Source organism: Microcaecilia unicolor, chromosome 14 (assembly GCF_901765095.1).
Source record: "Microcaecilia unicolor chromosome 14, aMicUni1.1, whole genome shotgun sequence".
In the NCBI taxonomy this organism is placed as follows: Eukaryota; Metazoa; Chordata; class Amphibia; order Gymnophiona; family Siphonopidae; genus Microcaecilia; species Microcaecilia unicolor.
The window spans coordinates 26,908,866-27,197,223 of record NC_044044.1 but is presented as its reverse complement, the minus strand read 5'-3'; the positions used below and the strand labels follow the sequence as shown (position 1 = coordinate 27,197,223).

The 288,358-nt window shown below is 44.6% G+C and overlaps 12 protein-coding genes and 1 long non-coding RNA gene across 31 annotated transcripts in view; 4 read left to right on the top strand and 9 right to left on the bottom strand.

Moving 5' to 3' along the window:
* Window positions 1–63,603, bottom strand: part of SDR39U1 (short chain dehydrogenase/reductase family 39U member 1) — a 64,885-nt gene extending 1,282 nt beyond the window's left edge. For 2 of the 5 annotated variants that reach the window (XM_030186323.1, XM_030186324.1), the window contains exons 1-4: window positions 7,489–7,574; window positions 2,257–2,363; window positions 2,010–2,092; window positions 1,658–1,779 (exon numbers count right to left, since the gene is read on the bottom strand). In XM_030186323.1, coding sequence (XP_030042183.1) covers window positions 1,658–1,779; window positions 2,010–2,092; window positions 2,257–2,363; window positions 7,489–7,558 — 382 coding nt within the window. In that variant the 5' untranslated portion in view covers window positions 7,559–7,574. Of the gene's footprint in view, window positions 1–1,657; window positions 1,780–2,009; window positions 2,155–2,256; window positions 2,364–7,488; window positions 7,581–63,576 lie in introns of those variants that run through there. The other 3 variants (XM_030186325.1, XM_030186326.1, XM_030186327.1) reach the window with 3 other exon arrangements.
* Window positions 17,318–21,014, top strand: LOC115457232 (mast cell protease 1A-like). Its single transcript, XM_030186658.1, has 4 exons — window positions 17,318–17,451; window positions 17,637–17,835; window positions 17,932–18,201; window positions 20,865–21,014. Exons 1-4 carry the CDS (start codon window positions 17,345–17,347, stop codon window positions 21,012–21,014), a joined length of 726 nt encoding a protein of 241 aa, XP_030042518.1. The 5' UTR covers window positions 17,318–17,344.
* LOC115457231 (sialic acid-binding lectin-like) lies at window positions 47,414–49,843 on the top strand. The gene is made up of 2 exons (XM_030186657.1): window positions 47,414–47,497; window positions 49,338–49,843. Exon 2 carries the CDS (start codon window positions 49,343–49,345, stop codon window positions 49,841–49,843), a length of 501 nt encoding a protein of 166 aa, XP_030042517.1. The 5' UTR covers window positions 47,414–47,497; window positions 49,338–49,342.
* Window positions 53,737–69,104, top strand: EMC4 (ER membrane protein complex subunit 4). 2 transcript variants are annotated; one of them, XM_030186329.1, is made up of 5 exons: window positions 53,737–53,863; window positions 65,081–65,194; window positions 65,977–66,130; window positions 67,779–67,939; window positions 68,508–69,104. In XM_030186329.1, exons 1-5 carry the CDS (start codon window positions 53,777–53,779, stop codon window positions 68,541–68,543), a joined length of 552 nt encoding a protein of 183 aa, XP_030042189.1. In that variant the 5' UTR covers window positions 53,737–53,776; the 3' UTR covers window positions 68,544–69,104. The 2 variants fall into 2 exon arrangements, with proteins under 2 accessions (XP_030042189.1, XP_030042188.1); XM_030186328.1 differs by lacking the exon at window positions 53,737–53,863 and adding an exon at window positions 63,885–64,034 and having other exon boundaries at window positions 65,080–65,194.
* Window positions 69,105–69,203: 99 nt separating this feature from the next.
* Window positions 69,204–110,268, bottom strand: SLC12A6 (solute carrier family 12 member 6). Its single transcript, XM_030186321.1, is given in 27 exon segments — window positions 69,204–70,573; window positions 70,745–70,878; window positions 71,171–71,364; window positions 71,626–71,733; window positions 71,905–72,036; window positions 72,403–72,572; window positions 72,661–72,856; window positions 73,101–73,269; window positions 73,970–74,074; window positions 75,011–75,130; window positions 78,210–78,308; window positions 78,429–78,547; window positions 78,645–78,819; window positions 78,928–78,985; window positions 79,169–79,267; window positions 79,607–79,765; window positions 79,867–80,093; window positions 80,384–80,625; window positions 81,576–81,706; window positions 81,803–81,857; window positions 82,146–82,240; window positions 82,243–82,291; window positions 84,392–84,523; window positions 85,582–85,685; window positions 88,157–88,201; window positions 108,854–109,148; window positions 109,738–110,268. Coding segments are annotated over 26 exon segments (3,462 nt in total). The 5' UTR covers window positions 109,107–109,148; window positions 109,738–110,268; the 3' UTR covers window positions 69,204–70,481.
* A 23,009-nt stretch (window positions 110,269–133,277) lies between these two features.
* Window positions 133,278–148,419, top strand: LOC115457702. The gene is made up of 3 exons (XR_003939992.1): window positions 133,278–133,840; window positions 148,003–148,009; window positions 148,409–148,419. It is a non-coding gene; the product is annotated as an uncharacterized LOC115457702 (long non-coding RNA).
* LPCAT4 (lysophosphatidylcholine acyltransferase 4) lies at window positions 134,791–160,218 on the bottom strand. Its single transcript, XM_030187257.1, has 14 exons — window positions 159,921–160,218; window positions 149,646–149,788; window positions 148,612–148,829; window positions 147,900–148,012; window positions 147,439–147,499; window positions 146,882–146,940; window positions 146,040–146,074; window positions 145,556–145,610; window positions 145,083–145,165; window positions 144,860–144,985; window positions 143,948–144,089; window positions 138,699–138,797; window positions 138,444–138,603; window positions 134,791–137,553 (listed from the first exon to the last, which is right to left on the bottom strand). Exons 1-14 carry the CDS (start codon window positions 160,092–160,094, stop codon window positions 137,333–137,335), a joined length of 1,689 nt encoding a protein of 562 aa, XP_030043117.1. The 5' UTR covers window positions 160,095–160,218; the 3' UTR covers window positions 134,791–137,332.
* A 12,531-nt stretch (window positions 160,219–172,749) lies between these two features.
* Window positions 172,750–184,457, bottom strand: TTC5 (tetratricopeptide repeat domain 5). The gene is made up of 10 exons (XM_030187844.1): window positions 184,395–184,457; window positions 182,255–182,387; window positions 179,058–179,269; window positions 177,705–177,855; window positions 177,437–177,528; window positions 177,142–177,198; window positions 175,334–175,480; window positions 174,826–175,040; window positions 174,330–174,471; window positions 172,750–174,031 (listed from the first exon to the last, which is right to left on the bottom strand). Exons 1-10 carry the CDS (start codon window positions 184,434–184,436, stop codon window positions 173,912–173,914), a joined length of 1,311 nt encoding a protein of 436 aa, XP_030043704.1. The 5' UTR covers window positions 184,437–184,457; the 3' UTR covers window positions 172,750–173,911.
* A 3,097-nt stretch (window positions 184,458–187,554) lies between these two features.
* Window positions 187,555–192,590, bottom strand: CCNB1IP1 (cyclin B1 interacting protein 1). The gene is made up of 3 exons (XM_030187524.1): window positions 191,484–192,590; window positions 189,791–190,124; window positions 187,555–188,530 (listed from the first exon to the last, which is right to left on the bottom strand). The coding sequence occupies exons 1-3, from the start codon at window positions 191,778–191,780 to the stop codon at window positions 188,337–188,339; spliced, it is 825 nt and encodes a 274-aa protein (XP_030043384.1). The 5' UTR covers window positions 191,781–192,590; the 3' UTR covers window positions 187,555–188,336.
* Window positions 192,591–197,635: 5,045 nt separating this feature from the next.
* Window positions 197,636–274,856, bottom strand: LOC115456971 (dnaJ homolog subfamily A member 4-like). Of its 8 annotated transcripts, XM_030186387.1 has the most exons (9): window positions 209,760–209,860; window positions 208,594–208,653; window positions 206,780–206,923; window positions 205,285–205,465; window positions 205,083–205,187; window positions 204,226–204,453; window positions 200,896–201,126; window positions 199,291–199,391; window positions 197,636–198,749 (listed from the first exon to the last, which is right to left on the bottom strand). In XM_030186387.1, exons 3-9 carry the CDS (start codon window positions 206,909–206,911, stop codon window positions 198,537–198,539), a joined length of 1,191 nt encoding a protein of 396 aa, XP_030042247.1. In that variant the 5' UTR covers window positions 206,912–206,923; window positions 208,594–208,653; window positions 209,760–209,860; the 3' UTR covers window positions 197,636–198,536. The 8 variants fall into 8 exon arrangements, with proteins under 8 accessions (XP_030042247.1, XP_030042246.1, XP_030042243.1 ...); XM_030186386.1 differs by lacking the exons at window positions 208,594–208,653; window positions 209,760–209,860 and adding an exon at window positions 274,773–274,856; XM_030186383.1 differs by lacking the exons at window positions 208,594–208,653; window positions 209,760–209,860 and adding an exon at window positions 229,443–229,527.
* Window positions 223,006–229,531, bottom strand: LOC115456972 (olfactory receptor 5V1-like). The gene is made up of 2 exons (XM_030186390.1): window positions 229,443–229,531; window positions 223,006–225,741 (listed from the first exon to the last, which is right to left on the bottom strand). The coding sequence occupies exon 2, from the start codon at window positions 225,719–225,721 to the stop codon at window positions 224,777–224,779; it is 945 nt and encodes a 314-aa protein (XP_030042250.1). The 5' UTR covers window positions 225,722–225,741; window positions 229,443–229,531; the 3' UTR covers window positions 223,006–224,776.
* LOC115456967 (olfactory receptor 5V1-like) lies at window positions 240,712–287,243 on the bottom strand. Of its 7 annotated transcripts, none has more exons than XM_030186374.1 (11): window positions 286,695–287,243; window positions 285,047–286,330; window positions 282,830–283,063; window positions 280,598–280,822; window positions 279,839–279,866; window positions 278,000–279,393; window positions 277,400–277,460; window positions 274,773–275,297; window positions 273,005–273,141; window positions 272,480–272,651; window positions 240,712–242,631 (listed from the first exon to the last, which is right to left on the bottom strand). In XM_030186374.1, the coding sequence occupies exons 2-11, from the start codon at window positions 286,220–286,222 to the stop codon at window positions 241,667–241,669; spliced, it is 4,917 nt and encodes a 1,638-aa protein (XP_030042234.1). In that variant the 5' UTR covers window positions 286,223–286,330; window positions 286,695–287,243; the 3' UTR covers window positions 240,712–241,666. The 7 variants fall into 7 exon arrangements, with proteins under 7 accessions (XP_030042234.1, XP_030042236.1, XP_030042235.1 ...); XM_030186376.1 differs by having other exon boundaries at window positions 285,047–286,147; XM_030186375.1 differs by having other exon boundaries at window positions 286,917–287,243.
* LOC115456973 (olfactory receptor 1F1-like) lies at window positions 253,504–259,764 on the bottom strand. The gene is made up of 2 exons (XM_030186391.1): window positions 258,935–259,764; window positions 253,504–253,525 (listed from the first exon to the last, which is right to left on the bottom strand). The coding sequence occupies exons 1-2, from the start codon at window positions 259,762–259,764 to the stop codon at window positions 253,504–253,506; spliced, it is 852 nt and encodes a 283-aa protein (XP_030042251.1).
* Window positions 287,244–288,358: the final 1,115 nt, after the last annotated feature.

The following is a 288,358-nucleotide window of genomic DNA, read 5'->3' as shown; positions in this document are numbered from 1 at the left end:
TGTATCCAAATGGATGAGATACAGAAAGTGTCGGGTCTTTTTGTCAAGGCTCATTCATTAAAGAACTGTGTTCCATTTTTAAAGGCCCCTGGTGCTGTTTTTTTTGTTTGGACTTTAGTTTGTACTTCGTTCCCTCTCTTTTGTTATATGCCCATTTACATCTGCCATTGAGCTGGTGTAAATGGTTCTGCCTAAATTCTAACATGTATCACAACAATCTTCACTGGCTTTACTTGCTCCGCAGAAAATATCACTATACAAAACTAGCAAGTAACATTTAATTTGCAGAGGGTAAAAGGAAAAAGGACTTCAGTGGCTCGGGTCACGTCCAAGATAAAGCTTGGACTAATGACCCACCCTACTTGTTCATCAGACCTAAAAAAAAAAAACTTTATCTCAGATGCGACCTGAGTTACTGAAGTCCTTTTTCCTCCTCTAGCCTTTTACCCTTAGCAAATTAAATAGTAACATAGTAGATGACGGCAGAAAAAGACCTGCACGGTCCATCCAGTTTGCCCAACAAGATAAACTAATATGTGCTACTTTTTGTGAATACCTTACCTTGATTTGTATCTGCCATTTTCAGGGCACAGACCGTAGAAGTCTGCCCAGCACTAGCCCCGCCTCCCACTACCGGCTCTGGCAAAGACCGTATAAGTCTGCCCAGCACTAGTCCCACCTCCCAACCATCAGCCCCGCCTCCCCCACGGCTCTGCCACCCAATCTCGGCTAAGCTTCTGAGGATCCAATCCTTCTGAACAGGATTCCTTTATGTTTATCCCACGCATACCTTTTTCATCTCCACCACCTCCCGCGGGAGGGCATTCCAAGTATCCACCACTCTCTCCGCGAACAAAATACTTCCTGACATTTTTCTTGAGTCTGCCCCCCTTCAATCTCATTTCATGTTGTTACTTGCTAGTTTGGTACAGTGATAAATTCTAACATGTCAATTTGGGTTTACGCTAATAATTCTGTAAGAGCATCTTGGCACGCAGATACCATGCACAGATCGCCAATTCTACTAACGGCACTGGCCCACTTCACAGGAGGTACTAAGCTATGAAACTGTCCCCCTGAAAGTGCTTACTTCTCAGTCAGTATGTTTGTTCATGTGTGTCCTACTTTAGAATTTATCAACCTGGACATGAGGTTTTGTTTATCCGGGGAACTAAAATGCAAGGCAATCCTGGCCAGATCCCAGCCGCTGCAGCGACCAGGTCTACCCTAAATTCATGAAAACATTTTTGCCCGTTTCCAAAAACTTTACTGTTAAATTCTAGCACAGGAATTTGCAGGAAAAAAAGGCAGTATTTTGCTTTCAGTGAAGACATGATGAGATCTGTGCTCAGCCCTCCTCCCCCCTCTCCCCCACCATGGCAGGTTAGGACGATCCCCCACAATGTTCCCTCTAATATGCGTGGGAGTCTTCCACTCATATGCCTACTGTCAGGGATGGTGCATAAATGTTGCAGTTTGAATCACGAGAGGCAAGCAAGTCTCCTGCGGATCCCACAAAACTCACCTACTCTCATGACCGAAACCACAATATTGCTGCACCACTCTCAATGGTAAGAACACGGGTGCAGGCCTCCTACGCACCTCAGAGGAAAAATATTGATCCTCTGCCTCAGCCCTCCTCTCTGGTGATACATACTGACGCCTGTGACCAGCACCCAAGCTTCAGGGGGCTTCTCAGCTCTAGCAATGGCCCTGGCCAAAATTTGAGTGGTGTCAACTCGGCTGTTGGTGACTTCCTTCTTGAACTCCTCAGTCCACCTATAAAAAAATGAAACAGAAATCCTGACATAAAACAGCAGCTTAGGCACTTTGATATAATACAGGAGACTCAACAATGTGCTCTCTTCACAATTCTGGGAAGCTTGAAGTGTGAATCATCCACCTTCCTACCACATCTGGTAGAATCCTCCTGTATGTATATCTGTACCTGTCTCTCCACATATCTGTGTTTGTATGTCCCCATCTCTACCTTCCAAACTCTCACTCACCTTCTGAGAGGATTCATTATGTTTTCCCCAGCAAGATTGACAGCAGCATCACAGGGGGGCAGACCCTTGCTTGGGAGCTCTTGCTGTAAGCCCAAAAAAAAACAAAACAATCTCACTGTATAGATGGGAAGGTCCTAGAGGCAGGCTGAAATTTAACAGAATTCATTACACGAAAGGGAGACTTGCTACAGAAGAGTACATGATTTAAACAGGAAGGGTTTAGGTGACCTGGCACCCTCTTCCTTACCCACGTGATGCGACCAGGGCCGGGGTTCCTTGAGATAATAGTGACTTCATGACCATTGCTCTTTAGCAGACTCGTCAGGGTGCGGCCCACGAATCCTGTTCCTCCACCTGCAGACAGAAGGCAGCAGCTGGTTAACAGAGTCTGTGCTCATCTCCAGTGATCTATTGTCTATTAGATTGTAAGCTCTTTGAGCAGGGACTGTCTTTCTTCTATGTTTGTGCAGCGCTGCATACACCTTGTAGTGCTATAGAAATGCTAAATAGTAGTAGTAGTATTAGTGATCTGTCCTTCCTGCATCAGTGAAGGCAGTATATATATGCTGCTTTTAATTCCTAACTTTTAATTCCTAACTGCTCGTACCTTATCTTGTCTTCCTCTTTTCAATAGTACCTTTTCCCTATGTGTCCTATCTGTCTGTCCTGATTTAGACTGTAAGCTCTTTTGAGCAGGGACTGTCTTTTCTTAATGTTCAATTGTGAAGCGCTGCGTACGACTTGTAGCGCTATAGAAATGATTTGTAGTAGTAGTATATAGACCACCAAGGAGATAGGCACAGGATTAGATCATGAAGCCAGTTCCTTGACTCCTCCAAAGAGCCAAAATAATCCTACTGTGACTTTATAGCAGGGTGACTGTTGTCAACAGTGTAACCCGTGGGCTACTGGGATGTTCATATTACTATATGGAATGGAAAAGGCTTCTATCACACACTGTGGACGGGTTATTTAGGAGTGTATGTCACAAAGATGGGGAATAGCCAATAAATTAAACTGAGCTTGTCCAGAATACTGGGGAACATCCTATGTGAGGGTCTGTCCTGAATATGTGAGACTATCCTCAAGGTAAGATCTTGTCCAGGAGGGACTGACCTCAGTGGGAGGGTCTGTCCTGAATATTTGAGACTGTCCTCAATGAAAGATCTTGTCCAGGAGGGACTGTCCTCAGTGGGAGGGTCTGTCATGAATACAAGAGACTGTCCTCAATGAAACAGCTTGTCCAGAAAAGGAGGGACTGTCCTCAGTGTGAGGGTCTGTCCTGAATACATGAGACTGTCCTCAATGAAACAGCTTGTCCAGAAGAGGAGGGACTGTCCTGAATACATGAGACTGTCCTCAATGAAAGATCTTATCCAGGAGGGACTGTCCTCAGTGTGAGGGTCTGTCCTGAATACATGAGACTGTCCTCAATGAAACAGCTTGTCCAGAAGAGGAGGGACTGTCCTGAATACATGAGACTGTCCTCAATGAAAGATCTTATCCAGGAGGGACTGTCCTCAGTGTGAGGGTCTGTCCTGAATACATGAGACTGTCCTCAATGAAACAGCTTGTCCAGAAGAGGAGGGACTGTCCTGAATACATGAGACTGTCCTCAATGAAAGATCTTATCCTGGAGGAACTGTCCTCAGTGTGAGGGTCTGTCCTGAATACATGAGACTGTCCTCAATGAAACAGCTTGTCCAGAAGAGGAGGGACTGTCCTCAGTGTGAGGGTCTGTCCTGAATACTTGAGACTGTCCTCAATGAAAGATCTTATCCAGGAGGGACTGTCCTCAGTGGGAGGGTCTGTCCTGAATACATGAGACTGTCCTCAATGAAAGATATTATCCTGGAGGGACTGTCCTCAGTGGGAGGGACTGTCCTGAATACATGAGACTGTCCTCAATGAAAGATCTTATCCAGGAGGGACTGTCCTCAGTAGGAGGGTCTGTCCTGAATACATGAGACTGTCCTCAATGAAAGATCTTATCCTGGAGGGACTGTCCTCAGTGGGAGGGTCTGTCCTGAATACATGAGACTGTCCTCAATGAAAGATCTTATCCAGGAGGGACTGTCCTCAGTGTGAGGGTCTGTCCTGAATACATGAGACTGTCCTCAATGAAACAGCTTGTCCAGAAGAGGAGGGACTGTCCTCAGTGGGAGGGACTGTCCTGAATACATGAGACTGTCCTCAATGAAAGATCTAATCCAGGAGGGACTGTCCTCAGTAGGAGGGTCTGTCCTGAATACATAAGACTGTCCTCAATGAAAGATCTTATCCTGGAGGGACTGTTCTCAGTAGGAGGGTCTGTCCTGAATACATGAGACTGTCCTCAATGAAAGATCTTATCCTGGAGGGACTGTCCTCAGTGGGAGGGTCTGTCCTGAATACATGAGACTGTCCTCAATGAAAGATCTTATCCAGGAGGGACTGTCCTCAGTGTGAGGGTCTGTCCTGAATACATAAGACTGTCCTCAATGAAAGATCTTATCCTGGAGGGACTGTCCTCAGTGGGAGGGACTGTCCTGAATACATGAGACTGTCCTCAATGAAAGATCTTATCCAGGAGGGACTGTCCTCAGTAGGAGGGTCTGTCCTGAATACATGAGACTGTCCTCAATGAAAGATCTTATCCTGGAGGGACTGTCCTCAGTGGGAGGGTCTGTCCTGAATACATGAGACTGTCCTCAATGAAAGATCTTATCCAGGAGGGACTGTCCTCAGTGTGAGGGTCTGTCCTGAATACATAAGACTGTCCTCAATGAAAGATCTTATCCTGGAGGGACTGTCCTCAGTGGGAGGGACTGTCCTGAATACATGAGACTGTCCTCAATGAAAGATCTTATCCAGGAGGGACTGTCCTCAGTAGGAGGGTCTGTCCTGAATACATGAGACTGTCCTCAATGAAAGATCTTATCCTGGAGGGACTGTCCTCAGTGGGAGGGTCTGTCCTGAATACATGAGACTGTCCTCAATGAAAGATCTTATCCAGGAGGGACTGTCCTCAGTGTGAGGGTCTGTCCTGAATACATAAGACTGTCCTCAATGAAAGATCTTATCCTGGAGGGACTGTCCTCAGTGGGAGGGACTGTCCTGAATACATGAGACTGTCCTCAATGAAAGATCTTATCCAGGAGGGACTGTCCTCAGTAGGAGGGTCTGTCCTGAATACATGAGACTGTCCTCAATGAAAGATCTTATCCTGGAGGGACTGTCCTCAGTGGGAGGGTCTGTCCTGAATACATGAGACTGTCCTCAATGAAAGATCTTATCCAGGAGGGACTGTCCTCAGTGTGAGGGTCTGTCCTGAATACATAAGACTGTCCTCAATGAAACAGCTTGTCCAGAAGAGGAGGGACTGTCCTCAGTGGGAGGGACTGTCCTGAATACATGAGACTGTCCTCAATGAAAGATCTAATCCAGGAGGGACTGTCCTCAGTGTGAGGGTCTGTCCTGAATACATGAGACTGTCCTCAATGAAACAGCTTGTCCAGAAGAGGAGGGACTGTCCTGAATACATGAGACTGTCCTCAATGAAAGATCTTATCCAGGAGGGACTGTCCTCAGTGTGAGGGTCTGTCCTGAATACATGAGACTGTCCTCAATGAAACAGCTTGTCCAGAAGAGGAGGGACTGTCCTGAATACATGAGACTGTCCTCAATGAAAGATCTTATCCAGGAGGGACTGTCCTCAGTGTGAGGGTCTGTCCTGAATACATGAGACTGTCCTCAATGAAACAGCTTGTCCAGAAGAGGAGGGACTGTCCTGAATACATGAGACTGTCCTCAATGAAAGATCTTATCCTGGAGGAACTGTCCTCAGTGTGAGGGTCTGTCCTGAATACATGAGACTGTCCTCAATGAAACAGCTTGTCCAGAAGAGGAGGGACTGTCCTCAGTGTGAGGGTCTGTCCTGAATACTTGAGACTGTCCTCAATGAAAGATCTTATCCAGGAGGGACTGTCCTCAGTGGGAGGGTCTGTCCTGAATACATGAGACTGTCCTCAATGAAAGATATTATCCTGGAGGGACTGTCCTCAGTGGGAGGGACTGTCCTGAATACATGAGACTGTCCTCAATGAAAGATCTTATCCAGGAGGGACTGTCCTCAGTAGGAGGGTCTGTCCTGAATACATGAGACTGTCCTCAATGAAAGATCTTATCCTGGAGGGACTGTCCTCAGTGGGAGGGGTCTGTCCTGAATACATGAGACTGTCCTCAATGAAAGATCTTATCCAGGAGGGACTGTCCTCAGTGTGAGGGTCTGTCCTGAATACATGAGACTGTCCTCAATGAAACAGCTTGTCCAGAAGAGGAGGGACTGTCCTCAGTGGGAGGGACTGTCCTGAATACATGAGACTGTCCTCAATGAAAGATCTAATCCAGGAGGGACTGTCCTCAGTAGGAGGGTCTGTCCTGAATACATAAGACTGTCCTCAATGAAAGATCTTATCCTGGAGGGACTGTTCTCAGTAGGAGGGTCTGTCCTGAATACATGAGACTGTCCTCAATGAAAGATCTTATCCTGGAGGGACTGTCCTCAGTGGGAGGGTCTGTCCTGAATACATGAGACTGTCCTCAATGAAAGATCTTATCCAGGAGGGACTGTCCTCAGTGTGAGGGTCTGTCCTGAATACATAAGACTGTCCTCAATGAAAGATCTTATCCAGGAGGGACTGTCCTCAGTGTGAGGGTCTGTCCTGAATACATGAGACTGTCCTCAATTAAACAGCCTGTCCAGAAGAGGAGGGACTGTCCTGAATACATGAGACTGTCCTCAATGAAAGATCTTATCCAGGAGGGACTGTCCTGAATACATGAGACTGTCCTCAATGAAAGATCTTATCCAGGAGGGACTGTCCTCAGTAGGAGGGTCTGTCCTGAATACATAAGACTGTCCTCAATGAAAGATCTTGTCCAGGAGGGACTGTCCTCAGTAGGAGGGTCTGACCTGAATACATGAGACTGTCCTCAATGAAAGATCTTATCCAGGAGGGACTGTCCTCAGTGTGAGGGTCTGTCCTGAATACATGAGACTGTCCTCAATTAAACAGCTTGTCCAGAAGAGGAGGGACTGTCCTGAATACATGAGACTGTCCTCAATGAAAGATCTTATCCAGGAGGGACTGTCCTGAATACATGAGACTGTCCTCAATGAAAGATCTTATCCAGGAGGGACTGTCCTCAGTAGGAGGGTCTGTCCTGAATACATGAGACTGTCCTCAATGAAAGATCTTGTCCAGGAGGGACTGTCCTCAGTAGGAGGGTCTGACCTGAATACATGAGACTGTCCTCAATGAAAGATCTTATCCAGGAGGGACTGTCCTCAGTAGGAGGGTCTGTCCTGAATACATGAGACTGTCTTTAATATAAAATCTTGTCCAGACTACGGGGGGGGGGGGGCGTCCTCAGTGTGACAGGCTGCGCTGAACGCACTTTGCAACGGTCGACCACGACCCCACGAGCGTCTCCTTACCCACGAGTACCCTCATGACAGCCTCCGGTGGGGGGAAGGGGTTGCAAACCGGCCACTGCACATCGCGCATGCGCCTTCTTCTCAAGCCTGGCGGGACGCCATTTTGCTATACAAAGGGGCGGGGAAAATGGATCATAGAGCAACGGGATTGGCTAGAATCGGACGCTCTGCGTAAAGGGCCAGAGTCTGCGGAGCTCAGCCTGTACCAATCCATCCCAGAAAAGGCCTCTGTACTAGGCATGAGCAATACATTACAGAAAAAAAGACCATAATAATCGGCAATGCATAGAGGGAATGGAGAGAAGGAAGATTTAAGAGCAAGAGACTGATGAAGAATCAGAAGGAATAAAAGGAGAAAGGGAGAACCTTTGCATATGCATCTCCTCCCTGCCACTACAGAGGCCCCAGTTAATGAAAAGTCATCATAGAAAACCTTAGAAGGAAGAATGTTAATTTAAAGATAAGGCTTGTCTCCCCTGGTGGCCACATACAGTCTGAGTTTGATCCACTGCATGCAATGGAATTGTAACTGATGTTCATTTGATGATCAGAACTATAAATCTGTAAAGGGGAAAACAGTGTGTAGATAGAATGTATTTGGATACAGGCAGCAGATGATGTTTTGTATATTCCTGAGAATCTAGCATGTGATGTTTTTGTTCTTTCCTGAGAAAGTAGCAGAATAGCAGGTGATGTTTGTACATTCCTGAGCAGGTTCACGAGCTGTTCATGTAGAGTTGTTCTTGTAAGCAATGCATGATCATGGTTGTGTAAGCAAAATGTAACCAATAGTAATGATAATACATGTAATATCCATGAATATTCATAGAGTATATAAGAAGGGGATTGACTCCCAAATAAAGAGTTTTTTGCCCAGACACACGAGAGGAGAGTTATTTTGCAACATCTGGTGACCCCGACGTGATCGGTGAAAACGTGACGTACTTACTACGACTGGAACAGTCAGCGCGCCATTCCTTCTACGGAACACTGTAAGTATGGGGGGAAATTTAACATCATCACATAAACAACATGCACAGGAGCTATATACTATAACGCAAAGATATGGTTCCTCCCGAAATCCAATAACTCTTAAAGATATAGAGCGTTTAATTGAGGAAATAGTTTGTCAATGTCCCTGGTATCCAGAGAAGGGATCATTCGATCCTCAAACATGGGAAAAGATAGGGCAGCAGTTTCGTTTAGAGCCTAGAGTTTCGACTCCTATATTATTGACTTGGAGAGAGATATATTCTACTATAGTAATTCTCTCTTCTGGATTGACAGGCATTACTAACGAAAATATATCCAACAAATTGCCAGGCAAGACCTGGTCTCTTTTACCTCCCGCGACTCTTGGACCTACACCTTCTCCTCCTTCTTGTCGGCTGGCCACCGATATGGGAAGGGAAGAGCAAAACAAAACTCCTGACTTTACTACTACTACCCCTAATAAACCAATTGAAAATATCCAAAACAACAACGCTAATGATAGCGTTATTATTACCAAAACACCAAAGAGCGTAGAACGACCTAGTTTAATTCAATTAGGTATACAGCAAGCACGAAAAAATGGTGAATTCATTTGGAACGATGATCTATGGGATAATTCGGAACCTAATCCTAATTTATACCCAGTTACTAGAACTACAACAATAGAGGCAGGGAACGAAACACATCATGCAGAATGGACTGCTCTACCTTATCAAGTTTTGAGAGAATTACGTAGAGCTATCGTAGAATCAGGTTTAAAAAGTTCATTTGTTCAAGGCATGATAGAAGGGATTAGTAACGGTTACTTAATGACTCCAAAAGATTGGAAAGACCTTTTCCGTATGCTGTTAACTCCTGCGCAATATGTAGTGTGGGATAATGAATATAAGCAAGCAGCACAACTTATCACTGGGACTAATTTGGTGCCTGATCAAATTTATGGATCGGGACCATTTTCAACCCTTGATATGCAAATTCAACAAAACGATACCTGTTTCAAGCCATAGGCACTTGTATCTTGCGAGCATTTAAAAGAACACCAGAAGGGAATAAACCAACAAAATCTTTTGCATCAATTAAACAGGGTGCAACCGAATCTTACCTTCAATTTGTTAATCGATTGCAGGAAGCTGTAACTAGGCAAATTGATAATCTTGATGCGCAAACAGAGTTATTGATTAAATTAGCCCAAGAAAATGCAAATTCAGATTGCAAAAAGGCATTGCAGACTGTAGCTCATCGCCCAGGAATTACTTTAGCAGATTTATTGAGCGCATGTGCAGATGTGGGGACTCATGGTTATTCTATGAATTTGTTAGCAGGAGCTATACAAAAAGGTAATAAGCCACAGGGGACGTGTTTTAATTGTAAGAAACCAGGACATTTTCGAGCTCAGTGTAGAGCCCCAGGAGGGGGTGCCAACTTTGCAAAAGGACCTTCTCGACCTTCTCGAAAATGTCCTCGATGTCAAAAAGGATATCATTGGGCCAATCAATGTCGCTCTAATCCAATTAATTCCACACCGCCACCCCCAAAAAACTTTGCTCCGGGTTAACTCCTAACCTCGGTCCAAAGGGAGTGCAAGGGTCTTTTGCTCATAGTACTACTGCTACACAAGGTAGTGCAGGAATTGACCTTATTGCAGCGGAATGTAAAACTGCCATCTTACCTCATGAAGTTTTGGTATATAATACTACCTTTAAAGGACCCATTCCAGCGGCTACTGTAGGTTTAGTATTACCTCGCTCCTCTGCATCGAAGGCAGGTATTCATGTTATCCCTGGAGTTATTGATGCTGATTACACAGGCATTGTTAAAATTCAAGTATGGTCCTCATCACCTTTAACAATTTCTCCCGGGGACTCGTGGGCACAATTAATTATTTTACCATATTTTACAGCACCTATTCCTTCTACTGTCTCTCGTACAGGGGGCTTTGGATCTACGCGACAGGTAAGTGCAGTTTTAAAACCGGTTTCTAATGCACGACCCACTGCTCAATTTTTATTGCAACAAAAGCCCTTTGTTGGTATATTAGATACCGGGGCGGATGTTTCTGTCATAGCTTATAAACAATGGCCTGTGGAATGGCCCATTGAAGATACTTCACATGTGACAGGAATAGGGGGAACTCAGTCAGCCTCCCAAAGTTCTCAATGGTTATCTATTACATATCCTAACGATACCAAGGTTCTAGGACATATTAAGCCCTGTATTTTACAAGTACCCTTTAATTTATGGGGTCGTGACCTTTTGGAACAATTAGATGCATCATTGATCCTACCTGATTAACAGTTCATAAATATGTCTTTTTCTCTTCCTTTGGAATGGAAAACTGACAAACCTGTTTGGGTAGAGCAGGGGCCGATTACCAGAGAAAAACTGTTGATTTTACATCAATTGGTGGAAGAACAATTACAATTAAATCACATTGAGCCTACCAATTCTCCATATAATACTCCGGTATTTGTGATCAAGAAAAAATCCGGAAAATGGAGATTTTTACATGACCTACGAGCTACTAATGCGATTTTAGAACCAATGGGCCCGTTACAATGTGGTATTCCAAATCCTAATTTGATTCCTTATGATTATCAATTAGCTATTATAGATCTGAAGGATTGTTTTTTTTTCAATTCCTCTCCAGGAAAAAGATTATAAATACTTTGCTTTTACTGTACCTGTTTACAATAATGCACACCCTACTACTAGGTATTGTTGGAAAGTTTTGCCCCAGGGAATGTTAAATTCACCCACTATTTGTCAATACTATGTTCATCAAGCCTTGCAACCATTTCGTGCCTATTTCCCTCAACTTTTGGTATATCATTATATGGATGATATACTAATTGCAGGGATAACTCTTCCCCCTTCTTGGAAATCTACTTTAATTTCTATCTTGGCCTCCTCAGGATTAACAATTGCCTCAGAGAAGGTTCAAGAAAAGGAACCCTATTTATATCTAGGTTTCCGTATGACTAAAGCTGCAGCCCAACCTGTCGCTCCTCATCTCAATTTACAGTCTCCCACGACATTACATCAATTACAAGAGATTTTAGGAAATCTCAATTGGTTACGTCCCTACTTGAAACTTCCTACAGAATTTTTACAACCCCTGTTTCTCGCATTAAAAGGTCATAAAACACCTGCTGAATTAATTACACTCACTGCATCGCAACAAACAATTCTGTCACAATTGGATCAAATCTTACAAACAAAATGGACAGATAGACGAGATGCATTTGCCCTTTTTTGTTTTTGCGTTCTCAAAGACCCCACCCACCGACAACCGTTTGGTGTCTTATATCAAGATACAACTCCTCCGAAATTGATAGAATGGGTCTATTTACAGAATACTCTCCATTCTACTATTACACAATGGCCCCAGCAACTAGCCTTGCTGATTACTAAAGCTCGAGAGCGAGCAACATTCATGACTGGTTTCGACATTCTTAAACTCATCATTCCTCATTCTTTGTGGCAGTGGGAAAAAATGATTCAGTTCTCCGACGACTTGCAATTTATTTTAGCCACTTATGTTGGTATTATAGATTGCCACTATCCTAAAGACCCTCGCATACAGGGCACATCCATTTTGCCAATCACTCTTCATGATCCCATTTCTTTACGTCCACTCCCTACTGCTCTCACCGTCTTTACAGATGGTAGTCCCACTCGTGGGGTGGTTACTTGGTACAATCTGAACAAATGGCACGTCAAGTTTACCTCTCCACAAACCTCTGCTCAACGTTCAGAGCTTGCTGCCATCATCCTGGCTCTTTCTTTATTTTCAGATCAACCACTGAATCTTATTGTTGACAGTCAATATTGTGCTAATCTTGTCCGTCGCATGCCCGACAGTTATGTATCATTCAAAATGGATGCCTCTTTTTATGCTTTACTGTTAACCCTCCAAGGTTACTTGGAGAATCGCCTTTCTTCTCTCTTTATAGGTCATATCCGCAGTCATCAACCTTTTCCTGGTGGTCTGTCTGAAGGGAATGCTCGAGCGGATCGCCATCTTCATTTTTTCTCCACAGCACACTGCAGTCATGAACTTCATCATCAAAATGCACCTAGCCTAGCTCGCCAGTTTCAAATTTCTTTAGAAGAAGCTAGAGCTATTATCAAAAATTGTCCACAATGTTCCTTTTCAGCTCCTACTACCTTTTTTCCTGGAGTTAATCCTCGTGGTCTGGAAGTTAATAGCCTCTGGCAAATGGACGTTACTCACTTTCCCCCTTTTGGTCAATGGTCTAAGCTTCATGTGGTTGTTGATACTCATTCTGGATTTTTGTGGGTCACTGCACAAAAAGGGGAAACTACATCTCATGTCCGCTCTCATCTTCTCCAAGCTTTTGCGGTCATGGGTGTTCCTAAAACTCTCAAGACAGACAATGCCCCTGCTTATACTTCCACCTCCTTACAGGAGTTCCTGACCCTCTGGCATATTGAGCACCTTTTTGGTATCCCCTATAACTCCACTGGTCAAGCTATTGTTGAACGTGCTAATCGCACACTGAAAACTGCTTTAAGTAATCTGACTACAAAAAAAGACGGTATTCTCCGTCATAGAGTAAGCATTGATGAATGCTTAGCACAAATCCTTTACACACTGAATCATCTCAATCTCATCAATAATCCTGCTACAAAAACTTTTTCTTCCAGATTTGAACAACATTTTCGTACTCCTGCCCCACCTTTATCTCGTCCTTTGGTCATATACCGACAACTACCTTCTGATCAGTGGAGTTCCCCTGTGCCTCTCCTTACCTGGGGTCGTGGTTACGCTGCTGTTCAAACAGATTCTGGCCCGGTGTGGATTCCAGCAAAGTGGGTGAAACCTCATGTCGTGGCATCAAGGTCTTTACAACCCAATTCCCAATTTCACACTCACCCTTCAAGGACCGCAGATGCAAACACGCAAACGGTCAGTGACTCGTCAACCTAATGCTCCTGTTACTTGGGGACAAATTAAAGCCTTGAGTCAACAAGCTACAGAGACTTTAGAAAAAGCTCATATTGAAAAGACTGATGATAACTTCGTAGTGGCTATTATTGCAGCGCTTAATGCTAATTCCATTACATTGCTTCTACTGTGTTGTTGTTTGTACATACCTTGTGGACAGTCACAATTACTTCCCACAAAAAATATTTGGGAAGCGTTTGCAATTTCACTGAACCAAACTGATTTCTGTCTTTCTCATCAAAAGGCAGTTGGAGAAGTTTTGGCAACTTGCCTGATTCCAGTATGTCATGATCCTAAAGATATGCAAAATGATACTTGGTTTTATTCACAGCTTCCTGTTAATTCATCCTATCGAAATGCTTCTTATGAATACCATAATTGGGGAACACAAACCCTGTTGCCGCCTACTTTGGCAATGCATGTGAGAACCAATCAAATAGCTAGTATCAATATGACATGTGCTCGTATGGTTAATTGTACCCGATCAAATTGTGTTAATTTTGGACCAACTTTGTTAAATTGTAGCTCCTACGAAAATGTTTCATATATTTATAAATTTACTCATTTACCCCCTGGCTGGTTTTGGTCATGTGGAATGTATACCTTTAATTATATTCCAGCTAATATATCTGATGGTACTACATGCTGTCTAAGTCGACTCACTATGGTACTTCCCAGTAAACATATTTTATTTTCTAACTCCTCACATATGCGATCCAAGCGTATGACCCTTGCTGCCAATTGCAATGATAATGTTAAATTTCTGAGTCAAACTGAATATCTGGCACTTGCATTTTCATTAATAGGTGTCCCTGCATTGGCAGCGGCAAATGCAAAAAATATTCGTGAATTAGCCTGTTGGGCAATTAAATCAATCAATGCAACCTCCACTGCTATTAGTTTACTTAATGCTGAGCAACAGCAATTACGTCATGGAGTTTTACAAAATCGAGCAGCCATTGATTATCTTTTATTACTTAACCATCATGGTTGCGAAGAGTTTCAGGACATGTGCTGTTTTAATTTATCTGACAATTCAAAGGCCATTGACAAACAATTAGCTTTCCTACGGAATTTAACTACTCATATTACTATTCATAATAACCTACTCTCTGATGTATGGGATCAATTGTGGCAATGGATCCCTTGGACCTGGCTCCGCCCTATTATCCAGTATTTAGTCATTGGTATTTTTGTTTTCACTATTTTTTGCTGTTGTATACAATGCATTCCTAACCTTTTTTCTTTATGTTTTCCTCGTCCATTCGCTCCAACACGTCACTCTGCTCAATATGTTTATAAGCTATTACAAACATCTCCACCTCCATCTCCAGCTGGCACACCACGGAGATTTCATTAAAAAAAAAAAAAAAAAAAAAAAAGGTGGAGATGTAGATAGAATGTATTTGGATACAGGCAGCAGATGATGTTTTGTATATTCCTGAGAATCTAGCATGTGATGTTTTTGTTCTTTCCTGAGAAAGTAGCAGAATAGCAGGTGATGTTTGTACATTCCTGAGCAGGTTCACGAGCTGTTCATGTAGAGTTGTTCTTGTAAGCAATGCATGATCATGGTTGTGTAAGCAAAATGTAACCAATAGTAATGATAATACATGTAATATCCATGAATATTCATAGAGTATATAAGAAGGGGATTGACTCCCAAATAAAGAGTTTTTTGCCCAGACACACGAGAGGAGAGTTATTTTGCAACAACAGTGGACTGGAATAGCTTGTTCATTTGACCTACAGTGAGGTGGCAATTCTGCTAAGAATGCCAGTTAATATGATGGCACCTTTCTTGTCCCCCTCCCTCCCCCCCCCCAGCACACACTATTTAGAAAAAAGGCACATTCTTTCCAAAACTGCACACTCTTTTGCTAAGAGTGCACCATTGTACGTGGCAAATAGCACACGCTATCAGGAAATGATTGAAAGAATGCACACTCTTGTGAAGAGTCCTTCAAGTCCTAGGGGTGACAAACTCTGTATCTCTGTACCAATCTATTAGTCCTAGAAATGACAGACTCTGTATCCCTGTGTTTCATCCCCTGAGCCTTCCAGTCCTAGGGGTCACAAACTGTATCCCTGTGCGTATCCCCTGCCCTTTTTCCAAAGAAGACACAAACACGTTTGAAAGAGCGTGCCCTATCTGACTTTGCTCCTGCGACAATAAATAAATACCAAACAAAAACAACCAAAATAAACATTTCCAGAAGCAACGTGAGATATTTTCTGGCTGCCCATCTCTAATCAGTACTAGGTGGAAGTCACATAGGGCAGAGACACATACGAAGGAAGCACTTCAAGATTTCATTAAGGCTTTTAGATAATATAAAAAAAAAATTGTCCTGTCTCTGTAATCTCCATGTGCCACAAGCCCTGAGTGACTTACAAGGTTTTTCAGAACACCTATGAGTGCTTAACACTTCCATCATAGGAGATGTATTATAATCTATTCTAGAACTGGGTTTAAGGTTCTAAATTCCTTTACATGGAAGGTGAAGGCCAGGGAGCACAAGTCCTAGAGAGCTCTGGAAAGGAATACAGTGCTTAACTTTGAGACAACACAAGGATGGCATGGCACAGAAAAAGGGGATGGGAGCTACCCACTCCAGGGATGTGCAATAAATGTAAGGCACTGTGAAATCCTAGACCTCAGCTCACCTCCGAAGAGCTCACAGTTCTGCTCTACAGAGCTTTGCAGGAATCCGGGGAACAGATGAGGTAACTTTACTGCAATCTGTGCTGAAATACAGAATACAATTTGCTGAAAAGGCAGGAGGAGACAGTGGTGAATATGCCAGTGGGTGCCTAACGAAGGTCAGAGATTTCAGGGTAGGCTCCTTTTCATTTTCAGAGCACGGTGGGTTCTCAGTCCAGCTTAGAGTTACTCTTCTTTTTTCTAAAATCCTGGATGGACCTGTCTCTCTTTCTCTTTGCCTTTAGTTCTATATTGATCTGGCCCCTCTGGTCCACAAACCTCTTTCATCTCTTGGCCAAAGCTCATAACTAAGCCATTGCTGGTCAATGACCATTGTTTCGTTAGAGAGATGACCCTCAGTCCGGCATAAGGCATCAGCAGTACATGATAGGCCAGTGCAAAGCATTCTGGGATACATTGTATGTTAAAAAAAATAAATTATGGCTGCTATTATAATGATGCAGAGTTCTATAAAAATTGAATCTCGTCTCCAACTCTTTCCACCAGGGAAACAAATCAAGGGATGGAACTAAGAGCCTTTAGAAAACCAACAAGATGCATCTCCTGACTTTGTCGACTGCCTTGCTGTGTATTCAGACTGGTATGAAAGTCTGTATCTCTGGCTCATGCCAATCTTGAGCCCTCCAGTCCCAGAGGTGGCAGGTTCTGTATCCCTGCACCTATTCCCTGAACCCATCAGTCATAGAGTTGACAGGCTCTGTATCTATGCACCCATCCCTTGAGCCCTTTAGTCCGAGATATGATAGGCTCCGAGTCTGTATCACTGTGTCCATCCCATGAGACCTCCGGTCCTAGAGGTGACAGGCTTTGTATCCCTGTGCCCCTCCCATGAATCCGCTGGACCTACAAATGTCAGGCTCTGCCCCCCCCCCCCCATCCTTTTCAGTCCCAGCGGTGACGGACTCTGTATCCCAGTATCCATCCCGAGTCTTCCAGTCCTAGAGGTCACAATCTCTGTATCACTGTGTCCATCCCCTGAGCCCTCCAGTTCTAAGCTCCATAAACATGGACTCATCCTCTGAGCCCTGAAGTCTTAGAGGTCACAGGCTTTGTGTCCCTGGGCTGTTCTACCCTTCTTAAAAGCAGCTCTCTTCTTTCTCCCCTTCTCAGGTGTACTCCCAGATAATGCAGTGAAAGGCAGGGAAGCCATCCCTCACAGCAAGCCGCACATGGCCTTTTTGAATGTTACGCAGGGGAACGGTTCCTTGGCATGTGGTGGCTTTTTGGTGGAAGAGGACTTTGTGCTGACGGCAGCTCATTGCTATAAGCCTGGAGAGTAAGACCTCGTCCTGCCTTCTCCTTCCCTCATTTATACACCCACCGATATCATTTTGACATCAAAACGTTTGCAGTGGCATTTTCCTCTCGAGCAATCATAAAAATGCAACTTAAAGCATTTTAATTTGTTTAACAATTTATATAGAACAATGGCATTTTTTAAATGAGTTCTTTTAAATGCAGGGCCATCTGTGTGACCCTTTCCTGCGTTTCTTTTTCTCCTTTCTCCGCTCTATTGGTGTTCAGTCATATTGAAGTGCTCCTGGGAGCTCATGACATCACAGACCCTGAGAGCACACAGCAACATTTCTCTGTCCTACGCTACTTCCCCCATCCTCACTTCAACCAGCTGACATTCTCCAATGACATCATGTTGCTGCAGGTAAGTGATCCATGCAGGTATCCAAAGCCATGTGCAACCCCCAACTTCCTTTTCTCTTACATCTGTCCTCTTACACCTCCCCTGTTTCTGTCACAGTTGGACGGCAAAGCCAACTTAACCCATGCTGTGAGACCCATTACTCTACCTGCCACCAACTCCACCAGCCACGTCACCCTGGGATCTTTCTGCAACGTTGCCGGATGGGGGCGGGCAGATATCTATAACCATAGCGCCACTCACCGCTTGCAGGAGGTGGACCTGGAGGTAATCAACAGAGACATCTGCAGACTGTACTACCCGGGACTGGAAGCTGGCTTGTCCATCCTCTGTGTAGGGGACCCAGGCAAGAAGCAAGGCTCTTTTGGGGTAAGGACTATTTATCTGCATGAAAGTAGCCTTTGTCTTCCTCAGACTTCCACTCTCCAACCAATAGGTTTCAAATCCAATCAAGAGAGCTCATCTTGAAGAGTGTTCTTTACTTCTTGAAGCAGCCATTTTGTTTGGTTAAAGTAGCGATGGTAGAACATAAGTAAAGGATGATATGGCATCACTTACTGCTCTACTGCAGGAAGTAGCCATTTTGTAGCACAGTGATGTCATCAGCTTTGACTATTAGAAAGGGGAGACATATTATGTTACTCATTGATCTGCTGTGGCCAAAAGGAACCCTTTTTTCATGTAAGTTAGATGTCAAGAACTAATCTGAAATTTACTACTACTATTTAGCATTTCTATAGCGCTACAAGGCGTACGCAGCGCTGCACAAACATAGAAGAAAGACAGTCCCTGCTCAAAGAGCTTACAATCTAATAGACAAAAAATAAAGTAAGCAAATCAAATCAATCAATGTGTACAGGAAAGAGGAGAGGAGGGTAGGTGGAGGCGAGTGGTTACCAGTCAAAAGCAATGTTAAAGAGGTGGGCTTTCAGTCTAGATTTAAAGGTGGCCAAGGATGGGGCAAGACGTAGGGGCTCAGGAAGTTTATTCCAGGCGTAGGGTGCAGCGAGACAGAAGGCGCGAAGTCTGGAGTTGGCAGTAGTGGAGAAGGGAACAGATAAGAAGGATTTATCCATGGAGCGGAGTGCACGGGAAGGGGTGTAGGGAAGGACGAGTGTGGAGAGATACTGGGGAGCAGCAGAGTGAGTACATTTATAGGTTAGTAGAAGAAGTTTGAACAGGATGCGAAAACGGATAGGGAGCCAGTGAAGCGACTTGAGGAAAGGGGTAGTATGAGTAAAGCGACCCTGGCGGAAGATGAAACGGGCAGCAGAGTTTTGAACCGATTGGAGAGGGGAGAGGTGACTAAGTGGGAGGCCAGCAAGAAGCAGATTGCAGTAGTCTAAACGAGAGGTGATAAGGGTGTGGATGAGGGTTTTGGTAGAGTGCTCGGAAAGAAAGGGGTGGATTTTACGGATGTTGTAAAGAAAGAAACGACAGGTCTTGGCGATCTGCTGGATATGAGCAGAGAAGGAGAGAGAAGAGTCAAAGATGACCCCAAGGTTTCGAGCTGAGGAGACAGGGAGAATGAGAGAGCCATCAACAGAACTAGAAAACGGGGGGAGTGGGGAGGAGGGTTTGGTCTATTCTGGTTTGGGGTAATTATTTCTTTTGTGATGGTCAGCTACTGGGAGAAAACATCCCTGACCATGGTTAGTTATGTTGCAAAGGAGGTTTATTCCTACATGCTGAAGAATAAGATGCAGCACAATTTCTGAATCATCAGAACTTTATGTAGTGTTCATTCATTTTCATCTTGAGATAGGGAGTCAGTAGCATCTACTCTAAGAAAGGATCAGTATCCCTGAAACAGAACAGGGCCATCTGGTGGTACTTACAGTACATTGCACCTTCAATATAGTAGGTTTTGATATTTGGCTGTTGTACATGCAACAAGCGATAAACAGACATCATACCTTTCGGTAGTTGACTCTGAAAGAAGGTATGATGAACCCTGGCTGTACCAATACCAGAAGTAGAGTGAACTACAGCCTATGATTATAGAGTTAAACAGTCAACTAATGTCAAAAACTTAACTGGCTAGGGTTAACCCACTGCTTGAGCATATTTTTAAAAGTGTAACTAATATTTGTTGAGCTGGCTTCTACCCCGCTTGATCATTTCCACATGAGATACCTGTCTCAAGTATTTGTTATCAACCGACTTGGCGAACGCCATTACGGTACTATGTAAGCCACATTGAGCCTGCAAGTAGGTGGGAAAATGTGGGGTACAAATGTAACAAATCCTATATAATAAAAGGCACCTCCAACATTCTGAAGCTGACTGCATGGCTGAGGCATTCCTGCTCTCTGGATCCATCTCCTGAATTGACATCACGCACTTCCGGGTTCGTCACAAGCAGAAGTGACCAACCACACGAGGTTTCTCGGCTTCAGAATGTTGGAGGTGCATTCTATGAAATAGGATTGGTCAGTTCCTTGAAGCACAGCCAGAGCTCAGCGTCCTGCACAGTAACACTCAGACACCAGAGAGAGAGGGGGGGCTGACACCAGAGAGGGGGGGAGGTATCTCTGTCACACACACACTCTCTCTCACACACTCTCTCTCTCTCACTCTCACACACTGTCTCTCACACACTCTATGTCTCACACTGTATCACATTCACTCTCTATGTGTCACACAGTCACTCACACACTCTCTTGGTCTCATACACTCAAGTCTCACAGAGAGTCTGTGTCTCTCACACACACTCTCTCTCTCGCACACACAATCTGTGTGAAACACACACTCTCTCTCTCTCACACTGTGTCTCACATACGCACTTGCACACACTCTCATTCTCACACACACACTTCTCTCTCACACAGACACACTCGCACCCAGACTCACTCTCTCTCTCACATACACTCGCATATTCACTCTCTGTCTCACACACACTCTCTCAAACATACACACTCCGAGGAAAACCTTGCTAGCGCCCGTTTCATTTGTGTCAGAAACGGGCCTTTTTTACTAGTAAATAAATAAAAATGATGCGCCTCATGAAGGTCCTATCTGCTTTCTTCCAGGGAGACTCCGGGGGGCCACTGGTGTGCCACGGTGTGGTAGAGGGTATTGTGTCCTATGGAAAGATCCGTGGTGTCCCTCCTTCAGTGTTCACACGCATCTCTCCGTACCTACCCTGGATCACAGACACCATGAAAACTGTTGCTGCCTGAAGAAGAAATCAACTCCTTCCATGACGAAGACCCAACAGAGTTCCCCAGAATTGACAACAAAAACTCAAGCACAGTTGCAGCCACGCTGAGTATTTTATCTCTTCACTGCTCCTCTCAAGAAAAGATAATTCAGGATTTTCTCTCCATTGACTTATACCTCCTGAACCAGTGGAAAAACTCCTCTCTCTTTCACAATAAACATTTGGGTAGAATTAAGCTTCGGGGACCTGCAGCTGCTGCGATGCCACCACGCTCGTCCTAAAGCATGCGATCCAGACATAGAGTGATGTAAAGAGGCTTCTGGAGGGGCAGGGAAAGGGCAGATTTGAATGTTGCCTTCTCCTGAAAAAAAAAGACGTTGACACACAGCATGCTGGGATTTGTAGTTCTTCGTTTTGTCCGTAGCAGAATTACAAGTCGTTTACTATTTATTCAGATTTCTAGCCCAGAGCACTGTAGAATGGAAGTTAAGAACAACCCCCGAGTTTCTATAAAGATCATCCAAATTTGGGCGTGATCCAGAGATGTGCGCGCCACTTAATTGGTTAACAAGCCACTAGCATTCAATAATTTGGCACTAATAACCAATTGATGTTAATTGGCACCAACTAGGGTTTGTTCAAGTATCTTCCTGCCCCTAAAATGAGGGGTTGCCCAACTTTCATAGCATATAACCCAAAAAGGGGCGTGGCCATGGAAGGATCATGGGTGAGTCAGGGTCGTTCTGAATATTTGGATGTAATATTACAGACCACAGAGGATGTGCGCTCAACTTGCATGCCAGGATTTACGCTAGTTTTCAGTTGGCATAGCCGCCAAGGGGGGGGGGCAGGGGGGACAAAATTCCCCAGGCCCGGGCCTCCAAGGGGGGCCCGGTGCCGCAGTCCCACCCGCCCTCCATCGTCAACCGTCTGCCACCGAGCTGGACCCCCTGCATTGAAATCACAGCGCCTCTCACCTCCGTGTGAAAGCACTGCAGGCAGCAGGGCAGCAGATCGCCTCCCTTCAGGCCTCCTTCTCTCCCTGTGACCCGCCCTTGTCTAACATAACTTCTGCAAGGGCGGGACACAAGGAGGGAAGGAGGGCCGAAGGGAGGCGATCTGCTGCCCTGCTGCCTGCAGCTCTTTCACAGGGAGGTGAGAGGCGCTGTGATTTCAATGCAGGGGGCCCGGCCCGGTGGCAGATGGAGGGGGGAGGACGGAGGGAGGAGCAGCGGCGGCGACCTCGACGGGGTGGAGAGGGGAGCGGCGGCGGCGACCTCAGGGGCGGTGGGGGCGGGGCCCTGGCCCTGCCCCAGTCTCTCGACGGCCCTGTTAGTTGGTGTAAGTCCTCACACTCTTAGGTCTTCTGTAAAGAGCGCTCAGCCCAGAGCAGCCTTTGTAGAATACTGTTGAATGTGTATTTTTCCCAGCACCTATTTTTTGGTGCAATTTACTGAATCTGGCCCAACATGACTGAGTCAATGAATTCAGGTGAAATGGGGGGGCCAACCTATGAAGAGTCCCGGGCTCTAGGAAACATCCTCCATTTTGGATTTGCCAACAGCAGCAAGCGCTATTGTCATTGTCAGGCGTCCGTGTCCTCCCAGGAAAGTGCCGGTGCTCCTGGAAATGGTCCTCCAGCTAGACAGGTGGTATCACTACAATTATCCAATGAAGATGAGGAACAGCATTCCAGGAATAAAAAAAAATAGCCGATTTATCCCCCTTTTGTCTCTCGGCTCTGTCACTTTTCTGATTTACATTGTTATGTATGTTTAACACAGACCCCTGACGCAGGCGCTGTGCGCCGAAACACGGTCTGTGCCGGGTCCACATTGGAACATTGATTTTCTCCAATAAAGAACTGTGTCCCGTCTCTGAAGGCTCCTGGTGCTTTTTGCTGTATTTTAGACTTTGTTGCGTACTTTGAACCCTCTCATTTATATTTTACAAATGCTTCCAAAATAATATTGAGGTAACTGCCAGCTGGACCCTACTTGCTATGTAAGAGGCCACTGGCCATTAGTTTTCATCCAAAGTTTTTTAAGAGGGGGGGAGACTGCCAGTTTTCTCCTGCTTCTTTGGGTTCAATTGACACTGGACCTGACATCCTTCATTCAAAAGTACTCATGGAATTTTCCTTGGTTTCATCTCCCCTTCCTCACACAGCACCCCTACTCTGTCCATTGTAATGATTATCACATTTATTTGTGTTTGCATTTAGAGACACTGGACTTTCTTGCTTTATTGATTGATTGATTGTTTTTTTTTTCTTTGTTTATTGTTTGTGTTGTTTCATTGTTTGCTTTTGATAGCCCGCCATTCTTTGAAAGCTTCACGGCAATGTATAGTCCGAAGTATCACCAATTGTAAGCAAGATAACGGGGAGCGATAACAAAGATACATCAACCAGAAAAAACAGAGGAAAGGCCACACGACTAGAACAACACAATAATTTCCAGAGATCGATGCCTTAGTAGGTATCACCACAAACATTTTAACAAACAAATAGACTGGGAAGGTCAGCAAACGTAAGGAAAGATAGTGCAGCTTGGTTGAATTAGAAATATGACTTGGTAAAAAAACAAAACAGGTCTTCAGTTCAGTTTTAAACAACTTATGGGATACTTCGGAGCACAGTGTTCCAATGGAAGGGTGCAAGACAGCAGGAATCTGTGGCACAGGAAGAAGATACATTGAAGAGAAAGAGGGTAGGACAAGTAGATGAGCCGTAGAAGAATGAAGGGTTTGGCCGGGTATATTGAGAACCAGCACTCAGGTAGACAGTGTGGTTGACCCATACATAAAGCCTTATGGGGATTATAGGAAAATCACTTATTAATTCTGCTGCTTTTTGGGAGCCAGTGTTGAGCAGCAAGGAGGGGAATGACGTGATCCGATCTTGTGGCCTCAGATACCAACTTGACAGCCATGTTCTGTAGCAACTAAATTCTGCAGATGGAATATTGTGGACAACCCACTAAAAGGGAGTTACAGTAGTCTAAGCGATTCAATGTGAATACAGGTGGAAGTGTCTTCAGAGATCTCATCCAGGGACCTTTTCCTTGTGTCTGGATTTTCTTGCTGTAATCTGGACCTCGGATTTGCTCTCTTCCGGTGGCCAAGGGGTGGTCAAGGGTGAAAAGAAGCAGCCAGAGTCCTGGCCCACTCACAATCTACAGCAGCACGCCCTGAAATGGATCTGTGGCAACCCAGGAATGCTAATTCTCCTCGGAAGAGTATGGGGCTAGGGCTCGAATGGCAATGAAACGTCAACCCATTTGAAATCTCTCAAACATAAATGCCAGCATGTTCAAGGTTTGATGCTCACCTACTGCCAAGTCCCCCCCCCCCCCCCCCTGCCATTCTTTATCATTAGGTAAACAGCCACAGCTGCTGATTGAGAAATGGAAAATCTAATGTTTTTATTTCTGGAGATCACATCTGGCTTTTTACACACACAGCTCTGCTCTTTATAAACAGCACTGCAGTTCCATAACTCAGCTTTCTGTATGGTTCTTGCTTCTTACATGGTGCTACATCAGCCAGAGCTAAGCATGGGCACTTCGGTGAGTCATGAGAGTGATATGATCTGGGAAGAAGAGACAAGGGGGTTGAGACAGTGGTTCCCAAATCTGGTCCTGGAGGCACTCCAACCAGTCAGGTTTTCAGGATATCCACATGAATATTCATGAGAGAGATTTGCATGTAGTGGAGGCAGTGCATGCAAATCTCTCTTGTGAATATTCACTGTGGATATCCTGAAAACCTGACTTGCTGGGGTGCCTCCAGGACCAGGTTTGGGAACCACTGAGGTGTGAGAGAAAGAGACAGCAGGGAACTGTAGAAGAGAAAATGCGAGACAGATACAAACGAAAGATGTTAGTGTGAGCATCGGTGGAAAACAAACACATCCCTGAAAGGGGAGATAGAGGTTGTAACTATGTGTTGTTGGGTAAACAAAATCTGCTTTCTTCAGAGGCTCTGATCAGTTTTGATGGTATAAAAGAGACCTGCCTTCTGCAGAGGCTCTGATTGTGTGTGGTATTTAAAATAAGAATTTGACCAACTAACTTTTACAACCAAAATAAGTTCTGAAAATTACTCCATCAAGCAGGCTGAACACTTTCTGTTTTTAAAGCTGCACATATGATTAATATATAACTGATGACTTTGAGCAGGAGCTCTGAATCCAGCCCTCTGGACACAATACGGCTACTACTACAAATCATTTCTATAGCGCTACCAGTCGTACGCAGCGCTTCACAATTGAACATGAAGAAGAGACAGTCCCTGCTCAAGAGAGCTTACAATCTAATTGCCCTTCAGGCTTTCAGAATACCCACAATGAATATGCCTGAGATGGATTTTGCATACAAATTTATATCTCATGCATATTCGTTATGGATATCCCGAAAATCAGATTGGCTGGGTGTGTCCTGAGCATTGGGTTGAGAACCCGCTGGTCTTCTCCAGGGAAATACAGCTGCAATACCGGTGAGGACCAGAAGATAGCAGCACTCAGGCAACAGATAACAAATGGTCATAAGAATTAAGGGCATTGGTATTTATTTATTTATTACATTTGTGTCCCACATTTTCCCACCTATTTGTAGGCTCAATGTGGCTTACATAGTACCGGAGAGGCAATAGTTGTTTGCCTGCTTACTCTGGGATGAGGGGTAAGGACAGGGCTTTTTTTGAGGGGGTACTTGGGGGTACTGAGTGCCGGCACCTTTTTCATTGTCTGCTAAAATTGACCCAAGGACCTGAAGTTTTAATGAAAGAGCTCAGGCTCTACAGACCAATTCTGCCTTGTCATAGGTTCTGTGACTGGTTGCAGGGGGCCTGGCTATTGTGGGGTGGGTCCCTCAGTGATCACCTCACCCCTGAAGGGTGGCCTGGCATTTGAGTACCGGCACCTTTTTTGCTAGAACAAATGCACTGGATAAAGGGACCCACGTGTGGGTGATCAGGCCATTGTGACATCATTGATGAGGTTGGCTGTTAGCCATTGGTGGAATGAGGCATTATGACATCACATTATCAAAAGTGAGCCAAGTATAGAACAATCAAGCTAATTACAGGGGTTAACAGTAAAATAACGTCTTAACAATAGCTCATGTTGATAAGCCCCCTAAATGAAAGAAAATAGAGATGCCTGTAGAAATCAAAATCACTGCTACATGTGATAAAAGCAGGGCTTTTTTTGAGGGGGTACTTGGGGGTACTGAGTACCGGCACCTTTTCCATTCTCTGCTAAAATTGACCCATGGTCCCCAAGTTTTAATGGAAGAGCTCAGGCTCTACACACCAATTCTGCCTTGTCATAGATTCTGTGACTGGTTTTAGGGGGCCTGGCTTTTGTGGGGTGGGTCCCTCAGTGATCACCTCACCCCTGAAGGGTGGCCTCGCATTTGAGTACCAGCACCTTTTTTGCTAGATAAAATGCACTGCGTAAGGATGTCATATTTATTTATTGCATTTGTATCCCACATTTTCCCGGGCTCAGTGTGGCTTACAATAAGATATGAATAATGGAAATACATTTGTTACAACTTGGTTATGGATTAGATTGTACAGAGTTGTGCGAGACATTCGAATATCATTAGGAATATAACAATGGGACATCAACATAGAAACATTGGAAGGAGACAATGGGAAGCTAAAAGAGCAGTGTTAGACACAAAGACATATGGTGTACATAGTTCCGTGAATAAATGTATGATTGACTGGATTACGGGATGAGGGATCGGAAGTGGATATATGTTGCATTGATGAACAGTGAGTATGGACTCTATGTGTTTTGGCTCTTTCCGTAAGTTTGTTCAAACAGGTGAGTCTTCAGTAGTTTACGGAAGGAAGCTTGTTCGTTAATCACTCTTAGGTTGCGCGGTAGTGTATTCCAAGACTGCGTGCTCATGTGGGAAAAGGTTGACGCGTGTAGCGTCTTGTATTTCAGGCCCTTGCAAGTGGGGAAGTGGAGGTTGAGGAACATGGGGGAGGTGAATTCAGCATTAGCATCTGCAACATTTGGGGGTCACTGCCCCCACCCCCCCTCAAAAAAAACTATGCCGATGTTAAAAGGGAAATTGGATCCAATCCCGCTGCGACCTTGTCCCAAGGCTTCAGTTAAATCGGAAGTGGGGAAAAGTCCCAGGCATTCGGGCTTGAAAGTTATGCTCGTAGTCTTTGGAAGTCAATATTCGAACCAGACTCCCAAATCTGATTCTTCAGATATGAAATAATTCTACCGTCTGGTTTTGGAAAGGTTCCTTTGGACTGTAAAATCATTTCAAAAGTCACCCGAGTGAGGCCTGTCATCTTTAATTAACGTGATATTGCCACAGGGCTGGCTTTAACCATGAGGAACCCTAGGCAGTGCCCTGGGCAGTTCTGGGGGGGGGGGGGGGACAGCAAAGAGCAGCTGCATTCAAGGCAAAGCACTAGGGTCCTGGCAGCGAAGAAACATCAGCTCATACTTTTACCCACGGGGAGGGTGAGTCATGTACAAAGAGCTCATTTACCTGCAGAAATGGCTTTGGGAAATTGTCCTCATTATGTGAATTTATACAAAACGAAGTATAATGGCTGTTATGTGCAGGATTATTCTGGGAAAGGTGATTATTAACTAGCCAGTCACACACATAAGGACTAACACGGGCTGCAAATACTCCAGCAGGACTTGCTTATCCAACCCTAGCTGAGCTTGTTTTCCTGCACCTTTTCTGACTGCATATACGACAGGGGCGTAGCCAGACACCCAATTTTGGGTGGGCCTGGGCCCAAGATAGGTGGGCAGAACACCCTGTCCCACGAGTGATTTGGTCTCTCCCTCTCTCACCTGCATGCAATATGGACTCTCAAACATCACCCCTTCCCTGCATACCTTTTAAATATCAGATTTTCACCGGCAATGAACAGCAACTAATACGCACTGCTCATGTTGGCTCCACAGCCTTCTCTCTGATGCAACTTCCTGTTTCCACTTAGGCAGGAATACATCAAAGGGGAGGCTGTGGGGCTGGTGTGAACAGTATGTGTCAGTCGCTGCTCGCTGCAGGCCAAGATCTTCTATTTACAAGGTATTCAGGAGGGACAGTTGTTGGGAGTTTTCAGCTGGTGGGGCTTGGGGATCCCTGCCAGCCACATCATAGGTGTGCTGCTACCTTGGCTACACCACTGATATACGATTTTTCCTTAAGTTAGTCCCCCTTATTTTCTATCTGGAATGAGGGGGCATACGATGAAGAGGGAAAGGGCTTAGGAAAAATCTAAGAACGTGTTATTTCACAGAAAGGGTGATGGAAGCGTGGAATGGCCTCCCGGTGGAGGTTGTGGAGTGGAGGACTGGGCCAGAATTTAAGAACGTATGGGATAAACACGTGGGATCCCTTAGGAAGAGGAGGGGTTGGGGGTTGCAGAGGATGGGCAGACTGGATGGGTCATATGGCCTTTATCTGCCGTCGTGATTCTCTGTTTCTATGTTTCTGTCTAACCGAGGAAAATGATAAAGGGGATGGGACAATTTTCCTATGAGGAAAGGCTAAAGCGGCTAGGGCTCTTCAGCTTGGAGAAAAGGCGGCTGAGGGGAGATATGATAGAGGTCTATAAAATAAAGAGTGGAGTTGAACGGGTAGATGTGAAGCGTCTGTTCACGCTTTCCAAAAATACTAGGACTAGGGGGAAATGTGATGAAGCTACAATGTAGTAAATTTAAAACGAATCGGAGAAAATCTTTCTTCACTTTAACGTGTAATTAAACTCTGGAATTCGTTGCCAGAGAATGTGGTAAAGGCGGTTAGCTTAGCGGAGTTTTAAAAAGGTTTGGACGGCTTCCTAAAGGAAAAGTCCATAGACCGTTATTAAATGGACTTGGGGAAAATCCACTATTTCTGGGATAAGCAGTATAAAATGTTTTGTACTTTTTTGGGACCTTGCCAGGTATTTGTGACCTGGATTGGCCACTGTTGGAAACAGGATGCTGGGCTCGATGGACCTTTGGTCTTTCCCAGTATGGCAATACTTATGTATATGTACTTATCTTACCTGTCTATACGTTCCACCTCTGCTTTCACCCTTTGCTGTCGATTAGGAAGTTTTAATGTATATTGTGTGACATTGTAAGTAATATAACTATGCTATACTGTGCATGATTATTTGAATATGTTATTGCTGCAACTGTTTAATGGCTGTGTCTGGGTTATACATGCTGTCCACCACTTAGGTGAATTTCTTCAAAAAGGCTGTAAATAAATCTTTCTTTTTTAATAACTTTTCAATAGTTTACATCATGATAATAATACATCAAAATGTATGAGAATTTGAAACATAAATTTAAGCATTCTAATACAATGAAACACTCCTTATTATTTTGTCCACAATGGACGGATCCAAGAATAGGAAACAAAATTTTTTTAGAACTTAACAATTTCTTATCACATATAGACTGGAAGGATGTCAGGATCTTGTAGCCTAGACAGTACAATTAACTGGGAGATGCCATCTCAGGGACATCCTGAATACTCTCCTTAGCTATAATGAAATCACGTCATTTCATAGGACAGAAAAAGAGGTAATTCACTCCATTTAAAGAAATCATACATCTGCATGGGTATCGAAGAATAAAAGTACCTCCCAGGGAAAGGATTCTTGGTTTAAATACCAATAATTCCCTTCTCCTGGCCTGAGTTTCCTTGGCTAAATCTGGAAAGATTCGAATTTTCCCACCCATGAAAATAGCATTCATTTTTCTGAAATAAGAACGCAAAATTAAATTTTTGTCCGTCTCCAATGCAAACGTGACAAGAAAAGTTGCTCGATCTGAAATTTCAGATCGTTCTAGAAAATCAGTTAAATTGTCTTGTGGAGTTTCTGGAATTGTCGTCACAGGTGTAGGTTTTTTAAGATATTGCATTCTAGTCACCAAAGGGTGACTTTCTACAGGAATGTCCAGAACTTCCAGAAAATTAAAAAGGCTGTAAATAAATCTTAATAAATAAATAATCAAAATCTTGACACAGGGAGGACGTGACAATTGTGGGAAGTAAGGGGAGTCCAGAGCCGATGTTTTGCTTAGCCTTGCACCAGCCCTGTATTTGCCAACAGCTGACTCTCTTGCCTTTCTGAGCCCGCAAAGAGGTGGGAAAATGTGGGATACAAATGCAATAAATAAATAAAAATATCTCTCTGTTTCTCCTCAGACTCGGAGGGAGACTCAGCAGGCTGTCACTTCCCTGGTCTCCCTCCTCATCCTGCTGTTGCTCCTGATCTCTCCGTCGACCTCCCAAACCTACAGTCAGTTCAAGAACAAACACATTGATGAAACAGTACAGGCCGGGGACAATAATTACTGCTCCAACATCATCCGGGCCCGCAAAATCAAAGCCAGTAACGGCCAGTGCAAACCACTCAACACCTTCATCCACAAGCCCGCAAAGCTCATCCAGGGCCTCTGTGGGAACAACGATGCCATGATCACCAGCAACAACCAGTACCCACTCACCCAGTGCTGGTACCGCCCTGTCAGTAATAATGAACAGCCACCCAACTGCAACTACGAGACCCAGAACTTGAATGGCAGGATCCGCATCAAGTGTGAGGGGGGCTATCCTGTACATTTCGATGCCGTTGTGTGATCACAGATGAGGGCGGTTGTCTTTCAATGGTGTAAGACAGGGGTAGGCAACTCCGGTCCTCGAGTGCCGCAGGCAGGTCAGGTTTTCAGGATATCCACAATGAATATGCAGGAGACAGATTTGCACACCATGGAGGCAGTGTATGCAAATCAAGTTCATGCATATTCATTGTGGATATCCTGAAAACCTGACCTGCCTTTGGCTCTCGAGGACCGGAGTTGCCTACCCCTGGTGTAAGAGAATAATAGAATCATAGAGAGATAGGTAGGTATAAGAGAGACCTCAGGAAGTCATGTAGAATCATATGAAGATAGATTTAGAAAGGGATCCAAGAAGGTCATCTACAAAAAAAAAAAAAAAAGGGCTGGGAGAGACCTTAGGAGATCATCTAGAATCAATGAAAAATAGAGCTTGGACACATCTGAGAAGGTCATCTAGAAATCATAGAAAGATAAGGCTGGAAGGAGTCTTAAGAGGTCATCTTGTCCAGCCCAGTATCCAAGAAGCATCCACTGTACTCAATCCAACATTTGGCAAGACATTCTATTCTGTGTGGATTATTTATAGCCTCTCTAGACATGATTGGGTGGCAGAGCCGGTGGTGGGAGGCGGGACTGGTGGTTGGGAGGCAGGGATAGCGCTGGGCAGACTTATACGGTCTATGCCAGAGCCGGTGGTTGGGAGGCGGGGCTAGTGCTGGGCAGACTTATACGGTCTGTGCCAGAGCCGGTGGTTGGGAGGCGGGGCTAGTGCTGGGCAGACTTATACGGTCTGTGCCCTGAAGAGCACAGGTACAAATCAAAGTAGGGTATACACAAAAAGTAGCACACATGAGTTTATCTTGTTGGGCAAACTGGATGGACCGTGCAGGTCTTTTTCTGCTGTCATCTACTATGTTACTATATAATGGATTCAAGGCAGAGTAAGAGTTCAACATATGAAGTAGGGTTTTTACACATCCACCATGCAAAGTCATTTTTAGAAAAGCTACAACAATCTAAATGTTAAAAGACCTCAGGACTGGGCTGATGGAGGCTACAGTCTATCTTGTCAATCTCCTTGTGTGTCATTTGCTTTGTTCACAGAATTGTAACTTCTAGGTCTTCCTTGTGATGTCTGCATTGTCTGACCTTTGTTCTCATGTCCTTCTGAGTAAATGTTATGCTTTACACTCCTTAACCACTGTTTGTAAACCACCTCAATGTTTAGCGTCAGATGAGCAGCACATCCAATGCACTAACAATATATATTATCAGTGAAAAAGCAACCTGTATTCCGACGTGGTCTAGTTTCAGTTCAGTTTCATTAATACACTGCTTATAATGAAGACTTTCCCCATTATTAAGATGGACTTGGGGAAAATCCACTGCTTATTTCTAGCATAAACAGCATAAAATGCGGGAGGGAGAGAGACATCAAATGAGTGTGAGACAGCCTTCAAATGAGTGTGACACACTCCTAATGAGCGAGACTGTGCTTCTCTGAAAACAATCACTTCGCTCCCCTGCCATTTCTCACTGCAACCCCTATCCAGTGTGTTTAGCAGAACTGCTATATTAGCTCCAGGAGGGAGACATTTTGGTAAGTTCAGATTCTAAATTTACATCCCAGAGCAGCTTGAGATTTGTAGTCCCTGATTCCAGCCATTGAAGTCAGCACTACAGGACCTATAATGCACCAGGCTAGAGCTGTCAGAAATCCAGGGCTGGCCTAAAATCGCAACGTGTAATTAAACTCTGGAATTCGTTGCCAGAGAATGTGGTAAAGGCGGTTAGCTTAGCGGAGTTTAAAAAAGGTTTGGACAGCTTCCTAAAGGAAAAGTCCATTGACCATTATTAAATGGGGAAAATCCACTATTTCTGGGATAAGCAGTATAAAATGTTTTGTACTTTTTTGGGATCTTGCCAGGTACTTGTGACCTGGATTGGCCACTGTTGGAAACAGGATGCTGGGCTTGTTGGACCTTCGGTCTGTCCCAGTATGGCAACACTTTATGTACTTCTGTGTTTGCTTGAATATTTATGATTTTGACACTATTCTGGCAGGAAATCGACAGCCTCACACATTATCAGAATATTGAAAGACAGACCTCAACAGTAACACTCAAGGACTGTATCACTCTCAGATGATGAAGGATCACGCTCACCATCCAGCTAGAAACTTCTCACCTCCCCTCCATTCTCTCTCCCCTTTTCCGCAGTGAAATGAAAATGCCCTGGTGTGTGGTGCATATCATGACTGTCAACTGGCCTAACCCTACTTCATGAATTATCCCCCTTGTTGTAAGGGGCAGAGTGTAAGAGTGAGTGGGTCAGCGTCTGCCCATCTATGAATAATATCTGAATTTGGGACATTTACAAGTATGGGTCATATGGACAGCTGACATCAAGCAGCTCCTGAAGTGTGGGGAGGGGTCTCCCTAATCTCCTGAGGTAGACCCTCCACATGTTGGGACCTTTTCCAGAATTGCTGCTTGCTTGGAGGCCACTTACAGGTGTCAAATTTGGGCTAATTCAGTTGTTGGTTTGTGCCTCTTAAATACCCTTCTTCCCCCCCACCTCAAAAAAAAGGAAATTTCTGCTCTGCTCGGGAGTCTGACACACATGATGTTTCTCAATAACATGAGACACTGGGATTCCAGGCACTAGCAAGGAAAAAGTATCTCTCTAAGCGATTGTATTAATATACTAGTTTCATATTTTTCATATATCTACTATAATAAAACTCACCCTCAACGTTCTGAGGACACTGACGTCAGTGAAGCCAAGCCCTGACTTCCTTCAAAAAGGTTCGAAGGTTCGTGGTGGTGAAGCCACCAAAATCGCTCCAGGCCCCGCCCTTGAGGGCGGAGCAATGGCAGAAAAACGAAGGGGTTGGCAGGGAGGGAGGCAGGGAGGGGTGGGAAATCACTCTGGGCCCCGCCCTCGAGGGCGGAGCAATGGCAGAACAATGAAGGGGTTGGCAGGCAGGGAGGCGGGGTGGGTGGGAAATCGCTCTGGGCCCCGCCCTTGAGGGCGGAGCAATGGCAGAACAATGAAGGGGTTGGCAGGCAGGGAGGCGGGGTGGGTGGGAAATCGCTCCGGGCCCCCGCCCTCAAGGGCGGAGCAATGGCAGAACAACTAAGGGGTTGGCAGGGAGGGAGGCAGGAGGGGGTGACAAATCGCTCCGGGCCCCGCCCTCGCGTCAAACGTCATGACGTTGGGGGCGGAGCTATGGCAGAACAACCAAGGGGTTGGCCAGGGAGGGAGGAGGAGGGTGTTGGCAACGAAAACCTTGCTAGGGCCCGTTTCATTTGCTCTGAAATGGGCTTCTTTTACTAGTGTTTAAATAAAAGGATTTCCAGCCCTCACAGACTTCTCAAAATCTGTTAGTGTTTTAATGTCCAAGGGTTTTGTTTCAGTGTGAAGACTGATGCTGATAAAGTTGGCTGCTGGGGTTTTTTTTTTTCTCCCAGGCTGTGTTTGCTTCATTGTTAAGACAATCTCCAGTCCATAAAAAGCGTTATAGCCCTCCTCAGCTTGCTAATTCTGGATTAGTAAAACCAGTTACATGTGCTTTGCCTTCATTCCAATGCCCTTTTGGCCCCAAGAATTCTCAACTTCATATTAACCCTTCTCAAGTTTAGAACTCGCACTGGCCCAGGCTGATGGTGGCCCCTCAATCTGTACCCACCCATCCAAATATACCCATTTCTTTACTGACCTCCCCATTCCAGCCCTCCTGCCACATGTTGCAGTACAGAACCAAATGTCATATCAGCAGAGACGCATCACTGATCTTATTGCCTTCACCACTAAGGTGCTTTCACATCTGTCCCAGGCATGCTTAAATTCTCTTCCTGTCTGGACTCTTAGTGTCTGCTGGATGTCTATTCCAGGTGAACACCACCCTGGCAGTGAGAAATCCACAGCTTATTCCTAGGATATACAATCTACTAGCAATGGCACTGCTCTACTGAATCTTGGTAACAATACCTCACATACAGTTAAGTAGAACTCATCTCTATATATAAAAGGCACCACCAACGTTCTAAATGAAGCCTCCAGCCGGAAGTGTGAAGGGCGAGAGATATCCGGTTTCCCCATGAGTGTCTGCCCCACCCTCTCTCTGTAACACAAACAGTGATGGAAAACACAGCAAAGCACGAAACCAAATCGCTCTTTCTGTAACAGTGAAGGACTCAGAGTGGGGAGGGGAGAGAGGGCAGAAGCCCTCACTATCTCTCTAACACAAACACAGAACGGCAGGAAACTTAACACTGAAGGACTCGACTCCGAGGGGGGAGGGGACAGACAGCACAGGGGAAGGGAGAGATGGCAGGGACACACACACTTCCACATGCACACAGAAGAAAACCTTGCTAGCCCCCGTTTCATTTGCATCAAAAATGGGGCTTTTTTACTAGTATACTATAATGAAGTTAGTGAAGCATTATATCTTCAAGTAGGGAAGTCTCATAGGTCGCTGGGGTTGCTGTAATCCGCCCCCCCCCCCCCCCGCATTGGTGACGCCGCGTTCGATTTAAACACGCCACCAGAATTTTTGTCAAAGTGGGGGTTGATTATGGATCTTGACTAAAATTCTGTTGTTGTTTTATCTTCCAATTGAATGTTGCCCTTACTAACATCATTTTTGGCTGAATTTGTAAACTGCTGTTTTATTTTTGCTTTCTGGTCTCTTTCTGAAACGGTTTCTGAGACTTTCAGAATTAAGATGCTATATTGGGCAATCTAATCTGTTGCCCGGTTTCGTTAAAACTCAGAGACAGATTTTTTTTTTATGCTGCAAGGAACAGCCTGGTAGATCTTATCGTGTTCCACAATGTGGTTATAAAGTTTAAAAAAAAAGTTTGCTTCTTTTCCCTTAATAGAGAAGTTCTCAATACTAAATCTTAACTCTAATCTCTATTTCTCCTGCGTAATCCCTTTCTAGATACATCCTGAGAACACTTCCTCTGTTGCCCCAAATTGACTGCCCCCATCGTATCGTCTACTCACTTGTCCTTTAGATTGTAAGCTCTTTGAGCAGGGCCTGTCCTTTTATGTTAAATTGTACAGCGCTGCGTAACCCTAGCAGCGCTATAGAAATGTTAAGTAGTAGTAGTAGTAGTAGTAGTGTTGCTACATATATGAATTTTTCTCTCCCTCCACTATCTATACATAGTAACATAGTAGATGACGGCAGAAAAAGACCTGCACGGTCCATCCAGTCTGCCCAACAAGATAACTCATATTTGCTGCTTTTTGTGTATACCCTACTTTGATTTGTACCTGTGCTCTTCAGGGCACAGACCGTATAAGTCTGTCCAGCACTATCCCCTCCTCCCAACCACCGGCTCTGGCACAGACCGTACAAGTCTGTCCAGCACTATCCCCGCCTCCCAACCACCAGCCCCGCCTCCCAACCACCAGCCCCGCCTCCCGATCTTGACTAAGCTCCTGAGGATCCATTCCTTCGGCACAGGATTCCTTTATGCTTATCCCACGCGTGTTTGAATTCCGTTACCATTTTCATTTCCACCACCTCCCGCGGGAGGGCATTCCAAGCATTCACTACTCTCTCCGTGAAAAAATACTTCCTGACATTTTTCTTGAGTCTGCCCCCCCCTTCAATCTCATTTCATGTCCTCTCGTTCTACCCCCTCCCTTCCTTGGTGGTTGCTCTGTCTCACAACTCCCAATCTAGTGCTTTTACACTTCTTTCCCTTGCTATCCCTTAATTCAGCTGGAGTGTAAAGTTTAAGGGGCTTCGACATTAGCTTCAGAACTTTTAGTACAAGAACAGTGCTGGGCCGACTTCTACGGTCTGTGCCCTGAGAATGGCAAGGAGAAATCAAACTCGGGAATAAAGTATCACATACCATATAAAATGAGTTTATCTTGTTGGGCAGACTGGATGGACCGTACAGGCCTCACGTTACTCTTTGGGGTTCTACATGGAATGTTGCTACTAATTGGGATTCCGGAATCTTGTAACTCTTTAGGATTCTAGAATCCTCAGAACTTCTAGTACAGGAACAGTGCTGGGCAGACTTCCACGGTCTGTGCCCTGATAATGGCAAGGACAAATCAAACTCTGGTATAAAGTATCACATACCACATAAAATGAATTTATCTTGTTGGGCAGACTGGATGGACCGTAAGGTCTTTATCTGCCATCGTTTACTATGTTACAATGTTACTCTTTGGGGTTCTACATGGAATGTTGCTACTAATTGGAATTCCGGAATCTTGTAACTCTTTAGGATTCTAGAATCCTCAGAACTTTTAGTACAGGAACAGTGCTGGGCAGACTTCTACGGTCTGTGCCCTGAGAATGGCAAGGACAAATCAAACTCGGGTATAAAGTATCACATACTACGTAAAATGAGTTTATCTTGTTGGGCAGACTGGATGGACCTTAAGGTCTTTATCTGCCGTCATTTACTATGTTACTATAGATATTTGAATGTTTTGGTCATATCATCCTGTTATCTCTATCCTTAGAGGGTAATTTGTGCCTTAATACACATATATCATTTAATTATGCTGAAAGAACATACATTCCTATTATAAAGTTCAGGTCTCTTATAGTTAGCTAGCTGTCTATTAAACCAGACATTTTCGGAAACTTTACTTTTTGAACTTCCTGTAATAAGTGTGGTATACTGAGGTCTGTGGGTGACCGTGAGTCACTCTGAAATTGCTCTTGTGCTTGGTCTGCTTTAATTAATTTGTTCTCCTGTATTTTACAAACCAGGGATTAATGTTTTTTTTTTTTTTTTTTTTATAATGTCTGCCAAATTTCTCACCCATCAAATATTAACTGAAGACAGCCTTCCTCAAACATTCTCCTCTGAGAAGTGCAGAGACACTCAAATATCTCTACAGAAGTAACACGGAAGAGTCAGGTTTCAGCGAAGAGAAAGGTTTAGAACAAAAGGTTAAGGGGTAGACTCAGGAGTAAGGTCAGGAAATATTTTATTTTTGTTACATTTGTACCCCGCGCTTTCCCACTCATGGCAGGCTCAATGCGGCTTTACATGGGGCAATGGAGGGTTAAGTGACTTGCCCAGAGTCACAAGGAGCTGCCTGTGCCTGAAGTGGGAATCGAACTCAGTTCCTCAGGACCAAAGTCCACCACCCTAACCACTAGGCCACTCCTCCACTGTTGCTACTATTTGAGATTCTACATGGAATGTTGCTATTCCACTAGAAGTCGGCCCTTGCAGATCACCAATGTGGCCGCGCAGGCTTCTGCTTCTGTGAGTCTGACGTCCTGCACGTCAGACTCACAGAAACAGAAGCCTGCGCAGCCTTCTACATGGAATGTTGCTAGTGGAATAGCAACATTCCATGTAGAATCTCCAATAGTATCTATTTTATTTTTGTTACATTTGTACCCTGCGCTTTCCCACTCATGGCAGGCTCAATGCGGCTTACATGGGGCAATGGAGGGTTAAGTGACTTGCCCAGAGTCACAAGGAGCTGCCTGTGCCTGAAGTGGGAATCGAACTCAGTTCCTCAGGACCAAAGTCCACCACCCTAACCACTAGGCCACTCCTCCACTGTTGCTACTATTTGAGATTCTACATGGAATGTTGCTATTCCACTAGCAACATTCCATGTAGAAGGCTGCGCAGGCTTCTGTTTCTGTGAGTCTGACGTTTCACCGGCGCAAATAAAGCACCCAGAGGAGTCAGTGGAGGGGGAAGCAGACACCCCCCCCTCTGGACCAGGATGAAGTACCACAGCCTTAGAACCAGTGGGCTGTTCTTGTGTTCTCTATCTCAAGAAAGACACTTTGCAGACTCAGAGGTAGTTATGAAACATTTTTGGATAAATCCTAAGGATGGACCAATAAAAGTGTTGTGATTGGCCAGATTCCAAGTTTTTCACCATCGCTACTGCTTTGCCCCCCCCCCCCCCCCCAAAAAAAAAAAAAACAAAAAACCCCACAGTCTTCAGGCAAACTTAAGGTCTCCTGTCCACAGAGCTGACAAATTCAATGAAGGGTTCATGGGAAGCCTTTTGTCAATTGGGTTAGGAAAGTTAATTTGAGTCACCAAATTGCCTGAGGTACCAGAAGACGAAGTTGAGGTTTTAACAACATTATATTTTGCAGTAATCATGTGTCTGAGGTTGTAGAAGGTAACGTGACTTCTCTTTAAGCAACCTACTCTAAGGTTTTAACACCCTGACCAGGTATCTGTGTGTCTGTCTCTTTCTCATCACATTTCTTCACACCCCTCTCTCTCCTTTCATTGTCTGAGAACATGATATGAGGCTATAAGCAGGTAGAATCAAACTCAAGAACTGTTTTTTCATGGAAAGAGTGGAAGATACGTGCGGAATTCACTCCCAAACCTAAGAGTTATTCTACTAGGTCGTACCAAAGGTCCATCTAGCCCAGTATCCTGTTTCTTTTTTTTTTATATTATTATTTTTTAATTGAATTTTTAAAAATACATCAATCAAAAGAAGAAAAATAGGAAGAAAAGAAAACATGTACTATGTTGCAATACAATAAAATACATTAAGCCGAGTTCAAACAGAGAGTTCTATATAGTTAAGCCGTAGATGAAAGAAAAAGGTCCAAGGTTTTCCATTTCTGAAGACCATCATTGGGTCCAGGTATAAAGTTTATTGCCAGTTGCTCGTATTTTTTTGTATAGTAAGATCCAGTTCCACCAAAGGACAACATTAACTGGAGAATTATCTTTCCAATGCGATATATTATTAGTTTCAACGCAACAAAGATTAAGAAGTCAAACAACAGTTTATCGTTCTCTGAAAATAAAAATGGGGTGCAAGTGGATTTCCAGATTATGCACTTTGGTAAAAAAGGTTCTTCAAACCCGAAAATCCTTTTTAACTTATCCCAAACACCTGACCAGAATAATACTAGGTTAGGACACAGTGGTGTACCAAGGGGGGGGGGGGGGCGGTCCGCCCCGGGTGCACGCCGCTGCGGAGTGCTGCGGCACGCACCTGGCTCCGAGTTCGCTATCTTCGCTCGTTCGCTGCAGCTCCCTCTGCCCCGGAACAGGTTACTTCCTGTTCTGGGGCAGAGGGAGCTGCAGCGAACGAGCGAAGTTAGCGAGCTTTTCGGAGCCGACAGGCACGCGGCACGGCACCCCCCCCCCAGCAGCGTGTACCCGGGGGGGGTGTCATTTCGCCGGGGGAGAGGGGGGCGCATCAGCGATCTGCCCCGGGTGCCATCCTGGCTAGGAACGCCACTGTTAGGACATTCTAGCAAAGAATTCCTGTGGCTGGTCCAGGTCACTCAGGCAAAATCCAAAACAGTAGCAAAATGCCAAGCCACTTCCCCACAGGGATGAGCTGTGCTTTCCCTAGGTCTATGGTTTATGGACTTTACCTCCAGGAATTTGTCCAAACCATTGTTAAACAGAGCAACGCGGATTATAAAATTACTAATAAAAAAGGCCCGTTTCTGACACAAATGAAATGGGCGCTAGCAAGGTTTTTCTCGGAGTGTGTATGTTTGAGAGAGTGTATGTGAGAGTGACTGTGTGTGAGAGAGAGAGAGAGTGAATGTGCGAGTGTGTGTGTGTGTGAGAGAGAGAGAGTGAGTCTGGGTGTGAGTGTGTGTGTGAGGATGAGTGTGTGCAAGTGCGACTGTGAGACACAGTGTGTGAGAGAGTGTGTTTCACACAGATACAGTGTGTGCGAGACAGTGTGTGTGAGACACAGACTCTCTGTGAGACTGAGTGTATGAGACCAAGAGAGTGTGTGAGTGACTGTGTGACACATAGAGAGTGAATGTGATACAGTATGAGACATAGAGTGTGTGAGATACAGTGTGTGAGACAGACAGAAAGACATTGACTGTGAGAGAGAGAGAGAGTGTGTGTGAGAGAGAGTGTGTGTGTGTGTGTGACAGAGATACCTCCCCCCCCTTTGGTGTCAGGCTCCCCCTCCCTCTCTGGTGTCTGAGCGTTACTGTGCAGGACGCTGAGTTCTGGCTGTGCTTCAAGGAACTGACCAATCCTATTTAATAGAATGCACCTCCAACATTCTGAAGCCGAGAAACCTCGTCTGGTTGGTCACTTCTGCTTGTGACGAACCCGGAAGTACGTGATGTCAATTCAGGAGATGGATACAGAGAGCAGGAATGCCTCAGCCATGCAGTCAGCTTCAGAATGTTGGAGGTGCCTTTTATTATATAGGAAAGGAACTGACCAATCCTATTTAATAGAATGCACCTCCAACATTCTGAAGCCGAGAAACCTCGTGTGGTTGGTCACTTCTGCTTGTGACGAACCCGGAAGTATGTGATGTCAATTCAGGAGATGGATCCAGAGAGCAGGAATGCCTCAGCCATGCAGTAGCTTCAGAATGTTGGAGGTGCCTTTTATTATATAGGAAAGGAACTGACCAATCCTATTTAATAGAATGCACCTCCAACATTCTGAAGCCGAGAAACCTCGTCTGGTTGGTCACTTCTGCTTGTGACGAACCCGGAAGTACGTGATGTCAATTCAGGAGATGGATACAGAGAGCAGGAATGCCTCAGCCATGCAGTCAGCTTCAGAATGTTGGAGGTGCCTTTTATTATACAGGAAAGGAACTGACCAATCCTATTTAATAGAATGCACCTCCAACATTCTGAAGCCGAGAAACCTCGTGTGGTTGGTCACTTCTGCTTGTGACGAACCCGGAAGTATGTGATGTCAATTCAGGAGATGGATCCAGAGAGCAGGAATGCCTCAGCCATGCAGTCAGCTTCAGAATGTTGGAGCTGTGCTTTATTATATAGGATACTTCAAAAACTCTTTAAAAAAATTTTGTGGACAGAGGATTTGGCTCTTCCACGACGTCACAAAACCAACACAGGATAGAAGAAAGAGATTTTTGGCTCTGAGAGAAGAAACAAAAAATCTGGGGGGGGGCAACATTTTCTTTAGTTTATCCATGTAAGTGCCTGATAAAGTTCTTGGGGATAAAATATGTCTTTTTTAAACCGGATCAGCTTCAAGTTTTCTTAGATAGCAAAAAAGATTCCAAATAATCAAGAGGTTTAGAGAATAAGATTTCTGATTAAAAGTACGTGAACTGACATGGCCATTTTCCTTAAATTGGTGTTACTATATAAATATCTCCTCATTTATAAAGCATCCCCACCCCCTGCTTTTTTCTTCTTTTTGTGGTCTAAGAAAGCGATTGACTGTGGATAAAACATATTCTTGCTTTTATTTCTTTTTATGTATTGTACGAGACTACAGTCATCTCTGTATTACTGTTTGCAAGTGACCCTTGTAAAATGAAAGATTATAAAGAAAGAAAGGAAAAAGGGGGAACAAAAACAGAGCTACGCTAACTGCTTTCCGGAGCTTGAGTGAAAAAAAATATTTTCTCCTATTTGTTTTAAAAATTTTCCTAAAAAGAATATAGGACTGAGAAGATCTAAATATAGGGACAGGGAAATGGGACTTGATATACCGCCTTTCTGTGGTTTTTGCAACTACATTCAAAGCGGTTTACATATATTCAGGTACTTATTTTGTACCAGGGGCAATGGAGGGTTAAGTGACTTGCTCAGAGTCCCAAGGAGCTGCAGCGGGAATCGAACTCAGTTCCCCAGGATCAAAGTCCACTGCACTAACCACTAGGCTACTCCTCCACTCATTCCACCAATAAGAGCCAACCTCATCAGTGATGTCACAATGGCTTGATTGCCCAATACAGTTCCCCAGGATCAAAGTCCACTGCACTAACCACTAGGCTACTCCTCCACTCATTCCACCAATAAGAGCCAACCTCATCAGTGATGTCACAATGGCTTGATTGCCCAACACAGTTCCCCAGGATCAAAGTCCACTGCACTAACCACTAGGCTACTCCTCCACTCATTCCACCAATAAGAGCCAACCTCATCAGTGATGTCACAATGGCTTGATTGCCCAATACAGTTCCCCAGGATCAAAGTCCACTGCACTAACCACTAGGCTACTCCTCCACTCATTCCACCAATAAGAGCCAACCTCATCAGTGATGTCACAATGGCTTGATTGCCCAATACAGTTCCCCAGGATCAAAGTCCACTGCACTAACCACTAGGCTACTCCTCCACTCATTCTACCAATAAGAGCCAACCTCATCAGTGATGTCACAATGGCTTAAAGTCCATTGCACTAACCACTAGGCTACTCCTCCACTCATTCCACCAATAAGAGCCAACCTCATCAGTGATGTCACAATGGCTTAAAGTCCACTGCACTAACCACTAGGCTACTCCTCCACTCATTCCACCAATAAGAGCCAACCTTAATGTTTGAGACTCTATAATTTCATGGAGTGTCCCTTAGTCTTCCTACAGTTTACAGTTTATTCACACTTGACATGCCACTTCCCTACGATAGCTATCGAAGCGGTTTACAATAATAAATCATAACAACACATAAAAAGAACTCAAAAAAACATAGTAAAGCACAATCACCCAAGATAACACAACCATCCAAACCAAACACTCCGAGTTAAAAACAAAAACAATATTCATTTGCATCTATATCTGAGCTCACCGATCTTCCAAACGGGTTAAGCCTCAGAAGGAGGGGGAAGGATGCTTTTTCTATTTTTATTTCAAATAGTACTATTTTTTTTTTATTTTTTGTTACATTTGTACCCTGCGCTTTCCCACTCATGGCAGGCTCAATGCGGCTTACATGGGGCAATGGAGGGTTAAGTGACTTGCCCAGAGTCACAAGGAGCTGCAGGACGTCAGACTCACAGAAACAGAAGCCTGCGCAGCCTTCTACATGGAATGTTGCTAGTGGAATAGCAACATTCCATGTAGAATCTCTCAATAGCAGCAACATTCCATGTAGAATCTCCAATAGTCATAACATTCCATGTAGAATCTCCAATAGTCATAACATTCCATGTAGAATCTCCAATGGTATCTATTTTATTTTTGTTACATTTGTACCCCGCGCTTTCCCACTCATGGCAGGCTCAATGCGGCTTACATGGGGCAATGGAGGGTTAAGTGACTTGCCCAGAGTCACAAGGAGCTGCCTGTGCCGGGAATCGAACTCAGTTCCTAGGTTCCCCAGGACCAAAGTCCACCACCCTAACCACTAGGCCACTCCTCCACTCTATCTGCAGGTGAGTCTATCTTCCGTAAGCCCTTTTTGAAAGAGTAAATTCTCGGAGTAACCACTGATCGGAATCTCACGCTGGAAAGCCATGTTAAGAATGCTACAAGGAAGATGTTCCACTCAATGTGGAAACTCAAAAGAGTTAAACCTTTCTTCCCTATGGGGAATCTTTCGTAATCTAGTACAATCAATGGTGCTGAGTCACGTGGAGGGGCGTAATCGAAAGGGCGTCCATCTTTTGTTTTGATAATACGGTTTTGTGCCGGGCAAATGCATCGCATTTGGGCGGATTTGAGCTGGGCGGTATCGGTTTTCAGCGATAATGGAAACCGAAGGCGCCCAGCTCAAAAACGAACAAATCCAAGGCATTTGGTCGTGGGAGGGGCCAGGATTCGTAGTGCACTGGTCACTCTCACATGCCAGGACATCAACCGGGCACCCTTGGGGGCACTTGTAAAAAGTTTAAAAAAAAATTAAAATACCTCCCAAGTCCAAAGTTCCCTTACCTTAGGTGCTGAGCCCCCCAAATCCCCCCCCCCCCCACAACCCACTCTCCAGAACTCTACACCATTACCATAGCACTTATGGCTGAAGGGAGGCACCTAGATGTGGGTACAGTGGGTTTTGGGGGCGGTTTGGAGGGCTCCCATTTACCAGCACAAGTGTAACAGGTAGGGGGGATGGGCCTGGGTCCACCTGCCTGAAGTCCACTGCACCCACTAACAACTGCTCCAGGGACCTGCATACTGCTGTGATGGAGCTGGGTATGGCATTTGAGGCTGGCATACAGGCTGGCAAAAAAAGTTTTTAAAGTTCGTTTTTTGTTGGTGGGAGGGGGTTAGTGACCACTGGGGGAGTCAGGGGAGGTCATCCCCGATTCCCTCCGGTGGTCATCTGGGCAGTTGGAGCACTTTTTGGGGACTTGTTCGTGAAAAAAAAAGGGTCCAGAAAAAGTGACCCAAATTCTGCTTTCTGGCGCCTTTCTTTTTTCCATTATTGGCCGAGCGCGCCCATCTCTTCTCGGCCGATAAACACGCCCCAGTCCCGCCTTCACCACGCCTCCGACACCCCCCCATCAACTTTGTCCGTTCCCGCGACAAAATTATACCGATTTGGGTGCCCATTTCCCGATTCGGGTCGAAATATGGACGTCTTTCTCTTTCGAAAATAAGCTGGTTAGACTATTGCAATGGTCTTCTTGCTGGCTGTAAAGAACAAATCATTAAAAAACTTCAAACTGCCCAAAACAGCGCAGCCAGATTTATATTTGGAAAAACAAAATATGAAAGTGCTAAGCCCCTAAGAGAAAACTTACACTGGCTTCCTCTTAAAGAACGTATAACTTTCTGGTGCATAAAATAATTCACGGTGATGCCCCGACCTACATGTTAGACCTCATTGACCTACCACCCAGGAATGCTATAAGATCAGCTCGCACATTCCTAAATCTTCATTTTCCCAGCTGTAAAGGTCTAAAATATAGAGTAATGCATGCGTCCAGCTTTTCATACTTGAGTTCGCAAATGTGGAATGCTTTACCACTTGACCTGAAAATAATTCACAACCTAATTAACTTCCGTAAAGCACTGAAGACACATCTCTTTAACATAACATAATGACTCATAATTGGAACTGTAATTATCCATCATCTACTTAACAATCGGATTATTTTCTCCCTGTATCGTACTGCCTACTACTACTACTACTATTTAGCATTTATATAGCGCTACAAGGCATACGCAGCGCTGCACAAACATAGAAGAAAGACAGTCCCTGCTCAAAGAGCTATGTAATAAAAATGAGCCAAGTATAGGACAATCAAGCCATTGTGACATCACTGATGAGGTTGGCTCTTATTGGTGGCCTGAGGCATTATGACATCACAATATCACCTCTGATTACAAGAGACTACTACTATTTAGCATTTCTATAGCGCTACAAGGCGTACGCAGCGCTGCACAAACATAGATTTATTATGTAATCCATGTTCAATATATGATACCAATTTCACGTTTTCCCCTTTTTTACCCGATTGTTCATTACATCATCCATGTTTCTATATATATTACCAATTGTATCTGTACTCTGAAATGGCATAAGTCATGACGGAAAATTGTAAGCAACGTTGAGCCTGCAAATAGGTGGGAAAATGTGGGATACATTGTGATTACTCCACTCATTATTTATAGACCTCAATGATATCTCCCTTCAGCTCTCTCTTGTCCAAGCTGTAGAGCACTAATCAGTTTAGCCTTTCCTGGTAGAAGAGCTGTTCCATCCCCTCAACCGTTTCAGTTGACCTTCTCTATAGCTTTTGTAATTCTGCTGTATCCTTTTTCTACTTAGCATTTCTATAGCGCTGCCAGGGTTACGCAGTGCTGTACAAGTTTAAACATGGGGAAGGACAGTCCCTGCTCAAGAGAGCTTACAATCTAAAGGTTACAAACTATGTAGTCAGTGTAGGTATCATGATTGGGGAAGGTGGTTATGCGCCAAAAGCAAGGGAGAAGAGATGGGCTTTGAGTAAGGACTTGAAGATGGGCAGGGAGGGCGCATGACGTATGGGCTCGGGAAGGCTGTTCCAGGCGTAGGGTGCAGCGAGACAGAAGGCGCGAAGTCTGGAGTTGGCAGTAGTGGAGAAAGGAACAGATAAGAACATGGCCTCGTCTTGGGGGGGTCTCCCTCACAACCCACTACATGGCCTCATCTGGGGCTGTCTCCCCCCACCCTAGTACACAGCTTCGTCTGGGGGGTCTCCCTCCTCACACCCCAGTACCTGGCCTCGTCTGGGGGTCTCCCCCCACCCTAGTACATAGCCTCGTCTTGGGGGGGGGTCTCCCTCACACCCCAGTACATGGCCTCTACTACTACTACTACAACTTAGCATTTCTATAGCGCTGCCAGGGTTACGCAGCGCTGTACAAGTTTAAACATGGGGAAGGACAGTTCCTGCTCAAGAGAGCTTACAATCTAAAGGTTACAAACTATGTAGTCAGTGTAGGTATCATGAGTGGGGAAGGTGGTTATACGCCAAAAGCAAGGGAGAAGAGATGGGCTTTGAGTAAGGACTTGAAAATGGGCAGGGAGGGCGCATGACGTATGGGCTCGGGAAGGCTGTTCCAGGCATATGGTGATGCGAGGCAGAAGGGGCGGAGTCTGGAGTTAGCGGTGGTGGAGAAGGGTACAGATAGGAGTGATTTGTCCTGAGAGCGGAGGTTACGGGTGGGAACATACGGGGAGAGATGCAGTGAGCAGAATTACACATAGTAGTACTCAAGGTGTAGTCGCAGCATGGAGCGATACAAAGCCATTAGAATAATCTTTGCTTTTCTCTGTAATCCTTTCCTAATAATTCCTAACATTCTATTTGATTTGGGGTTTTTTGGGTGCTGCTGCATATTGAGAAGTTTTCAACGTATTTTCCATGATGACATCTATGTCTTCTTCCCAAAAGCAGTAAAACAAACTCAAGCAATCAAAAATTTCTTGACTAGCAAGAACATATATAAAAATTCACTCCCCTCCCCTCAACCCCCCCCCCCCAAACTATTAAAATATTCAGAAAAGGCCTCTCTTTACGTCAGTGCTCAAGTATAGCCACAAGATCATGTGCTTACATTGTGGTCAGATTTGTGCTATATATCAGTCTCTATGCAGCTCACCCCCTACCTTCTTTTCACTGGGTGCCTCCAGCTCAGACATCAGCAGCCAGATTCACTGTCTGCCTGACAGGATAGTACCAAGTCTCTTAGAACTGTCATCAAGGTGAGTCCTGACTCTGGATTTTTAATGTACTCTCTTTTGTAATCAGCACATTGGACAGTGGCTGGATGCTAAGATTACTATCAGAAGGGATCACAGGACTCTCCCCCCCCCCCCCCCCCCCCCAGGATAGTGATCAGTTACTGAACACCTTTGGCAGTGAAATAGGAATGAAATCATCTGGAAGGAACAGTGGAGGGAAAGGGGTCTAATTAAATACCCAAAGCCCCTGTGCAGTCTCCATATTGGGACAACACACCTACTGGTTTGACCCCTAGCAGATAACTGGGTTACATCTTCGGGTCACTTCCGATTCTTCCTGTGAGTCAGGCTCCCAGAGAAATAGGGAACAGATCATGTGATTCTGCCCTGATTATAATTATCAAGTCCCAGTGGGGTGGAACTGGGCAGGAAAGGAGAGAACACTGAAAGGTGAGGTGGGAAGCGAGTATCATATTTTGGGCTGGTGTAGTTGGACCTGAAATGTCATAGCTTGATCAGTGTGATAAAGCAGTGGGGAGAGGTAACACCATGGAGAGGTTTCACCAGCAGGGGAAAAAGAGCGAAATATCGCCCTGGTATATGGCAGTAGTGAAGACATAGGAGCAAAACAGATACACAGCGCCTCCTTTGGGACACTGTATAAGGGGGATGACCAATTATATGTGCAGTACAGTCTCGATTATCCGACGTAAATAGGACTGACCCATTGCTGAATAAGTGACAAGTCGGATAATACGGAAAACATTGCATAGACTGTTAATTAAGGATGTGGAGTGTGTTATTAACGATTGTAATTCGAATAGAGCTGTTTATGGTGAAGCCTGTGATCAAATGCATGTAAATTAATTAGTTAAAAAGGACAAGAGAGATTTGCATTGACATATCTGGTCTGGCACAGTAAAGAACAGAAATGGATCATGATATGAGGGGGGAGGGAGGGAATAAGGGGAAATATGTCTTTCCTGTTTGTAGTTGGGGGGCTGCGGGGGATGCTTGGAATCAGCACTAAATCAGAGGTTATGGAAACTAAAATCAGGAACAATTTCACTGCCTGGGGCAGATACAGGGGGGTGGGGTGGAGGTGAGGGCAGGGATGGAAGATGAGCAAAGGTAATATTTTTTTTTTAATGTATAAACCACACCATCCTACAATTCTGGTTTCTAAAAAGTAACACACACAAAAGATTGCTATAAAAAAACCAATTACATAACTAACATTTACCTACAAAAAAATTTGTTTAATTTACTTATCTATTAACCCCTTTAACATTACGCTTACCACAAACTGTATATTTTTCTTATGACTTGTAATTTTTTATATTGTTACTATGTAAGCCGCATTGAGCCTGCCATGTGTGGGAAAGCGCGGGGTACAAATGTAATAAATAAATAAAACATTTACCATAAAAACAAATTTAAAAATTCTTCAAAAACTCTGTCATAAGTACGTAAGATTTTATTTGTTTATTAGAATGTATTTACTACCTTTTTGAAGGAATTCACTCAAGGCTGTGTACAGTAAGAATAAATCAAACATGAACAATAGACAATTACAGCAGTAAAAATATTCAAATACAAAGTATAGCACAGTACACTACTTACAATGCCAACACAATAATTAGAACTTATTAATAGAAGGAGCATATAGATAGGTAAGAGAGTAAGAGGAATTAGAAAATAAGGGAACTAATTTAAAGAGAGTTGTGCATGAGGTCAGAGAGATAGTACCTGGCAAGATCCCAAAACAGGAAAGCAGATTTATAATGTTCCTTATTCCAGGATAAAGCAGTGGATTTTCCCAAGACCATCTTAATTATAACGTCTCTCCCTCTCTCCACAGAGAGCATGAGGGCGTTTCAGCTGCTTCTCAGCCCCCTTCCCTGCCTGTCCCTCCTCCTGGCCCTCATCTTCCCATCCACCTCGCAGAACTACGATGAGTTCAGGAAGAAACACATCGACAGCAGGACGAACAAAAAGCATAACAACCAGTACTGCAACACCATTATGGAGCAAAAAATCAATCGTGATACAGGAACGTGCAGGAAAGTGAATACGTTCATCCATGCGCCAGAGAAGGTGGTCGTGATCCTGTGTCGGAGGATCCCAAACGCGATGAAAACCAGCACCAAGAAATTCAGCCTCACCATCTGCAAGCTCCAGAGGAAAAGGGGGCAGCGCTGCACGTACAAGGCGAAAAACGAGTTCCGGAGGATCGAAATCAAGTGTGAAGACAGCTTGCCAGTGCATTTCTGTGGGGATGTGCCCCCGGTAAAGGACAAGCATTGGAGGGAGCGGGGAGGGGGCTGGGAACTCCTTTCAGTTTCCGATCAAATCAAATGTGAGTAGACTCTGATCTGAAAGGGGAGAAGGTCATCCCTATCCATGAGACCTGTCCCTCCCTCCATGTCCCCCAAGCAGCTTTTCCCCATCATTTAAACCTGTCCCCCATCCCTCAAACCGCCCTTCCCCTCCCCATCCTCAAGCAGAGCCATCTACTACTACTACTACTATAAATCACTTCTATAGCACTACCAGTCGTACGCAGCGCTTTACAATTGAACATGAAGAAGACAGTCCCTGCTCAAAAGAGCTTACAATCTAAATCAGGACAAACAGACAGGAACAAAAAGGAGAAGGGAAGGACAGACAGAAGGACACATAAGGATAAGATAAAAGTTACAAGTCAGGAGTCGAAAGCAGCATCCCTGGCAGTTCCTCCCAAACCCACCCTTCAAGTCCCTGGCGCAGCTCCTCCCCCCAATCCCACCCTTGCAAACTGCCATTTCTTACTTGTCCCTCAGAAGCCCCGCCTTCTTCAACCCTACCCCATCCCACCTGTCCCTGATCCAACTCCTCCCCTAGTCCCACCCTTCATACCTGCACTCTCTTCCTGTCCCTGACAAGCCCCTCCTCTTTCAAAGCTGCCACACCCTGATTGTCCCTAACAGTTCCAAAATCCATCCCAATCCCACCCTTCAGACCTGCCCCTCCCTACCTGTCCCTGAAAGTCACTCCCCCTCAAACCTACCCTACACCACCCCACCTGTCGCTATTCTCACTGCAGTCTAAATTGTCTTTTGGGGGTTTTTTTAATGGACTCTCTTACAAAAGTCTAGTTAATCTCTGTTAAGTTTTAAATAAAAGTCTAATGAAAGCTCAGTGCTCTGAACAGTTTTCCTCTGTTCTCCAAGGAGATCATAAGCCTTTTCCCTCCTTTCCAATTTTTTGCTGTTTCTCTAACTTCCTTTATAACACACAGAATTGTTTCTGGAGCAAATACCTATGGTTTGTCTTTGCCTTCACAGATTTATCACTTGAAAAATATGTTTTGTCCAATAAATCACAAAGTGCTGAAAGCTTTGAAGAATTCTGTTGTAATAATTTTTCTGAAAGGATGATGGTGTACGTGAAAGCACAGGCCATGACGTCTACTGGCCTGATCCCTAGTGTGGGTAGCCCAGATTTTTAAATGATGTCATCTTTTTTAAATTCTTTGTCTATTGACAATCCTGGGCCAGGACTCACAGACCATAAATTTCTCCAACACCTGTTCACTATACATCCCTGAGTCTGGCCAGCAGGTGTCACTGTTGCTTGAGGGTTGAAACTCCTTCCTCACCCCAACCCTAAAGCTTTAACCACCACCTCAGCAGTGTCTCCATCTCCAGACCCCCTGAAGAGCAAGAATGGAGAAACAAGACTCAGAGCTACAAATTCAATGGGCATAAAATCAGAACTGGATCAATCTGACTGGCAGAAATGAAGCCAGTAAGCAGCCTGTAAGTATGAGGCCATGGAAAGGATTTTGGTAGGATGATAACTGAGGTGAAAGTCCAGCACCAACTCAGGCAGCCATTTGGGAGGTGTGTGACCCCCCCCTCCCCCTACTACTACCTTGTTATCACTCTGCAAGTACAAGGTAGAAAAGTCATGAGGGCCTGTAGCTGGTGGATTCTCTCTGTGGGCTGAAGTGACCAGCACAGAAAAGTGACCTTCCAGGTCAAGTACTTGAGTGCATAGGACTTCAGCAGTTGGAAAGGACTTTCATCAGCCAGGTTAGAATTACTCTGAGGTCCTATGAGACATGTCAAAGAAGGATTGATGTGAAGCAAACCTGACAACCAAATGCTGAGCAGAAATTAGATCCCCTCCCCTATCTTTTCTTCCCACTTTCCCCTGCAAACTTCTCCTCTGCCGCTTCTGCTCACATCTCTCCTCATTCCACTTCCCACCTTGCCTTTTCTCACCTCTTCTTCCCCCCACCCTCCTTTTCCATCACTGCCATCCTTTGCCATTTGTTTTTGCCTAAGTGTCTCTCCCTCCTACCCTCTTATCTTACCTTCTTCCAACATCGATCTCTCTCTCTTCCTTTAGAGAGCGCTCACACCCCCATCACATCCCTATCCCCTGATATTGTTCTTCTCTTCTCTCTCCTACCATGCTTGCTGCCTTTCCTCCGCCCCCTTCTTTGGCTCACCCTTTCCTTGATCTCCCCCCACCTCCTCTGCAGAGCTGCCAAGGTCCCAGTACAACGGAGCCTTTTGACCATTGCTGCTTTTCCAACTTACACCACAGTGTAGGTGCTGGGAGTAGGGGTGGAGACAATTGGAAGGGAAGAATTTAAAATGAAGAATCAAGGAGATGGAGAGATAGCCTGATGGGGATGGATGCAAAAGAAAAATTAAAGAGGAAAGGAAAGGGGACGGGAACAGGTGGATGTGAAGCGGCTGTTCACCCTTTCCAAAAATACTAGGACTAGGGGGCATGCGATGAAACTACAGTGTAGTAAATTTAAAACAAATTGGAGAAACTTTTTCTTCACCCAACGCATATTTAAACTCTGGAATTCGTTGCCAGAGAACGTGTTGAAGGCAGTTAGCTTGGCAGAGTTTAAAAAGGGGTTAGACGGTTTCCTAAAGGACAAGTCCATAAACCACTACTAAATGGACTTGGGAAAAATCCACAATTTCAGGAATAACATGTAAAGAATGTTTATACGTTTGGGAAGCTTGCCGGGTGCCCTTGGCCTGGATTGGCCGCTGTCGTGGACAGGATGCTGGGCTCGATGGACCCTTGGTCTTTTCCCAGTGTGGCATTACTTATGTACATATTGATATACCACCTTTCTGTGGTTACAATAAAAGCAATTTAAATATTATATACAAGTGTTTTTTTGTACCTGGGGCAATGGAGGGTTAAGTGACTTGTCCAGATACTAGACAAATCTCTGTTTTGTCTTATGCAGCCTATAATAATGACATCGCCCTTAAATCCCAATTACCTATCCATAAAAGGAGAATACAGATACCAGAACCCAATACTTTTTGTTGTCACTTTGTGCAAAAACCACCAAGATCGGCTCTCAAGTCTCCCTGTAGTAGAGGCTTGCATTGATCAAGGCTGGTGAACGGTGGACACTGCAAACAGGTCTAGTTTATGGAATCTAAGTCATAAATATTCAGTGCATTTTTTCCAGCAAAAAAGGTGCGGTTACTCAAATGCCAGGCCACCCTTCAGGGGTGAGGTGATCACTGAGAGACTCACCCCACAATAGCCAGGCCCCCTGCAACCAGTCACAGAATCTATGACAAGGCAGAATTGGTGTGTAGAGCCTGAGCTCTTTCATGAAAACTTGGGGTCCATGGGTCAATATTAGCAGACAATGGAAAAGGTGCCGGTACTCAGTACCCCCTCAAAAAAAAGCCCTGTAAATATTCATCCAGTCTATTTATATGAATTTAATGCAAATAACCCTGATAATTGAACACTCTGGCTATTGTATAAACCAGAACCGTTTGAAGAAATGGATGTTCCAAAGTTGTTGTTACTGCTGCTTCCTCTACCTCTCTTTAAATTAAAAAACAAACAAACAAAACAAAACTTACCCCAATATGTTTTAAAATTAATCATGGGCCGCGAGAGCATCTGACGTCACTTCCTTCCGCAGCCTCAAAACGTCATTTCTGCCCCTCATCAGCATGGTGACCCCTGACATCTCACTTTGGTAAACATTAAAAAATATATATATATTTTTTTTTTCGTGCCATGTAAATGCAGAAAAGTTATCTCCTCTTGCTCCAAATTATGTTCCCTTTGATTCCTCGCTGGCAGCGAAAACCCAAAGTTTTTAACAAATTTCCGGTACTGGTGGCGCCCCGCACAACGATGGCAGCCGTAGGACCCTGTCGGTAAAGTCAGTTTCGTGCACCGGGCGATGACGCCACTTTCAGATGCCAAGTGCGGTGGGCAGTGTGGGTGGGCACGCGCACATCTGCGGCTATGGCTCAGTCTCAGGCCGGGCCCGTGGCCAACCGCGGTCGTCGCTTCAAGTGGTCCATCGAGCTGGGCTCTGCCAGGGGCAGCAGGAGAGCAGGGCGACGTGTGTCCCATGCACTGGTGTGACATTTATGTGTATTACGTCATATACAGGTGCTTTCTCTGTCCCCAAAGGACTCAATCTTAAGTTTTTGTACCTGGGGCAATGGAAGGGTAAGTGACTTACCAAGTTCACAAGGAGCTGCTGCAGTGGGAATTGAACCCAGGTCGCCAGGCTGAAAGCCCACTGCACTTACCATGACAGGTGTATGTACACTCTGTGTATGCATCATACACAGAGTGCAACACCATACGCTAATGCGCGCCCTTGTGTACCGTATGTGTCTCTAGTGTGGTGCCAGTGTAACATGAGTATGTGATATATACAGACAACAAGTTGATTCCACAGTCAATGAGTGGAGGAGTGGCCTAGTGGTTAGAGCACCGGTCTTGCAATCCAGAGGTGGCCGGTTCAAATCCCACTGCTGCTCCTCGTGATCTTGGGCAAGTCACTTAACCCTCCATTGCCTCAGGTACAGACTTAGATTGTGAGCCCTCCTGGGACAGAGAAATATCCAGAGTACCTGAATGTAACTCTCACCTTGAGCTACTACTGAAAAAGGTGTGAGCAAAATCTAAATAAATTATGTCTTTCCACTCATTATTTTATAGACCTCGATCATATCTCCCCTTCAACCATCTTTTCTCCAAACTGAAGAGCCCTAGCCGCTTTAGCCTTTCCTCATGGGGAAGTCGTCCCATCCCCTTTATCATTTTCGTCACCCTTCTCTGTACCTTTTCTAATTCCACTACATTCCATTAATTCCACTATTAGAACACTTGCTTATTACCCGTTAGCAAAACAGAGCGTGTGTTTATATAGCCTGGCCATGCAGTGGTCTTCACCTCCGTCAGGATGCAGGAGCTGCTATCAGGTCAGCAGGTTCTGGCTACCTTAGGCTCTGGAATGCCCCAGCAGTGCAGACATGAGCAGGACAGTACAGAGAGTTTCAGGGGCCTGAACTGTGGTTTTAGAAGCTGAGGAGACATGAGACACTTGAGATGATAACAGCTCAGATCTAATTAAGTTACCAGCATTTAGTTATGCTATGAATATTTTGACACCCAACAGACAGGACTTAACAAGGATATGGGTTTTCTAGCCCATTATAAACCATAAAGTTGTATTGCTCTGTTTATCACCCTCTTCTCACCTACCCATCCCCACCCTGTTAGACTGTCAATGAAATGCTTGGATGTTTTACTTATATATACTGTCATCTACCACATTTGCTTATTTCTGATCTGACAAGGAAGGGCGACCTTCGAAAGCTAATCAAGGAATGTCCAATAAAAAAGGTATCATCTTATTTTCTTTTCCATGTTTTATTTTGTTTTATTTCTATTGATTACCTTATGCTATAGCAAAGAGCTAGAATCATGATTCAAAACTTGAATGCAAATTTAAATTACAATTATACATTTTTTATGCATGCATTCCAAATCAGGGCACTATTTATACTTGAAGTTGTCTCCCAGAGACACGCCAGCAAAATTATCTACAGCAAGGCAGAGAGCAATCAGCTCAGTGTGGTCATAAAAGAGTTTGCGCCACCAAAAAAGTTATCTACCTTTCAAAAGAAAACTTAAGGCTTGTTATTTGAAATAGTTTTCTGGAGCTGGTTGACACTGATGCTGAAGGATGACCTTCAGGGACTGGAGACTGTTTTATTTATTGCATTTGTATCCCGCACAATTCCCGCTCATCGCAAGCTCTATGCGGCTTACATAGTAACAAATCACAAAATCATGACGTTAACAATGATTTAAAGTATTATATAACAATGAAACATAATAGGTCTAAGGTAGGTTGTAAGGAGAGGAGAGAGAGTGAGGCAGGGAAGAAGAGGGGAGAGAAGCAGGGAAAAGGGGGAAGAAGGGAGGGGGGAGTGGGAAAGGGTGTACGGAAGAAGAAAGGGAAAAGAAAGGTAGGGAAATGGTATGGAAGAGATCAAATGGTAAAGGATAAAGGGGACGTCAAAGATAATTGTTTGTTAAGTGAGTGAATGTTTAAAGTAGAGAACTATTGAGTTGAATAAACTTTTTTAAATAAGTGGGTTTTCAATAATTTCCTGAAAGGAAGGTGTTCACTTGTTGAGCGGATATGTTTGGGTAGAGCATTCCAGAGACGACTTCCAAGATAGCAAAAGTTAGATGAATAGTAGAGGTTTTATACTTGATACCTCTGTATTTGGGACGATGTAGATTAAGGTAAGTCCGTGAAGATGTAGACATATTTCTACTCGGAAGATTAATCAGATTGGCCATATATGTTGCTGACTCTCCATAGATGATTTTACGGATCAAGGTAATAGCCTTAAAACTAATTCGTTCATTAATAGGGAGCCAATGAAGATTCATGCGGAGGGGGTGTTGCACTCTCAAATGAAGGATGTGGAGTGTGTTATTAACAATTGTAATTTGAGTAGAGCTGTTTATGGTGAAGCCTGTGATCAAATGCATGTAAATTAATTAGTTAAAAAGGACAAGAGAGATTTGCATTGACATATCTGGTCTGGCACAGTAAAGAACAGAAATGGATCATGATATGAGGGGGGAGGGAGGGAATAAGGGGAAATATGTCTTTCCTGTTTGTAGTTGGGGGGCTGTGGGGGATGCTTGGAATCAGCACTAAATCAGAGGTTATGGAAACTAAAATCAGGAACGATTTCACTGCCTGGGGCAGATACAGGGGGGTGGGGTGGAGGTGACGGCAGGGATGGAAGATGAGCAAAGGTAATATATTTTTTTTAATGTATAAACCACACCATCCTACAATTTTGGTTTCTAAAAGTAACATACACAAAAGATTGCTATAAAAAAACCAATTACATAACTAACATTTACCTACAAAAAATTTTGTTTAATTTACTTATCCATTAACCCCTTTAATATTACGCTTACCACAAACTGTATATTTTTCTTATGACTTGTAATTTTTTATATTGTTACTATGTTAGCCGCATTGAGCCTGCCATGTGTGGGAAAGCGCGGGGTACAAATGTAATAAATAAATAAAACATTTACCATAAAAACACAATTTAAAAATTCTTCAAAAACTCTGTCATAAGTACGTAAGATTTTATTTGTTTATTAGAATGTATTTACTACCTTTTTGAAGGAATTCACTCAAGGCTGTGTACAGTAAGAATAAATCAAACATGAACAATAGACAATTACAGCAGTAAAAATATTCAAATACAAAGTATAGCACAGTACACTACTTACAATGCCAACACAATAATTAGAACTTATTAATAGAAGGAGCATATAGATAGGTAAGAGAGTAAGAGGAATTAGAAAATAAGGGAACTAATTTAAAGAGAGTTGTGCATGAGGTCAGAGAGATAGTACCTGGCAAGATCCCAAAACAGGAAAGCAGATTTATAATGTTCCTTATTCCAGGATAAAAGCAGTGGATTTTCCCAAGACCATCTTAATTATAACGTCTCTCCCTCTCTCCACAGAGAGAATGAGGGCGTTTCAGCTGCTTCTCAGCCCCCTTCCCTGCCTGTCCCTCCTCCTGGCCCTCGTCTCCCCATCCACCTCGCAGAACTACGATAAGTTCAGGAAGAAACACATCGACAGCAGGACGAATGAAAAGCATGACAACCAGTACTGCAACACCATTATGGAGCAAAAAATCAACTGTAATACAGGAACGTGCAAGCAAGTGAACACGTTCATCCATGCGCCAGAGAAGGTGGTCAAGATCCTGTGTCAGGGGATCCTGAACGCGACTAAAACCAGCACCAAGAAATTCAACCTCACCATCTGCAAGCTCCAGAGCATAGAGGAGCAGTACTGCATGTACAAGGCGAAAAACGAGTTCCGGAGGATCAAAATCAAGTGTGAATGCTGCTTGCCAGTGCACCTCTATGGGGATGTGCCCCGCAAAGGACAAGCATTGGAGGGAGCGTGGAGGGGGCTGGGAACTCCTTTCAGTTTCCGATCAAATCAAATGCGAGCAGATTCTGATCTGAAAGGGGAGGTCACCCCCCCCCATCCCATGATCCCTATCCATTAGACCTGTCCCTCCCTCCATGTCCCCCAAGCAGCTTTTCCCCATCATTTAGACCTGTCTCCCATCCCTCAAACAGCCCTTCCCCTCCTCAAGCAGAGCCATCCCTGGCAGATCCTCCCAAACCCACCCTTCAAACATGCCATCCCTTCCTCTCCCTGGCACAGCTCCTCCCCTCAACCCCCCTCTTGCAACCTGCCATTTCTTACTTGTCCCTCAGAAGCCCCGCCTTCTTCAACCCTACCCCATCCCACCTGTCTCTGATCCAACTCCTCCCCTAGTCCCACCCTTCATACCTGCACTCCCTTCCTGTCCCTGACAAGCCCCTCCTCTTTCAAAGCTGCCACACCCTGATTGTCCCTAACAGTTCCAAATTCCATCCCAATCCCACCCTTCAGACCTGCCCCTCCCTACCTGAAAGTCACCCCCCTCAAACCTACCCTACCCCACCCCACCTGTCGCTAAATGCCTTGTAGCGCTATAGAAATGATAAATAGTAGTAGTAGTATTCTCACTGCAGTCTATATTGTCTTTTGGGGGGGTTTTTTAATGGACTGTCTTACAAACGTCCAGTTAATCTCTGTGAAGTTTTAAATAAAAGTCTAATGAAAGCTCGGTGCTCTGAACAGTTTTATTTATTTAGTTGTTGCATTTGTATCCCACATTTTCCCACCTTTTTGCAGGCTCAATGTGGCTTACATTATGCCGTAATGGCTGTATATTCTTTCCTCTTTTTAGGCCTGTTACTAAGGGCTAGGCCTAAGGCCTTTACTGTTTGGTTCTCACAAGTTAGCCTACTAACTCAGCATCTTGTGTAACAATCATTGCCTTCTCAGGAGCTGAGAACTGATACTTCATAACATTTGTTGTTTGCAGCTGTTTTTCATATAAGGTGGATGTAACCTTGATAGTTGCTAAGGGACTGAGGACACAGTGAGCCTACCAGTATGTTGCATTTGTGCAGAGAGACAGAGAGAGGACACGAGGGTATTGTTCTGGCTGTGCACGCAGAACTGACACAGAACTCATAAGTAATTAACTAATGGCCACCGACTGTTCACGTGCAAACACATCAGGAGAGATTGATAGAATACAGGAAAAATCCATATATGGTATAAGGCAGGGGCGTATCTGAAAGTCGGCGGTAGCGGGGGCCGAAGCCAGAGTGAGGGGGCACATTATAGCCCCCCCCCCAGCCGCCGCCATTTCCAACCCCCCCCTGCCGCCATGGGTACCTTTGCTGGTGGGGGACCCCAACCCCCACCAGCCGAGGTCTGCTTCCTCCTGCCGCTGCGAGGTTTTTTAAGTTCTTCATCGGGATTCGTCCTCCGTCACTCTGTGCTGCTGTTCAAAGAAGCTGAATGCAGTTTCGGACTGAGTCTGACGTCGCTGCTGCACGTTGTACGTGCAGGACGTCAGACTCATGTACAACGTGCGGCAGCGACGTCAGACTCAGTCCGAATTAAACTGCATTCAGCTTGCAGCTTCTTTGAACAGCAGCACAGAGTGACGCAGGACGAATCCCGATGAACTTAAAAAACCTCGCAGCGGCAGGAGGAAGCGGACCTCGGCTGGTGGGGGTTGGGGTCCCCCGCCAGCAAAGGTACCCACGGCGGCAGTAGGGGGGTCCTGGGTGAAATCTGCGGGGGCCCAGGCCCCTGTGGCCCCACGCAGATATGCCCCTGGTATAAGGCAACCTAATGGTGCTCGTTTATGGGAAATCACATGATTTATGAGAAATGTAATTTGCAACAGTATATATGTGATGTTCGGGGCAGTGTTAGCAGAGCAGACCTTGTCTTTTAGGATGTGCACTGCTGATTGGCAACCTGCTCCAAGGAGAGAACTATTTTGTATTTTTGGCTCTATGAGATGCTAATAAAAGTAATTATTGGCTGCGCCTAATGGAGTCTAAGTTCTCTTTCTTATTGTTTTGGGTTTTTTTTCTCAGCCTATGAGGCTGTACTGTTTTCCCCCTCACTATCAGGGCTAGGAGACGGGAAAAACACATTTGGCGATCGCCATTTCCGGAATGAGAAATACAAAGTGGTATTGCATAAATTGTCCTCTGTTCTCCAAGGAGATCATAAGCCCTTTCCCTCCTTTCCAATTTTTTGCTGTTTCTCTTTCTCTAACTTCCTTTATAACACACAGAATTGTTTCTGGAGCAAATACCTATGGTTTGTCCTTGCCTTCACAGATTTATCACTTGAAAAATATGTTTCGTCCAATAAATCACAAAGTGCTGGAAGCTGTGAAGAATTCTGTTGTAATAATTTTTCTGAAAGGATGATGGTGTACGTGAATGCACAGGCCATGACGTCTACTGGCCTGATCCCTAGTGTGAGTGGCCCAGATTTTTAAATGATGTCATCTTTTTTTAATTCTCTGTCTATTGACAATCCTGGGCCAGGAATCACAGACCATACATTTCTCCAGCAACTGATTATACATTCCTGAGTCTGGCCAGCAGGTGTCACTGTTGCTTGAGGGTTGAAACTCCTTCCTCACCCCAACCCTAAAGCTTTAACCACCACCTTAGCAGTGTCTCCATCTCCAGACCCCCTGAAGAGCAAGAATGGGGAAACAAGACTCAGAGCTACATATTCAATGGGCATAAAATCAGAACTGGATCAATCTGACTGGCAGAAATGAAGCCAGTAAGCAGCCTGTAAGTATGAGGCCATGGAAAGGATGTTGGTAGGATGATAACTGAGGTGAAAGTCCAGCACCAACTCAGGCAGGCATTTGGGAGGTGTGTGACCCCCCCTCTCCCCACTACTACCTTGTTATCACTCTGCTAGTGCAAGGTAGAAAAGTCATGAGGGCCTGTAGCTCGTGGATTCTCTCTGTGGGCTGAAGTGACCAGCACAGGAGAAAGTGACCTTCCAGGTCAAGTACTTGAGTGCATAGGACTTCAACAGTTGGAAAGGACTTTCATCAGCCAGGTTAGAATTACTCTGAGGTCCTATGAGACATGTCAAAGAAGGATTGATGTGAAGCAAACCTGACAACCAAATGCTGAGCAGAAATTAGATCCCCTCCCCTATCTTTTCTTCCCACTTTCCCCTGCAAACTTCTCCTCTGCCGCTTCTGCTCACATCTCTCCTCATTCCACTTCCCACCTTGCCTTTTCTCACCTCTTCTTCCCCCCACCCTCCTTGTCTCCTCCACTCACCTTTTCCATCACTGCCATCCTTTGCCATTTGTTTTTGCCTAAGTGTCTCTCCCTCCTACCCTCTTATCTTACCTTCTTCCAACATCGATCTCTCTCTCTTCCTTTAGAGAGCGCTCACACCCCCATCACATCCCTATCCCCTGATATTGTTCTTCTCTTCTCTCTCCTACCATGCTTGCTGCCTTTCCTCTGCCCCCTTCTTTGGCTCACCCTTTCCTTGATCTCCCCCCACCTCCTCTGCAGAGCTGCCAAGGTCCCAGTACAAGAAGGGAGCCTTTTGGCCAGTGCTGCTTTTTCAACTTACACCACAGTGTAGGTGCTGGGAGTAGGGGTGGAGACAATTGGAAGGGAAGAATTTAAAATGAAAAATCAAGGAGATGGAGAGATAGCCTGATGGGGATGGATGCAAAAGAAAAATTAAAGAGGAAAGGGGATGGGAACAGGTGGATGTGAAGCGTCTGTTCACGCTTTCCAAAAATACTAGGACTAGGGGGCATGCAATGAAACTACAGTGTAGTAAATTTAAAACAAATTGGAGAAACTTTTTCTTCACCCAACGCATATTTAAACTCTGGAATTCGTTGCCGGAGAACGTGTTGAAGGCAGTTAGCTTGGCAGAGTTTAAAAAGGGGTTAGACGGTTTCCTAAAGGACAAGTCCATAAACCACTACTAAATGGACTTGGGAAAAATCCACAATTTCAGGAATAACATGTATAGAATGTTTGTATGTTTGGGAAGCTTGCCAGGTGCCCTTGGCCTGGATTGGCTGCTGTCGTGGACAGGATGCTAGGCTCGATGAACCCTTGGTCTTTTCCCAGTGTGGCATTACTTATGTACATATTGATATACCACCTTTCTGTGGTTACAATAAAAGCAATTTAAATATTATATACAAGTGCTTATTTTGTACCTGGGGCAATGGAGGGTTAAGTGACTTGTCCAGATACTAGACAAATCTCTGTTTTGTCTTATGCAGCCTATAATAATTATAATGACATCGCCCTTAAATCCCAATTACCTATCCATAAAAGGAGAATACAGATACCAGAACCCAACACTTTTTGTTGTCACTTTGTGCAAAACCCACCAAGATCGGCTCTCAAGTCTCCCTGTAGTAGAGGCTTGCGTTGATCAAGGCTGGTGAATGGTGGACACTGCAAACAGGTCTAGTTTATGGAATCTAAGTCATAAATATTCAGTGCATTTTTTCCAGCAAAAAAGATGCCGGTACTCAAATGCCACGCCACCCATCGGGGTGGGGTGATTACTGAGGAACCTACCCCACAATAGCCAGGCCCCCTGTAACCAGTCACAGAATCTATGACAAGGCAGAATTGGTGTGTAGAGCCTGAGCTCTTTCACTAAAATTTGAGGACCATGGGTCAAATTTAGCACACAATGGAAAAGATGCCAGTACTCAAATGCCAGGCCACTCTTCAGGGGTGGGGTGATCACTACTACTACTTAACATTTCTAAAGCGCTACCAGGGTCACGCAGCGCTGTACAATTTAACAAGGAAGGACAGTCCCTGCTCAAAGGAGCTTACAATCTAAAGGACAAAGTATGCAGTCAATCAAATTGGGGCAGTCTAGGTTTGCTGAATAGAGGTAAATGGTTATGTGCCGAAAGCTACATTGAAGAGAGACCCATCCCACAATAGCCAGGCCCCCTGCAACCAGTCACAGAATCTATCATTATTGGTCATCATATATTATTGCTTTTTATTATATGTTATATGTTATGTACATATCTTCCTTATTTCTTAATAGTAATATGTTAATTTAGAACAAACCTCTTACTCTGTTCATAACTATATCTTTTGTAATATAATGTAAGCCACATTGAGCCTGTGGGGTACAAATGTAGCAAATAAATAAATGGGGGGGTCCAAGAAAGCACAAAGGCAGACGGTCTGCAAGCTCCAAGATGGAAAAAGTACAGAGCAGATCGTTAAGAACGTAATTTATTAAGACAACTAAAAATATAAAAAATAATATAAATATATATTTTTAGTTGTCTTAATAAATTACGTTCTTAACGATCTGCTCTGTACTTTTTCCAGCAAATAAATAAATGACAAGGCAGAATTGGTGTGTAGAGCCTGAGCTCTTTCAATTTTAGCAGACAATGGAAAGGGTGCCGGTACTCAGTACCCCCAAGTACCCCCTCAAAAAAATCCCTGTAAATATTCATCCAGTCTATTTATATGAATTTAATGCAAATAACACTCTGGCTATTGTATAAACCAGAACCTTTTGAAGAAATGGATGTTCCAAAGTTGTTATTACTGCTTTATTTATTTATTTGTTGCATTTGTATCCCACCTCTTTGCAGGCTCAAAGTGGCTTAGTGGAGGAATGTTAATAGATAAACATTTGGCATTGCAGGATCTTGATGATAGTAAAACAGTGTCCAAGCAGATATTATGAAACAAGTTGTGCATAATCACTGCTGCTTCCTCTACCTCTCTTTAAATTGAAAAAAACAAACAAACAAAACTTACCCCACTATGTTTTAAAATGAATCGCGGGCTGCGAGAGCATCTGACGTCACTTCCTGCCGCAGCCTCCAAACGTCATTTCCGCCCCTCACCAGCATGGCGACCCCTGACGTCTCACTTTGGTAAACATTAAAAAAAATATATATATATCTTTTTTTTTTTTTTTTTCGTGCCACGTAAAATGCAGAAAGGTTCTCTCCTCCCGCTCCAAATGACGTTCCCTTTCGTTCCTCGCTACTGGCGCCGCCCCGCACAACCATGGCGGCCGTAGGACCCTGTCGCCGACGTCAGTTTGGTGCGCCGGGCGATGACGTCACTTTCAGACGCCGCGAGTGTGGGTGGGCACTGGGCAGCAGCACGCGCGGATCTGCGGCTATGGCTCAGTCTCAGGCCGGGCTCGTGGCCAACCGGGGCCGTCGCTTCAAGTGGTCCATCGAGCTGGGCTCTGCCAGTGGCAGCAGGTGAGCCGTGTGTCCCATGCGCTGGTGTGACATTGATGTGTACTACGTCACATGCAGGTGCTTTCTCTGGCCCCCTGTGGTGTACAGCGCTGCGTACGCCTTGTGGCGCTATAGGAATGATAAATAGTAGTAGTAGAGGGCAATGGAAGGGTAAGTGACCAAGTTCACAAGGAGCTGCTGCAGTGGGAATTGAACCCATGACAGGTGTGTGTACACTGTGTGTATGCATCATACGCTAATGCACCCGCTTGTGTACCATATGTGTCTAGTGTGGTGCCCGTGTAACGTGAGTATGTGATATATACAAGACAACAAGTTGATTCCACAATCAATGAGTGGAGGAGTGGCCTAGTGGTATCCAGAGGTGGCCGGTTCAAATCCCACCGCTGGCTCCTTGTGATCCTGGGTAAATCACTTTACCCTCCATTGTACAAACTTAGATTGTGAGCCCTCCTCAGACAGAAATATCCAATGTACCTGATCTTTCAGCCTAAGTATGTGTGTTGTAGATAAAGCAGATGGAAGCGACATGATAGAAACGTTTAAATATCTCAAGGGCATTTATGTACAGGAAAAGAGCCTTTGTCAAATGAAGGAGAGCTCTGGAATGAGGGGGCATATGACAAAGTTAAGAGGGAGTAACCTAAGGAAGTATTATTTCACAGAAAGGGTGGTGGAGGCATAAAATGACCTCCCAGTGGAGGTGGTGGAGTCAAGGACTGTTCCAGAATTTAAAAAGGCATGGGATAAGCATGTGGGATTACAGAGGATGGGCAGACTGGATGGGTCATATGGCCTTTATCTGCCGTCATGTTTCTTGGAAGGGAACTTGGAGAGTTGTAGTTCACAAATAATTCTTATTACTTTTGAGCAGCTTCCATGCCATACCATTGGGATTTTTTTTTTCTGGGCCTTTGCACTCCTAGCAGAAGCTTGGGTCTGTTGTAGCAGTAATGTCCATGTTGCTGGCTCTGATATCACGAAAGAAAAACATATTTTTTTTTTTTAAGTCTTCATATGTTTGTCTGTCTGTGCATTCTGGCAGAGGCCGCAGTGAGAGAGGAGGTGGACAAGGAGATGTACTGTACCCTGTGGGATACTCAGACAAGCAGGTACCGGACACCAGCGTGCAAGAGGCAGATCGCATTCTGGTGGAGAAGGTAATATTAGAGGGGAAGAGCTCGATACCATTTTCATTGCAAACAGGCATTGTTAAAAGCTGCACCTGGGTAGGGATCCCACTGATCTCAGGAAAGCACGTACACAGCAGAGAGCTGGAGAATGAACTGAAAAATGGGATTTCTCAAACTTAACGAGGGGGTATGGCCTGAATAGAAGACTGCCACCTTATTTTGAAAGAGCAGATACTGCTGCATCTAGGGGGCAATTCTGTAATAGGGGGAAGGAATATTTTTACTGCTGTTAATTGTCTTTTATGTTTGACAATCTTGCTATACACCACCTTGACTGAATTCCTTCAAAAAGGCAGTAAATAAAATTAACTGCTTTCCTTTATAGGAATACTAGCCTAATTGGCTAGCATGAACCACCCATAGAACTGGTGGAACTGTTAGGGCAGCAGGTACAGATTACTGTAAGATGCGGGTGTAAGTGGGACTCCTACCTTTATCCAGCCCATGCTTCCCCCCCCCCCCCCCCCCCCCCCCTGTAAACACCGACTAGGTAAGTTAACTGGGTACTTGCAGACTAGTGCTTTAGTGGCATGCTGACATAGATAGATATAAATATGGAAATGGACAAGGACAGTGGTTTGAAAGCAGGCTGAATTCTAAAACAGTTAAAAACCCGAAGTTCAGAGGCTGCAGCTGAGCTTTTAAACATTAACACCAAGCTTCAGTGCATAGTTCCAGAAGTTGCTGGGTAGGTTTTTCTTCCCCCTGTGGCTGTAAAGGTTTTTTTTTTTTTTGTTGTCTGTCTCTAGCGCTGCTGGGACATCGCTTTGGGGCCGCTGAAGCAAATCCCTATGAATCTCTTTATCATGTACATGGCTGGAAACACCATCTCTATCTTTCCTATCATGATGGTCTGTATGATGGCTTGGAGACCGATCCAGGCATTAATGGCAATGTCGGCAAGTGAGTATCATCTTCCCCCCTATTCCAGTACCAACACTGTCCTATAATGACACAGTTACCAATACCGCAGTAATGGCAACACTGAAAAAAAAATTCCTGCAGATGCGGGAACAAAACTTTTTACCACCTCGTGGGAACGGTAAAAAATCCTTGTTCCGCAGTATAAAAAAAAAAATTTCCTCTCCTCCCCCGTAGGTGTCACCACTTACACTTTCCTGCAGGCAGCATCAGCGATTCAGAGGCCAGCTCCATGGCTTTCCTCCTGTCAAAGTCCCGTCCTTTCTACTGCATCTTACTGCTTAGCGTCAAACAGGACGTTGCAGTAGAGAGGGTGGGACTTGAAAGGAGGAAGGCCACAGAGCTGGCCTTTTGCAGGACAATGGTGCAGGGAGTAGGAAAGAGCTGATTGAGGAGGTTATATTGAGAACCCATGATGGCTGAAGCCCATGAGGTTAGTAGTCGTCATTCCCGTTCACCCAAACAAAGCAAGCAAACCTATGAACTGCTGTGTCCATGTTGTCATTCTTTATTGCTGGTAGCATTTTTATTTGATCTCACTTATTTTCAAGCATGCCGGCTTGTGCAGCATACGGATGTAGAAAGAGGAAGGATTGGTTTTCATCCTTTAAATTGTAAATCATTGCGTCATTTTGGAGGGGCTGGTTATAGGGACTCCTTGTATTCCAGCAGAAATGTTTTTACCTAGTAAAGGGCCACAAAAACAGACGTTACGAGTATCAGGTGCTTAACAATCACATTTACTATTTATAAGTAAAAGTTTTAAAAATCATTTAATTGGGTTGAGACCTGGGAGCTTTTAATATCTTTTTTTTTTTTTTCCTGTGCCTACATCAAAAGAAGGCGGCATGTGGGAAGTTGTTCCATTTGTTTGTGAAATGCAGTGGGTTATTAAATAATGAGGAAATTCATGCAGAAATTCTGTCCAGTCAGTCTAAATGTGGCAACATTGTCTGGTTTGAGGCTTGTGCAGATAGTGAGTCAGACCTCACGTGGCCAGGGACAAACTTTGTCCCCATGTCATTCTGTACTCCCACATACAGCTCAAACCATGTGTCTCACTGCTACCCTGAAGCACCTAATATTCCAGGACTGTCACCCCCCTTCAGTCTTCCAGTCCGTCTCACTTCTGCCCTTGGTATTCCAGTACCAAGATACCCCCCTGCTCCTGTACTGGAGCACTCCCTACTTCTTTCTATATATTTTATGGTGCTCCTCCTTCCTGCTAACCGAGAACTCAGTCCACAGTTCTGCAAAAACCCCTCATATCTGCTAGCCAGTGATTGAGACTCCCATCCACAGCTGTACCGATCTACCTCGCCTCTGCCCTGCGATATGTGATGTTTTGGTCTCATATCCATTCGTTTGCCGCTGTAGCTCTGCTAATAGTCCTCACTCCTGTCTCGCAGCACCTGGTAATCCAATACTGCATCCCTCACAGCTTTGCCAGTTTCCTTTGCTATTCCAGAACATAACTCTCTGCCAGTCCACCTCCTGTTGTAACCTGAACCGAGATTCCACATACAGTTCTGGCAATGCACCTTAGTACTGCTATTCTAATACATCTTTTTTTTTTTTTTGGCTTTTGCCTTTACTAGTTGCAATGCTGACTTTTTTTTTTTCCCCCCAGCTTTCAAGCTGCTGGAGAGTTCAGGTCAGAAGTTCCTGCAGGGTCTGGTGTACCTCATTGGGAACCTCCTGGGGCTGGCACTGGCTGTCTACAAGTGTCAGTCAATGGGACTTTTACCCACTCATGCATCTGATTGGTTGGCATTCATAGAGCCACCTGAGGTATTTATTCTTCCTTCACCTATTATGTCTGACAGAGGCAGATCAATTTCAGAAATCTCCAGAAGCATAAAGGAGCTTTTCAGCTGACTCACGAATTTACGAGTTAGTTTCTGTCTGAAGAAGGTAGATTGTAAAGTTCAGGCTGTGGTCTGTGCTAAGGTGATGCCATTACACTCATCTGCTTCTGTAATTGCTTTAGGGCAATCTAAAAGATAAGCTTTAAAACCCAGTGTGTGTGTGTATATATCCTTTGATTTAAGAAACAGAAAAAGGTCTAGGTATTGCAATGGCAGAATTTTTAATTTAGATGTTGGGCTGGCTCCTTGTGGGGGTTTAGTTCAATGAGCTGAGGCTCTGGTGCTGTGAGCAATGTGTCATCTCCACCCTCACTTCATTGCAGTAATGTTGGCGTTGAGTGCCAGGGATTTGTGTCTCATATGTGTGGCTGAATTAGAACCTGGCTGTTATGCAGGATATGTGGTCTTATGGTTTTATGCTGTTTAGGGAGGGAGCAAGTGGCTGGCAAGGATTGTACCTCATGCTGTGCATTTCTTGCTTGTGATTTCAGAGGATGGAATACACTGGAGGGGGTGTGTTGCTGTAACCAGTGGACCTTTATAAGCCAGCTCCTTGCTTATCTTTTCCTGCATTCTTGGCTCTACCCCACCCTACTGCCACTTGCAGATGACCAGCTGAAGGACTGTCGCTGAAATGCAATGCATTAGAACAGCAGCTTGCCAAATACAGCCAGCATGATGTTCTCTGGGCTCTGACTACTTAACTCTTCTACTGTTTTCAGAGTTGGTGATTGCCGATAGCAGGAACAGCCTTCAGAAAGCCTGGATGTCCTAGGCAGTGCCCAATGCGCCCTGCTTCTTCTTATGCTCAGTTTTGCTCAGCAGTGAACGAGTACAGGTGCTTCCTCCCCACTGCACTATTTACTGGATGTTATTTTTCACTGTTCACCACACTAATGTATCAAATCCTCCACCCAGTAGCTGTAAGAGCACTCATTATTTATATAGAGACCAAATTGTTGTATAAAATAACTTTTATTTGTTCCCAAGTACATCACAAAAACATTCACACTGAAAATAGGGCTTGTTTTCCCTGCTGTACAATTCAACAAACAAATCAATATAGTTGAAATAAATCAATAAATTAACTACCAGAATGTCTCTTGAAAGTAAAAATGCATTAAACCACCTTAACAGTACACACATAATTTATACCTTTAATTAGGGGCTCTCTTTAATGGTTTTACAAATACTGTCATGGAATTCCTTTGGTGGTTTGGCATGTTCATACTTACTCATGATTCAGAAAAAGTAACGGAAACTACTCTAAACTAGAAATGAGAGCCCCCCCAAAGGCTGAAACTACATTTCCCATGATGCTTTTGGCAGCAGTAGAACCAGGCCTCTTCTGTTGCATTTCATTGGAGTGGCTACTGCTCCTTCAAGATGGTGTGTACACAGGCTGCTGCTTGTGCTTATAGCATGGGCATGACACCACTATGTGAAACAGAAAATAAGCCTTTACAGACTAAATCTGTTCCTTTGTTGTAAGGGAACATGAACAGAATATGCTGGGGTCTTACCTGGCTATGGGCACCTGAAAGAATGAAGGTGGGATACAAGAGAATTCTCCCTACCTCAGGCTGGTTTTTCAGGCTTTCCACAATGGATATGCCTACAATGGCAAAATCAAGCTCATGCATATTCATTGTGGAAATCTCAAAAACCCAACTGAGTTGTGGCTCTCAAGGGCTGTGGTTGCCCACCCCTGTCTTAGAGATTCCTCTTTCCTTGAGTTTGCAATGAAATGGGTTAGACTAGAGAAACTCAGCATTCTTCTAGGACAGCAGGAATGGTTATACAGCCTAATGAAGAATTAAGGGTCTGCAATATGGCTTCCTGGCACAGGAGATAAGTTATTGCTCTGTCCTCCCTTGTGGAAAAAGCGTGGATAGGACCACCATTGTAATTCCAGGGTTCAGTCTATACAAATAGGAAATGTACATACTGGCATTCCCCACACATACAGCTGCAGCCATGTATTCCTTTTACTGAGACCAATGCTGGAACCACTCACTATGGCTGGTACTTTAAGAACAGCTGAGGCACACAGAGGAGAAAGCACTCCACTATGGTGCACTCCTGAAGAAAGGCAAGGCTGATGGTCAAGGGGTAAAGCCAGTAGGGTAAAGGAAAAAGTTGGCACTCAAAAGAAGCTGTAGGAATGGCAGGAGCCTACCGCTCTGCTGACGGATATGCAATGCCACAGGGCCATGGCCTGTCCCAGTTTAGAGATAGGCATATTGCGCCAACCATGAAGCACAAGGAAAAGGGAGCTGGTTTCAATAAGTGGAGAAATGTAAAATTAGCAGCTCCAAAGACTGGAATCTTTAGCAGTAGTCCACAGCAAGGTGGGTAGGTGTGACAGCACCAAACGACACCTCTCACTCTCTTGGCACCTAGGATCGGGTCTTCAGGCTAGCAGTGAGGATAGAGAGGAGGAGGGCTAGGCCAGTAACAGCAAGTTAGGAATAGATGGTGATGACTTCTGTGCCCCCACCCCGCACCAACAAGACCCTTTCCAAGCCTTCTGTCAGCACTTCCAAGAATTCCATATCTGGGGGTGATGGTCAAGGAGGAAAACCCCAAAGCAGTAGTCAGCTATGGGAAGAGAAGAGTATGAAAAGGGAAAGAAGGGTGACTGGGATCCCAGCACATGGAGATCTTGTATTTCTCATTACTAACATGCTGAATGCAGTCTGTACAAGTCTCATGAAGGGAAGGATACAGTTTTCATTACCCTCTGCATTCTTGGGAGGACCTGGCATGTTCAGCAGCACCAACCTTGCTTCGTGTGACTTGTTCACAATGACCTCATTCAACTTCACTGCTGTATGCATCCGTCGCACATTTGAATGGTCTCTAAGAAGGGATAAACAGTACACAGACACTTAGATAAGTGCAACTACTATCCTCACTAAACACCAATAATCCAGCTTTACAAAAACCCCCAGCATCCTGCCTCTTTTCTTCCCATCCCACCCCTTCACTGTAACCCAGAATGCATAGTCTCATGATCTCCTTCCCGTTTCCTCCTCAAGTCAACACAGTACTCATGCACAGCAGGTCACCCGTTCTTCTTTCACCCCCTGGACTCAGGCTCAACAAGTCCTGGTCATCTCTCCTCCCCTGGATTTCGTAACCCAGGACTCACGGTCGCATGCTAAGCAGGTCATGGTGCTCTCCCATTCCTAGGGATTTGCCTCGGCTATGTGCCCGTGATGCCAGGTATTTGTCCTTGGTCCAGGTCATATGTACTTTCTCTGCATATGTATCTGTGTCGTCATCCTCATCAGAGCCAATACTGGTCAGGCGCAGCATGGAGTTTCGATCCTTCACCAGCTGAGCCTGTGGAGGGAGAACAGCAGTGCAAGGCACCCTCTTATATTAAGCTTCATATACCATTGACGTTCACAAGAAAATCACAGCAGTGTACAATTTAAAAAAAAACCCAGGGTAGAACTGGATGCTGGTAACTTAACAGCTGGCTTCCTACCTATCTCAAAAAGTCCCAAACCCGTCTCTTGCTTTTAGCTCCTGCAAATAAAAAATGTTTTTTTTAAAGATAAACTTCCCTAATGGACCAAGCTTTGCCCCCTCAGTGCATACCTCTCGATCGCGATCTGTTTTGGAGAGACGCATCTGCCGTAGCATCTGAGACCGCTGCTCCATCATCAGTGTGCGTTCATAGGTGTAAGCAGAGATGTCACTGTCATGCTATAATGAGACACGTACAATAGAGGGACACTGTCAGGAGAAAAACCACACACACTGAACAAGCAAACTCAAAGGAGCACAACCCCATCCCCAATGAAGCTGGAAGAGACGGGCAGGAGAAGGCCTGGACTAGGTTATAATGGGAAAAGTGAATCTCTATCACATCCTTACCATCTCTACCACTTCCACTTCAGCCTCGATGCGCAGGTGATACAGGAACGTAGCCAGGTCTTTCTTCATCTGGATGCTGTTATCTTCCATCTGTGCCACTGTGAAGATCCGAATGTTGCACTTGCGCCAGACCTGACACAAGGGAGAGAATGCTGGAGAGCTTCAAGTCTCACTTTTACTCTGCCTATGTGTCCCCTTTCTTTGCACTTGGCTCACGGACCATGCACCTTGCTAATGTATCACCTTGCTAATGTATGGAACACAGATGGGGTGTACTAAGCCTACTGCTTATTCATTTGTGTGTTATAAAGAACATAATGGTTTGAAAGGTTGCTGTAAAATGAATGAAGGAGTAATAGCCTCCATCTCATGACCATGCATACCCAGGGCTGTGATGAGGAGGGGTAGTAATATCACCCTGCCCACAATGCTCCATGTACCCTGTGCTAAGGAAGAGGTGACAGCAGCACTACCTCTCCATTCTCGCTGCTCAGGTACCTTATGCTGCTTGAGGAGGAAAGGCAGCAGCATCAACATGCCCCCATCATGAACAATCCACCAGACATCAATGCTGCCCTCGGTGAAAGGCTCTGCGTTGCGGGGAAAAAGGTCAATGTTCTTGGCCACCAACAGGGCCAGACGGGCAGCTGTTGTCACTCGTACTGTGCCTGAGGGGCAAGGTAAGAAACAGGCTTAGAGGCTGCCAGAGTGTTTTGTTGGCCTAGTCCCTCTATTCCACCCCTGAACAGCACGTACCGATAAAAGTCTTCCAAGCTCGGGAGTCCTCGCTCTGTCGCCAGCCACTAGGCCAGCTCATGAGGACAGTGTTGTGTTTCATGCCTCCCAAGCCACAGGACTGAATGAGATGAGAGAGACCCTCTCGTAGCTTCTGGGCCACTACGATCTGGCAAAAGCCTTTCAGTTTCTCCTTCTCCATCAAGTGCTTGATAGTCTAGAATGAGGCAGGAAGATTTCAGATATGACTTGCAGGACGTACTGTGCCCTGTGCTTTACTATGTATCCAGCTTGTTTTGTTTCCTTTTACTTGAGACTTCAGCCTGTGATCACGTGCACATATGGGTAGGTTAGGGGAGATGAAGCATAGAGGAGATGAAAACCTCACGGCAATATTAAAAGAAGTTTAAATGTAGATTAATGAAGGGCATTACTTTACAGTGCTGCAGATAAGCTCTGACCTGCTCAGCGGCTAGCGATTCCCCATAGTTATCCAGAAAGTTGCCGACAAGGACTGAGCCCACAATGGTAAGGCCTTTGCCAGCTTTGAGTTGGGAAGTGAAGGTCAAGAGACAGGGGTGCTTTACATGCAGGTCCTCATCCAGCTTCAAGAGAACCAGCAACTGTGGCCTACCCAGACAGAACAGAGTTATTACTTGGGAGAAGTCACAGGCAGAACACAGCAAGGAAGTGTACTACATATGCAATGATATAACAAAACGTATTTGTACAGTGCTAATATATAGTTTGTAATCTCACTGGGGCTAAGAATTGCCCTGGGTACACAAGGCAATAGGAGATAAGGTGACTTGGTCAAGGTCACAAGTATAAGAACATAAAGCCATGCTGAGTCAAGAGCGAAGTTCATTGAGCCCAGCATCCTGACTATGGCCAGTCCAGACTACAAGTACTGGGCTGATCCCAAGCTGTACATTTGTTTCCCCATAGTTAAATTCCAGGGATGAACAATGACTCTCTCAAGTCTACCTGGCTAATAATGTTTATGGACTTTTTCCTCCAGGAGCTTGTCCAAACCTCTTTGGAATCCCGCTAAATTGGTCACCTTGCCCACATTCTCTGGCAACAGAAACCACAGCTTAATTTTGGCATCACAGTATAAAAACCAGTTTCTACAAATTGTTTTCAATCTGCTGCTCATTAATCATGGAATGTTGTCTTGTTTGTGTTCAACAAGTTAAACAACCTTTAACAACATAACTGTTCCACCCAACTTAACATCTGAACCCTGATTTCCAGTCCACTGCTCTAACCAGATTGCTCCTCCTCCTGTGTGGTGAAACACTCCAGGAAGTCCCTCAAGGTCACATACCTCCAGTTCTTGGTGTGTGGAGGTCCTTCCTCTAGCCGCAGCAGGGCAAAGCGCGCTGCGCTCAGAGACAGCCCCCGAATCCCATCTCCCCACTCCTTCTCTGCTCTGCAGAGAGAGAAAACAGTGCAAGCTTAGCCTGCAAAGCACCTCTACTTGTGAAATCTAGATCAGGCCTTAATGAGGCTACTTCCAATCCAGAAATCCTGCAGAAAGGTTTTCTTAAATCATACTGTAGCTCAGAGATTGTGTGTGAAAAATGAGAGACTGGCTTTATTTTTATTAAGCTTCACCCAGGGCAGTGTACAACAGGAGTGGTTTGACATAGCTGTTTCTACAGTCAGTTGTTTTTATAGCCAAGGGCACAGCAATGCATTCAAGCTGCTAACCCTGATTTGTGGTACTGCTTTTGCTGCTAATATTACAATACACCCACCCAGATCATTTTGTATTTTATTTATCTTGGGGGGGGGGGGGGATTTTAATTACCTTTCCAAAATTTGAGCTCAAGGTGTTATGGTTATAGTACCTATTTCCCTGCCCAAGAGGCTTCACTATCTAAGCTGTACCTGGGCAATTGAGAGCAAAGTGACTTGCCCAAGGTGACAGGAAGTGTCAGCAACACAAGCAGGATTTGAACCCTACCTTCTCTGCTTCTCAAAACTGCTGCTCTCACCATTAGGCAATTCCTTCACTCCCTGGTAAGTGGTTTTTTTTTTTTTTTTCAGCTCATTAATGAACCAGTGCTGGAATCCTGGTGCCATGAACTTTTATTCACCACTACCTGGGAATTCTTCCTCCATTTTAATAGACTATCGGTGGTCACAATGTCCATCCTCTTTCTCAACAGACTGTGAACCTGTCTCTGCAATAGTCACAGTCTTGGCTGACCCACACTGCAGAAAACCTAGTCTAGATTTGGTAAAGAGGAAATTCTTCATGGAATCATCAAATATTAACACTGATCTGGCTTCCCAAATATATTTTAAGTACCTCTTAAAAAAACGAGCAAACAAAAAAACATATAGCAGGAGGCTGACTCACCCTTGGTACTCAATGTACTTGTAGATCATCCCAGCAATCAGCATGGCAGCCATAGCATAGTACCATGAGGAGATGAACATCAGCGCCAGGCAGATGCTCATACCCAGGAAGGACAGCACCCTAGAAGAGAGGAGGCAGGTAGAAGGTCACAGCTTGGCATTCCATGACCTGCAAACAACTTTTTCCTAGCCCTGTTTACCACAGAGAGGATCTGACTTACTGATGATCAAGGTTGGTTCCCCCCCCCCCCCCCCCCCCCCACACACACACACATTGGCACCAGGTAACTGCACATCCTCAGTACCATAGATGCTGACTTACAACCTGTCCATTTCCTGTCATAACATGGGAGCTATTTTGAACTGACCTATAGCCTTCTGCTCTACCAGTAAGTAAAAAAACCAAGATGGTGGGGAGGGAGGCATTCCTCAATGACCCAGACAGAAGCCCTCCCCCCCACCAACCTTGCCTCCTTTATCATAAGTCGTCCTTGAGAATAAAGCTTTGACATCACATCTGGTTTGTGGAGGACTAAGCAAGGTTGCTTACCTGTAACAGGGGATCTCCGTAGACAACAGCAAAAAGCATCCACGCTCATAGGCGACATCATCCAATGGAGCCTTGGGTGCCAGAATAGTTCTTCAGCTTAGAGATCTCTGCACATGCATGGGAGTTCCCATGCTGCCTAAGTCTCCCTCAGTCCACTACAAAGCTAAAAGAGGAGAGACATGTATTGAGGGGCTTGGTTGGCAGGGAGGGTATGGCTGCATTTCCCTGTCGTTTATGGAGAACCCATTACAGGTAAGTGTTGAGAATTGCTTTCTCTGTAGACTTACTAAGGAAATGCAGGCACACTCATAGGTGAGTCCCAAGCTAAGGGCCACCCACTAACAGCATTTGACAACTGTTGGCCCATACAGTTAAATACAAAAAGGTTACGAAGAACTGCTTGTCCAAAGGCTGCAATCTTGTGCTGAGGAACAATCCAGGCAGTAACGATTGGTGAAGGTATGAACGGAGGCCCATATGGCTGCTTTGCAAATATCCATAATGAAAGCTGATCTAAAAATTGCTATGGAAGCAGCTTTCGCACCAAGTTGGTGAGGACCCACCTACCCTGATAACTGAAGGTTTGAGTGTAACACTTGGATATGCAATCTGAAACCCAGTTGGATAGCGTCCTTTTTGACACAGATGAGCCTGGATTGTTTGGGTTATAAGCTGTGAAGTCTTGTTAAGTCTAATACGATGTAGGTAATACAGCAAGTCTTCTACAGATCGAAGCGTGTAATGAAGTTTCTGCTGGAGATGAACAAGGTAGAGGAAAGAAGGTAGTACAATGGTTTGATTCAAGTGAAACAGTGATACGACTTCAGGTAAGTGTGAAGGAGCACCGAATTGAAGAATTGGAGGGTAATGCACCAAGGGCTGGAGTCCACCCACTCTTCTTGCTGATGTAATTGCTATGAGAAAAATAGCTTTCCAGGTAAGATTTTGTCATGTGGTCGAGGCTAAAGGCTCGAATGGTTCCTTCATAAGACTGGCAAATACTACAATAAGATCCCATGCTGGAAGTGGTGCTTTCAGAGGTGGTTTTATATGCATGAGGCCCTTCATGAAGCGGGATACAATAGGAATAGCAGCCTCTGGCCTGCCTTGGTAGAGCATGATAGGCAGAGATAGCAGCCAGATGCAGACGTAGAGGAAGTCTGAAGACCAGAATCTAATAGGTGCATAAGGTTTGGAAAATGATGGGATCTAAGGTCCACTCATGAGGATTTAGTTTCCAACTGAGTGAATCTGCTAACTGGTTGAACTGACCAGGGATATATGTTGCTTGAAGGGTGACATTTAATGAGATTGCCAGGTTCCAGATCTTCAGGGCCTCTCCACAGAGGCATAGGGATCCCAAGCCCCCTTATTTGTTTACATAGAACATGACTACATGACTGTCCTTACTAATACCATTTTTGCTTGAATCCAATGAGAAAATGCTTTCAGCGCATTGAAAATGGCTCCAAGTTGTAGGATATTGATTTGTATATTTCTTTCTAGTGAACTCCATAGACCTTGAGTTTGAGTGCAGAAAGTACATAAGTATTGCCATAATGAGAAAGACCAAAGGTCCATCAAGCCCAACGTCCTGTTTCCAACAGTGGCCAATCCAGATCACATATATCTGGCAAGATCCCAAGAAGGTGAGCAAAATAGAATCAGTGTCATACACAAAGCACTGAAGCGGCTGCAGGAGAGCTGAATTAATAGTGTCCTGAGGAGCACTTGATTGTGCATGGTGTGCAGGATTAAGGAGGGCATTGGAGTTTTAGTTAAATTTCTGTTTTGAAAGGACTGGTTCCTGAGAGGAGCACCAAGGTGGAAGCTAACTTTTTGAAGCTGCTGAAGAGCCCTTAATTTTGGATTTGATACCGTGAGATATTCCCTTGTCAGAAATGAATGTGCTTTTTCTTCTCTTTGTGCTTACTTACAGTTTGGAACACAGAGTGAGAAGGAGGAGGGGTGGACCTTGAGTCCTGATCATGCTGGGCAGAAGATCCAGAGCCCCCATCCACGGTGGGAGATGTTGCCATGACACGAATAGAAAACAAAAGTGAAAATAAATCAAGTGATTAAAATCACGGATTACTGTTTGTCCCAAGAAAAACAAGACGACTTGCAGAAAATGCAAGAAGAACTGACAAAACATTTGAGAGGAGACCTGAGGAACCTGTGAGCGTTACCCGCAGATGTTAAAGACTGAGGGGGAAGAGGGAGACCAAGACGACTCCTGAACATGTGCAGAGATGTCAAATTCAGAGATCACTAAGCTGAAGAACTTCTCTGGCACCCAAGGCTCTGTCGGATGATGTCACTTGAGTGTGCCTGCATTTCCTTGCTAAGTCTACAGAGAAAAATCTGATCCCTTAGAATGCTGTGCAAACATTCGGTACACAAAACCCAATATTTTATTGAGGTGTCTTAAAAACCAAGGATGGAAAACCTGTGCCTAGAAGTGGCATTGGTGGGAAACTTAATTGGCACTAAGGGGAGCTACAATCTTCCCATCTACAGGGGCATCTCTTATGAAACTCCTAGGGGCCTGCAGCTGCGGGGGGTCAGTGTCTTCCAATACATCACATTAAACCATGTCTTCGAACAATGAGATCCCACCTCTTTACCCCCAACAGTGAAGAGAACATACCAGTGGTAATAATGGAAGCGTGGCCTCCAGTTAGGGCTACGCAGGAGTGTCTGTAGTGCACAAGCCAGATTGACAAAGAGATAGCACATCAGAAAGAACCTGAAGAAAGGAGAAGAGACAGCAAACATTAACTTCAAGAACTTCTGAATTGACACTCCCCTCATGGTATTCACACAGCCAAGCAAAGGGCTCTAACATAAGCCTGGTGAAAGCACATACATGGAGAGAATGGGTGCCACGAGGTCCAGCGAGGCAATAAGAATCCCCAGCTCGGCAATAGCAGCTGTCAGCAGCAGTGCCCAGGTGGGTTCGCCGTTTGCTTTCCCATGTCCAAAGACCTGCAGGGATGGACAGAAACCAATGCAAGAGAAGAGAAATCAGAATACTAGGAAATGCAAGACAGCCACAGCCAGAGCATGAGGGGTATGCTATTACCCGCAGAAAGGGGATGATGTTGTCCTTGGCGATGGCCTGCAACAGCCTGGGGGCTCCGGTGAGGCTTTGTAATCCAGCTCCACAAGTAGAAAAGAATGAACCAATGACAATCACCCAAGGAGAGGGCCAGGACAGTGTTCCCACTACGAGGTTCCCATTCACTACATCCCCAAACCTACCAAGAAAGACACACACAAGTCAGCTCAGTTACACTTGCAGCACCTTCCATGCTGGCTACCTGATGAGATGTGACTAGGCATCCCCACAGAGAAAAGATACTCACTTATCTCTGAGAACCACCCCTTCAATACAGGCTCCAAAGAAAATCACATTGCTGAGATCTGAAACATGAGAGGGTCAAGGAAAATTAACTATGGTCAGAAAGTCACAAGCTTAAGGGGGTTAGGAGGAGGTCTCTGGTCCTGGGGAAGAACAACAGGGAAAGTATCAACACCTATCCAGAAAGCACTCATCTCAGAATCGGGGAAAGGTTCAAGGCTCAAAGTGACAAAAAGAAAGGATACAGACCAAGGATGTGGTCAGGATGGCCAGAATGGTTCCAATGGGGATTGACTTCTGAGCATCCTTTAGGTCTCCGGATCGGTTTGACCCTGCCATAATCCCTTCAACATTGCAAGGAACAAGGGAAGAAAAAACAAGAACCATGTGGTATCTCTGAATACTGTGTTATCTTTGCCTGCCTTCCCTCCTCACATTCCTCAGAAGTTATGGTGTCTGTTCCCCTCCTCATCTCTTCTTTTCAGCAGTTCCTGTATCTGATTCCCTGGCTCGTCTTCTTCTGCCTACCCCTCACTTTTATTATCCCTCACGACATCTACCAGTACAGTAGCTGATGTAACTCTGCCTGCCCTGCTACACTGTCACCTCAGTCTCTCCAAGCACTACTGCTGATGGTATCTGGAGCAGTTGCCTTATGCGACCTCCTTCCCAGTTTACTATACCTGTTACCGAGGGAAAGAAGATCCCCACCAGGAGAGTGAAGGAGGTGGTGATGTCAGCCAGGACATACTCGTGATTGGTGGAGCCTACAACCTCTGCAGATGGCAGGAAGGCTTTCTCAATGATATCCCCTTTCTGAAGATAATTACTCCACAGATTTTCTGCCAAAAGAGATGAAGAATCAGTGATGGACCTCTCACAGGCTATCTTCTTATCTCCGACAGTGCTGCCTTCTGTCTGCAACTGAGCTCCCCCCTCTTACCTGTGATAATGCCACTGCTCATGCCTGGGATTCCCTCTAGCTCTGTCACGTTGTTGTGGATGAAATATTCGTCACAGGTGGTAGTATTCAGCAGCTCACTCACATGGCAAAAGAAGCCCCACAGCTTCGTGGGCTCAAGGGGATCAGAAAGATTAGCCCTTTCCTGAAACTTAGCACAGGTATCAATCTGGCGCCGCGACAGTGTGCGATTCCCAAGAAGGCAGACCCTGAATTTGATGTGAGAATACAGAAAGCAAGAAAAAAAAAAGGGGGGGGGGAAGGAGGATATAAAGCCAAAAAGATACAGCTTAAAATGCTTTATGAAATCCTCACCATTATTTCTGTATTTGCTTTTCTCAGCATTTTTATGTATGTACAATAATCAAAATAATTAAATAGTTAAAAATATTTAACACTTAAATGTGTTCCAATTTATCCAAATTCTATAAACAGCTCTTATGTTTCAATACTTCTTCCCCCCCTCCCCCACCCCACCCCATCACACCTGGGCACCTACGGGAAACTTGGCGGTGCAAAGGCAGATTTGATTGCTCCAGCATAGATGGCTAGGATGGAGACAATAACACAGGTCAAGAAGACGGAAGCAAACTTGTTGACATATTTCACCCCAATGAAGACCACTAGAGCCATGAGGATGAGAAAAGTACTGCCATAGACCCTCATGTTATTTAGCATGGCCCCCGAGCTCTCTGCTTCATCTGTACTCTGGAAAATGACTGCTGAAGGCACGATGTACACCTGAAGGGCAAATGGAAAGAAAGAGCAATCCTAGTCACTCCTTAACCTTCTTTAAGAAAGGAATAAAGCCCGGTTGTGACCTTAGGTCAAAGTCACTTTATTTCCCAAATGATACAATCAAATAAACGTATTTGTTGAAAGCTGAAAATAAGAACGAAAAAGACCATTTCCACAATATTAAGCAAATTCCAGCTACAATCCACCATAACAGTGGAATCTAATACTACATGGAGGCTTGTCAGGAAAACAAAACTTATGTGCCTCAGTATTTTGCCGTTAGTCTATTTATAGCCTGGTGTTTTTCTTCCTCCTCCTTTAGGATTGCAGCGCGAGACAATGAGACTCCCCACCCCCCCCCATATCAATATTGCTATCTAGTCAGAAAATCTGAACCAGGAATCAAACCTAGGTCTTGAGAAATCCATTATCTGTTAAAAGCAATGGGACACATTTTGCTGGAACTGCTCCTCAGGAAACAAGCATCTAACAAATTGGGCTCTGGTCCTCAAATGCTCATGCCTCAATACATTGGTTAGTCTATAAAATGGTAACACCTGCCTGCCCGTGTCAATTTTGTTACACCAGCCTAATGCGGCTACTACTGTTAAAAGGAATAATTGTGCAACAGTAGATTTTTTGTGGCTTCTAAGTTTTTCTGCTCCATGATTAACAAAATCATATTTTTACAGATTCAGAACTGCACAAACTGGGATGTTTCTTCAACAGACTCTATTTCTATTACCAGGCCTTGGCTATAGAGAATATTCTATGCTTCCTGGTCCACTGCCACTCTGCAATAAATAAGTGCATGTAAAAGGGACTTCTATAAACTGAGCAATCTGACAGAGCAGCTACAAAAAGGCCAACCACACATCTAATTTTTATCTTAATTATTGTTACTATTTCATAGATAGATACAACAGGGAGATCTGAAAGAGGGCTCAACTTACCAGGAAAATTTCAATGGCCCCTAGAATATACATGGATGCAGCAAAGGTGGTGCCTAGGTAGAAGCACAGGCCCACAGCCCCTCCAAACTCAGGGCCCAAGGCCCGTGAGATCATGAAGTAAGAACCGCCAGCTAGACAGGGATAAACATCGGCAGAGTGAGAAGTAAGAAAAAGAGGCACGCAGCAGGGGCACAAAGAGGGAAAAGAGATAGAAACAGAATTCTTACCAGGCACAACTCCATTGGTGGCAATGGCGCTCATGGAGATGGCAGTAAGCATCGTCTGGAAAGAAAAGCACAAAGGTCACTGCATGCAGCAATTTTTCTGGCATTGGAGTCCAAATCCGGCAATGATGCTATTCCCACCTCCAGGTCTGTGCTGCTATATTGCAGATGTGGCATAGCCCTCCACAACATTTAAATCATTTCTCACTTCAAGGGTTTAGGAAAAAAATCCCCAAACTAATAGGTAACAGCTAATCACAATGGGATAAGAAGTTCTTTCAATAGATTTACATTTCGTCCATGCTACGAGAGGGTGATTACTGAGATGTCAAGCGAGATTACTTACACAGCAGCAGCAGATAAAGACAATACAGAAGGCTTGTAGCACCCCAGCTGTTCCCACCACCCAGGTGAGACGCAGGAACAAGATCACCCCAAAATGTTTTGTAAGCAAGGCAGGTAGACTCCCATGAAAGTTCCCATCTCAGGAGACTGCAGGCAGGGGGAAAACACAAAAGGAACACTGGGTCAGGAACTGTATTTCTAAGCCCTTTTCAAAGGGCTGCTGAGACCTAACGCTCTTACCTGTTTGCATATCATGAACCGTTTTAAAGGAACTTACACGTCCCTGGATTGTTTTACCCTGACGCATCCAACAAGTGGGCAAAACGTGACCATGTTAGGCAATTTTAATAAAACATAGTTTTAAGGGGGGAGGGGGAAGAAAAGTAAAAATGTATTTGCACTGAGTTGTATTCTACCAACATGATATGACTTTAGTGGTGTATGGAGCGTTTTTCCAAGGAGAACATTGTGTTTGTTTATTTTTGCACCAATAAAAATATTTAAACATAAAACATAGCTTTAATCTTCCATCCTTATGATCTATTTTCTCTCCCCCCCCCCCCCCCCCCCAGTCAACTACATAAACTGCCATACTGGGCAAGACCAAAAGGTCCATCAAAAAATCAAACTCAGTACCCTACTGCTAATAATGGCAAATCAAGGTCACAAGTACTTGGCAGGATCTCAAAAAGTAATTAGATTCCATGCCACTTATCCAAGGGATAAACAGTGACTTTCCCCAGGTCTACCTTAACTACTTATGGGACTTTATCTTCAGGAACTTGTCCAAATCTTTTTAAACCCAGCTACACTATCTGCTTTTACCACATTCTCCAGCAATGAATTCCAGAGCTTAATAATGCACTGAATTCAAATAGATTTCCTACTATTTGTTTTAAATGTGCTACTAACTTCGTACTTTTTGAAAGCATAAACAAATTTGCGTTTACGCCTTCCACTCTACTCATTTTATAAACCTCTATCATAATCGCCCCTCAGCTGCCTGTTCTCCATGCTGAAAAGTCCTCATCTCTTTAGCCTTTCCTAATAAGGGAGTTAGTCATTTCGATTACCGGTCTCTGTATTTTTACTAATTCTGCTGTGTGTGATGACTAGAATTGTACACAATCCTCAAGATACAAATCCTAGCTCTTTTCATGCATTAAGGAATGCTATAACATAAATGATCATGCTTTGGAAAGGAACAATAAGTACAAATTGTTATGCAATACTCAGCTGGTGGTCAGTTAGCTTTTTCTTTTTAAAATTCAATGCTGGCTGTCAACGACGTAGACCTGGTCCAGGTACCAGCACTGAAAATCTAGGTCTAGGGTGACCAATGGTAGTTACTTAGGTACCAGTACTCAAAGACGTACCTGGACAGCTACCTGGGCCACAGCCTTTTTTTCTGTCCTAATTCACCGGGTAGTTATCCGAGTACTGCCGCTGAATAATGGTAGTGCCTGGATAACTCCTGGCTCTACATCGAACACCCTGGAACTAACTGGATAGTGCCACAGTAGTCTGCCTGGGTTTTCAGCTGCTCTATCCAGGTAAGTGCTGTTGAAAATCCAGGCTGGGCCCAGTGAACCGGAATTATCTGGGGAGGAGCTATTCTTACTCCCATAACTCCTTTTAAAATGGACCCCAAAATTTCTTTGATCTGAATGCAGGCAAGAGAATATAAAACAGAAAGATGAGAGTGAAGTAGGCCAGCTGGAGTAGGGAGGGAGAAAGCAAATGTGCATGTAAGTTTTCTCAACACTTTGCTCTAATGAGTCTCTGGTTAAGTGCTAATGTGTGAACAACTCACACTACAGGGCTGAGTATGCTCTTTTCTTCCTGTAATCACCCCCTTCCCGGGCTGGTGTTGGCAGCTGCTGAGGCCTTATTAGTAAATGATAAAGGAGCTATCTAAATTCTGCTGGGCTGTATTAATTGCTGCCTGCAATGAGACGGGTTGAGGGGAAGGGGGGGGGGAATAGGAGGAGTACAGTAAGATCAGTAAAACTGAAAGGGAAAGGGCTCCTTGTTCATAAATACTGGACAGGGCTGAAATGGAGGGGAGGAGGGGGAGGGTGCAGTTAAGGCAGTTGCTCAAAGCCTGCCTAAAGCTGAAGGAGATTCAGCCTACTGGATGGGCTTTGAGGACCCCTCTCAAATTTCTGCCCTGAGCTACAGCAGGTTTAGCATGGGCCCTGATACTAGAGGCTGGGGGCCACCCACTGCCAAGGGCACTGAGCTGACCTTGGTACGTTTCCTCTTGCCCTCCCCGATGCTCTCTGCCTCTTCATGCTCCCGTGCTCCCTGCGGCAGGTTGGTGTAGTTGGCCAAGTGGTTCAGCAGAGATGATACCTTCGGCCTGGTATCCATTTCTTCCTGGAAAAAAATAAATTAAAACAGGGACAGGGAAAAAAGTGAAGGTAATAAACAAGTGTAATAATGAAGATTGGGCTCTATACTGTGAGACCGGAATAATTATAAAAAAGCAGAACTATAATTGGCAGAACATCAAAATGCTGGCCACCAGTCGGTGGGACCGTTGTTCACTGCTATTACAAGAGTTCCAAAGACTCTGGTGTCTCCCCAGTTCTTCTTCTGCCGGACCATACATCCTTACACAGCACGAAGAATCCAACTTAAAACTGCTGGATCTACTTTTTGACACAATGGCTGCTCCCTCCCTCTTGTCATTACTGGTGAATATCTGCCATCACTACTTTTAGACAAACTGTGAAAAAGTCAACTCCTTAGAAAGGAAGCGAGTCTGGCAATCCCATGTTCAAACATCTGGGCTAGATCAGGACGTATACACTGCTGAGCACAACTCCTACAGTTAAACAACTTCAGGAGATCCTTCTCCTCTGCTACAGTCAAACAGGACGCTATGCCCTTATCATAGAACTGCCCTGATCCTATAGCATCTTTCCACTGTGACTACTGGGCCAAAAAATACCCATGGAACTATTCCGTGTAGGAACCCTAGAGCAATAACTCGTCAGTCAGTTTTTCAAGATGTCCACAGTGAATATGCACAAGAGATTTGTGTACCAAATTTGCATGCACTGCCTCCCTATCTCGTGCATTATAGATATCCAGAAAAACCGACTCGCTGTGTGTGCCCTGAAAACTGGGAAGTATGCCACTAGAGTACACAATGGCTACCATGGCTCTGCAAGTTGTTTCTTTAAATTTCTGTTTAAACCCTGGCTTTATTTATTTCCGACATTTATCCCCCACGTTTGTGACAGGAATGCTTTTTCACAGTCCTACCCCTACTAAGTTCAGGTAAGAAGCTGACTAGAGAACAGCTAGAGGTATCTGGCTAGCAGCTGGATTCAAAGTGCAAAATCTCAAGAGATTTTAAATTTAGGGGCTGCTCATGTAACAAGCCCCAGAATGCATTTGGTTGGCTGGCATGGCAGCAGGACGCTTACCTCAAACAGTGCCAAGTTGCGATCACAGTAATCATCCCCATCTTCAAAGTTATTGGAAAAGGCACCAGAATGCTTCCTGCTGCTGCTATCACAACCACCATCATCTGAGAAAGAGGAACCGAATATGAATCCATGGACAGCAAAGCCCCTAAGCTGTCCTTCCTTGGCAGAAAGGATATGTATTCAGTGCAATCAGCTCCCTCATCAGGTTACTACACTGAAAGACCCCCATGCTCCTCTATCAGTAAGGTACACTGCTGAGCAGAGCTTAGATAAATTCAGTTGGTAAGAAAAAGAAAGCTGTACCCTATGCTCAGGTCTAACCAGTTAGCTCTTCCGAAATTCCACAAAAGCAGCCATGTCCACAACGGTGTCAAGTATCGCTTGCTGCAGAGCTCCATCCTACAGGCTCATGATGTGTCATGGTACCAAAAGGCTGAGAAAACAGTGTGGGAGAGTTTGGGTACCAAGCGGTTCAAATTCAGAGAGCCATGTGATGGAGAAAGAAAACAACAAAAAAGTGTCGTTCCTCTAGAGGAGGCTTAATCAATAAGTTCCTTCTGGGGAAGAATCAGTTTAAAGTAGGGTTTACCATTTGATTCAATTCAGCCCCGAGTAGTGCCCTGAATACATTATTCGTATTCAGACAAATAGCAAATTAAATTCAAATAAGACTAGTCCGGGGCTCTACTTTGCTAAATCTTACTGAAATAAACACTTGACATCTGATTTCACATTGCTTCTTTTATTATTATGTTAAAGCTGAATGTCCCTGTCATGAAAACGCCTAGCCACCTGCCGCCTGGGGTCATCCCACAGCTACTTAGAGGGTCTATCCCCAGCACAGTGCACCTGCAGCCTGCACCTCCTCCTACCGACTGGGTCACAACCACCTCTGGGTGAGTCTCCCGCTCTCAAATTATCCCTAGTGATTTCTAGGTTACTGGGGCCACACACTCCCAGTGGTCCCACAGTTTCCAGGTAGCACTTACAGACCCAACACACAAACCACCAGGATTCTTTATCAGGCCAGACAAGCAGAACGAACAATTATGTTTACTCTCTCTAAAAATATTGAACAGTGGAATAAAATAGTGCAAACAATAGGCAAACAATGACAGGTAACTGAAATAAGGATCAATCATAACACTAACTAAACACTTGTACACTGTCTAAGCAGTACCTGGGAAGGTCAGGACATATTATCCACCAAACCTCAGCAAAGAGATCTGTCTTTCTTTCCTTCCAGGCTAAGGCTGAAGCAACAGTCAGCACTACTGGATAATTTTTCAAAACTCCAGGCCAATCAGAGCCCAGAACAGTCAAGCCCCAAACAAAAACTGGTTACATCACTACAGACACTTCCCACTATGCGTGTGCTAAATAAAGACGTCAGTCCTCTGCAACAGCTTTAAAAACAAACATGCACCATCCGCTAGACAAACAGGAGAACTTCAGAACATAATACAGGAAAATATCCAATACGTTCTACATGCTTAAAACATATTGTTTCTTCACAGCCCTATTATTTGTATTCAGTCAGACAGTAAAATATGCTATTAGGTACAGCTCTAATTTAAAAGGAAAGGTTAAAGTGGTGGAGGCTGGTTGGTGTAAATTAAGCCTGGGACTAAAGAAGAGTACAGAGGCTGAGAATTGTGTAGGGGAGAGGAGAGAAGCTTAGGGAAAGAATAAGTGTTTTAGTTATACGAGTGATTTTGCGCCAGAGCATCCAGGGTGACCTCAGGGAAGAACCCCTCCCTTCCCAAGCCAGCTGCCCAGGAACTGCTTTTTCCAATGACAGTCTTGGTTCTCACGATAAAGTTTGCGTACCAAAATAGCTCCCACTTGAAAAATAGCAAAATATCACTGCCCTATTATAAAAAAAAAAAAACAGAAGAGTAAGAACCACCTAATTCTAAATCTAGGAATGTCTGAGCAAGCCCAATTCCCATACTACTAGTGATAGGCACAGGGCAGCACCAAAATATTCACCTTGAGCTGTAAGCTATCTTTGCAGGCCTTATCTTATGATCTATAAACAATTTCTGCTCAGCTGAACTGAAACAACTCTTCTGAACATAGCATTGCTCAAACTATATCTCTCTGCATACAACAGGATAAAAGCAAGGTTGGTCCACCGGTTATCCTAGGTACCAGGATGGTGTTGGTCTGATCCACTATGATCTCTGGGAAGCTAGGAGGGCAAGAAACTGAAAGAGTACTTGGGGGGTGGGGGGCAAGTACCAGACAGATTCTTTCAACTGAGTTATGACAGCAGATTTGGGCTATTCCACAGCTGCACTAAGGTAACAGTGTTCATCAGAGTTCCAGATTTTCTTTATAAAAACACATCTAGCAGCACTGTATCTGTGGTGTACAGGAGAAAGGCTTAAAAAAACAAAACACACACAAACAGGATAGGTAATTTTACACCCCAGGTGTTAAGTTTTCTACAGTTTCTGGACAGGAAGTTATTCTAGCGAAACATGTGCAATAAAGCACTATGGACTACTGGCCATCCCTCAAATTCAGCCCTTCACAGCTGCTTACTGATGAAGAATACATACTGTACCTAAGAGCCTGCTGTTCTCTTCTGTGAGAGAGTTCTGACTTCTGCCTAGAAAATACAAATTAAAAGAAAAAAATACAAAACAATGGAAAATGAATCATGAAAAAAGGAAACAAAAGAAATTAAAGAACTATTCACATGCTAGAAACATAACCAAAAGCAACCCAGAAACTATGTTACACAGTAATAAGTTATGAACTATTCCTGTGCAACTAAATGATAAATGGTGGCATGACCCAAGGATCTGTAATAGAACCGGTACTTATTGATCAATGCTCTATGTAAAACACAGGCGGACCATGGGGAAGTACAAAAGGAGTAGCCTAGTGGCTAGTGCAGCGGACTTTGATCCTGGTGAACTGGGTTCGATTCCCACTGCAGCTCCTTGCGACTCTGGGCAACTCGCTTAACCCTCCATTGCCCCTGGTACAAAATAAGCACCTGTATATAATATGTAAACCGCTTTGATTGTAACCACAGAAAAGCAGAATATCAATCCCATCCCCTTTCTCTCTCTCCCCCCCCCCCCTTACAGGAGAACCTAGTAACACCTGTGGATCTGGATGGTAGATTAAATTTAATGCTGACAAGTACACAGTGTTGTGGTATGTATAATAAAATAAATGAGGAAAAATAATCCTAACTTATTTTTGTGTGGGGGGGAGGGAAATTCTATAAACTGCTCACTTTAGTGCCAAGCAAAACAAATAGTCCCTCAAAGACCATTTAAAATGGGCAAGTCTAGATTCAGTCTTGATCGTAAAGGTAGTTTGTTCCATTCCACTGGTGCAATGGAAGAGAACGCTCCAGTTCTAGTTACATCCAAGCGAAAACGTTGTAGGGAAAGGACCACAGGATTATGCTTGTCCTGTGACCGTTACACCTTTCTTCAACTAAGTGGATGACCCTTAGTACAATACATGGTGAGTAAGTAATAACAATTTATACAAAAGGCAATAGAACAGACAATCATTTCAAATGTTTTAAATACAATGTCACATGATCCATTTTAGATAGACCCAACAGCAATCTCACCACCAAATTCTGCGCTACTTGGAGGGACTGTACATAAGATTTAGGCAATCCCAGATAACGCAGTAGTCCACGGTTCCTAAAATCATAGCCTGGACTACCTTCTTAAAAAAATCTTCCTGCAACAACAACGGTTTTAATTTGTACAACATACACATTTTGTAATGAACACTGCACCTCTGCCTACACTTGTATTCAAAAAGAGAACAAATTATCCAATAACATGCCCAAATTTTTCACTTGCAAAGACGGTTTAACAGTTGCTCCCAATAGCAGTAAACTAGAAGGCACAGGAACAGATGGGATCATGTACAACATACATAACCTCCATTTTTTCCAAGATTCAATCATAATGTATTTTGTGTCATCCACCCCAAAACAGGACCCAGAACATCTTTTTAATTTAGAAGTTCCATCAGGATCAGTTATTGTTAACGGAAAAAAAAAACCCTGAATGTTGTCAGCATAGACTCAATAGGATACCCCTAGAGTCTGCAACAATGCACACAACAGGCGCAAATAGATGTTAAACAGAACAGCCGACAAAACTGATCCCTGCGGAATCCCTGTGCGTACTGGATCACCCACATGCACCACCGCTCTTCAGTTGTCCAGAAAAGACACAAACCATTTCTGGATGCCATCCGCAGGGCCACAAGTACGTAAACAATGAAGAAAAATCCATTGGCCCAAGCCTAGATGCACCTCATCAACTGTTGCTACCAACAATGTCTCTGTACTGAGAACCTTGTGGAAACCGTACTGAAAAGGGCCTAATAGTGCATGATCACATACATAATTGTCCAACTGATGAAATACAGATAACTCCAGCACTTTAGCAATCACAGGTAAAAGCTGAGATAGGGCGATAGTTCGATAACACACTACTCCCCATTGTAGAACTTTTTATCACTGGTGGAATTGTGGCTAACTAATTGTTCAGGACAATACCCTGAATGCAAACAAAGCTTTACCAGTTTCCTCAGAGATTCCACCCAGGAAAATGACCTTGGTATAACTGGACAGTGCACTGAAATCCTCTGTGGCTGCAGCAGCAGATAAAGCAAATGGAAAGCTGGAAATTATTTGATAACAGAAAAAGATGGAAATATAAAAATGCCTTTGCATTGATCCATGGTTGACTACACCATGAGTGGTACTATGTAGAGTTCTGGTCGCACCTCTGAAAACCGTATTTAACACATAAAGAGACACCCTCCCCACCCTCACATAAATAAATAAAATGAAACACTTCCTTTAAGGCGAAAGAGTTTGGGGCAGCTAAAGACAAGACGGATAGGCCATTGGGCTGACCCAGCATGGCGAACTCAAGCTTTTTCTGGGGACTGGCCTGTCTCAGGGCTAATGCAGAAGTGGGCAGTATGAGCAATCTATATGCACATTACTGGCCACGTAATGCAGATAGGGGTTCAGTGCCAAAGTTAACTCATGTGGTAGACATCAGCATAGAGAATATTAAAATGCATGCTGAACTTCCCAGACTTCAAATAAGGGAAAACAATTCCTTATTTGGCAGTCTGACCCCACTTCATTCATGCCTGAATGCACCACATGGAATCAGGCACTGCCATTTTCTAAGATTGTAGCAGAGAGGCAGAAACGAGTGGGCATCACTCCTGCCTCTTGAAGGTATGCCAGAGGGGGATAGGTCTGGGGTCTAGAAGCTAGGGCTTCTATCAGGGGTTGCGGGTGCACTAGACCTGTGTTTCCCACGTCCAGTCCTGGAGTACCCCTTGCTAGTCAGGTTTTCAGGAGATCCACAATGAATACACATGAACTTGATTTACACTGCCTCCATTATATGCAAATCTCTTTCATGCATATTCATTGTGCATACCCTGAAAACCTGACTGGCAAGGGGTACTCCAGGACCAGACTTGGTAAACACTACACTAGACTACACATTCCTCTCTTGTAGTGTCCCCCCTTCCCTCCTGGCTGAGAAATGGGACTGTTGCCTGCACGCCATTTCAGAGGCCACAATCTGCTATTCTAACTTACTTATTCTTGGCGACTTTAATGTACATTTGGATAATCCTCTACTGACCACCCCCCTCACTGGGAATGCAAAGGTAATAGCACAACCAAAAATATCACACAAAAAACCACAAAGTCAGTGAAATTACACTTTCTAAATGCCTTTATTTCAGGATGTATTCCACCGTCATCATAGCCCTGTCCACTTTTACTTTTTTCTAGCTCCACATCAACCATCTCCCTATCACTTGCACACCTATTTGGGGGGGGGGGGGGGGGGGGCGGCGGCACCAGAGGGGTGCCCCTTATTCAATGAATGGAAGTCTTCTCATCCCCAGGAAATCCATTACCTTAGCAAGGACAGGAAATCAGGTGCTTAGGAACAAAGAGCTCCTCTGCACAGCCACAGTTTGAAAATCACACACACAAAACCAGAACAGCTTTAGATGGCCAGATAAGGCTTAGCTCTGTTATCCAGGCTGCTGGCAAGCTTCCCTGAGGGCTGAGCACTGAAGCAGCACAGGGCGCTTGGCACTCACCTGACGCCAGTGTCTCACTAGGCTCCTGAATCCGGGCAGTCAGCCGGGCCAGGCTGGAGCTCTCTTCGCCAGGTTCCTCGTCTGAATCGGGCACTTTTGTCACGGTGAAATGTGGCATGTTTCAGATTTCCTCTTTCCTTACTTTTTATGGTCTCTCCTATCTTGCTTGCTTCAGTGTTCCCCAGGAGAGGCAGAGACTGACTTTACCCCAGGACATGTGACCAGCCCGCGGGGAGGGCCCAACCCTCCTTTTTTGTTCTAGTTATCTGTTGCTGAGCGGCTTACAGGCCGCTCCACCTACTGCAATAATTGTTTAAAGTCTAACAAGGGCAAAAAAGGATAATGAAGACAGAGAGAGGAGCAGCAATGAGCCAACAGTCATCTCCCCTTAACCTGCAGACAAGAAAATATTGTACCAGATTTTTTGTTGACTACTTTTTACTGAACCATGGCAAAAAAACAAAAATGCAAAAAACATACACAAACACAACCCCCCCCCACCACAGTACTATAGCTTATCCACACCTGCCTTAGATGATCATATTCATGCACAGTTCAGACTCCACATGCAGCTTAGTTCTCTTACCTGTCTATATTTTTGTTGACAATGTCTTTTGCCTCTGTCCAGACTGATTGTTGTTGTACACCACCTTGGGTGAATTTCTTCAAAAAGGCAGTAAATAAATCCTAATAAACAAAAGTTGCTCAAAAAAAAGATATTGGGGTTCTTTTTGGCCCCTTCCCCTCTCCCCACAACACTAACTCCTTTGTGTCACTGCCCTTCATCCCCATCCCATTCCACTTAGTGCAGTTAACGCAGGAATCAGCATGCACTAATGTCAAAAGCTACCATGTTAATTGCTAGTGAGGCCCTACTTGACAAGTACATGCTAGCTAATTCCTGCCTTAACTGCTTAACACACTTTAGAAAAAGGCTCCAAAGGATGTTTGACTGGGCAGGTGTGACAAGTGATCCTTTTTACCACAGGGCTGGAGGAGGTGCAACATCAGCACCACTGGCTGGTTGGTAAGTCAACTAGGGCTAGCCTCTGGCCTTGCAAGTTGTGTAGCCATGCATGGTACCATCCATGAGCAGGTGCTGCCATACTAACACTCCTTCCTTCCGCTGCATATTGGCAGGAAAAGGGAGCAGAATATATAGTGCTGGAGTTGCCACTTTCAGCTTTCACACTTGGCACCAGTTAACCAAGAGTTCATCCTAGGAAGCCACTGTGGTGGCAATCACCTTCACTTCCACAATTACTACCCCTGAGCTTTTGAGCACACAGCCCTGCTTTTCTGCTCCTACTGACTTCTGCAAATGAGGTCCCACAATAAGTCTCTGTGTTCCTCACAGGCTATCCCCTGTTTGGAGTCTATGCAGGCATCAGAATTAGGTAGTTTGGTGAAAAAATGTTTACATTTGAGCATCAAAGGTGTCGGTCAAATTTAAAAAAAAGAAATGAAAAAGATCTCAGCCTACAAAGGATCTATAAAAAACATTCTTCCAGCAGCTACCTACCCAAGAACAGTTCCACTACCAAAGTATTTGCCACAACAAAATTAAGAGGAGGTTGTGATCAGCTGCACCTTTTACCTGCTGCAAACCCATGGTATTAATGAGAATCAAAAAAGAGGCACCGAGTGTCTTGCAACAATAGAGAGAAGCAACACCAAAACAAGACACTATAAAGTCCAAAAAGTCTTTATTCAAACAATCCTGACGTAGCCATGTTTCACCAAATAGGCTGCATCAGGGGTAAACAAAAACAACTAACTAGTGATACACAAGACTTGGCCCTGGTGGTAAAACTAAGCATCCAAGATAACTTCAGCAGTTTCTTAATCACAGATGGCTGAGCAACAGCTTCATACATCTGTGCAGGAGCTGTTGCTTTTACCTGCTGCATACATGGTATTAATGACCTGCACTTCTTAGAGAAACAAGAACTGAAAGTCCCAGAATGCAGTTTATGTAGGGAGAACAAGCTGAGTAAAACCAGGGCAGACAGTCTTGTCAAGGAGAAAAATGAAATTAAGAAGAACCAATGCAAGTCCTGAAGAAACAACTCATTGGAAAATCCAGGAAAAAAATGCAGGATCTGTAAACCGCTTAATCACCAGTTCTGGATCTATTTGTGGAACATCAAATGCAATAAATAAATAATGACACCACTCAAATTATATTACTAGTGTAAGGACCTGCCTAAAATGATAAGGGAGAATGTGTACAGTCGTGTCGCACACCTCTCCCCAGGGGATCCCCCTCCCCTTTTCTCTGCTGCTGATAGACGTGCATACTTGCCAGAGCAGGAAAAAGGAAAATAACGTTGCCCGTACAAATGCCAAAAAATGTTCAGAAATATGGTTTACATGCATATACACTTTTATACCCGTGGGAAACATATAGATAATAAAATTAAAGAGAGTACATTTTAATTTAAAATCCTAAGGGATAATTTTGGAACACATACCAATAGATCCTAACGAAATGAAATAGTTGAAACTGCCACTCAGGCAATGCAGATAGCTTTCTGGAATGTGAAACACAGCAACCATCACACAGTACTACTATTATTTAAGTGTAATATACGACTACTGTTGCTTTACAGGCAAGGATGGAGCCAACTGGCAGCTCTACACTGGACTAATTCACTTCACCCATGGGATTTGGGAAATTGAGATCAATTCAGTCTGGGTACAGTAATCTGGGATAATACTCCAAAGGTTCACGCTTGGTGGGGAGGAGCTACAGAGGGATTTAAAGATGCTCAATGAATAAAGGAATTGACAGACTGTTTAGTTTATTATTCAGCTCTGATACTCTGCTTAAACCTCCAAAAAAAAGGACACTGCTGGAGGCACAGAAATAGTGGAAGTCTCCTGGCTGCACGGCTCCTTATATGGGTGACAGAAACATGACAACAGATAAGAGCCAAATAGCCCATCCAGTCTGCCCATCCACAGCAACCACTATCTCCTCCTTTCCCTAAGAGATCCCATGTGTCTGTCCCGTGCTTTCTTAAATTCAGACATAGTCCTCGGTGATTCCACACATCCACCACCATTTCTATGAAAAATTATTTCTCCTTAGATTACTCCCAAGCCTATAGCCTCTTAAATTCATCCTATGCTCTCTCATTCCAGAGTTTTCCGTCATTTCAAAGAGACTATGCCACAGAGGTATTCAAACATGTCATATCCCCTCTCCCCCGCCTTTCTTCCAAAGTATGCATATTGAGAGCTTTAAGTCTGTCCCCATAAGCTTTATGAAAGAGACCACTGATCAATTTTGTAGCCACCCTCTGGACCAACTCCATCCCGTTTATATATCTTTTCTTAGGTGCAGTCTCCAGAATTGCACACAGCATTCTAAATGGGGCCTCACCAGAGACTTATAGAAGGGCACAATCACCTCTTTTTTCCTGCTGGCCCATTCCTCTCCCTATGCACCAGAGCATCCTTCTGGCTTTAACCGTCACCTTTCCTACCGGTTTGGTCACCTTGAGATCAGACACAATCACCTCCCAAGTCTCACTCTTCTTTTGTACACAGAAGTACACTAAAATGCCGATTATCCGAATGCTGATCATCCGGATGTCCAATTAACCAGAACAGCATCACCCCCAGTCTCCATTTCCCACAGATAGTTGAAAATTTTAAATTGCTCACCAGAAGGATGCGGAACCGTCAGGAGGTGGATAGAAAGAAGCCCACGCAAAGCTCCAGTGTATTGCAACTGCATGTGTGGTTATAAATGTTCATCGATATAAGGCTACTACTTAGCGGAGCTTTGTGGAGTCTATCCAGCACCAGACAGTGCCATTATCCTTCTGGTGAGCAATTTTAATATTCCAAAGTTCTTTCCAATTATCTGGATTTATGATTATCCAGACCATCCGCTACAGATGATAGTCCAGATAATCGGCGTTGTACTGTACGTCGCCCCCCTATACTAAATCTTTTCCTTGGATTTTTGCAACCTAAGATTGTCTTAGCGGTTTCCCTAGACTTGTCTGCAACATTTGATCTTGTAAACCATTCTCACCTCTCTTCACTTGGTATTTCTGGTACAGTCCTTTCTTGGTTTACTTAATTTCTATCTAACTGTTCTTTAAAGGTCACTACCACCTCTTCATCTTCAAATAACAATGTTCTTCACTGTGGAGTCCCTCAAGGATCAATACTTTCTCTGCTCCTATTTAATCTGATCCTTAGTCCCCTTGCTAGTCTCATTCAGTCTTCGGGCATCTCAAGCTATTTCTATGCGGATGATATTCTTGTAATATTCCCAGTCTACCCGACCACTTCCAGTTCGTTTACTCCACTTCAGATTTGTTTAGATTCAGTTGAGACATGGTTAACAAACCAGATAAAACAGTAGCCTGTTGGTTTACAGGATCCCACCCTCTCCGTGCCTTCGGCACCCATTAATCTCTTTGGAATACCAGTCACTCCAGTTTCTAGTTTCCGTTACCACAGGATCATCGGGGATTCCTCTCTTTCTCTTTCCTTCCTCAAATCTCACATATCTCCAAGATTTCCTTCCTTCTATTTTAGCAACTGTGTACTGTGCGCCACCTGTTTGATTGTGACCATTTTCATGCTCTTATTCGCTCCCTTTTTACTGCTTGTCATGATTACTGTAATAATGTCTATGCAGGCCTACCTCACTCTTCTCTAAAACAGCTGCAATCACTTCAGAACATCGCCATAAAACTGCTCTGCCATGCCCTCCGTTCAGACCATACCACTGCATTATTAAAACTATCCTAGTTACCCGCTGAAAAACACATTACTTACAAGATAGCTCTTTAAAAAAGTTAAGGCACTCTGAGTAAGTCTTCCAGATTATCTTGCACGTCTCACCATCCCCTATTCTCCCACAAGGATCTTTCACTCCATTAACGACCACTGCCTTGTCCTTCCTAACCCTAAATCTGCTCATTACAAATCTACCAGATATAGTGCTTTTTTATTTCCTTTCCCCTTTTATTTGGAATTCTCTCCCACTCTTATGCAGTGCATTATCTCAGAAATCCTTTAAAGCAAATCTGAAAGCCTCTTTCTGCAAGCAGGCTTTTGAGGACCCAGGTTGACGGGATTTCCAGCTTGAGATTCAATCTTACCCTATCCACCTCTCTGCCTGTCCCTTTACCCTGCTCTTTGTATGAATGGTTATCGTTGCTGCTGAAATTGGCATTCCTTTCTTGATTTCTCGAGATTGTAGTTTTGTAAACCTCTCTACTCTGCCTTGGCAGCTAGAGTGGTCAAGTAAGTCTAATTAAACTATGAACTATGACCCTGAAATTTTTAGCATTAAATCTGAGTTTCCAATTGCTGGACCATTCTTCAATCTTTGCCAAATCCCTCCACATACTATCCATGCACTCCAGGGTGTCTACCCTATTACAACATTTGGTATTGTCCGCAAAGAGACAAGCCTTACCAGACAGTCCTTCTGCAATATCACTCACAAAGATGTTAAAAAGAGCCAGCCCAAGGACCGTTCTCTCCGGTACAACACCAATAACATACTTTTCCTTGGAGCAAACTCCATCTACCACTACTCTCTGTCTCCTTCCACTTAACCAGTTTTTAACCCAGTCAGTCACTTTAGTGCCCATACGGGCACTCAGTTTATTTATCAGTCATCTGTGTGGAACCGTGTCAAAGGCTTTGCTAAAATCCAAGTACACCACATCTAGCGCCCCGCCCATATCCAACTGTTTGGTACCCAAAGAAATCTATCAGGTTTGTCTGAAAAGACCTGCCTCTGCTTCGGGTCCTGCAGTCCATTCGATTCTAGAAACCTCACAATCCTCCACTTTATTATTATTATTATTTGTAGCATTTGTATCCCACATTTTCCCACCAATTTGCAGGCACAATGTGGCTTACATTTGCCGGAATGGCGGTTGCCATTTCCGTGTAACGCTTTAGAAGCGTTTCCATTAGTTTACTCACCACCAAGGTCAGACTAACAGGTCTGTAAGTCCCAACCTCCTCCTTACTTCCACTCTTGTGCAGAGGGACTACATCAACCCTTCTCCAGCCCTCCGGGACCACTCCAGACTCTAAGGCAGCATTGAAGAGGTCAGGCAACGGAGCTACCAAGACTTCCCTGAGTCCTTTCAGCACCCTCGGGTGTGTCCCATCAGGCCCCATTGCTTTGTCTATGTTCCAGAAATTAAAGTAAATTTGACTTCTGTGAATTTTTTATCCACTGGATGGTACTACAGATTAACAGTACTCCTCATTATCCTAAATTCAATACATAGCAACAAGCCAGCATATTAGCAACACTTATATCCACTGGCATCACTACATTGATCTGTCACTAACTGTAAATTAAATTATGAAGTTCCAGGATGGAGATTTTAGGCCAGTCCTAGATTTCTGACAACCCCATCCGGTTGTATTATAGGACCTGCAGTACTGGTTTCAATGGGTAGAATTAGGGACTGTTTTTGGATGTAAGTTACTGCCCAAAGTCTTCTTGGAAATGGGTAACTTGACAACTCTGCTACATGGGCTTCACAGTCTGTCATCATAATCTGTTTCTAGGTGTACACAGAGGCTGACTTCCTCTTTTTCTAGAAATTACCAAATTGCTTTCCTGCCTTCTTTGTTTTGTTTTTATAATTTTTACATTTGAATTTAATTGGAGGTCGTGCAGGGAGGGGTTGTTTCAAGATCAAAACACAAGAATTCTTCAGTTTATCAAAATTTCCCTTTTACCCTCCCCTCTTTCAGCTACAAGAACACACAAAGAGAACATGGATCAACTGGAGCTAGAAATAGATCTTACCAGTGTACATTTCCTGCCTCTGACAAAGAAGTCTATTAGAACAATCCGCCCTTCCCCCAACAGTTTTATTTCTTCACCGTTACTAATATTTAACTTTGTATCCGAACTGAACATTAGACAATGACTTCGTTCTTTAACCAAATTGTAACATACATGGTAGAGGTGACCAGAAATCACCAAGACGGATTTTTCCCAACAATGTGAAACTCAGAAACTAATTCAGTGCTAACACTTCCTATATAATAAATCTCACCTCCAACGTTCTAATGGGCCTGCCTGTGTCCGTGGCTCCTTCGGAGTTACTGAGCTAAGCTCCATAGCCAGGCTGACGTCACCGGAAAGGACACACCAGATTGGCTGCAACATAAGGAGCAGGAGCCCCTTCCCACATCGCGCATCACCAAAGCCCCCCCCCCTCGGCGCACCAACGCCCCCTCCTTGGCGTTTCAACCAGCTCCCTAACTTCCAGTTCAAGGCCCCCTCACGTCCCTCCCTCCGATTTCAACACCCCCCTCTCCGCATTACTGACCCCTGAACCCCCCTGTCGCGACCCTCTCGACCCCCCTTACTGCTGAGAACCCTCCCCCGCTGCCGTCGCATACCTGTGCTGACGGGGGACCCAAACCCCCGACAGCCGAAGTCCTCTTCTTGGCTGCCGCGGCGTTGCTTGCTGAATGATCTGATCAAGTTTCTGTGCGTGCGTCTGACATCAGACATGCGTACAGAAACTTGATCAGACCATTCAGCAAGCAACGCCGGTGCAGACGAGAAGAGGACTTCGGCTGTTGGGGGTTGTGGTCCCCCGTCAGCACAGGTACGTGACGGCGGGGGAGGGTTTTTGGCGGAAAGGGGGGGTGTCGAGAGGGTCGCGGCGGGGGGTGTTGAAATCGGAGGGAGGGGGGAGTCTGGAACTCGGAAGGAAGGGAGGGAAGGAGGGAGGGGGGCGTGGGTCTCGGAGGGGACAGAGCGAGACAGCGAGGGAGGGTGGGGGATTACCTTGCCAGCGCCCGTTTCATTGTCTACCGAAATGGGCCTTTTTTACTAGTTTGCTATAATACTATGTATTGTAGCAATGATATCAGTCCTGGAGAAAACAGAAAAAAATTATTCTAGAGCAGTGTTCGTCAATGATGGCCCCCAATGTCCTTCTGGTTTGTTTGGTTTTTTTTTTTTTTTTTGGGGGGGGGGGGGTTCCTGCCTCTCTACGCAGACTCAGGACAGAAAGGGGAAAGTGGATTGCAGAAGAGCCACATGCTTGAACGACAAGGCATTTAACAATAGACAAAGTAGACAAAAAGATAACGCATTTAAAAATGCTTACAACCTTGATTATAGCCCCAATGAAGTATGAAGGTGGGCTGTGGGGATGGATGTCTGACACATACTGCTTAGCAGTATCATGTCCCTGCATGGGAAGATATTTGGTAGCTCTCCTTTAGCTCATTAGAATCCAAAGTGGCCCCAGCTTAAAAATTAATGAAGACCACTGTTCTAGTACAATATAAGCCTTCCAGATCACTCAGGTCCCTCTTCAGATGCTGCACTGCAACCCATCATAGAAGTATATTAATGACAACAGCGGAGAATTAGCTCAGTGGTTAGAGAACTGGATTGCAAATCAGGGAAGCCAGGGTTCAAATACCACTTCTCCCACAGACGCTTTTTGTAACCTTGGGCAAGTCACTTCACCTTTCACTACCTCTGGTACGACGAGATCAAGCCAGTCTGGGCAGGAAATCGTTGAGTTCATATTTGGAAAAGGCAAATAATTAATCTAAAATCCAAATCTAACATTATCCTTCACCTGGGATGGAACATTTTCAAAAGCTAATTATGTAGATAAACAATGATTTATGTGAATAAACAGGGCTCTCTGCAAATCACCTTCTCTCAGTATGGTGAAGTATGCATATATTATTAGCTGCATTTAGGGAAGGTGATCTCACAGATGTGGTTTAGGTGGAATCCTACAATATATGTGAACAGTATTTTTACATCTGCACGTTATTTCCCCACCACAAAGTTCACCCACACCAAAGGTGGGTGCAAATGTCTCTAATGGAAGTAAACACATGCTCTCTTTGAAAACCGATGCAAGGTTCAAGAGTAAAAAGTGCCAGCAGTCTTTGTCTCAATGTGGGTCAGTTTTGAAAATTGCCTTTTGGAAGTCGGTTGCAAGAATGTCTGCAAGATGACAATACACTGAAGGACACTGAGTGCCTGGCTGGACACATGGAGGCTACAGAAACCCACTTCATTAAAGTTGTTTGGTTCGGTTCTGGCTGGAAGTGCTAAAGTACAGCCGCCAAATATCTTCCCCTGCAGAGCCACGCTACTACTCAGGACTCACCAGTGTATGCAAATGGCATCCATCCCTTCCAGCCTGCCTTTCCAAAATATTCACTGAGGGTATTCTGGAGTGCATTCTCTTCTATTGAGAAATGCCTTTGTCCTTAAAGCATGTGATCTTCCCCTCCCCCATCCATTTCCCCTTTCTGACAAGCTTGGGTAGAGAGGCAGTAGTGAACAAAAAACAAAAAAAGGAATGATGGAAGCCACCCTAGAGGTCTCCAGGGACCACCACTGGCCTCCAGGCCTTACACTAATATAGAATAAGAAGCTGATCAGGACTCTACTCATTGACCACATCATCTTCCAATAAGGAAGGAGGAGACAGAGTAGATAACTCCTAGATCAAGGTTGTCAAATTCTGCCCCCGAGGACAACAAAAACAAACATCTGATTTTAAAGTTATGCATCATAAATATTTATGAGATACCTTCATAGAGTTGGTGTGAACTGGGTTTAACTGCATAGGTTTATCCTGCAATCAGATCTCTGTTATCCTAAGGGGAAAATCCGAGACCTAGAGCTTTCATAACAACCTCCCCAGTGACAAGACCTTCTCCCTGAAAAGCCTCAGGATCTAATGCAGCAGGAAAGAGTGCTGCTTCCCCCCCAAACACCACCTCTCGCACTCCACTGGCAATCTACTCTCTTCTAAGGGAACAAGACTGGCTGGCATTTTTTATGTTAAACTTTGTCAAACAGCCTGTTCCTTCTGACTGCAGTAACTTATCACGCACATCTTTCTCCATTCCATTTCTCACTTTCTCTCTGTAGAGTGGAGGAGTGGCCTAGTGGTTAGGGTGGTGGAACTGAGTTGGATTCCCACTTCAGGCACAGGCAGCTCCTTGTGACTCTGGTCAAGTCACTTAACCCTCCATTGCCCCATGTAAGCTGCATTGAGCCTGCCATGAGTGGGAAAGCACAGGGTACAAATGTAACAAAAATAAAATAGATACTATTGGAGATTCTACATGGAATATTGGAGATTCTACATGGAATGTTGCTACTATTGGAGATTCTACATGGAATGTTGCTATTCCACTAGCAACATTCCATGTAGAAGGCTGCGCAGGCTTCTGTTTCTGTGAGTCTGACGTCCTGCACGTACGTGCAGGACGTCAGACTCGCAGAAGCAGAAGCCTGCGCGGCCACATTGGTGATCTGCAAGGGCCGACTTCTAGTGGAATAGCAACATTCCATGTAGAATCTCAAATAGTAGCAACAGTGGAGGAGTGGCCTAGTGGTTAGGGTGGTGGACTTTGGTCCTGGGGAACTGAGGAACTGAGTTCAATTCCCACTTCAGGCACAGGCAGCTCCTTGTGACTCTGGGCAAGTCACTGAACCCTCCATTGCCCCATGTAAGCCTGCCATGAGTGGGAAAGCGCGGGGTACAAATGTAACAAAAATAAAAAAAAATACACATATTACTACTCCTTTCTGTACTAAGCCTATATGTGTCTTCATTTCTTCCCCTCTGCCTTTGCACCACCTGTCCAACTTTCCTTGCCTCAACCTGTATTTCCCCCTTGATCACTCTTTATTTGCATGATACTCTAAACCAAGGTACCAAACAAACGATGTCAAGATAATGGGGGAAAAAATCTGAGTAAGTGGGATGACTTATTAGGGTGTAATGACTATTTCTGCAAAACTTTTGTAGTTACTCAAGGTTGCGGCCAGCTCTCCCCAGATAAACCAAACCAGCTGATCTTGTTCTTGCTTTGCTCCACTGTATGTATTTGATTGTGTAGTAGGAAAATCTGAATTACAAATTCATGCTTGCAGCGAGGCAAAATGAGAACTGCATCAACTTTGTTTGGTTGACTAGGGGTAAGGTGGAAACCCTTAGTTAAAACTGGCTCTGGAAGTTGGACCTGTTTTCACTGCTTATGCAAATACCAAGCAGCAGCAAAAGTATAATGATCTAGACATTGCTACATGCTTTTTAGTTAATGTCCTGTTGAGACTTTAATAAGCTATTAGAACAAGGGTTAATATTTTCCGCTCATCCTGGCCAAGGGAAGTGTCAGCAACCGCCTGTGCTGAAACGGATTTTGAAAGTCACAGAAACTGATGTCTCAGAGTAATGAATGCAAGAGGAAGTAAGGATGCTAGCCTGGAATTACATAAACTGTGACAAATGCCCAGGGCTTTATGAGTCAGTGTTGAGTTGTCCTCCCACATTGACCCAAGTCCAAGAGGGAAAGCACTACAGTCACCTTCACATTGTCCTGTCACGCTCCTCTCTTCCCCTCCCCCGGTCTAAGAAAAAGAGGAGAGGGCAGATCTGTCATCATTTTCTATGTTTAGGAGCCAAACTAGGGGATAGCCAAGAGTGGGGGGGGGGGGGGAGGGAAAGGATTGAAGAGACAGGCAGATCATAGGACTCTATAAGCAATAACAGAAACCAGTAAAATATGTGAGTTATGCATATATGCCTGCTACCATAGTCATGTTTATTCAATATCTGTAAAAATCTAATCAGTTTACAGCAAACGAGAGCCAAGCAGAAGCAAGCTTCCACAATATGCCTTTCAAGTCCAAAGAGGATTTCATTTCTTTATGTATTTTATTTCAAGTTCTTGCTTTCATGGGAATACGTTAAACCAATCGAAAGCAACTGGAAGTGTTAACTTTCATACAAATTAACCCTCTCTGGAGGGGATAAAGGAGTTTCCACAATACTAGGGATTTTCCACTGCATCCATAGAGCCAACACTTATGGTTACAATAAACAGCAATTATTCTCATTCCTTGCTCTTCCATTCCATCCTCTTCCCCTCCCAAATACAGGACAGTCCAGTTCTGGTTTTACTCCCTTGATATGAAATCAAATGGAAAAGGATGGTACGTCCACATCCTCATAGAATCTCTCGTTTACAGGACACCCAGGTCTCTCGTTCTCTCCCTTGGGGCAGTTATGCACCACAGTGATACTGTACTAAATAAACATGCCTCATTTACAGTAGTCTGTTGCTTTTTTTAAATTAGGCATGGCCTACCACAGTATAACCTGGGTCTTGTCCCAGCTATGCAGCTAGTTCAGGGGTGGGCAACCTCAGTCCTCTAGGGTCACAACCCGGTCGCATTTTCAGGATTTCCCCAATGAATATGCATGAGCATACAAATGGAGGCAGATCTCATGCATATTCATTGGGGAAATCTGAAAACCCGACTGGGTTGCGGTCCTCGAAGACAGAGGTTACCCACCCCTGAGCTAGCTTAAGGGCTATCATCTCATTTGATAAATAGGGAACAGGAATCCAGGGTCTGGCAAAAGCAAGCTCTAGACAAGCCTCGGGGTAAAGGAAATCCCAGACACAAGTAACTGGCTTAATGCCAATATCTGTTCCTCCCTAACATGATGGCTGCTGTTCTAAACGCACTATCAAGTCCCATATATTCATGCCTTCTTCACTGCCATGTAGATCTAATATCACAATCGGGATTTCCAGATCTGATCCCAAAGCATTTTTACTCCCATGGTAGAGATGAAATTAACAGCCACTATTGGAGTGGAGGACCTGGCACCTGAACAGCATAAGCTTCTGAAGGCCAAAATAAATGAATGCAATTCTTAGTAGTACTTCACTGCAGGTAAGATAACCCAAAGCAAAGAGACCTAGAGCCATTCACCCAAGAGTCACTGGCACAGCCAGAGATATTAGAAATGAGACATGGGATTAAATAAGTGATTCATTTCATGTAACAAAGTAAGGACGACAGGATTCAAACTCACTCCCCAGGAGTTCTGGCCTTGTTGTTCTGTGCACTGACCAACTACAATTGTTCCTCAAGGGCAAATTATTCACACATTTCTGAAACAAACACTGCCTGTCCTTCTTTCTGCAAACAGCTGCATGCCACCATATTAACCCAAGCATGTGTTCCATTGCACCTCATGATCTGAGATTTCATTTGCCAAAAATAAATACCCTGGGGTCACTTATTTTATCATTCCAAGCTCAGGCTAGAGTCTAATTTGCCAGATGGGGCCCCAAGGAAAAGTTGCATAGTGTTGAATGGAGCCGTTTTCACATGCTGGGTGATGGGAAAACAAATCATGAATGCCAAATCTGACCAAGGCTTATCTCAAAATCAGTCAAACAAGCTACTCTTTAAAAACAAAAAAAAACTTTATAAGTACCCCAACTAAAACAATGAATATCACTTACATATTTTTTCCTTTTTTTTTTTTTTAAATAGGATGGTGGTTTTGAGCAGACTAGCACAGCCAAATACATGCACATAGTATCAACGTGTGTGCATCAGGATGGCAAGGAGACAGCTAGACTACATCGTGGAGAGAGGCAGGACAAAGTCACCTTCACAGAACAATTTCTATGTTCAATGTAAGCTAAACATTTGTGAGAACGGAGGCTCTCTGCAGTAGGGATTCAAATGATTTAATACGCACAAAGTCAACACTTTCAACTATTTTCATTTTAAAATTATAGTTTTCAATCCTTGTTGTGCACATCTAATTAACTGCCTTTGTATTTCTTTCCTTATCCACTGCATTTCTATTTTCATTTATTTTTCTCCTCCCTATATAATCTCACACATTCTCATTCCATGCTCCATCTACTTACTCCCCCCGTCCACTTGTATCCCTCAATTGCTCCCTTCCATTCTGCTTGCTGTAGTCTACTCTCCCTCTCATTCAGCAGTGCAGGGAACTGGGAGTCCTGCTTATAACCAGAAGTATTATACAGAAGGACAACTATAATGGGCAAAGGGAGATACATTATAAATAAAACCCCCACACGTAGATGTACTGAAATACTTCATATGTGTGGCTTTTTGTTTATAATTTATATCCCTTTATTCATAATAAAACATGCAGATTTTTTTTGGGGGGGGGGTGGGGTTTAGAAAAAAGGGGGCTGGTAGATTCACTGAGTACAGGAATGAAATGGATCAAAGAGAAAATTAATTTAACACAAATGGATATATTACATTACAGTTTAAATAGTTTTTAAAAGACTGAGGAAATACAGACAGAAAGTTCTGAAACAAATATTAACCTCTACCAAACTCTGGCCAGAACAACCTGTTTCTTTGCCCAGCATCTCACCAGAGTTCTGATGTTGGTTTCCAAGCTGTGGGCTCACTTTGGCCTCATTTCTTGAGATGTTGCAAGGAATAACTACTGATGTACGGACCAGGGCTGAAGTGCGAACATAATGGCCAATCTTTAGGGAGCCCTTTCACCACCATAATATTGGTTAATGGATGATCCTTCATTCCCCCAACTTTATCCTCCTGCTGTACATCTACTGTCACTGATAATACTTGCATGAGTGTTTACATGAATCTTTGGCTCATCTGGTATCTAGTTCCTGATCTGTTATTTTTGTGTGTTCCCCATGGCTTATTTTGTATGAATTTATTTTGCTACACACCGTGTTGGACATTTTGTGAAGGGTTGCAGATAAGTATTTCATTTACTTACATTTGATTAAGGTAGAGAATGTTGTGTAAAGTAACAGCAGGGTCCCAACTCCATAGAACTAACAATCTGAGTTTGACTGCACAAGGATGTTTAAAAAGGCACTTCAGCTTACATGATTCAAGCCAACTGGGTACAAATGCTCCCCAAGGGCAAACAGCACTAAAATTATACATATATGTGCAATATAAACACACCAACAAGCTAGAAAAAAACACTGTTCTACCTCTGCAGATCCTATTTAAGCTGACACTCCGACAGTGACTTCAATATTTTCTGCACAGTACCAGAGAGGACCTCAAGTAAGTACATAAGTAATGCCACACTGGGGAAAAGACCAAGTGTCCATCGAGCCCAGCATCCTGTCCACGACAGCGGCCAATCCAGGCCAAGGGCACCTGGCAAGCTTCCCAAACGTACAAACATTCTATACATGTTATTCCTGGAATTGTGGCTTCTATAACTTTAATACTTATTTTATCTTGCATGACCTGTGGTGCTAGATTTTCCATACTCTTCCACCATCAAGGAAGATTTCAACGAAGCTGAGTTTCTGAGAAGTCCAGGCAAATATAACTAAGAAACCTGCTTGATGTCACCATGTAGCAGCTGGCAACAAGAGTGGAAATTTGGTTTGGGTTTCAGAAATATCACTGTTGCCATCCAAATATGAGACTCTTTCCTAATTCAGTTCAGAGTCACCTTCAAACATAAAGGGTGCCAGAGGCATACAGGAATCTCACACATCTAACTGACTTATCTGGTCTGCAAAGCTACACCCCTGGCTATGAATAGTAGTGCCTTTCCTCTATCAAAACACTTACTTGCACCTAGGTCAACGCAAACCTTTTGGGCACCTGACAGACGTCACGGCTGTAGCTATCCAGGGTTTAAAACCACACTCCCAGATACAGCTGTGTCGAAACCATGAGGTACATCCACAGGTGTTGCCTTGAGCCTGGTTCCCAAAACTGGTCCTGGAGGCACCCCAGCCAGTCAGGTTTTCAGGGTATCCACGATGAATATTCATGAGAGAGATTTGCATGCACTGCCTCCACTGCATGCAAATCTCTCTCATGAATATTTATTGTGGATATATTGAAAATCTGACTGGCTACTGGGAACCACTGCCTTGAGGCATTCAGCCACACTTGAGCAGAACGATGCACCCGGTTCAGCATCATGAACTGCTATGTGTTGACAACCCAGTCCTAACTGTTTAATCGATGGCCTGCAATGTAGAGGCATCACCACCCACACTGTGCCTCCAACAGCAAAAGACGCAAAAGAAGTCTAAGAGCCATATCTATATATAAAAATTGGTCAATCTGCTTCCCTGGATGGATGGCTGGGTTCATAACTGTATGCAAATGACGTATACATAATCGGCTCGCCTCCAGCCTTCCCTTCCCTCTCAGTGTCCCACCCTCGCGGAAAGAGGAAATTACATCAGAGGAAGGCGGAACACAGAGAGAAGGGAAGGCTGGAGGCGAGCTGAGCCTGCCGCTTTCAATGACGCCGCTGCGACTTCAGGTAAAATGGATGGAAAGGAGGGCTGTTGTGAGAGAAGAGGGCGGGCAGGTGAGGGCTGGGGTTGAACTGTAACTCGGGTGCTTAAAAGGGGGGCAGGTGGGGTGAGTCACTGGACAGGGAAGGAAGGGAGGGGAGACTCGCTGGACATGGAGGGGAAGCCAGGGGAGAGACGAGAAATCGCTTAGACGAGAGCCTTCCTAGGGCCTGTTTCATTTTTGGAGAAACAGACTTGTTTTTGCTTGTACTAAACGATTTATTTTATAAACACCAAGCATTACAAACAATATTCCCCAGACTATTGGGAAGCTATTTCTCAGAGATGTGACACCTGTGGGCTAAAACTTCTGATGTGCGTTACCATGTTAACGCATATTAGTAAACAGATGCCACTGCACAAAATACTATTTGTCAACGTGTGTTAGCAGTCTTAGAACACAATAACTCCTTTTAGTAAGTGTAATCCTTAATTTCCTGGTGGTGGAGAACAACAGCCTGTGGATGAGACGCTTGAAATTATGGTATAACAATGACTAGCACCTCGATAAGCAATAGCGACCTCTGAGGCGGCCGCCACAGTTACCTCCAACCTTCTCATATAAATATAGGACTTGGCGGCAGATGACGACTGCCAAGCTCATCCATTTTTGCCCATATCTCTTATTTCTGCAATGCTGCAGACTCTACTCAATCTTGAGCTGTACCCTCATTAGCGGTGAATCTTCTGCTGTTACTTTCTTACCGCAGAAGACAATCTCTGCCCATGAAAAGACCCGACAGTAGTCCATTTCACAGATATACAGCCCACCCATCAATCAAATCATGAAAAATGATTGAGCGGTGCCAAACACAATACAAACGACCCTTTCCTGGGCACAAATGAGAGTTTGCTCAATACTGGGGTTGCTCAGCTAAGGAGCCGGCTCAATGAGCGCCGACAGTATTAGATCTCTCTCATTTCTGCCCATTCCTGGATACTCCATACGTACCTTCGGCGCTGTCCAGGGGGTAGGCAGTCCGGTCACTCGCCGGATCTACGGCGGTGACGGTGGCTACGGAAGAGGTAACCCCGGAGATATCGCCAGAGCCCTCGCTGGCATCCGGGACGCTCTCGCGCGAGCTGAAGCGGACCCGCGAGCCGGAGTGGGAGCTCAAGTCCGGGCTGGTGTCGGACAGGCCCGGAACGTCGTCCATCCTGGTCGGCGTCACGGTGAAGCGGACGGAAGCCATTTTGGGCGGCATCGTGTCAAAAATAACGAGAAAACAACAATATCCCTGCAGACGCTTTCAGGCCCGGACAAAAGAAAGAGAAACACAATTACAAAAAAAAAAAAAAAAAAAATTGTTTCTTCTACTCAACTATCACAATAATAATTTACAAGTCCATTTTTTTTTTGAGTGCTCCAACAATTTTGGTCAATAAAAATGATGATCAGAGTCTGGAATAACACAAGAACTGGTCTCAACTTAAGTCCATAAATCTCTCAGGGTGATCAAAAAAAAAAACCCCAAAATGATTACATTAACAAAAAAAAAATTATACGGATAAAAAAAAAAAGAGTGACCTTGCTTCACCCAGAGCAATTCTAGTTAGGCATTGTCTTCTGGGCTAGAGCGTGAGAAACAAACAAAAAACCCGCCAGATACGTATCTCTCCTATCTACATATGTGCGTATATTAAATATCTAGATATCCGCGTATCTCACAGCCGATTAGCGGGGGAGGGGGGGGGAATACACCAAGGGGATGCGCGCGCAGCTCCCGGCATCTAGCATCCAATAGAAACCCACCTCTGGGCACGCGAGCCGCAAGCAGGCATAATAACCGAGAAACGCACTCGAACCCTGGTGGTGGGGTGGGGGGAGGGGCTCACCGTTACATCCCGCCTCAAGAAGACACTCGCCCTAAAAAAAAAACTGTTTTTAAAATCGGTACAAAAAAGGCGTCTAAAAAAGTTCTTTCATTCTTTTCCTTCGCGGCGTCTCCCTTCCTTGTCTCGTGCCGGTCACTCACTCACTCAGCCGGCCGGCAGTCCGTTAGTACCAGGCGCGCACGCGGCGTGTTGCTGACTGAAAGGGGGCGGGGGGAAAGGTGGGGGTAGCATCATCAGCCGGCCGGCGGCTCGCGCTCCCTCCTGCGCATCAGAGGCTGCTGCAGCGGCAACATCGTACTTTCCCTCTGCTGCAACTCGAACTATAAGTAAGAGCAAAAGCGCGAGCTCGCCTCGCGCACGTCGGGGGAAAGGGGAGGGCTGAATGCGCGCGCGCGCCCACCGCCCTCAAGGCATAGCAGGACAATGAGGCAGGCGCGCGCGCCGCCCCCGGGCACCAATGGTAACAGGCGCCCCTGCATCCTTTTTTCACCGCTAACAATGATTGGTTAAAGAGGGACACTCGCGCCACGCCGATTCCCTTCCTTTCAGTTCCCCAAACTCTCCCCCTCCCCTCCCCTCCCAACGTAACTGTCTTAAGAAGAACACGCAGATTCAAGCTTAGCTGTCAGAGCTGTCTCGTGCGCTGTAGAAGCCCCGCCCACAACAACAAGAAAAAAAATTCCCTCACCACCAACCAACCAACCAACTCGTGAAAGCGAGTCACGCAACGTCCGGAAACGCGACCTCTTCAGCCTAATTTGGAGGAGGGGAGGGGGGAAAAAAAAAAAAAAAGTCACGCGACGCATGCGCATTTCAGGAAGCAATCTACAGAGGTGGTTTTCTTAACACTTATATATAGCGCTACCAGGCATACACAGCGCTGTACACCATACACATCAAGACAGTCCCTGCTCAAAAGAGCTTACAATAGTGTGCATATTTTTTTTACAGGTCACATTTTCTTCTTAATTTGTTTTTAATGCATCTCATTCAAGCCACTCTGAGAAAAACTGCACTGGCTACCAATCAAAGAATGCATCACTTTCAAAATCTGCACGACTGTTCATAAAATTGTTTACAGCAAGGCACCGGGATACATGACAGACCTCATCGACCTGCCATCCAGAAAAAGCATCCCGCACATTCCTTAATCTTCCCTTCCCAAACTGTAAAGGTCTCAAATACAAACTAACGCATGCGTCAACCTTTTCCTACCTGAGTACACAATTCTGGAATGCGCTGCCGCGCAATTTAAAAACGATCTACGAACTAGCTAACTTCCGGATTCTACTGAAGACTCGTCTCTTTAACAAGGCATACAATGATCAACAAATATGAACTCCTGTACACATATCCAGAACTGCCTCCACCAGTGGCATAGGAAGGGGGGGGGGGCGGTCCACCCTGGGTGCACGCCGCTGGGGGGTGTTGGCTCCGCACTGGTGCACTGCCCTCTCTGCCCCGGAACAGGTTACTTCCTGTTCCGGGACAGAGAGAGCAGTGAATCAGCGCGGAGCCGACACACCCCAGCAACGTGCAGTCGGGGCGGATCGGCCCTCCCGCCAGTCCCTCGCCGCAGGTATGCACTCCGGGGGGGTGCGCCGTGCTGCATCCAGGGGGGGGGATGCGCAGCGGCGACCCGCCCCGGGTGTCAGCTCCCCTCTCTACGGCTCTGGCCTCCACAACATCTACTTGCCAAAATATTAACATGTTTTTCATTATCATGCTACCCAAGATCCTTTCGCTATTACTAAATGTATATTTTCTTATATATTTCTTATTATGTTTGCTTGTTAAAACACTATCATGTTCCATCATTATCATGTACCCAAAGTCCTTCTGTTAACACTAAACGTATACTCTCTCATGTATTTCCACTACTCATGATGTATTGTAAGCCACATTGAGCCTGCAAAGAGGTGGGAAAATGTGGGATACAAATGCAACAAATAAATAAACACCACAAAATCAACACGATCATACCTAAACCTCTGCTACCCAAACAGCAAAGGACTCAAATACAAATTCACCTATGCATCCAGCTTTTCCTACTTAAGCACACAACTATGGAATGCACTACCAAAAGCAGTAAAAACTATGCTCAAGCACCTAAATTTCCGGAAAGCACTAAAGACAGACTTGTTTAGAAGAGCATACCCCACCGACCCAACATAAAAATACTTGGATACCTGTGACACAACATAACCAAAGTCCGTAATGGACATTACCTGACTCTTCCTCACCCTTTCTAATCCCCCCCCCCCCCAATTATACCTATCACATTCTACCACAACATTACCTTGTGTATTCGTTATACATTGTATTTGTTCAGACCGGAACCAGCTAACGCCGTAAACAGAACTATGTAAGCCTGCAAAAAGGTGGGGAAATGTGGGATACAAATGCAACAAATAAATACATTAATTAAAAATCTCCATAAATTATTCCATGCTGTGTTACATGTCTTCCTGGGGGTTCTAGAAAAGATATTGGAACAAAATTAAGTTATACGTGTGATGAGTTATTTTGTCTCCCTTACGATTTTTTCCTTCACACTTAACAGTTCCTGGACCTGTTCTGGTCTCATAATGTGTTACCCGCTTTGAACTGCAACACATTAGCCCGATAAAAGACCGAATTATCATTATCTCTGAAGTGGGCTGAAACAGCTTATTGTTGGTCAAATTACATTTTATTTGGATTTGATTTTCCGAACTTGAACTCAAATAAATATATAAACTTTTTTTTTTCACTGTGACAGCAGAAAATAGAAAAGAAAAGAACTTTTTGGTGCTTTGACTGGTTTGTTTGAGATAAGATTTGATCAGCTTTGGCATTCACAATGTGTGTTCTCATTATTCCACTGCCTGAAAAACTGCTCCATTCCGTTCTATTCACATTTTCCCTGGGGCAGCAGTTCTGGTCTGGAAGGCTGTTAAAGGACATTTTTCTACAGGGCTTCATATGGCAAAATAAGCTAATGAGAATGATTAACTGACCTCCAGGGTTTGTTATTTTATTCTGGCGAGTAAAATCTCAGATCATGAGGTGTAGTGGAACCATGGCCAAAATGGAACACGTGCCTGGGTTAATATGGTCAATCTATTTAAAGGGACCGTCTCTTCCCGATGTGGGGACTTAAATCAAGCAGTCATTCATTCCTGTCCCAACCATCCCAATCTTTAGCATGTACACAGTCCAAACGCCACATTTAGATGTGATCGGCGTTTGGACTGTGTACATGCTAAAGATTGGGATGGTTGGGACAGGAGTGAATGACTGGGTTAATATGGTGGCATGCAGCTCTTGGCAGAACGAAAGGCAGGCAGTATTTGTTTCAGAAATGTGCGAATAATTTGTCCTTGAGGGGCAATTGTAGTTGGGCAGAACTACCAGGCCAGAACACCTGGGGTCTGAGTTTGAATCTTGTCTGTCACTGCATCAAATGATCCTATGCCTCATTTCTAATATCTCTGTACCACCGATTCCCTTCTGGAATCTTGGGTGATGAGCTCTAGGCCTCTTTGCCTTGGGTTACCTCACCTGTAATGAAGCACTACTAAGAATTGCATTTATTTCTATTGACTTTCAGAAGCTTACACTGTTCAGGTGCCACGTTCTCCACTCCAGTGATGGTGTGTTTCCATTTCTGCTCTGCCACGGTAGTAAAAGTGCTTTAGGGCTGCAAGTCCCAATTGTAATATTTCCAGTTTCAGCATGGCAGTGAAGAAAAGGTGAATATATGAAAAAAGAAATGTATTAAATGAGTCCAATGGAAAGCTATCATCTTATATTATTTTATTTACCGACTTTTGTATGTACATGTTCAAGTGGACTAACATAGCAGCTTCACTAACTTTTCCCTGCTATTAATAACATATCTATTTGTTTATATAAATATATGTGCAGATATATAGATGTTGAATAGCAGCGGAAACCAAGGAGGTTTTTATCCAACCTCCTTGGCGAACCCATGGAGCCATTTTTGCAAGTGCTGACAAGTGCACTATTGATTTGAATGCGACCATCCCTCTGACCATCACAGGAGCTGTCCAGTCCCTGGTGCTGAAGAATGGCTGTAGTAAGCCCCCCCCCCCCCCCCATCTTCATTAGTAATTTTTTTTTTTTTTTTGGGGGGGGGGGGGGGGGGTCTAACAGAAGTTCCAAAAGCTGCAAAGACCAAATCCAGGGCCTACATACACACAAACAACTGTGATTTTTAAATCTGCCTCTCTGTTTTAGGTTACTTGAATTGTGATCATTAAATACATAAACCAGTTTTGAGACCTAATGTACTGTTTCCCACTATCCCATAAGCATGATTAATAGGTGATTGCAGTGGAAATGGGCCCCTCATACATCTAGCATTTACCATAACGCATCATCATTACAATTCAGTGGTTGCTGAGTAATTTATTCTGGGTGTGCATCTCTCTCTGCCTTGCTTTTCTTTATTATTGGTACCAAAATTGTATGTTGAAGGGTAGGTAACCTGTCTCTGTATTGTGAAACCATGTTGTCATTGCTATACACATCAAACTTATAAAGTAAAGTAAAAAAAAACACACCATTATACAGAGATTAAGTCTGGCCTTTTCCTCACACGTGGCTTTATAAAACGATCCTATATCTGCACACGACTATGGAATGCATTACCAAATGCTATAAAGATAACGCATGATCTGTTAACCTTCCGGAAGTTATTGAAGAGAAACCTATTCAAAGAGACTTACAACAAGAATCCTTCATAAAAGTCTGACATCAAAATGCACCAAAATGAACTGACATTGGTCCCTTTAATTGCAATGAAATCATTGAGTGTTATACCTTGTTCTTATATACCTGTTATAAATTATCTATTTATTTACTCCTATTCACTTTATATTTTATTTACTTACTTCTATTTACTTGATATTTTTATATCTTAATTTATAACATCACTCTGTATGTATCATTCCGTTAATGGCGATCGCCATTGCGACATAATGTAAGCCACATTGAGCCTGCAAATAGGTGGGAAAATGTGGGATACAAACGCAGCAAATAAATATTTTGACAGCGATTCATGTGTTTTTTGTAACACACTTAATTTTAGGTGGATTACAAGTATTTTAAATAAAATAAATTTGAGAAATGGAGTAGATGACAGTTCAGAGGAATTTAAGAGCTAGCTTGTGTAGGGTTTCCAGGCCACATGGACAGGGTTTAAACTCTCCTGAGTTATTTTGTAGATCTCTGACAAAATCATACTGGGTAATGCGGGGTGGTTGATCTGTTAGTTCACTTTAAAGGCAATAAAAATAAATAAATCAAAAGAAAATAAAAGAAGGTGATATCGTTTTTATTGCACTAACTGAATGTTTGTTTGTATTTTACAAGCTTTCTAAAGTTTGTCCAAAAATGTATTAAAATCATTCTGGGAAGGAAGGGAAGGGCCTCATAAAATCATGCCACTTGTCATCTGTGATTGTTGCATGCTTTAACAACTGAAGGGCTTAAAGCAAGTCCCAGCAGGCTCAGATCTCCATCAGCATTTATAAATTATGTCAACATGCACAAATAGATAATATATCCCAGACTTCTGGATAAGGTGCCTCACAGCCGGACCATGACGTTTCCAAATGTTTACTCATAGTGCCAGGCTGGCTTAAGAATATTTTCCATTGCAGCACAGTGGCTGGCCTGACTCCTGCTGAATTTAGACCCTGTGAACAAGTTCCCTTCTCAGATGCAGCCAAAGAAGGTCCCTGTGTGTGGAGCATGCTTCTCACCTGGCACAGTCCTGAGGAGAGGAAAATGTCATACTAATAATCTGATGCAAAGAATGACAAAAGCACTTACATTCTTTCTGCCATTTCCTTAAAAAGGTACCTGGTCAAAATAGCCCTGACTTAACAGCCACTGTCAAAACAGCCTGCCCACATTATAATCCTTGACAAGTTAGCCGCATGAGAAAAGGGCCCGATCAGGCTGCCCAGAATATGGGACTGCATTTCTTTCCTAATAGTCTTACCTTGGCAAACAGGATAAGGTTGGTAAGACTATGAAAATGATGACAATATATTAGCATGGAAGAATAGTTTCTTTAAATAGCAGAACAGATCATTAATACCAGTTTGTAGCTATAGAATTTTGTTTTTGTATATATGCTCTATGCTGGTAGGAGTCTTCATCAGTGAAGATTTCACTTGTAGTTTATTATAGTTTTTGTGATGTGTTATTTTTTTCTTAGGGGGCTATTTTGTCAAGAGTTGTTTTGTGGGAGGGCCATTTTGTCAAGGGTTATTTTGTTACAAGGCTTTTTTGTCGGGGCTATTACGACTTGGGTGCCCCTTAAAAAGCTACTTCCGTTTATTGGTAGAGTCTAAATACCACCCCACCCAGAAAGTGTTTTTATCATGTCGATTAAAAGTTCTGTTATCAGATCAAAGGGTTGGAGGTGAGTGTGTACGAGGTGGAAACATCTTCATTTCAAAACGCCAGAGCAGCGGGGGATGTTCTGCTTCAGCCCCTTCCTTCAATATGCCTCTGTCAGTGTAGATCCTTGTGTTGTCTTCATTGTGGCAGGGGAGGGAGGGGGTGTCTGTAGGAAAAAACAGCCACAGAAATGTCACTAAGACAAATAGCCCCCCAGACATGCTGACCTGGAGCTCGGCCTGAGGACTCTACCTAGGCAATAGTGTTTTGTGAAGGTATGGATGGAGGACCAGGTGGTGCTTTGCCTTGGTATTGCAGCCTGCTCACTTAATCATTGTTTAGACTGAAGCAATAATGATTTATACACTCTCCATTTGAATAAAGAGTTTAATTTACCCAATACGAATCCAAAAAGAATCTGTGGTATTATATTCTGTGAACAGTCTGTGGTGATCAAGTGAGCAGGCTGCAATACCAAGGCAAGACACCACCTGGTCCTCCATCCATACCTTCGCAAAACACTATTGCCTAGGTAGAGTCCTCAGGCCGAGCTCCTTCGGTCGGACAGTACTACAAACCGCCCTAACATTGGGGCAGCACTTGGGGAAAATCCACCGCTTATTTCTGGGATAAGCAGCATAAAATGTATTGAACGTTTTCGGGATCTTGGCCATTGTTGGAAACAGGATGCTGGGCTTGATGGATCTTTTGTCTGTCCCAGTGTGGCAATACTTATGTACTTATGGCAGTATGAGGCAGTGGGACCCAAACTCCTATCACTATCTCCATTGTTATTCTCTGACAGAGCTGGGGGAGGGGCAAGAAGTAGGTCAACAGGAAATGTGTCGCTGTAGTGTACACCGCTTCAGGCAGGCCAGACACTTTGTGGCTTGTATTTTAGAGGGATACCTGTCCTGAACTACAACTCCATGCATGCAGTGTGACAGGCAGAAACCAGACCTGCATCAGCCTTATCTGGAAAAAGGAGCAGACTGTTCAACCCTACCCACATCTTTTATAAATGACTGTAGTGGACCAATAGGGCCATAATCCTGCAACCCCCTGGAGGGGGAAGAGAGAGGCTTCCTTGTACCCTGGCAATAATTACCAGGAAAAGAGTTTGACCAGATTCCCCGCTTACAGCAACAGTGACACCCAGTGGTCACTCTTTGAATGGCGCATCACTTTTATACAGTAAAGCAAATTTAGCAACAGCGGAGGACGGCTCTGAAAACTGAAGTCCATCCTTACCTCTCAACCCTCATCTCCCCTTATGTTCCTACCCGTAACATCCGCTCTCAAGACAAATCCCTCCTTTCAGCACCCTTCTCCACCACCGCCAACTCCAGGCTCCGCCCTTTCTGCCTCGCCTCACCCCATGCATGGAACAAACTACTACTACTACTACTACTACTATTTAGCATTTCTATAGCACTACAAGGCGTACGCAGCGCTGCACAAACATAGAAGAAAGACAGTCCCTGCTCAAAGAGCTTACAATCTAATAGACAAAAAATAAATAAAGTAAGCAAATCAAATCAATTAATGTGAACGGGAAGGAAGAGAGGAGGGTAGGTGGAGGCGAGTGGTTACAAGTGGTTAAGAGTCAAAAGCAATGTTAAAGAGGTGGGCTTTCAGTCTAGATTTAAAGGTGGCCAAGATGGGGCAAGACGTAGGGGCTCAGGAAGTTTATTCCAGGCGTAGGGTGCAGCGAGACAGAAGGCGCGAAGTCTGGAGTTGGCAGTAGTGGAGAAGGGAACAGATAAGAAGGATTTATCCATGGAGCGGAGTGCACGGGAAGGGGTATAGGGAAGGACGAGTGTGGAGAGATACTGGGGAGCAGCAGAGTGAGTACATTTATAGGTTAGTAGAAGAAGTTTGAACAGTATACGAAAACGGATAGGGAGCCAGTGAAGCGACTTGAGGAAAGGGGTAGTATGAGTAAAGCGACCCTGGCGGAAGATGAAACGGGCAGCAGAGTTTTGAACCGATTGGAGAGGGGAGAGGTGACTAAGTGGGAGGCCAGCAAGAAGCAGATTGCAGTAGTCTAAAGGAGAGGTGAAAAGGGTGTGGATGAGGGTTTTGGTAGAGTGCTCGGAAAGAAAGGGGCGGATTTTACGGATGTTGTAAAGAAAGAAACGACAGGTCTTGGCAATCTGCTGGATATGAGCAGAGAAGGAGAGAGAAGAGTCAAAGATGACCCCAAGGTTTCGAGCTGAGGAGACAGGGAGAATGAGAGAGCCGATACGCCAGGCCCCCTCCCTGCCCATCTTCAAATCCTTGCTCAAAGCCCACCTCTTCAATGTCGCCTTCGGCACCTAACCACTACACCTCTACCCAAGAAATCTAGACTGCCCCAACTTGACGTTTCGTCCTTTAGATTGTAAGCTCCTTTGAGCAGGGACCGTCCTTCTTTGTTTATTTTGTACAGCGCTGCGTAACCCTAGTAGCGCTCTAGAAATGTTAAGTAGTAGTAGTAGGTTATCGAAAACACATATGCAGCTTGAGCAGCAGCAGCGCAAGCTTCACTCATCTGCACATATAGAACAGTCATTGGCAATACAGAGCACCCTATCGCAACACCAGTATAGAACACACAGTGGCAGAGCAAGCTCTCTCTCTCTCTTATTGACTCTGTTCTGGAACCAAAGAACATTCTGGTTCTGTTTCTGTTTTCATTCAATTAGCATCGGATGATTTCTTCAGCTTTATCAGGTGCACCAGCCCCAGACTGCTCTCCACCGCAGCCATCAGAGCTAAAGGCAGAGGGACAGACAGACCAAGTGAGCCATGGATCCCGTGGACACCTGCCCTTCCAGAAACAGTGGTGAGCATTCATTCCTCCCACCCCACCCTGTCTGAAAACTTGTAGGTTGGAGGGTCCAGCCAGGATCCCGCAGGAGAAGCTGGTCCCCCAGACTATACCATGACTGTTCAGGAGGATGCTGTAACACAGAAGAAGAAGAAAAAAAAACAACGAGAGTATAGTTATAATTTGGGACCAGTTTGGGTGGGTACCTCCTAGCAGAGAATGATAAGGACACATCCGTGGTCTTTTCTACAAACTAAACTTGAAAATGGACATCATTACTCTGCCTTCCTGCTTGAACATCTTGTCTGAAACCAAATTCTGTGGCTGAATCAACGGTGCAATGATACCTACACCCACCCCCCTCCACCTCCATTTCCAAGGAAAGAATATGTCATAAGGTTTAAGCCATAGCATCACATCCCTCAGTCAGTCAGGGCCGCCGAGAGCCGGGGCCGGGCCTGGGACAAGACAACCCCCAGGCCCCCCCACCCGAGGTCGTCGCCCACCTGAAGTTGCCGGGCCCCCCCTCCACCCGCTACCGGGCCCGGAACTAACCTTAAGTCTCCTTCTTTCACTTGGCGCAAGCAGCAGCAGGGCAGACCTCTCCTCCTTCCTTCCGTGCCCCGCCCTCGCGGACGTTACGTCAGGCGAGGGCGGGACACGGAAGGAAGGAGTGGCCTGCCCTGCTGCTGCTTGCGCCAAGTGAAAGAAGGAGACTGAAGGTTAGTTCTGGAGCGAGGCGGGCGGGCCACACTGCAGCGGCGGCGGCGCCGGGCCCCCCCCCCCCCCCCGGAGGCCCGGGCCCAGGGACTTTTGTCCCCCCTGTCCCCCCCTCTCGGCAGCCCTGCAGTCAGTCAGAGATTTTCAGGATATCCATAATGAATATTCATATCTTACTTCTAACGCCAGTCAGAAAAATCACAAATTTCATTAAACTTTTATAATATTTTCTTCTTTACTGAAATATTTTATGCAATAAACACTTTCTTGTGGAAATATTTCCTGTTTATACTGACACAAATCAGCCTACATATGTATGTTATAACCTCATACTTACTAAACACCAAGCATTACCACCATTCATACTTCAATGGAGCTCATTGCCCCACCCTTTCTTTTTACTCAAAATACAAACGCAATACAAAAAACCATCCTAAGCATAAACAGATGTCCTGAACCAATCTGTAACAAAGTCACACTTTTAATTTAGCAAGGAGTCTTCTGAAGAACAGTGCTGCATTTGTAATCCCCAAAAGTCTTATCTTTGAGCAGTGCAATCTTGCAGGCTCCTTATTTTTCTATCCGCTTCATGGTTGGCTGAAGAACAGAGATAAGCCTCACAGCCCAAGCTCTGTGATGCTGTAACACAGCATTATCTCTTTAACATAAACCTCTTCAAGCCAGGGTCGTAGCCAGACATCAACGTTAGGGGGGTCCGGACGTCAGACTGAGAAACCAAAAGAAGGAAGAAGACTTTGGCTGGTGGGGGTTGGGGTCCCCCCGCCAGCAAAGGTAGCAGGCGGCGGGAGGGGGGGCTGAGAGGGTTGCCGGCAGGGGGGGTCCAGGGCCAAATATAAGGGGGCCCAGGCCCCCGTGGCCCCATAGCAGCTACGCCCCTGCTTCAAGCCCAACGCGTTTCGCACTAGGCGTCTTCAGGGGCTCCAATTCTATGCACAATAGCAAAACAGGAATATAAATTCCCTCCCCACATATCAACAATATACCACATTCAATATACTTAAAAGCTATATTCACCTCACTCTCTATGAGCTCTCATATCTCTGGGCAATTGCCAAGATGGCTGCCTCCATGGAATGCCGGAAGTGACATCAGCAAAGCGGTGTTACCGCAATACAGGTTATACTCTCTCGTACCCTGTTGCTGTCTTTTATAGATTCTCCCACTCCACTTCTTTGTTCAAACCCGTAGGTGTCACTGTTCTCCAATACTCACTCTGCATCATTCTATGTAGCACATTGCCTTTACTTAAATTTATTTGTAATAGCACTACAAACCTCAAATCTTCTAACCTATGTTGGTTATTCTGCCACCAGTGTTTAACAAGTGGTGTATCAACTTTGTGAAGTCTAATATTGCTCAGATGTTGTGCAATGCGATGTTTTACCTTTTTCACTGTTTGGCCTATGTACATTCATTTACATGGGCAAACAATCGCATCTATAACATAGGATGAATCACAATCTGTAGAGGACCATAACTGAACAAATCTAAAATTGCTTTGGTTAGGAATTTCAACACTACAGGTCTCCAAAGCATGTGAACAATATGTACAGCCCTTACACGTATGATGTCCACGCCCTTCAGTCTCAAGTAAATGTGTGTGGGTTGTTTCAATTTTTCTCTTAAATTTTGTCCACGCCTGAATGAGAACCGAGGACTATCTTGAAACACTTTATGGATACCTAAAATACCCCAGTATTTCTGTATAATTTGAATTAACTTGTTTCGACTGTGCTGCATAGGGTAAAATGCATGTCAACCGATCATCTGCATGTTCATTACCTTTCTCATCATTGGAGCCGACTCTGTGGGTGCTTGAGCACCCCCAATATTGAGAAAATTCCTTGTATGTGTCCAGGGAGGGGTTATTTTCATTGGCCTTAGCACCGCCAATAATTTTGAAAAGTTGGCTCCTATGTTTCTCATGAATACTCATGAGATAAATTCGCAAAGATTGGAGATCTATTATGCAGATTTAGCTCATGCATATTCATTGTGGATATCCTTTAATTCAGACTGGATCTCAGGAAAGGTTTGGGAAGCCCAGGTTTAGGCCAAGGACCACAGTGCAAATTGCTAGGCAACAGCAAAGGGATGAAGGGGAAATGCATGCTAATTCAGTCTTCATTCTCTCCGAGCTGTAGTGTTCAGCTATTGCCTCCTATAGTCCATAAACATTTTCTGTTTTCTCTCTTCTAGACAGAACATCTCTTCTGGAGGAGAAACAGGAAATGGCTCTGGAACCAGCTTCCTCTGTACCCACAGTTGTGTCTCAAGCTCAGATCACATTGGTGCGGGAGGGCCTGGCATCCCAGGAGATAGGGGATCGCCCAGGAAAGCCATGTCTTCCAGGCCAGTCGGCACTGTTCACCCCAGCCTCCAACTCTCTGATCATCACGGGGGAGTCAGCCAAGGTCATCATGAAAGTTAAGGCTCTAGGGCCGTCACCGGCTGAGGGGCGGGACCCTCGGCCTCAGACCTTTGTGCTGACGCCAGCAGCAGCTCGGTGGGCAGCACCGGGGCAGGGTGGGGAAGTTGCACGGCTACTGCCCACAGCAATGGACCTGGGCCAGATCTTGCACGGCCCCAAGCCAGTTCTGCTCACCAAGGCCAACAGCGGTGGAGGGCAGGCCTCAACTCTGGGGGAGGAAATGCTAATAAGAGTCAAAGACAGGCCTCCACAGATCGGGCCCCAGGCCGCCTGGAGGATGGCAGGTGTGCCCACACGGCCCCAGCTTCCACCAGGCGGGGTCCACACTGGGTCCTTGGGGACATGTCACTTTCCTGCTCCTCCAAGGGTGTGTATGAGAACTTCAGAAGATGGCAACAGTACAAGACCCTGGCACGCAGACATTTTCCTAATAGCCCAGACGCAGAGGCCGTCTCCTGCTTCCTCATGTGAGTTTTGGGGAGGGCCAAGCCAGGGGAGGGTGGGGGAAAAAAGGAGAACTGCCCGTGGCTGAGGTTATATGTGGATGTGCGGTGTTAAGGGAGAATTGTCATTCTCTTAGCAGTCAGTAGGGCGGCGTGTGCCGGTTTGAAGGAGACCTGCCCTTACGTCTCTAAAATGGCATCAACCCTAGTGATGATAAAGGAAGACCTGCCTTTCTTCTGCTTTTGCTCCCCAGCCCTGTCCTGCGCTCCCTGGCTCGCCTGAAGCCTGAGATGAGAATCGAGGAAGGCGTACCCAGAGCTGTCCAGGAGTGGCAGAGAATCAGCAACTTCGACCGCATGGTGTTCTACGAGATGGCAGAAAAGTGAGGCCCTCTCCCTCCCCATTTCTCTCTGTGTTCATCCATCTATCTCTCTCTCTCTCTCTGTTTCACAATTTTTTTTTAATATTTGAAATTTATTGAAGAAATTTTAATAAATGTACAACATGAAAAACATAACCCCAACTACAAAAAAAAAAAAAAAAAAACTATAATAAGGACATCAACATAACCCCCAGCAAGAATAAAATACAAAACCATAATACAAAATAGAAACAGGGAACAAGAACCCAAATGGAAATACGGGGGTAGAAAGGGTGCCAAAAATTGGGTATGAAAAAATACGGGGGCTAAGCACCGACTCTATAATGACGATTGCGCATGAAATGGCCATTGTAGAAAACAGTGTAAATCGGCAGACACATCCATTACTTTAGCTGTGAGCGCTTACGCCAGGCGTCAAAGGCTGGCAGAAATGTCTGCGCCTAAAGCTGGCAGTTGTTTCGTGTGTAAGTCATACAATCCTACAACGTGGGGTGTGAGACCTTACCGCCAGCCATTGACGTAGCGGTAAAGTCTCACGTAACCAGGCAGTAATGACCTACACACGTCAAATGCCACTTAGCACGCACCCGATACACGCCTCCAAATAAAACATTTTCAGACGCGTGTATCAGACGCGCACCAAAAATTAAGTTACCGCAAGAGTACCTGGGCGGTAACTCCATTTTTGGCGCGCGTAGACGCTTACACGGCTTAGTAAAAGAGCCCCTTAGCAATTAAGTTAGGTGCCTCATTGGCACTGTTCTAGAACTCGCGTGTCCAAATGTCCACGCTAGTCAAAATTTGTGGGTGGGCAACCAAGTCCAATCTATCTGAATATCAGAATGTTCACCTTAGTGGAGTATTGAGGTTGGCACTTAAAAACTGGAACTAGATTGCTTACCCAACAGAGGCGTAGCCAGGCTCTGTATTTTGGATGGGCCCAGAGGTAAATTGGAGGGGTCGTTCCGTACGTGCCCCCTCTCCCCCCAACCACACCATACCACAAATATCTTCCCGGAGATATTTTTTAAGAATATAGAGGGTTTTTTTTTCACCTACCCCAAATCTCCCTCTCCTTGGCGGCATCCCGACATCTGTGCTCATGTGTCTGAACTCTGTCCCTCCCCGGTGTCAGTTCAGGCATCCTCGCTGCTTGCGTCGGCCCTGCAGGCTTCCATCTGCTGTGTCCCGCCCTCGCTGACATCATTGCCTGTTTCCTGTCTGGCAGAACGCAGAAGATGGAAGCCTGCGGGGCCGGCACAAGCAGTGAGAATGAATCGCTGCAGGTGCCGAGGATGCCTGTACCGACACTGGGGACGGTTGGGGTTCAGAGATCGGAGCGCAGATGCTGGGACGCCAGGGAGGAGGGGGGAAGAGAGAAGTGTGGCGCTGCAGCTGGGTGGGCCTGAGCCAAGAATGGGTGGGCCTGTGCCCACCCAGGCCCACTCATAGCTACGCCACTGTTACCCAATGAAAAAACTGGTCAGATACCCCATCAAGCTGAGATTGGTCTTAGTGCATCCAGTGTGAGGCTGCGTCTGCATCCTAGAAATCATATTTCAGTGCAGGCCTCTGATCTTTCCCATTGTTACAGGAATCTGAGTTTATGTCATGATCTGATGCAACCCATTTTAATTTGTCTAGGCATCTGAGTATAGTGGGAAGCATCTATGGGCATGCTGGGGGTACCTGGCTGGTCCTGTCTCACATCTGTATCTCTGTGTTAATGTTATAGCCACAATCAAATGGGATTTCTTGTCACACTTTTACATTTCCACAGGTTCATGGAGTTTGAGGAGGAAGAAGAGCTTCAGCTGCAAAAAGTGCAGCTCAGTTCCCAGTACCAGCATCCACCAGTGCTGCCATCAGCCCTCAGAATCCCCGATACAAAGCGTGAATCACCAGCTATGGCAGATGTCGCCAGACAGCAAGGTCTGTCCCAGGTGCAGCTTGGGCCTTCCTTGCTGATAAATCTCTGTGCAATGTAAAAATGGCTCCTGCAGAGCGAAACTGGAACGAGAAGCCTAGGCTGTGATCTCACTAAGCACTCACCAGCTTAAATGATATCAGGTGGACCTTTGCATGATGTGAGCTTCACCAAATACAGCCTAGGTTTCAAATTTCATTTACCCTCTGCAGGAGTCAGGACTTCTTGAGGGGACTGGGTTGTGCTTGTGATTTCAGGGCACCTTATTCACTTCTATCCCTCCACTTGACTCCACCCAACCAGTGTACTTCCCCAAAAAGGCAACAGCTAAGACCCCCCAGCCCAAGCGGAGACAGCGCAGACCGGTAGTACGAGCCGTAGCACAGGTGGCGACCAAGGAGGTGCCTCCAGAGGCGGTGGCACAGTACATAGAAATCATGGATGGGCTGAAGCCCAAGACAGCAGAGGACACAGAGAATGCCCAAGACCAGGAGAAGGAGGAGGAGCCAGCGTCTGACCAGGAGCTCCTCAACTACATTCACCATCTCTGTGACATCGACACCTTTGTATCCAAGGTAACAAACAGCTCCTCCTGCTGTCTCCATACTGAGGCCTTCCCTCATTTCCACTGACAGTTCTTCTACTGCACCCTCATTCCTGCCCTGCTGTACAACCTGCTATTCTGGTACTGAGACCCTCACACATAACTCTTCCAGAGCATCTCAGTCCTACCACGAAATGTCCTCTGCTGTCTCAGTTAGCAGGGCTCTCCTTCCTCCTTTGCTATTTTAGGTGGAAGCCATAATTCACCCAGGGTTCCTGGCAGAGCTGTTGTCCCCAGAGAAGGAGAGAGACCCCCTTAGTCTCACTGATGAATTGGAGGAGGAAGAAAACCTAACTGTGGATGAGGTAAGTGGTTTCAGACAAAGGGAAAACTGGAGTCACTTTCACAGAGGGGGACCTCAAGAGTTTAGAAAGCAGTGTAATGCTAAGAGAGGGTACACGGAAGCATGAGAGGTGGAGAACAGCAAGATAAGGGTGCAGAAGGAACACAAGCAGAAGTGGTGTCAGCTCATAGGGTCAGGAGAAGGCTATTACCTGATACATCTTTACAAACTAACACATACTTGGCATGTTCAGCCTTGACCCATGTCACGCCTGTCTTCCACAGCTGGTGCAGAAGAGAATCTTGTCTTCATCAGAAGGAGATACTCCCCAGGACTGCTGCTATGGTGGCCCTCAGTTCACATCCACCCCTTACCAGTCTGATGAGGAAGATGAGGACTCCAAGGTGTATACCAGCAGGAGCCCCGGCTTCTCTGGGTCCCAACAGTCTTCCACAAGTTATGGTATGAAGAGGTCCTCCCTCAGCTCCGAAGATTCCTCCAGACCACTGGAAGCTAAACTTAGCCCTAGGATTCCCCAAACTCAAGGAGGAAGCTTCATCACAAAGATCCAGCCTCAGCCCTACATGGGCAAACGGGCTCTGGAATCTAGCCTCCTGCTGCAGAAATTATATTTGGGCAGTCTGGATTCATCTGCTTCAGATGGACGAGGTCAGAGAGAAGGTCGTGAAGCACGGTGTTCACAAGGAACGCTGCTTTTTCCAAAAGCCTGTGCCATGGTTCCCACGATGCAGATGACTTCCATGGAGAAAGGCCAAAGAAGTGGTAGCATAAGCAAAACAGAGGCATGGGAGACCAAAATGGCACAACATTGGCAGGAGAATCCAATGCAGTCAGCGCTGCTGTCTCCATTGGTGCCAAATGATGAGAAATCCTGGGAAGGAGCTATGGGAATAGATAAAAAAGGTTTGGAAGGAAGTATTAGTACCCTACAGTCTGCAGTCCCAAAAGGCACGGGAAACAATAAGGAGATTCTAGTGGGAAACCTCAATACTGAGGACTTGTCATGCCCTGGTGATCGTGAGGTCATCCAAAGCAGCCAATCAAGAATGTCCGTGTTTTCAACAACCATTTCTCAATTGCGAAATCATAGTCCAGATATAAGCTCCCAGCAACTGGCCCATATCCAGAGTGAGAGAGGGTTGGGACCTCTCATATCACCACCTGACCAAGATAGAGGTCTTCAACTCCAAGCCAGACATCTTCCGAACCAGATCCATCAACCTAAACTTCAGGCTAGTCATCTACAGCTCAAGGATATTCATAGTCAACTCCAGGACAATCATCTTTTAAAGCGTGCCGATCATCCTGAATCTCAGAACAATCATATCCAATCACAGGTCAGTTCTCTTCAAACCCAGACCAAACATCTTCCACCTCTGGTTCATCCCCCTCAACACCAGATTAATCTATCAGTTTCAGGAGCACCAGATCTAACACTGGATTTAAGAGAACGGAGCCAACAGGTACACTCAGGATACTCCTTAGCAGTCCTAATGGATTCAAAATCTTCACTGGTGGCATCACTTACCAAATGTGGTCCAGGAAATGGAATTCAGCCACTAGGCAATGAGATTAGGATGACTTTCACTGCACCAATGGAACATAATACACCAGGTGAAACCAAGCAGCAGCAGCTAAAAGTCAGTGGTTCTGTGTCAGGAGTCACTTACTCTACAGGGAGATCCCTCAGTAAGTTTCCTGTAGAGAAAGGAAGCCAGCAACAACTGGAAAGCCAATGTGATTCCCAGCTGGACCTAGCTCATGCTATGGCTGGATCTCTGACTTACTGTGGTGTCTCCAAGAGAAGTGAGTGCCATGGAAACAGTGATGATTCCCAGGTAGCAGTTGCTCATCCCTTCATATCTTCACCTATTCCACCAAGTGAGCAAGATGGAAGTCAGGAGTGGCCAACAACTCAATGTAACTCAACGCCACACTTGACCTGTGCCAGTTGTACCCCAATTCATTGCAGTGGCCAACAAGGATCTTGTAACCCAATATCAGAAAGAGATGGCATGATTGATCTGCAACACCAGGAGACGACTCCTTCCCGATGCAGTACTGCAAAGGGGAGACAGTGCAAAGAAATATACACCTCCGCAGTTCTGGAGGATGTAGAATCTTCAATCAAGTACGGTAGTGAACCTGAAATCGGTCACTATCAACTAAATTTCACTCAACCTGTTGTGGATCTGGAGTCCCCATCTTCCTTGTCAACAACTGAATCCACTAGAGAAAATGAGGTCTTGAGAGAAGACGTGCAAACGTTTGAGGGCTTTGTGTGTTCCATTAATTCACCAACAAAATCATCTACTGAATACGATGGTGGAGACAAAAGTCAACAGTATGAAGCACAGAACCGTGAAGCCTATATGACTTTGACCTGTCCAGTTGCCTTGGAGTCTGTTGCATCTGGCACACAGAAAGAAAAACCTCATCTGGAGGTAGGCACTCTGGATTCTGAATGGGCTTGTAGGGCTCCTGAGGCTGCTTGCCATATCAAACCTGACATCTGCCAGGAAGAAGATCAAGGTCCAGAGATTAGAATGAACTGGGAATGTTCCAGGGTCACCCTTCCAACACAAGACAGAGATCAAGAAGGGCCACAATTACGCTTGGCTCCCAATGCCAAGGTCCTCATGGACTTCGCTAGTGTTCTTTCACTATCTCCCACTGCACATATGAGCCAAGAACAACATTTGCAGAAGTCCAACAACCTAAGTTCCTATTCAGAGTATGTCCATCAATTGACTGACTCCCCACCTGCATGCAACAGCAACACACTGTTTCAAGACCACCAAGCTCTAATCTTAGATCACCACACGGATTTGCAAAACAGGTCAGCCTCAAAATCCCAGGATGGCTTCAAGGAAGATAAAAAGCAGAGCTTGCCAACTAGAAACCCGCAGCTAAAACAGGATGCCCCGTGTCCACTCACTTCAACTCCAGCAACCAACAGCAGCCACAAGGGGCCTGAGGACCATAAAGCAGAAGAGCCAAGCCCCGAGGAAACTTCAGAGAACCCCAAGGAGGAGCTGTTCGGCAACCCAATTAGTTGCAACACAGGCAACTCCAGACCTTCCAGTACTAATATATTTGATGAAAGTATTAAACAAGAGAGCTGGCATAAGGAGACAGATATGACACCACTGTGCATTACAGCCTTTAAAAAAAACAATAGCCCACACTATACATATGATACCAACAACTCGGAGAGCAAGACAGTGGCTCTAGGTGAGGGAACCAGCAAAGCCGTATCGGAGGCTATTGATTCTGATGTGGAGGTGATGTGTTCAATGGCTCTTCCTCCCGGTCAGTGCAACAGCAGAAGGTCACTGAATCTGAATGAAACATGTTCACCTAGGGGTACTTTGCAGGATGCTTTGGGCTATTTACATTCCACAGTTTCAAGTAAACCTGATCATGAAGATGGTGGTGACCAAGAGAATGGTGATGACATACATTCCTCAGGATTGCTCCACCACAATTCTCCACAAGAAGGTTCAGGGCAAGAAAATAACATTCTTGACTTGTCCTTGGCTCAAGCTCCAGAGGAGGAAAACCTAGAACCTCCAGCTAGTGAAGAGGAGATGAAACCAAACCAACAGCCCAAAGAGCAACCAAAACCACAAATGTCTACAATAAATCAGTCACCAAAAACTGGAGAAAAGAATATCACACTCATGAAAAAAGAGAACCTCAACTCCGCTGATGACTTCAGAGCAATAGATGGTTGGGTTCGACAAGAACAGCTAACCTTTCAAGGGGGAGGTTTCAAGTCTCAGATTAGTGGAGATGAGCAGCCTCCAAAAGACCAGGAGAATCTTCTGCAGAAATCTGGTCACCATCATCTTCCTGGCACTGACTCAACCCCCACCTTGAAAGAGCAATGTTGTCACTCAATGGAGACAAGAAGGGGCATTCAAGCTCCTTGTGCCTCCCATGCGTACTGCCAGTCCAGCAGCCTTTTTCTAGATGAAGGGGCTGAAGCCAGACCTAGGAATGTGAAGTTTGCAGCTCAAGGTGATGACAGAGTGCCTACCAGTTGTGACACACTGGAACAAACCCAGAAGGGCAAAGCTAAAAGGAAATTCTCCCAAGCCAACCTGGACCATGGTGAAGGGGGTTCTGTGGCTAAAATGATGATGCTGAAAACAGGCCAGGAGGGTTCATTGACCATAGCTTCACTGGTCACAGAAGATAAGTTCCAGGAAGACCCAACTGATCACTCCTGGGATTTCAGGATTCTCACACTAACTCGGCATCCGAAGAGAGATCTGGCTAACAGAGTCCTGAGGAGAAGTAAGAGGCTAAACAGTAACTGAACCAGTATCTAGTGGTCCAAATAAATAAATATTTCAGCTTCACCATCTGAAAAAGATACTCATTTGGATTTGTCATTTAAGCCTATATAGCTCATTGGTATAGAGCAGGAGTTCTCAACCCAGTCCTTGTTGGGACATATCAAGCTATCCATAATGAATATGCAAAAGGTAAAATTTGCATTGCATGCAAAGCTATCTCATGCATATTCATTGTGGATACCCTGAAATTCTAACTAGCTGGGCATGTTCTGAGGACCGGGTTGAGGACTCCTGGCCTAGACCAGTGGTTCTCAACGTTTCTTCTGTTGTGATACACCTGATAAACAACGTTGAGACGCACTGGACACTACAATTCACGGATGAACACGTAAAAAAATAGCATTTCATTGTTGCTAACAATGATAAAACAGTGGTGACAGCCAGGGTGGGGGAGAGGGGTGGGCCAAAGGCCTGTAACATTTCCAGTTGGGGCTGGTTGGTGACAGGAGCAGGGATTAGTTATGGAGATTTCAAGCACTGGATTTCTTGGTTTTCAGCTCTCCCCTACCTGCCACAGACATGGTTTATTAAGGAAAGTACAAGTGTACTGTCAGTCAGACTTTTTGGCAACACACGTCCCAGCTCTTGGTGGCACACTGGTGAAGAACCACTGGTCTTGAGGTAACGACTTTTGTTTGGACTCTTGAGACATCCCTGGTTCAGATTACTACTACTATTTAGCATTTCTGTAGCGCTACAAGGCATACGCAGCGCTGCACAAACATAGAAGAAAGACAGTCCCTGCTCAAAGAGCTTACAATCTAATAGACAAAAAATAAAGTAAGCAAATCAAATCAATTAATGTGAACAGGAAGGAAGAGAGGAGGGTAGATGGAGGCGAGTGGTTACAGACATCATCATCTTCACATGGAAATCCGATTGTCAACACTGAGAACACACGGAAGGAGGACAGACATTGGGGGGGAGGGGGCAGAGCCTCGTCAGAGGAGGGGGGGGCGGCAGTATGTAAACAGAGCGCAGTCTCCCCCCGTACTTACACAGCTCCGAGTAGCGGATCCCAGATGAGCCCTTCAGTTCATCTACAGAGAGGCTTAAGACACTCAAATGTACTAACTGGAGGACAAACTGAAATAACTTAACAATATCCTGAAAAGCCAGGTGGTCCCTGAGAACTAACTGGTTGAAAACCATTGCTATAGAGAAAAGAAGGCATGAGCTGGTGAGGGCGGGTCAGGTGGGGAGAAACCAGTTTGAATTTTTAGATGTTGACTACTCACCTTGCTCATAGCAAGTTACACTGTAGCCAGACAGCAGATTTTGGGTGGGCCTAGGCAAGAAGTGGGTGGGCACCAAGTGTTCTACCCCCCCCCCCCCCTCCACACACACCCAAAAAATATCTCAGCTGGCGGGAAATGCTTCTCTCCACCTTGGCAGTCTGCAGCAGGCATGCGCTAAAAACTGAGCACGCGCAGGTGCCAGGATCGTGGAGAGTAGCGTGTTCGTTACCATCATGGGGAAGTCTTGTTGGGTGGGCCTGAGCCCTACGAGGCCCACCTGTGGGCTATGCCACTGGTCTGGGTACAGTAGATACTTCCCTGCCCAAAAGGGGCTCAGAGTCTTAGGTTTGAACCTGAACCAGTAAAGAATGAAGTGACACATCTAAGGAGCAGCAGCGGAAGAAGCAGAATTTGAACCCCAGGCCTCCCCGTTTCTCCACCCTCTGTTCTAAGTACTTTCTTCTCCTACAGTTGCTGCTGGGCAGGTCCTGTGCAAGCCATGTCTGTTTCGATTACAAGAACCAATAGTAAGAAATAAAGTGCGAGGTGCAGGGTGTTAGATGAAGCAACGGTTAACCAAGACACCAACAGCGATATCTTTAGAAATGCAGAGGAAAGACCAGTGGCATAGCTATGGGGGGGCCTGGGCCCCCCAAATTGGCTCCGGGGGCCCCTGGTTTGGCTGGCGGGGATCCCTAACCCCCGCCAGCTGAAGCGTTTGTTCTACGCTGGTCTCACATTGCCTGGTGCCCTGTCCTGTTTTCAGTCGCTGTGCCCCCCCCCCCCTCCTGTCAAGGTCTGGCTGCGCCCCTGGGAGAGACCACAGCGAGCAGAAGGAATCTTTCTTTAGTAGTTTAAGCCGACTGGATGGGCCAACTGCTCTTTGTGTGCCATCGTCATCTTGTGTTCCTACCATCAATCCCTGAGAGTTTGTGTGAGGGAAGCTTGCAGCACTGTGTCTAACATAGATGCCAAGTTACCCAGTTCCAGGCTGCAGACACTTTTTGCCAGTTCTGGTTTTGAACTTACATCTCAAAGCATTGTGGGATCTGTAGTGCCAGATCCTGCCCATTGAAATCAGTGTTGCAAGTCCCATAATGCACCTGACACGGTGGTCAGAAATTTAGGACTCTCCCAAAATCTCCAGCCCGGAACTGGGTAACTTTTTTGTTTGTTTGTTTTTTTGTACCCCGCGCTTTCCCACTCATGGCAGGCTCAATGCGTCTTAGGTACTTATTTGTACCTGGGGCAATGGAGGGTTAAGTGACTTGCCCAGAGTCACAAGGAGCTGCCGGTGCCTGAAGTGGGAATCGAACCCAGTTCCCCAGGACCAAAGTCCACCACTCTAACCACTAGGCCACTCCTCCTAAACTTGGCATCTCTGACTGCCATTGCCCCAGCCGTTCTTGTCATTCTTAGGATTCACTGGCCCAGCCCTTCCAGCGGAATGATTCCAACAATCCAAACACAGTTCCACTGTAAAACTAGAGTTCTTTTTTATTAATAAAACCCATGACAATAAACTTGTGGGTCATTAGCATACAAGAAAAGACATGGCATTGTACATGGAGAGACAGCAATAAATAGAATTATGTTTCTTTCAAGTCCGGAGAGGGAGGAGTGTGTCTGCGGAAGGCACTGCTTAGCAGGAGTGTAACTAGGTGGGGCCAAGGGGGCATGGGTCCCCGCAGATTTAGCCCTGTCCTCCCTGCTTTCACCCCCCCCCTGCCGATCCTCCCCCGACACATTCGATCCCCCCTTCCGCTGCCGCCAACCCTCCCCCGCCACCGTCGTCAGGTGCCTTTGCTGGCGGGGGAGGGTTGGCGGCAACCCCCACCAGCCGAAGTCCTCTTCAGCGCCGGTCTCCGGCGTGTTGCTGATCTGGATTCTGTTTCTTTGAGTCCTGACGTCCTGCACGTTCCTCAAGACTCACAGAAACAGAATTCAGATCAGCAAATGCGCCGGAATCGGAGACCGGCGCTAAAGGGGACTTCGCTGGCGGTGGTGGGGGGAGGGGGGTCGGAAGGGACGGGGGAGGGGTGGCGGCGCCGAGGGGGCTAAAATGTGCCCCCTAACCTCGAGCTCTGGACCCCTCTCCCATCGAAGTCTGGCTATGCCCCTGCTGCTTAGGAAAAAGGCTTACTACTGCACTCCCCATCCTTAGAGCCCGGATGAACCAGACTTTGTAGTCCCCCTCCCAGTGCATTCTGGACTTGTAGTTCTATGTTCCTTTACTTCATAAGAACTGATCTCACAAGATAAATTCAAGCCAGACTCAGTCCCTGAGGATCTGAAGCCTCCTTGCTGTGAGCCTGTTGCAAAGTGACTGGCTGAGCTGGTTACAATTATCTCCATACAGCACATCTTGAGACCCACAGAACTACTGCTCCCATAATGCCCTCCTCTCGCAATAACCCAGGTTATTGGGCAGGTAGGATTGTGGTCCTTCAGTTGGCTCCTCCCTTCTCCCGTGCCACAGCAGTTAGCTCCACCCCCCTCTCCCCATTCCAGTGCATTCTGAGACCTGTAGTTCTCTTGGGGGAGGGGTGGTGAATGAACATTAGACGTTCATTGGAAATTGGAGGTGGAGGACACTGGGGATCCTTTTAAGACCTTTGAACAGTAATTTTTTTTTTTTTAAAGTCACCAGCCCCATGTGCCACCTGGGCGCTGGAGTCTGAGAAGCAGGGGCGTATCTGGACTCCGGCGGTAGGGGGGGCCAGAGCCAGAGGGAGGGGGCACATTTTAGCGCCCCCCCCCGCCGCCGCCGCCGCCGCCGCCGCCGAGCCCCCACCGCCACCAATGACTTAGTCTCTCCACCCCCCTCCCGCCGCCAACCCTCCCCCGCTGCCGTTCTTACTTTTGCTGGCGGGGGACCCCAACCCCCGCCAGCCGAGGTCTGCTTCCACCTGCCGCTGCCTTCAAACCTTCTTCTTCAGCCGGCGGGGGACCCCAAACCCCCGCCAGCCGCCCCGCGCTGTTTAAAATTCATCTTCGGCCTCCGTGGCCGTGCTGCTGGGATAGGCGGCGCTGTTGAAATCCACTTCGGAGTCTGACGTCGTTGTACGTTGTACGTGCTGCGACGTCAGACTCCGAAGTGGATTTCAACAGCGCCGCCTATCCCAGCAGCACGGCCACGGAGGCCGAAGATGAATTTTAAACAGCGCGGGGCGGCTGGCGGGGGTTTGGGGTCCCCCGCCGGCTGAAGAAGAAGTTTTGAAGGCAGCGGCAGGTGGAAGCAGACCTCGGCTGGCGGGGGTTGGGGTCCCCCGCCAGCAAAAGTAAGAACGGGCACGGGGGAGGGTTGATGGCGGTAGGGGGGCCAGGGCAAAATCTGCGGGGGCCCAGGCCCCTGAGGCCCCACGCAGATACGCCCCTGCTGAGAAGGCTTATTAATTAATTGAAAACAGACAAATTTCAAGACCCTGCAGACAAATGCACACCCTTTCCCCTCCACCCCTATCTCATTACACCTCCCAGCCAAGTTACCCATCCCAAGAGGGAGACTTCTTGGCCAGCCCTGGATTTCTGTCCATTGTGGGACCTGCAGCATTGATTTCAATGGATAGAATCATTGACTACAAATACACTACTTTGGGATGTAAGTTTAAAACCAGGACCTACCAAAAAAGTCTCCATCCTCGAACGGGTAACTTGGCAGTTCTGTTCTTTATCCAATACAAAGAAATTACAGGAATCCAGAAACCTTTCAAACCTCCTCAGTGTCTTGGCCAAGGATATACTTGCCTAAGATGGATTAAATTCATTTTAAAAACTTCCCCTTTAATCACAACAGCGTAGGGTTGCTAACAAGATCCAGGTTCGTCTGACAGGGTTGATCTGGGCTTACCCCATTGCATGCAGGGACGTGGTTCTGATTCCCCCACTGAATTCCCTAAGAAAAGCAAGGTTACAAATCCCTGCATGCCGTGGGATAAGCCCAGGACTGGATCGAACCTGTCAGGCGGATCTGGATCTAGTTGGCAACCCTAAAGCGTGGTTCGGATTTAAGCAGAAGGGACTGGCAATGCACAATATTCAAATCAGAAATGCTTTCCATTCTTTCTGATGAGAAAAGTCCCCTTGGAAGAACAAGCTCGTTGGTTGTTGCCCATGTGTAAGTCATTGCACTGACACTCCCAGCTCAGATTTGCACAGCTTGTCAGGATCCAAGTTCTTTTTTTCACTCTGTTACTGCAGAACGCTAATGGAAGAGGAAGCTCAGGATGTGTTCCATGCTGTACATAAGTACATAAGTAATGCCACACTGGGGAAAGACCAAGGGTCCATCGAGCCCAGCATCCTGTCTACGACAGCGGCCAATCCAGGCCAAGCGCACCTGGCGAGCTTCCCAATACGTACAAACATTCTGTACATGTGATTCAAGGCCCCTTCTAGTGGCAGATACCCCTGTATAAGAGTGATCTCTGCTTTGAGGCTGTTAGCATTGGGGAAAACTTTAAAAAAACAGCAACACCACACCCTGAAATTCCTCTTCCATTGCTACGTTGCCGTGAATAAAGCAATGTGAATCATGCAAGTTTGCAGCTGGGCATCACAGGGTAGATACACATACAAAGGAGTCATTCTTACAGAGGAACTTTCAGCAGCAGCAAACACGATACTCTTACTAAAAGCCAGCATTCTTGATACTATCAACATATATATGCAAGGGTCCCTCTTATGACATAAGAGTACTTGTTGCAGAGCCATTATGATTAGCCATTTTGAAAAAGGGTGCGGCAAGCAGAGAAGGAGAGGAGAACCTTAGTCCCCAAAGCTTTCCTCTTCCCATCCCGTCTCTGTGAGCAGTTCATACACTGGCAGGCGGTGTACACCAGGCCTTTTATCATAAGAGGGTGCCCCTGGGCAAGAGTTTCGCGGGATAAGGGCTTCTGCATGATGAAGTGTCAAACCCATGGCATCCTAAGAGCGGCATCCTGTCCGTCTCCTTCGCTAAATGGGAAGTGCACGACATGGTGAAATTCTGGCATAATATCCTTCCTCCCCGCCAGGAAGGTGGGCGAGAGTTTTCAAAGCCACCCAGAGGATTTCGCTCCGTCTTTCTTCCACTGTTTTTCAGATGAGTCCAGGGAGTTCAAAGGGGAATATGAACGACAATTTAAAAAAAGCAAATCTAGAAAGTCGCCTCCGTGTCTCCATTTTTGCTTCTTGAGGGTGGATGATATGATTTAAAGATCGTGAAAAGGAATCCCGCCCTGCCCCCAAAATCTTTATCATTTATGGTTCTGGGAAATTCACATTCTAGTCTCAAAAGCCGAGTGCAATGAATCTATATCTATATATATATATTATATATATCTATTTATACTGATCTCCCTTCCTCGTGAAAAGTTGGTCAGTGGTGAAACCTGCCCTAGTCCAGGTGTGTTTGAACATTTTATGAAAGGTGGAGCTGGGGAGAAGATTGCAAATCTGACAGAAAACTGCAGGAATTCCTCAGTTTTCTCACGTAAAAAAATTTCTCTCTGCCACAACGGAAAATCAATTAGAAACAGATTGACCCACGCAAAAGGTTAAAAAAAAAAGCATTGCTCCCCCCCCCCCCCCCCCCCCCCACAACTACCCTCACAAATAAAACCTACATTGGAGCCATTCTCCAGATATGTAGAATTCAGTGGCAGGCAAAAATGCAAATCAGTTTAAAAATAGATAGATAGATGTATATAAGTTATATCACTTTCGTTATAAAAGAAAAGAAAATAATATTATCAGTAAAGTGTCTTTAAAAAAAAAAGAGGTGAATGCTCCACAATGTGATTTTAAGATCCGGAGTCAGCGTGTATGTTTGAAGCCCTGAGTCGGAGGGGTGCAGGAGGGTAGATGCTGGCGACAGCGGCGGTGTCACAATCCCCAGGAGAGTTCCGCCGTTACGTTAATTATTTTTCTCCCCGTCATAGCGACACGGGCTCAGCTTGCTTTTTGGTGTCCAGGCCTGCGCCCATTCTCCAAGTTAGAGGTTTGGGTGCAGGTCCCGTTCGGCCAGAGAGCGGAAGAAGCAGTAGCAGCAGTGGGAAGCTCTGGTCTCTGGGAGTGGCGGTGACGCTTCTTGGCCCTCGCCGGGGGCCGTAGGTAGTAACAGAAGAGCTGGCGGTAGCAGGGGTGGTGCAGGGAGAAGTCTAGGAACCCATCTGCAAGGTGGAGAGAGAGAAGGATAGGCATGAGATGGGGAAACGAGGCATTGCTAAAGGTTCGTGCTACCCCAGTGCAACCTGGGACCTGTAGTCCTGCAGGAAGACACCTTGTTTGTTTCATTTGTACCCCGCGCTTTCCCACTCATGGCAGGCTCAATGCAGTAGGCAATGGAGGGTTAAGTGACTTGCCCAGAGTCACAAGGAGCTGCCTGTGCCTGAAGTGGGAATCGAACTCAGTTCCTCAGTTCCCCAGGACCAAAGTCCACCACCCTAACCACTAGGCCACTCCTCCACTGTTGCTACTATTTGAGATTCTACATGGAATGGTGCTATTCCACTAGCAACATTCCATGTAGAAGTCGGCCCTTGTAGATCACCAATGTGGCCGCGCAGGGTTCTGCTTCTGTGAGTCTGACGTCCTGCACGTACGTGCAGGACGTCAGACTCACAGAAACAGAAGCCTGCGCAGCCTTCTATGTGGAATGTTGGTAGTGGAATAGCAACATTCCATGCAGAATCTCCAATAGTAGCAACATTCCATGTAGAATCTCAAATATTCCATGTAGAATCTCCAATAGTAGCAACATTCCACGTAGAATCTCCAATAGTATCTATTTTATTTTTGTTACATTTGTACCCTGCGCTTTCCCACTCATGGCAGGCTCAATGCGGCTTACATGGGGCAATGGAGGGTTAAGTGACTTGCCCAGAGTCACAAGGAGCTGCCTGTGCCTGAAGTGGGAATCAAACTCAGTTCCTCAGGACCAAAGTCCACCACCCTAACCACTAGGCCACTCCTCCACTCCTTGCTCTTGTTGAAAGTAGCAAAGTTTGGGGAGCAACAGAAGAGGCTGGTGGATGGGTGTCGAGTGGTAGAAGATTCCCACCTTTTGATAATCCCACAGCGCTCATTCCTTCGCAGATCTCAGCAAACACCTTCGAGCTTTCCAAGCAAGGCGTCCCCAGAAGGCAGCGAAGGATGGTGGTGAATCCCTCTTCGTATAAATGCGGTCCGTTCTCATCTCCCTGCTGTGTTTCGGCAAAGAGCTAGAGGAGAAGAGGTGAACAGCTTGTGAAGGAGAGGGGACACAGACTAGCAGGAGAGAGACGGACAGACTGACAGACACAGAGACGTGGAATACCTTGAAGGCCAGCTCGGCTACATCCTTAGCACTCCTCACTGCATCAAGAGCAGCCAACACCAGGATAACCTCGTGGAGATCAACACAGCCACGAGCGTCCTAATCCCAAGAGACAGAGAATAATACATAAGAACATAAACATTGCCATACTGGGACAGACTGACGGTCCATCAAGCTCAATATCCTGTTTCCTACAGTAGCCAATCCAGGTCCGAGTATCTGACAAGATCCCAAAAGAGTAAAACAGATTTCACGCTGCTTATCCTAGAAATAAGCAATGGCTTTTCCCAAGTCCATCTTAATAATGGCTAATGGACTATCCTTTTAGGAACTTGTCCAAACCTTTTTTTAAATCCTGCTAAGCTAACTCCTTTGACCACATTCTCTGCCAACAAATTCCAGAGCTTAATTACATGCTGAGTGAAGAAAAAAAAAATATCTCCAATTTGTTTAAAAATTACTACTTAGTGGTTTCACTGTGTTCCCCCAAGTCCTTGTATTTTGAGAAACAGTAAACAAGCATTTCACATGTACTCATTCAACTCCACTCAGCATTGAGGATCTTAAATAATTTGGCAGTCAAATGCCAACATGTCAAGGATGAGCTCTGGATGTCATCAAACTATATAATCTTGGTCATTCCCATTCCAGAGATCATATTTCCAGCAAAAAGCCATTTCCCAAATTACCACTGATACATACTTAGCTCTAACAGTCCTCATACCCTGGACCTAACTTTTATGTTTTAACAACAAGTGGAGTGGCCTAGTGGTTAGAGCACTCTACCAAAACCCTCATCCACACCCTTTTCACCTCTCCTTTAGACTACTGCAATCTGCTTCTTGCTGGCCTCCCACTTAGTCACCTCTCCCCTCTCCAGTCGGTTCAAAACTCTGCTGCCCGTCTCATCTTCCGCCAGGGTCGCTTTACTCATACTACCCCTCTCCTCAAGTCGCTTCACTGGCTCCCTATCCGTTTTCGCATCCTGTTCAAACTTCTTCTACTAACCTATAAATGTACTCACTCTGCTGCTCCTCAGTATCTCTCCACACTCGTCCTTCCCTACACCCCTTCCCGTGCACTCCGCTCCATGGATAAATCCTTCTTATCTGTTCCCTTCTCCACTATTGCCAACTCCAGACTTTGCGCCTTCTGTCTCGCTGCACCCTACGCCTGGAATAAACTTCCTGAGCCCCTACGTCTTGCCTCATCCTTGGCCACCTTTAAATCTAGACTGAAAGCCCACCTCTTTAACATTGCTTTTGACTCGTAACCACTCGCCTCCACCTACCCTCCTCTCCTCCTTCCTGTACACATTAATTGATTTGATTACTTTATTTTTTGTCTATTAGATTGTAAGCTCTTTGAGCAGGGATTGTCTTTCTTCTATGTTTGTGCAGCGCTGCGTACGCCTTGTAGCGCTATAGAAATGCTAAATAGTAGTAGTAGTAGTAGTAAGTCACTTAACCCTCCATTGCCTCAGGTACCAACTTAGATTGTTAGCCCTCCTGGGACAGAGAAATATCCAGAGTACCTGAATGTAACTCACCTTGAGCTACTACTGAAAAAAGTGTGAGCAAAATCTACATAAATAATAAATCAGGGGCGTAGCCAGAGAACAGATTTTGGGTGGGGCAAAGGAAGAACTGGGTGGGCACCAATTGTTCTCCCCCCCTCCCAACCACCACCCAAAAAATATCTCAGCTGGTGGGATCTTTCCACACCTTGGCAGTCTGCAGCAGGCATGCGCTGAAAACTGAACATGCGCAGGTGCCAGTATCATGGAGAGTAGCGTTTTCGTTACCATCAGGAAGACGTCTTCAGCTGGTCGAGCTTGGGATCCCACCAGCTACCACTAAACGTGTGCTACTGTTGGGTGGGCCTGAGCCCTAAGTGGGTGGGGGTCCCTGCCCACCCAGGCCCACCTGTGGCTACGCCACTGTAATAAATAACTACAGTACTCTGAACTTTTACTAAGCCGCGTAAGCGTCTACGCGTGCCCAACGTGCGCCAAAATGGAGTTACTGCCCGACTACCGGGTGGCTCTTGCAGTAATTTTAATTTTGGCGTGCGTCCAATAGGCGCGTCTGAAAAATATCTTTTTATTTTCCGGCGCGCGTAGGTCATCACCGCCCGGTTACCGCGTGAGTCTTTACCGCTAGGTCAATGGCTGGCGGTAAGGTCTCAGACCCCAAATAGACGCGCGGCAAGTTTGATTTTGCCCGCACGTCCATTTTCGGCCAAAAAAAAAAGGGCCTTTTTTTACAGGCGCGCTAAAAAAATGGATCGGCGCGCACCCAAAACCCGCGCCTACACTACCGCAAGCCATTTTTCAGCCCGCCTTAGTAAAAGGGCCCCAATGTTTTTAATTCATCTTTGGTAGCCCTGTGTTTTTAAGATTTTTATGTTTGGTATTTTTAGTATTGTTATGTTTATGTGTTAGTTTATGAATTTTTGCTTGCAATCTGCCTTGGTTATAAATAAATAACCATCTATCACGCTATGTAAACTCCACTCTATCCCCTACTGATTCTGTATACACAGTGAAACGGTATTCAGATCCTGTTATAGATCACAGTTAACTTCCTTTATTATTATTAACATTTGTATAGCGCTACCAGACGCAAGCAGCGCTGAACACCTGACACAGAGAGACAGTCCCTGCTCCATAGAGCTTACATCCTAAAAATACAGACAGACAAGACAATTAAGGGCGAGGGAAGTACTGGGTGAGAAGGAACAAGGATAGGGGAATTTAGTAGTGGTTAGGAGCCAAAAGCAGTGGTGAAAAGGTGGGTTTTCAGCACAGATTTGAAAACAGGTAGAGATGGAGCTAGGCGTACAGGCTCAGGAAGTCCATTCCAGGTATAAAACGCCACGAGGGAAAGGAACGAAGCCTGGAATTAGCAGTGGAGGAGAAGGGGGACGACAAGAGAGATTTGTTCAGCGAGCGGAGTTTACGGGGAGGAATGTAGGGAGAGATGAGAGTAGAGAGGTAATGGGGGGCTGCAGAATGGATGCATTTAAAGGTCAGTAAGAGAAAAGTTTGAACTGTATGCGGAAGAGGACAGGGAGCCAGTGAAGTGACTTGAGGAGTGGGCTAGTGTGGGTAAAACGATTTTGGCGGAAAATAAGTCGTGCCGCAGAATTTTGGACAGACTGGAGAGGAGAGAGATGGCTGAGCGGAAGACCAGTGAGTAACCTAATGTCACTGGACTGAGCTGGGGACCTGGGTTTGATTCCCACTGCAGCTCCTTGTGACCCTGGGCAAGTTACTTAACCCTCCATTGCCCCAGGTACAAAAGAACACCTTAGATTATGATCCCACTAAGGACAGAAAAAATACCTGCTACGGAAATGATAAATACTAGTAATACTTTGGCTGCATTAAAATAAATGCTTAACCACAAATTTTTGAAGCCCCAGTATCCATGTCAATTATTTTATTCGTCACAAACTTTCCTGGGCCAGAATAGAATAGTTTAAGATTGAGGCAAACTCTCTGCTGCTTATTTTTATTGGTGTTCAGGTGACTTTCTTTTTCCTGTAAAGTTTTATGATTAGCATTTAAAGTTTCTAGATGGGTAAGAGGTGCAGTCTCACCTTAAACTGGTTTCAACATGAACCTTGCATTGTATTTATGTTTACGATCTTCAACTTTCATCTGCTAGGGAATTTCAGTTGCTCTGCACCTAGGCACGGGACAAAGGCAGAGGGTCCCCAGCCCTTGGAGCAATTCTTGTCCTCCGGGCTCTTCCTGTCCTCAGATCAGATTTGGCCATCAGAGCAGCAAGTTTTTCTGGCTTTCCCCTCTCCCCTCCCTTCCCAGCTTCATCCTGCCTCCTTCTCTCCCTCCTGTGGCTCCCTTGGGGATTTCAGCCAGGAGACTGGGGGCAGGATGCATCAAAGTCCCGGTAAAGCATTGATCGCTATTAACCACCTGGGTAAAAATTACCCAGTTGGAAATAGCAAAGGATGTTCAAAACAATCGGTACGCAAATGAGCTGCTCGCAAAAACAGCGAGCATTTGCAAGCAGCTCGGCAGGGGGGGAAGCCAATCCGTCACCCGGGCATGAGCAGAACAGCCAAAGTGTGGCCTGCTCTGCGTATGCTACAGAAGTCTTTCACACACGCATTAACTGCGTGTATGAAAGCAGTGTGCTTTTTTCTTTTCAAACTTTTTTATCATCACCAGATGTCTTATGCGTGTACGAAAGAAGTGTGTAGCTTTTTATTGTTTTCAATGACCCAGCCTCAATCTCAATGGCCTTTCCCCTTCTACCCTGCCCTATCCAGCTTCCTTCTGCTGGGAAAATGGGAAAAAGCTTCTGGAACCGAGTGTGAACGTGACAGGGCCGGGAACAGTCACTACCCTTTGCAGCTCAAAAATCGCTGAACCTGCCAAACAGGAATCCACCCAAGCGCTTTTAATCCCATTATCACAGCTCAGCCCTGGCTTACACCTTACCGGGTGAGGAGATGCTCCAAGCTCTTGCAGATAAAAGGACTGGGGAGTGTGTTCATCTCCAGGAGCACAGGACCAGGGTGTGCATGTGCGGATGTACCTTGCTCTGGAATTGCAAGATCCGTGTATGTGCTCTCAGCAGGAGCATAGCCAGACCTTGCGGTAGGAGGGAGCCAGAGCCCGAGATGTGTGTGTGTGTGTGTGGGGGGGGGGGGGGCATTTTGGTCTGCTGCCCCGCTGCCACCCCCCCAAGCTGGAGCAAATGCCCTGGCTGGTGGGGGTCTCCAACCCCCACCAGCTGAAGCCTTCTCCAGCGTCGGTCTCTGGCACCGCAGCGTTGTCCTGCCCTGCTCTCTCTTGCGGCGTCGGACAAGGCTTAGGGGCCTGGAGGAAATTTGGGGGGAGCCCAGGCCCCCCGTAGCTACGCCCCCGTCTTTCAGTGATGCAGTGCTGGGATTGTGTGTGCAGTTGCACCCTGTTCCAAGACTGGAGGATCGAGGTGGGAGGAGATGGAAGTGTCAGGGGGACGAGGAGAGAAGGGAGTGAGAGAGAAGACACAGAAGGGAGGGAAGGGGAGGACTGGGGGCAAGAGGAGAGTACGAGCAGCAAAGGAAGTGAAAGGACAGGAGGGGAAAAGAGAAAGGGGAGTGTCACCCACCCACCTCTCGCTCCCCCAGAGGGACAGATGCTAGAGAAAGGGCAAAAGTAGGGTTATCTGCCTCACCCCTGGGAACAGAAACATTAACAAGGCAGAGGGCAAGGGGGTGCACGGACCCCTTCCTACCTTCTGGAAGTAGCTGAACGCCTTGGAGGTGGTGACGGAGTCTGTCAGATTCAGCCGGTCTGCAAACTCTTCCTGGGAAAGCCTCCGGTCTGACTCCTCCATGCAGGGTCCCCCACAGCTCTCTGCCTTCATGGGAAGGCACCTACACCATTGCCAAGACACCAAAGAAATCTGATCAACTTTCTCTGCCCCTTTGCTCCCTTTTAATCTCCACCCGCCAATGTCCTGGCCAGACTCATCCACCAGGAAATAATGTTACAGATATGAAAGTGACTCCTCCAGGGTCACACACAGAGAGACAATAACAGAGCCGGGGATTAGAACTGAGACCCAGGGTGATAAAGTGACTCCACCAGGATTACACACAGAGTCAGTGACAGAGCCAGGGATTAGAATTTAGATACAAGGAGAAAATGCGACTCCCCCAGGGTCATATACAAAATGTGAATTGATAGAGCTGGGATTAGAGCGAAAGTGACTCTCTCAGGGTCACATAGAGCCGGGATTACAGCTGAGACACAGGGAGATAAAGTGACTCCACCAGGTTGACGCAAGGAGAAACAGTGACAGAGCCAGGGATTAGAACTGAGATACAGGGGGACAACGGGACTCCCCCAGGGACATACAGAGAGTCAGTGACAGAGCTGGGGATTAGAACTGATGCACTGGAGGGTAGTGACTCCCCCAGGATGACACACAGAGAGACAGTGACTAGAACTGAAGAGCAGGGAGACAGAGCCAGGGATTAGAACTGAGACATAGGGGGATAACATGGACACACAGTGAATCAGTGACAGAGCCAGGGATTAGGCACAGGGAGGTACAGTGACTCTCCCAGGGTCACATTAGAACTGAGGCACAGGGAGATAAACAGATCGGTCCTAGATCACAAGGCAGGAGCTGACACCTCACCTGGCTCTCTTCAGGATTTTGCCCAGCTCCCAAAGTCCCAGTTCTAGAGCAACTTTCAGCTGCCCGATGGGGCTGACAGGCATGTCGCCAATGAGTTCATAGTCTGTGGCTGGAATCCCCAGTGCCCTAAAAACAAAAAACAGCACAGTGTATGCCTGGCACCAAGAACCCTCCCCTCCCTTCTACATGGCCCTTTGACCTCTTTCCTCCCTCATTCACTCACCCTGCCATTACTCGCTGCACCCCGCTTGCATACAGTGTTGGATCTGCCTTCTCTGCCTCATTGGGGTGGTACACTGGCAGGAACTGGAGAGAGAAAAATCACTTTATTTGAGGACACAACTCACCAACAAAATTATACGTAAACTACAACATAACAAGACCATAACAATACACATAAATGACTAAAACAGAGATAAAAATTACAATAGATGAAATCTGCTTAGATAATACCCTCCCCCCCCTATAGAAAATCTGCAATATTCTTAAATACCAAAACATTTTTGAAAATACGAGCCCTTCAAATGTTTCTTAAAAGAAGAATAGCACTGAATTCACCTCAAATCGATAGGAATATCATTCCATAGTCTGGACCCAGAAATTGCAGACAAAAGATATTATTATTCAATTATTTTAACAGTTTCAGAAATTTGGGACAAGGGTTGAAGGATGGAAGAAGAGAGATCTCATGCTTACCTCGACCTCTACACTGAGGTACAGCTGAGACATGCTGAGCCACAGGACTTTAAAACTATTTAACGATTATAAAAGGAAATAAACAGTTAACAACCAACCTCTCCACCCCACTCAATAATTTCATCTTTCAGTTTATTACACATTATTGATTGCTTTTGACGTTTCCATGCCTCATCTCGCATAGGGCGGCCATCTTAGCCCAGGGAGCGAGTGTATGTGTGTAATAGAAAATGATGTCACCCATTGCATCACAAACACACTGGGATCTGATTGGTTCATGGTCCGTGTGTGCACCTGTGATGTAATTTCAACATGCTAAGGCCCAATATGGCTGCCCCTGCTCCAGAGATGGTCCGAAGCATTACAGATGAGAGAGTTACTAAAACATCTTTGATATTCTCTGTACTTCATGGAAGAGAACATCCCTGCTTCTGTTAGCTCTGAGTGTTTCCCTCAGGAAAGACAGACAGACAGACAGACTTACACTCCATTTCCTTTCCATGTCCAGGTGGTTGCAGGCTGCAAAAGATACAAGATTAACATAGTCAATGAAAGCAGCAGATAAAGACCAGCATGGCCCATCTACTCTGTCTAATAAAGTACTTAGGGCTGTAACTGCTACTCCATGCAGGCTGACCCCACCCCCATGTCTTATTAGACATGCAAAAGTCATTTCATTGCACCCGTTATGCACTCTGATCTCCCTCTCTCCCACCCCAGTTCCCTAAAAATCACAACCTAAAAAACACTCTGACAGACAGCGCTGACATTTCTGTTATAATACCAGTTAAAAAATCTTTCATTCAGGTAACTATATGGCTTGGGGCCATTTCTGAAATGATGTCAACTAACCCCAGGCTTAGGGTTTTAGTTGACATCAAGCCATCTATGGGACTTGTAGTTCCTGTTTTACTTGGGAAAATAGACCAAGTAGAGGAATTTCCCCCATGGCTACCCCTCAGGCAGTGTGAAAGTCTCACTGTGATGACATCACCAAAAGCACAGATGTCTTTGTTTGATGACACCACTGTCAATGAAAACATCATACAACCATGATGTCATCGCTAGGTATATGGAAGTTTCATGAGGATGGCGTCATTAGGAATCCAACAGTGTTCCAATGGAACAATTTAGGACTGGTTAAGACAGACTCAGGATGACATCATCACTGGGAACGATTCAGAGCGTTTCATTATGATGACATCACCAGGATTCCAGCAGCTCCATTATGCATAGTCACTGGAAACTGAAGGAAGACACCAACAGGAGAGAGCAGAAAAGGCAACACAATGATGACATCACTAGCGCCGATAAGGTACCACTCACCAGTTTGTTGGGATATCTGATCAGGATGGGTTGTACTGGGACCCCAGCAATGAAGGCACCTACAGTAAACCAATAAGTACAGAATAGTAGGTGAGAGAGGCTGTACTCTGGAAAACAGGACGTTATGGGAGCAGGTGAGATGGGGAGCCTCTTGAAAAGCAAGGCATTCTGGGAGCAAGTGAGATGGGGAACCTCTTAAAAAGCAAGGCATTCTGGGAGCAGGTGAGATGGGGAGCCTCTTGAAAAGCAAGGCATTCTGGGAGCAAGTGAGATGGGGAACCTCTTAAAAAGCAAGGCATTCTGGGAGCAGGTGAGATGGGGAGCCTCTTGAAAAGCAAGGCATTCTGGGAGCAAGTAAGACTTGGTGGTGACCTCTACCTGCTCCAGTGACAAACCCCCCCTCCAACCTCCACAGACACTGCTTCTACACAACTACACATGTGTGTGAGTGTATGTGGGTGTGAGGTCTAGAGACAATGCTGACACAGACAGAGAGAGTCAATATGCTGTTACACAATCACTCAGAGAGTGCTGTTGTGGTGCCCCGACTATTGTACCTGGTTTAAATTTAAGCAGGACCTTCCCATTGGCCGTGGTACCCTCTGGATAAAAGAGGAGCTGTGACACAAGAAATAGAAAAAAAAAAGGTCGGTAAGGAGAGGGGCAAAGTGAGGGGTGGGAGAACTAGAAAGAAGCAATGAAACTTTGCAAGGGACAGAAAGAGACACGCGATAAGGATTTTGGCACATTTCTTAAATTTTAACTATTAGCTAGGGCTATGCACAGGCAACAGAAATTTGGTTAGTTTTAATATTTTTCATACATTTTTCCTGATTTCTGGGGGGGGGGGGGGGGGTTCAGTTAATTTTACTCCTTCATTTTTATACGGAATTTTTAGCACACGCTAAACTGATTTAAGGGACACTAACAAATGGAAACCCCTAGTATTAGTTAAGCTACAGTGCCCGGCTGGTAGCCTAGGGCAGTAGTTAAGATGTACAATGGTGGACGAGCTCACCTGTGGCCACTCCCCCCTGAATGTGGCCCTCCTTTTCACCTCCTCCACCACCTTCTTCCGGGATGTCGGATCGTGCCGCGATACCAGAATGGACTGGTTAAAGCGGAGCAGTGCTGTATTAGAAGGGAGAGGACGAAAAGAGAAGAGCAGGTCACAAATATCCCTCCTTAAATGGTGAGTAATTACAACCCTAAACAGAATGGCACGGAAAGGAAGTTGCAGCCCTAAACATCTTAGTGGGCCATTTCACTTTTTATCTGCCATCATCTGTTATCTTACTATGAGTTAACACTCTCCGTCATTATCATGATCCAGAGTGACTTCTCTAAATTCACAGTGACAAACTTATTATTCTAGACATTTCTTATCATGTTAACTTTTGCAAGTGTCTTTGTACTTTTTTCACTCATTCAAAAAGTACAAAGACCAGGAGACACTGAATGAAATTGCATGGAAATACTTTGAAAACAAATAGGAGGAAATATTTTTTCACTCAACGAATAGTTAAGCTCTGGAACTCGTTGCCGGAGGAGGTGGTGACAGCGGTTAGCGTTATCTGGGTTTATAAAAGGTTTGGACAAGTTCCCGCGAAAAGTGACAGTACGCTGCACGTGTATGTTCTAGAATTGCAATCTAAGACCTAGAATTGGCTGAGAAATATGGCCTGGGGGGGCCCCAGGAAGCGATGTCGCACGTGTCCAGATCTTCTCACCTCCGATGACGGGAATGCTGAGGTTCTCCACACGAGACACCACAGAGGGAAGGTCGCAGGGCACCACGACCAGGGTATCGAAGAAGGTGGAGTGGGGGGCAGCCAGCAGGATGGGGGCCTCTAGGCTCGATGCCATCCGACCCTTGATCTTTATTCGGTAGAAGCCCGTGACAAAGAACATGCAGCGACTGAGGAAACGAATTGCATGGTGGAAAAACCTGTGGTGAAGAAGGACAAGACATGGATGTAACTGGCTCGTCTGCATCCTCCAACAGCTGGTGACTGGCTGAAATCCTCCCTAAGGTGGTGAATGATTGCACCTCTCTCCACCCCCCCCCAGGGTCGCCAAGAGACTGAAGAAGGCCTGGGGCAGTGCCGCAGCTCCCCCCAAATCGCCACTGCTGTCAGGAACACGAGAGAGAAAGAGACCCCAGCACCAGGCCCTACTTGGAGGCCTGGGTCTGGGGAATTCTGCCCTCCCCTCTCGGCAGCCCTGCCATATCACTTTCTCCCCCGTCACCCCCCCCCCCCAATCAATGGCGAGGGATAGTTACTCATTTTCTTCCCCCTTACCCCCAGTAGCGAAGGACTCTCTCCCTTCTCCCATCGCAATTGTCTCTCTTCCCCTCCCGAGAACAAGTGACTATCCCTCTGTCCATTGACATGACAAGTGACTGTGTCTCCCCCCCCCCCCCCCCCCACCACATCCCTTGGTGTCTGTCTCTGCTTTTTCTTCTCTGCTTGGTGAGTGCCTGTCTCTCTCCTCACATGGTAACTTTCTTCCCTCCCTGCCCCCTCCCCCAGGGTAAGTGAGGGTCTTTCACTTCCCCCATTGTGACTGTCTGCCTCCCCCTCCCTCCTACCAATTAACAACTGTCTGCCTCACTGTCTCTCCTGGTGCATAACTGTCTCATGTGTTCTCCTGAGGCGCAGGTTAGGCCAAGCCTGGGGAACAGACGTGCTGGACCTGGTCCCTGCGCCATGGGATTAATGCTAAACCTTTGAGTCTCTTTCTCTGTCTCACTCATGCTCACCTCCTCCGGTGCCTGATTGGCTGTCGCAGCTCTTCCTCCGTTAGGCCGACCACGCGTAGGACGGCGAAGGGCCACATGAGGAACAGAAAGAAGGTGGTGAGGAGGAAACGCAGGGGGAAGAGCAGCACCCCCAGGAGGTAAAACTGAGGTGGAGAAAGAAAGAAAAAAAAAAAACCACCATACACAATTAATATTCTTCCAATATGACGAATTACAAGTATCAGACTACACTGTGACGGGGAACGCACTGCCGTGGGTGGTTAATTTCTGAAGAAATACTTTATAAGGTGTTTCAAAGCTCTTCCTGCTCAGCTGCTCCTGACATTAGGGATCAAATGTAAACAGGGGTGTTGCTTTGCTGATTGTCATCACCCTCAATCCTCCTCAAATGAGAGTCTTATCGATTCACAGAAAGCATAAAATACAGCACAAACAACTGAAAAACAGAGCTCCATGCAGGCATGAATAAGGCATAAACAGCTGCAGAGTGGATCTTCAGCAAAGCTCCCTGCGGGTGCAAGTAAAGCATGAACACAGCAGTGACAGCTGCAGAGCAGATCATTATCTTCATTATGCAGGTGTCACCTAAATACAAGTAAAGCATGAATACAGCACTGACAGCTGCAGAGCAGATCATTACAGCTGCAGAGCAGATCTTCATTATGCAGGTGTCACCTGAATACAAGTAAAGCATGAATACAGCACTGACAGCTGCAGAGCAGATCTTCTTTATGCAGGTGCCACCTGAATACATGTAAAGCATGAATACAGCATTGACAGCTGCAGAGCAGATCTTCATCATGCAGGTGTCACCTGAATACAAGTAAAGCATGAACACAGCACAGACAGCTGTATTTATGATTGTCGGCACCATATAAATCATTATTATTGAGTTTACAGCTGAAGAAAGGGCTTAAACACCTTCTATATAAAAAAAGGGTAAAAATGTATATAACTACATTAAAAATACAAGTGTAGTGAAAAAGGAACCCCCCCCCCAAAAGAAAAGAAACAGCAGAGTCCTGCTACAGGAAGTGACTCTCTATGGCACAGAGCAAATGATCAGACCCGGGTTCAATACCCACTGCTGCCTGATGGTCAGCAGCCGGTTGAGATCCTAGGAAACCAGGTTCAGTTCCCTCTGCGGCTCTTTGTGACCCTGGGCAAGTCACTTAGCCCTCCGTTGTAGTAAAGGCTTCAAATGCAAATCAACCTATGCATCCAGCTTCTCCTATATAAGCACACAACTATGGAACGCATTACCAAGCGCCATGAAAACAACACATGACCACCTAAACTTCCGGAAATGACTGAAAACTAACCTGTTCGAAAAGGCATACCCTAACGATCCAACTTAAATGCCTTAACCCAGCAACACAACGAAACCAAAGCTCATACTGGACATAACTTAACTCTTCCTCCTTACGATTCCCTAATGTGTCTGTCAAACATGAACTTAACTCTACCAAAACATTGCTCTGTATTTGTTCATAACGGTATTGGCGTAAGCCACATTGAGCCTGCAAATAGGTGGGAAAATTTGGGATACAAATGTAACAAATAAATACATAAAGGAAAAGGAATTGAAACACTGCCTTTCTGTGGTTACAATCAAAGTGGTTTACATATATTCAGGTACTTATTTTGTACCAGGGGCAATGGAGGGTTAAGTGACTTGCCCAGAGTCACAAGGAGCTGCAGTGGGAATTGAACCCAGTTCCCCAGGATCAAAGTCCACTGCACTAACCACTAGGCTACTCCTCCACTCATTCCACCAATAAGAGCCAACCTCATCAGTGATGTCACAATGGCTTGATTGCCCGATACTTATATTGTGATGTCATAAGGGAAAGGGGGAAATGGGACTTGATATACCGCTTCTCTGAGGTTTTTGCAACTACGTTCAAAGCGGTTTACATAATATATACAGGTACTTATTTGTAGCTGGGGCAATGGAGGGTTAAGTGCAGTGGCGTAGCCAGAAGACAATTTTTGGGTGGGCCAGCGGGTTGGATGGGTAGGCACTACAACCCCCCCCCCCCCCCACACACACACACAAACGCGCACGCGTCTGTCCAGCACATTTAAAGTTATCGGCGCTGCCTCCACTCACCTTCTCCCACCCCCACCGTGGCGCTGCCTCCTCTCCTGCACTTCATGGTCTCCGTCTCCCACCCCTGCAGCAGCGCTCTATTGGCGCTGCCTGCCTGACAGCTGACAGACGCGGCGCGACGACGTCCTGCTCCGGGACCTTCCCTCTGCCGCGTGCAATCCGCCCTGCGTAAACAGGAAGTTGAATCAACGCGGCAGAGGGAAGGCCCCGGAGCAGGAGGACGTCGCGCCGCATCTGTCAGCTGTCAGGCAGGCAGCGCTGATAGAGCGCTGCCGCAGGGGTGGGAGACGGAGACCGTGAAGTGCAGGAGAGGAGGCAGCGCCACGGTGGGGGTGGGAGAAGGTGAGGATAGGCCTGAGACAAAACTGGGTGGGCCTGGGCCCATCCATAGCTATGCCCCTGGTTAAGTGACTTGCCCAAAGTCACAAGGAGCTGCAGTGGGAATGGAACTCAGTTCCCCAGGATCAAAGTCCACTGCACTAACCACTAGGCTACTCCTCCACTCAGTCCACCAATAAGAGCCAACCTCATCAGTGATGTCACAATGGCTTGATTGCCTGATATTTGGCTCACTTCTGATATTGTGATGTCATAAGGGAAAGGGGGAAAGGGAAATGGGACTTGATATACTGCCTTTCTGAGGTTTTTGCAACTACGTTCAAAGTGGTTTACATATATTCAGGTACTTATTTTGTACCAGGAGCAATGGAGGGTTAAGTGACTTGCCCAGAGTCACAAGGAGCTGCAATGGGAATCAAACCCAGTTCCCCAGGATTAAAGTCCGCTGCACTAATCACTAGACCTCTCCTCCACTCCAATTTAATAGTGCAATGTACTACTTAGACCGTGAGCCCACCAGGGACAGACCCAGTACCTGTAAAATGAAACTGTAAACCGCTTAGGTCTAAGCAGTACATAAATACTTAAATGAATGAATGTTGGTCTCTTTCCTATCCATTTACTGACGTTCATTCTTTTATATTAATTTAGATTTTATATTTGTAAACCGCCTCAACCCCTTTGCCAGAATAGGCAGTATAAAAGTCCTTCATAAACAATAAGCAATAAGCACAGCTTGGAGAAAAGACGGCCGAGGGGAGATATGATAGAGGTCTACAAAATAATGAGTGGAGTGGAAAGGGTAGATGTGAATCACTTGTTTACTCTTTCCAAAAATACTAGGACTAGGGGGCATGTGATGAACATACAAAGTAGTAAATTTAATACAAATCAGACAAAATGTTTCTTCACGTAACGTGAAACTAAATCTGGAATTCGTTGCCAGAGAATGTAATAAAAGTGGTTAGCGTAGCAGGGTTTAAAAAAGGCTTTGTTGGCCTTGGGGAAAATCCACTGCTTATTTCTGGGATAAGCAGCATAAAATGTATTGTACTGTTTTGGGGATCTCTTGCCAGCTACTTGTGACCTGGATTGGTCACTGTTGGAAACAGGATGTTGGGATTGATGGACCTCAGTCTGTACTCTAACACCGGAGCTTTAATGCCAGGTCTGACGTACAGTAAAAGGTTAGCTCATTCTTCTGTGGTCAACGTTAGTGAGAATTTCATGCCTGCTTTTTCAAGTTACAAGAACAGAGGACCTGCAACTTCTAGCTTGGATGAAAGGAATGGTTTAAAAAAAACAAAATACAGGAATGAGATGCTGGGCGAGGGGAGGGGCTGGAACAGATTCATGTGCTGGATTGCTGCCATTTTTTAAACACAATACTAAAATATTTCTGCACACAGTATACAGTTGTTAAAAACCCTACGGCGCAGCTGCAGATTTTCTGACAGAACAATATTCCAACACATGCAACTCTGAGTGCTGACACACAGTTTTTTTTGCGTGTGCGAAATATAGCCGGTGCCAGTGCAGACTCACACGTGCGTGCTTAGCACATAAGCACCGCCATACTGGGAAAAGACCAAGGCTCCATCAAGCCCAGCATCCTGTCTCCGACAGCGGCCAATCCAGGCTTCAAGAACCTGGCAACCCCCCCCCCCCCCCCCCAAAAAAAAAAATTTGAATAATGTTCCATGGACTTTTCCTCCAGGAATCTGTCCAAACCCCCCTTAAACTCCGTAAGGCCAGCCGCTGCCACTACATTCTCCGGCAACTACTACTACTACTATTTAGCATTTCTATAGCGCTACAAGGCGTACGCAGCGCTGCACAAACATAGAAGAAAGACAGTCCCTGTTCAAAGAGCTATGTAATAAAAGTGAGCCAAGTATAGGACAATCAAGCCATTGTGACATCACTGATGAGGTTGGCTCTTATTGGTGGCCTGAGGCATTATGACATCACAATATTAGCTCTGGTTACAAGAGACTACTACTACTACTACTACTACTACTATTTAGCATTTCTATAGCGCTACAAGGCGTACGCAGCGCTGCACAAACATAGAAGAAAGACAGTCCCTGCTCAAAGAGCTTACAATGTAATAGACAAAAATAAAGCAAGCAAATCAAATCAATTAATGTGTACAGGAAGGAGGAGAGGAGGGTAGGTGGAGGCCAGTGGTTACAAGTCAAAAGCAATGTTAAAGAGGTGGGCTTTCAGTCTAGATTTAAAGGTGGCCAAGGATGGGGCAAGATGTAGGGGCTCAGGAAGTTTATTCCAGGCGTAGGGTGCAGCGAGACAGAAGGCGAGTTCCAGAGTCCAACTGCACGCTGAGTAAAGAAAACCTTTCTCCTATTTGTTTTAAATCTACCATATTCAAGCTTCATCTTGTGCTTCCTGTGTGTTTGTGTACATTTCCGCGTGCACCAGAGCTGCACTGTTTGGTTATTTGATTGGGGAACATTTTTTTTTTTTTTTACCTTACATGTGTTAGGAAACTGTGAACTAATGTTTACCAAATAGCTCTTAGGCAAGGTTATTACATGCGATCAGCACCTAGACTGTGAGGCTTCTTGGGACAGGGAAAAATACCCAGTGTGCCTGGATGCAACTGGCCTTGAGCTACTGCTGAAAAAGGTGGGCGATAAATCCAAATCTTGAAACAGAAAATGTGACTGTATCCTTCTCCTGGAAGTAGGATATCGGTCAGTGCCTGCTTGTGCCGGGGCTGTAAATTATTGGTAGGTTGATTTACAGTACAGATAATATTTTTTTCACCCAACGAATTGTTAAGCTCTGGATCTCTTTGCCAAAGGATGTGGTAACGGCGGTTAGTGTAGCTGGGTTTAAAAAAAGGTTTGGACAAGTTCCTGGAGGAAAAGTCCATTTTCTGCCCAGATAGAAATAATCAGACTCCAGAACTAGTCTATAGAAAGTTTAGCCTATAGGCCCAGGAGAAGCAAAACCCTTCGGCACGTAAGCTCTTGGCAGTAGGAACACTCTGTCTTCTGGTAATATCCCTGAGGGCGAGGTGGGAAAACGCACACAGCCTGTGGATCCCGGGTTCCTGAAATCACTATCAGCATTCTAATGTACAGTAGAGATAAGGTGCTCTTCTGAGATTCACAATGCCAAAATGTTATTACCACTGACAGCTGTGAACTTTGGAATTCATTGCCACAGAATGTGGTAAAGGCGGTTAGCTTAGCGGAGTTTAAAAAGGGTTTGGACGGCTTCCTAAAGGAAAAGTCCATAGATCGTTATTGAATGGACTTGGGGGAAATCCACTATTTCTGGGATAAGCAGTACAAAATGTTTTGTACTTTTTTGGGATCTTGCCGGGTATTTGTGACCTAGATTGACCACTGTTGGAAACAGGATGCTGGGCTTGATGGACCTTTGGTCTTTCCCAGTATGGCAAAACTTGGTAATTTTTCTGCTGTATTGGAACAAAGCAAAAACATCCAAGGCTAAAAGTTAGACGTTTGGGTCTAGACCTGTTTCAATCACGACTAAGTCGCAAAAAGCTTCCCTAAATGACCACTGGAGGGATTAATGCATGATCCCACCTTACTCCCCCAGTGGTCAAGATTTTGGGTGGGCCTAGGCAAGAAGCGGGTGGGCACCAAATGTTCTCTCCCCCACCACCACACCAAAAAAATATCTCAGCTGGTGGGAAAATGCTTCTCTCCAGTCTCCACGCTGAAAACTGAGCATGCGAAGGTGCCAGTATTGTGGAGAGCAGCATTTTCATTACCATGTGCTACTGTTGGATGGGCCTGAGCCCTAAGTGGGTGGGCCCCGGCCCACCCGTGGCTACGCCACTGGGTCACTGACCCCCTCCCCCCTCCCACCAAAGATGTGAAACACCTCTATGGCAGTATCAGATGTTATGGCCGGTCTTATTAGAGCCGCAAGCAGCTCCCTGGAGGTACCTAGAGGTCTGTACAGTGCACTGTACAGAAGGGGACCCAGGCCCCTATCCCAATTTAACTGTTACACTCGTTCATCCCCCACCAAAACCCACCAAAAACCCAACGTACCCACATATGGGTGACAACTGCAGGCATATTGCAGTGGTGTGCAGTTGGGTAGAGTAGGTTTTTGGTGGGTTTTGGAGGGGCTCAGCATACAATATAGAGGGGTAATGGTGAGATGTGTACCTGGGAGTGAACCTTATATGTGAAGCCCCTGCAGCGCCCCCTAGGGTTACCCGCTGCTCTGCTGGGATGTCTGTGTGGCCAGTCTACTAAGAATGCTGCCCCCCCCCCCCCTCCCTCCCATACATCCCAATGGCTTGTTTTTGTAAAATTTTCCCTTGGACATCTTTTTTTTTTTTTCCGATAATGGCCACAAAAGAAAAACACACTGAGTACAAAACACCTAGGAAAATGGCCATTTTCAAAATAAAAGGACAGACGTTTTCTGGTTCGAAAATCGCTACGTCCGCCACTTGACTTTTCCGCAAAAGCGTTCAAAACCGGATTTAGCCGTCGTATCAAAAATGCCCCCTCTAAGCATCCTTCTCCCCCTGTTAACCACAGAGCCGACCAGCCGAGGGACGTGCTGGGTTAGGGCCTCTGGGGGGGGGGAACCCAGCCGAGCTGGCAGGATGCAAGAGGGGCCAGATCTGGGCACAGAGGCACAGGATTGAAAGTTTGCCTAGAATACCAAATATCCTTGCAGTGGCCCAGCCTACCGTAGTGGGTGCTGTAACCGTATCATGGTTTCAGTCGCAAGGGGCAGGCAGGTAGGTCCTCTGGGACCCTTGCAGAACCGTCCGCTCCTCAGAATTGAAACTGCAACACTGCTAGGAACACGGTAGAGGACTCCCACACGCTTCGGAAGGAAGGTTGATCGTAACAGAAAGACGCAAAATACGCAGACCTGTTCTCCAGGGTGCATGTACAGAACTTCAGTCAGGAATTCAACAAATACCCAAACTCCACTGGCTCCCCATCAAGGAACGGATAAACTTCAAAGCCCACACACTGATCCACAAGATCCTCCACGGAGAATCTCCAAGTTACATGACCAATCTAATCGACCTTCCAGCCAGGAACGGGTCCAAATCCTCTCGACCATATCTCAATCTTCACCTGCCTGATTGCAAAGGTCTCAAATACAAAACCTACTACGCATCCAACTTCTCCGTTATAGGCAGTCAACTTTGGAACGCCATTCCAAGATTCATCCGAACGACAAACGAACATCCACACTTCAGAAAGCTGCTGAAAACATACCTCTTCAAACAAGCCTATCCAAACGACCCAACCTAATTCACGATCAAAATCCACACCTCTAACCTTAAACATGCCTCAACCCTCCCCCCATCTCTCTTCATCTTGTCCTTCGCAATACAATTGTATTATCTTTATGACACTTTGTACCCATACATACCTAACACTTGAGACTCATGCGAACAACACAACCAAAAAGATGTTCTACTCCATGTGGAAACTGAAAAGAATAAGACCATTCTTCCCAAGATCCGTCTTTCACAGCCTAGTGCAATCACTCGTACTCAGTCATCTGGATTACTGACAACTCACTATACGCAGGCTGCAAAGAGCAAATACTGAGGAAACTTCAAACAGCCCAGAATAGAGCAGCCAGACTCATCTTCGGAAAACCAAAATACGAAAGTGCAAAACCCTTACGTGAGAAATTACACTGGCTCCCACTCAAGGAACGTATCACTTTTAAAGTATGCACCTTAGTCCACAAAATCATTCACGGTTAAGCCCCTGCATACATGTCTGATTTAATAGACCTACCACCCAGAAACGCTAAAAGATCATCCCGAACTTTCCTCAATCTCCACTTCCCTAAGTGCAAAGGCATAAAATACAAAGTACTGCACGCATCAACCTTCTCTTATATGAGCACGCAACTCTGGAATACACTGCCACGGAACCTGAGGACAATCTACGAATTAACCGACTTCCGCAAACTTTTGAAAACTCATCTCTTTGAGAAAATTTACTGCAAGGATCAAAACACATGAAGACCATACACACTAATAAAAATGCACCAATACACTCTCTTCAGAATTCTCTTCCCCCGTATTTTCACCACACTTAAAACTCTACCCACAGATAAAAAAATTATTGTACCCTATGCTCTCTTGCTGTTGTTCTATTGCCTTATCATTTCCCCATTGTTACATTCCACTGTTCTATTCCCCAAATGATGTTTCGACTTTGACTTTGTCTTCCCAAAACTCCTCACAATGTATCCCATAATCGCACTGTAACAAATTGTATTTCCATCATTCACAATGTATTGTAAGCCACCCTGAGCCCGCAAATAGGTGGGAAAATGTGGGATACAAATGCAATAAATAAATACATTGTAAGCCACACTGAACCTGCTATCGAGCGGGAAAGAGCGGGGTATAAATGCTATAAAATAAAATAAAAAAATTTGCTCTGCACCCTGTTCACCCTGATAACAAAAATCACAGAAAGAGCATGATAACATTCCCTGCACCGTGTGATATAAGAGAAATAGAAAGCATATAAGCACCAAAGGTGTGAGATACAGACAAATAGAATGGATCTGAAAACATGGGAACGGTGGTTTGTATTTTCCGCTCCATGTGATACAATGAAAGTGGATGGCCTACGTTTTCTGCACCCTGTGAATCAGTGAAGACAGAAGGGATGGGAATGAATTATTTATTTATTTAGAAGTTACTTACACAGGCTGCTGATCTAAAATCAAGAGCAGCTCACGCAACAGATACCATAATAAAATATTATAAACAACAACAACAACAAAAAAATACAAAATGAAAAATGTAAAAACAAGTATAAACAACAGAGGAGATAACCTCACTGGCCTGGGACTTCTTCTACATAGGCTGTGCTGAGTGACAAGCTGAGATAGAGGTGGGGGGGGGGGGGGGGGGGGAGAGAAACACAGTCAGGCTTCAATTTCTGGAGCTCTGCCTCTGACTCTGGACTGGTGCCTCCCTCCTGGGCTGAGTGGAACCAGCACCAATCAGGTTACAAGCAGGCAACAGCTGAGATCCTGAAGGCAGAGCAGCACCTCAGAGGGAAGAGAGGAGGGGTCCAGAAGGCACTTATGAGTGAGGGGAAAAGCAAGGAGGGTCTGAGATGTTTAACCATGTGAAGGATGGAAAGAAACCTGAGGGAGCCGGCAAGACAGCTAGCAAGGAGGGATGTGGGGGGAAAGCGGGGGCAGGAACCTGAGGTACAGGAAGGGCTGAGGGGAGAGAGGGGCAGGAGAGGAAAAGCAGGGGCAATAACCAGAGCTAGGGGAAATCAAGGGGGGAGAGAGAGGGGCAAGAGGGGAAAAGCAGGGGCAATAACCAGAGATACGGGAACTGCCAAGGGGGGGGGGGGGGGGAGAGAGAGGGGCAAGAGGGGAAAAGCAGGGGCAATAACCAGAGCTACGGGAAATCAAGGGGGGAGAGAGAGGGGCAAGAGGGGAAAAGCAGGGGCAATAACCAGAGATACGGGAAATCAAGGGGGGAGAGAGAGGGGCAAGAGGGGAAAAGCAGGGGCAATAACCAGAGCTACGGGAACTGCCAAAGGGGGGGGGGAGAGAGGGGCAAGAGGGGAAAAGCAGGGGCAATAACCAGAGCTACGGGAAATCAAGGGGAGGGGGGAGAGAGGCAGGAGGGGAAAAGCAGGGTTAATAACCAGACATACAGGAACTACTTAGGGACATTTTAGATTTGATGCTGTGCCTTTTTCAAATCCGAGCCCGAAGCGGCTTCTAATTCAGGTCCAGTAGTTTCCTGGCTACAGGCTGCCCCCTCCCCTCCCCTCCCCTCTCCTCCTCACCTTCATGTGCTGCCAAGCTCCCCTCAGATGCACCTCATGAATAAACGGGTTGGGTGGGGGGCCCACGTCTTCCTCCTCCTCCTCCTCCTCCCCATCTTCATCCTCCTCTTCCTCCTCCTTCGGCCCCCTCTCTCCCCTCTCTCCCCTTCTCTTCATTATGTCTGACCCTGGCATCCTCTCGCCTCGCTAAGCAATGGCGCTTTCCTTTGCTGTCTCTTGGGGAAAGAAGGGGGAAAGGCAACAGAAGAGGCAGCCTGGATCCAGCCAGCCAGGCCCTGCCTGAGTGTGTGTGGCCCGGCCCCAGGGCGGGGGGGAGAAGCCTAGGGAGGAGCAGGACGCCGAGCTGGGTCCGCCCTGCTGACAGCCTGGAGTACCAGGGCAGCCAGCAGCCACTGTATGGAGCACTAATAAATAGAAAGAAACCAAGATAAGCTGGTACCTTTTTCTTGGACTACCTTAATACATTTTTGACTAGCTTTGGAAAGCAGAACCGTCTTCTGCAAATCGGATAAGAGTGGCAGGGAGAAACAGGAAGCATTGGTGCATAAGTGTTACCATATTGGTCCGTCAAGCCCAGCATCCTGTTTCCAACAGTGGCCAATTCAGGGGTCACAAGTACCTGACAAGATCCCAAAACAGCACAATACATTGTATGCTGCTTATCCTAGAAATATGCAGTAGATTTTCATCTTAATAACGGCTTATTCTTTCAGAAAGCCGTCCAAACCTTTTTTAAACCCGGCTAAGCTAACTGCTTTTACCACATTCTCTGGCAACAAATTCCAGAGTTTAATTACACGTTGAGTGCAGAAATATTTTCTCCGATTTGTTTTACTGCTTTGTAGCTTCGTTGCATGCCCCCTTGTCCTAGTATTTTTGGAAAGAGTAAACAAGCGATTCATGCCTACCTGTTTCACTCCACTCAGTATTTTATAGACCTCTACTACTACTTCTCATTTCTATAGCGCTACTAGATGTACACAGCGCTGTACACTTCAACATGAAGAGACAGTCCCTGCTCGACAGAGCTTACAATCTAATTAGGACAGACAAACAGGACAAATAAGGGATAAGGACAAAGAGTAGCAAGATTCTGTGCGGAATCCCAAAGAGTACGAAGATTCCGGAATCCCACAGTAGCAAGAATCTGTGCGGAATCCCAAAGAGTACGAAGATTCCAGAATCCCACAGTAGCAAGATTCTATGTGGAATCCCAAAAAGTAGCAAGATTCCGGAATCCCACAGTAGCAAGATTCCGGAATCTCAAAGACTACTACTACTACTTATCATTTCTATAGTGCTACTAGATGTACGCAGCGCTGTACACTTCAACATGAAGAGGCAGTCCCTGCTCAACAGAGCTTACAATCTAATTAGACAGAGCTTGCAATCTATCATATCTCCTCTCAGCCGTCTTTTCTCCAAGCTGAAGAGCCCTAGCTGCTTTAGCCTTTCCTCATAGGGAAGTTGTCCCATCCCCTTTATCATTTTCGTCACCCTTCTCTGCACCTTTTCTAATTCTACTATATCTTTTTTGAGATTGGTGACCAGAATTGCACATAGTATTCGAGGTGCGGTTGCACCATGGAGCAATACAAAGGCATTATAACGTCCTCATTTTTGTTTTCCACTCCTTTCCCAATAATACCTAACATTCTATTTGCTTTCTTAGCCACCGCCAAACACTGAGCAGAGGGCTTCAACATATCATCAACGATGACACCTACATCCCTTTCTTGGTCGGTGACTCCTAATGTGGAACCTTGCATCACGTATCTATAGTTTGGGTTCCTCTTTCCCCACATGCATCACTTTGCACTTGCACATCTGCCATTGATACGCCCAGTCTCATAAGGTCCTCTTGTAATTTTTCACAATCCTCTTGTGATTTAACAACTTTGAATAACTTTGTGTCACCAGCAAATTTAATTACCTCACTAGTTATTCCCAACTCTCGATTATTTATAAATATGTTAAAAAGCAGCAGTCCCAGTACAGACCCCTGGGGAACCCCACTATCTATCCTTCTCCATTGAGAATACTGACCATTTAACCCTACTCTCTGTTTTCTATCTTTTAGCCAGTTTTTAATCCACAATAGAACACTACCTCCTATCCAATGACTCTCCAATTCCCTCTGGAGTCTTTTTCATGATGTACTTTGTCAAATGCCTTTTGAAAATCCAGATACACAATATCGACCGGCTCACCTTTATCCACGTTTGTTCACCCCTTCAAAGAAATGTATTAGATTGGTGAGGCAAGATTTCCCTTCACTAAATCCATGTTGGCATTGTCTCATTAATCCATGCTTTTGAATATGTTCTGTAATTTTGTTCTTTATAATAAATAGTCTCTACCATTTTGCCTGGAACTGACATCAGGATCACCGGTTTATATTTTTCCGGGTCACCTCTGGAACCTTTTTACAAAATCGGCGTTACATTGGCCACCCTCCAATCTTCCGGTACCATGCTTGATTTTAAAGATAAATTACATATTAGTAACAATAGTTTTGCAAGTTCATTTTTTTAATTCTATCAGTACTCTGGGATGAATACCATCTGGTCCAGGTGATTTGCTACTCTTCAAGTTGTCAAATTGCGATGGATGAGTAATCAGAAAGTGACACAGCTGTATAATTTTATGGTTCGCAATGTGATAGGAGTGAAGGTTTTCTCATTCACACTCTGAGCTTCCTCTGTCGCTCCTCCAAGCCTCAGCGCTAGTGCTCTGATCGCTACTTTTGTGAGAGGCAAGGCTAGGAGAAGGAAAGACAAGTGCCCCCACCAGTAGGAAGGAATCTGAACACACCTTCCTATGTACTGCTCCCCCTCCCTCCCACCCCATCCCTTTTCCCAAATTTACAAATATGTGTGCTCCGAGTTGGGCACCGTTTATAGAATAGCGCTTGCAGCCAGGATCTGCACCCAATTTTGGGCAATGAGGATTTACACCAACTGAACCCTGGTGTAAATCTTCCTGCCTAAACTAGGCGTGGACTTGCCATATTCTGTAACACTGCATGCAAATTCTAGGAACATCCCTGACCAGCCCATGCCCCTCCCATGGCCACGCCCTCTTTTCCAATCTGCATGTAAAACTTTACTCGCACATCTTTATAGAATACCGACTACAAAGATGCGCACGTAGATTCAAAATCGTTGCCAATTAGCAGTAATAATTGATTGCTGGCGCCCCATTATTGGCGCCAATTGGCTTGTTATTCAATCAAACTGTGCGTGCAAGTAGGACGCGTGCCCGATTTTGAGTGCCGTGTATAGAATTGACCAGTTTCTCACACATCGCCTTGTGGAAGTGCTTTTTAACGCACTAGCAAAGGTGGCAGAGAATGTGCCACGAATTAAGGCACAATCACACCAGAGCTGGTGTCCGTGAACAGGGCCGTGCCGATGCGGTAAGCGGGGTAAGCACCGCAGGAGGGCGCCCACCTCTGGAGGGCGCCGCCGCAGTGCTTACCCTTGCCCCGCGCCGCCGAGGCCTTTAAATCTTTTACTTGCAGTCGCAGCAGCGTCTGTGAAAACGGAGCGCTGCCGACGTCTCCCTTCCCTTGCACTCATTGGTTCCCTCAGTGTCCCGCCTTCTTCTGACGTCAGAAGAAGGCGGACACTGAGGGAACCAAGAGCGCGAAGGGAAGGGAGACGTCGGCAGCGCTCCGCTTTCACAGACGCTGCTGCGACTGCAAGTAAAAGATTTAAAGGCCCCCAGGGCGCGCAGCGTTCATCTTCACGGGGGGGGAGAGGGGTGCGCGCGCGCCAACTGTTCTTCTGCGGGGGAAGGGGGGCGCCAACAGTTCGTCTGCGGGGGGGGGCGGCATAGACCCTTGGCATGGGCCTGTCCGTGAAACACACCTACATTTCACAAGTGCGCGCATAAATTATTGTTAGTTCATAATCAACAGGCGTACGTGCTCGCGCTGCCCAAATTCTGCCTGTGCGTAAGCCCACAGAGAAGGTTCATGCCATGGAAGCAAAGTACGTGCAGTTGCGCTGGTGTTTAATGAGGTCATTTACACACGTATGTGTCCACTAACACACATAAATAAATCCTGCCATCTATGCACACACTTGTCACCACAACTAGGCTGCTCCTTACAAAATTATCTCCTGGACGGAGTGTGGTTTTCAGCCTCTGCTTTTTTTTTTTAATATGTTTGTTTTTACGTATGTTTTATTGTAATCCACATAGATTTTATAAATAATGTGGACTATAAATGTTTTAAATAAACAAATTGCTTGGTTAGCTGGCAAATTCCTTTGAAAATGATCCTCAAATTGCTTCCAGTCTATCTGTAATTGTTCCAGAGGCACTGCAGAAAAAACAAATATGATTTTATGCATTTTTGGGTTTGTTTGTTTGTTTTTTTTGCAAAGCAAAGCAACATGTTACTATTTCTAGGTTTATACCCCAGATACTCTTTGAAACATTTCACTCTTTGGGATGCTTCTCCTTTGGTATCTCTGGAACCAAATATGCCTACGCTGTGACTGCAGAGTAAGGGACACAGAGTAACCATTTAATATCTTTAGACCAGCTTTCCAAAGCTTTACAGCGCTGTAACTTGGCATTCTTGTGCCAAGGTCAGGCAAGGGAATTTGTGCCCAGATTAGGACTCTTTTCTCCCTCCACCCTCTCCCCTCGCACTTGGACAATAGCATATTTTCATGCATTTCCTCCATTATCAGCCCACGCTTGCATTTCAGTCATGTTTCGGTTCCCCCAAAAAGGCTTAGCACTCCGGGCACCTCCATCACTTGCCCACCCCCAGTTACAGCCCTGAATATTTAGCTCAAGGCTGCTTACAACACGTTTCAGGTATGACAACAGCCTGCTCCCAAGAGTTTACAATCTCAACGTGAGGGGAAGTAAAGTGGGGTGGCTGCCACGTTAGTCCACAGGAGAGGGATGCAAAATAAGACCGCAAATATTAAAATAATGCCTCTGTATCACTCTATGGTGTGACCTTGAGTATTGTGTTCAGTTCTGGCCGCCGTATCTCAAAAAAGATACAGCAGAATTAGAAAAGGTTCAAAGAAGCGCGACCAAAAATGATAAAGGAGATGGAACTCCTATGAGGAAAGGCTCTTCAGCTTGGAAAAGAGACGGCTGAGGTCTACAAAATCCTGAACAGTGTGGAGCAGGTAGCAGTGAATTGATTTTTCACTCATTCAAAAAGTACGAAGACCAGGGGACACTCAATGAAATTGCAGGGGAATAATTTTAAACCAAATAGGAGGAAATATTTCATCGTGCGAAGAATAATTAAGCTCTGGAACTTGTTGCCAGAGGACATGGTAATAGCAATTAGCGTATCTGGATTAAAAAAAGGTTTGGACATGTTCCTGGAGGAAAAGTCCATAGTCTGTTATTAAGATAGAAGCCGCTGCTTTGCCCTGGGATCGGTAGCATGGAACTGGTACTATTAATTGGGTTTCTGCCAGGTACTTGTGACCTGGCTTGGCCACTGTTTGGAAGCAGGATACTGGGCTAGATGGACCATTGGTCTGACGCAGTATGGCTGTTCTGATGTTATGTTCTTATACAGACTGGTGCTTCTACACGTCCGATGCAGAATTAAAAACTCAGTGGAAAAAGTTGTAGCTGAGAGCTTTTATTATTTCTGGTGGGGACTCATGCCCTCTTCAGCAGATGAAAACTTGATTGAGTTCAGCCCTGAAATGCTCCGCACAAATGTATTTCGAAAAATGTCTGGCCTGCAACATATTTGCTGATCGTTGATTCTTCTTGGTACCTTAGCACTGTGGAAACCAACACAATGAATTCAGGCTGATGCCCTGCCCCAGTCAAACTTGTCAGGCCAGTTAGAAATATTGCACTGTGAGAGAGGGACTCCAGCAGAGGAACCGGTTCCAGGTGTCACATGGCAATCAGTGGAGGGTGTGAGCCGGCCTTTGACAATACCCAACAAAGGAGTCACATACACATTTACAAAACACTTCACCTCCAAAGTCCACACCAGGCTTAATTTAGAGGTGACCCAGCAGTTGTAATGTAGTACAATCAAATTAATGCAGGAAGCTGAATTAAACAAATGCTTTGCCCTTCCCCCTCCCCCCCCCAGGAACACTTCATGTATCCACAAATTCATCAGAGTCCCATGCAAATGTTACACTCATAGACTTGAAGCACGAATACAGCACAGACAGCTGAAGAGCAGGTTTTCATCCATGCAGGTGTCAGAAACAACATGGAAAGTAGGAATACAGCACATTACTTATTTATTTTAGATTTTGCTCACACCTTTTTCAGTAGTAGCTCAAGGTGAGTTACATACACTGGATATTTTCTCTGTCCCAGGAGGCCTCACAATCTAAGTTTGTACCTGAGGCAATGGAGGGTTAAGTGACTTGCCCAAGGTCACAAGGAGCAGCAGCGGGATTTGAACTGACCAATGCTCTAACCACTAGGCCACTCCTCCACTCCAGAATCTTGCTATTCTTTGGGGTTCTACATGGAATGTCGCTACTCTTTGAGATTCTGCATGGAATCTTGTCACTCTTTAAGATTCCAGAATCTTATTTATTTAGATTTTGCTCACACCTTTTTCAGTAGTAGCTTAAGGAGAGTTACATTCAGGTACTCTGGATATTTCTCTGTCCCAGGAGGGCTCACAATCTATGTTTGTACCTGAGGCAATGGAGGGTTAAGTGACTTGCCCAAGATCACAAGGATTAGTGGTGGGATTGTGAACCTGCCACCTCCGGATTGCAAGACTGGTGCTGCTCTAACCACTAGGCCACTCCTCCACTCCAATTACCAGAACTACATGTAGACATTACACTGATACAGGTAATGCATGCATGCATACAACACAGACAGCTAAAAAGAAAGATTTTCCTCAAAACCCTGTGCAGACATCGCATTGATATATGTAAAACAGGAATATAGCACAGACAGCTCAAGAGCAGATTTTAATCACAGCCATATGCAAGCATTACACTGATATTTTCAAAGCATGAATACAGCACGGACAGCTGATCTTCTTCAGAATTCCATGCATCCATTGCTTTATGTGGAACCCTCTGCTGTTCGTAACGTGGATATCCAGTGATAATATCACAGCTGTCTCTGGGAAGAGACAAGTCTGAAAGCTTGTCTCGAAGGGCCCAGTTTACCACGGGCTGGACCACTTACCCCAACTTGGGAAGTCATAGTAGGGCAAAATTTCTAGAGAAAAGAGTGTCTCGGGGTGGGCAGGGGAAGGTGCTTCTGGATTGGCTATATGATTGGTCGTGCACTCAACCCTTTGATAGCTCATTGGTTGGAGTATTTAAAATAGTCTCTCCCAGGCTCAGGGCCTTTTCCTTGCCCCTTAAAGGTAGTTTGTCCTACCACCCACCCACCCATTCTTATTGCTTGGCTTTTGGCTAGGATTCCCTAGCGGTAAGAGTGGGATGTGACTAGGGGTTGTACCTATTGTCACAACAGGCAGGAAACCCAAACTACGGGTGTTGTGGCTCATAACAAGAAGCGGGAATCAGATTTGATTATCATGGTAGGTTGCGTGACCAGAAATGGGCTTGGAGGTTGGCCCTGGCTGTCAAGGCGGGGCTGGGGGAGCCAAGATCACCAGAGATGGAGCAGTTGGCGAACTGCTACTTGGCTGACAAGGCGAGTAGCTGGTGGTGGTGGGGGGGGGTTGTCACTACATTTAAGCATAGCTTGGGTGTTGCTCATTTATTGAAAAAAATTTTTTAATATTAAAGTATGTTATAGCAGGGAAAGTGTGTTAGCAAGAAGGGAATGGAGTGGGAGAGGAGGGGGAGTGGGGGGGTGGAATGGATAGTGAGTTATGGGTAAGGTAGTCCCAGTTCCAAAGCTTAGAAGAGAGGGGGAATGGCCATAAAGTTTGTACCTTGGGCTACCTGTGTCTAGGCTAGGTTTGTGAGGTGAATTGAACATGAGGACAGAGCCAGGCAGAATTTCACGGTCTGCGTCCCGCAAAGGACAAGACAGACTTGGATAGGCTGGAGTGGGCTTCGACGGCAACTTCAGCAGTTGGGACCTAAGGACAGAGCCGGGTGGACTTCTACGGTCTTTGACCCCGAAATGCCAAAGAAAAATAGTATTTTATATCACATTCATTGCTGGTTTAATCATGACTTGATAATGAGTAGGACTGTTGGGCAGACTGGACGGACCGTTCAGGTCTTTATCTGCTGTCATTTACGGTGTTATCAGTGCTCTGCCCCTTCCTTTTCACTTGCAGGTTCAGCGCAGGGTTTGACACTATCTAGGGAGCCAGCCAAGACTTCTCTCCTGGGTTGGCAACATGCTCCCGATCAACAGTCAATCTCAGCCAATCCAGGTTTTATACTGATGCATGCCATTGGGTAAAACCAGGACTGGGGCAACCTGTTCCAAATGACCTGGAGGTTGCTGGTTTCCATACTTCCCACGGTTGGGAAAGGGAGGGGGAGCAGGGACTGAGGAAGTATCAAGTTACATCAGGAGACAGCCTGGGCAGCCTTTTAAGGGTTTGCCAGAGGACAAGGAACTCCAGTGCCTTGGTTATTTGAAGCTCAAGTCCTCTGAATTATTTAGGAGATAAACATTTGACACTGGCAAAGACACAGGCAGACAGGAGAAATACAGAGCGGGAGGAAGTTGGGGGGGGGGGACGACACATAAAGAAAGCAGAGTGAAAGCAAAGCAATGGGTCTTGCTATTCCCATTAACTCATAGAAACGATAGGAAACAATTTTACCATCAGGGACCGTTTTCCCCAAATTATTTTGGGAGGGGTGTTGTTGAGGATGATCATGATTGTTGATTTTACCAAACTTTTGGGGTGGGGGGGGGGGACTAGAGGCCTGAAAGTTCAGCAAGGGTGTATAATACCCTCACACCAGAGCGTTTGCTTGACGGTTGGGTTTTGAGGTTTGCCGGATTTTATTGTCTGTATGATTTTGTGCTGTTTATGCTTTTATGAGTATTTTATTGTACCTCGCCTAGATGGCTGGATAGGTGGGTTGTATTAAATAAATAAGATAAATGGATAAGGGAAGTAGCAGGGATGGGGTGAGAGGGGGGGGAGTGGAGTGGTAGAGATGAAGGTGAGAAGGAGAAGGTGGGTAGGGGTGAAAGAATGAAGGATAGGAGCAAAATAGGGAGTTGGGTGATAGGATGGGGGGGGGGGGGGTAGAGCGGGAATACAAGCCATGGGGTGAAAAGGAAGCGGAGGGCTAAAGCTGTCATCGGTGGTAGGGATGAGGGCGAGAGGGGAAGTTGGGTAGATGGGGGATCTGGAAGGGGAGGTGATTGGAAGTGGGTAGATGGATGAGGGGGTATAGGTGAGGGGAGTGGAGCAGTTGGGGGGTAACTGGAAGGATGGGGTGGGAAGGGAGGAGGCAAGACATGCAGTGGAGTGAATGGGTTGTGGGGGGGGGGGGGGGTGGAGATATCTGACTCTGTCCCCTGGAGATTTCATATTCAAGATACTTTGTCGACATGACAATCTTACATGAATGTAACTCACCTTGACCTACTACTGAAAAAGGTGTGAGCAAAATCTAAAATAAATAAGATTCTGGAACCTTAAAGAGTGACAAGATTCCATGTAGAACCCCAAAGAACAGCAAGATTCTGGAGTGGAGGAGTGGCCTAGTGGTCAGAGCACCGGTCTTGCAATCCAGAGGTGGCCAGTTCCAATCCCGCTGCTACTCCTTGTGATCTTGGGCAAGTCACTTAACCCTCCATTGCCTCAGGTACAAACTTAGATTGTGAGCCCTCCTGGGACAGAGAAATATCCAGAGTACCTGAACGTAACTCACCTTGAGCTACTACTGAAAAAGGTGTGAGCAAAATCTAAAAAAAATAATAATAATAAGATGCACAGCATTTAGCATGCGCTAAGCTTTAGTAAAAGAGCCCCTTAGAGGCCTTTTAAGTCACGCCTATTGCAGCTAAAAATGGAGTACTGCAGGACTCGCTCAGCCATCTCGTGGTAACTTCTAAATGTGCACACACTAACTGCTGGACTAAAAAGGTTTTCAATTGTTTTTTTGAGGGGGCACATCAGGGGCAAAGAGTTGGCGTTCCTGCGTTAACCAATTAGTTCATGGACATTACCGCATGGTCGCTGGTTGCCGCACACAAGGTGGTTTTGTGAAATGACTGAGCGCTAATGGCAACTTCAGCACACGCCAGTGGAGGAGAGCAAAAAAAAAACCCTCCTTTCGCCAATGTGGTCCAAAAGGAATTTATTTAATTCTTCACAAAGACCAGGCACGACTCGTTTTGCAGTGGTTGGAAAAGCTACACTGCAGTACAAGTGGCTGAATCATTGGTATAGTTTTATACTTTTCAGACTACATAAGTACATAAGTATTGCCATACTGGGAAAGACCAAAGGTCCATCGAGCCCAGCATCCTGTTTCCAACAGTGGCCAATCCAGGTCACAAACACCTGGCAAGATCCCAAAACAGTACAAAACATTTTATACTGCTTATCCCAGAAATAGTGGATTTTCCCCAAGTCCATTTAATAACGGTCTGTGGACTTTTCCTTTAGGAAGCCGTCCAAACCTTTTTAAAACTCCGCTAAGCTAACCGCCTTTACCACATTCTCTGGCAACGAATTCCAGAGTTCAATTACACGTTGAGTGAAGAAAAATTTTCTCAGATTTACAGAATTTAAAGGGGGTTTGGACAGATTCCTGAGGGAAAAGCCCATTGGACATATTTTAAAATTTTTTTTGGGGGGGGGCGGGGTTCTTGAAGCCTGGATTGGCCGCTGGATGCTGGGCTTGATGGACCCTTGACCTTTTCCCAGTATTACGGTACTTGCAGCTGCAGATGCGTTAATATGGACTGTGTCGGCATTACTGCGCGATTTTGTAAAAGGGGGGGGGGGGGAGTGTAACCTTCATTTCAGTACATTTAACCAGATTAGAGCATAGATATCATCGTTTTGCAGTATTGTGCTGACATCTTGTGGTGGGTTGTTAGAACAGCAAGTGCCTCTATTTCCATTGTGTCTAATAGAAATCAAACAAAATAAAACATGGAAAAGAAAATAAGATGATACCTTTTTTATTGGACATAACTTAATACATTTCTTGATTAGCTTTCGAAGGTTGCCCTTCTTCCTCAGATCGGAAATAAGCAAATGTGCTAGCTGACAGTGTATATAAGTGAAAACATTCAAGCATTACTATGACAGTCTGACAGGGGTGGGAGGATGGGGGGGGGGGGTGGGTCGGAGGTATGCATGGGGACATCAAAGCATATCATTGATATTCTAACAGGATGGGTGTGGATAGGTGAGGGGTGGGGTGATCAACAGAGACATACAGCTTTATGGTTTATAATGGGCTAGGAACCCCAGATGCTTGTTAAGTCCTTTCTGTTGGGTGTTAAAATATTCAATCATTCTGACTTCAAAGGTCTTATGTTCTTGTATGGTTTTAAAGTTACCTTTCAATGATATGCTTTGATGTCCCCATGCATACCTCCGACCCACCCCCCCCCCCCCATCCTCCCACCCTGTCAGACTGTCATAGTAATGCTTGAATGTTTTCACTTATATACACTGTCAGCTAGCACATTTGCTTATTTCCGATCTGACGAAGAAGGGCAACCTTCGAAAGCTAATCAAGAAATGTATTAAGTTATGGCCAATAAAAAAGGTATCATCTTATTTTCTTTTCCATGTTTTATTTTGTTTGATTTCAATTGATAACCTTAAGAGTGAACTAACACGGCTACCACACTCCTCTATACTGTGCCATTAAAAGCTGCTAAATCTGCTTCTCTACAGCCAGATCTCAGTCCTCTCTCATTCTGGGGTCCTTTTACTAAGCTGCGGTAAGCACTAACGTGGCCATTCATGGAAAAGGGGAGCATTTTAACAGGGGCAGTTCAGACCCTGCATCGCCCACTGACACTGTGACACCTCATTCTCCATGGCTTCAGTTAGAACATAGAACATTAGTCCACCTGGTCATGGAAATAACTCATGTACCCGAATACAGAACTTGAAAAAAAAGGTGAAGAAATCATGTAATAATCCAGCCCTTAAGCATCTCCTTCATCATCAGAGTATTTGCCTCTCCTGTGCTTCATTCTAGTGCTACCAGTAAGCAAAAACTGGCACACACCACCTGCCTCAAGATATTAATTTCAAGACCAATTATTTAACTGTCTTCAAATATCTGAAAACTTTGCCTTCTAATCAGATTTGTTGGGACTTTTTTGTTGTTGTTGTTGTTCCTTGCTGAGGGGAGTCAGGTTTGTTTAGAGGATTGGCTGTGTATTTTGCAGACTTTGCAAAAATAGGCAAAAAAAAAAAAAAAAAAAAAAGGCACAGCAGGGATTAAAGAAACCTCTTTAATCCCTGCTGTGCCTTTTTTTTTTTTTTTTGCCTATCTCCTATCTTCCCTTATGCTGATTACCTTACGTGTCATGTGATCTACTTTGAACTTGACATTTAAATTCCAGCTTTCCCCAGCAAGTCGATGGCAGTTTCAATTCAGTTCTCAACTTTTGCTTCTACGAGCCTCTACGTGTCCCAAGTCGCTTCCTTCCAATTCTTCTGGCATACTGGGGCGGTCGGGGAGGGGGGGTTCATCTTCTCATAGCTCTCCACATTGTCTCCTTTCTGCTAGAGAAAACAGCTCTTTCGCTCCTTTCCCTGCTGCTTACGGACCGGCATCACATCCTCAGAACTGCCTTTGGTGTTTCTCCTTAGCATTTTGGGATTATTTTTAATTGTTTTGGCAAGGCAGTTCCTTGTCTATAAATCAGCAGAGACAGCTCAAGGGACAAAAGCAGCTACAAATTCAGTCTTTTAATCAGAAGTATAAACACCACATATATATAATATATAAAAATAAATATAAAACGAAGGGGAGAAATCCTCTCCCATTATAAAACATGGGGGGTGAAGGGTCAGAAACAAATATTTTTTTTGAATTTGCTACTCGGGGGGAGGGATTCATGTCTAGAGGGCAATGTCCCTTACCTCCCTCCGCCCAGTCTGTCATACATTTCTGAAAAGAGACCTCAGATCTGGTGCCAAGTTTTCAGGCACTGCTGAAGGACCACGGATGCCTGGGAATGGTGAACTCACAAAAGACAGGCTGGATTTAAAATGACTCCTCCCTCCTCCCAACGAATAGTTCTGGTGGGAAGGAAGATGGGGGGGGGGGGGGGGTGGTCAGGAAAAGACTGGAGACAGGGACAGAAGAAAGGTGAGGATAAGTGAGATGTGTGCTGAGAGGAAGAGAGAGAATGAGTGGGCAAAGACTATGGCTGTTGGATGATTTAAAAAAATGTAATCACAATTAATCTCAAAATTAAATGTTTAATCTTGACTTAACTCGTCCAGCATTGCTGTACTTGCCTGGGACGCAGGGCAGCATTTGCAATGCAAGGCAGGCCCCGAGCGCTTTCCTGCATCCATGAAAACAGGAAGTTGCATCAGAGGAGGCGGGACGCAGCTGCGGGAAGGCTCTTGGGGCTGGTGGAAGAATCCTGCTTGCACTGCAGACACTGCCCCGCAACCCAGGCAACTACAGCCATGCCAGACCAAGAGTAATTGTGATTAAAATTTTTAATCACACTAAAAATTTAACCAGGTAATCGAGTTAGTTACTTCGATTAATCCACAGCCCTATCAAAAAGAAAGAAAGCAAAAAAAAAAAAAAAGATACAGGTGTGTATAGAAAGGAAGAGGAAGCAGTGAGACAAAAAGGAAAGAAAGACAGACTGCAAGAGATCTTCGCCTCTCAGTCTCTCTCTCCTAAGTCAAGTTTTATCCAGGTAAAGGTCTTACTAGTCACAGGGAGGTGGGAGCAGTTTCAGACCACCCCACACACAGCTTTTCATTAACCCCTTCCCTGCCCCTAACACAGCAAAAGGCTTGGACCCCTGTCATCCCCACGCAGTGGAAATATCCATCCCTGCCCTTATGCGCTCCCATGGAATACGACCAACGAAATTTCCAATCACTCGCTCTGTGGGCTGTACACCACTGTGGCAGACGCCTGGCACCCTGGTCCTTGGGTTTTGCCATTCACCACAAGCAGAAGGGGACTCTCCACTCGGAGGCTACTGAAGGAGAAGGTCTGGAGGGGTGAGAGAGAGAAAGAAGGAAATATGCAATTATAGACCAGTAGGGGGTGACAGAGCTGCACTGCAAAGCTAGAGATGATGCAGGGCAGGACTGAGGTGCTCTGACACGGCTGTGGATAGCAAAGGATGGTGCAAGGCAGGAGTGAGCTACACTGGCAGAGCTGCGTCTTGGGGACAGGGTCTCAGTAGTGGAATAACAGGGGCTGCTGAAGTGAATTGGCAGACTGGTATGTCTTGGGGGGGGGGGGGGCATTAAGGGGAAGGTTTTGGGGTGCTGCAGGGACTCCTCACCTTTTCTCTCTGGATCTGATGTTGTTTGAGGTGAGGCTCCGGGATAGCCACAGAGTCCCCGATGAGAACCCCCCAGGTCTCCACCATGTTGTAAACCATCACAGCAAAACAGGAGCCTTCTGAATCCACCAGGCCAAAGGTGCTTAGGGGAGAGAGGGAGATGAGAAACGCACCAGTGAGACGGAACCGGTTTCAAAATGTTCAGCTTCCCAGAGACAAACTCAAGACAGGCAGAGCGAGGCAGACCGACACAGGGGGAATCGCAGAGGGACACACAGACTGACAACACAGACCATAATGAGAGAAAGAGACAGAGAGACACGGTAAACACAGAGGAACAGAGAGGGAGAGACAAAAGTACATTCGGATGAGGAGCAGAGACACAGAGATCTGCTGAAACCTGACTCGGACAGATAGGTGGGAGAGGATACAGAGCAAGTGATCAGGGGGAGAGAGCACAGACAGAGGAGCAAAGACAGACCAACTTGCTACTCACAATGGTACTTTCTCTTCTGTTGTCAGGCTAAACACAACCCTGCCCAGAACCACTACGCCGGTGTTAACCCCGGGTTTCAGCGCACTCAGGAGTCTCTGCTCCAGTGTGACTTTCTGACCCGAGGGACCTTGGTATCGCCCATCTCCGCAGGGGCCTAGCAGTGAGGGCCGCAGGCTACCCAGCATGCTCTGCAACTTCTTGCCCTTCACTTTTCCCTGGACGGTGGAAAGAGAGACATTAGTTCAGCATGTATCTCTGTGAGGGACAGAACTTTTCATGCGACATCTTATGGTGTAAGAGATGTGATTTCAGTGAAAGCTTAGTCTGTCCTATTGACTGTCCCTTTCCTGTACGATAGCAGCCGATGTCTCTTATGATACGAGATGTCCTGTCAGATAAGGTTCAGTCTTATCTGACAGAAAATCTTATATGAGGCGTTGGCTGCTATCATACAGGTTCAGTCTTGGCTGGCTGGCTGGCTGCCTCCACCCCCCCTTCTCCCCGGTACCTTATTATGTAGATGCCCCGTCAGCCTCTCCAGGAAGTCCAGCAACTGCTGCTCTCGGAGTTTGGGTTCCGGCCACGCAGGGTCCAGCAGTGCTGCTCGTGACAAGCCCTCCAGTGCCTTCTGGTAACTCTCCTCATACTTATACAGCTGGAAAAAAAAAAAGAACACATCCCCAAACAGAAAAGAAACAGTCAACACATTTTATCTTTTGCTGATGACAGAAAACCTGGCGACAGAAAGGCAGCCTAGCTCGTCCACTGGAAAGTACAGAAAGACAGTCACTGCTGGGCCGGAAAAACACTGGGATCGGGAGCTTGCGAGAACTGTGGAGAACGGAGAAGCTGTGATCACCTGGGACATTTCCCCACTGACAACAAAACTCTGAGCAGGAAAAATGGAGAAAGCAAAAGAACAGCACTTTTATCAGCAGTGACTCTGCGTGGAGGAAGAGAAGGACCCTCAAGGACCCACAAATGCAATCAGAGACCAAGCACATGTGGTGGAAAGGTACAGAAACTGTTGTACCGGCCGCATTACAAAGAATTTCCAAGACCATCTTGATAGGTTGCTTGTACACATCAGATCTTAGAAACACCAGCGAAGGGCTCCGCTGGAACGGGGTAACTGCTGAGATGACCACTAGCAGTTAAGACTGCGATCATACCCTGGCACAGGGGGGCGGATCAGACCTATCACAGGATGTTCAAAATTAACCTATTGGGAGACACTACCTCCCCCAAGAAGAAAATCCATGCAAACGCCTGGAAAGCAAACAAGATCCAAAGCCTTTTACGGACATAAGAGGTCCTCTCCTCTCTCCACTTTCTGACATAAGAACAGTCATACTGGGAGAGACCAAGGGTCCATCTAGCCCAGTATCCTGTTTCCAACAGTGGTCAATCCGGGTCAGAAGTACCTGACGGAATCCCACATAGTATTAAGGTTCATGCTACTGATTCCACAGACAAGCAGTGGCTTCCCTCTTGTCTATCTCAATAGGAGACTATGGACTTTTCCTCCAGGAACTTGTCCAAACCTTTTTTAAACCCAGATGCGCTAACCGCTGTTACCACATCCTCCGGCATCTTACTCATAGACATCAGTGATAAAGCAAAAATGGAAAGGGGAACGGTGGGGGCCAAACCCTTCCCATGCCCCCTCTCTACTCAAAAGAAAATGTTGGAGCACTGGTCGGGCGAGGCATAAGAGGGTAAAATCTAATGTGGAGATCCGCAACCCAGCGGAATGGACCTCTTCAGTTCAAAATGAGGACAGCACCTAGGCCGAGGGCCCCAAAGCAGTGAAAAGTTTATATCGTTCCAAACTGGAAAACGTTTCAGCCCCCTCCAGGACCTCTGAGGTGCCTGCCTCCATTACCAGCTTTATCGGATCTTACTTCCCCCACCAACACCCTCTTACAGAGATAAGAAGGCTTCCAAGTTCATTTATTCAGCTTGCTAACTGTAAAACCGCATAGATTTTAAAAAGTGATTTAATTTCACAATTTATATCCCGCTTAATCCCCTAGAGCTGAGTGGATTACAACAATTTTAAAACATAAAATTACAAAAATAAATAAATAAAAATACAAGACAGTACACAAATACAAAATACACCAAAATAATATAAATACACAAAGAAACAAATCAAAACTATATACATTCTACACTCCAACACAGTAAATATCTCCTCTACGCATCAAATAGGACTTATATATTTACAACTTTGAGGAGGGGTGTCTCTCTTTCCATGGCTCTGTTGCGGTGGAGGTCTGGGCAGGAAAGGGGGTTGGCTTGGCTCACACTTACTGTAGCTCTATTGAAGTGTAGGTCCGGGTTACAGGCTGCTGTAGTGTCTACTCTCTCCTGCAGTGAAGGGATGGGAGAAACACGTTAGACTACATAACAGATTTTGAATCCAAAAGGAAAAGCCTACATTGAACTCATGCCCTGCCTTCCTTTGCTCCCACCACTAATCTAAACTTTATGATGACTCTTGCACGGATGGAATAACACGAGTATCAAGGTCTCACTGTACAAAGCAAGAGACGTGAACTGGGCGTCTCACAGGGTTTCACGGGAGTTAAGCGGAGGGAACACTCACCGCCCTGGCGTATGCACTCAGTGCCTGCTGGGAGATCTGAGGGCTCTGTCCACTACTGAAGAACAACGAGAGGTAGGCATTGCCTAGGATATCTGAGAGAGAGAAACACACAGGAATTAGAACCTCTCATCCTTCTCTCGTCAGGAACCTACCACTCGCGGTCTTTCTCCAATCTGGCTCTCATCAGGCAGGCATCACACCCAGTTTCTCTCCTCGCTCCTTCCCCAACTCCAGCCCTCGTCCATGGGGAGGCGAGAACAGGACTCACACCAGGAGGTCCCGTCCTGCACATCCATCTGTATGGCCTCTTTAGCGTGGGCAACGCTGTTGGCCACATTCCGGGCACGCTCCTCGGGATCCTGGCAGGACAGCTGGCGCAGCACCATGGAGAGCTGTCTCAGGGACACCTTGTTCCTGCACTGTGGGAGAATGAGGTAAGAAAAAAAAAAAACCATCAGCTAGGAGGGAGCAAAGTGGGAGAAGGGTGAGTTTGATGACACATGCGCTCTGCAGAGTGAATAACTCCGTCAAACAGAGCGACTGGCTGATGGGGAACAGAAACCTTTATGGAAAGATTTAGAAAGTTCACGGGTCTCGGTGCAGGGCTCATATGTCTTCAACTAGCTTGAAGAGTAGGGGCCAAAATGGACTTACCGCTCAACTACCGCGTGGCTCTTGCGGTAATTTCATTTTTGGCGTGCATCTGAAAAATCATTTTTATTTTCAGACGCGTGTTGCGGATGCGCGCCAAGCGGTATCTGAGGCAGATAGGTCCTTACCACCCAAATTCTTTACCACTAGGTCTACGGCTGTCGGTAAGGTCAGAGGCCCAAAATGGACGAGCGGCAATTTTGATTTTGCCGCACATCCATTTTCGGGAGGGAAAAAAAGGCCTTTTTTTTTTTTTTTTTTTAACAGGTGCACTGAAAAATGATTCTGCGCGCGACCAAAACCCGCGCCTACGCTACCATAAGTACATAAGTTTTGCCATACTGGGAAAGACCAAAGGTCCATCGAGCCCAGCATCCTGTTTCCAACAGTGGCCAATCCAGGTCACAAATACCTAGCAAGATCCCAAAAATAGTACAAAACACTTTATACTGCTTATCCCAGAAATAGTGGATTTTCCCCATTTAATAACGATCTATGGACTTTTCCTTTAGGAAGCCGTCCAAACCTTTTTAAAACTCCGCTAAGCTAACCGCCTTTACCACATTCTCTGGAAACGAATCCCAGGCCATTTTTCAGCACGCCTTTGTAAAAGGACCCCTAAGAACCAAGGAAACCCAGTTCAAATCCCACTGCAGCCCCTTGTGACCTTGTGCAAGTCACTTAACCCTCCATTGCCTCAGGTACAAACGGATTGTAAACCCTGTGGGGGATGGGGAAAAAACCTGCCGTACCTAAAGTAACTTTTGCTTAACAATGTGAAATGTCGACTAAAAACTGGACGGAACATCCCCAAGTCATGTACTGTTTTTCTGTCACTCGGATCCCTGTGATTTGGGAGATACACCCAACATTTGCCCCATCACCTGGTGAGGTCCAAGCCTCATTTTGCTTCTGCCGTCACCCACAAAACTCTAAACTGGAGTGGAAACCCAGCCCCATCAAGGCTCACGTGGTTCAGCGCTCCAGAGAAGCAGGTGCAGGCTGCCGCAATGTCTCCTTTCTTCCAGTAAACCTCTCCTAGCTGGTTCCAGGCCTCCACCAGCTCCGGGTCCAGCTTGACAGCCCTGGAGAGGGCCTCTTCAGCCTGGGGGTTGTAATCTGCCACCACATTCAGGACTTTCCCCTTCAGCATCAAATAGGGGGCTTTGTGCTTTGCACAGCCTGAGTTGGGAAGAACAGAAGACAGCGAGAGAGAGAAAAAGGTGAGAGAAAAATACAGAGAGAGACACAGCCAGCTATTTTTTTTTAATTATACTCTTAAAGTCAGAAATCAAAAGGACATTTTGTTACACGACGGACGTAGCATGCTTTTTTCTCAGCTGTGAGCCACGTGACCCGAAATCCATGTGCGTGAAGGATCCACAGATATTTTAGCCTGTTGTTAGAATGGTTTAAACTCATCAGAATGGGTAAGTCTCTTCTGAAATTGTGACTTTGCTGATTTGTCATGCTTCAAAATCGTGCCTATGATTAATTAGGTCGAAAATTGTTTTGCTAAAAATCTTAAGCGGGTCGCATCCTGAGAGCAGACGGACCACGGCCTGAAAGTTTGACGCTGCTGTTAGTTAACAGTTATGGCAAACTTGGGAGGCTACTGGTATATTTAACACCTGCACTTCTTAAATATCGACCAGGCTGAACAAATTCAAAGCAGAAAACCAGCTCTACAGTGGGAGACAGAAAACAATACAACTGATACCGTAGGTAAGTTGCATCTGTACCTTGGTCCATAAAATCATCCATGGTGACAGCCCAGCCTACATGTCGGATCTAATAGAACTACCACCCAGAAAAGCAAAAAACTCCTCCCGCACATTCCTCAACCTCCATCCTCCCAAATGCAAAGGCTTGAAATACAAATCAATGCATTCATCAACTTTTTCCTATACAAGCACACAGCTCTGGAATTCACTGCCACGTAACCTGAAATCGGTCTACGAAATGACCAATTTCCGCAAACTCCTGAAAACGTATCTCTTCGACAAAATATATCATAAAGAACAACACACGTAACTACTTTCTTCAAGATATCCAGGAATGTTCTTTAATGTCTTCTGCTTTCACACCATCATGCACCTAATGCCTATGGCTTTAACACTATCATGTATTTCACCATCACGTACCCAAAACTCGCTGTAAAACCAAATGTATATTCTTTTCTATTTCCAGTATCTACGATGAATTGTAAGCCACATTGAGCCTGCAAAAAGGTGGGATAATGTGGGATACAAATGTAATAATAATAATAATAATAAATGTACCAAACTGGTAAGTAACAGCCAAAGCAACTCAGAGCCATTATTTCGAAGGATCACGTTTCCTGGGCTCTGAATGGCCCATCGTATTTTGCAGAAGATATGGGGAGAGAAATGTCTTTCTTCACAGAATGGACACACAGCGCACAGGGGTGTTTAAAAATATGCAACCAGAAGGCTTATTATTTAACTCTAATTCCCCCCCCCCCCCCATCTCCTACACAAAGGATTTAAGAAGCTTACCAGGGGTCAAACCCATATGTAATAATAGTAAACAAATCAAATGCTCTCTCTCAGGGGCGCAGCCAAACCTCGAGATGGGAGGGGACAAGAGCCCAAGGCGGGGGGGGGGGGGGCACGTTTTGGTCACCCCCGCCCCCCTCCGCTTCCCACTACTGCCGCTGTACACCTTGGCCGGCGGGGGTCCCCAATCCCCGCCAGTTGAAGACTTTGTGCAGCGCTGGTCTCCGGCGCTGCCGCATTGCCTGCCCTGCTCTCTCTTCCCCTCACGTCTGGCACACTCCTTTTAGTGAAACTGAGCATGCTCAATTTTCACTAAAAGGAGCGTGCTCGACGTGAGGAGAAGACAGACCAGGGCAGGATGAAGTTTTCAGCTGGCAGGGGTTGGGGGACCCCTGCCAGCCAACCAGGGGCCCAGAGCACATCTGGGAGGGGGCCCAGGCCCCCGTGGCCCCACCTAGCTACGCCAGTGCTCTTTCCTCTCCCCTCAAAAATAGCTTCAAATTGGGAGGGGAAGAGGGGGCAGGGACCCCTAGTAGATGGAAATAGCCAAGACGCTCCTTTTTTCATTCGTCTTTCATTCTCCTGGCATGGTAGGTGATTCTCTGCAGAGGTTTTTCCTGGCGTCAAATCCCCACCATTGTTGCCAGGGTTGCGGTCTTCCCGCAACACTGGGCGGGTTTTCTTTGAGCAGCTGCGGCAAAATTTCGGCGGGTGCGGGTTTGGGCTCTTCTACTGTGGCCGCTGTGTGCTTTTTTCCGGGGCTTCTATTGGTCCAATTTGGTCCAATAGAAGCTTTTTCAGGGCTTCTATTGGTCCAATTTGGTCCAATAAAAGCTTTCCCGGGGCTTCTATTGGTCCGATGTGGTCCAATAGAAGCTTTTGAGGGGCGTGGTCGACGTCAGGGGTGACGTCAGGGGGTGGGGCTGGTGACATGGGAGGCGGGGCTGGTGATGTGGGAGGCGGGGTTTGACACTGGGCTGGTTTAGGGCTGATTTTGGCCGGGGAAAATTTTTCCCATCTGGCAACCTTGATCCCCACCAGTCTGGCCACATTTCACAGAGTGAGTTTCAACCTAAGACATAAGACATAAGCATTGCCACACTGGGACAGACCAAATGTCCATCTAGCCCAACACCCAGTCTCCGACAGTGGCCAATCCAGGTCAAAATCACCCGACAAGATCCACGGAGCAAAGCATTTTGTACTGCTTGTCCCAGGAATAGTGGGTTTTCCCCTACGTCCATTTAATAACATTCTATGGCCTTTTCCTTCAGGAAGCCGTCCAAACCTTTCTTAAACTCTGCTAAGCTAACCGCCTTAACCACATTCTCCAGCAACGAATTCCAGAGTCAAATTACGCGCTGAGTAAAGAAAAAAATTTCTCTTATTTGTTTTAAACTTACTGCACTCCAACCTAGAATGTTATTTTTTCATTTCAACTAGTGCTGAAAATGTAGCTACAGCAGTGACGGTAGCAAGGTGAAAGCCTTTAAAATTTTGGAGGGAAACAGACATACAATCCACAGCGTACATTCCCTAAAATCTATTCATGACTTCACCATAAGGGAGGGCAGGGGAGGGGAGGGGGGGTTGTATTAATAACAATGATTTTTTTTTTATGCTTTTCCTCCATCCCCTCCCCACTCACCTTCAGCCCCCTCCAGCTCCCTCAGGGTCCTCTCCATCTCCTCCGCCACATCCTGCGGTTTGCTCGCTGCGTGCTCCACGCCATGTGTTTCAAAGTAGGCATCCCGGAACCGGTACAGCCGAGTTACCAACTCCTGCAAGAGCGAGGCAAATGGGGTAGGGGTGGAGAGGAGAGACAGAAACCTCTGTTTATTTATTTGTGACATTTATATCCCACATTATCCGAAACAAGTTTGAGTTCAATGTGGCTTACAATAAACAGTATAGGATACATAACAAAGAATAATGAATAAGAAAGTAATTTGTTGTAAGAATCCAATTTTACAATACAGTATCATAAACATACTGGGATAGCTATGGATGTTTAACATTTAGAAAATCTATTACGAATGAGAAATTCTACATGAAGCAAAGAGAAAGTTAATGGTAAATTGAGTAATAACCAGTTCAGGTACTAATTAATTGTTTGAGATATGGTTGTTCTTTGTGAGGGTTTGTTTGAATAGGAACGATTTGAGGATTTTGCGGAATCTAGCATATTCCTGTATATTTCTTATTTTGGGTGGTAAGGAGTTACACCATTTCTTTTCCTAGGTAAGTGAAATCTGCAGTGTGGACCCAGGAATGCTAAAAGATCATCCCGCACATTCCTAAATCTTCACTTCCCCAACCGCAAAGTTCTAAAATACAAACTAATGCAGGCGTCAAACTTTTACCTACGTGAGCACACAGTTACGGAACGCACTGCCGCGCAACTTAAAAACGATCTACGAACTAACCAACTTCCGCAAACTACTGAAGACCCATCTCTTTAACAAGGCATACCACAAAGATCAACCAATGTGAATATACATAACTCCTTCACACATAGTTAGAAATGATTTATAATATCTGCTTGTTATACGACTATCATGTTTTATCATTATCATGTTGCCCAAGATTCTTCTGTAACACTAAATGTCTATTTCCTAATATATTTCCACCATTCATGATGAATTGTAAGCCACATTGAGCCTGCAAAGAGGTGGGAAAATGTGGGATACAAATGCAATAAATAAATAAATAAATCCCTTTTTTTGCAATTTGGGAGGTGTAGTCCGAGATAGTTTCTTGCCTCATATTTAGTGTTTCTTTGAGGTTAATTTTATTAATGGTACCATATAGTCTGGAGCTGTGCCGTTTAGGATTTGAAAGATAAAAGGTACATAATTTGAAGGTAATTCTTGCTTTGATGTTATCAAATTATGTTTTTGTCCCCCTCACCCATCCAGCCCCAAATAATCATTAAGTTTCCCTGTTGCATTCTGGGAACTGTAGTTGTAGCTTTTCTTACTATGGTTTGTAGTCGTGGATGAAGAAAATTGCGTGGGTGTATCTTGTTATCTTATACAACCTTCCCACCCTTCCACAGCTGTGTTATTTTAAACAGCCAGCATGGAACAAAAACAGGAAAAACAAACAACAAACCCTTTGTTATTTTTAATGTTGCAACTCTTGTATGAAAAATACAAGAAGCTGAAGGGTGATATTTGCACCTTTTCATCTATTTCAATCTGATTTAACACCTATTCAGTGCATTCAAAATGAGGTGACAAAAATTCATAAGCTACATACATTAGTCATAATAACCAAAAAAAAAGTTGATTAATTTGCTAAGCTTTTTGAAGCATTGCTTTACTAACATCTGCCAATCCTGTCTTCATATACCCCACAGCCAGGCATAGCAGACTAAGGCACCTGCCCCCCCCCCCCCCCCCCCCCCAAAACCCCGTCTCTGAAAGGGAAAAGGTATTTCATTATGAGGATTTGGCTCAGGCCTCTTCAGTTCAAGGTATTATTACAATGGCGGTGGGCTTTTTTTTTTCAGTCCCTGCAGCCTCACAGCAGTAGGGTTCAGTGATAAAGTCACAAAGAGCAGCAGTGGGGTATGTACAGGGCACCCCTGGTTCTCTACTCCCCAATTTGGAAACTGCTGGGGCCAGACCCTTTAAAACCCTGCTCCTCCTGTGGAAGTGACTTAGGGGCTTAGGATCCCCTTCCCCTGCAAGACTTCCATGCCAGGGCGGAGCACAGAGGGTGGGGAGCTCTGAACTGCCATCGCACTTTGGGGAGGGGGGCAATGGGGCGGGGGGGTTAGGTACCTCCAGCCTCTGCATGGCGTCTGCTTCTGATTCTGCAGCCATGGTGGCTCTGTCGTTGCTCCGCCTCTGAACCAGCCCAGAGAAAGGGAGGGAGAGAAATAAACAGAGCAAGCAGCAGAGAGACAGGGCCTCTAGCAGCAAGGAGGGGAAACAGCAGCGCCCTCGCCGGTGTCTTCTGTCAGCTATTTTCAGCTCCTGCTCTGGCAGTGCTCTCTCTCTCTCTCTATTTCCCCGGAATCAGCTCTAGTATTTTTAACCACAGTGCTGCCTGCATTTTCCTGGAATGACATCGGGTATTTTTGAACTCTGCCGCTGCGCTCTCTGCATTTTTTTTTTTTAGTCACCTCTGGTAATTTAAGCCCCTGCGCTCTGCACGTTCCTAGAATCACCCCTGGTATTTTCAGCCCCTGCGCTCTGCGTGTTCCTAGAATCACCCCTGGTATTTTCAGCCCCTGCGCTGTCTGCATTTTCCTGGGATCTCCTCCAGTATTTTCAACCATAGCAATCTTCTCCGGTATTTTCAGCCCTTGCTCTGCATTTTCCTGGTATCACCTCCCGTATTTTCAGCCTCTGTACTCCCTACATTATCCTGGAACCTCCTCTGGTACTTTCAGCCCTCTGCATCTCCCTGGCATCTTCTCTGGTATTTTTAGCCCCTGTGTTCTCTACATTTTGCTAGAGTCTGGCCTGGTATTTTTAGCTCTTGCATTTTATACTTTGCTAGAGAGTCACCTTCAGTATTTTCAGCTCCTGGAGCAGAACTGCCAAGTTACCCAGTTTGATGAAGGATATTATAAGCCAGCCTAGGATTTTCAACACCATTATAAGAGCTGAAGCACTGATTTCAATAGCAAGAGTCAGGGGCTATAAATCTGTTGCTGCAGGATATCATTTCAGAACCAGGACTGGCCAAAAAGTCTCCTTCCCGGGACTGAAAAACGTGGCAACTTTGCTGGAGTCTCCTGTTTTTAATTCTTATGCATAGGATAGGATTCAACTTTTTAAATCGGTGAAAATGTTTCTTCACCCAACGCATAATTAAACTCTGGAATTTATTGCCGGAGAACGTGGTGAAGGCGGTTAGCTTGGCAGAGATTAAAAAGGGGTTAGACGGTTTCCTAAAGGACAAGTCCATAAACCACTACTAAATGGACTTGGGAAAAATCCACAATTCCAGGAATAACATGTATAGAATGTTTGTACGTTTGGGAAGCTCGCCAGGTGCCCTTGGCCTGGATTGGCCGCTGTCGTGGACAGGATGCTGGGCTCGATGGACCCTTGGTCTTTTCCCAGTGTGGCATTACTTATGTACTTATGCTTAACCCAACAAAAATTACCCCCCCCCCCCCCCCCAAACTCAAGGAGTTTGTTCAATGTTGGGAGTGCTCAAGCAGCCATAGAGCTGGCTTCTATGCTCTGCATTTTGCCAGAGGCTTCTTCAGTATTTTCAGCCACTGTTTCTTTATTTTAATAGAAACCCTTCTGTACAAATTCCACTTGAGTCCACCATTTTCCCAGCCATTCTTTTTCAGAGCACACTTTCAGGTTGCTTGATCTTCAACGCACACCAAGCCAAATTTCATCCCCCTCACCACAGCCAGTTCCCTTCCCCCACTCTTACAGACACCACTTTTTTTCTGGTGGGTACAAAATACAATCCATTCTGTATGCCCTAGTGGGGGAGAAATATGCCCTATGAAGCAGTGTTATGATTTTTTTAATCGGTGGATGAATAAGTCATCAACAATCTCAGGATTCAGTCTTCCACAGTCCTTTCTGCAATAGAAGATGTGCTGGTTCTAGGAATGTACAGGATCCCCCGTGCAAATTTTGCTAGTTGTGGCCAGCATGTTTGCTTGTTTTTCCAAAAAAAATCAAAATATCATTGTCTGCATCACTCAAACATAAACAGTCCAGTTCATTAACAGGCTTCAAAGTAGAAAATGACACGGGGACAAAGTTTGTCCTCATCCCCATGGGCTCTGTCCCCGTGTCATTCTCTAGTAGGGGGCACTGTTAGTGTAGCCATAGTGTGTTGGTGTTCTATCAAAAACAGCAATGGCATCATGTGGGGTCTTTCTCAGTCAGCTGTGGTGGGGCTACTGCTGGGCAGACGTCTACGGTCTGTGCCCTGAAAATGGCAGATACAAATCAAGGTCAGGTATACACAAAAAGTAGCACACATGAGCTTATCTTGTTGGGCAGACTGGGTGGACCATACAGGTCTTTTTCTGCCGTCACCTACTATGTTACTACTATGATATAGCCTGTAACCATCCCTCTATTTGGGGGAAGGACTGTAGAGATGAGTCAAAAGGTTCTTGCAGCACACAGGCGGGGCTGGCCCAACCCTTAGGAAAGGGCCAGCCTTGGGCAGCAAGTTCCATATTTAATACAAAAGTATGGTGTTCAATTACGTATTTTTATAGGATTGTTGTGGGATGACCATGATTGTTGAGTTTAGCCAAGTTAGTCCACTTTTAAATACAAAGATAGAAATAAAACAAAACAGAAAAGAAAGGTATCATCTTGTTTTCTTTTTTAGGTTTTGTTTCACATTCTTGAGGAAGGGGAATTGGGCTAAAGGCCGCATAAGGCTGAATGTTTGCCTACTACTACACCTAGTGATTGGGCTGGCCTTGCACATGGGGTTGAGAAGGACTGTTTTAAGGGAACATGGTGACCCCTATGTAGGGGCTTTTTTTGCACAGTTTGGATACTTTTATTACATTTGCAGGCAAGATTCCCTTTGAAAATTATTGTATAGGACGTGTGCTAAAATCACCCACATGCTTTCTGCCTCCTACTCCACTGAGAGGCAGAAATGGATGATAAAACAGCACACACACTTTTGAAAATCCTATGAACACATGTTGCTTCTTCACTCTGACCTAAACACACTCCCCTGCATGCCCTTTACGAGATCAGTGGAAGGCTATTTACAGGCAGGCTGACCAACCCAAGGAAATAGCTTTGAAAATGGTCTTCTGCAAGGGAAATTCCAAACAGCAATGAATAGGTTAAAGTTTACCAAGCTCACTCACAACTTGATTTACTGAGTATTATTTATACAGAAAAATGAAAATAGCAACTTTTGAGATTTATATAGAAGATTTTAATCTCTAAACATAAAACACAACTTGTTATTGAAACAATTCAGATGCGTCTATTGACTGGACAAGTTTGATCAACACTGAAAGTCCAAAACAAATACAAAAAAAACCACAACACAAAATACCAGTGTTATGGATGATTGGCAATTCCTCCACCAATATTACACCATTTATAACACACACGTCTCTAACTTGGCGTCACTTTTCCATACAGTGCATTTAAAATACAATCTAATTCATGTTTCTGTTTCTTGTATTTAACTGCAGAGAGGTAATTTCTAATTATAGTACAATGAAATATTCAGAAACAAGATTTGGTCATGAAGCAGACAGCAGCATTACACATATGCAAGGCCACCAGTTGTAACTCCCATACCCTTCACCACCCCTCCTGCAGTGGGACCCAACTCCTCCCACCCCTCAACAAAAAGACATCCTCCCCTACACTCACTGCATCAGGTAAGGAATACATTTTGACCCCCCCAAAACACTTGCTTCCACACATACATGCGCACCATCAACATTGTTTCATGGACCTCACACCTTCAGAGGTATTCAAGGTGCAGAATTTTGACTTAGGGCCTCTTTTACAAAGCCACACGGCAAATGAGAGGAAGCCCGCAGGAACTGAATGGGCTTCTTCTCATTTAACGCACAGGAATCGCTAGCGCGGCTTTGTAAAAGACAGGCCCATAGTTAATTATTCAAATCTGTATACCTTTCTTTAAAGAAAAATCAATGCATTCTTTTGGTGCACCAAGATGCACTATAGCCATAGCAGATCAGGCTGAGCATCCTGCTACCCCCAATGCCTGGGAAAGGACGTGGGTCACATTCGCAGCATTTGGAAGGCCTGTCTGGATACAGGGTGGTGTTGATCCATGCCATGATTTGGTGAGGAGAAATTGAAGAAACTGTTTCCGGACTCAGCCGGTGCAGGGGGGGAGCAGAAGAGTCTGGGGTGAAGGTCTCCCTCATCTGACCTCCTGGGCGTGATGTCTGCAGGAAATTTGACTGTGTTTCCTGAGGAAAGTGATGGAAAAAGACCTATGTCAGAATGACCATGTCAAGTAACGAAAGTCACAAGGTTATAATTCCCCCCTAATTACTGTTACTTATCTCTTCCTATAGCGATGCTCGACATACAACTTTGTAGAGCTCTGGGGGTCCACATACTACTACTACTACTTAACATTTCTAAAGCGCTACTAGGGTTACGCAGCGCTGTACAATTTAACATAGAAGGACAGTCCCTGCTCAATGAGCTTACAATCTAAAAGACAAGTGTACAGACAAAGTGGGGTAGTCTAGATTTCCAAAAGGTTAGGTGCCGATAATATATGCTTAGATAATAAATACAGACAGTTATGGGGCTGAGGGGCTGGTTGCCCAAATCTCCAGATGGCTGGAAGCTAAAGAGGGTGGACACAATGTACTAATGTTATCATTATTATCATCAAATTACAACTGAGGAACCACCAGAGTCATGACCCACAGTTTGGGAAGCCTTCCTCTGCAGTTCATTGCATTTCCTTATAAAACTCCACAATGAAGGCCCATGTTCTGCAATCATCTTGCATCTTCCAGTGCTTACTTATGGCATCCTGCGTTCTTTTAAACAGATCCTTGAGCTCTGCCATTTCAAAAGTCAAACAATCACAATGGCATTAGGGATGACAAATATCCAGCACTTATCTGCATCCTAAATTCTTTTAGCACATTATTGAACTGTCATACTCCACAAGCAGCCAGTCACATTATGGGCCTTATATCAGTAGTAGCCACATTACAAAATCCCACTGATTCCACATAATTAACTCAGGTAAGACTGTCAAATGAAGGACAATATGCCGTTTCTTTCCCTAGTAGGCCACGTTAGAACCAGGAGAAGGGAGGGGAAATTCCAAAAACAAAACTGATCCATGGGAAAGAATAACGGAGAGCAATAAAAAGAAATGTATTAGGGGTGTCAAACAAAAATTACTCCTCCCTGGACACAAGGAAGAAGCTTGCTCAATATTTGGGGTGCTCAGTAGCCACTGAGTTGGCTCCTATTAATACTGCCTTGCATACATGATAATCCAAATGAAGAGATCACAACTCAAGGTGCTACCAGCAAATCCTTTAACTGATGGGATCCTGAAAAACAACTACCATTATGCCAATGTTTACAATGTTCTTTCAAGCAGAATTTCTGCAGAGAAGACTTAATCAGCTCTGAATCCCAAAAGGTCTGAATGAGCAGACGCAAATATTTTCTCTGAGTCCTGACTCTCCCCTCACCTAGCGGGAAGCCAAAGACTCGTGGCTGATGTGCTGTGCAGCTGTTTTCATCCAATTCCTGGTTGCTGGCAGCGATGCTGCGCAGCCGAAGGCTGTCGTAGAGGCCCTGCAGCTTCTGGTACTGGCGGTTCCTCTCCATGAGTCTCTCCGATACCTCACTGTACTTCTTCTTGTATTCCTCCAGCACTTTCTTCAAGGAGGTGACCTCCCCCTTCATGGCCGTCAGCTCCATCTCCTTGCTTTGCACCTGCTGGGTATACACTTTCTCCATCTGCTTCAGGTGGCTTTCAGCCTTGCTGTAGGTGTACTCCTGGTACAGTCGCTCCTGGTACACCTGCCAGGGAAGACAGAACAAACCTCAGAAGGAAGAGGCTGAGAAACCTAGATGCCCTTGCTTTTTACTACATAGCCTAAGAGACTGCTTTCTGCCTCCCTCTCTTTTTCCCTTTCTGTTCGCTAGAGCAAAACTTTTGTAGTCGTATTAATTAGTCCTGGATTCTTTTTGATACCTTTAATTGGACTAGTAGGACTAAAATAACACTGAGGACCGGAAAGCTTATGTACAATATCTTTGTACAGAAGTTGCGTTGGTCCAACAAGTTATCACACCTTCTAAAGAATCCACATTTTGCTCCCCAGTGGACACATGCCAAGGACTTCCCTCCCCTACCTCATTCTGCTGGGAAATGGGAAAATAATTTTTGCACTTTTATGAAGGTGGAAGGCACCATCTTCTCCAATCTGCCTTAAGCTAGCAGAACTGCTGAATAATGCCTGAAGTGAACTGTAGATATACTTCTTATAACTTATCCTATATTTCCTGTACTTAATGCTACAATACTCTGTATTTCTCACTCCGGAATGGCGATCGCCATTACGGCATAACGTAAGCCACATTGAGCCTGCAAATAGGTGGGAAAATGTGGGATACAAGTGATGCAAAAATAAATAAATACCCCAAAGATACTAATATAATCTCTACTTAATTCAAATGTAAAACCCTGCATTTTTGTCTCTTAAGCAGGAAATTTCCTTAGGGACTGCCATGTATAACTGCCATGAAACACAATGGGAAGTCAAGAGGAATGCCATGAAAGCAGAAATGCCATCTTATCTTCTAAGGCAGAGATGGGTAGCCTGCGAGACCAGAGGAAGTATACGCAGAAAGCGTCATGAACCAGAACTGTGCTGATTTTAAATGCTATTTTGCAAATATTGTCAGACTAGCCATTCTAGCAGTTTCTTTGTACCGTTTTTACTTATTTATTTGTTTGTCACAGATGGTCTAGGTCTGACATTACATCTATAATGTTGTGGGCCACCAGGGACAGTACTGACACTCATGCGGCCCTGTTCTGGGGCAATATTTCACTGGTCTTGCCTTTTAAAATAGTAACTATTTGTACTAGAGCAACAACGGTCTTCCAGTTTGTTGACAGTATGCTGCCACTGCGCTTATCTGTATTTATTATTTATTTATTAGGATTTATTTACCGCCTTTTTGAAGGGCAATAGTTAATTTCTAGTGCCTAAAACACTATTTGCACGGTAAGTCTAAGGTGGCTTGTAATTAATTTGCTACTAGTTCCCTCTAAAACCATACGTATGTTGTTATATCCAAGAGAACAATTGGCTGGGACTACCCTCAGCGTCAGTCATAACCTGCACGAACCGTACAGGTTAATCCTTTTACCTGGTAGGTCCAGAAGGCCAGACCCCTAGAGCTGATGTCTAGGATGACCTCTGGCCGCAGGCCCGCCAGTACCATGGCCTTATACTCTTCAGAAGGGCTGAGCTCGGTGCGCACAATGTCTAGCTTGCCAGACAGGGCACTGTTGCAGGCAGGGCAGACGGCAGGCGATCGGCTGAATTCCCCGCTACCATGCTGGTCACAAAAGACGTGGGAACACGCTGTGACCCAGGCGTAGCCTGACAATTTCACACGGCACTTGCGGTAGTTGCAGAGCAGTAGGTCTTCGCAGGCAGCCATTGTGCGGAAGAAAGGAGGGAGAAGCTCAAAATGGCACCTAACTGGGCACGCAACCAACTCAACCTCTCAGTGACTTTTGACTTCCTACTCCTGCCCCACCCAAAACAAGAGCCAAAACCCTGGGAAGGACGATACTTTGACCCTGGGCCAAACTCCAAGCCCCGTCCCCACAAATTTCACTCGCTCCACAGTATTGGCAACATGTTAACACTAGGCCAAACGCTGTTATCCTGGAAATTACGGCCTTGACCTCTCCTATCCACAGCCTGCAAGCAAAACAAAATAAAATGAAATAGCAGTGTCTGCCTTTGGTTATAGTAAAAAAAAAAGAGAGTATAGTCCCATATATTTCCTTCTAACTAAATTAGCATTATCTATCAAACAAGAAATGTTGTCCCTACATCATTTTTATAAAATAAATAATGTCTGAATTTCTAAGCTGAATTTTAAAAAAGCTATTGCTAGCTATATAGGGCTACATGTGTAAATTGACACCTAGATACTCTTTTCTTTAAAAAATCATTTTTTTTTTTGGCTAAATCATCAGATGAAAAGCACTAACTTTCCCTGTTCCCTAAAAAAGATAAAATGCAAGAGGCAAAAATGAGTTAACTTTTCCAAACAAGATTTTTTTACACAGAATTCAAGCTAGTAGAAGGCCATGAAAAAAAGTGCGGGAAAAAGAAAAGCAGCCGTTCAGAGATAAGGTAGGCACGTAGGCACGTAAGCGCGACCGCGCATGCGCTTGCTTGACACTAAAGACGTAAGCAGCAGCCGTTCAGAGGTTTAAGGTAGGCACGTAAGCGCGGCCGCGCATGCGCTTGCTTGACACTAAAGACGTAAGCAGCAGCCGTTCAGAGGTTTAAGGTAGGCACGTAAGCGCGGCCGCGCATGCGCTTCCTTGACCACTAAAGGCGTAACGACGTGATGACGAGAAAGCGTGTAGGATGGGAGGCGGGGTCAAGTGATTGGACCAAATCTAATCTTCTTGGATTGGACGAAGAGAAGTCAGAGGAAACGCCCAAAACGAGGCTTGGATCGAGGGCAGGTGGAAGGAGAGTGCACACATAGAAGTCCTCAATCTAATCTGCTCTTTGGTTTTTTTTTGTTAAGGATGGTGGTTATTATTTTTTTTCTATGAGATGTCAATATTTGAATAAAGCTTTTAAGAATCTGATATGGTTTTGCTGTAGCTCATGTTTTCTAATCTAAGGGAATCGTGGGCGAGGTCCTACTACTACTACTTGACATTTCTAAAGCGCTACTAGGGTTACGCAGCGCTGTACAATTTAACATAGAAGGACGGTCCCTGCTCACAGGAGCTTACAAAGCATCCTCCAATCTGACCATCAAAATACGATGCAGTAATATATGTAAATCAGGGCTTCTATCAAACCTGTACTGAGGACCCCAAAGGTTTCAGGATACCCATAAAGGCAATAAATAGAAATGAAACAAAACTGTAAAGAAATGAAGATACTTTTTTTTTGGGGGGGGGGGGGGGGGCTAAATACATTTTGTATTGATGTATTAAAAGTTAATCCAATGAAAAAGGTATCATCTTATTTTCTTCTGTTTTATTTCTGTGTATTACCTTTAAAAGTGGACTTAGCACAGCTACTAGTCACTTAACCCAGGATACCCGTAATAAATATGCTTGAAATCAGTTTGCATGCAGTTTATTGTGCATATTAATTCTGGATATCCTGAAAACATGACTGGAACTGGGCAGTTTTTTTACTAATTTTTTTTTATTTTCTTTCCTAGAAATAAAAAGAAATATTTTGCAGCTAGTGTTCCTGAAATCCCTTGCTTCACTGTCTGTTGCACTGAGGATAGACTGTATGTTGTGGTGCCTGCTCTATACCCCCCCCCCCCAGTATTTTTTTTTTTTGTTACATTTGTACCTGGTGCTTTCCCACTCATGGCAGGCTCAATGTGGCTTACATGGGGCAATGGAGGGTTAAGTGACTTGCCCAGAGTCACAAGGAGCTGCCTGTGCCTGAAGTGGGAATCAAACTCAGTTCCTCAGGACCAAAGTCCACCACCCTAACCACTAGGCAAAACCCTCCCCTCATATACAGAACAGATACTGAAGAGCTGCTACTCTTCAGAGACCTATATAGGCATCACACTGATACATGTAAAGCACCATTACAACACAGAGAGCTATAGAGAGGGCAGGGGGAATGGAAAAAAGGGATCAAAGTTGCAAAAATAATCTGAATCAGTCCCTGTATTACCTGACTGCGTCTCCAGTGCATTTTCAGCTGAACTGAAACTTTATGCTGGCTTCCCTTGCTTTCCCTCCTCCCCCCAAAGGGCGTACAAGCCCCCTTCAGACCCACCCATATGCCCCCCAACCCTGGTCTACTGTCCGTATCTGGTGGTCTAGTAGGTAGTCAGGGCAGGTGTGGTGCTCAGTCGCTCCTATGTCCTCTCCGCCACTACAATGGCTGCCCCGTGAGGAGGGAGTGGTGGCTCATTTTGTGCAGGGGGCGCAGATCCGCTTAGTTACATACATATACATCTTTGCGTGTGTTGGAATACTATTCCATACATAAATATTGGTATAAAAAAAATGTTTGCACAGAATAGCATTCTGCACAGTTGTGTACACATGCAACCTGAAGTACCAGTTTGTTGTCATGACATAGCTGCTGCTAGTGCATTCCTGTGTTCACAGATCTAGTGTTATCTCCCATGTTAACACACATTTTTTGTGTTGGGCCTATGTTACATACTGCTTGGTTATTCCATTAAGAGTTCAGAACTTTTATGTTATTCTTCAGTTAGAAAGTCATGTACTTTAACATGTAGCCCTTAATGCAACGTAGATAAAGTGTCTCATTGCTGCTGGGGTATAGGTGGCAGGACATAGGAGATGTAACTGTTTTTAGTCTTTTACGTTTTTTAAAATTCATTACATACTTATTTGTTAAAGTTTGTTATTCTCCAAGGAACTTGTTATTTTTAATTGCTGTAATCAATTTTTCTTGTCTTCCTACACCCCTCCACCCTTAGGAGAACTTTAATTACTAGGTATATGATAACGTTAATTGGTGCGTCTTGAGGGGGTCCTTTAACCAGCTCCTGGGGAAACAAGAATCAGGGGATATGTTAAAAATAATTGTGTTCTGGTTGCCTAATCCCTTTGCTACACTTCAATTTTATTTACATGTTTACCTGTGTTCTGGGATTTATTTTTGTCTAATTGTGCATAAATGTGCAGGGACCAGATGGCTCCATCGTTTGGTTTAGTGGCCTCTGGGAAGTTATTTAGAAGATGGGACACACAAACAAACCAAAAAGGCACAATCCTTCCACAGGCGAACACCAGTCAAACAGCAACAGTGGAAGGAACCAGGACAAATTCCAAAATTGGCCAAAAGGCTGTTTATTCCTTGAAAGCGAAAGATGTGTACATAATACAGTCTTTGCATGCAGTATACAGGATGTGAAGCCTGTATCATATACACATCTTTTATTTTCAAGGAATAAACTGAGCCTTTTGGCCAATCTTGGAATTTGTCCTGGTGCTTGCTGTTTGACTTATTTAGAACAGACCAGACCTTACCAGTTGCTTTAGTTTCATGGTTTATTTTCACATTACCAAGAAGTTGCTTTATCGTATCAGAGTAACTAACGGCCTCTTTTGTTAAACCACACTAGCGATTCCCACACAGCAAATGCAGGCATGGGCTGCGGCGCATTTGCTATGCCGGGAATCACTAGCGCAGTTTAGTAAAAGAGGACCTAAGTGACTGATGCAAGGATTTGGTGGGGGAGGGAGGAAAAAAAAAAAAGCACATTTTTTTTTCTGAGGATGTCATGTCCTGCCACTGATTCTCAAACTTTGTAACTATGTCGGAACCCCTAAAAATATTTTTCATACAGAGGAACCTTTCATTGTAATGTTAAATGTATATATGTTCGTACACATTCTACAATCTAATTCTAAGCCAGCTGTAAATGTTCAATTCAAATAATATTCCCAAAAAGATTAAAATTTTTCTGACACTATTTAAAATCTAAAATAAAGCAGTAATCATAACAAAAACCTAATGAAAGATTACCTTCAACGTGACAGATGAGCCTGTCTCTACTTACAAAATTGTTCAATTAGGCCTAATTGTTGATAAACACACACACAGTTCTTCATTGTCAATAAACAATTCCTTGCTTTACTTTTAATATTTTGCTGGACTTGAAAATGCTTGTTTGCACAAATATGTGGAAAACCAAAATACATTCTCTTTTTATCGAGATCCAAAATATATCAAGGGGCACATCATTGAATTCAAATTTTCAAAGTTTGACCACACTTTAGTTCACGCAAGGGCCCTTTTACTAAGGTGTGCTAAGAAATTATGTTCATTATATGCAGCCCATAGGTATACAGTGGACTTTGTGGCATTTAGTATGCGCTAAAATCTGTTAATGCACCTTAGTAAAAGTTGTTCATCCTAAGGTTGATTAAATTTTCTGAGTTTGGTGAGAGCTGAACAAAAGGGAGTTTCTAACCCAGCCATACAATTCAGGTAACAAAGAACTAAAGAATGGTGTCAATCCTTTCTGTTAGCGATTCCAAATGTACAATTAATAGGCTACCTTCTTCAGAATGTGTCTGACATTGAACCTTAAGGAGGATTTGAAACATTTCAATATTCCCTTTTGAAACATTTTTTCAAACATTGTTTATTTTTGAATGGAAAAAGGTTGTCTGTGGAAGATAGATTTTCCTTTGGTCCCTGCTGTTCAATATGTTTTAAGTGGTGAAGCATTTTTTTTAAAGTCTTCAAGCTAGATTTGTCATTATCTTTGAAGAAAATTAGCAGTTTGTGCAGCTTAAATGCCCTCACTTTTCCTGTTGGAAAACCATCTAATATCAGTAATAGGCGAGGCATATGGTCATTTTTCATAGTTTCACACAGCTTTGCAAACCTGTGAGTCTTGAGGGTGTTGCCTTCTAAAATTGACCATGCTCACTGTGACATCCAAGACTTTTCTTCAAGATCCAGGTTGTATAGGTTGAATATGTTTTCCAGGGTCTGCTGTAGCTTTTGCAGCAATGGGGCAGAAGGGCTGGTCGAAGAGGAGAATTGGACTTGATATACTGCCTTGCTGTGGTTACAATCAAGGTGGTTCATATAGGTACTTAATGTTGTACATGGGGCAATGGAGGATTGGGTGGTTTGCCTGGTGTCACAGTGAGCTGCAGTGGGAATTGAACCCAGTTCTCCAGAATCAAAGTCTGCTGCACTAACTGAATATTTCTGACCATGTCACAATGCTGGCAGAAGAGATTACCTCATTTATATGCCAGAACCATAGAAGAGGTACTTCCTCACCCCCCCCCCCCCCCCCCATGTGGACAAGGCTTCCATGTGACATTCTTCATCGTTCCAAAGAAGTCAGGAGGCTTGAGACCCATATTTGACTGTGCAGCCTCAATATATTTAAAAATAATGAAAAAAAGCAAGATGAAATCTCTAGCCATGATAGCTTTCTCTAACTTACAAAAATAGTTGGCTCACCTCCTTGGATTTGAAGGATGCCTATACCCATGATCCAATGTATCTGCAGTGTTGGAAATATTCTGTTCTTAGTGTCCAGTACAAAGCTCTTCAGTTTTGTCAGCACACAGTGTTCACAAGAGGCCGTTAAGAGTAGCCTAGTGGTTATTTGCTCATACTGTGATCTCTCTTCAGCTTTTCATCTTGTGGACCACATTTCCCTTATACAGACTTTCTAAACTGGGTACATGTGGGCCTTTCAATAACATAACCCCCCCCCCCAAAAAAAAAATTCAATGGCAGAACTCAGCTTACTCCGACATTCTACGCATTGTGGTGTTCCTCGGGAATCTATTCTGGGACCATCCTTTTCAATGTTTTTTTTCTTCTTTAGCACTCTTAATTCAGTAACTGAGTCCAACTTTCTTTATATATACAGACGATATACAATTGTTGGCTCCATTTGATTCCTGTTCCTCTACCTCTAACAGATCTCAGGAAAACTAGATATGATTGCAAGGTGGATAGCAGGAAACGGCTTGAAATTAAATGCTTCTAAAATGATTTCTGTTTTATTTTCCTTGGTGCCAAACACTGGACCCACACTACCTTAAGATCTTAGGGACATGTATCCCTTTAGTAGATCTGTTAAAATACTTGTGTTATTGTTGATGTTATTTTTGATCAGATCTGGTTGTGAAAAAAAATCTACATATTGAGAATTATGCACCCCCTTTAGATCAAGATGCTTGCACTTCATTTTACATTCACTAGTGTTATCACAACGTAAATACTGTAATTATTTAACGGACTATGATCACAGCTCAGGAGACTTCAGAATATTCAAGACTTCAATGAAGCTCCTTGCCTTGTCTGCAGAGACCATCAGTGATTAAATTTGAGGATATAATGGGGTCAATTCTTTTAACAAGAGGCCACACAGAAGTGGAATGGGGTGACCCCCACCAATTTTTTGCTCAACACAGCATCAGCAACTAGAGATCTTGGAAGCAGTGCTGGAGATTTTTTGGTTGGAGGAACTAAAACCAGATGATCTGTCCACAACCCAAGACAACACAGTATATACCATGACAGCCCATTAACAAAACGCCTTTATTTTTAAAGATCAATAAATAAACAAAACTGTACACCCCCCAAAAATCCATACTCCCAAGCCTGGCATGCAAATCATGTGAACCATGGCAGCTGCAGCCAGACATGACCCATGAATACTCTCCCCTCATGATGTCTGGCACTGCACCCCTGCCCTAGGGTGATGGTCCTCCTCATAGGCCTCCCTCCCATAGCTTTGGCTTCGAGAATTGGGATCAAATTCCACCAGGTCCACTTGCTCCATGTCATCAGTTATCAATACCTCCTCCCGTGGGGGAAGCAGGTTCTCCAGATCAGGCAGTTTGGTTAGTGGCAGCCAAAAGTGCTCTGGAAATCGCACCTGAATGGACAAGAAAGCAAGGATAAAGAAGGCATATCAAGTCACAACACATTGTGGGATCAATAGTTTTTTCCAATACCATCGGCGCTGCCAAGTACCAGCAGTCATCAAGCTAGAAGTCTAAGCTTAGAACTGGGCACAGTCTTCTCCCTCCACAGTGCAGGGCACTTCTCCCTATTGGTTTCCAAACAAGGTCAAACAGGGCTACTTTACCATCCATGCCATTTCACAGCCAGCAGCTCTCAGCATACCTACACTGACTCTTGTAAGGTGTCGGCTATTGATTACTTGGCCCCTATATGCAGATTGCTTTTCTGTTTTGGTAAGGGGAGGGGGGCGAGTGAGAGCCAACAGCTATTTTGTTTAGTATCTTGCAATATTAAGAATAGGTCTCTGGACAAAAGTGTGGAAGAACTACCCCATTTTTGAGCCCAAATATTCCTCTCATTCCAGTACACTAAGCAGCTCTTGGGCTCCTTTTACCACTGGAAGATGGGTAGGACAGTGAGAAAGGCTAAAAGCTGAAGATCAAAGAACTTACATAAAACTGCAGGATCAGGATTCCTTTCTCAAAAGGGTCCTTCAGCCGGGGCATACCCTCATTCACAATACACTTTAGATCCCCATGCTTCACCACTTCACCTGCATGGAAGAAAAGGAAAACATTAACAGGGTAAAGGCAGATATGCTGTATACAAACAATTCCTCCCTGAAATCAGATAAACCACTATTAACTTCCTTCTCTCAGATGGCGATACAATGTCTCTTTCCTTCACCAAGAAAAAAACCAGGGCAGGCTAGATAAAGAGCAGGCTATATATTCTCACATGTGGTTAACACGGTCTGCACTGCCCAGTCCGGAGCTTGTATCAAGCTTTTTACAGAGCTCTTTGGAGTGCGAGTCACACTCCACAGCACATGCCTTCCTGCCCACCATGCAAGCATGGGACCAACAGTACAATACAGCATAAGAGAAAAAGGAGACAACTCCATGGGGAGATGGGGAGGCAGGAGGATATGTGAGAATATATAGACTGCTGTCCTCTGAGAATACCTGTTACAGGTAAGTATCTTCGCTTTCTCTGAGGACAAGCAGGCTATTATCACGTGTGGGGAATCCCTAGCTACTAAGCTCACCAGAAACAATGTGGTTTCAGGTTCATCTATGTTCTGACAGCTGCGAGGTCAGAACATAGATGAACCTGAAACCACATGAAAGCCAATGACAGTGTAGCCTGGGTCAGAATAAAAATGGGCCTAGGCAGGTGGAGTTGGATTTTAGAACTTAAATTAAATCTGTATTATAATCCAGCCAAACCTGCATGTCGGGCTTGCCACTTACAGCTTGCTACTTGAAGCTGGAGTAAGATTCGAATTAATTAAAAGACAAGGAGGTAGTAACCCAGCAAATTTCCCCCAAGGAGGTTAACGGTGCAGCCAAGGCTCTGACATTGTGAGCGTTAACAGGATCCTCCTGGGCAGCCAAGCCCAGGTGTAAGAAGAAAATAAGTTGGTAGCCAATTAAAAAATTGTGTGTTTCAACAAGGTGACCTACATCCAGTTGAGATGAAAGGAAACAAAAAGTTGGGGAAATTGTCTGTCGTGCCAAGGCCACTGCAAGGAAAAAGCCAATGCTTGCAGTCCAAAGATGCACTGTGCGCTCACCAGGGGCATAAGTGTTAGAAGGGTAGGCAAGGCAATCAATTGGAAACGTCAAACTCTACTTGAGTTGAAATAAGGATATCTAAAAATTGATGGACAGAGCAGTATGGGAACTCCCACACATTTGCAGAGATGTCAAATTCAGATATCTCTAAGCTAAAGAGCTACTCTGGCACCCGAGGTTCTGTTGGATGACGACACCCATGAATGTGCCTGCACTTCCCTGGTAAGTCTACAGATGAACTATTAACTTCCTTCTCTCCAATGGTGATCCTACCTCATATATGTACCCCTTCTCAGCTGCCTTAACTGAAGTAAGCTTTTCAGCTATTTTGCTAATTAACTGTTTTCATTGCTTCTTCCTCAGGCAGAACTTATTTTCACTTTATGACAGAATTGGAATTTTTTCAACCGTACTTCTGGTGAAAATGGATAAAAAGCCTGCCTTCTCTCCTTGTAGCTCCTTTTCTCAGGACAAGCTTACCTGGACTGGAAGTTATCACTAGCATGCGCTGGTCAAGCGTGGGTATGGGCTTCCGGAAACCACACAGAGACTCTGCTAGTTGCAGTTCCATCTTCATTATCAGGTTCTCACCCTGTCGCTGGAATGTTTCATGGTCTCGCTGCTCCAACACAATGATGACATCCCCAGGTTCCAGCCCGGGTTCCTGGTCCCCTTCTCCATGGAACACTATCTTCTGTCCATCCTTCATCCCTGTCACAGAAGTAGCAGATTATTAGGAATGCATACATTTGCTGATGGCCACAGGTTAACAGACAAGTTCTGTGTTTACCCTATATATCAGGAGCTGCAGTACTACCTTTCAGCCACCTTGAAAGTGCAAACCCAGATTTAATGGGGCAAAACCAGAACTGATAGCCTTTCATCAATGAACTGGACTCGCCCTATTTTTTCCCCTCATTTCAAGAGACTAAAGCTGTTATCTGCTCCTACTACTAACATACTTAAACTGGGGTGCTGCTGTCTAGACATAACCACAAAGAACTTGGATTTGATTCCTTCCTTTTGTTTCCTGAGTTAGCCAAAACTGGGGATGCTGTTTTACAGCCCCTAGAATGGGGAATGCAAGTCATCATGCAATGACTCCTAGTTGTGTGGGTTCTGAAGAGATTTTGGTGGTACCTGGCTGAGGACCGTCACTTAACTAGGTTGAGATCAAAAGGATAATATACAATGGGAGAATAATCTACTGGCATTATACAAAAATGGCACCAGATCTTAGTGCAGCACCTTTTTATACTAGAAGCATAAATCTAGGCTCTGATTCCCTGGCTACTGTACATCAAGGATGTCCCTACTCGATCCAACATAAATCCCCACACCCAGCAACACAACATAATCAATGGTCGTACTGGACAATTTATTATCCTCTTTCCCCTCGACCCCATAACGCCTGATTCACCTCTATCTCATTTGACCACAACACAATCTTGTATTTGTTATCAACTGAAATGGCAACGCCTTTACGGTACTTTGTAAGCCACACTGAGCCTGCAAATAGGTGGGAAAATGCGGGGTATAAATGTAACAAACAAACAAACTTGAGGTCCCTAAACAGGGATCAAATTCAACAGGTGCACTACTGCATCAGCAGGGGGTTTACCAAACCAATCAAATCTGGCTGGGGGATGGGAAACTGATCTCCAGGTATGGTGACAGCCATGAGAACTATAGAAGTGGCAAAAAAAACCCCCGAAAACCTATTTACAACTGAGTTGACCCTGCAGCATCACAAAACTAGCTCTTATTTTAGTGATCAGTTTAACGGATTGTAACTTAACTATGGGGGTTTGCTTGATTTCTATGCTGTCATTTGTGCCACAAATCTCTAGTAAGGTAATTCTTTGCTCAGAGGCACTTAGCCCTTTTCTTGAAGTCTGATATCCTGTTCAATTTATTAACTGTAAAACTTAATACATGAGTTTCAGCCTACCACTATTCAAAAAACTGCTATAAAGCCTGGTTAATGCAAGTTCTAATTTGATGTATAATTCTATTATGGTTTGGCAAAGAAAATAAATATTTTGCTGGCACATACATACTCTGCTTTATCGTAATTTCTTATACAGTATCATATATTGCACTATGATTTGACAAATATTTTCTCCAGTACTTACTTTTATTGTATTCAACCTCTTCCTACTGGAATGCTCTTCTATCTACTATATTTACAAACATCTTATAATAAATTTAAATTGGGAATTAAAATTCATCCTAGGGCAGAATTTCATGTACTGCCTCTGCTTCATGCAAATCTCTCTCATGAATATTCATTGTGGGTATCCTGAAAATCTGACTGGCTGGGGTACCTCCAGGACCAGGTTTGGGAACCTCAGCCCTAATGGGTACTCATCATCACGGACAAGTCCTAGTATTCTCACTTAACTGAAGAAAACTTTGTAGAGGCTGTCCCGAGCATGCGTGACGATTCCCATGCTTGGTCATCTCTCTCGGGCAGTGTAGCTGCCAATACAGCATTGTAGGTGGAAAATGAAAGTACGCCTGCATACCCTGGTAATGGAAAACTGTTACAGAAGAACTTAGTTTACTAAAGGGGAAATCCAACCACACTCATGGGCGAGTATGTACCTTAGGGTCAATCCAGAGTAGGGGGAAGGCAACTCAGTGAAATAGGTAGGGTGGTACTGAAGATCACTAGGTAAAGAGAGCAAAGAACACTTCCCAAAGCACTATAAATCCAGAATCCAGGTGGAATATTCTGGACAGGAATATTTGAGATTGGCAACAGTGGCAGCTACTTGATGTAACCTTCTCTGGGACTCTCACTTTCAGAGCAGCAAGATAGCTTATGGCCTGAAGCTTTCTCCTTACTTTTATTTTGTTCAGTTTCTTCTTGCAACCTTGCCTAAGGCAGGGCACCCTAGAGGGAACTGGATTCTTCTTGCCCCAGTCCATGGCAGTTAAGGGGGGGGGGGGCGTGAGTGAACAGTTGACAGTGCTGGCGAACCTGTGCTCACTGCAATCCTGCGTGACCAGAGGAAAGCTTCTGGTTGCATAGAACCCATTTCCCTTAATGTCCTTAAGTCTGATTTATCCATGGACAGATACAGACTGCTTCCTTCTCCCCTGCACTTCAAATAGGCAGTATACCAAACAAAATCAATTTACAGCCCTCTTGTGGAATCAAAAATATTGCTTGCTCGAACCCTCCTCCTTGAGTACCATAGACCCTCATGGCTGCCTCCCTGCCTGGCAAAACCCTGCTGAGCCTAGCCAGGCACCAGTAGGTGAGAATACACTAGTCTGAGCTAGGGGAGAGCTCATGTCCACTGGCTCAGTCAGGTGACCACCATGAAGCATGCCTTCATCCCCCTGCTTGTCTGCAGAAAACAATGGGATAAGAACCACAGAAAATAGGGACATCAGTACCTCTTGTTGCCCCTAATATTCCTTTAGACAAATTTTTGAAAAAATATTGTACCTGAACACTAAATATTGTAAGATTACTATTAACATTAAAAAAAACCCAACCCTATGCCTGCCACTTCTGTTTGTAGACACCCCTACATTTTCCACATGTTCCTGTTAACATTTAAGGCATCGGAGCAAGTTAAGCACTGGACACCAGGATTCACAGGTCCAAAATAGGCAGAGTCAAAAATACACTCAGACTGGATACTGCAAGATACTTCTAAAACCTGCACTAGACATTTAAACAGCTGACTCCTTGACCAGCTTAGAGATTTTAGACACGATACAGTACAAGTCCAGTTGTGCTGACACTGCCTTAAGATACACCTTTGAAAGAAAACCATGAAACTCAAAGCTTACCTTTGTCTATATGGACCTCCAGAATTTTCTTCTCTTTCAGGACTTTCTTGCCATTACAAGCTTTGCAGCGGTCTTTGAGGCTAATCATCTCCCCCTGCCCTTGGCAATCTGGGCATATGCTCTGAATCTGTTGCACCATGCCAGGCCCCAGCTGCTGGATATGGACCTGCATGCCCCGGCCCTTACAGTTTGAGCATTTCTCTACAGCTCCCTTCTTCCCTCCACGTCCTGGAAGCAAAAACACACATAATGTAAGGGATACAAATCACTTCCAGGCAGGCCTACAAAGGCTGATCTTTCCTAGATCTGGAAACATTTATTTATTTAAAGCATTTATATCCCACATTTTCCCAACCATGGGCAGGCCCAACATTACTACTACTACTACTACTATTTAGCATTTCTATAGCGCTACAAGGCATACGCAGCGCTGCACAAACATAGAAGAAAGACAGTCCCTGCTCAAAGAGCTTACAATCTAATAGACAAAAATAAAGTAAGCAAATCAAATCAATTAATGTGTACAGGAAGGAGGAGAGGAGGGTAGGTGGAGGCGAGTGGTTACAAGTCAAAAGCAATGTTAAAGAGGTTGGCTTTCAGTCTAGATTTAAAGGTGGCCAAGGATGGGGCAAGACGTAGGGGCTCAGGAAGTTTATTCCAGGCGTAGGGTGCAGCGAGACAGAAGGCGCAAAGTCTGGGGTTGGCAGTAGTGGAGAAGGGAACAGATAAGAAGGATTTATCCATGGAGCGGAGTGCACGGGAAGGGGTGTAGGGAAGGACGAGTGTGGAGAGATACTGGGGAGCAGCAGAGTGAATACATTTATACATGATTAAGAGCCTGTGTGCTCTACTCTTACCTTCACACTTTGCACAAATGACGTTTTTGTGAAGTGCCAGCTTCCTTGTGGCTCCATTATACATGTCCTCCAAGGACACAGATAACTGATGCACCACATTTTTTCCTTAAAAGAAAACCCAGAAATTTTACATCAATTCATGACCTTCTTGCTGCTTTATTCCACCACAGTTCATTTTTCTCTTTGCCCTCTTTCTCCGTACCTCTTTTTTCTCGGCTCATCCGCCCTCCTCCACCGAAGAACATATCAAAAATGTCCATAGGTGAAGAGAAGTGACCCCCAGTCAGGCCCCCTTCTTTGATGGCTTGCTCACCCCCCTCATCATACAGATTCCGCTTTTTGGAGTCTGACAGAACCTCATAGGCCTGCGATATGAGCTTAAACTAGATAAAAAAAAATGCACAAATCTAATCATCAACATGAAACACAACGCTCAAGTACTTCCCTTTATGTTTCAATCATTTTTATTCAAAACTTAAGAAGAAAAGTTAACATCATCATGTATGAACATCTGATATTTTCCCCCCACGTGGCTAAAGTAACACACAGTACTTCTACCCCAACAAATAGGACTTAACCTTCCCTCCCCTTCCCCTCCCACCCCCCACCTCCTTTGTTTCCCTTGCTTTGGCATCAAATGAACATAATAACGCAGGGTACAGGGCAATATTTAGAAGTTTAACAGTCTATTCCTGGCAGTTGGAGTCAGAGTATTCCAAAAGGGAGTCCAAATGTGTTGGAAACGCACTCCAGTCTTCGTTTTAAAGTCTGTAATTCCCATAGGACAACAAGTATCGCAAATGTGGAACACACACTGGCAACCAACGCCAGGGCAGCTGTTTGATGTCTATAATGTCCGTGGCAAGTCACCAGAGGGACTCAAATCGTTCTTGAAAAGAGTGGTCCTGATGGGCAAACGCACTATACTACAATTGTGGCTACAATCAGAACCACCTGGAATACCGCAATGGCGAGGAGCCATGATGCAATGCTGTATGTTGGAAAAAACAAAAAAAGTGTGAGACTTGGCCTCGAAGAACGGAGACCAGTTCTGTAAAGTCTGGCTTCCGTTTTGGGACACTCTGACACCTGTTGCGAGAAGCAGGATATTGAACTGTTAACAGAACCGGTAAGGGGGGGGGGTAGAGTTGAGGGTGGGGATGGAGAGGGGGGGGGGGGGAGTTAGGGGAAGAGGGGAGAAAACTTATAAGCTTGATGACATCTCTTATGTACTGTTCGAATTATTTGCTGTATTGTATCTAAGTGTTATCAATAAAAATTGATATTAAAAAAAAATCTGTAATTCCCACCCTTTCTACCCGCAGTAACGTTATCATACGCACACGCCACTGCGATACTGTAGGGTAGTTGTATGTATGCCATTCTGAGAGTATTGCTTGTTCAGCCACTACAATATCTTTGCGTACAAAAGCGGTAAATCCTGATGGGACAGGGTGTATGAGAACAGGATGGCCCAGGAGCAGCGCCGAGTCATACTTCCAGCCCACCTTCCACATCTCAGAAACATATTGTACTTGTACTTCCCTTTAACTGATAATCCCCTTCCAGTTCAAATCTGCTCTCTCCAGTTTGCTTGAAAAGCTCTGAAAAGCGCAGACCTAGATTAAAAGGCCAAAACTAGAGGCTCCAAAAATAAAGCAAACCAGACATAGAGGACTTTGCCAAGGCCTCCTTACCTTCTCTCCCTCATTGGGATTCTTGTCTGGGTGATATTTTAGGGCTAACTTTCTATACGCCTTCTTAATTTCCTCTGCGGCAGCGTTAGGCTTCACACCCAGTATATCATAATAGCCGGTTTCTTTCACCATCTTTCACTGCTTCTGTATGCAAAAGACAAATCAATAACAAACTGAAGATGCAACAAACATTACATCCCACTCCAGCCCCTATAAAAGTGTAACTGTTTCCACCAGAGAACTAAAGGGAAAATTTCTCCCACATGGTTTCCTCAACAAATCCCGGTAACCAGTTGGCCACCTGTTGTAACCAGAAACAAGCTACAACAGGTGACAAACTATAGTCTAGTAAAGCATGTTGACACTCAAACAGGAACCCAGGAAAAACAGCTGGTATACAAAAGGCAACTTGTTTACAGCTCTAGGCAACCGCTGAGATCCAACATTTGTTGCATGTAGCCACTTCCAGGGCGCTGGCCATTTAAGTGCTGTGGATAATCCTTCAGGAGAAGCTGAAAAACCCACCTTTCCAGAAAAGTCTTCTATAACAATGTCAGGGATCCTTTTACTAAGCCACGTAAGCCTCTACATGCGCCCAACGAGCGCCAAAACGGAGTTACCGCCCAACTACCGCTTGGCTCTTGTGGTAATTTCATTTTTGGCGCGTGTCCGATACGCACGTCTGAAACAGATACCGCCGCGCCAAGTGGCATCTGATGCGTGTAGGTCATTACCGCAAGGTCTCAGACCCAAAATGGATGTGTGGCAATTTTGATTTTGCTGCACGTCCATTTTCGGCAACAAAAAAAGAGGCCTTTTTTACAGGTGTGCTGAAAAATGTTTCAGCACGCGCCCAAAAACCCGCACCTACACTACCGCAGGCCATTTTTCAGTGCACCTTTGCAAAAGGACCACTCAATTTCCTTAACAAAGAAAAGTAAAGGGAGCTTTAATAAGCCATTATAAAACATATCACAACCATCTCAGGGAACAAATACCACATCAACGATATTTTTTCCATTCCTCCTCTGATGGGTCACAGAATCAAGAGCAGCATTTTTTGTTTTTCTTTTACCAGAAGGAAACAGAATCAAGCAAATCTGACCAGTTACATAACATGAGCTGATGTAGTTTGTTTATATTTCAACAAAGTTTTGACACAAACTAAAACTGCTTTGCACAAAAAGCCCCAGGAGACCAAGGACCTAAATAAAGTTCACCACCGAACCAAAACAAATACAGGTCACCTAAAATACACCTTCAGATATAACTTATTCACAACCGGCTTCTCTCGGTGAAGTATTAGCACAAAAGGTGAGAACATGTAGCCCTAATGAACTGATCCAGGACTAACATCAAAGTATTCCCACACAAGCTTACTCACACATGCATGAAATGAACTAAACTAAGGCGAGTAAAAAATAATTTAAAAAAAAAAAATCTGTGATGTGGAAACCCAGAAAATAAATCAGGCAAAGTGCATGCACCTTTATTTGTGATCTGATCCTATCTGTATAATAACTTTATAGACACTACAGCTCTGGTCTCTCTCTTCTCCCAGGATGCAAGTCTTCAAGGCTGACCTTTTATTTTCTGTAGGGTGTTTCCTTCTCTGTGGGCTATTTCCCAAGTCAAGCAGGCCGATGCCCTCCCCCAAGGATTTAAGTCCTACTGCTTTCCCACCCACCAATCCTCTTAGGACCTTCCCCTGCTCTGTCCCTACTATAATATCAATACTACCTCCCCCCAGGGGTATATCTTCCCTTGAGATCCCCCTGCAGTATTACCCCTCCCTCCCCAGGAGGTACCAGTACCCCTTTTCCCTCGTCCTAAGAGTTTCTCCTCCCTCTTCTCAGGGTGTCAGTACTTCACTCCTCCCCAGGAAGTACCAGTACCCCTTTTCCCTCCTCCCTCTTCTCAGGGTGTCAGTATTTCACCCCCCTGCCCAGGAAGTACCAGTACCCCTTTTCCCTCCTCCCTCTTCTCAGGGTGTCAGTATTTCACCCCCCTGCCCAGGAAGTACCAGTACCCTTTTCCCTCTTCTCAGGGTGTCAGTACTTCACCCCTCCCCAGGAAGTACCAGTACCCTTTTCTCAGGGTGTCAGTATTTCACCCCTCCCCAGGAAGTACCAGTACCCCTTTTCCCTCCTCAGGGTGTCAGTATTTCACCCCTCCCCAGGAAGTACCAGTACCCCTTTTCCCTCCTCAGGGTGTCAGTATTTCACCCCTCCCCAGGAAGTACCAGTACCCCTTTTCTCAGGGTGTCAGTATTTCACCCCTCCCCAGGAAGTACCAGTACCCCTTTTCCCTCCTCAGGGTGTCAGTATTTCACCCCTCCCCAGGAAGTACCAGTACCCCTTTTCTCAGGGTGTCAGTATTTCACCCCCCTGCCCAGGAAGTACCAGTACCCTTTTCCCTCTTCTCAGGGTGTCAGTACTTCACCCCTCCCCAGGAAGTACCAGTACCCCTTTTCTCAGGGTGTCAGTATTTCACCCCTCCCCAGGAAGTACCAGTACCCCTTTTCCCTCCTCAGGGTGTCAGTATTTCACCCCTCCCCAGGAAGTACCAGTACCCCTTTTCTCAGGGTGTCAGTATTTCACCCCTCCCCAGGAAGTACCAGTACCCCTTTTCTCTCCTCAGGGTGTCAGTACTTCACCCCCTCCCCAGGAGGTACCAGTACCCCTTTTCTTAGGGTGTCAGTATTTCACCCCTCCCCAGGAAGTACCAGTACCCCTTTTCCCCCCTCAGGGTGTCAGTACTTCACCCCCTCCCCAGGAAGTACCAGTACCCCTTTTCCCTCCTCAGGGTGTCAGTATTTCACCCCTCCCCAGGAAGTACCAGTACCCCTTTTCTCTCCTCAGGGTGTCAGTACTTCACCCCCTCCCCAGGAGGTACCAGTACCCCTTTTCTTAGGGTGTCAGTATTTCACCCCTCCCCAGGAGGTACCAGTACCCCTTTTCTTAGGGTGTCAGTATTTCACCCCTCCCCCCGTAGTATCTTCCAAACTGCTCTCTCTCCTTCAGTTCTCTCCAGAGGACCAGTACTCGTTGCTTCCCCTCGTCTAACTCCCTCCTGTAGTATCAGTACTCCGAGTCCTCGAGCTCTTAACCCCCCGCTTTTTGCTAGCCCAGCCCCTCCCTCCCCTCACCTGCCGCGCCTCGCGAGCGTTCTCCCAACTGCGGCGGCGCTCGCGCGACCCCTATTCCCTTATTTATACTTCTCTTCCCCCGCCCAGAACTTTCTCTCTCTGTTGCCCCCTCCCCCCTGGCGAAAGCCGGCGATTGACGTCGCAAAGGACTCCAGAAACTTCCCCGACCTTTTCAGAAAAGCCTGCCTGGCGCTCTCTCGGGGACGTCGCCAGGGGCAACCGCCGACGCCAGGCAGGTGGGCGTTTCAAGCCTCGTTCCCCGCTTTGCGTTCCAAAACCTCTCGCGCTCAGGGGAAGTGTTTCAGCCCCGCCCCCTCGCGCAGGGCGTGTGTGGGGAGGAAGGACGTGCAAAGCGTGCGTTTCAAGCCTCGGTTTGGGCTAACAGCTGATGATGTTTACATTTTTTAAAATAACTTTACTTGAGTATAATTGAAAATACAAAAATATATAATTAAATTCGGGTATAAACAAGTCACAAAATGAATAATAGTAACAAGAACAGTACAACAAGTACTACAGAGAAAGCATGAGTACAATGAGTGTATATCCAGGATCAAAGCATAAATTCGCAGATAACAAAGTGGCTGACCTTTGTGAGTTATATTCTAGATAAATAATTATGCGCGCTATCATGGAATGCACTACCAAAGACCATAAAAACAACGCAAGACCTAACCACTTTCCGAAGGCTACTGAAAACAGATCTGTTCAAGAAGGCATACCATAAACATCCATCTTAAACATTAAATAACATCACAATGTATACAAAACCGAACTCCTATTGAGGCAGCCATGGGCAAAGAAAGTGTTAACTCTGAGAAATTATATACATAAGAAATGATATTAAAAGCTTGAAGTTTGAATTCTCTTCAGTTCTGCAAGTAGTGAAGGAATGCAGGCTGGAGTTAATTAGAGTCTAGCTTGGCCGAGCTAAGGTTAGGAAAGGTCAGTGAGAAATGAAACTCTGTCCCTTGTGAATTGCCAATGCTAGCTGGCACAGCTGTAAACTATTATGAATGAACAAAGCCAGACATGCTGAAGTTTAAAAGGCTGAAATACTATTTCAGAAGTTCTTGATATGTAGATTTTGTTATAAGGAAATAGTTAGATTCTAAATAATTCTAGATATTCCTGATGTTTAGACATGTCTTATAAGAATGCTTACTTTAGAAAATGTTGTATTCTGTGTAAATTAATAATTCTGTGTAGAATGTCTTTCTAAATTCTGTATTTCTCTTTGTCTGCTGTGAAGAGCCCAACATGTGTTTTGAGTTTTCTGTGGTCTTAGCTAGTTCTGTGTATGGAGCTGAGAGGTGAAAAAGGTCAGAACTAGTCAGCTCTCTTCTCCTTGATTAATTATAGGTAAAATGCAGGAATGGTCTTGGAAGTAATAACCTGATATGTATGCTATTAATTAAGATTGGCTTTTGACCTCTTTAATGAATGCCAGAGTTTAGTTAGCAGTTAGTACTAGGAATATGAGAAATCAATCATAATAACATGTAAGAGACTGGAGACCAAATGTCTGGCTTAAGGGGCCCCAGGTCAGAGGTCAGTTTAGGATGTCTGGAACCTATGTAACTGATATTTCAAAAGTAATGATTGGTTGAGGCAAGGTAGCCAATCAGTTTCTTAACCAATTGGGAGTAAAGGGGGCTAGGCTAGGAGGAGGGCTTAGGACCCTATTTAAGTGGGAGCAGAAGCAGTTTACGTCAGAAGGAGCTCAGAAGAAAGAGAAGGACAGAAGGAACAGACAGAAGAAGGAGAAGACAGCATAAGAAGAGAAGCAGCTGAGAGAAAGACACAGAGAGCTGAGAGAAAGACACAAAGAGCTGAGAGAAAGAGAAGAGAGCTAGAACTGATGTCTTGCTTTGTTTGCTGGCAAATAAAGAAGATTTCTCTCTCATACTGGTGTGTGCTGTCTGACTCCTGAAGTATCACAAATTCCTATCTCAATTCCTGCAACAATTCTTGGTGGCAGCGGTGGGATCCTGAATCCTGCATTAATCCCAGCACCCAACTGACTGGAGAACATTCGCCGGGTATGTATTTTGTATTCTGTATTTTGTATTGTAATCCTAGCTAGGAAATTGTAAACCAGCCCCTCAAGAAAATTGAGGAAGGAGAATCTGATCAATTCTCAGCAAAGGCCCTAGTACCTTCTAGTCGCGGGGACTAGAAGCGAAAACGCTTGAGCTTATCTGTATTTGAGAAATCTGAAATTGTTGGGTGGGATTTTCTGTATGGAATGTGTGATGAGTGAATGCTAAATGAGTGCGGACTTCTTATAGCTGCATTTCCAATTAACGCGAGTTCAATTGGTCAGCAACGGAAGGAAGCGATTGTTGTCTGTCTACCTAGTGTCTCGAGAGTGCAGACCCCTTACTGCATTCTCAAAAATTCCCTCCCTTTTTGTGTGTTGTAACTGTAAGCATTATGGGTGGGACATCATCTAGACAAATTGTTACCCCCCTAGATTGTATGCTTAGAAATTTCAAGAAAGGCTTTTTAATTAATGACTATGGACAGACTTTAAGCTCAGGTACTTTAAGAACCTTGTGTGAAGTTGAGTGGCCATCTATGGGAGTGGGGTGGCCCCCTAGTGGCAGCTTAGATATTGAAGTAATCCGGAAGGTCTATAGCATAGTAGTAGGAGAATCAGAATATTCTGAACAACTCCCTTATATAGATTCCTGGGACAGCCTTGTGACTGACCCTCCCTCCTGGTTGAAAACTTATATGGGATCCCCAGTAAAATTCATGTTAGGCCGTGTTCAAAGAAAGATTAGAAAATCTAAACTAGAAGAGGGAAAGAGCCCCAGGAAGCTTACCACCCAATCGGTGGCTTCCGCCCCTACCCTGTCCGAGAAACCCATACTCTCTGATGACCCCTCAGACCTTGAGCCACCACCTTATGGCCCATTGTTGGGGTTCCGTGCCACCCCCAGAGATCCACGCCGCCCAGCCCAAGCCTCTCCAGCACAGGCTTCTCCGGATAGTTCTTCCCCTCCTGTGCCAAACCTGCCACACCCTAGGTTGGACTTTTCACCTGGCCTCTACCCTTCTGTGCCACATCCTCCCCTGTTAACCTCTGTAGACCCACTTTGGGCTCCACTCCCTGACTCCTCAACTCCTGACAGCCCAGCCTCTCCCTCTAGTACCCCTACCCACTCATTAGGGGCCCGGCATCCCTTTCAATGGACTGACTCACCTGTGACCACCTCTCAGTCTATGAGTACCCCTCCCCATCCCTCAGGGGTTCAACACACCTCCACTGAATGGGTTAGACCCGCTGCAATTACCTTTGAGCATGATAGGAGGGTAGCTCCTAGCTCTACCTCAGGTTCCATTCCCACCTCCTCGAGGGTTCTGCCACTCCGACAGGTAACTACCACTCGACCGGATCCTAATAATCAGGGTCAGGTTATACAGGCACAGGCCTATCAGTATGTACCCTTCACAACCACTGATCTCCTGAATTGGAAGACGCATTACCCCTCTTATACTGAAAAGCCTCAGGCAGTGGTGGACCTAGTGACTAGCATTATGGCCACCCATAACCCAACCTGGACTGATTGTCAACAACTTCTCCTGACCCTCTTCACAACTGAGGAGAGGCGGAAGATTTTGCAAAATGCTGAGGCCATCACGCGAGAGCGTGCTCCCGAGAGGACACCGGACCTAGAGGGGTGGGTTAGAGCTCGGTTTCCTCGCGCAGCTCCAGCTTGGGATCCAAATGATGGGCAGCACTATGAACTGTTGTCTGGCTATTGCCGGGACTTACTGGAAGGTATGAGGAAAGGCATAAAGAGGCCCATTAATCTGGCAAAGGTCTCTGAAATTCTCCAAGGGGCAACTGAATCCCCTGGGGCCTTTCTAGAGCGACTAATTGAAGCCTACAGAACATACACCCCATTTGACCCTGAAGCCCAAGAAAACCAGAGAATGGTGAATAGCGCATTGGTGGCCCAGAGTATGCCAGATATCCGGAAGAAGTTGCAGCGTCAGGAGGGATTCGCAGGGATGAATACCACCCAGCTAATTGAGATCGCAACCAAGGTTTTCATTAATAGAGATCAGGAGGTGCGCCGAGAGGCTGACCGGAAGATGCAGAAGAAGGCCGACCTTTTAGCGGCAGCCATTACTAATTCCACCCTTAACCGAGGTCGACTTCTAGCTAATGGGAAGCCAAAGTGGGACCCCGGACCACCAGCCAGGGCCCGAGATTCCTTCAATCAATCCCGGCCAAGGGGGGAGAATCCCAGACCAAGATTGGAGAGGGATCAGTGTGCCTATTGTAAGGAAAGAGGGCACTGGAAAGATGAATGCCCCCAGAGGCGCCAGGGACTGAGAAGGGGACCAGGAGATCGAGGAAGCCGAGGCCGAGTTCGAGAGGGAAGATATGAGCCTCCTGAATCTGACATCATCGGGATAGCCGAGATGGCAGAATGGGACGAATAGGACAGACCGGGTTCCTATAAACTGGGCTCCCAGGAACCTATGGTCAAGTTAACTATAGGGAGCCGCTCAATTCCATTCATGATTGATACAGGAGCTGAACATTCTGTTGTGACGGAGCGATTAGCGCCTGTGTCTGGAAAAACTGTCCGAGTGGTGGGAGCCACGGGGGTGCAGAACCGGAGGCCCTTTCTGACAACCCGTAGATGCCAATTAGGCTCACACATAGTCACTCATGAATTCTTGTATATGCCAGACTGTCCAATCCCTTTGTTAGGTCGAGACCTGCTGTCCAAGCTTAGGGCCCAAATTTCCTTTGACTCTGATGGCCAGACTTCAGTCTCCTTTCGGCCCCCAACATCCAGCCCTAAGGGTATACTGAGTTTCTGCTGCCCTCTTGAAGAAGAATGGCGGCTGCATCAGTCGCAGGGCCAAGTTGACCTACCCCTGGCAGACAGCTTTCAGGTCAGTGGGGTATGGGCAGAAGATAATCCCCCAGGGTTGGCCCGAAATATTCCTCCTGTACATGTAGATTTACTTCCAAGTGCCCGGCCAATCCATCTTCGCCAATACCCAATTCCCAGAAAGGCTCTGGAAGGGATTCAAGCACATTTGAATCGTCTGTTATCCCATGGAATTATTCGACCTTGCCAGTCTCCATGGAATACGCCACTATTGCCAGTTCAAAAGCCAGGGACTGAGGACTACCGGCCAGTCCAAGACTTACGAGTGGTCAACAAATCCACTATCTCATTACATCCTGTAGTGCCTAATCCATATGTCCTGTTAGGATTGATACCTTCTGGGGCTACCCATTTCACGACACTAGACCTAAAAGATGCCTTCTTTTGTATTCGGGTGGCCCCCGCCAGTCAACTGCTTTTTGCCTTTCAATGGGAAAACCCAGTAACAGGAAGGAAGCTTCAGTATACATGGACTCGCCTGCCACAGGGGTTCAAGAATTCCCCCACCATTTTTGGGACTGCCCTAGGACAAGACCTTAAGACTTTTAAATCTGAGCCTTCCAGGCGAGTTTTACTCCAGTATGTAGATGACCTCCTGATTGCAGCAGTGACCCAGGAAGAGTGTTTTGAGGCTACCAGAGAATTGCTGGAGCTACTCTTGGATGCAGGCTATAAGGTCTCACGCTCAAAGGCCCAACTCTGTCAGTCAGAAGTGAAGTATCTGGGTTTTTGCATTTCCCAGGGAAGTCGGAGACTGGATGCTAGTAGGAAGCAAGCGGTAGCTGCAATTCCACAACCCAAGTCCAGAAGAGAAGTTAGGGAATTTCTGGGAGCAGCCGGATTCTGCAGAATTTGGATTCCAAATTTTGCATTGATGGCGAAACCCCTTTACCAAGCCACAAAGGGGGGTGAAAAGGAACCATTTGAATGGGGACCTACTGCTCAACAATCCTTCATTGCCATAAAGAAAGCCCTACTCCAAGCCCCTGCGTTAGGCCTTCCTGATGTGGAGAAACCTTTCTCACTGTATGTCCATGAGCGACAGGGGGTTGCTCTGGGTGTGCTGACCCAGATGATGGGATCCTGGCAGAGGCCTGTTGCATACCTGTCTAAACAGCTGGATGGAGTGGCTAAAGGATGGCCAGCCTGTATGAGGGCCATTGCAGCAACAGCCTTACTGGTCCAGGAAGCTGATAAGTTGACCTTGGGGCAAGAACTGGTTGTTAAAGTCCCCCACGCAGTTCTTACCCTCATGGAGTATAAGGGCAACCACTGGTTTACAAATAACCGCATGGTTAAGTACCAAGCTAGCTTGTGTGAGAATCCACGGATACACCTGGAAACAGTGGCTACATTCAATCCCGCCACTCTTTTGCCAGCATCTGAGGGACCACCGGATCATGACTGTATCCAAACCATGGATGAAGTGTACTCTAGTCGACCAGATCTTAAAGATGTTCCATGGAGGGACCCAGATGTAATTTATTTCACAGATGGAAGCAGTTATGTGGAGAACTCCAAGCGACTGGCAGGCTATGCTGTGGTGACAGAGGACAAGGTGATAGAAGCAAGAGCCCTGCCCCAAGGAACTTCAGCCCAGAAAGCAGAACTTGTGGCCCTCATACGAGCTCTGGAGCTAGCAGCAGGACTGGTGACCAACATTTATACTGATTCCAAGTATGCCTTCACAACTCTACATGCTCATGGAGCTTTGTATAAGGAAAAGGGACTCATAAATGCTGCAGGCCAACCTGTTAAGTATGGACCCGAAATACTTCAGCTGCTAGAGGCTGTGTGGGCCCCTAAGAAGGTAGCTGTCATTCATTGCAGGGGACACCAAAGAATAGATACTCCAGTGGCCCGAGGGAATCGCCATGCTGATCGGGTGGCCAAGGAAGCTGCTCGAGGACCCCCAGCAAGTACTGTGACCCCCCTGTTCCAAATCCGATTGCAAGAATGGACACCTATGTATACCCAAATGGAAGAGAAATGGGCTCAAGAAGAAGGTGCAGTAAGGAGACCTGATGGCTGGTTACATCTCCCTGATACCAGAGTTCTGGTGCCACGCCACCTAGCTTGGCCTGTAGTGTCTCAAGCTCATGACCTATCACACTTAGGGAAAACAGCACTAGCCCGTCTACTCAGTCGAGTAGTGGTGCTGGAAGGATTGGATAGTCTGGTTGCCACTGCCTCTGCCCGATGTACTCTCTGTGCCCAGAATAATGCTCGTCAGGGACCCCGTATTCCACCAGGAGTTCAGTCTAGAGGTCTAACACCCTTTGAGTCCCTAGTTATAGACTTCACAGAAATGCCCAAGAGCGGTAGGTTCCGATACCTCTTAGTCATGGTCTGTACCTTTTCTGGGTGGGTGGAAGCATATCCTACAGTCACTGAGAAAGCCACAGAAGTAGCTCGAGCTCTCCTTAGGGATGTCATCCCCAGGTATGGACTGCCCCTTGCCATAGGTTCAGATAATGGTCCCGCCTTTGTTGAAGCTACACTTCAGGCCCTGTCCCGCGCATTGCGCATTACCTGGAAATTGCATTGTGCCTATCGTCCCCAGAGTTCAGGGCAGGTTGAGCGAGCAAACAGAACCTTGAAAAATAGCCTAGCAAAGATTTGTCAGGAAACCCAACTGAAATGGCCACAGGCACTGCCACTAGCCCTCTTCCGCCTCCGATGCACCCCAACTAAAGGAACAGCCCTCTCTCCCTTTGAAATTGTGTATGGGAAGCCCCCAGCCATTTTACAGGGAATTAAGGGAGACATAGGGATTTTAGGGTCTGCCCAGGTGCAGGAGCAGGTAGCCCTCTTGGGAAGATAATTTCTGAGCTTCAGTCTTATGTGAGAGAAATAAACCCTGTCCCCTTCCAGGCTCAGGTACATTCCTTCCTGCCAGGGGATAGAGTTTGGGTGAAAGACTGGAAGCTCCAGCCTTTGGGGCCCCGATGGAAAGGACCTTTTACTGTTTTGCTTTCTACCCCTGCAGCTGTGAAGGTCGCAGGGATAACTCCATGGGTCCATTGGTCTCGAATTAAGTCTGCTGACCAGACTGAGCCCAGCACGGATCAGACGGAGCCTAGACAGTGGAGAGCAGAAAGAGATCCAGCGGAGCCATTGAAGTTGCGCCTGACCCGAACCAAAGAATCTACTAGCTGAAAAGAAGGGTCAACTGCATACTGCAGGAGCGGCTGAACTTCGGCTTCACACTGAGACTCTTTCTTGCCTGATTCTGGCTTTCTTGGAATTTGAAAGCTTGATCCTTGTCAGTTGAGGGTCTATCCCAACTGGTATAAGAACTCAAAGACTGAGAACATTATATGAGAGTAATCTGTGATTAGCACAGACTGTTGAAATATTATTGCTTAATTAGTTTGCTGTATTTGTTTTAGATTAGGAAGAAGAAAATGTTAGTAGTTTGGATGCTTTTGTTGTTTTCTACTCCTTGCCTCCTTGTTCCTAATACCCCAACTCGCTCCAACCTTTGGTTACACTCAGTCCAGGAACTAATTAGCCAGGCAAAGATTACTTCCCCTTGTATTGTGTGTTCCCGATTTTCTCCTTATACTACAGATGTCCCAGCTGTTCCTGTCCCTGTGCAACTCCCAGCTCTTATACCTCCCTACTTTTCGAGTTCAGGCCCTTGGAGCCAGGATTATACTTGGTGGTCCTTTTATAATGCTACTTCCCCCTCTGACTCTTCTCTAAGGCCAGTTTTTACGTCTCCCTATCCAGCTTCTGGAGTGTTTTGTTTAACAAGAAGCATCTCAACTGTTCTTCCCATTCCCTGTAACTATACTAATGTTCTCCTAGAGAAGGAGGAACCTGTGTGGGTAGTTTCTCCAGGTACTCCTATGTGCCCTACTACCATACCTGTAGATTATGACCAAGGTGATTATCTGGCTCCTAACTATACTACTGAGAAGACTATAGTGTCCCATCCTATTTTCTACTTTCATAAGTCCCCGGGGGATGAAGGGGTTGCATCATATGAGCGGTCTGTTACAATTGGGGATTGGCACCTATGGTGTGCAAAGTCTCCATTTCTTCTTCGTTCCCCCTGGGATAGGGGCTCGCATTATGGGCATCCTAATCTCCATCCTGTGCCTACATTTATTGGGAACTTTCGTCGCCCTCTCCTTGGTCATTACTGGCTCTGTGATAATGTCCTCCACATGATTCTTCCCTCCACATATGATTTTTGTGTATTGGTAACCTTGAATTATTTTCCTAAAGTTATTCCTCTTAAGCCACTATCCCCGCACCGCTCTAAGCGAGAGGCTTTGTCCTTACCTTCCTCCGTTGCCACAGAGGATGAGGCGATTGAATTAGCCCTCCAGTATATTAATTCTACTTATCCTCTGACTAAAAAGAGACTTGTAGCCCTTTCTGCCACAGCCTGGATTCCAATTGGGGGCCCGGTAGCGGGTATTACTGAACTAGGTATGGCTACCCGGAGACTTCAATCCCTACTCCATGTTTTAGTTCATGAGCTGAACGTGGTAGTCAATGCATTGCAGGATCAAATTAATGAATTAAGTATAGTTTCTCGGTATAACCGTATGGGTCTTGATTATCTCTTTGCAGCCCAGGGTGGTCTCTGCACAGTGTTAAATTCTTCAGAGTGCTGTACTATTGTCATAAATAGGACGCATGTAGTTAGGCATGCCATGGATAAAGTCCTACAGTTGGCCAGCCTTAATGTGGAGGATTACCGAGGAGGATTAGACCTTACCTCCTGGTGGTGGTCATTGACCTCCTGGATACGTCCCTTGTTCATTTCCCTAATAGTCTTAGTTTTAGCAGGGTTGTTGTTTTGTTTCTTGGCCTCATGTGCTTCGGCAGTATGCCGTCGGACCTTAACAAGTAGGGTAATGGTGATTCATAAGTCTATTCCTAGTTAGGATCACTATAATCTCCAGAGTTTGAGTTGTGAGACTTATCTCTGCATAAGCTGATTTTAGTCTCAAAGGGGGGAATGAGGCAGCCATGGGCAAAGAAAGTGTTAACTCTGAGAAATTATATACATAAGAAATGATATTAAAAGCTTGAAGTTTGAATTCTCTTCAGTTCTGCAAGTAGTGAAGGAATGCAGGCTGGAGTTAATTAGAGTCTAGCTTGGCCGAGCTAAGGTTAGGAAAGGTCAGTGAGAAATGAAACTCTGTCCCTTGTGAATTGCCAATGCTAGCTGGCACAGCTGTAAACTATTATGAATGAACAAAGCCAGACATGCTGAAGTTTAAAAGGCTGAAATACTATTTCAGAAGTTCTTGATATGTAGATTTTGTTATAAGGAAATAGTTAGATTCTAAATAATTCTAGATATTCCTGATGTTTAGACATGTCTTATAAGAATGCTTACTTTAGAAAATGTTGTATTCTGTGTAAATTAATAATTCTGTGTAGAATGTCTTTCTAAATTCTGTATTACTCTTTGTCTGCTGTGAAGAGCCCAACATGTGTTTTGAGTTTTCTGTGGTCTTAGCTAGTTCTGTGTATGGAGCTGAGAGGTGAAAAAGGTCAGAACTAGTCAGCTCTCTTCTCCTTGATTAATTATAGGTAAAATGCAGGAATGGTCTTGGAAGTAATAACCTGATATGTATGCTATTAATTAAGATTGGCTTTTGACCTCTTTAATGAATGCCAGAGTTTAGTTAGCAGTTAGTACTAGGAATATGAGAAATCAATCATAATAACATGTAAGAGACTGGAGACCAAATGTCTGGCTTAAGGGGCCCCAGGTCAGAGGTCAGTTTAGGATGTCTGGAACCTATGTAACTGATATTTCAAAAGTAATGATTGGTTGAGGCAAGGTAGCCAATCAGTTTCTTAACCAATTGGGAGTAAAGGGGGCTAGGCTAGGAGGAGGGCTTAGGACCCTATTTAAGTGGGAGCAGAAGCAGTTTACGTCAGAAGGAGCTCAGAAGAAAGAGAAGGACAGAAGGAACAGACAGAAGAAGGAGAAGACAGCATAAGAAGAGAAGCAGCTGAGAGAAAGACACAGAGAGCTGAGAGAAAGACACAAAGAGCTGAGAGAAAGAGAAGAGAGCTAGAACTGATGTCTTGCTTTGTTTGCTGGCAAATAAAGAAGATTTCTCTCTCATACTGGTGTGTGCTGTCTGACTCCTGAAGTATCACAAATTCCTATCTCAATTCCTGCAACACTATCACATGACTGATTAACTTCTTAGCTATGAATAATCAAGTACCACCACTGTAAGCCTTATATCGAATAGGATCTCAATATAATCGATCACCTAATTTATGTACAACCCAATTTGTACTCAGGAATCTTCATTCAATACCATATATTCTTCTCTACCACGTATGTATGCACACGGTATATATATATACCAAGATCTGTCCCATATATGTTATATTCCATGTACGTTCCAATTAAGTTACCATGTATGTATGCACCTTATCGCAATTTTTACATTTGTAATTCTGTTACCCAGAAATGGCAACTGCCATTACGGCAAATGTAAGCCACATTGAGCCTGCAAATTGGTGGGAAAATGTGGGATACAAATGCTACAAATAAATAAATAAATAAATAAAAAGTTTTCCATTTTAACAACTTACTTGATTTCTGGAAAGTGCAACTTAAATTATTTTCATATTTCTTATACAAAATAACCCAATTTCACCACATTTGGAAAGGTGAGTTATCCTTCCAATGATTAACAGTGAGTTTAAGGGCAACAGATATTAGAAAATCAAATAGAAATTTCTCTGATTCATCAGATATTTCAGGTAGGATAATTGATTTCCACATAATAAGTTTCAAGGACATAGTAGTTAATCCTCGGACCAAAAAATTTGGTAAATTTTATAAACCATCTCCTCAATTACTACAAATCCTTCCTTAAAGAACGTACAATGGAAGTTTTCATCTTAAAGACTCTTCACTGCTCTCATCGCTCTTCGATCTACTACAAGACATTTAAATTAAATAAAAGAAATTATAGCCTAGCCACTCAACAAGTACGGGAAAAGGATTGAACACCCACATACCAGAGGAATTATGGAACTCATTTTGGATCCATGGCCCTAGAGTCTCTATGTCCGCTTCAATCACACAATCCTTATATTTCATTTATCATCATTCACTTTGGACTTCCAGGAAAGCAAGGGCCAGTGGTCAATCTCCATCAAATCAATGTTGGTCATGTTCCAAAGTAGTTCCAGGGGTCAGGAACTCTGAGGGGGGGGGGGGTCTGCAAATCGGAGGGAGGGAGGCAGGGAGGTGGGGTCTGGAACTCGGAGAGCAGGAGGGAGGGGTCTGGAACTGGGGGGGAGGGGCCCCAGGCACACACACTCTCTCACACACACACACTCGCACACAGTCTCACTCACTTTGTCACACACACACACGCAGATTCACTCTCTCTCACACAGTCACTCTCTCACACACTCTCTCAAACATACACACTCCGAGGAAACCCTTGCTAGTGCCCGTTACATTTGTGTCTGAAATGGGCCTTTTCTACTATTAACTAAATAATGCAGTCCATATATTTTTTCGTGATGGCTTATACTGTGCCAAAACTGGAAATACACTGAGACAGAATAATATAATTCAGTAACATCCAAAACTTATTTTTTATGTTTTAATCAACTTTATTAAAAGCGAAACATGTTGGTTGATAAGCGTCATACAGAACAAGAAAAAACAGTGAACCATCCAACATGGCACAATATAAATTTTACAGAGAACATACCCCAAGAACCTTTCCCCTCCCATACTCCCCTCCCTCCCTATATGCCCACTTACTGTTTCCACCCACCAAAATAACACAACGGATGTACAGATCAGTAGGACCCAAAGCAGTAGAAAGGTTTGGCCTGTAGCAGTAATTTAATTTTCTTAGGTGCTGAAAAAAGTTCTGTTTGTGTATGTTCAAGTTTCCGTTTTACAGCTTGCTTTCGTGGTGTATCTGAATTATTTAACAGACCTGTCTCTGTAGTGGCTGGTTCAGGAAATGGCAATTCGTTGCCAGAAAAAGTGGTTAAGGCAGTTGACTTAGTGGACTTTAAAAAAAGATTTGGACGGCTTCCTGGAGGAAAAGGCCATAGAATGTTATTGAATGGACGTGGGAATAATCCACTATTTCTGGGATGGGCAAGACAAATTGTTTGTTCTTTTGGCCGCTGTCAGAGACAGGGTGCTGGGCTCGATGGACCCTTGGTCTGTCCCGGCATGGCGATGCTTATCTACTTATGTATTTCATTATCAGGGTTTGGTATGGGTGGTGTATAAGATGATCGCGATGTATCTGGATTATTTAACACAACTGTCTCTGTAGTGGCAGGTTCAGGAAGTGCCAAGTGAATTTCTTTATCAGGATTTGGTTTTGGTGCTGTATTCAATGATTGTGATTTTGGAGGTTTTCAGGGGGTTTTGACCGTTCGAAGATAAGATGGAAAAGCATCAAATATGCTTGGCACAGCACCTTCACGCAAACGAACAAGCAACGAGCTGCTTCTGTCAAAAGTCATAGAGTTAGGGACTCAGTGTGCTCAGTTATAAAATAGGATCAGCACATGTAACATCATTAGCTAATTGGAGATAAGCACCAATAATTGGCACTGGTGTCTAATTGACTTGTTTCCCCACTTTTGTAAACTGAGCATTTAACGTCTCTGGGAGGGGAACAGGCATGTCAGGGGCATTGCACACAGTTTATGGAATAGTTGCATTTCTGCGCCCAACCTCCGCACATAGACGCCACCATTTATGCCAGTCATAGACATGGCATAAGTGGTTGCATCCTAAAGTTTGGTGCAGACATATGCTACAGAGGCGTAGCCAGACTTGGTATTTTGGATGGGCCCAGAGATAAATTGGATGGACCCTTCCACACGCACAGGCCCCCTCCCCCCCTAACCACACACTACAAATATATTCCCGGAGATATTTTTTTAAGAACATAGGAGGGTTTTTTTTCCCACCTACCCCACATCTACTCCCTGTCCTCTGCGGCGTCCCGGCATTAGTGTTCCTGCCATGCCTTGCCCTCGCTGACGTCATTGCCTGTTTCCTGATTGGCGGAATGCAGCAGATGGAAGCCTGCGGGGCCGGCGCAAGCAGCAAGAATGAATTGCTGCAGGCGCCGAGAACATCTGTAATGACACTGGGAAGGGAAGGGGTTCAGAGACTGGACTGCAGATGCTGGGATGCCGCGGAGGAGAGGGGGGGGGGGGGGGGAAGAAAGCAGTGTGGCACTTTGTAAGTCTAAGTGCTTTGAAATTGGGCACCATTGTATCATGTCACGAAAGGGTAATATTTCAAAGGTAATCCATAGGACACACAAGCTCAATGTCACAAGTATTACTATTGGACAAAACAGATCCATATCAGACATCTAACTGCCACCACCCCTGCCTGTGTACATTGAGTTTTGTATTTTTAAGCTAAGTGTTGCACTTGTTGCTTTGGCGCTTTCAGTTATTTAGAAAAAGAGAGAAAGTTTAAAATATTATCTTTAGAACTGCACTTGAGCACTTTAAGCACTTAAAAATAAAAAGAAGAAGAATTTAAAACCCCCATGATAGAAACAAGACAACAGTGTATTTTATACTCATTGTTAAACCTGGGACAAGTTGTCCAACAGGTTTCTGAGGGATTTTCTTCTTAAAAATTTGTTTACATAGCCTTAAGCCATTTTTTACAGTGTCAATTTTGAATTTTGTATTATTTTTAATATATCTCTATTCATTTACTATTTTCAATATACTGAATATGTTATATCTTTTGCCATTTAGTTGTAACACCTGAGCAGCCTTTAGGAAGGCAAAACATGGCCCACGTCGAGCATTGTTTGACTTTGAAGTGGTGGAAATAACAACCTTTTTTAGAACAAAAGACATGTGTTCTGCATGGCTGTTAAAGGGGTCATTGGGTGCCCACATATCCTGGGTTCCTTAAAATTTTGCAGTTTGCACCTGTCTCCTAAGTGCATCTCTAAGAGCCCCTCGTATCTCTCCATTCCGTAGGCTATAGATTATAGGGTTAATCATGGGTATAACGATATTATAGAAGGCTGACACCAGCTTGTCCCGGTTTAGGGAGTAGCTGGCCCTGGGCCTCACATAGTTGAAACTCCCAACACCATAAAAAATAGTTAACACTATGATATGGGAAGCACAGGTAGAAAAGGCCTTCTGCCGGCCCTTGGCTGAACTCATCCTCAGGATGGTACTTAAGATGAAGCCATAGGAGACTAGGATGAAGAGGAAGGGACCCAGACCGACAAATACCCCTCCCACCCCGTAGAGCACCAGTTCATTGAGGGTAGTATCAGAACAGGACAGCTGCAACAAGGGAGGGATGTCACAGAAGAAGTGATTGACACGGTTGGGGCCACAGAATGGTACCTGGAAGGTGAGTCTGGTGTGGATGAAGGCATGGATAACTCCCACAATCCAGGAGAATATAGTCATTTGAAGGCACAGCTGTGGGCTCATGATAGTTGTGTAGCGCAGGGGGTTAGAGATGGCGATGTAGCGGTCATAAGCCATCATGGCCAGAAGATAGCACTCTGTGGTTTCAAAGAAAATGATGAAGTAGAGCTGGAGAGCACAACCCGTTTTGGAAATGGTCTTCTCAGACAGGAGGACCTCGCACATTTTTGGCACAGTGGTGGAGATGTAGCAGATGTCCAAGAAGGACAGGTTGCCCAGGAAGAAACACATGGGGGTGTGGAGGTTCTGGTCTGTCCTGGTGATGACTAGGATGAGGAGGTTCCCCCCAAGGGTCACCAAGTAGATGCCCAAAAAGAGCACAAAGAGAAACCCTGGTGGGATTGGAATGTCATCGAAGCCTGCCATGATAAACTTGCTCACAGCAGTGAAGTTGGTGTGTTCCATAGGCTTGTTGTCCACACGATCTGGTTGGAGGAGGAAAGAAAAACATCTACAAAAATGAGAGAAAGAAGACAAAACCCTCCCATATCTTAAATACCAATTCTTAGAACCATAATTCCTTATCTGCCTCTTTATGAGCTACACTCATTGCTGGATAAAATTATTTTGAGATCTTTAATTTCTTTTCTACTATGATCTTTTCAATTTAATTTCCAGAGGAGATAGGTTACATTACACATGGAAGGGCATTTTCAATATGACGTCTAAATCCGGCTTTTCACATTTTGTTGAAAACGTACAAATACGAAGTGGTGAACATAGCCATTGTTGAACCTGAAAAATGTGTGTCTTTCTGTTTTGAATATGGCCATTTGCTAGACATTGTTGTGTTCAGTGTGTCTATCTTTTTGGACCATTTTCGGGGGGAAAAAAAGTCCAAGGAAAAAACGCACAAAAACAAGCCATTGGGATGTATGGGGGAGGCCAGCATTCCTAGTAGACTGGCAACACAGATATCCCAGCAGACCAGTGAGACATCCATGGGGGCACTGCAGTGGATTTCACAGAAAAGGTCCCAGGTACAAATCTCTCCGTTACCCCTAGAAACTCACGCAAAAGCCATGACAAAGAAGATGTTCAACAAGATGTGGGTACTGAAAAGAATAAAACCATTCCTCCCCCAAAAAACTTTTCGCAATCTGGTACAATCCACAGTACTCATCCACGCTGACTACTGCAACAGCATCTTCATTGGTTGTAAAGCCCAAATCCTGAAAAAACTCCAAACCGCCCAAAACACGGCAGCCAGACTCGTTTTTGGTAAATCATGATTTGAAAGTGCAACACCACTCCGTGAAAAACTCCACTGGCTCCCTATCAAAGAATGAATAAACTTCAAAGTCCACACATTGATCCACAAGATCCTCCACGGAGAATCTCCAAATTACATGACCAACCTAATCGACCTTCCAGCCAGGAACAGGTCCAAAATTTCTCAAACATATCTCAATCTTCACCTTCCCAATTGCAAAGGTCTCAAATACAAAACCTACTACGCATCCAACTTCTCCGTTATAGGCAGCCAACTCTGGAACGCCATACCAAGATACATCCGAACAACCAATGAACATCTACCCTTCCGAAAGCTGCTGAAAACATACCTCTTCAAACAAGCCTATCCAAACTTAATTTACGAACCTAATCCACACCATTAACATTAACATACCTCAATCCTTCCCCCCACATCTCTTCCTCTTGTTCTTCTCTATACAATTGTGTTATTCTCTGTGATACTTTGTAACCATACATTGTGTTATCTCTGTGATACCTTGTAACCACACATTGTGTTATCTCTATGACACTTTGTACCCATACATTGTATTGTCTCTGTGATACTTTGTACCCATACATTGTAAGCCGCACTGAACCTGCTATCGAGCGGGAAAGAGGGGGTATAAATGCTATAAATAAAATAAATTTATACTGTATGGGAGCCCTCCAAAACCCACCAAAAACCTACTCTATCCAACTGTACACTACTACAATAGCCCTTATGTCTGCAGGTGTCACCTATATGTGGGTACAGTAGGTTTTTGTTGGGTTTTTGATGGCTCAAACATTCCACCACAAGTGTAACAGATTGAGTGAGATACGGGTCTGGGTCCCCTTCTCTATAGTGCACCGCATCGACCACTAAGCTACTCTAGGGACCTGCTTGGTACTCTAAGTAGGACTGGCTGTATCATCTGAAGCTGGATTGGCCGCTGTCGTGGACAGGATGCTGGGCTCATGGACCCTTGGTCTTTTCCCAGTGTGGCATTACTTATGTACTTATGTCCTCTACTTGGCTCACTTTTATTACATAGAGCAGTGATTTAACCTATTGTGATGTCATAGTGGCTCATTCCACCAATAAGAGCCAACCTCATTAGTGATGTCACAATGGCTTGATTGTATAGAATGTTTGTACGTTTGGGAAGCTCGCCAGGTGCCCTTGGCCTGGATTGGCCGCTGTCGTGGACAGGATGCTGGGCTCGATGGACCCTTGGTCTTTTCCCAGTGTGGCATTACTTATGTACTTATGTCTTAGAGGCTGTTATGTACTGTTTCTTTCACAACTTTAGGCAGTGCTATGGGGTCAGTGACCACTGGGGGAGCAATGGGGGGGGGGGGTCATGCCTTAATCCCTCCAGTGGACATTTGTCATTTAGGGCATCTTTTTGTGACTTAGGCATGATTGAAACAGGTCTAGACCAAAACGTCTTTTAGCCCTGGACACTTTTGCTTTGTTCCATTATGGCAGAAAAATGACCCAAGTTTTGGGAATGCCCACGAAATGCTCCCTTATGATTTGGACATACTGCAGTCGAACTGCATAGAAAAAACATCTTAAAATGGATTTCAAAAATAGTGATTTGGATGTTTTGGAAAAAAGGTCACGTGCTGCTTTGTGCCACTTTTTGGACATTTTTCTGCTTTGAAAATAGGCCCCTAAGTTCATTGTATACTACACATAACTTTTATAGCTCAGTGCAAATTAACAATGAGATAGACCAGGCATACTTGGGAATTTACAAATTATAAAATAATCACATCAATTAACAAAGTAATAATACATGTTTCTGGAATAGATACATTTTATAAGATTTTCTAAAGTTTTTATAATCTGATATCACTCTTATGCTTTCTGGTAGAGAATTCTATACTTTTGCAACTTGATATCTAAACACTTTCATCCAAGTGGATCTATACCTAACCCCTTTTCGGACCCAGGAAACTAGCTAACATTCATTGTCTAGTCAACTTCTGACTGTACATCATTGGAAATGCTATTAACTCTGTTAAATATAATGGAACTTGACCTTGCATTATTAGAAAACCATTGTACATAATTTAAAGATGACGCTGGTTTTCAGTGGCAACCAATAAAGTTTTAATAATATAGAACTAATCCTATCTAACATTTTTAATTAATATATTAATCAATCAGGCAGGCATCTGCACAGTGATATACCTAAAACATGAATATAGCACAGACAGCTGAAGAGGGGTCAGAGTCAGTTCTTAAAAGAGCCTTCTCCAGTTCTGCTTTATATTCCTTTGTAATTTTGCTTTAGTTTGTTTCTTTTGAAGGGGGGATTAAACTTTTACACATAGCTGGTCCCACCACTAGTATGGTTAATTTTATACTGTGAAAGGAAACAGACTCTGATAGTATTATAGAAAGGGCATGTATTATATGTTTGTGCAGCGTTGCGTATGCCTTGTAGCGCTATAGAAATGCTAAATAGTAGTAGTAGTAGTAGTCTCTTGTAACCAGAGGTGATATTGTGATGTCATAATGCCTCAGGCCACCAATAAGAGCCAACCTCATCAGTGATGTCACAATGGCTTGATTGTCCTATACTTGGCTCACTTTTATTACATAGCTCTTTGAGCAGGGACTGTCTTTCTTCTATGTTTGTGCAGCGCTGCGTACGCCTTGTAGCGCTATAGAAATGCTAAATAGTAGTAGTAGTAGTAGTAGAACTGGAGACAGGGAGGCAGTAAATCAGATTCCTCACCTGACTTACATTATATACCATTACAGTGCTGCTATTATCAAAAACACAGCCCAGGATAATATATATACAGTCCATTAGTGCATTTATGTAATGCTGAGAATAGTAACATAACACTTGGTTATTTTTCTCATGAACATGAACTGCTCGTTACTGCTACAAACCTTTGGCACAGGTTAGTTAAAAGTGATGTACTTGGCATGCATGCTTCAGCTTTGTCGATCAAAAGGTAATGACGAGAGGCCAAGATTTCTCCTCTCACATCTGTAAAGAAAAATAAATTCTGCCTAAAATCAGTTTTTTTTACCTGTACAATAAGATTATATTGTATTGCTAATCAAATTTACATAGTTTGCATAACCATAACCATTGCATTTCCTAGCTTGATTTAAATAAAGTAATTGCTGCTTCTATTTTGTACTGTTTTAAAACATCAAAAATGGAAATCTGTTGCATTCTAGAAAGTGCCCACCAGGTGGTGACATTACTCCATAGTCTTGGGCTAAAGCTAGCATGAAAAAGAAAAAAATATATATTTTCCTCCTTTTCGAAAAAAATCTAGCTGCAGACTCACTTCTGAAAATATTCCTTTCGAAGGGGTGCAACAGAAGAAAAACATTTCACCGCAAAAAGTGGAGGAGTGGCCTAGTGGTTAGAGTGGTGGACTTTGGTCCTGGGGAACTGGGTTCTATTCCCACTGCAGGCACAGGCAGCTCCTTGTGACTCTGGGCAAGTAACTTAACCCTCCATTGCCCCAGGTACAAATAAGTACCTGAATATAATATGTAGGCCGCATTGGTTATAGAATACTGTCGGTTATGCATCTAACTACCTACAGTTAAGCACAAGCATTTACACCAGGCGTGGCATAAGTACTCGCGCCTGAAGGTAGGTGCAGAACTGCAGACTGTCCCTAGTATTCTATAATAGCAGTTCCGCATTGGACTGCTGTTATAGAATTCAGTGCCTGAATTTCAGCACCCTTTCTTGAATGTACCCATAAGTATCTTTATATGTCCTATTTCCTCATTTTCTCGATCTGACTTGGGGAAGCCACTGCTTGCCCTGGGATTGGTAGCATGGAATGTTGTTACTCTTTGAGATTCTGCATGGAATCTTACTATTCTTTGGGATTCCGGAATCTTGTTACTCTTTTTGGTTCTGGAATGTTGCTACTTTTAGAGATTCTGCATGGAATTTTGCTATTCTTTGGGATTCCGGAATCTTGTTACTCTTTTTGATTCTGGAATGTTGCTACTTTTTGAGATTCTGCATGGAACCTTACTACTCTTTGGGATTCCGGAATCTTGTTACTTTTTGAGGTTCTGGAATGTTTCTACTATTTGGGTTTCTGCCAGGTACTTGTGACCTGGATTGGCCACTGTTGGAAACAGGATACTGGGCTAGGTGGACCATTGGTCTGACCCAGTATGACTGTTCTTATGTTCTTATGACTTAAATTTTGGAAAGCGTCCTCTGCTCACCTGAAGAAGAATGGAGAGAGTTGCAATGATGAGATACCAAATCTGTCAAGGCCAATGAGGTGATATGAGATAGGGATGGGCTAGTTTATTGTTTTTGTTTTCGTTTCTTTGACCACCAGTGTGCTGTCATTCACTATCAGCTGTTCCCTTGAGCCATAGCGATCATACGTCATTCATTACGTTCTTGCTTTTGTTTTTCTTTGACTGTAAGCGCCCTACCAATCACCATCCGCTATCAATTACCATCAGTTGTTCCCTTGGACCATTGCGATTACATGTCATCGATTACGTATCTCAACCATTTTTCCCGCTATTTTCTCCTCTCCTTTTATAAGGGCTGTCATTTGCCGTCAGCTGTTTCTTCAAATTTACTGCTGAACCCTTCACGCAAGTGATCCGTTCCACAATTCAATACAAAGGTCTTTTTTAAGGTATATTTTTTCTCTGAGACATCTGTTTCTCACCCTTGCTATTTCTTTTTTTCTCTGAGATATCTGTTTCTCGTTTTTCACCTTTGCTATATTAGCCTGTATGCCTTCAATCTGGGTAGTTCATCTATCGGACATAATATTTTCCCCAGATCCTTCTGTTACCTTCCACAGATTAATATGTATGTATGTGTATATGTGTGTTAGTGTGTGTGTGTATGTATGTGTATGTGTGTATGTGAATGTGTATGTATATGTATGTGTATATGTATATATATGCAGGTATATATATATATATATGCATATATATATATATATATATATATTCTTTTTAGTCACTTCTCAGTCTGGTATTTAATACCATATACACCTTATTCCTGCCAGCTTCAAATCATGTGATTCTTTGTACATAAACTCTTGGATACTTTGTACATGCATTTTTGCATTGGATACTTTGTTAATATTTGTACATCTCTTCTTTTTCACAGACCATTTATACACTATTTGCGAGTATTTCTTATTCTGGATCATCATTAGCTGTCTACCTTAGTATTTAGGTTAGTCCTTTTTCGTATTTTTAAATTACGCCACATACATATATTTTTTTTTTCTTTACTCATATATTATTTTCTTTACTTATTTTTTTCTTTACATATTTTTCTTTTTTTTTCCTAATTATTTATTCATTTATTTTTTCCATTTTTCTTCTTTTTTGTTTTTTCTTTTTTTCTACTTTTTCTTCTGTTTTATACTGTTGCATAATGTTTTAAGAATTATTTCCCTACTGACACATTTTTCATTTTGTTTTGTTTTATATTTGGTTTATTCGTTTTATTTATTCTCTCATACATATCTACATTCTTAATTGTTACGCATGTATTATTATTATTATGATTTTGCTGTTGTTCTGATCATTTGATATATATTTTGCATTTGTATTTGTATTTTTATTAATATTCTACATATTATTATAATGGTTTTATGTTGTTTTACATACATGTCTTATTTAGATTCATATATCAATTAATTTTTATGTTATGTCAAATGTTTATTTTTACTGTTTTTATTTGTAGACTCCTGATGCAGGCCTTTAGGCCGAAACACAACGGTCGAGTCAAATATACTAACTAATAAAATTTGGTTTTAGCTTTACTGTGATCCAGTCTCTGAGACTCCTGGTTTTGTGCCCACTTTTCTGTTTGTTTTACAAAGTATCCGTGGGTCTTCTTTGAGTTCTCCACGCTTTGTGGATTCTCTATTATCTATTGTGTTGCAACGACATAGGAAATGCCAAATGACACATCATTGCATGTTATTAAACAAAAACAAGCAGATGAAACACATTTTGTGTTTTTCATTTGCTGATAATAGTGCTCACTCTTAACGACATTGCTCCCAGAACAAAAATAAAGTCTAATTAAAACAAACAATGTTGCGAATCTTATAGTAAACAAAACAAAATGAACATTTCTAGGCTGCCCACCCCTAATGAGCATTTCTCGTACCTAGTCCTGGATTATTTTATGTATTACCTTGGAAAATAGAGGGAACGATGGGGAAGCATAAAATAAGCCTTTGAGTGTATTTGGCATTTTGCATTAGTGTGTGATTTAAAAAGATCTACTTATTTAAATAGGTTGTTCAACTTAATCATCTGGGGACTATTCATGATGGTCCAGCCTTCAACTGATTATGTCAGTTTTTATTTTATTTTGTTACATTTGTACCCCGTGCTTTTTCCCACTCATGGCAGGCTCAATGCGGCTTACATGGGGCAATGGAGGGTTAAGTGACTTGCCCAGAGTCACAAGGAGCTGCCTGTGCCTGAAGTGGGAATCGAACTCACTTCCTCAGTTCCCCAGGACCAAAGTCCACCACCCTAACCACTAGGCCACTCCTCCACTGTTGCTACTATTTGAGATTCTACATGGAATGTTGCTATTCCACTAGCAACATTCCATGTAGAAGTCGGCCCTTGCAGATCACCAATGTGGCCGCGCAGGCTTCTGCTTCTGTGAGTCAGATGTCCTGCACGTACGTGCAGGACGTCAGACTCACAGAAACAGAAGCCTGCGCAGCCTTCTACATGGAATGTTGCTAGTGGAATAGCAACATTCCATGTAGAATCTCCAATAGTAGCAACATTCCATGTAGAATCTCCAATAGTGGCAACATTCCATGTAGAATCTCCAATAGTATCTATTTTATTTTTGTTACATTTGTACCCCGTGCTTTCCCACTCATGGCAGGCTCAATGCGGCTTACATGGGGCAATGGAGGGTTAAGTGACTTGCCCAGAGTCACAAGGAGCTGCCTGTGCCTGATGTGGGAATCAAAGTCAGTTCCTCAGGACCAAAGTCCACCACCCTAACCACTAGGCCACTCCTCAGTTGTCTAGTTTAGTTCATGGAAGGTAGGTGGCTTGAAGGTTTGAACATATGGAGATGGCCAACTGCCCTATTCTATTTGCATAGTCGGTGAGAACCGGTTTCTTCTTGTTTAGTAATACATCACTACTTGGTTATCTGTTCGATTCAAGATTTTCTTCTTCAAAAGCCAGTGTTTGAAAGCACACTCAGTGTGTGATTGTAGGTACCCACATTAGATAATGGACCCCCATTGGAAACAAGGGTGGGGCTCTCTTGTAGGAGAAATGAACTGTATAAATCATGAAGCTACCTAATGGTTTCTTGACTTGACTATGAGCGCACTTGTTGGGTATTGCAGTAGGAAGGAGCAAGTGAGATTGACTCTTTATCAGCTGTTGTATTTCTATGTTTCTTTGTTAGCAGTGAAGAAAAATGTCGTACTTACATCTTCTAGGTTTCAAAATCCTTCCTCACACTGTTACCTCTTCTATCATTCTTGACTTTGCTGTTCTACTTTCTGGAGACAGGTCAGTTTCTGCTCTGTTTATTGTCTCAGATTAAGACTAAATTTCTATCATAAGGGACTTCAGCTTTGTGCAGGGATAATTGTTGATCTCCAATGACATCGTCTCATGAGCTGTTCCTCCTTCGCCTCACCTTTGAAGTTTCTCTTGAGAACTACAACTTGGTTTTTCTTGGAAGTTTTGTTTGGCCATGATCCAAAACCATTTCTGCAGTTAGCAGTGGGTGCCAAATGTGTAAATGGTTTTGGTTTAAAATAGGGCTGTACTGAATAATCATATTTATTTATTTTATTTATTATGACATTTCTACCCCCGCATTTTCCCAAGAAAGCCCAGGTTCAATGCGGTTTACATAACAAATTAAGAAGCATTACAAGACAATTAATCTTAATACAAGAATACAGCTATTAAAAATATATTTTCATATTATTCTTTATTACTTAAACAAGTGGGCTTTAAGTAAACTTCTAAACGACATAATCAACTGAATGTCTGATATACTTGGGTAATGAGTTCCAGAGTTTGGTACTTTGGTAAGAAAAATTAGCATTATAGATAGTTTTGTAAGTTAAGTTTTTATAAACTTGGGAAATGTAATATGAGATATTCTCTAGATGATGATATTTGATTCAATTTGGCCCCAAATAATGATTTAAATTCGAATATTAATAATCCGGGGCTCTACTGTGCTAAATCCTACTGAAACAAACACTTAGGGGTTTGTTTACTAAGGCGTGTAAGGATTTTTAACGTGCCTATAAAGTTAAGGCGCATTAAACGCTAACGTGCCAGTACATTCCTATAGGTACATTAATGTTTGACGCGAGTTAAAAACGCTAACGCGCCTATAGTGCGCCTTTGTAAATACAGGCGTTAATCTCTGATTTCATGTTGCTTCTTTTATTATTTCTTATGTTACTATCGTTACTATGTTAAAGCTTGATATTATTTGTTATGTTCACGCTTTCCAAAAAATACTAGGACTAGGGAGCATGTGATGAAGCTACAATGTAGTAAATTTAAAACGAACTGGAGAAAATATTTCTTCACTCAATGTGTAATTAAACTCTGGAATTTGTTGCCAGGGAATGTGGTAAAGGCGGTTAGCTTAGCGGAGTTTAAAAAAAGGTTTGGCCGGCTTCCTAAAGGAAAAGTCCACAGACCGTTATTAAATGGACTTGGGGAAAATCCACTATTTCTGGGATAAGCAGTATAAAATGTTTTGTACTTTTTGGGGATCTTGCCGGGTATTTGTGACCTGGATTGGCCACTGTTGGGAACAGGATGCTGGGCTTGTTGGACCTTTGGTCTTTCCCAGTATGGCAACACTTATGTACTTATATATGGGCCTCTTTTACCAAACCACACTAGCGATTCCCAGTGCAGAAGTGCCGACAAAGCCCATTCACTTTGAATGGGCTTCGTTGGCATTGCCACGCAGGAATTGCTATGGCAGTTTGGTAAAAGAGGCCCCATGTTACTATGGAGCTCATTTTCGAAAGAGAAAACCGTCTAAAAAGTAGCATAAAACAGCATTTGGACGTTTTTTTGTTACCAAACCGCCCAAATCAATATTTTCAAAACAAATTTTTATACGTTTTGAAGCTAATTACAATATTAAGTTACACACGTAACTGTGTGTGCTAACCCCCAGATCCTATATATGTTGCTCAGATTGCCGTGCCCAAATTTGGGTGCGTTTCTAAATTGCGCATGCAAATGAATTGAATAGCGAGCTCAGAACGATCAATAATTTGGGTGCTAGCAACCAATTATGGACGTTAATTGGCACCCATTCGAATTTGCATGCGCATCTGGCAGTGCACTATTCTATATGGCAGCATACCTGACTCCTGTAGCGTGTAACTTAAAAGGAAGCATTTGCATGTTTTGTATCTCATTGCGTTTGGCCTCTTTAAGTCACTTTAAAGGGCAAATCATATAACTTGAAGCCCTAATACAGCTTAATAACTTTCCCCCCCTTTCTATGTTACAGGTTCCTCAAAATATAGCAGCCAAATTGGTATGGTTGGGGGGGGGGGGGAGGGTGTTGATCTGAACTACACCTTATTTGGTTAAACTGCATCAACTTCTAATAAGGGCCAGGATCGCATTCAAGTTATTGTTGTTCATTTTATTTATTTATAGCATTTATATCCCACATTTTCCCACCCATGGGCAGGCTCAATGTGGCTTACATCAGTCTGCAAAAACATACATCAATTCAGCAAACAATCAAATACTTTGAAGTTAAAGAGATTAGTGAGTAACAGCAAAGGAGAGGAAAAGGAGAACGAGTAACAGAGTTCAATATGTCGTTACGACTGCAGCAGTCTATTTTAAAGATTTTACATGGGTTGTCCTTTGAATATTTAAATAATGTAATGTATTTGTATTGTGGTTGATTACAAATGTGTTGTTTTTTTTTTTTTTGAATTTTAAAGTTTTTATTGAGAGCTTAACAAGCATAACACCTCAAAATACTGAACACATGTTACATTCCTTGTAGAACAATATACCTCCAAAGTTAGACATATACATGTATAAGTGCATAGTTCTCTTTTCGACCTACCCACTCTCCATTTTTGTCCCCCCTCCTCCCTTCCTTGAATCTATTTATTCCCCTTCCCCCTCCCTCCCTCTCCCACCCAATCTAACTCCCTTCCCTTCCCCTATACATAGTAACTTAAACTTTACATTTCACCCAGTATGTTATCCAAATGTACCCACTCCTCAGCATCTAATTTTAATCGCCCCAGTCTGCGATCTGTTAGTTTCTCCATCTCGGCCACTATTTTAATTTTTGCTGCCCATTGCTGTCCGGTCGGTCCCAATTTCGATTTCCAATGAAAAGCTATGAGGGACTTCGCTGCCGCCAGACTTATGCGTTTTACGCGTCTATGCCATTTCAAACCCCTTCTATTCCCTCCCCCCAGAAGGCACCATTTAGGATCACAGGGGAAATCAACCTTCAGTGCTTTAGTGAGAGAGCTTGCAACATCTGACCAAAACTTTTGCAGAACAGTACATGACCACCTTTTTTTTAATGGAAACCACCTAGTTTTTTTATATTTTTAAAATAAATAAATAAATACCCCATAGTATGTGTTAACTGCTTCGAAGCCTATAGATATAAAACAGGATTCTTAGCATTTAGTGTGCCTAAGCTTTAGTAAAAGATCTCTTTTGTGAGTCGTTATATTCCTTCCCAGAAGTTACATTCAGGAAATGAAATTTAGTTTGGTTTTCGTTGTCCAGTGTAAGCTGCAGAATACAGGAAACAGGACCATTGTACATAACGGACTGGTAGTGTGGAATTCTTTTCCAAGTACATTAAGAGCGATAAAAAATATTTATATTAAAATTGAATTCATAACATATATATATCTGTTTAATGGTATCTTGGTTCCTAATATCTGGCTCAGTTATTTCATGTTGATGTAATATCAATCAAAAGATACTTGTAGATCATTTACTAGGGAATCCGCCTTGAAATCAATTGGTAAAATGGAATATGCCAATCATAAATAAAATAAAATTATACATGATGTGTGATTGTTTAGTGTTTTTTGTATTTTATTATGATTTTATGGTAGCTGTTATTGATGCTTATATATGATGTGTGATTGTTTAGTTGTTGATGATTATATATGATGTATTATTGTTTAGTGTTTTATGTTTTGTTATTATTTTTGTGTGTTTATTTTGCTGTTGGAACCTGTCCGAATGTTATTTTAAAAAATGAGTTAGAATATTTTAGTAGACAACATGGAACAAAACAAACTGCAGTTCAGTAAGAGTTACAGCACCACTTCACTGCTGAGCCCTCACCATCGCTGTGGCTAATGTCCAGTCCATGGTCTATGACTGGAATGCTGTTCGCTGCAAGGGATAAAGCTCCCATGGAACAGAGTGCAAAAGAGAGGTCCTTAGGAGCATGAATAACCCTCTTGTACAAATCAGTGAGGCCTCAGATTTTACTCCCTAGACCTCTGTCACTGCCTTATAAGCACAATTATTCATTCACATCATATGTGAGACTGGATTACAGCTAAACAGCACATTCTCCCCGGGATTCCATATATGGTACGTGGAGGCACGCACACCTAATCTACATGTGCACCTCAAATTGTTTAATGAGCCATTTAGTTATGATAATTGGCTGATAACAACCAATTATCAAAACTAATTGGCCATAATTGAAATTTATGTACACACTTTGCTAGGTGTATTCTCTAAAGCGGCGTACATAAATTCCAACACGTGCAGCCAAAGAAGGGGCATGGTCATGGGCTGAGTATGCGCCTGCTGGGCCTATCAATCAAATCTATGTGCATGGTTGTAGAATTTGGGCCAATGCGCGTAGATGTAGGTGCAAGCATTTACTACTACTACTACTTATCATTTCTAAAGCGCTAATAGATGTACGCAGCGCTGTACACTTGAACATGAAGAGACAGTCCCTGCTCGACAGAGCTTACAATCTAATTAGGACAGACAAACAGGACAAATAAGGGGTAAGGACAAAGAGTAGCAAGATTCTGTGCGGAATCCCAAAGAGTACGAAGATTCCGGAATCCCACAGTAGCAAGAATCTGTGCGGAATCCCAAAGAGTACGAACATTCCAGAATCCCACAGTATCAAGATTCTATGTGGAATCCCAAAGAGTAGCAAGATTCTGGAATCCCAAAGACTATTACTACTTATCATTTCTATAGCGTTACTAGACGTACTCAGCGTTATACACCTGAACATGAAGAGACAGTCCCTGCTCGACAGAGCTCACAATCTAATTAGGACAGACAGACAGACAGGACAAATAAGAGATAAGGGAATATTAAAGTGAGGATGATAAAATAAGGGTTCTGAACAAGTGAATAAGAGTTAGGAATTAAAAGCAGCATCAAAAAGGTGGGCTTTTAGCTTAGATTTGAAGAAGACCAAAGATGGAGCTTGGTGTACCGGCTCAGGAAGTCTATTCCAGGCATATGGTGCAGTAAGATAAAAGGAACGGAGTCTGGAGTTAGCAGTGGAGGAGAAGGTTGCAGATAAGAGAGATTTACCCAGTGAATGGAGTTCCCGTGGAGGAATGTAGGGAGAGATGAGAGTGGAGAGGTACTGAGGAGCTGCAGAGTGAATGCACTTATAGGCCAATAAGAGGAGTTTGAACTGTATGCGGAAACGGATAGGAAGCCAGTGAAGTGACTTGAGGAGAGGGCTAATATGAGCATAACGACACTGGCGGAATATTAGTCGGGCAGCAGAATTTTGAACAGATTGAAGAGGAGAGAGATGGCTAAGTGGGAGACCTGTGAGAAGCAAGTTGCAATAGTCTAAGCGAGAGGTGATGAGAGTGTGAATGAGGGTTCTGGTAGTGTGCTCAGAAAGGAAAGGGTGAATTTTGCTGATATTATAGAGAAAGAAATGACAGGTTTTAGCAGTCTGCTGAATATGTGCAGAGAAGGAGAGGGAGGAGTCGAAGATGACCCCAAGGTTACGAGCTGATGAGACAGGAAGGATGAGATTGTTATCCACAGAAATAGAGAATGGGGGAGGAGGAGAGGTTGGTTTAGGGGGATAGATAAGAAGCTCAGTCTTGGTCATGTTTAGTTTCAGATGGTGCTGAGACATCCAGGCAGCAATGTCAGACAGGCAGGCTGATTTACACCAGCTTTTCACCGGCGTACATGACTGCGCGTAAATCTATGCGTGTCCACCCGGCCTAAACATATTCTGTAAGTTGCATCTGAATTTAGTTGTGTCTTATAGAATACTGTACCGCCAGAGCACAGCTCGAGCCTACATTCACTTGTGAGGTTTACCTTCGCCACACCACCTCTGCGATGGGTGAGCCTAGGCGCTTCTATCGGATGCGCCTAGATTCTAGGCACCATAGAAGGAATCGGGTCCTCTGTGTTTCCAATATTAAACTCTGGAATTTTCAGTCCTATTTATCGTACCCCGGGGTACAACGAGCATCTCTTTGCCCAACTCAGTTGAGCTCTGTGCATTTCCTTATTGCCTGTGGCCCTCAGAAGGCCTAAGGACCTTTGTACATATTCACATCTGTATCTTACTGGGCCTAGTTATTAGGCCCAGTAAGATACCCCCCATCCTTGCCTTGGACCCACCAGTCTAGTTGCCCCCAGAGCACCCCATTGGTTGTGCCTCACTCCTCTCTCTCTCTCTCACAGCAGTTGCCCACTTCTCTCTGAACCCCCCCCCCCCACAGTCTACCTTTGAGCCATTGCCTGCAGTAATTCCTGTAGGCAACCTGCACTGGCCCTGCAGGATTTCCTCTACCGCATCCCACCCTCGATGACATCACTTCCTGTTTCTTCACCAGTGTGAACGCGGTACAGGGAAGCCTGTAGGGCCAGTGCAGGTTATCTTCAGGAGGTAAACCACAGAGGTAGGAAGGAAGAGAGGGGCAGATGCTGGGTGGGGGGGGGGGGGGGTGGAGAGAGGGACAGATGCCGAACAGAGGAGAAAGATGATGATATGTGGGGCAGGGGTGGAGGGAAAGGTTTAAAAAAACTGTGTGTATGTACGGGGGTGGGGGTGGGAAGGGCCCACCCAGGTTAACTTGGGACCCACCCAAAATGGCAGGTCTGGTTATACTCCTGATATGCAGCCCTGAAATAATACAAATTTTGTTGTTTTTCCTTGGTGTGTTCATTGGCTCACATATAAAGATTACAAAGTTTGTACCATGAAGCTAACAATATAAATTCTGTCTTCAGAGATATTGTATCCCTTGCATCATGCCACAAAAAGGGTAACGTTTCAAACGTAATCCATGAGTCATACAATCTCAATATTACAAGCATTAGTAATGGACAAAACTGGCATGGATTTCAGATCCATATCAGATATCTAACCGCCAACCCCCATCTGAATATAGGACTGAATATCTATGTGGGCCACAGAATCAGACAATTAAATATTAGCTACAGGATCATGGACCAAGCTCACACTGTGTTGATTTATTGGAATTTATTAACTACCCAAGGTGGTGTATAACAGGTACAGCTTGACATAAACACCTTAGATCCACTGTACTTCATGAGGCTGTTTGCAGTACCTGACATACCAAGAGCAAGTTCAGCACATCCTGTGTCAAGTCCAGCCTCCAGTTTTGCCCATTTCTATGGATCATTGACTTAAGTTTTGCCTGTGAAAATTAATCGTATATTAGACCAAATCCTGTGCGATTCTAAACTCTTCTTTCAGATTCCCAGCTGCCTCACATGACTCTGGGAAACTCATCCCTGAACTTCCAGTTGGTGCTGTTGATTGGACATCAGGAGGACAGACCAGTGACAGGGGTGAAAGCAGTCAGGGATGAGATGAATCGACAGGCTCAGCAGAAAGGCGTCTGCAACAGTCTTGGCAGGGGGAATCTGTGCTTAAAGGATGAATGAGTTTGGGATTCAAATTCACATAGCTCCTCAGATTGGATGATGTGGATGCAACTGCCTTGTCTCAGAAGACTTCTGAAACTTTAATCCATGCGACCTCAGAGAGAGAAAGGGATTGGGCTGTTAAAGGGGCCATTGGGTACCGGCATGTCCTAGATTCCCTATAATTTTGCAGTTTTCACCTGTCTCCTAAGTGCATCTCTAAGAGCCCCTCGTATCTCTCCATTCCGTAGACTGTAGATTATAGGGTTAAGCATGGGTATAATAATATTATAGAAGGCTGACACCAGCTTGTCCCGGTTCAGGGAGTAGCTGGCCCTGGGCCTCACATAGTTGAAACTCCCAACACCATAAAAAATAGTTAACACTATGATGTGGGAAGCACAGGTAGAAAAGGCCTTCTGCCGGCCCTTGGCTGAACTCATCCTTAGGATGGTACTTAGGATGAAGCCATAGGAGACTAGGATGAAGAGGAAGGGACCCAGACCGACAAATACCCCTCCCACCCCGTAGAGCACCAGTTCATTGAGGGTGGTATCAGAACAGGACAGCTTCAACAAGGGAGGGATGTCACAGAAGAAGTGATTGATACGGTTGGGGCCACAGAATACTACCTGGAAGGTGAGTCTGGTGTGGATGAAGGCATTAATAACACCCACAATCCAGGACAATGTAGACATTTGAAGGCACAGCCGTGGGCTCATGATAGTTGTGTAGCGTAGGGGGTTAGAGATGGCGATGTAGCGGTCATAAGCCATCATGGCCAGAAGATAGCACTCTATGGTTTCAAAGAAAATGATGAAGTAGAGCTGGAAAGCACAACCCGTTTTGGAAATGGTCTTCTCAGACAGGAGGACCTCGCACATTTTTGGCACAGTTGTGGAGATGTAGCAGATGTCCAAGAAGGACAGGTTGCCCAGGAAGAAACACATGGGGGTGTGGAGGTTCGGGTCTCTCCTGGTGATGACTAGGATGAGGAGGTTTCCCCCAAGGGTCACCAAGTAGATGCCCAAAAAGAGCACAAAGAGAAACCCAGATGGGGCTGGAATATCATCGAAGCCTGCCAGGATGAACATGCTCACAGCAGTGAAGTTGGTGTATTCCATAGGCTTTGTGTCCACACAATCTGGTTGGAGGAGGAAAGAAAAACATCTATAAAAATGAGAGAAGACAAAACCCTCCCATATCTTAAATACCAGTTTATATAGAACCTTATCTGACTCTGTATGAGCTAGAGTCATTACCAGACAAAATTGTTTTGAGATCATTAGAAATCAAACAAAATAAAACATGGAAAAGAAAATAAGATGATACCTTTTTTATTGGACATAACTTAATAAATTTCTTGATTAGCTTTCGAAGGTCGCCCTTCTTCGTCAGATCGGAAATAAGCAAATGTGCTACCTGACAGTGTATATAAGTGAAAACATTCAAGCATTACTATGACAGTCTGACAGGGTGGGAGGTTGGAGGTGGGTCGGAGGTATGCATGGGGACATCAAAGCATATCATTGATGTTCTAACAGGATGGGTGTGCATAGGTGAGGGATGGGGTGATCAACCGAGACATACAGCTTTATGGTTTATAATGGGCTAGGAACCCCAGGTCCTTGTTAAGTCCTTTCTGTTGGTTATTTGCTTATTTCCGATCTGACGAAGAAAGGCAACCTTCGAAAGCTAATCAGGAAATGTATTATGTCCAATAAAAAAGGTATCATCTTATTTTCTTTTCCATGTTTTATTTTGTTTGATTTCTATTGATAACCTTAAGAGTGGACTAACACGGCTAACACACTCCTCTACTTTTGAGATCATACATTTTTTTTTCTGTTTTGATCTTTTCAATTTTTAATTTCCAGAGGAGATATGTTTGTTTACATTACATTAAAGTCTGTTATATACTACACATACCTTTTACAGCTCAGTGCAGTTTAACAATAAGATAGACCAGGCATACCTGGGAATTTACAAATTATAAGATAGTCACATCCATTAACAGAGTGATAATACTTGATTCTGGAATAGGTAAATTTTATGAGAGTTTCTAAAGTTTTTATAATCTGATATCACTTATGCTTTCTGGTACAAAATTCTATACTTTTGCAACTTGATATCTAAACACTTTTATCCAGGTGGATCTATATCTAAACTGTTTTGGATCTGGGAAACTAGCTAACATTCATTGTCTAGTCAACCTTTTGCTGTACATCATTGGAAATGCTATTAACTCTGTTAAACACAATGGAACTTGACCTTACATTATTAGAAAACAATTATACATAATTTAAAGATGACGCTGGCTTTCAATGGCGACCAATGAAGTTTAATGGAATTAGAACTACATTTTTGTGATGTTTTGACTGAATATATTAATTAATCAGGCATCATCACAGTGATATACCTAAAACATGAATACAGCACAGACAGCTGAAGAGGGGTCAGAGTCAGTTCTTAAAAGAGCCTTCTCCAGTTCTGCTTTATATTCCTTTGTAATTTTGCTTTAGTTTGTTTCTTTTGAAGGGGGAATTAAACTTTTACCCATAGCTGGTCCTACCACTAGAACGGTTCATTTTATACTGTGAAAGGAAACAGACTCTGATAGTATTATAGAAAAGGTATTTATTATATTAGAACTGGAGACAGGGAGGCAGTAAATCAGATTCCTCATCTGACTTGCATTATATACCATTACATTGCTGCTATTATCAGAAACACAGCCCAGGATAATACATATACAGTTCATTACTGTATTTATGTAATAAAGAGAACCTATAGCCCAACAATCCACCTCACCAATCCATCCAGTTATGAAAGTCCACCTTCTAAACTTACCCGCCCAATCACTTCCTTCTTCTTCCCCTTACTTAATCTCTACATATTACTAATAGTATCTGATATCCTGGAATGACAATATCATTACTAAACTATGTAAGCCACATTGAGCCTGCAAATAGGTGGGAAAATGTGGGATACAAATGCAATAAATAAATAAATAATGAGATTAGTATCCATAAAAAAAACTGAATGAATATGAAGTCAATCTGAGCAAAACTCTCAGAATCAAAGAAATAAAGAACGACTCACCAAAACTGCAAAAAAAAAAAAAAAAATGTGTGTAAACAAAAAAAATATACTTTAAATGGAAGGAAAAAAGCCTCAAAGAGCTCCAGATCTAAAGGTCTATAGAGCTTAAAAGCCATCAAATTGATCTGTACTTCATCATTGGCTTAAAAAACCCCTTCCGAGTATATTAGAAATTATTGTATGAAAAACATCAAAATTGCTCAAAGCATCAAACTTTTCATGTGCACCAAAACATCAATGTGCATCAAGAAAGCAAAATCTCATACAGTCTAGAAAACCCCAGAGAAGGTACGTAGCTCAAGCAAAACTTTAAACGTCCCTCTTGCAGCTCATGCAACTCTTGTGGCTACGTCCAACATCCATCAGCACCCCAGACCAACGTTGGCCAGCGTTTCGCTCGGTTCAGATTAGCGCTGCTGCTGCTTCAGGGTCCTTGAAAATCTAGATGGCAACTACAAACATGATGTTTACATGATGCAAACACGAGAGGTCTGTCTCTCTTTACTAGACTGTAAACTGCAAAGCAGGAACAAATAGGTGTTTGTACAATGCTGCACAGACCTTTCAGTGCTGTGGAAATATTTGATAATAGGCCACAAGAACCCACTGTAAAGGCTTCAATAAAGATGTTTGGACTTCTCCCTTTGAGTTTGAAATGGAATTTCATTCATGGCCACAATGAAGGTAAGTCTATATAGAGACCCCTGTTATCAGGCGCTAAGAAGATGTCTGTTCGGAGCTATTCTATAAGGGAAAGTAGGTGACTCCTTTCTAGAAGAACCAGTAGATAAGTACATATGGGGCCAATATTTGGACTGCGGGAGGGAGCCTGGCTAATTCCGGTGGTTGATGCCGAACCCGAAAATTCAATGCCAGGGCTGTATCCGGTGACTGGCATTGAATTTCCGGGGTTTTTTGGCCGCTAAAAACATAGTCAGTTATCCCAATATTCATTGGCTGGCAAGTTAAGTTATGGTGGCCAAAGATAGACCTGCTATTCTCATGGGTCTATCTGGCCGCTAAACTTAGCCGGTCAGCCAATGAATATTGGCTCTAACTGGCCACATCACCCAACACAGCCTGTGACCGGGCTAACTGCTAAGTGGTAATATTCAACCGAGAGAGAGCCAACCATCTCGTACTAAATATTAGTGCTTAGCCAGCTCACTATTCACTCTGAACTATCCCTGAAAAAATGGAAGACTTTGGTTAAGACATGGCTTTTCCAACAAACCTTTTCCATCATCATCATACTAGGTGCTATGTCAGTTTTGTCACAGTTTGGAGTAGCCCTCTCTGCCTTGTTATCTCCTTGTCTCTCTTCCCTCTCTTCTGTTGTTTAATGTCAATTAATGTCATGTGTGCGAGGTTTCTCTTGCTCTCATCTATCGACCATTGTAGTTCTTTTCTTTACCTTGAGTACTGTTTTACGAGTATTGTACACCGCTTTGAGCTGCTCGTTGACTAAGACGGTAGTTCAAGTATTAATAAATAAATACAATACAGCATAGTGGTTTACAATACAAATAAAAATAGTTGAAACAGAAAAGAACTACAAATTATAAACAGTAAAGGAAGAGAGGAAGAGAAGAAGAAAGACCGATCATTCAAGATAAGAGAAACAAAGATAACCATGTCACATTCAGGCAGTACAGACAGGGTCACAGATGCCAAGAGACAAGCAAGCTCAGTAAGTGTCTCCAAAGGTGGCCTTAAATAAATAGGTTTTAAGGGCTGTCTTGAATCTAGGGAATGAAAACTCAAGGCACAATGAAGATGGTAGTGAGTTCCATGGAGCCACACAGTAAAAAGCCAATTACCTCATAGGTTGCCGAGTGTAACCTTGCAGAGAAAGGTGGAGGAATAGGAAGACGTTGATCGTGCAATGATCTAAGTAGTCTAGGGGGTGCACATTGGACTGTTACTGAGGACAAAAATGATGGGATACCTGTAGGTCGGGTTTTGTGGGTCAAATGCCAAAGCTAACTAGGAGCCAGTGGTTTTGGATAAGGAGGCAAGTAATGTGATCATATATCTTAGCCTGAGCGAATAATCATAAAGCCAAATGTGTCATTTACACATGCATATGTTCACATACACAGGTACATGACTAGCACACCAACATATATGCATGCAAGTGGCATCTAAAGCTATTCCACTCCTATAGAATTACCCCCTATGAGGAAACAAACAGGTTAAACTTTTCAGAAGAGTGGTATACAGCTGCACTGATTTTAGTTGGAAGAAAGACATTTTATTTGAAAGATCTGGTGAGATAACAGTCAAGGATACATGGAATAAGATGTCCTGGAGATGCAGAAATTGCATACTTACATATGCTCAGTTCAAAATCCTTATTCGAACTCTTTCCTTTTCCATGTTCTTTCCCTTCTCGTCAACCTCATCAAGAGCTTTATCTACAAGTTATGAGGGGAAAGTGCTTTTTTTCTCTCTCCTTCGCTCCCCCCTCTCCTCCCCCAGTCACTGAAAGGGAGCTTGCTGTTTTCTCACTTCCATGGCAGAATGAAGACACTGAAACGTTCCTCTTAAGGCTTTTAGCCCTGTAAACGGGGTGGTGTCAACCCTCTGAAATATTTATTTCTCAAGTTATGCCCTCTCTGTGTACATTTTTAAGATTCTCGCATTTCTTGTCTTGGCTGAGGCTTTTCTGCTGCCGGACCCTGGATTATTGCAGCATTTTAAGTAAACTAGAAGGATGACCCTCTGGGTGCATTTTCCTCTTCCTTTCCTCCGAGGGCTCATTAAGGAAAATGAAAATTGATTATACTTTTAAATAAACAAGTTAATGAATAAGTGGATTGTGCCGTGCAGCCTCCATTGCATCTGTACAGATGTGGTGAGGGAATGTGCTTCACTTGAGTCAACCCCTTTTTTTTATTGTTGGGATGGGGGGGGGGCATATCTATACTTACCTCTGTGAACTTCTATGAACACCTCTACAAAGGTGTCACCTTCCTAATGATATGCCCTTCTCTATAATAATATCCACTATACTTAATTCTGTACAGAGAGAATCTTTCAATACACCATACCACTGACTGTAAATATGGGTACTATATACATACATACACCCACACACACTCCAGTATCCTTTACAACAGTAAATATGGAGTCCAAAACAACTACTATTGGTGACTTTATCCACACCTCCTTGAGATCCTATTACTGTGAAATATTATCATTAACAATAGTATCGTTGGCTAATCGGGTTTTAAAGATTGCTAGAATATTGTATCATTTATACATTCATCAATAAAAACATTATTAAACATAAACAATAGTATCAACTACTATTAGTGCGACTGAACTGTTCTACGAATACTTTCAGAGAGTCAGTGGCATGGTATATCCTTCTCCATCGTACAACAAGACGATGAAAATGTCCCCATGCTAAAAAGGAGAACCAACCACACGACTCAGAGAGGGACAAAAAAAAAAGTTATCTTCTTTATAATTTGTCAAATAATAACAAATCCTCACACATATACACTACTACTACTTAACATTTCTAGAGCGCTACTAGGGTTACGCAGCGCTGTACAATTTAACAAAGAGAGACAGTCCCTGCTCAAAGAGCTTACAATCTAATAGACAAGTGAACGGTCGGTCCGATAGGGGCAGTCAAATTGGGGCAGTCTGGATTCACTGAACGGTAAGGGTTAGGTGCCGAACGCAGCATTGAAGAGGTGGGCTTTAAGCAAAGACTTGAAGACGGGCAGGGAGGGGGCTTGGCGTAAGGGTTCAGGAAGGTTGTTCCAAGCATAGGGTGAGGCGAGGCAGAATGAGCGGAGCCTGGAGTTGGCGGTGGTGGAGAAGGGTACTGGAAAAGGACCTCGGTAGCGGTATAAGCAGTGAAAATCAATGGCTTAATTCACTTTACTAAAGATAAACAAAAACTGAGTAATCCACTCAATGAAAACAAGCAATAAACATGTAAAAAAAAAAAAAAAAAGGAAGGAAAACCCTCAAAGAGCTCAGAATTCAAAGATTTACAGCGCTGAAATGATCAAATGAGCTCCTCTTCATCACTGGCAAAAACCTTCCAAAAATTATCTTTACTCTGTTTCTTTTATCAATTTTTATCATTATAAATCAATCCTTGCTGTCTTTCAGCATTCAATGTCCATTATTGGTTATTGATATAAATATGGAAAAAACACTTGATCTGTGAAAGACTCTTGTTATGCAGGATAAGAATCAAGCCGAATTCTTCTAGCTTTCCACCAGCCCTCGGACCAACGAAGGCCAGCGTTTCGCTTAGCTGCTTCAGGGTCCCAGACGGCGGACATTTTTCTGTAGACAGTCGAGAAGGATCAGGAGTACTGTCTACAGAAAAATGCCCCGCTGTCTGGAACCCTGAAGCAGCTGGGACACTGGATCGGTACTGGTTTAAAGGGAAGACACGGGGTCAGTACTGGATCAGAGGAGAGAGTATCCCTTCATCCATGCTGGGACACGGGGTCAGTACTGGTTTCCATCCTTGTCTTCAGCTGTCAGCATTTCTTCAAGGTCTTCTATCTGCCTCTTTTATCCAGACTCAGCCCTACTTCACTTCTCGCAATATCTGACCTCCTGGTACTGCCACAGGAAGCAAAGTTTCCTTTAAACCTGACTTCATGACATTCTTGCAGACTCAGAAATACATTTTTACCTCTCGCTTCCAAACAAGGTGTTTTTCAAAACTCAAATTTTAATTCTCTAAAGGATCAGTCAGATGACCAAACTGCTCATTATTTTCTAAAGCAGTTATTTGCTGATGACAGCAAACCCCAAGGGCCTAGCACAGGTAGCCATTACAACCATCTCCCTGGATCCCTGATATCTGGATCTAATTACAGAGGAGGCCATCCTGTAGACTTTAAGAAGGTCAGAGCACTTATCCCGCTACCTTAGATGCTTGTTAGAACTGGCCCTGAACAGCAGCACCTCATCTGCAACAATCCAGCTGCAGAATTTGTGGTCTGTTCACATGGCTTCTTTAGCGTAAGATGGTCCAGAAGCAGTGGGTCACGGAGAAGTGGATGAGGGCATTCGGCCATCAGGATGAGAGCAGCTCACACCTTCTCCTCCTTAGATAAACTGCTCATTCAGATACTACTGCTACTCAAGATGTTTCCGGAAATGGCAGAGAAAGCAGCCAGGAGTCGCCAAGATCATAATGCCTACTGTGTCCACCGTCCTCAGCCCCTTCAGGAAGGATCAGAGCCCCTGGAAGGAATCTCTCTTTTACCTTTGGTTAAGTTTTCTCTTGCCAGAGCGGTGCTCAACCCACCCGTAGGCTGCTCTCAACAGCGGTAAGTAAAACCGTTCACAATTTGATCTTTAGTAGAAAGTGGACTCCTGGGGGGGGGGGGGGGGGGGGGGGGGTAGCATCTGGGTGCCCAGATACCATTATAGCATACTAGCTTAACCCTCAGTGATGTGCCTAAATCCAAGTTCGCCCACTTATTCCAGATCTATGGCGGGTGTAAATGGACATGGCTCATAGGAGTCTGAAATACCCCAGCTTGCTTCAATCCCAGTGCAAGTCCCAATAGCCATGTGCCCTTAAGGCCTGGATTCTTGTCCTACCTTGCCCAGCAGCCTCACTAAAACCTGGAGACACTGTTTTCAAATCCCACTCTGCCACCCATCACTATGCTACCAAAAGAACGAAGCTCCAGGTCTCACTAGTGGCATCCAGATTTCAGCTCCCAGTGCTTTCACCTCCTCACTTAATCTTGAATTATTTAACCCCATGGTGCTCAGACTTTAAATGCAAGCTCTTGTAACTGTATTTATTTGGATTTAGCTCACACTGTATTCAATAGTAGCTCAAGGTGAGTTACATTCAGCTACACTAGGCATTTCCCTGTCAATACCTGACAATCTGAGTTTGTACCTGAGACAATGGAGGGTTACCTGACTTCTACAAGATCACAAGGAGCAGCAGTGGGATTTGAACCAGGCTTCCCTCGTTGTTAACTCAATGTTCTAACCACTAGATTACTTTTCCACTCTGTATGATTTATCTCCCTGAGCACAGATGGTTCTACAAAAATGTTACTCTTTCATTACAGATCAAATCTTCTATTCACCCAGTACCTCAAAGTCATTTATTTGACCAGTGAGAAGCTGAGCAGACCCTTGGATAATTTCTCCAACCCCGCAGTGAGCTCCCAGAGGCAAGAAACTGGCTCAGGCACAGCCCTGCTCTGCATCCCGAAGCTGGCATCAGCAGTGGAAATGCTGATTGATCGGTGTAGTAGTTCACAGGGTGCTCTCCTAGGGGGCTCAAATTCAGGTGTCTCCCTCTCAGGGACATATGGTGCATCAAAGGTAATGGATTCAGAAGCTGGATCCATAGAAACAAAAAATGACAAGAGCAAGTATTTAATTTACATAGCGTGCACAGAGTGATAAATAAGTGATCAGAGCCTGGGTTGAGGGTGGCCTCCTTTAATATTTAACACATATTGACTAGTTGCTCAATGTCTCACTTCTGTTTTCCTTTCACAGACTCGCATATTTCACAAGAACACAAAGTCTTTCAATACAGCAATACGCCTCATATCTTGGAGAAAATCTGCAAGGTTGACCACTAGCAGGAGACAAGATATGCTTCCTCTCTTTACCTTGGTCTCCCTCATCATCCTCAGCCTCAACTCTATGGCTGGAATCCTCACCAACACTTTCATTGTAGCTGTGAACTCCATGGACAGGGTGCAGGGCCAAACCTTGAATCCCTCCGACTGGATCCTTATCACCATGGGTGTCTTCAACATCTGCTTCCAGGGCACCATGTCCACCAATGACTTCTTCATGTTCTTCTGGGGAAAGGTCTACTTCTCCAACTGGGTTTACCCCATCTTCACCGTCTTGCTCCTGTTCACCATCTTCTCCAGCTTCTGGTTCACTGTCTGCCTCTGCAGCTTCTACTGCCTTCAGATCATCCACTTTTCTCACTCATTTTTGGTCCGATTGAAGAGGGGCATCCCCAAGCTGGTACCCTGGCTACTCTTCTGGTCCTTGTTCCTGTCTCTAGCACTTAGTGTTCCTGCCATTTTTAACATCTCCAGGGAGGCCCCACAGAATACAACAGCCAATATGGTGGTCAATACCACACTGGAAGAGGTGTTGCCCAGTCTAAGCCACACCTACTTGCTGATTAGCAGTACCTTTGGCTGCTGTTTGCCTCTTCTCCTGGTTGGATTGTCTGCCTCCCTTGTCATTGCCTCTTTATGTGCACACACCAATCATATGGAGAAGAGCACCTCTGGACTGAGTGGACCTCACAAGGAGGCCAGTAGGAGGGCAGTCAGGACCATCACCTCCCTCCTCCTCCTCTGTATCTCATTCTACGTGTCCCAGACATTGTTGATCCTCAACACATTCCCCACCACCAGCTCCTGGTTCTGCATTTGTTTAATTGTCATTTACTGCTATTCACCTATTCAGTCCCTCATCCTGATCACTGGGAGTCCCAAACTCAAACGACTGTTCCTGAGGTTCCTCCACTGTCCCCACTGTGGTGGGAAACGTCTTTGGGTGAAAAAGTTAACCACTGTAAGTTGAGTCCTCCTATGATGGCTCATCGCCTATCTTCTCCTCCTATCAACTCTTCTACTGGAAAGTCCAATCCATATGTAATTTGTACCTTACTGTTTAATCTCATAATTTTCACCCATCATGGAAGGACTGGTGAGCATATGTAGAGTCATGAAATTGAAGACCCTTTGGGGAAGGAACTTTGTCATTATGTGAATGATTTTGTGCACCCTGTACACCCACAAAGTACATGGCTTTGAACAAGTCATGCAATCTCCCTGGCTTAAATTGAGACTGTAAGTTCTATGAGGAAGGGACCTTGTAAGCATGCAAACAGTCTAGTACAGAAGTCCAGCACGTGGATGGAACCATATCAGGAATAACTGTCTACTTCTTCCACCTCTATCATCTGTTAAGTCTACTTGTTTGTTTGGTTCATTCATCAGCTACCAATAGCTCAATTCACTCATCAGCCTTCAATATGTTTTACTTACATAGTTTGATATTATCCGACCTGAGGAAGGAGGATTTGGACATTGAAAGCCAGGAAAAAATGTGGGTATGCAATAAAAAGGAATGACTGTATCTGCTACAAATGACATTACTCCTTGGTCCAAGTTCTGTTTGAACAAATGCCTTCTGTAATAATTATGGGTGTTGGTGTTTTCTATGTATTTCTCTCTTTTTTTTTCCATTATGCTTTGTTTCAGCCTGTTTGTGTATGTTGAATGGTTTTAGTGTGTGATAAATAATTGTGCTGTTTTTTTTTTTTATATTTAGGTTTGCTCAATTATACTCTCAAAGCTACACAAATGGTGTAAAATGCAGCTATGAGATTTATTTACTGGTTCCTTGTGCTTTTCTGATGTAACTCTGTGTTTGCTTCATCATATTGGCTACCAGTCATGACATGGATTAGGTTTAATGTGTGGTCACTGAATGGGGATTTTCTGTATCATTTCAATCCAGTGCTTGGTAGGTTCCATTACAGAATATTAGTGTAACCCAGTAGGTTCCATTATAGAATGCTAGCTTAACTCAGTAGTGTAACCTGGTAGGTTCCGTTATATAATAGTAGTGTAACTTGATGGGTTCCACTACAGAATACTAGCATAACCCAGTAGGTTCTATTATAGAATAATTATCAGGCTTATTTTCGAAAGAGAAGGACGCCCATCTTTCAACACAAATCGGAAGATGGGCGTCCTTCTCACACGGTCGCCCAAATCGGCATAATCAAAAGCTTCTTGTCGCAGGGATGACCAAAGCTGGCTGCCTAAAAAGGAAAAATTTGATGCGTAGAAGGATTTGTACTTAATACCTTTGCAGTTGGGGAGGTGTAGATTAAGGTAAGTACGGGAAGACGTCAAACTGCTCCTGGTTGGGAGGTCAATAAGGTGATTCATGTAGGTGGGGGCTTCTCCGTGTAATATCCTGTAAATCATGGTGTGGACTTTAAAGTTAATTCTTTCTCTGATGGGGAGCCAGTGAAGTTTCTCTCGAAGAGGCGTTGCGCTGTCGAATCTTGACTTACCAAAAATAAGTCTGGCTGCCGTGTTTTGGGAAGTATGGAGCTTTTTCAATATTAGGGACTTACAACCTAAAAAAAACACTGTTGCAGTAATCTGCGTGTGTGAGTACAGTGGATTGTACTAGGTTCCGAAAGGTGTCTAAGGGAAGATATCAATCGTTACTCCAAGGATTTTCAAGTTGTGCAATATGTTTAAATGTTTAAAACAAACATTGACTGTGGCAGTTGAATATTCACTGATGCAATAATCAATCGCTTTTCTGCATTGTGCACTTGTTTAAGATTGTAAAATTCTTGCGATAGTTTGCAGGTTGTCAATACAGAAGGGAAAATTTATTGACTAATGAGTGAAAACAGATTATTTCTTTTGGGTTTGTCATCATTTAAAATTTTCCTGGGCTACGCTGTATTTTGTTGCAGTGGATCCCTACCATCCTGCCTGCTTTGAGGCAATGGAAAAACCTTAGGTATGAATTACTTACCATGGAACGCCTTACTGTAGAGTAGGGTGTGCGTGAAAGCTGGGAAATGTTTTGTTAATGTTTGAACTCCGCACTTACAGACTTTCCCACCCAGGGTCCGTTCTGCTTTTCTTAATACTTTGAACATGTAGTCCAAATGTTGCTTTCTGTTTGTTCTTGAATGAGGATATTTGAATTCTTATGGGGGGGGGGGGGGGGGGGGAGAATCGGGGATTCTTGAAAAATTTGTCACAATTCAAGTGCTTATCTGTACCAGTTATAATTGTGCATTTCATGTTGGAATCGCATTCTTTGGTTGTATTTTGTGTGACAATAAACATCTTGACTATATTTCTTATGCTATGATAGGGGCTGGTGTTGGTTGTCCTGTTGGTAGCGATAGGCGTTGATGTGTTTTAGTGTGTGAGTGTATGTTTTTCTTGATATCGTGCATTTGTAATCGTTACTCTCTTTGGGTTAAAGCGGGATATAAATGCAAAAATAAATAAAATTTGATTATATACTTTAAATTTGTACACAATGTTTGTTTTACATTTATAAATTGGTTTTATTGGAAGCCACCCAGATGTGACAATGGGCAGCTTATAAATGTCTAAATAAATAAATACATTGTAGCACTTCCTGAAACAATAGAACCAAAAGGTTTGCTGGTTTTTTTTTAAAAAAATCATTTTGAACGAGGAGCAACACAAAATGAAACAACCTTTTCACCATCATTTCCCTGCCATTTGAAAACAAAGCTTGTCCCCAGTGATAATCATAAGGGGGAGGGAGCCATTTTCAACAACACACCTAACTGCAGAGCCACACTCGCGATTCCAAAAGATCAACCAGACCTTTTAAGGTTAGATACATGTGAGGACTAGGGTTGTTTTGCACCTAAATCTACTCCTGTAACTTTTCCTCTTTGCATGTAGGAAGCCCTCAGGTACCTGCTGAGCCCTTTCACCTCTTAGTACTTATTACAAATGGTATTAATCCGCAAAAAAATATTTTCCGGAGATGGGAAGGCGGTAGAACGAGAGGACATGAAATGAGATTGAAGGGAGGCAGACTCAAAAAAGATGTCAGGAAGTATTTTTTCACGGAGAGGGTGATGGATGCTTGGAATGCCCTCCCGTGGGAGGTGGTGGAGATGAAAACGGTAACGGAATTCAAACATGCGTGGGCTATGCATAAAGGAATCCTGTGCAGAAGGAATGGATCCTCAGAAGCTTAGCCGAAATTGGGTGGCAGAGCAGGTGGGGGGAAGAGAGGTTGGTGGTTGGGAGGCGAGGATAGGGGAGGGCAGACTTATACGGTCTGTGCCAGAGCCGGTGATGGAAGGCGGGACAGGTGGTTGGGAGGCAGGAAAAACTGCTGGGCAGACTTATACGGTCTGTGCCCTGAGAAAGACAGGTACAAATCAAGGTAAGGTATACACATGAGTTTATCTTGTTGGGCAGACTGGATGGACCATGCAGGTCTTTTTCTGCCGTCATCTACTATGTTACTATCAGTTGATATTGACCAGGTAAATGTAACATCAGGGCATGCTAGGGAGGTAAACTTGATTAAATCAAGGACTGCTTTAGGGAGCAGTTGGTTCAGAAGCCAACAAGAAGAGGAAGAATTCTAGACCTAGTCCTTAGTGGAGTGCATGATCTAGTAGAGGAAGTAATGGTGCTGGGGCCGCTTGATAACATTGATCATAACATGATCAGATCTGATATAAGCTCTGGAGTAAGTATGTTGGGTGGTAGCTCTTTCAGAGCTATGGGAGACAGTCCCTCATTCCCTTCACAGAAAAATTGGGAAGAGAATTTGCATTGATATATTTCAATTGATGGAGGGCAATGGTAAAAAGAAAGAGCAAGAAGAAGTCAAAGTCTGGGTGTGGGGCAGGCAAGGAAAAGAGGAAATCCAGAAATATAGTTAATTGGGTGGCAGAGCAGGTGGGGGGAAGAGGGGTTGGTGGTTGGGAGGCGAGGATAGGGGAGGGCAGACTTATACGGTCTGTGCCAGAGCCGGTGATGGAAGGCGGGACAGGTGGTTGGGAGGCAGGAAAAACTGCTGGGAAGACTTATACGGTCTGTGCCCTGAGAAAGACAGGTACAAATCAAGGTAAGGTATACACATGAGTTTATCTTGGGCAGACTGGATGGACCGTGCAGGTCTTTTTCTGCCGTCATCTACTATGTTACTATGGATGCATTCCTTCTCGAGGTTGGCAAGTGTGTGGCGGCATAGAGATCCGGGTCAATATGGCCTTTTGTTGGCCTATGCTGACATGATCCTCAATGCTTTTCAGAGCTATGGTGGGTGGTCATGGTTGAACTACACCAAAGCGGTAAAATGGAGGACAACCTCCATGTCTCATGAGACACACAGGACATTAACCTGTGGCCCCATGGTCAGCGGCAGCTGGGGCAGTTGGTGTGGGACAGATTGAAGGATAAGCAGATTTTGATTTGGTACAATAACAAGGGTGCTGTTGAGATAATGAATAAGCAAGTGGCCAGATGCCTGGTGGTGAATTCATTGATTAGGGAGTTAGTGCTGCGAAGCCTGAGATTCAATATTTATATTTGAACTAGACATGTTCCAGGGGTCACTAATGGGATAGCTGATGCTCTCTCTCATTTCCAGTTTGCTCATTTTCAGACCTTTGCACCAGGCACAGATGAAGAAGGAGTGCCTATCCTGGCTCATCTTTGGAACCTGGAGAGCTGGATGTCTGGGAGATGTCGAAGGCTTCAGTAACTCCATCTACTTGGACAGCTTATGTAGCCGGATTTGAGAGTGTTGCTGCCTTCTTGCATCACACTGGATGGGAAGGGGGACCAGTGAAGGATGCCAAAATGGCAGAGTATATCTTGGGTTATGCTAAGGGCGCTGTCATCAGGAAGGTGGCGGGTTTTACATTTTTCTGTAAGGCTTACAGTTGGGGGAACCTTTCTGCTGAATTCCTAGTCCGCCAGATGTATGTGAGTTAGGAGAGTTTTTATCCCACAATACCAGACTCTTGAGGGCCAATAATGCAAGGACTGCTAACCTCATTGCTTGGGGTAGTGTCCTTTTTGGTTTGATCTGAAATTGAGGCTTTATTGTCCTGGATGCCTTCTCTCTTGTCTTTTATGGTGCCTTTTGGGTGAGTGATCTGGTAGCCCAGTTCAAGAATGCCTTTGGGGTGGGTGGCCTTCTCAGGGAGCATGTGGTTTTGCAGGGAGCTATGTGCTCATACAACTGGTCTGTTCAAAAATGGACCAGATTGGAAGGGGTCAGTCTGTTGTGTTGAGAAGGATCCCAGGGGTTGTCACCTGTCCTACTGGTCATATGGGTGCTTCTCTGGAGGTCTGCCCCTCTGGGGCTCACTCCCACCTGGTGCAAGCAGACATGGTTTTACTTATCAGATACCAGTTTTTGGCAGTGTTGTGAAGGTGCCTGAGAGCAGTTATGTTTTGGCATACACTTCTTTCAGATTGGCATGGCAACCAGTACCAGTGCAGCAGAACTGGAGGATGGATGTGGCTATTAAGAGTATAAGCCACTATTCTTCAAGGGCCTTGATTTGGGGAATGTGGTATACAGTAACACCAGCTGCTTCCACTGCTGTATAATCTGCGTTCCAACCCCCAACATCCACACTTGATAATCATACACAGGCGAAAATGATGTGGATAGCTGGACTGGCAAAAGACTTATTGATACAGTGGTGAAAGATGATGTGCTGGTCTTTTTGAGAGGGATAAAATCCATTTATCTGATATTGGGATGTTTCTTAATGATATATAGGAAATGTTTGAGAATTTTTTCACTGGTATGATCCGGTAGGCCACAGTTTGAAGGTCTGTTTGGGGTGGGGGGGGGGGGGTGGCATTGACTGGGTTTATTGGTCCCATGGTGGACACCTGAGCTATGGATGTTGTGACTCATGGGGGATGACCCATAACAAAAAGCAGTATCAAGACTGGATTATCATGATGGGTTGCATGACCCAATAGTGGACGTGGAGGTCCATGCCAGCTCCAGGGCTCTAGCTGTGAAGATGGGACTGGTGGAGCAAAGATTCACGGAGATGGAGCAGCTGGTGGACTGCTACATGGCTGACAAGGCGAGTAGCTGGTGGGGTATTTTGTCACTATATATGTAAACGTAGCTCAGGGCGTTACTGTTCAGTATTCCTTGCTACAAGTTAATAAACAAGATGCAGCCTTATGTTTAATGCCAAATGGAGTGTGGTTCAATTTATTGAATAATAATGTTTTGAATATTGAAGTATGTAATAATGTCTGTTAGATGGAGGGGAACGGTGGAGGGGGGATAATGAGTTCTGGGTGGGGTGTCCCAGCTCCAAAGGTTAAAGCTAGCACAATGGTTTTCTTTCCCTCCTTCTTGTGTTCTTTAATTCTCTTTCCTATAATTGGTGGAATTCCTTTCTCTGTAAACCACTTCAATGTGCTTATTTATGAGAGGTGGTATATCAAGTTTGGTATTAAACATTAAACCCATGAGGTCTGGTTCTGAGAACTACTCTCCGATGGTGACATATACTTACTGGCACAAAGGCTACGTTGCAATTCATGTGACATGGTAAGAGGAACATCAGTGGAGAACTTACAAAGGATATATGGGGAAAAGTGGTAGATATACATTACAGCTCATGATTGGTCAGCTTCAGGTCTACCCTGATGGTATATGAGGGACTAAAGGCGATCCTTACTGGTTTTTGAGAAATTCTAACTGAAAGCAAATCTTGGAACACTTTCAGTATCTACATTTTTCGTGGAAATACTCTGTAAAATATCATTCTCCTCAAAGCCCCCTTCACTTTATTGTTCCTCAGGCTGTAGATGAAGGGGTTGAGCATAGGGGCTAGGATGGTATACATCACGCTAGCCAACCTGTCTTTGGTGAGAGAATAGCTGGATGAAGGTCGGAAATACATAAAAATGATGGTCCCAAAATAGAGGGTCACCACTGCAAGATGAGAGGAACAGGTTGAGAAGGCTTTGCTTCTCCCCTCTGCAGAATGAATCTTCAAGATGGCGCCGATGATCTGGACATAGGAGACCAGAATGAAGATGAAGGGACCCATGACCACCAGGGTCCCCTCAGTGAAGATGACTATCTCATTGACAAAAGTATCTGAGCATGACAGTTTGAAGAGCGGAGCCATGTCACAAAGGAAATGGTTGATTTCGTTTGACCCACAGAAGGACAACTTAGAGGTCAACACAGTATGTAATATTGCATCCAGGTTAGCTAACACCCAAGATCCAGCCATCAACTGGACACAAAGCCTCCTACTCATCAACATAGTATAGTGCAGCGGATTGCAGATGGCCACATAGCGATCATAAGCCATGACTGCTAGAAGAAAGTCTTCCACATTTGCAAAAGTCAGGAAAAAATACACCTGGGCCATACAGCCAGCAAAGGAAATGGTCTTCTTTTCCAATAAGAGGTTTTTCAGCACCTGAGGTACTGTGACTAAAGAAAGGCAGATGTCCACGAACGAGAGATTGCCCAAGAAGAAATACATGGGGGTGTGAAGCTGGGAATCAACGTTCAGGATTGTGATGATGACAGAATTCCCACAAAAGGTGATCAGCAGGATGATCAGAAACACCATGAAGAGTGTTGTCTGGTACTGGGGAAGGTCGGAAAATCCCAGAAGGATAAATTCATCATGGGTAGTCTGGTTCCCCCTGTACAGCTGCTTCATTTTCCTGAAGAGACTGGGGCAAGGTTAGAAGCCAAGAAAGCACAGTGTGAAAAACAATGAACTTCACATTATAGTATAAAGTTTAGTCACCTTGTTGGCAGGGCCAAATTCTATATAGATATGGGTAAGGGGAGGGATATGAGAGGTGTGGATGGGCTCTGTTCTCCCCAGATTGTTCCTGCCTAATCCTCATTCTCCTTCCCCTATTATATGGGCTGGAATCTCTCAAGACATGAAATACACCCCCCTATGCAGTTTCCCATGCACTTTCATGCAGATCTTCATACCCCCCCCCCCCCACACACACACCTCATTCAACATATTCCTGCCCCCTCACACACCATCCACCTTTTTTCAGTCCCTTCTCTGTACCCACACTCCATACACCTTTGCCAGTCCCCCACACTCAATCCATCTTTTCACAGTCCCCCTTCACATACACACCATCCATCTTTTTCCCAGACCCCTCCCTGCACCTACTCTCTACCGACCAATTTTTCCAGCTCCCCTGCACACACGTACTATCCATATTTTCCAGCCCCTCTCCCTGCACCTACATTCCACTTTTTCCTGCCCCTCACACTCCATCCACCTTTTTTAGCTCCCTTCCTGCACCTACACTCCAGACACTATCTCCAGTCCTTCACTCACAGTCCATCCACCTTTTTTAGCCCCCTCTCTGCACTCCGGACACTTTTTCTCCAGCCCTTCTTCCTCCACTCACACTCCATCCACCTTTTTTCAGGCCCTTCCCTGCACCCTTGCTCTATATACCTTTTCCAGTCCTCCACACTCCGTCCATCTTTTTTCCTGTAACCCATGCACACAAAGTATCCATCTTATTTTCAGTCCCTCTGCACACACATATCATCTGTATTATTTAGCCCTCCTCCCTGCATCCCATCCACCTTTTTCCAGCTCACCTCTCTTCTGAGTGGTGTAGAATGAGAAGAAGTGAATCAATTTTTTACTCTTTCAAAAAGTGCAAAGAACAGGGGACACTCGATGAAGTTACATGGAAACACTTTTAAAACAAATAAGAGAAATATTTTTCACTCAAAGAAATAGTTAAGCTCTGGAACTTGTTCCTGGAGGATGTGGTAACAGCAATTAGAATATCTGGGTTTAAAAAGGGTTTAGACAAGTCCCTAGAGGGAAAAAGTCCATAGTCTGCTATTGAGAGAGGGGGGAAGCCACTGCTTGCCCTAGGATTGGTAGCACGGAATGTTGCTGCTATTTGGGTTTCTGCCAGGTACAATGTTGCTACTCGTTGAGATTCTGCATGGAATCTTGCTATTCTTTGGGATTCTGGAATCTTGTTACTCTTTGAGGTTCTAGAATGTTGCTACTGTTTGGGTTGCTGTTGGGTACTTGTGACCTGGATTGGCCACTGTTGGAAACAGAATACTGGGCTAGATGGACCATTGATTTGACCCAATATGGCTACTCTTATGTTCTTATTCAAAATGTGATAGGCAGGATAATTTTTGCTGTTCCAATATATGAACTCATCACACCTTCTCTCTACCAACTGCACTGGTTCCCAATGGAGGAGCATGTGAAATGTTAGATTTATTTGTTTAAAACAATTTGTATCCCATATTTTCTAAAAATGATAACACTCCATTGCCCCAGGTACAAATAAATACCTGTATATACTATGTAAACTGCTTTGAATGTAGATTGAAAAGAAAAACAAACAAACAAAACCACAGAAAGACGGTATAGAACCCCCCCCCCCCCCAAAAAAAAAAAAGCACAAATGATGAAGGATAGGAAACAGACAGTGGGGTTAAATGGGCAGTATTCACAATGGAGAAGGGTAGTTAGTGGGGTTCCTCAGGGGTTTGTGCTAGGACCGCTGCTTTTTAATATATTTATAAATGATTTAGAGATGGGAGTAACTAGTGAGGTAATTAAATTTGTTGATGACACAAAGTTATTCAAAGTCGTTAACTCGCGACAGGATTGTGAAAAATTACAGAAGGACCTTACGAGACTGGGAGACTGGGCAGCTAAATGGCAGATGACGTTTAATGTGAGCAAGTGCAAGGTGATGCATGTGGGAAAGAGGAACCCGAATTACAGCTATGTCATGCAAGGTTCCACGTTAGGAGTCACCGACCAGGAAAGGGATCTGGGTGTCGTCGTCGATAATACACTGAAACCTTCTGCTCAGTGTGCTGCTGCGGCTCGGAAAGCAAATAGAATGTTGTGTCTTATTAGGAAAGGTATGGAAAACAGGTGTGAGGATGTTATAATGCCATTATATCGCTCCATGGTGCGACCGCACCTTGAGTATTGTGTTCAATTCTGATCGCCGCATCGCAAGAAAGATATAGTGGAATTGGAAAAGGTGCAGCGAAGGGTGACGAAAATGATAGCAGGGATGGGACGACTTCCCTATGAAGAAAGACTAAGGAGGCTAGGGCTTTTCAGCTTGGAGAAGAGACGGCTGAGGGGAGACATGATAGAGGTATATAAAATAATGAGTGGAGTGGAACAGGTGGATGTGAAACGTCTGTTCACGCTTTCCAAAAATACTAGGACTAGGGGGCATGCGATGAAACTACAGTGTAGTAAATTTAAAACAAATCGGAGAAAAAAGTTCTTCACCCAACACGTAATTAAACTCTGGAATTTGTTGCCGGAGAACGTGGTGAAGGCAGTTAGCTTGGCAGAGTTTAAAAAGGGGTTAGACGGTTTCCTAAAGGACAAGTCCATAAACCGCTACTAAATGGACTTGGGAAAAATCCACAATTCCGGGAATAACATGTATAGAATGTTTGTACGTTTGGGACGCTTGCCAGGTGCCCTTGGCCTGGATTGGCCGCTGTCGTGGACAGGATGCTGGGCTCCTTGGACCCTTGGTCTTTTCCCAGTGTGGCATTACTTATGTACTATAGGACCAGACTCACAGTAGCACAAGTGATGGGGCATAATTGAAAGGGGCGCCCAAGTTTTCCTGAGGATGCCCTTGCAGGACATCCCGGCGAAGGGGTGGGGAAACCCGTATCATCGAAACAAGGCGGGCGTCCATCTTTCATTTTGATAATACCGTCGGGGACACCCAAATCTTGACATTTAGGTCGTCCTTAGAGATGGTCGTCCTCAGGGGGGCACCTAGATGTGGGTACAGTGGGTTTGTGGTGGGTTTTGAAGAGCTGACATTTACCACCACAAGTGTAACAGGTGGGGGGGGGGGGGGGGATGGGCCTGGGTCCGCCTGCCTGAAGTGCACTGCACCCACTAAAACTGCTCCAGAGACCTGCATACTGCTGTCATGGAGCTGGGTATGACATTTGAGGCTGGCACAAAATATTTTTAAAGTTGTTTTTTGAGGGTGGAAGGGGGTTAGTGACCATTGGGGGAGTAAGAGGAAGTCATCTCTGATTCCCTCCGGTGGTCATCTGGTCAGTTCGGGCACCTTTTCGTGGCTTGGTCGTAAGAAAAAAAGGACCAAGTAAAGTCGTCCAAGTGCTTGTCAGGGACACCCTTTTTTTCGATTATGGATCGAGGACGCTCATGTGTTAGGCAGACCCAAGACCCGCCTTCGCTACACCTCCAACATGCCCCCGTGAACTTTGGTCGTCCCCATGACAGAAAGCAGTTGGGGACGCCCAAAATTGGCTTTCGATTATGCCGATTTGGCCGACCCTGGAAGAAGGACGCCCATCTCCCGATTTGTGTCGAAAGATGGGCATCCTTCTCTTTCAAAAATAAGCCTGATAGTAACATAGTAGATGATGGAAGATAAAGACCTGAACGGTCCATCCAGTCTGCCCGACAAGATAAACTCATTTTACATGGTATGTGATACTTTATACCCGAGTTTGATTTGTCCTTGCCATTCTTAGGGCACAGACCGTAGAAGTCTACCCAGCACTGTTCTTGTACTAAAAGTTCTGAAGATTCTGGAATCCTAAAGAGTTACAAGATTCCGGAATCCCAATTAGTAGCAACATTCCATGTAGAACCCCAAAGAGTAACAAAGTAAATGACGGCAGATAAAGACCTGAACAGTCCATTCAGTCTGCCAACAAGATTAACTTATTTTATGTGGTATGTGATACTTTATACCTGAGTTTGATTTGTCCTTGCCATTCTCAGGGCACAGACCGTAGAAGTCTACCCAGCACTGTTCTTGTACTAAAAGTTTTGAAGCCAACGTTGAAGCCCCTTAAAATTTACACTCCAGCCCATCCATATCTATTCAGTCATGATCAGGGCACAGACCGTAGAAGTCTGCCCACCCAATCTCCACTAAGATTCCATGGATTCATTCCTTAGTCTGCCCCCCTTCAATCTCAATTCACGTCCTCTAGTTCTACCGCCTTCCCATCTCCGGAAAAGGTTTGTTTGCAATAAAGTGATTCCACCAGAGTCATGTACAGAGTCCGTGACAGAGATTAGAATGGGGATAAAAAGAGAGAGTGATTAGATCTGAGATCAGAGCCAGGGATTAGATCTGAGATACAGGGTCATACAGAAAGAACAGTGACAGAGCTGGGGATTAGAACTGAGGCACAAATTAATGCCCACAGGGTCAGAGAGAGATAGTGGCAGAGCTGGGGATTAAAAGTAAGAAAATCCCACAAAAAGAAACATTCAAACTTTCTCCACAGCAGAATTCAGCTCATTTGAGAGGGGCAGGAGGAGGAGGAGGAGGTGATGAAGAACCCAGGAAAATAATATTCTTCTCAGCAGTCAAGACTGGAAGCTCACAGGGGCAGGCACTTCTCTCTTCTCCTGGGACTGCATGGAGCACATTACCTCTGCCCTAAATCAGAATATTGACCAATTCTCTCCTCTCTCTCCCCTTCTCTGAAGAAAAATTAAAATCATCAGGTTTTCCTTCTGCACTGCTCTGCTTACTGGCAGCTGTACAAAACCAAAGAAAAATGACAGCTTTACACATGAGCGCACAAAACTAACGATACAGAGTGTGACATAATTGTATGTACTACAGAAAAATAAATTCCTAATTAATGTCTGCACTTTGCATGAAAACTTCCACATATCAAAAGTTAAAAAAACATACCTTGAGTCCTTCTAGCTTGTTCTTAACTCCATAACATATTTATTTAAAAAAGCATTTTAAATTAAACAACCTAGATTGAACAGAGATATGCACTCTGCCAGCTTTAAAAAAAACCACACGGTTTTCCAAGAGTGGCTACGCCTACCTTTATTTAAGCAATGAGCTCACCAGGTGTCCGAGGATAATGAAATGACTGACTAGGGAGATACTAGAGAAGTTAAATACATGATCAGACCCTTGGGCTGGTGAAGCCTTCTGAGGATCCCAGAACTGACGCAAGAAAGCTAAGCACATGTACAGCCCCTTCTTATCAATTAAACACTTGGGATTGGCTGTGGTTTTCAGTGCAGGAGACCTGGGGTTGATTCCCAGTGATGCTGTGGAGGCAAAATTCAAAGCCTCTTGAGGGGAAGGCTTCTTAGTTATTGTACAATAGTGACACCTACTGGCCAGACTTAGGGGCATGCGCGCACTGGGCTCTAGAGAGAGCTGTGGCCTGGACTGACCCCTACAATTCCCTGGTGAGGGAAGGTTATAAAACATAGGGAAAAGACTCAGGAAGCTGTGAATGAGGGTTCGTGGCTCTTTAGCCCAATGGAGGTTGGTTCCAATTGAACTGGAAGAACAAAGGGGGGATATAACATAGATCTGTAAATACCTGAGCGGAGTCAAATGGGTAGACATGAACCGACTGTTTACGCCTTCAAGGATTACAAAGACAAGGGGTCACCATGTAGTTACATAGTAATACTTTTTAAAACACAAGAAAACAATATTTTTTTCACTCAACGAAGAGTTGAGATCTGGAACTCGTTGCTATACAAGCGATAAAAGCAGTTAGAATAGCCTGAGTTTAAAATAGGTTTGGACAAATTCCTTAAGAAATGTCCATAAACTGTAATTAAAAAGTCACTACTTATCCCTGAGATCGGTAGCATGGATTCTAGCTGCTCTTTGGGATTCTGCCAGGCACTTGTGACCTGGACTGGCCACGTTTAGAAACAGGATACTAGGCTAGATGGACTTTTATCTGACTCAGTATTTGTATTCTTATATGATATGTTCTTAGAAGGAAACTGCTAAGCCAAATAATAAACTTCTTATGCTTAAACGTACTGGGCCTCTTGTTGTGTGGAGTTTTTCATGCTTCTGGGAGCAGCTATGTTTATTCGACGATGTGGAATGACATCACAGACGCATATGTCTTACTGTCCAATTGGTCCCTACCCTTGTGAAGACGGGGAGAGATTGGTTAACCTACTGGTGTCCGATTCTAAATTTCCTTCTTACACTTGTGTTCAAGGAATATTTGTATTCATAAATGTATCCTTTCTCCATAGAAAAAGAACCCATTTATAGGACACCGTATCAAGTGCACTAACATTTTTATGGAGAAAGCTCCTAAAATACATGTTTTTCAGACTTGTTTTGAAAATTAAGACATTCACAGAGTTTGCCTCAAGAACCCCATGAAATGAACCTAAAGAAGCTGGGGAGGTGGTAATGTGATCAAGACATTCAAATACTTCAAAGGTCTGAATAACACACAAGAAGCATTTCTCGATGAAAATAAGTCTAAGGACCAGAAACAGACTCAGAAGTGGCATTAGAAAATATATTTCTTCATGGAAAGAGTGTTGAGTACATGGAACAACATATGAGCTCCAGAAGGGCTGGAGCATCACTAGCAGAGGAGAATTGAAAACTAGCTAGAAACCTTGTCTGAGGTGCTACCATATGAGAGAAGGATATGAGGAGTAGAAAACCCGGAATTCTTGAACTGCCATCATAGTCCATATCTCTGGATTGGCTCTTGTTAGCTGGGCAGAGCTAATAACTTTATAAAGCTAAGCAGTATTTGAGTATTGAAGGCATCTTCATCTAAAGAAGGAACCTCGGTAATCTCAAAACTTCAAGCTTGAAACATCTGATGGTCATACACAGGCCTCACTGCCACCCAACTACTCTCTTGGTTCTGTGGTAACCTACTTTTATTTTTGAAGGGGCTAGTTGAGTCCTTCCCTCTCTGCTTGCATGAACATGAAAGGACATCTAGAAGCAAGACCCAATAAGGAAGAAACAGAGTCAAGAAAGAGGAACGTCAATGCTTTTGAGTCTTTGCTGCTGTTAAGAATTTCAGCCTTGGATCACCGAAGAGCATGATGTCCAATCATTATGGGACTGACTTTCTCAGTCTTATGAGCTTCCATTGCTCTGCCCCTCATCAGCTTCATAAATCTACTTTGCTGGTTTTCTTCTAATTAAGTCTTATTTTGCTATCATTTATGAGCTAGTCCCCCTGCGTGTAATTAAAACCATTGGGAAGTATGCCATTTTTCTTAAGCAACTAAGGAAAATAGTAAATGGATTTCCTGCTTGGTTTGATAAAGCTAATTTCATATTAGTATTTATGTCTTAGCACCTTTACTCATTTGGTAAGTAAGACCCAGTAAGCAACAAAGCCATACTCTGACTCTAGCAACGTAAAAGTCACTCAAGGTATAAAGCAAAGGCACTTGTTTATGTTTATAAAAACAATTGCTATAATCCCTTTCAAAAAATCAAAGCAATCTAAGAATTATATGATTTCATTGGCACACTCTGCAACCCACTGAGCCAGTTCTCTTCCCCTATTTTTCAGATGTTTGGAGGAGTGGAAAGGGACTGAATCACAAACCCTCTCTGCCAACTTTCAATACAAAGGGGCACATTTTTGGACAACTGGAAAGTGAATGGAAATCCCAGGAGTGGTCTAAAATTTTCCCCTCTGGAGACTGGGTAATTTGGCAGCTCTGGATGACCTTGGACTACCACCTCACCCCAGATTGGTGCTTCTCAACAAACCTAGCCAGTTGGGTTTTCAGGATTGCCATAATGAATATGCATGAGATAGATCTGCATATTGTAACCAGGTACCTCCAGGTGCAGCCATGGATAGAACAATCTCCTCCAGCCACGGGCTCCCGGTACAGTCAAGAAATAAATGCCCACCAGCAACTTCAATCTTAAGGCTTTTATTCCATGCAGGTTTCTAGTAGACCTGATACACAGTTCCAAAAGCAGCATTCACCTTCAATCTTAAGCACTTGTAAGCCACCTGAAAGTGTGTGGCAAATAGTCCCCTTTAAGCAGTAGGCTATCAGTCTGGGTTCTTTATCCAGTGCACAATAAACAGTAGTTCAATTCCAAATAGGTAGTTCATTCAGTTTATCATCACAGTTAAACCACAAAGCAAAGGTTTCTACCTCCTACTCTCTTTACCTTCATAATGGGTTCAATACTTTAGGGACTTCTCATACCCAAGGGATTCCACCTTACATCCACTTCACTGGTAGATTCAATACTTTAGGGACCTCTCTTACCCAAGGGTATTCAGCCTGCAAATACTTTTGGGACCTTCTCACACCCAAGGGTTTTCACCCTGCATCTGCTTCACTCTACCCTCTTTTCTCCTTCTCTCCTCTTCTGGGACTCCTTCCCCTCTGCCTAATCAATCCCTGGCTTCTGCTCTCACAACCAATCATTCTCCTCTCATTAGCTTCCCAGACACCCATACCAGCTGAGTTAAGCATTAGACTAATGATGAGCTCCTGCACACAGGGTTTCCTATCTCTCTTTCCCCCTAGTGGCAGCCAATCTACATGTCCTGCCAGCTTACACCCATGTCTTCCCCCATTGCAGCTAGGAGTCCAGTCCGGGTTCTTCATCTCACCCCCTGGCTCCTTGCCTGCAATGCCTTCTGGGACTTGTATTTCAGACTGAAACTGCCTTAACCCAACTATCCTGGATGTGACTCTATCACAACATAATTTATTAGGTTTTGATGTACCGCCTTATTTGCATTGGACGTCAAAGCGGTTTACAGTACTGTCGAACTGTAAGGTGGTATTTGAGATCACAGCACACAGGTGAGTTTGTTCTTCCTGCACTTCAAACCTTGCGACTAGAGGTTACACAGTCCAGTACTTTCTCTATTTGTGGGCCTATTGAGTGGAACAGATTAGCTTTGCGACTTCAAAGTGAAGCTTCTCAGTCTGCCTTTAAAGAAAGACTTGAAGGAACTTTTACTGTACCAGACTTACCATGATTCTGTTTAAGAGCTGGATGAAATGGACAATTATGGACTCCTTGCTAGTGATGCATATTGTAACTTTTGTGTTTTATACGTATATTTTGTTTACTGATTATATATGTTTTCTTGTACCCCGCCCTGGATAAGGGTGAGCTAGAAGTAATACATTTCAAATTTCAATAGCAAAATAACAGCCCAGTTTTGGTCCATCAGTCCACTTCCATCAACCCATCAACCCAATCCAGATCTCCTACGTCATACCTTCTATTCAGATGCCGTAGAAAAATAATAGGTTCATAATCCTGCCTTAAATTTCTTAACCTTTAATTCATCCCTGAGATAGGATTTAATAACACACACTAGATGAAGAAAATAACTTCTTCATTTTAAAAGGTTCTTAACTACTGCAAAAGTTGTTATTCATTTTATAAAGTCTTTCCTAACCACTCAAGTTCCTCTAAAGGTCACATCTGGAGAAGGGACCAGTGTATAATTATTGAAGCAGCAGTTAGCACAGGCAGTCTAGCGAAATGGGCTGCAATGACTGTAGGATCTCTGGTTGATTGAATGTTGAGACTGGTTTGAGACTGCTTTTTTTGCTGATCTTCATTGCACTTATATGTTGATATTATATGATTTTTTTTGTTCTGTTTTTTTTATGTGTTTTTATTATTATTCTGTATGTTTAATTGTACTCTTTTCTGTTGCTTCTGATTTCAACACCGCACTCTACCGTCCACCCAACCGGGCTTTCCCACCTATTTTTCAGATGTTCAAAGGGGACTGAAACACATACTCTCTCTGCCAAGTTTCAGTATAAAGGGACATATTTTTGACCAACTAGAAAGGGAATGAAAATCCTAGTTTAACATTCGGGGAAGTGGGGAGGAAGACCTAGAAATGCGGCTAAGGGTCAGAACAGTGATATTCCAAAGACGGTAGGTGATACGGCAGCTTCAACAGACTTAGAGACGAACTGTGGTTTCTCCTGCATCAGACCTTATTCTTTGCGTAGCTCACACAGTTGGAAGAAAGCACCATCTTGGAAAGTGATTGGAGGTATCTGTCACTTTCTGTTTAAAATCTCCCTCTAAAAGCAGTTTCGGTCTGTACATTTAAAGAAGAAATGCCTTCAAGCCTGTCAAACAGCCACAGTTTGCTTGGCTAATAAATGAATAATGTTTCTATAGCACCATAACTGTGATTACTAATAATCATTTCTAGAGTACATAGACATAGTCAGTGCTGTACACATTATATACAAGTACTTTCTCTGTTCCTAGAGGGTCACAATCTAAGTTTTTGCATCTGGGACAATGGAGGGTTAAGTAACTTGCCCAAGGACACAAAGGGCTATAGTGGGAATTGAACACGGGTTACCAGGATCAAAGCCTGCTGTACTAACCACTAGGCTACTCCTCCATTGCCTTCTACCACAGTCACCAAGCCCTGGCCCCAAAGAGAGCTTACTTTTTAGGTTTAAACACAGGGAGGTTAAGATACAGGCTGAAGAACACAAAGAGGCTTTTCATTCCTAATTCTGCTCACCTGAAAGCTCTGATAAAACTTTCCATGCCTTTTCCCTACTGATTTAGTCTGCTGGTCATGGTAGAACAAGCTGCGAGAAGCCACTGTGAGCTCTCTGGATGTTTATTTTTTTTTTCTATTTGAAATCTGCGTTCCAGCACTGACAGATGTCTCTTCTTCCAGACTCTACGCAGACACTATCTCATCTGGTTTGGCAATTTGAAAAGAGGCTGTCGACCTGGACTTTTCTTTATTTTTCTCTGCAGTGCAAAGTTCTCCAGATCTTTTTTTCTGTCCTTGGTTTTCTTCACTGAAACGTGATGAGATATTCTGGATAGGTGAAGTCATCAAAGAAGCTTACAAAGATGGTCGGGTTGTTGGGATAGTCCACCACGCTGTCATAGTAGTGTCCGTCTTGGTCAGTTGGAGGAAATAACATGGACTCTTCTCCCTTGGTGTATCTGCCAGTGAGAACTCGGGCCAGAAACATGGTCCTTAGTCCACATGAGAGTGAATGTAAGAGGGAGACAGAGGCATCTTTGGCAAAATATACGCCCTTCCCATACAAATGCACTGGAAGAAAAGAAGAATCAAACACAGGACACACATGGGAAACATGTCATGGTTGTACATTTTCTTGTAGACTGGAGTATTCTGCTGTCTTATGCTGACTGGTCCTCTTCTGTTCTATGCTAGTCTATTCTACAGCACAGATGGCATGAGAAATGTTCTGCTCGAGATACAAATTTTGTATTTCTTCTTTGTCATAAACTTTGGACCCTAAGAGTACTCAAGACGGCTTCCTTCCCTTGAGTTACAGCCTGGCATTGGTCAGGAATTATTGGTAAAGATCCTGTTGTGGGTTAGAGCAAGGTGTTAGCATATGGGGTCACTTTGAGATGGGTTAGGGTAAGACTCTGGGGAAATGATATGAGTGAGTGTTAGGATTAGGTTAGAGCCAGAAGCTAGAGTTTGGGTCTGATTTAGCGTCAGGATTACAGAAAAAGACAGGGATAGGGTTAGGGTTGGTCTTAGAGGTAGGGTTAGAATTTGGATTTGAATTATAGTTAGTGGTTAGAGGAAGGTATGGGTTAAGGGTTAAAGTAAAACAGTAGGGTTGGGTTAAAACTATGGAGATAGGTGGCAGTTCTGTAACTTGTTGCATTAAGTTTGGTGCGTCAAAGGCGCACGCTGAGTGATAATTCTCTAAAGCTTTGGGGCACACATAAGCCACTATAAAAACTATCACAAAGTCGCTTTGGTGCAAGAAAACTCAGGCATGACCATTTTCGCCAGGTCAATGTCTGTTCTAAGTTGGCACGTCTAAGTGTGCCATGCAGCACATGCAACTGATAGCATTCTACAGGCTGCATGTGTCACCTGGCATCACTCCCATGCTCTGCCCACAGCTCTATTGCAGTTGTGCACTGAGCGAGTTGTGTGATAAATTACAGAACAGTGTCTTGCCCTTACGTTGCATAACTGTCAATTAATGACACCAATCCTATATGTAAGTGTGGCTAATCTCTAAACTTGGCATGCAGTTGACACCCACGAGCTTATAGAATTGCCTTTATAGAGTTTAGTATTAGCATCGAAGGTTAGATACTAGGATTATGGTAAGAAATTCAGTTTAGGGTAATGTGGTAGGACAAGGGTTAGGGGAAAGGGTCAGCATTTTGGTTAGAGGTTAAAGCTTTAGTCAGTTAGGTTCAAGTGTTAGATTTAAGATAATTCTTCTAGATTTAATGTTGTAGCAGGCAGGTCCGAAAACCAGAGTCACATTTTGGAGCTTAGAAGCAAGGAAGCTAGAACATCCCCACAGAACCCATCTTCAGCTGAGCTGTGGCATTCGTGAAGGGATCCTGTTAGGTTTGTATTTAAAGCAGTTGCTAGTGGACTGTAAGCTACTCTGAAACCCTGCAAGTTACCCCATCTACCACTTGGGTACGCTCATTCCCTGGTGATAAGACGCTACTGACCCTTGTTGAACCTACTGTTGAAACCAATCTTCTGGATGGAGTCACAGGTGCTTGTTTGTGTTCCGTGAAACAGAAGCTGTTCGTTCTGTAATCCTGGAGGGTTCTTCTTTTCCAGCCAGGACCTCTTACAGCAGTAAAAGAGCCAGAGATAAGGGTTCTGGATCCGCTCGATCTGGAAGCACCGTGATAAATGCGTGAGAATTATTCTCAAATTCTGGAACCTACCACACTTATTTTTCCTCATATCTCATCAATTGCCACAGGCAGCCTCCTCTCCTTACAAAGTCTGACCTTGATGCCATCATGCAAGACCTCTCTCTTTACTTCTTCTAATCCATCTCTCATCAGGGAGCCATCATGAAGGTCTCTCTCTTTCCTCTTCCTTAAGTGCCTGCTTGCTAATAAGGGACTTACTGCGCATGGCCTCTATCCCAGTGCCTCCCCATCTTCCTGCATTGCCTCTCTCTATTCTCTTTCCTTTTCTGCTGTCATCAGGGTGTTATCGAGGCTACTTTCTTACTCTACCTTGATGATGGAGATATTCTCAGCTGTTTGGTGAAATCTGTTTGCTACCTTCTTGTACTCATCAGAGGTTACTGGAAGCTCCACCCTCTTACTTAGACAGTCCTGCATCGGCTCCCAGTGGCTGGGGATGTCAGGTTCTGTATCAACAAATCAGACAAATTAGAGCACAGCAGATGCAGCCACCTCAGGGGGTAGATGTTATTCAATTTTAAGGAACGGCAAGGAAGAAAAATGCAGCTCCATTGAGTGGAAAACTCCTGTTATGAAAGAAAAATTCTCTCCTTGGTGGAATAATGTTTAGGGGTAGCAAATGTTACAAGTGACACCACGTAGTCTGCTATTTGATTGGTTCACATGACATGTCTGTACCGGTGAGATGTCTTTTTGTGATATCATAGCTCATTTTGGCCAATTAGGAGCAGCGTGTGAAATCACTGATTATTCTCTGTCAAACATGGCTGCTCGTAGGGAGAACAGCTAACAGAATTTCAAAAATACCAACTTTAAAGGTCTAACGTTTGCTCGGCACTAGGATGGTGATATATATATATATTTTTTTTGAAGAATCCCTCAAACCAGTTGCAGTTTAAAAGAGGGTCAAGTTCACATCCAGGCTAGAACTCAGCTAATTTTTTTTTTTAGCTTCCCCCACCAACTCTTAAACTCAGCAGCCAGGTTCTGCCTTTCTTCCCTTCCTGACAATGCATCAGAAGCACAGGAGGAGACGTTATCAGCAGCATGGATATAAAAAAAAAAAGATGAAAAGAGTGAGCCCAGCCCTACAGGACACATCAGCAGGAAACAAGGACCTACAAGGGGTCTGTGAGCAGCCAATCAGCACTGCACCTGAAGGTAAGGCCATCTTGGGCAGCAGGACTGTAAATAGGGGTGGGTGAAAGGGGTAACTGCTCAGGGCACAAATCTTTTGGGGGGGGTGGAAAAATGACTGAAATGCAAATGTGGGCTGGAAGGAGGTGTGCCACAATCCTTCAGTCATTCAGTTTCAGAAGGAAAAGGGGAGACATCAAAAAAAGAAATGGAGGGCAATTAGAGGATGCAGTGGGAGTCAGGAGCAGGGATAGGGGTATGAGCAGGGAGTATAAATACACTGCCTGCCCTGGGCACTAAAATGCCCAGTTACAGTTCTGATGGCCAGGCTGAGCCAGGCTGAGATTGCACCATGTCATTTATGGACCCTGCAGTTTCAAATTCTCAAAAAAACAAACAAAACAGGAATACATAAAGGCCAAAAAGAGAAGAGGGAAAAAGAGAAAAACACTGACCTTCAGAGACTAAAAGAGAGGGAGAGAGAGTAAAAACAAGGAACAAGGGAGAGAACACAAGGGACTCTGCAACAAGGAAAGACGCTGACTTAGAGGTGCTGGTGACTGGTAACTGTGGCTCATGCTTCTCTCTCTCAGCTATTCCACTATCACATTTTCTACGACTGTTTTAATATATATCACTGTGGACGATTATTGGGGGGAAGCAGTATATACATTTTATAAAGAAATACACGGTGAAATTCTGCAACATCCACTGAGTCAAGACCTGAGCTCCCATCTGACTTTGCCCATAGTTAACCGAAGGATTGTAGGTTTCAAGAGGAAACTTACAGGATCCTCAAGACGGGAAAGTGCATGCAGATGGTCCTGCAAAGCACCAGCTAGGGAAATTAAATGCTCCCCTTACCCTCCCTCCTGATGGGAGAACCTCGAGTGCAGATGGAACATTTCTAGCCTGGGTATTAGAAGCTGTTTTATCTTACCTGAACCGTAGACTCTTCTTTTAATTTTCAAGGTCGTCCTGGTATTTGTTACAGAAGCCTTTTGCTGCTTTAGGTCCACAGTGGCTCTCTCTGCTCCCAAGAGCACCTCTGCTCTTTCCTTCTGCTTCCTGTACCGTGTTTCCAGCTGATAGTTTGCTTCAAGGTCAAAGGGGAGATAGCGAGGGTCGCTTTCATAATACCATTGAACAGATTTTGACAGCTCTTCTGCCACAGCCAAACTTAGCTCTTTCTTATGAAGATGCAGCTGGATAACTTTCAAGGCCTCTATCACACTGTGGCATGTACCCTGGATGGTGATACAGTTGCCACGCAGCAGCCATTTTAGAGGAAACTGGAATGGCCTCTCTAAGATGCTGTTCCAGTTGTCCTCCTGGATGGCAGGAATGAAGGGGCTGGTAACGGTTTCTTCCCAAAAGCGCTCTGTGAAGATGTGGATTGCCTCCTTGGCCTTTGCCACTTCGTTGGGCCTTCCGAAGATATAAACGGCAGATGCTGCATGGTCACCTGTGAACAAAAATAGATATATTGAAACCACCAATCTTGCCAGAGAGAGGTTTTTTTGGTTTTTTTTTTTTGGGGGGGGGGGGGGGGTTGAACAATTCAACTGCCTAGTGGTTAGGGTGGTGGACTTTGGTCCTGGGGAACTGAGGAACTGAGTTTGATTCCCACTTCAGGCACAGGCAGCTCCTTGTGACTCTGGGCAAGTCACTTAACCCTCCATTGCCCCATGTAAGCCGCATTGAGCCTGCCATGAGTGGGAAAGCGCAGGGTACAAATGTAACAAAAATAAAATAGATACTATTGGAGATTCTACATGGAATGTTGCTACTATTGAGATTCTGTTGCTACTATTGGAGATTCTACATGGAATGTTGCTATTCCACTAGCAATATTCCATGTAGAAGGCTGTGCAGGCTTCTGTTTCTGTGAGTCTGACGTCCTGCACGTACGTGCAGGACGTCAGACTCACAGAAGCAGAAGCCTGCGCGGCCACATTGGTGATCTGCAAGGGCCGACTTCTACATGGAATGTTGCTAGTGGAATAGCACCATTCCATGTAGAATCTCAAATAGTAGCAACAGTGGAGGAGTGGCCTAGTGGTTAGGGTGGTGGACTTTGGTCCTGGGGAACTGAGGAACTGAGTTCGATTCCCACTTCAGGCACAGGCAGCTCCTTGTGACTCTGGACAAGTCACTTAACCCTCCATTGCCCCATGTAAGTCGCATTGAGCCTGCCATGAGTGGGAAAGCGCAGGGTACAAATGTAACAACAACAACAAAAAAACTAGGATTACTGCCACTCCAGCAGATGCTCAGGGGGAAATTCTGCAAAGGTCACCAAAATTTAGGCTGCGCACTAAGTATGAATTTTATATCGGCAACTACACGCATAATTTCTGTTATGAAATACTGCATAATTTGGCATTTATGTGCCAAAGCAAACATAAAAGAAGAAATGGGCCTTCAGGAACAGGACAAGGGAAATCTTTATTGCAAAGATCCAACACGGGCTGCATTTTGGCAGCCAAGCTCCTGCGTCAGGGGTCACAAACAAAGTCCTGTGATAATAGTCCTTATAACAACACTACTGTTGAAACTTCAAACTGAGCACAGTGCAAAATCTCTCAATCAAAGTGCCGAGAGCGTTGGCCAGAAAAAAATCACCAAAACCATTGTGTCCCGAAACATTGGCTGAGAACCACTATTCTAGAATCTTAGTGTGTAAGTTCTGGCCACGCTCTTAACTTGCCCATGCCTCTCCCATGTGCAGTGATGCGTGTAGATTTTCCAGATTCTATAAATGGCTCTTTGAATTGCATATGCAAATTTTAGTGTGTGCCCAATTTGGGCGCTATCAATCAATTATTGGCACAAATTGGCAAGAATTTGAATTTCTACATGCATCTTCCTACTTGGTTTTCTATAAAGATGCACCTGTAAATTTTTAAACACGCCTCTGAAAAGGGGGTGGAAGTGGTGGAACCATGGGAGGGGCATGGGCAGGTAGGGGCATTAACTTTAGATGCCTTGATTCTCCCTCTCTCTCTGTCTGCCACACAGCCAGTCATATCCTGGGGAACAGATATACAGCTGGTTTAAGTAGAAAGATGTACAGATTCCAAGGGAGGGAGCTGAATTATCAGTGTTAGAGGGGGAAGCATTGGGCCCATTTTACAAAGGCGTGCTAGCATTTTTAGCCTAAGTACATAAGCAATGCCACACTGGGAAAAGACCAAGGGTCCATCGAGCCCAGCATCCTGTCCACGACAGCGGCCAATCCAGGCCAAGGGCACCTGGCGAGCTTCCCAAACGTACAAACATTCTATACCTGTTATTCCTGGAATTATGGATTTTTCCCAAGTTCATTTAGTAGTGGTTTATGGACTTGTCCTTTAGGAAACCGTCTAACCCCTTTTTAAACTCTGCCAAGCTAACCGCCTTCACCACATTCTCCGGCAACGAATTCCAGAGTTTAATTATGCGTTCCTATGGGCGTCTCTAGTATTTAGCACACGCTAATCATTAATGCGTGCTAAAAACGCTAGTGTACCTTTGTAAAAGACCCCCATTGTGAGATAAAGGGAAGGGTCTTGTCTATGAACGTACCAGCATCATTGATTCCCTCTGGGCACCTTTTCAGCAGGCTTTGATGCTCCTCCTGTGGCACCTGCAAGGAGAGATCTGAATCAGGTAAAAAAAAAACTGAAATCAGTGCCTGAGATCAGAGCTACGAGAGTTTTCTGCCCATTTGCAAAGCTACCTTGCGGGATTTCTTTTTTATTTCCCGTTCTTTTTTTTTTTTTTTTACTTTGTGTTTTTTTAGGTATAGTTTTGATTTGTGTACTCTTGTATTTTATTTTATTGTTACCCCAGTTTGGATGGTTTTCTGGGGGGACAGAATATAATTGTTTAAATCTATAAACAAAACATTCATTCATTGCCTCAGCTACAAACTCAGACTGTAAGCCCTGCAGCGACAGAGAAAATACCTGAATGTATACCAGTTTGATGGTTTGCAGGTGGTATATATTAAAAGATTCCTAACCTCTGTTTCAAAATATGCTTAAATATAACAAATTAAGTGCATGAGAGACAAGAGAAAGAAGACCCAGGAATAAACCCGAAAGAGGAAGTGCCTGAGGCAGAAAAAGGCAAGGTATGTTTAGATGCAGCGGCAATACTGTTCCTTAAGGGGGAGCTAATTACCATTTTCTGTTCTTGCAATGATGACATGGCGTCACCTGGAGGTCCTACTCTCAGTTGTATGATGCACTGCAGCTCCAGACTCAGCTTCTGAAGAATTTCAGCTCCACTCTCCTCAAAATACTGACACAAAGTGCTTGTGATGGGCACAGTGTCAAATGTGATGGCCTGGAGGTCTGCTCTGATGATCGCCCTGGCTGCGCGGACATGCTTCTGGAGGCCACTTACCACCAGAGATGTGGATCCATGAAGGGTGGCCACATCAGTAATCACATTCAAATTCCTCCAGTTCATGGTCTTCAACAGGTCTTGACCTACATCCACCAGTTCCTGTCTCGTCAGCTCCAACCTTTCCTCAACAGGAGAAAACTCCTGTAAGAATTCTTTGAGGATGGCTTCCTTGTTGCTGACATTGGGTTCAAAGCCCACTAGAGCCACCTCCTTCAAAGTACCATTTGCTGATTCCACAGGGTAGACAGCTATTTTCCCTTCCTCTTCTAAGCGTTGCAGCAATGTTTGCCATTCCATATCGGCCACCCAACGCACTGCAGCCTCTGATATCCCAATGTTGACCTGAAACATCAAGCTCTGAAACTGCTTTTCTGCTGCTCTCAATGTCTCACAGTTCAGTCCAAAGATCCCGAGACTTGACATGTCACCAGATCTGGGAAGCAACTCAAGAAAAGCTGCGATGTCCCTGTCCAGAAAGAACCTCCTTGAGAACTTCTCCATGCCAAAGGCTTGAATGAAAGAATACTGGTAGCTTGAAATGGAAAGTGGGGTTGAGTGAAAAGCATTCAATAGCTCTTGAAACCTTCTCTGCAGCAGTGCTACCTGCCAACGGGGACCTTCAAATGTGATGACCCTGCAGTCTTCCTCCAGTTCAATGGTCACATTGGGGCATGAAGTTTCCAGCTCTTTTTCCATCACATCCTTCACAATAATGCATCTCAGTAAGTGTGGGACTGGATGTTGGCTGGTTATTTGTTTCTTTTGGAAAACCATGCTTTTGAGGATCTGCTGTGCCATCCTGACCTCATCCTTTAGGCCAATTAAACACATCTGCTCATATAGCCTGATGGATGGAAATTCATTCAGTACAGAGGGGTGCTTATGGAGCATGACTAGCAACTCAGGATCTTTCTCATAGTGGACGGTGTAGTTGCATCTCATGGCTTGAAATGTTGCCTCACATGTTGACCGCCAGTGGAAAAGTTGTCTCCAGTTTGGAAAACGGGAATTTACTGGAATAAACTGGAGGATCCTCCGCTGCTGGCAGATCCTAAGCTGACACTGGTGCCTCTGAAAACTGCTCTTAAATGTCTTAAGCACAGCCCTGTGATTATACAGATATCGAACATAGATGGGGTCATCCATCAGAAAGAACCCAAGAGTCTCTGAAAAGAACAGAACACCTTGTGTTTAAAAGAAGAAAAGCAATTTGAATTATCTGTTTCTAAGATGTTATCATCGTGAACTGGAATGGAAATCAAAAACATTGTTGCCTGTTGTACGGTTACATACTGTGTTCTGCGTTTCAGGGCGTGCTCAGTGGAAAAATAAATAAATTAAATAATCCTTTCATCCTACAGGATGGATGCTGGGAAATATGTACTGACCAGTGGGGTCTAACAGTGTAATCCTATATTCTGTTCTACAGCACAACTGCCATGGGAAGCATACCAACAAGGGCTGCAATTTTTACATATTTTTAACCCAGATGTGAATATTGTAACTGTTCTCTTCCTACGTTTGTAGGCGTATGATAACAAAAAGTAGCCTGGGGATATGGGGAGGGGAGGATTTCAGATGTGCAGAACAGAGTTTACGGTCTGATCTTACCAGCACAGTTGAGGTTCTCATCAATTAACTGCAAAAGTAAGAAGTAATGAGTTAGAATTTTTGTGGGTAGAATACTGAAATACACAAAAATATGTGATAAATAATGATAAGTCCATTCCACCAACACTCAAGTCTCGACTCTCTGCAAATGCATAATGCAGTCTGCCTCAACAAAGTGACCTTCCATGAACAGGAAATGACATGGTTCCCATTTTTCTATAGGACATAGCAATATCTTTCATCCAGTGTCAAGCAATAATGTCCCATGTAGAAGAAGGAGACCCCCATAACCTCCTGAAGCAGGTAATGTCCCTTGTATAGGAAGTGACTCAACTTCCTGCAATCAACAAATTTCCATCAATGGGAAGTGACCCAGATTTCATACAGTTAGCAAATTCTCATGTATAAGGAGTGACCTAGACTTCATGCAAATAGTAACTTCCTTTGTACTAAAAGTTAGTAGATTGCCAAATACAGGAAGTGACCCAGAATTCTTGCAGGAAATAAGCTGCTGTGTACAGGAAGTAACCTCCTTCAGCTAAGTTGGGGGGAAAAACAGGGATGCTTGCGGTGAACAAATAAATGTCTAGAGATCAGAGTTGACATGAATTGACCAATAACAGCATTCTGAAGCACATCAGGTGACCTAGTTCCATTCATTACAGCACCCATCCTCAACATGTCATATGATATGTATTCAACTAATCAGACATCGTAATCTGATAATATCCTAATTTTTTTTCCTTTTGTAGGTGTTACCGTGTCAGGTGCAGGCATTCCTGGTGGGCACAAGACCTTCACATATCTTATCCAGGTGCAGGGTCTTCCTATTGTGAACTGGTCAATCTCTTCCAGCATGGTCTGAAGAACTCTGTCCCTAGAAAACTGTCCAAGAGAATCCGACTCCAGCAAAGGGATGGCGATGGACTCAAAGAAAGAGCTGTAGAGGGAGAGAAGACTGCTGTGGACAAGCTGATGGATTGCCTGAGGAGAGACAAAAGAGGATGCTTAGGTTGTTTAGATGGCCAGTTGCCAAGGTCGCATCCTTGTGGCTAGTGCAATCACCCTACTGCTGCTACTCACAGGATGACTTTGGCGACGTATCTCAAAGTGTCTGTGGATAGTGTGCATTTCTATATAGCAAGCAGGTCCCCCAAAGTGGGTGGTAAACTAGTGTGCTGTAATAGCAAATTTGCCACCCAAGCTGTTATAGGGTAGTAGCAGAAGTCAGCAATGGGGTTCCTTAAAATTAGCTGTGGGTGCTTCTGTCTGCAGTATCAAATAATCAAAACTATTCCCAATAAATTCTCTGGAAAAAAATAAACAAATGGTATAATACCAGAGGAAACTCTAACAAGGAGATTAATAAGTGCAAGGATTAGCCTTATCAAATGTGCAAATATATACCTCACAAATCTCAGAACTGAGTAAATTAATCCTATCACTTTCTCCAATAAAACCTCATGCACATCCAAAAATAAAAATGTGCACTAATCTTTCTATTCTATAGTCTAAATACTCTCAAATCTGTACTATCATGAGTATATTTAATCAAAACCAAAGGGCACTTAACGTTCAAGTGGTTCAAAAGATCCTCAGTGGAGCAGGGACTGAAAATTAAGAGAAGGGCACATTTCCCTGCAACAGATCCAGCTACAAGCTATGCCAAAACATTTCACAGGACCCCACAGACATTCACAGGGGAAAAATATTCAACATAAAAGAATCTTTCACATGCTCATCTTCCAATGTGGTATATATCATTCAGTGTAAAAAATGTAACGAAAGATGCTATATTGGAGAAACAGGCCAGATGCTTAAGACAAGATTTAACCCGCACAGACACCACATGAAGATAGCCGGTGCCAGTCGGGTTCCCACCCCTGTGGGACAACACTTTACAAGACCAGAACACTGCACCAGTGATTTCATAGTAAGAATCCTGAAAGATAACTTTAAAACAATACAGGAACATAAGACCTTTGAAGTCAGAATGATTGAATATTTTGACACCCTACAGACAGGACTTAACAAGGATCTGGGTTTTCTAGCCCATTATAAACCATAAGGTTGTATTTCTCTGTTTATCACCCTCCTCTCACCTATCCACACCCATCCTGTTAGAATATCAATGAAATGCTTTGATGTCCCCATGCATACCTCCTACCCACCCCCTCCCTCCCACCCTGCCAGACTGTCAAAGTAATGCTTGAATGTTTTCACTTATATATACTATCTGCTACCACATTTGCTTTTTTCAGATTTGACGAAGAAGGGCAACCTTCGAAAGCTAATCAAGAAATGTATTATGTCCAATAAAAAAGGTATCATCTTATTTTCTTTTCCATGTTTTATTTTGTTTGATTTCTATGGATACATAAAGAAACAGAGATCAACAACCAAGCTATAGGTGAAACCTTCTTATTGGATTAACATATGTTAACACACATACATATATATATGTATGGCGGAGTGGCCTAGTGGTTAGGGTGGTGGACTTTGGTCCTGGGGAACTGAGGAACTGAGTTCGATTCCCACTTCAGGCACAGGCAGCTCCTTGTGACTCTGGGCAAGTCACTGAACCCTCCATTGCCCCATGTAAAGCCGCATTGAGCCTGCCATGAGTGGGAAAGCGCGGGGTACAAATGTAACAAACAAACAAAAAAATATGTGTGTGTGTTATATATACATACCATATGCACAGAATCTAAAACTTAGATGAGCTTGTACTATTCAAACCCAATATAACGCATTGTTTCTCCACTGATCTGATAAATTGTGGATAACGTTCGAAAGCTTCTCAAACATACATTGTTAATCCAATAAGAAGGTTTCACCTACAGCTTGATTGTTGATTTCTGTTTCCCAATGTATCCATAAAACATTCTTCTCTCAATTTATTCAGATCTGAGAAATCTTATTGACATGACGTCTATGTCTCTATCCCATTGGCTGTTTCTGGATGGATGACAGTTCCTCTGTCATTCCTACCTCTTTGGCTCTGTTTTCTTGAAAGAGTTCCTCATCCAGTCGAATGATGTAGATAACTTGGCAGCTGACACCTGGGATGTGGGTGGCAGGGATGGAGACTACCTCTCCCACTGGGAGCTCTCCAACTTCCAAAAGGCTTCCAAGGATCTTCCTGAAATTCAGAAAGTCTCCCTGAGGACAAAGCGGTGAGATTCTGCTTCCCTGAGAGATAAAAGGGAATACTACCACATCTGTCTGGTAAAAAGAAGAGAACAAATCATTAAGCATATAACCCTAGAAATATGGTGCTCCCATAATGTTTGACTAAACAGGACAGACGTCCTACTGATGTGAAGACTTGGGAGATATGAGTTGATCAAGAAAGGTTTGCTGAAAAATTAGAAGCAATGATGTTCAGTAGAGTCCTCATGGCATCAAAGAGATAATTTCCCTCTAGATTTAGGATGACCAAGTCCTGTCCCTGAAAGCCACAACCAACCCACTGTTCATTACCGTCTTTTATTTATTCCTTGCTCTCCCTATTCTGAAAATACTTAAAGTGAGAGAACAACACACACAGAGAAATTTTCAGATTGCCAATTGGTTCTTTTGTTCACCCAATCATTGCACCAGTTTTCAAACAGAAAGTGCATATCTACTTTCACTTTGTCAACTAAGGAAATGTACTGATAATTGCATCTCATTTTTTGAGTGGGTTCGCGTTACGACTAAAGCAACCCATACAAATTTTAAAAGCAAACTTAATGGAGCAATCCCTACCATGACCCTGTTCCCAGGGAACACCTCTGCTGAATGTGGCTCAAAAGATATGGATTGTGGAACAGCCATGGCATGCAACTACACCATCCGCTGATAGATAAGAGATTGGGTTAGTGAGCATGCTCTGCTATTATGAAACAATTCCCATCCCTTAGGTGCTGCAAAGAGATGTGTTTAGGTGGCCTAGAGATTCAGATCAGGGAGCTCAATGCCTGCATACAGGTTATGTAGTTTTCAACTAGCTCTTTTGCCTACATAAATAATAATTTACACAGGTCAATGGCTTTTGAATGCAGCCCTCAGTGGATCCTGTAGTATCAAAGAGAAAAAGAGATGGAAAAGGAAGGATGAGAGGACATGAGGAGGGGAAGGGGGGGCAGGGCTGTGCCAACACGGTAAGTGCCGCAGGGAGTGCCTGCCTTCAAGGGCGCCGCGCCGTCAAGTTGTATTTAAAAAAAAAAAACCTTACTCCTCCGCTCCATCCCCGATTCCCCGGCACTTTAAATTTACCTCGCTCCGCCTCCGACATCTGCACAGCATCAGTGAAAGTGCTGCCTGTCTGACGTCTCTCCAGCAGCCTTCCCTTCGCTCGTTCATTCCCTCTGTGTCCCGCCCTCAAGGAAATGATGTCAGAAGAAGGCAGGACACAGAGGGAACGAACGAGCGAAGGGAAGGCTGGTGGAGAGACGTCAGACAGGCAGCGCTTTCACTGACGCTGCGCAGACGTCGGAGCCGGAGGCGGAGAGAGGTAAATTTAAAGTGCTGGGGAATCGGGGATGGAGCGGAGGAGGCTCAGGCTCAATGAGAAGTATGCTCAGAGCCTCCTCTGCAGGCCAAACCCAGCCATTTCCTCCATTGCGCCCCAGACAACAGCTTGGAGGAGCAGCGCTCAGCTCTTTGGCACCGCCCAGCTCTTCCACGCGCCTTGGAGCCAGGCAGGTCCGGGGGGGAGGGCGGGTGCACGCAAGTGCGCCAGCTGATAGTCTGCAGGGGGGGCGCCAACTGATGGTCTGCAGGGGGGCGCCAGAGACCCTAGGCCCGGCCCGGGGGGGGGGGGGGTTGTATTGACAATACTATAAGAGGGTAAGGGGATAGGAGAAGGTGTAGGAGGGGAGGGAGGAAGGGAGAAGAGTAATCCCAAATACTATGGGAATTTCAGGTGAATTTGAGAGGAAGTGGTGGGAGGATGGCAATAGAACAATAAGGACCTGGCTCACAGTGGGAAGGAAGAAGGGAGGGGAAAAGGAAACATGAGTGCCACTATAGTGGAGTTAAAGTTTGCCCTCCCCATATATAGTCAGTCTTGTTTTCATACATTCATTCTAGGAACCCAGCTCCTCTGCTTATTTGGAGATCAGAAAGATGGACTTGTTGGTGGCACTCAAAGACTACAATCGTCCAACCATTAAAATTTATAGCCATGTCCGTATTCTAAGCCTCATAGTATTTGCCTCTCACCTTCTGGTCTTTTATAGATTCTGTCACCACCTCTGTCTTCACATCCTTCAGGGAAAGAAGAATCTTAGGAAGGAGGTAGTGCATGTCTTTTCTTTGAGAATAGTGCTTCAAGCACACATTTTGAATGTTGGCGATTGCCGCATCTTCTTTAGCCACAAATGCAATGCTTTGGAGGGGACAGCGAGGCTGCATGCTGAAGAAGGCTTCCATTGCCAAGACGATGCACTCCATATGAGCTGTTGTTTCTCCTATCAGATCACAGCACAGAACAGCCAATGACTGGAAGTTATCCTGGGCTGCCCTTTCCAAGGAACAAATGATGCCACTGGTTAGCAAGTGTTTTGTTGAATCATCGTGATCAGTCTGAAGATCATGGAAAATAAGATGAAAGATAGTTTGTGGGGTTCTTCTGTTGCTCAAGACACATTGTCTAAACAAAGTCATTGAGTTTTGAGAGACCCTGCTAATTATTCCTGGGGGCATGTTGTGATGAAGAGCATGTTCACCATGGCTTATTATCATGATAGCATCTTGTCGTAAGTTTGAAGGATTGCCCTTCCAGACAAAGACAGTGAGATCATTTAGTGACTGGAATAAACTAACCACTTTGGGATGAGTTGAAAGATCAGAGTTTGGCCTTGATGCACCTTTCATATATGAGCTTACGAGGTAGAGAACTTTGCTGATGGCATTCATAGCTACTTTCACTATATCTCGAGGACCACAGATGTGAAGGGAAGCATACTCCTGCTCCAACATGCAGTTCACTTCAACTCTCCACACAGGCAAATTCATAGTCTTCTTCAGTGATTTCCACAGGGTAACTTCAGCTGGGGTCACAAAGAACTTTTCCTTGACAAGAGACCATCTCTTTTGGAAGTCACGAATGGCTTGGCCTGCTTGCTTGACCTGGGACGCAAATCCCTCCACTGATACCTCTGTCTCACTATGTTGTAGAGACTCTACTATAGACATTCTTCTCTGAAGGTTATTGGACTGAACCTCTACCAACGTTCTGAAGATTCTCCACTCTACTGACTCTATGAGTTCCCTATCCATTGTGAAGACTTCTTGACTTGTTGCCTGTTCCTCCTGCATTTCCTGCAAAGAAGATGGAATGTATTGAGAACTTTGATAATGGGCCAGGTTTGACGGAATTCTTAAGATGGAAGGCATCTTGCTACAGGGGCTCCTGCACAGAGAACATTCAGAGTTCCAGAGGATGAAGAACTGGAAACTTTAAGAATTCTTATCTTCTCTTGGCCCTCCATATTTTGGGGCTTTCTGTGAAGAATGAGAAATTGACATCTGTTGGAGACACATCCTACATAAACTGGAGCTGAGGTTCCCATCCCAGCCTCCCCTGCACTGTGTGGCCTTGAGAAAGCTACTTACTCTCTTCACAACTGTGGCAGGAAACATTGTAAACCTTGAAAAAATATATAAATATATATATATATATATATATAATTTATCATTTATTAAATGTTTACTGTACTGCTAAAGTTTAACAGGTTAAGGCAGTTTACGTCAAAATCAAATTATACAAAAGAGAGAAAGGAATTCCATTAAATATAGAAAAGTAAAAAGTCAATACAAGAAGTCAAATAGATACATTCAAAAAGAAAAAATAAACAAACAATGTTACCTTCAGAAGAAAGTCCCACCAGTGATCTTATACCCAAAAGCACTGGTTAAAAAAATAATATAGTTCATAGTTCATCTTACTGCCCATCAACCAATATGTCTTATTCAAATCACAAACCAGATTTATGGTGCTGGAAACCAGTTTCACAGAGTTGGTCCAAAGGCATCAGTCAGTAAACATAGCATCTTGGTCTCACCTTATTACTGTTAAACCTAAAGTTACCTGGGATGAATGGAGAGACAGTAATGGTGGCACAGGTGATGGTGATACGAAGGTGATGAAGACGAATGCTTTCACTTTCTAAGCTTTCTTTTATCAGCTCCCCACCCACAAGCTTTCAGATTCAGGATCTGCCTCTGCGCGCCCTCCGCTGACTCTTCCTTGAGTGTTTTTGTCTCACTGTCTCTGGATTCACTCCTCTGCTCTTTTCATCACTCATTCTCCAGTTGTGCTGGTTGCCTGAGGCGATCTGAAGTTCCTTTTTCAGACGACACGCCTGAGTTTCATTTCTTGGAATAAAGTTGCTTTCATTTCCTGCAGCTTGGAGGAGACACCTGTGATCAGAATGTGCAGAGATGTTAAAACTGCAAACTTGTCTCTTTTATCCTCTTAAAACATAGTAACATAGTAGATGACAGCAGAAAAAGACCTGCACGGTCCATCCAGTTTGCCCAACAAGATAAACTAATATGTGCTACTTTTTGTGAATACCTTACCTTGATTTGTATCTGCCATTTTCAGGGCACAGACTGTAGAAGTCTGCCTGCCTCCCAACCACCAGCCCCACCTCCTACCACCTGCTCTGCCACCCAATCCTGGTTAAGCTTCTGAGGATCCATTGCTTCTGAACAGGATTCCTTTATGTTTATCCCACGCATGTTTGAATTCCGTTACTGTTTTCACCTCCACCACCTCCCACAGGAGGGCATTCCAAGTATCCACCACTCTCTCCGTGAAAAAATACTTCCTGACATTTTTCTTGAGTCTGCCCCCCTTCAATCTCATTTCATGTCCTCTAGTTCTACCGCCCTTCCCATCTCCAGAAAAGGTTTGTTTGCGGATTAATACCTTTCAAATATTTGAACGTCTGTATCATATCACCTGTTTCTCCTTTCCTCCACGGTATACATGTTCAGGTCCGCAAGTCTCTCCTCATACGTCTTGTAACACAAATCCCATACAATTTGCAATACCCTCTCACCAGTATCAGCTGTACTGATACTCTACTGTGCCCTCCTAGAAGTAACTTTTGCATGATGCTTACCAAACACATCCTGCTCCCATAGGTTCTTTACAAAGTGTGTCCTTGTTTTGGTAGAAAGGAGTTCCAGAGCCAGGGGTTGTGGTCACAGGGTGGGGAGCATCAACTCAGTCATAGCTAAATGTGAATATCTCACCAGGGAAAGGGGGTGGGGCATGCGACTAGAAATTGAGGTGGTGGTAGCTTTATTTTCTTAAGGAGGGGGGCAGGCAGAGGCAACCACAACCCCATAACTCACGAATCACAACTTATAATTTAGTAATGGTTCTTTCTAGGGGTTGGGGAAAGGGACTCTTTTAACAAGGGAATATTTCATCCTCAGGATTCAAAAGGTGGGAAGTTTCTCAAACAGTTTGACAAGAGAATAGGTGTATAGGAAGAGATACAACAAGAAGAAGGAAAT

Bases quoted from the DNA above. Each gene is read 5' to 3' on its own strand.
- EMC4 (XM_030186329.1), top strand. From the start codon at position 53,777: ATGGCTCAGTCTCAGGCCGGGCCCGTGGCCAACCGCGGTCGTCGCTTC. The intron at 66,131-67,778 runs GTGAGTATCATC...TTTTCCCCCCAG, and splicing joins ATTAATGGCAATGTCGGCAA to CTTTCAAGCTGCTGGAGAGT. The intron at 67,940-68,507 runs GTATTTATTCTT...TTGTGATTTCAG, and splicing joins CATTCATAGAGCCACCTGAG to AGGATGGAATACACTGGAGG.
- LOC115456967 (XM_030186374.1), bottom strand. From the start codon at position 286,222: ATGCCTTCCATCTTAAGAATTCCGTCAAACCTGGCCCATTATCAAAGT. The intron at 283,064-285,046 runs GTGAGAGGCAAA...TCTTTTTACCAG, and splicing joins AATCTATAAAAGACCAGAAG to ACAGATGTGGTAGTATTCCC. The intron at 275,298-277,399 runs GTACGTTCATAG...TTTTGTTCACAG, and splicing joins AGAGGGAATCAATGATGCTG to GTGACCATGCAGCATCTGCC.
- LOC115456972 (XM_030186390.1), bottom strand. From the start codon at position 225,721: ATGGAACACACCAACTTCACTGCTGTGAGCAAGTTTATCATGGCAGGC.
- LPCAT4 (XM_030187257.1), bottom strand. From the start codon at position 160,094: ATGCCAGGGTCAGACATAATGAAGAGAAGGGGAGAGAGGGGAGAGAGG. The intron at 148,013-148,611 runs GTGAGAAGATCT...CTTCTAATACAG, and splicing joins CAGCATTCCCGTCATCGGAG to CACTGCTCCGCTTTAACCAG. The intron at 137,554-138,443 runs GTGGGAATCTTC...TCCACCTTGCAG, and splicing joins CGCTGTGGGATTATCAAAAG to ATGGGTTCCTAGACTTCTCC.
- LOC115457232 (XM_030186658.1), top strand. From the start codon at position 17,345: ATGGCCTTTTTGAATGTTACGCAGGGGAACGGTTCCTTGGCATGTGGT. The intron at 17,452-17,636 runs GTAAGACCTCGT...TTTTAAATGCAG, and splicing joins CATTGCTATAAGCCTGGAGA to GGCCATCTGTGTGACCCTTT. The intron at 17,836-17,931 runs GTAAGTGATCCA...TTTCTGTCACAG, and splicing joins ATGACATCATGTTGCTGCAG to TTGGACGGCAAAGCCAACTT.
- LOC115457231 (XM_030186657.1), top strand. From the start codon at position 49,343: ATGAGGGCGTTTCAGCTGCTTCTCAGCCCCCTTCCCTGCCTGTCCCTC.
- TTC5 (XM_030187844.1), bottom strand. From the start codon at position 184,436: ATGGCTGCAGAATCAGAAGCAGACGCCATGCAGAGGCTGGAG. The intron at 182,388-184,394 runs GTACCTAACCCC...TCGCTCTTGCAG, and splicing joins ACGCCATGCAGAGGCTGGAG to GAGTTGGTAACTCGGCTGTA. The intron at 174,032-174,329 runs GTGAGGAGTCCC...TCACCCCTCCAG, and splicing joins ATCAGATCCAGAGAGAAAAG to ACCTTCTCCTTCAGTAGCCT.
- CCNB1IP1 (XM_030187524.1), bottom strand. From the start codon at position 191,780: ATGGCTGCCTGCGAAGACCTACTGCTCTGCAACTACCGCAAGTGCCGT. The intron at 190,125-191,483 runs GTAAAAGGATTA...CTTCCCTGGCAG, and splicing joins TGGCCTTCTGGACCTACCAG to GTGTACCAGGAGCGACTGTA. The intron at 188,531-189,790 runs GTGAGGGGAGAG...CACTTTCCTCAG, and splicing joins AGTCTTTGGCTTCCCGCTAG to GAAACACAGTCAAATTTCCT.
- LOC115456973 (XM_030186391.1), bottom strand. From the start codon at position 259,764: ATGGTGTTTCTGATCATCCTGCTGATCACCTTTTGTGGGAATTCTGTC. The intron at 253,526-258,934 runs ATTTTACAGAGT...CACCTTATTGAC, and splicing joins GGGGCTTTGAGGAGAATGAT to CTCCCAACCAGGAGCAGTTT.
- LOC115456971 (XM_030186386.1), bottom strand. From the start codon at position 206,911: ATGGTGAAAGAAACCGGCTATTATGATATACTGGGTGTGAAGCCTAAC. The intron at 204,454-205,082 runs GTAAGAGTAGAG...TTTTGCTTCCAG, and splicing joins CATTTGTGCAAAGTGTGAAG to GACGTGGAGGGAAGAAGGGA. The intron at 201,127-204,225 runs GTAAGCTTTGAG...CTTCTGTGACAG, and splicing joins GGAGGTCCATATAGACAAAG to GGATGAAGGATGGACAGAAG.